The 288358-nt window shown below is 40.6% G+C and overlaps 4 protein-coding genes and 1 pseudogene across 5 annotated transcripts; 3 read left to right on the top strand and 2 right to left on the bottom strand.

The window, feature by feature from the left end:
• Positions 1–2117: 2117 nt before the first annotated feature.
• LOC124615469 (baculoviral IAP repeat-containing protein 6-like) lies at positions 2118–146953 on the top strand. 2 transcript variants are annotated; one of them, XM_047143382.1, is made up of 7 exons: positions 2118–2483; positions 60268–62549; positions 81973–82121; positions 96559–96599; positions 119074–119296; positions 127472–127705; positions 145442–146953. In XM_047143382.1, the coding sequence occupies exons 2-7, from the start codon at positions 60320–60322 to the stop codon at positions 145553–145555; spliced, it is 2991 nt and encodes a 996-aa protein (XP_046999338.1). In that variant the 5' UTR covers positions 2118–2483; positions 60268–60319; the 3' UTR covers positions 145556–146953. The 2 variants fall into 2 exon arrangements, with proteins under 2 accessions (XP_046999338.1, XP_046999339.1); XM_047143383.1 differs by having other exon boundaries at positions 2120–2249.
• LOC124617089 lies at positions 87779–87895 on the bottom strand (annotated as a pseudogene).
• Positions 146954–180888: 33935 nt separating the features above from the next.
• LOC124616251 lies at positions 180889–183178 on the top strand. Its single transcript, XM_047144555.1, has 2 exons — positions 180889–181141; positions 182706–183178. The coding sequence occupies exons 1-2, from the start codon at positions 180889–180891 to the stop codon at positions 183176–183178; spliced, it is 726 nt and encodes a 241-aa protein (XP_047000511.1).
• A 4566-nt stretch (positions 183179–187744) lies between these two features.
• Positions 187745–188494, bottom strand: LOC124616252. The gene has a single exon (XM_047144556.1). The coding sequence runs from the start codon at positions 188492–188494 to the stop codon at positions 187745–187747; it is 750 nt and encodes a 249-aa protein (XP_047000512.1).
• Positions 188495–195241: 6747 nt separating this feature from the next.
• Positions 195242–275404, top strand: LOC124616133 (protein KRI1 homolog). Its single transcript, XM_047144407.1, has 11 exons — positions 195242–195460; positions 213404–213706; positions 219219–219397; positions 228149–228309; positions 238715–238868; positions 249032–249244; positions 255203–255341; positions 272702–272793; positions 272911–273174; positions 274074–274234; positions 274464–275404. The coding sequence occupies exons 1-11, from the start codon at positions 195349–195351 to the stop codon at positions 274915–274917; spliced, it is 2232 nt and encodes a 743-aa protein (XP_047000363.1). The 5' UTR covers positions 195242–195348; the 3' UTR covers positions 274918–275404.
• Positions 275405–288358: the final 12954 nt, after the last annotated feature.

Raw genomic sequence — 288358 nt, forward strand, 5'->3', positions numbered from 1 at the left:
GTCGAGCGTTGGCACAGGACCTGGAAGGCTGCCTTGATGTATCATGCCAAGAGCTGTACTTCAGATACATCAGTGATGTTTTAGGGATTACAGACCACTCGCAAACCAGATTTAGGAGCTTCCACAACAGAATAGATTTATGGAGAAGTCCTACACCTGTCAGCAGAAGTTTTTGCTACACCATCAGAAGCAATGGCCCATGTTCTGCAGCAAGTACGAGAACACATTTTCAGGTTCTCAGCATGGAGAGGGCACCCAGTCTGTACACAAACACTCTGGGAATGGTTCTCATGTGTGATTATGGACAGATGCGATACAACCGCCCCTGCAACCGCCTTCCCCTGGACTGTACAACGTGTTAACCAGACACAGCCACTTGAAGACGATAGAATTTCATGGAAAGCAGCAAACTGTCTCCATAGACTGAGTGAAACCCACCCACATGCTGTTGCCCAAAGGAGAGGCAGCATAGCAACAACAGATAGACATGGTCCGTGTACTGCTGGAATGGCAGGAGGAAGAGATGACAGGGTTAGAGAGCCTTGGAGGAGGAGCCACAGATCTTTTGAGATGTTCTTAAGCTGGCAGATGCATAGCTTACAAGTATACCCACGTTCCTGGAGCTCCAGTGTACCACAGGGATGGGGGGGGGGGGCTGTGTGGGGGGACTGTGTGGGAATTGCTATCACTGGATTGAGTGTACAGCGCACGTTGTTGTTTATTCCATGAAAGAAAAAAGAAAACAGAGACTGTAGTTTGTTCTATGTTATATTTGTGTTTTTTGTTTTTCGAAAAATTTCACTCCATGTATGGATTGATTCAGCCTTTTGCTAATAAAGCCAATGGCCATGCCACAATGGTGACACCAGTTCCCGTCAGATCACACAAGTTAAGCACTGTCGGGCTGGGCAAGGACTTGGATGGGTGACCATCTGGTCTGCCAAGCACCTTTGGCAAGTGGGGTAAACTCAGGCTGTGTGAAGCAAACTGAGGAGCTACTTGATTGAGAAGTAGCGGCTTCAATCTCATAAACTAACATATGGCTAGGAGAGCAGTGTGCTGACCACATGCCCCTCCATATCCACATCCAGTGACAACCGTCGGGTGAGGTTGACACGGCGCGCGGTCGGTACCGATTGGCCTTCATGGCCTGTTGGGGCGAAGTTTAGGTTAGTTTAGTTTTGCAAATAAAGTTATAGCTTTACTGAAATAGTATTTGTCGAAATTAATTACATGGAAATTGAGGAGGACTATCCCTAAGTGCAAATACGTTAGAAAAATTGTGTTTTTTCTCCTCCGATAGTGAAAACTTAAGTTTTCACTTAATAACAATTATTTAATAACAACTGCTCTATCCATTTATTTTCTTATTTATACACTTTGTAGGTGTCTGGTCTGTTCATTTATTTTAAAACCTAAATCTTTTTTGGCTGTCTAAAATCTGGCGCTTCTTGTGGTAAATCAATCAATGTAAGAAAATCCAAGACGTCGTAGAATATTTGCAGTGTTTACAAAAACCAAGCAACATATGAAGTAAAAACTAAGAAGACTCAAAACTACAAAATCCAATACCATTATTATTACCATCAGTGTAGGTCATGAATTAGGTTCATTTCTGATGTTAGAAAACGACGGCTCCGTTGCCTCCGCCAGAGTCAAGGTCAAAACTTTCTTTCTGAGAGACTTTGACTATGATGTTCCATCTTGTTCCATTCTGTTAATGGCCTGTGTGAATACTGCAATTTTAAATGAGTTTTGAACTGTTTTAATGTTCCGATCCGTCTTGATTCGTTCCTTCAAGTGTGAATTGACTGTAAGACGACACAAATTCCACCATAATAATATGAGTGAACATGGCAAGTTTTGGTTACCTTTCGACATTAGCAAACGTGGCCATCGTCCCCTCACCAAACTCATCGTCAAAACTTTCCTCCTGAAAATGAATCACTGACGTACCGTTGCTTATTAGTTGACGATATTTTTAAAATTGTCGTCTGAAATGCACTATGAAATTTTCCGTACCACGACGTCCAGCGTAAATCGACCTTTAAATCGACCAAAGTGTCCGTCGAGGAAGAGACTCCAAGATTTTGATCCTTATGACAAGTCAGTGATCTTTATTGCCAAAGCCTCACAAGACGTATCTGTGCGAAGTTTACAGGGAAAAGGCCATAATCGTAGCCAAGTTTTGAATGTTTGGTTGTTGTTTGCCGCGAGTTGATCATACCTAGGGATAAGATTTAAACTTGGTAAAGTACGATTAATATTGACTGGTATTTTGTATTTCGTTTAATATGGAGTGGGTAAATCCTTCTGCGCTTATAAAGAAAGATGTGACTAGGAGAATGGGAGCGGGTTGACCATCTTGATATTAATTTTCTAAGATTATTCCGATAAGGAGATCTTCGAAAACTGTGGGATGCGTTATGTATAGCAACGTTCCATTTTCATCCGTATAGAAGCTGCTACTGTGTGGAGTGAAGGTAGGACGAAAATCCGCTTTTGTTACGACGTAGTCCTAGTGGAAAAGTCATATAGTGTCTGTACAGCTTAAATAATTGTATATTTAATTACGAAGTGTGTCGTATACATAAAATTAATGCTATTATTGATTTGGGGAAAAGGGATTTGTTTTGATAGTTCAGCAAGGAAATGTTCACATACGTTTATGCCCGTACCATTTCATTTTTTACCGAAGATTTTCTTTAAAAAAATTGCTTGAAAACTATTTAAAATGAAACGTGATCGTTTTGTTTCATCTCCTTTTAGGAATCTTAAGATTGTTAAAAACTCATGACCGTCTTTGATGGTGTAGCATTGTAGTATTAGCACCCCGGTGTTACAGGCATACCATTGTTATGAAACTGTGTGTCTTATGTCAAGCACACACAATTTTCACATTAAAATTAGATCTCTTCAATACAGTTTCGAGGACACATGCTGGTTTGTTGCGGATCAGATCAACAAGTGCGGCAACGTGACCCTCTTCCAATGATTTGAAATTAAGTATGCTTTTAGTATTAATAAGAATTAACATAAAAGAATTTTTTTATCATTTTCTGATAAAAGGTTAGTTATCAGTTGGTGCACAATACGTGAAAAGGATCGAATATTTTGCTCGTGGAACAATATTGATTTGTTAACAACTTGTTAATTACGCTAGAACAATGAAATTGAGTTCATTGGAAAGCTCGTTTAAATATCTTTTGTATGATAGAAAACAGAATTAGTTAGCAGGTACATAAATTTTTGTAGCAACCTTGAATTTACTGAACTTTGAAAAACTGTGGATTTAAAATTCTCAAAAAATGTGTGAAAGATACCCATTTCCTTTAGGCTACATTTTTTATAAGTTTGAACTTGGGTTGAAAATGGGATCACCATCAGAAGTTTTCATATGTTTATCACGATTGTTACATGTCATTCAGATCTAGGAATTTTATTCCGTGACAGTTGTATAGAATCGTGGTTTAATTTATTATTTGACGTCAAAACTGTACTTCTCATACAAATAGCCGTGTTCTGAAGTGTGTAGCACTAGCAAAAGTTAAGAACTCAAAATTAATAAATCTACTTACATAGCCAAAATATCAATTTTAATACAGTGAAAATCTCATTTTGAAGTATGGGTGCTACATGGTTGATTGGTGTGACCTATCTGTTTGGTATTTTGTCATTGGATAATATTTGTTTGTTCAGCTGTAGTCAATTGTTGAAAGTGGCATGTACATTATCTTTTGGTGTGGTAGATTGTATAAAATGAAATTTGATTAATTCTGAAATTTTTGAAATTATCTAAAAGATACTTCTGTACAATTCTCACAAATGTAGAAGTTTATATGTGTACAGTAAGTTACTATTTGCAAACTGTTTGCATAATCTTAAAGTTTATTCCTTGAGGTGGAAAAATGAAGTGATGTTGTACTACAAAATGCAGGCTGATGATGCACTGAACTTCAAAGACTAGTAATAGAAATTAGTGTGTGTGGTGTAAAATGCCTAAAATTTCAGCTTTGTGCTGTAATCCTTTTAATTAAGAGCATCACAGTAACCTCAGAAAATCTTGTCTTCTTTCCTGATGGACGATTGAAAGAAAGCATTTCCTAACATTAAGTCGGGAAGTATGACACAAGTGTTGGGGAAAAAAATCACAAGTAGAAGTATCTGGTATTCCTAGCCTAGGAAATGATCATCTAGTTTGTTCTGAGCTCAAACTAAACAGTGAAAAGCTGTATTGATTAACAAGACATTGCTGCCAGTGCATTCGAAGACTTCTTTGCAGTCTGTTGGTGAATTGTCCTGTTAGTGTCATTAGGCTTCTTGTGGAAAGTGTGTGTGTTTATTTTTGTTTCCGCCATATTTGTGACGTCATGGGTCAAAGCAGACGGGTGGGATCGGACGCTTCCGTATTTCCGTCTTCTGTTCACATGGAGCGCTAGCATTGCTGCAGCGTTCTGTCTGTAGTGTTTTTATAACCCTTGCCGGTAAATGCAATTGGTGTGTGCCCACAACTACAAAATTAATAGAGATGTATGAAGCTGATGAGGTGCTTTACAACGTGAGGCACCCTGAATACAAAAATAGTTAAGAAGATTGGAGCCCTAACATAACATAACCCTCTCCTGTAGCAAGGAATCGGAGTGTTACAATGCGCCTGTCTTCTAAGATGTAGCAGTTCTTAAGTGAATATTGTGCTTCATGATATGAGGATACATTTCACTGAGCACATACAGAAATGTATGCCCATCCATTCTTAAGTAATTGATGTACGACTCTTATGTCTTCCGCTGTAAGCTCACGTAACAAGTTTTGTTGAATGCTTTTATCGTGTCGTCGTAAAACACACGGCTTCACGCAGATTAGATTAGTTTTTCATTACATAGACCCATGCTGAGAAGATCCTTGTGGATGTGGAACATGTCAATTTTTTTTAAGCTGAAATAACAATACTAATAGTCTGAATAAATACATCATTTGTTTCTATTAAAAATTTTGCCAATGGAGTAGAAGGAGTTGGCCACTAGTAAGTCTTTCAGGCTCCTTTTAAACTAATCTTTATATGTAACTAAATTTTTTGTTTGCTGGCAAATTATTGAAGACGAGTGTTCCTGAGTAGTGGACCCCTTTTTGAACTAAAGTGCTTTTAAGTCCTTGTGCAGATCATTTTTGTTCCTGGTACTGTATGTATGAACTGAGTTGTTTGTTGGAAAAAGAGATATATTATTTAGGACAAATTTCATTAAGGAGTAAATATACTGAGAGGCAGTAGTTAGTATACCCAGTTCTTTGAAGAGGTTTCTGCAGGACATCTGTGAATTTGCTCCACAAATAATACGTATTACACGCTTTTGGACTCTGAAAACTTTTGTTTGACTTGAAGATTTACCCCAAAATATTATCCCATATGACATTATGGAATGAAAGTAGGCAAGGTATGCAATCTTTCTCATTTTTATGTTGCCTATGTCTGCTAACACTCGAATTGCAAATACAGATTTGTTAAGGCGTTTCTGCAGTTCTGTGGTGTGCTCCTCCCAACTGAATTTATCATCAAGTTGTAATCCCAGAAATTTCAGACTGTCAACCTCGTATGTATGGTTCCTTTTTTCCCCCACTTCTTTTCCGCATGTGCACACAATGCAGTTGCGGTACGTGCGACTGCTACGGTTAATAACAAGTTGTTGTCAGCCATCTTGAACTTCGACGAAAAATTTGATGACCCCTTCTAGCGCTACATCAAAGATCTTTGTCAAATATATTTGACAGAATATTTGATCACATCTTTGATCAAATCTTTGACAAAGAAATTTGATAGTGTAATAGCAGCCCAAGAAAAAAACTAATAAAAGTAACTTCAGCAATCCAAAGAATGGTATTGTTGCTGCCTTCTGATGAAGTTGAATGGTTACTTAGAATCGAAGATGATAGTTCACTTGAAAGAAAAATGTAGTAATCTCTCTTCAGTAAAAAGATGGAAATTCTAATCATTTTACCTAAAAGCTAAAGTGTTAAAAAGCTTCAAGAGGATTAATTTCAGTAACTACATGGCTAGAATACAAAGATTTGGTTGAGGCCAAAGGTATTCTGTCCTCCCCCACTTGAAAACGTTGCAAGACACTTGATCAGAAGACTGCCGATTTTGTAAAAAAAAAAACTGCCAGGTAAGAAAGACTCATGAGAACTTACGAAGAGAAGTTTTAAAATTCAAAAATGATTGGTTCAGGGACAGCTATCCAGGGCTTTCAAAATTTGCTGTACTATGTCCCAAAAGTTGTATATTAGCTGGAAGTAGTGGTACATGTGGTGTTTGTTTGCACTACTACTTACCAAAATTTCAAACTTGTGCTGCCTGGGTATAACATTCCTCAGCAGACAGTGAATGATACTCGAATAAAAACCTTCGAAGATGGTGATGCAAGAGTTGTTAACCTATCATTACATTCTTGCAACACAGGACAAGTAACACTAGAAAATTATTTACAGGAACTGTTTGGTGCTTATGATATTGGCGAGATAACTTAATGCAGTGAATCTCTGGTGATCGTACATGCCTAGAAACCAACACTAAATCTTCCATCGACTTTGCTGGTTCCTTATTTGTGAAATTAAAACCACTTACGTGACATCCCTATGTTGCCAGTCAACAGTCAAACTTCCAAAAAAGATCGTAAAATGAGCTTAAAGTTGAGTTCTTGGTTATTTGTGATTTTGTTGATTTATACCATTGTCATACTGGATGAAGGCCAAGGTACCATCGGACCAACTCAAAAGCATAAATTCATGCCTTTCATGTGTATTACAAGGCAACAACCCTGAACACCCAAGTCGTACCATACCTGAATGCCTCACACAGCACTGTTACTGTGCATCTTTTCTGGTCCTACTTAGTTACTTATCTCAGTAACAAGAATTAATAAGAAACTGATTTTAAGCCTGTCTCTGATATTCAGCTGCACTGAGCTGTTTTTAAAGGTATGCAACTTGTAATTTTTAATTAAATATTAAGGAGTATATGAAGCGATTCTCTCACGTTTTGGTCTTTGTGATGGTCCCCTGTAAGGTTTGACCTCCATTTCTCAAAATTTTCCCGAAGAGTGAGCCAGTTGGTGAAGGGTGCTTACATGGTGCATCGTGCCTCGAGATCTTTAGCCCACTTTCTCGTCATCGCACTACAGTCCAGGTCATTCTCCATCTCTGGGCGAGGATGCCTTCCTGGGTGTATTTTCCACCACACACTATGCAATATTGCTTTTTTGCGCCACTGATGGCCATGGACTTCTTCGCAACTCATATCCAGCATGGTAGCCAGTCCATTGTGGTGGGGTCGCCATGTACTCTGCTGGTTGTAGCCCCCCTGACAACACAGGGACCGCTCTGCTGATGCCTGTACTGTTAACTCCCCTTGTATGCCAAGGAAAGTTTTCAAAGTCTTAGTACAAAGCAAGAAAATAGCCTAAACCATTCACCTCCCTGGCCGGAAGGAACGCCAGGCTAAGGATGGCAGCGAACCTTATTCACCCCGATACCTCATATGTGTGAGAACTGATGGGGACTCCTTTGTTTCAATGAAGCTACAGTTTTTTGTAGAGCAAGTTTGGGGAGGTGGAGAACTGGTCCAAAATGCGATCTGGGTCAGTCTTGATAAAAACAGCATCCTCTGCCCAGTCACGGGCTTTACTCGCTTGTAACAAGTTCGGGGATGTTTGTTACCATTGTGCCACATAAGAGCTTAAATATGATCCAGGGTATTATCTTCCACAGGGACCTTCTATTGCAGTCTTATAAGCTGCGTGCCAATTTGGAGCGGCGGTGTGTTCATTTCGTGCGGTGCGTCCATTGTGGTTGAGGGGATAATAAAGTTGCCACCTGTGACTTCATCTTGGCCTTCAAGGGTGACACCTTACCTGAGGTCAAGGTGATGGTCTACTGCTGAGAGTCAAGTCATATATACCTGCCCCGATGCGGTGCTTTGGGTGCTGAAGGTTCGGCCATATGTCTTCCCACCGTACTTCCAGTGTCACATGTCGAGGTTGTGGATGTGCATAACATCTCAATAATCCATGTGCCCCGCCTCCCATCTGTGTCAACTGTTGAGAGCATCATTCACCTTGCTCACCAGACTGCAGGATTTTACACAAAAGAGAGGAAAATCATGGAATAAAAGACCATGGACCGACTAACCTACACTGAGAGAATACGAGCATCCTATGGCTCTGAGCCAGAAGGCTACACCTGCCCCCTTGGTGGTGGGGGGCACTTCCTCCGCCCCCTCCCCCCCCCCCACCCCCCACCCGTTCCCCCTGTTGCTCCCGCACCATCTACCTCTGGAGCACTGCCCCACCCTCCCCCCACCCCCCCGACCATCAGGGACACTAGTCCCCACTTCTCAGCTGCAGAAGCGTACATTGTCTTCGGCTCCTCTTACCGGGAAGGGGTCCCTTGGGTCACTCCCTTCCCAGGTTTCTGCTAATGGGAAAGATGACACCCGTCAGTGGCTGAAGTGCCCAAAAGGAGCTGGTTGCAGGGCTTCACAATCATCCGCAGTCCTGGAGACTGAATCAGTGAATTGTCCCCAGCCAGAGAAAACCAAGGAGCAGTGAGAAAGTCCAAAAAGATGACCCCTAAGACCAAGGGAATTGTGGTGGCACCCACACCACCGCTACCTACAAGCTCTGCATCTGGGTATAAGGTGGAGATTCTGGTGTCTGCTGAGGACCTAAATCTCGCTGGACCCTCAGACACAATGGATATAGACTGCTCAGGCAATAAGTAGGTGGCAGCAGGTGACCCTGAGGCGTAAACTGCCTCATTAAATGTTCCATGCCTTCCCAGTCTCATGATGACGTCATCCTCCATTGACACTGCGGCAGTTTTTTCCACCACCTGGCTGAGCTATGGCAACTGTTAAGCTTTACACCTGCTTTCTGTATTGCCCTCCAGGAAACCTGGTTCCCAGCAATGTGGACCCCTGTCCTCCATGGCTATAAGGGATATTACAGGAACCGTAGTGACTATAATTGTCAGGTGGAGTTTGTGTTTATGTCCTAAACTCAGTCTATAGTGAAACTGTGCCCCCTTCAAAACCCTCTTGAAGCTGTAGCTGTCAGAATGACGATGCAGGGAATATCTGTCTGCGATGTATATCTTCCTCCAGGTCAAAAGAAGGAAGCAGGAGTGTTGGAGAGGTTAGTCTCGACCATTGGGTGCCATACGTTACCTTCCCAAGTCTGGACGAAGATCAGATTTGGGTACCAGACTCCAACAGGTGTCCCTGGCATTAACATCAATGGCGTGTTATGCACTTTAGCAAATGCGATTGCTGAGCACCATGCTTGACCCTCTGCATCAAAGAACTGCCCCGCCAGCCTTTTGCGGCATCAAACGGCGGATGGAAAGGAAAGTCCTCCCATTCGTTACATGCCACCGTGAACCCAATAATGCCCCATTTACAAAGTGGGAGCTCCTCAGTGCCATTGCACATTGCCCCAACACAGCTCCTGGGCCAGATCGAAACCACTGTCAGATGATTAAACATCTCTCATCTGACTACAAGCTACATATCCTTGTCATCTTCAACTGGATGTGGTGTGAATGCGTCTTTCCATTGCAGTGGAGGGTGAGCACCAGTGTTCTGGTGCTTAAAACTGGTAAAAACCCGCTTGATGTGGACAGCTATCGGCCCATCAACCTCACCAACATTCTTCGTAAGCTGCTGGAACATATGGTGTGTTGGTGGTTGGGTTGGGTTGGGTCCTGGACTCAGCTGTCTGGCTCCATGTCAGGGCGGCTTCCACCAGGGTCGCTCTACAACTGATAATGTTGTGTCCCTAGAGTCTGCCATCCGAACAGCCTTTTCCAGATGCCAACACCTGGTTGCCGTCTTTTTTTGTTTACGAGAAGCGTATGACACGACCGGGCGATGACGTATCCTCGCCACAATATTCGAGTGGGGTCTTACAGAGGCCTGCTCCCGATATTTATCCACAATTCCCTGTCGCTTCGTACTTTCCATGTCCAAGTTGGTGCCTCCCGTAGTTCCTCCCATATACAGGCAAATGGGGTCCTGCGGGGTTCCGTATTGAATGTCTCTCTATTTTTTTGTGGCCATTAATGGTCTAGCAGCAGCTGTAGGGCCGTCAGTCTGACCTTCTCTCTATCCAGATGACTTCTGCATTTTGTACTGCTCCCAGTACTGGTGTTGCTGAGTGGCACCTACAGGGAGCCATCAACTAGGCGCAGTCATGGGCTCTGGCCCACAGTTTCCAGCTGCAAAGTCGTGCGTTTGCACTTCTGTCAGCATCATACCATTCATCTGGAACCAGAACTTTACCTTAATGATGATCCACTCACTGTAGTGGAGACATATCTATTCCTAGGACTTGTTTTCAATGCCCGATTGACTTGGCTTCCACACCTTCGTTAACTTAAGTGGAAATGCTGGCAGCACCTCCATGCCCTCCGCTGCCTGAGCAACACCAACTGGTGTGCAGATTGCTCTAAGCTGCTGCAGCTCTAGAGCCCTTGTTCAATCCTGCCTTGACTATGGAAGTGTGGTTTATGGTTCGACGGCGATCTGTGTTGCGTTTACTCTACACAGTGCACCACTGTGGCATTCGCCTAGTGACAGGAGCTTTTAGGACGAGTGTGGTGGCCAGCGTCCTGGTGGAGGGCGAAGTCCCTCCAGTGCAGGTTAGGCGTGCGCAATGGCTCTCCAGTTATGTTGCACACATTTGTAGTTCTCCTGCGCATACAAATTACTGCCTCTTTTTCCCGCCCACAGCGGTTCATCTCCCTTATCAGTGATCAGGTCAGGACTTAACAATTGCAGTTCGTGTGCGATTCCTTCTCTCTGAACTGGAGTCCTTGTCTATACCACCTATACTTGCTGTCACTTCCTCTTGATTCTCGACATGTGCTGGGGCGATGAAGTGGTTTATACCGATGGCTCGTTGGCTGATGGTCACATAGGCTTTGCGTATGTTCATGGAGGACATATAGAACTCCTTAAGCACTCCTTAAGAGATGGCTGCAGTTTTTTCACTGTGGGCAGCCATAGATAATGCTCTTGAGAACATCTGCTCCTGCCAAGGTGAGTCACTTCTCCTGTGTACTGACTCCTTGAACAGCCTACAAGCTATCGACCAATGCTACCCTCATCCTTTGGTAGCGACCATCCAGGAGTCCATCTATGCCCTGGAACAACCCGGTCATTCAGTGGCATTTGTCTGGACCCCAGGTCATGTCTGAATCGCAGGCAACGAACTTGCCAACAGGCTGGCCAAACAGACTACACGGAAACCGATTATGGAGACCAGCTTCTCTGAAACTGACCTGTGTTCAGTATTACGCCGCAAGGTTTCGTGGCTTTGGGAGACGGAATGGCATAACAGTGTGCACAATAAGCTGTGTGCCATTAAGGGAACTGCGAATGTGTGGAAGACCTCCATGCATGCCTCGAAGGGATGGTGTGGTTCTGTCGGCTCCACATTGGTGATACGTGGCTGACGCAGGGTTACCTCCTCTGTCACGAGGACTCGCCTTGGTGTTGCTGTGGCCCATGAATGACGGTCGTCCTTCTCTTGCTGGACTGCCCACTCTTAGCTGCTCCCCGGTGGACTGTTAAGTTTCCCAGCACTCTACCTTTGGTGTTGGGCGACTATGTCTCAACAGCAGCTTCAGTTTTACGTTTCATTCGTGAGGGTGAGTTTTATCACACGTTTTGGTACATGTCCTTTGTCCCTGTGTCCTCCACCCTAGTGCTTTCAGGGTGGAGGTTTTAATGTGTTGCAGAGTGGCTGGCTTTTCCTTTTTATCCTCATGGTCAGCCAGCCATGGTAACCTGCGTTCTTCTTTTAACCGCTTCTACCTCTTTCTTGTGTCTTGTGGTTTTATTGTCCCCTTTTGTCCATTTAAGTGTTTATTGCTCTTCAGCTGTTGTTCTGGTTTTTCCTTTCATTCTGTTTTGTTTTGTAAGTCTCATTGTCTTATTCTCCTCGTTGTGGCGTTGTTTCCTTCGGAACAAGGGACCGATGACCTCGTACGATGATTATAATTAAAGTTAAACTTTCAAACCACTGTAGAAATACACTAGTCAGAATAACATCAAATTGCAATGGAATATTATCAGAGAAGGGGAAAAACATACGGCAGAAGAAGAGTAAATAGTTACAAAATGTAGCAATAGATGGCGCTGTAAGCGTCATAATTTTATAGTGGTTGACTACAAATGACAAATGAATCACACAACAATGCCTAAGGCGTACTTTTGACGTTGGGTTTACAGGTGTGATACTGTTAGCTAAGTAAGCCCATCGACCATGGCAAGGCCATGTCACACCTGATGGGAAAAATAGGTTTCTAATTGTCCTGAGGCCAAAAACTGCATAAAAAGCATCAGTCAAAATCAAATCGGCTTATTAATTTTCAAGTGACTTGTGCAAAACTTGTTCAGTGTGCTGTCCGCCATTTTCTGCAACATGTTGAAATAGAGAAACAGCATGTTTCACAACTTGATACAAGTGTTTCTGGGGTCATGTTCAGAATGTTTTATGCAATACATGCCTTCAGTGCAGCTAAGTTTGCAGTCGGAACACTGAACACATCTTTCAGATAGTCCCACAGTCAGAAGTCACATGAATGAAGATCAGTTGATTGGGACGGCCAGGCTGTAGGGAAATGGCGGCTGATAATTCTAGCATTTCCGAAGTGGTGATTCAGCAGCTGCTTGACTGGGTTTGCAGTGTGTGGAGGTGCGCCATCTTGCATAAAAAAATGATCACATTTACGCTGTTGGAGAGCTGGAATGACGTGGTTGCACAGAAGACAAGCATAGTGGTTAACAATGATGGTACAGGTAACAGGACCAGAAACACCTGTCTTTTGGAAAAATATGGCTCTATGATAAATGATACTGTAAACCCGCACCACACAGTGACATTCGCAGGATGAAGGGGTACTGGTTGATTTGTGACATACCCTGTCAGATGAAAGTGGGCTTCATCTGTCCACTAAATCTTCCACAGCCAATCATTGACCACTTCCATGCGAGCAAGAAATTGTAAGGCAAAGGTCTCTTGCTGCCAGGTCAACAGGAAGCAGCTTGTGCATATGGGTAATTTTGAGTGGGTAGCAAAGAAGGATGTTTTGTAGGATTTTATGCACAGTGCTCATGGGTATGTCCAGTGTTCGGGCAATTCTCCGTGCACTACACGTTTGTACACCACCACTTGTCTCCTCCTGCATTGCTGTGTCCACTGCTTCCACTGATGTCGAATCAATTCATTTCCTCCCTCTACCAGGTTGCACACCAGAAGAACCCGTCCTTTTGAATTTCCGCATTATTTTCTCCAGACCTACGGCAGTCATTGGATCAATGCCTTTTGTCAAACCCTGCAGCATCCGGAACTTCTGCAGAGCAACATGTCCATATTAATCATTCTTGTAATACAGCTTTACATACAAGCAGAGCGCGATCCTGCATTGAGACAGTCTTTGTGAAAGTCGTAGACTCGAAAGGAGGAAAAACCATGTACCCAGTGTGTTTATACCAACTTCAGTGGGTCATGCGTATGACACAGGTGTTTTCATTTATGTAGTCTGACACATACGGCGCCATGTATTGATCAGTTTTCACACTATTTTTTTCTTCTGCCGTATGTTTTCCCCGTTCTCCGATAATACTGCATTCCAATTTGACTTCATTCTGACCAGTGGTGTTATTTCTACAGCATTTTGAAAGTTTAACTTTGATTGTAATCCCCCTGTATATTCAATAATGTCTTATGGAAGGAAGTGTGTCTGTGTGTGTGAGTGTGAGTGTGTGAAACTAATTGGAAAAAATATTACTATTTATGAATACTACATGCATGCCTAATTTCAAATTAATCCAGAAGAGTCAGGGTAGAACAGTTCAGTGTCTGTTAGATGGTCAGCGAGAGCAACACCACTGGTTCCTGCTACTAATAAGGCGATTACACCGTTCGCTTGTTACATATTTCTACGAGCTTCAAACAGGAACGACTGCAGTAATGCATAGGAACTGTTAGTGTTGGGTACAGATGCAAGCTGAGTTGGGGACCCTTTGCTCACAGCTACAGGCTGCTTTGGCTTCTGTCACACAGCTTGAGGCTGCTGCCAAGGGGCGTCACTGTGTTGGATCAAGCACGGGGATGCGAGGGACATCGAGCATGTCCCACGTGTCCTCCGATGGGTCCACTGCTGTGGCCGCCCCGGGTACTGCCTGCACTGAGGTTGACCCCTCACCCGTGGTCGAGTGGGAGATCATTCCAAAGTCTGGCAGGCAGCTAAAATCTTTCAGAGAGGCCGATCATAGGGCCTCCCTGGTTTGTTTGACGAACAGGTTTCGGGCGTTATCTGTGGCTGACAATGTCTCTGAGCTGGATGCAGTCGTTCACCCTGTCCAGAGGAAGCTTCTCAGCCTGCAAGGTCTGGACATTCACAGAGGGTGGGTTTGCTGGTAGTTTGGAGCTCCAACATTAGGCACGTAATAGGGCCCCTTAGGAACATGGCTGCCAAGGAGGGGAAGGAAGCCAGTGTGCATTCCGGGGGGAGTCATTCCGGATGTGGAAAGGGTGCTTCCGGATGTCATGAAGAGTACAGGGTGCAGCCAACTGCAGTTGGTGGCTCATGTTGGTACCAGTGACGTGTGTCGCTTTGGATCGGAGCAGATTCTGTCTGGTTTCAGGCGTCTAGTGGAAATGGTAGACTGCCAGTCTTGTTTCCGAGATTAAGGCGGAGCTCACCATCTGCAGCATTGTTGATAGAACCGACAGTGGTCCTTTGGTGCACAGCTGAGTGGAGAGTCTGAATCAGAGGCTCAGGTGGTTCTGTGACCGTGTAGGCTGCACATTCCTTGACTTGCGCCATTGGGTGGTGGGGTTCCGGGTTCTGCTTAAGAGGTCAGGAGTCCACTAAACACAGGAGGTGGCTACATGATTAGTGGGGTCTGTGTGGAAGGGACTGGGCGGTTTTTTTAGGTTAGAGGGTCTCAGGGAACCACAGAAGGGAAGTCCGTCTAAAAGAGGGCAGGTAAAACACATTAAGGTAGTTGTAGAAACGATTGGTATTGTAGTTGTAAATTGTCGTAGCTGTTTTGGGAAAGAACCAGAGTTCCAAACCCTAATAGAAAGTGCTGAAGCTCAATCAGTTGTAGGTACAGAGAGCTGGCTAAAGCCGGAAATAAGTTAAGCCGAAATTTGATCAAATGATCAGTGTTCAGAAAGGATAGATTTAAATGCAGTTGGTGGTGGAGTATTTATTGCTGTCAGATGTAGTTTGGCTTGTAGCGAAATTGAAGTAGGTAGTTCGTGTGAAATAGTATGGGTAGAGATTATACCTGACAGTCAGACTAAACTATTAATTGGATCATTTTACCAACCCCCGACTCTGAAGATGAGATGTAGTTGCTGAACAGTTCAAAGAAAACTTGAGTCTCATTTCAAATAAGTACCCCGCTCGTACAATTATAGTTGGTGGTGACTTCAATCTACCCTCAATATGCTGGAAAAATTATACGTTTAAAGCCAGCGGCAGGCATAAAAGTCATCCGAAATTGTACTGAATGCTCTCTCAGAAAATTATTTTGAACAATTAGTTCATGAGCCCACTCGAAGCATAAATAATTGCGAAAGCATACTTGACCTTTTAGCAATAAATAATCCTGGATAAATAGTGAGTGTTGTGATGAATACAGGGATTAGCTACCACAAGCAGTTGCTGCTAGGCTGAATACCGTAACACGTACAACATCAAAAAGAAACACAAAGTATATCTATTTAAAACAGCTGATAAAAATGCTTGTAACACATTTTTAAGAGATAATCTTCATTCCTTCCGATCTGATCATGTAAGTGTAGAAAAGTTGTAGAATGTTTTCATAGAGATAGTATCGACTGCAATTGAGAGATATATACCACTTAAATTAATAAGTGTAGGTACTGATCCCCTATGGTACACAAAATGGGTCAAATCGCTGTTGCAGAAGCAGTGAAAAAAACCATGCCAAATTTAAAAGAACACAATCTCCAAGATTGACAAAGTTTTACAGATGTTCGAAATATGGCGTGTACTTCAATGTGAGATGCTGTTAATAATTTCCACATCGAAATTCTGTCTTGAAATCTGGCAGAAAACCCAAAGAGATTCTGGTCATACATAAAGCACACCAGTGGCAAGACGCAGTCGATACCTTCACTGCGCGATAACAACAATGACCTCACTGATGACAGTGCCACCAAAGCGGAGTTATTAAACACTGTTTACCAAAACTCCTTCACCAAAGACGACGAAGTAAATATTACTGAATTCCAATCAAGAACAACTGCCAAGATGAAAAACATAGTAGATATCCTCGGAGTAACGAAGCAACTTAAATCACTTAATAAAGGCAAGGCCTCCAGTCCAGATTGTATACCAGTCAGGTTCCTCTGAGTATGCTGATAAAATAGCTCCATATTTAGCAATTACATACAGCCACTCGCTCACAGAAAGATAACGTACCTAAAGACTGGAAAATTGCTCTAAGTCACACCAATACCCAAAAAGGAAAGTAGGAGTAATCCGCTGAATTACAGGCCGATATCACTAACATTGATTTGCAGTAGGGTTTTGGAACATGTGTACAGTATTCGAACATTATGAAGTACCTCGAAGAAAAAGATTTATTGACACATAGCACGGTTTCAGAAAATATCGTTCTAGCTCTTTATACTCATGATGTGATAAGTGCTATCGACATTGGATGCCAAATTGATTCCATATTTTTAGATTTCCAAAAGGCTTTAGACACCGTTCCTCACAAGTGTCTTCTAACCAAACTGCGTGCCTACGGAGTATTGCCTCAGTTGTGCGACTGGATTCGTGATTTCCTGTCTGAAAGGTCACAGTTCGTAGTAATAGATGGAAAGTCATGGAGTAAAACAGAAGTAATATCCGGTGTTCCCCAAGGAAGTGTTATAGGCCCTCTGTTGTTCCTGGTCTATATTAACAACATTGTTTGCAGATGATGCTGTCATTTACAGTCATGTAAAGTCATCAGATGATCAAAACGACTTGCAAAATGATTTATATAAGGTATCTGTATGGTGTGAAAAGTGGCAATTGACCCTGAATAAGGAAAAGGGTGAAGTTATTCACATATCTGTATGGTGCGAAAAGTGGCAGTTGACCCTGAATAAGGAAAGTGTGAAGGTATTCACATGAATACTAAAAGAAATCGGCTAAATTTCGATTACGCTATAAGGCACACAAATCTGATGGTTGTAAAGTCAACTAAATACTTATGGATTACAATTACAAATAACTTAACTTAGAACGATCACATAGATAATATAGTGGGTAGAGCAAACCAAAGACTGTGATTCATTGGCAGAACTCTTGGAAGGTGCAACAGGTGTACTAAAGAGACTGCTTACACCACACCTGTCTGCCCTATTCTGGAGTATTGCTGTGCAGTGTAGGATCCGCATCATGTGGGACTGATGGATGACATCAAAAAAGTTCAAAGGAGGACAGCTCGTTTTGTATTATTGGGAAATAGGGGAGATAGTGTCACAGACATGATACGTGAGTTGGAGTGGCAATCATTAAAACAAAGGCGTTTTTCTTTGTGACGGGATCTTCTCATGAAATTTCAATCACTAGTTTTCTCCTCAGATTGTGGAAACATTTTGTTGGCACCTACCTACACAGAGAGAAATGATCATCATGATAAAATAAGAGAAATCAGGGCTCGCACAGAAAAATTGTAAGTGCTCGTTTTCCCCTGTGCCGTTCGAGAGTGGGACGGTAGAGAGACAGTTTGAAGGTGGTTCATTGAAATTTATTGTGAATAACAAGAGTAATCACGTAGATGTAGATGTTTAAAACCATATTTTTGTTTCTTATTTGGTGTGGAATGACCCTATTTTGTGTATTATTTGTGAAGATAAATTAATGTTTTGGTTACAAAGACACGTTTCAAATTCTAAACACATTTCCGCAGTAGTTGCTCTTAACTCATATTAATTTATTGCTGTTTATGGAATTGCTATTTCATAAAATTTACACAGTCTCATTTTGAGTCATTACATTGATTCATACTTCATCTACATCTACATTTATACTCCGCAAGCCACCCAACGGTGTGTGGCGGAGGGCACTTTACGTGCCACTGTCATTACCTCCCTTTCCTGTTCCAGTCGCGTATGGTTCGCGGGAAGAACGACTGTCTGAAAGCCTCCGTGCGCGCTCTAATCTCTCTAATTTTACATTCGTGATCTCCTCGGGAGGTATAAGTAGGGGGAAGCAATATATTGGATACCTCATCCAGAAACGCACCCTCTCGAAACCTGGTGAGCAAGCTACACCGCGATGCAGAGCGCCTCTCTTGCAGAGTCTGCCACTTGAGGTTGCTAAACATCTCTGTAACGCTATCACGGTTACCAAATAACCCTGTGACGAAACGCGCCGCTCTTCTTTGGATCTTCTCTATCTCCTCCGTCAGACCGATCTGGTACGGATCCCACACTGATGAGCAATACTCAAGTATAGGTCGAACGAGTGTTTTGTAAGCCACCTCCTTTGTTGATGGACTACATTTTCTAAGCACTCTCCCAATGAATCTCAACCTGGTACCCGCCCGCCTTACCAACAATTAATTTTATATGATCATTCCACTTGAAATCGTTCTGCACGCATACTCCCAGATATTTTACAGAAGTAACTGCTACCAGTGTTTGTTCCGCTATCATATAATCATACAATAAAGGATCCTTGTTTCTATGTATTCGCAATACATTACATTTGTCCATGTTAAGGGTCAGTTGCCACTCCCTGCACCAAGTGCCTATCCGCTGCAGATCTTCCTGCATTTCGCTACAGTTTTCTAATGCTGCAACTTCTCTGTATACTACAGCATCATCCGCGAAAAGCCGGATGGAACTTCCGACACTATCTACTAGGTCATTTATATATATTGTGAAAAGCAATGGTCCCATAACACTCCCCTGTGGCACGCCAGAGGTTACTTTAACGTCTGTAGACGTCTCTCCATTGGTAACAACATGCTGTGTTCTGTTTGCTAAAAACTCTTCAATCCAGCCACACAGCTGGTCTGATATTCCGTAGGCTCTTACTTTGTTTATCAGGCGACAGTGCGGAACTGTATCGAACGCCTTCCGGAAGTCAAGAAAAATAGCATCTACCTGGGAGCCTGTATCTAATATTTTCTGGGTCTCATGAACAAATAAAGCGAGTTGGGTCTCACACGATCGCTGTTTCCGAAATCCATGTTGATTGCTACGTAGTAGATTCTGGGTTTCCAAAAACGACATGATACTCGAGCAAAAAACATGTTCTAAAATTCTAAAACAGATCGACGTCAGAGATATAGGTCTATAGTTTTGCGCATCTGCTCGACGACCCTTCTTGAAGACTGGGACTATCTGTGTTCTTTTCCAATCATTTGGAACCCTCCGTTCCTCTAGAGACTTGCGGTACACGGCTGTTAGAAGGGGGGCAAGTTCTTTCGCGTACTCTGTGTAGAATCGAATTGGTATCCCGTCAGGTCCAGTGGACTTTCCTCTATTGAGTGATTCCAGTTGCTTTTCTATTCCTTGGACACTTATTTCGATGTCAGCCATTTTTTCGTTTGTGCGAGGATTTAGAGAAGGAACTGCAGTGCGGTCATCCTCTGTGAAACAGCTTTGGAAAAAGGTGTTTAGTATTTCAGCTTTACGCGTGTCATCCTCTGTTTCAATGCTATCATCATCCCGTAGTGTCTGGATATGCTGTTTCGAGCCACTTACTGATTTAACGTAAGACCAGAACTTCCTAGGATTTTCTGTCAAGTCGGTACATAGAATTTTACTTTCGAATTCACTGAATGCTTCACGCATAGCCCTCCTTACGCTAACTTTGACATCGTTTAGCTTCTGTTTGTCTGAGAGGTTTTGGCTGCGTTTAAACTTGGAGTGGAGCTCTCTCTGCTTTCGCAGTAGTTTCCTAACTTTGTTGTTGTACCACGGTGGGTTTTTCCCGTCCCTCACAGTTTTACTCGGCACGTACCTGTCTAAAACGCATTTTACGATTGCGTTGAACTTTTTCCATAAACACTCAACATTGTCAGTGTCGGAACAGAAATTTTCGTTTTGATCTGTTAGGTAGTCTGAAATCTGCCTTCTATTACTCTTGCTAAACAGATAAACCTTCCTCCCTTTTTTTATATTCCTATTAACTTCCATATTCAGGGATGCTGCAACGGCCTTATGATCACTGATTCCCTGTTCTGCACTTACAGAGTCGAAAAGTTCGGGTCTGTTTGTTATCAATAGGTCCAAGATGTTATCTCCACGAGTCTGTTCTCTGTTTAATTGCTCGAGGTAATTTTCGGATAGTGCACCCAGTATAATGTCACTCGATGCTCTGTCCCTACCACCCGTCCTAAACATCTGAGTGTCCCAGTCTATATCTGGTAAATTGAAATCTCCACCTAAGACTATAACATGCTGAGAAAATTTATGTGAAATGTATTCCAAATTTTCTCTCAGTTGTTCTGCCACTAATGCTGCTGAGTCGGGAGGTCGGTAAAAGGAGCCAATTATTAACCTAGTTCGGTTGTTGAGTGTAACCTCCACCCATAATAATTGGTAAACAATGCAATAGGTTGTGCTGAATAATTCAATGTCGGAAAAGCAGAAAATTGTAGTGACAGGTAAAATCACAAAGGGAGTCCCACAGGATTCAATTTTGGGTCCACTGCTATTCCTTAGGAATGACCTTCCACTTGACATTCAAGAAGTAAAATTGGTACTTTTTGCAGACAATAGTAGTGTTATAATACATCTGTTTAGAGAGAAAGCAACAGAAGAGTTAGTAATGATATTTTCCAAAGAATTAAGTGGGTTTCTGAAAATTGACTATAAATTTCGCTAAAATGCACTACATTCGGCTGTACAATAAATAGTCATACCAACAGTTGATGTAGCACATGAGTAGGAGTCAGTAAGTAGGGTAGAATACTCCTGATTTTTTGAGTGTGCAGATTAATGAAAACTTGAACTGGAAGCGACTTATTACTGAGCTGGTCAAATGCTTAAGTTCAGATATGTTTGCTCTCTGTTTAATTGCTGGTCTTGGAAACAGATGTATCAATCTCCTGACATATTTTGCATATTTCCACTCAGTAATGTTTGGTGGAATAATTTTCTGGTGTAACTAATCACTTAAAAAGACAGCATTGGTTGCACAAAAGCAAGCAATAAGAATAAAATGTGATGTCCACTTGTGTCGTGTAGGTACCTCTTCAAGAAGCTGGGCATTTCAGTCGCAATACATTTTTCTGTAATGAAATTAAATCATTATTAATCTATCACAGTTTGAGAAGAGCAGTGATACCTACAATACTAGAGGAAAAATGACCTGCATTATCATTTGTTAAAGCTGTCAGTGGCTCTGAGAAGCAAGTTTTAAATCAAATTTAATATCATTTCTCCTGGACAATTCCTCCCATTCCATTGAAGAATGTGTACTTAAAAACTTTTAGCCAGTTAGAAAACTTGGTTTTAAATGTAATTGCATGAGTAGGAATAAACTGATAAAAACTTGGTTTTAAATGTAATTGCATGAGTAGGAATAAACTGATAATGTGTTCATTAATATTTGCACATAATCATGTGTGCATATACTGAAACTGGCTTGTTCCACATCATTTCAATAAAAGAATCCTTAAAGTGATCTAGAGAACTTGTAACAAACCTACTTTATAGGCCTAGACTTTGTTGAGAAAGTCAACAAATAATTGTAAGATGAGTAATGAAGACTGCAACTTCTCATGGGAGTGGTGCAGTGCCTTGTATTGGTTAAATTTATTATCTAATTGTGATGTACTTTCAACCACTTTGACAGTGTTACTTTAGCAACATGCCTATACTGTTATTACTCTCATGCTAACCAATGACTCAGTGAAAGTGTGCTTATGTTCTTCCATTTAGGTTGCACATTAATTTCAATTTTGCAGCGCTTACTGCATGGTTATTTAACACCTTTTGCATTTGCAAGTAAATAAACTGTGTCTTGAAGTCAGACCTTTGAGTATTGTTTCCACCCACTACCTTATTACGCCATAAGCAGAAATCTCCTTTCTTCCTCTGTGATGTTCAGAAGTTTAAGTCCACATGATGGCATTGTAGACTTGATCATCAACAGAAACTGTTCATAATAATTCTTTACTCTTTTCTCCTTGACCATAAAAAAATAATTCTATTTTGTGAAAAGATGTAAAGCAGCTGATTGCTTTCTCAGCAAAACTTGACATAATATACAGCTGAGCAATGTTTTGTGTCCATTGTGTGCCACTACTTGTTAGACAGTAAATTGATTCGCAGTCTCACTAAGTTATTCCTCACAAATTTTTAAGACTTTGAAGTTACTTTGCAACAAACATGTTATCGCAACATGTAGGTCGTCTGGGTGTACATAGAGGAGTCGTTGGCTTTGACAAGTACATAGAGAATGTGCAACAAATGGTGTAAACAATATGCCGAATACAGTGTGATCTTATTGGCTTTTTTCCTGAAACTTCCTAAGTTGCAGGTCAGTCTGTTGTCACAGCCAGGTTTGTTTAGTTAAACATTTATTGGCTTTGCCAACTCACAACAGTCACCTTCCAACCTAACCTATACCTCGGGCTAAGCTACAGATCGCTCACCACAACTATTTGTTATCTAATAGCAAAACTCTGAATATATGCACTGGAAGGTGATGTGACAGCAGCCATTAACATTACCTCACTGGCCAAAGCCAACATCTCATTTTAAACATTCCTATTGACCTCATATATGCTCATTCAGACTCATAGGTCTGATGGACAATGTGAGTTAAAGGAATGTTCTTTGGAATGTGAGGAGACATGTTTTGTGTTTGGGATCTTTTATCGTTTCTATTTGTGTGGTTTGTGTACAGCATATTGTTTAGTTCTTGTGAGTGGTGACTTAGAGGCCTGTATAGGTGTAGAAAGAAAGTATTCTTGTTTGACCACTGATTTCGTCATTGGTTTTTATTTTTATTTTACGTTATGCTGACAAATGAAACTGTAGCATTCTGTGAGGTCTAGGTTAGGTTGGGAGTTGATAGTTTGTTTTTTAATTGGTTAATTGAATGAATGAGTCATGTTTGTACTGTATGTTGTGGTTTGAGACTCAGTGATTTAACCCAAGACCTAGTTTAAGTTGTAAGATGAAATTTTGGACTAGAGTTCTCAAATCCAACAAATGTACTGAGAAATTCATTTTTTAAATATATTGCACATTTCTTAGTAACATTTGTGTGTCTGCCTCCCCTCCCCCCTTCCCCCCACCATCCACACACACCCTTCTCATTGTGGTACAGTATTCTTTTTCTCCAAGTATGTGATATTTTGAAAGCATTAATTTTTCTGTTGGTTACCATAAGAACATTTGCTTTTGTTTTAAGTACAAAACTGTGGTGGTCAGCAGCAGCATTAGTCAAGTGCCTGAACGCGGTATTAGTCCCCTGGTCACACAGGGATTTCACTGTTGGTGCCTCAGCTGAAAACTCCCTATGCATGCCAAGGATTATGTGCCTGCAGTAACTGGGGCACAGGAACCGAGCAATGGATTACTGGCCAGGTAGCTGTTGCTGAGTTTGGGTGGTGCCCATGGGTAGAGCCCCTGTTCAGGTGGCACCTTGGTGGATGAGCCACTGATGAAACGGATGAAGTTACCTCTTACTGGTGGCCATATGGCTCCAGCTGTATGAAAGAACAGTAGTCTTTTAATGCAGGTAGATAAAATCCAAAAATGTTCCCTTCTCTGGGTGCACCATGGGAGGAAAGTAGGGTTAACCAGCAAGAAGAGCAACGCTCCCTGCAATACTAGGTCTGCAGAAGGACTGATGATAACTATTACTTGGCCACAAAGCCCATGATCTTTGTGGAGAACTAGAAGACATGTTTGGGGATGTGGCAGCCATTTCTAAAATGAAAAGTGGGTCAATTTTGATCAAAACAGCATCATCTGGCCAGTCACGGGCATTACTTGCTTATAACAAGCTGGGTGACAGGGTGTAAACTTTGTCATGTCCACGGGGGCCAAAGGACAATAGGGTCACTACCAGTGTCATCATCTTGGCCTCAGAGTGCGATCTATTTTCTGAAAAGGCCAAGGTGATGGTACCCTAATGTGTGAAAGCGTTTGTGTACCCCCCTCCTCACATAACAATGCTTAAGTGTCTGAGATTCGGGCACATGTCTTGGTGTTGCAATGCTAGCCCCATCTGTAGAGATTGTGGATGGGCTGTGCGTGCAAACACTCCTTGTGCCCTCCCCCTCACCTGCGTCAGCTGTGGAAAGCAGCATTATCCGTGCTCATCAGTTTGCGCTGTTTTTTTCAGAGAGAAGGAAATATGAATACAAGACTCTGCATAAACTGACTTAGAGGCCAGGAGAAGTACAAGTGGTTGCACCCAATATGTGAAACAATTTCATATGCTACAGCTACGATGATGTTGCTCCCTTTGGTATGGTACTCTTGCCTGTTACACCTACTGTGGGCCCTTCTGTCTTGCTGCTTCCCCCACACCTACTTTGGGATAAGTTGCTTTCCACCCACCAGGGACATTGGTCCTCCACCTCCCAGCTGGAGACATATCACCTTTGTCTGCGGTTTCTCTCACCAGGAAGGGATCCTTAGGGACACTGCCTTCCAAGGTTTCCACTGGTCTAAAACTGATCACCAGCCAGTGGCTGAAGGAGCCACAGGCTGATGGTTGCAGGGTATCGCAATCATCATCTTTCCTGAAACTGTTCACAGAAGCCCTCACAATCATTGAAATCCTCGAAGGTGAGGAAAGACAAGTAGTAGTTCTCCAAGAAACGCACATCAGTGACCGCCACGTCACTCTGGCCGAGGCAGAGATTCCGGTGGCCCCTGAGTTCTGGGCTCACCCCACACAACAGAACCCAGAACCTATGTATATAGATACCGTAACCCCTCAACCAGTTGCAGTAGGTGACCCTAAGGCATGAGCTGCCTCCTTATTTCCTTCATGGCTTCAGTGTACATTGAAATTATTTTCCAGTGGAATTGTAGCAGTTTTTTTCCCCTCACCTAGCTGAACTACATCATCTTTTAAGCCCTTCTACCTTCAGGAGATTTGATTTCCAGCAACGCAAACCCTGGCCCTTCAAGGATACCGGTAAGTTATAAAAATCGTGTTACTTGTGACAGGATGCTGGGCGGAGTTTTACACATATATTCTGGACACTCTGTATAGTGAACTTGTGCCTCTTAATACTCCTTTGGAGGCTGTGGCTGTTCAGGTAAGAGCATTTCAAGATTTACCATCTACAGTGTTTACCTCCCTCCCGATGGTAAAGTGTCTCAGAATATACTGTGTGCATTGGTTTCTCAGTTCCCCCACATTTCCCATGACCCTTTGTGGGATGGAACTGCAGTTACTGGCTGTCCTAAAGACCTTGAAAATTTAGTGGCACAACTTGCTCTTTACCTCTTGAATATTGATACCACCACACACATCAGTGTGGCACATGCAATCTTCTCAGCCAGGGGACTCACGGTTCTTTTGTGAGATTGTGCGTGTCACACATGGGGCTCTGAGCTACTGCAGCCAATTCTTCCTTCCCTGGCTGCATTTCCTTCACTCTGTCCTCTTACCCCATCCTCACATCTTCCCTGTTGCCCCCTCCTTCCCCTCTCTGTGTTCTGATTTATTTAGACTTGGCTATCCATCTGGTTCCTTGTATTGCTTGCAGTTTTGTTATTGCTGCCTGTTGTTTCATCCTTTTTGGCGTTTAGTTTCACACAAGAGGTTTGACATTCACTTCTAAATTTTCTATTTTTAGTGGAGCCATTTGGGGAAGAACTCCCTCCCTAGTGTCTACGGTGTGGATTCCTCTCCTTCTTTCCTTCACTACTGTAGCCGCCTTCCATCCTGCTAGGTCATCAGCATGTGTAGCCAGTCCTTGTGGTGGGACTGTTACATACTCATCGAGTGGTTGCTTGTCTTCTTGGAGTATCGGAACTCCCAGTAACGGCTGCCATGCCATGTGACCCTTGCTGTGGCGCCCATGGGGAGAGCCACTGATCAGAGTGGGTGGTATAAGGGCAGATGCTTGGTGCATGAAGCGTGTCAAGCTGCAAAAATCTGGCTGTTCGCAGGCGGCTGTCTCTTCGAATGGTGAAGGATTATTGAATGCTGCTTTGTATGACCCGGCAGCCTTTCCTTCCATGGCTACACCATGGGAGGAGGGCCAGGCGGACCATCCTGGGATGAAACATTTTCCCTGCCACCTCGTCTGTACTAGGACAGATAGGGACACATTCACCGCACAAAGCAATTGTTTTTTGTGGAGAATATCGAGTACAAGTTAGTAGAAGATGTGGTCGGGCTCCCTGTTGATCAAAGCTTCTTTTGCCGCCCAATCTGCAGCTCTTTGTGGATGTGATCATCTTGGCAATATCCTGGTGTCTATTACTCCTCACCATTCACTGAATATGGTCCAAGGAGTGATTTTTTTGTAGGGACCTCATCTTGCAAGCTAACGAGGAACAGGGCTAATCTGGAGCAATGCAGTGTTCGTTTTGTTCGCGCGCAGAAGGGTCGTGAAGACAACCGCACCGATACTGGTGCGTTCATTCTGGCTTTCGAGGGGGATACCCTCCCAGAAAAGGTCAAGGTTATGTGCTACAGATATGACGTGAAGCCGTAAGTCCCACCACCCGTGAGGTGCTATTGGTACTTGTGTTTCAGGCATAAGTCTTCCCACTGTACTCCATACCCTCTGTGTGATGACTGGACACTCACTCCATGAGGGAAGGCCCTGTGTTCCGTCACCTACATGTGTCATTTATAATGACCACTAATCCCCTCACTAGACAGATTGCCTGGCTTACAAGAGAGGAAAGAAGACCAAAGAGTACAAGCCCCTGGATCACATGCCTTTTTGCTGAGGCTTGCCGTGAGTGAGAGTGCCGCCATCCAGTGTCACTGTCTTCCACTTTCGCCCCTGTTGATTTGTCAAAAATCTTCGTCAAAGATATTTGATGGTGTAATAGGGAACTTTGTCAAATGTCGTCCAATATTTGATCAGATCTAGGGCTTCGCTGTAGATTTGATCAAAGAAATCGCTTGTCTTCCGTTCACTGCAATGTGACATGTTATCACATGGAGTGCTAGCATTGCTGCAGCGTTCTATCTGTCGTCTGTAGTGTTTTTATAAACATTGCCGGTAAATACATTTGATGTGTGCTGACAACTACAAAATTAATAGAGATGTATGAAGCTGATGAGGTGCTTTACGTGAGGCACGCTGAATACAAAAATAGATTAAGAAGATTGGAGACCTGACCTGACCTGACCTAACCTAACCCAACCTAACCCTCTCCTGTAGGAAGGAATTGGAATGTTACAGTGAGCCTGTCTTCTGCAGATGTAGCAGTTCTTAAGTGAATATTGTGCTTTGTGATACGAGGATACACTTCATTGAACACATACAGAAATGTATGTTCATTCATTCTTAAGTAATTGATGTATGACCTGACGTCCTCCACTATAAGCTCACGTAACAAGTTTTGTTGAAAGCATTTATCGTGTTGTCGTAACACCCATGGCTTCACCCAGGTATGTTTCCTTTTTCCCCCTGCCTCTCTTCCGCATGTGCACACAGTGCAATTGTGGTACATGCAACTGCTGTGGTTAATAACTAAGATGTTGTTGTCAGCCATCTTAAACTTTGACGAAAAATATGACGAAAGTGTAATACCCCTCCTAGCGCTATGTTAAAGACCGTTGTCAAATATATTTGATGGAATATTTGATCACATCTTTGATCAAATCTATGACAAAGAAATTTGATAGAGTAATACCAGCCTAAGGTATTCCTGCCTGTCGTAAGAGGCAACTAAAAGAAGTCTCACATGTTTCGACCTGCATGTGATGGTCCTCTGTAGGGTTTGACCTCCATTTTTCAAAATTTTCCCGAAGAGCAAGCCAATTGGAGAAGGATGCCTTACATGGTGTATAGGGTCCATCATGTGCTGAGACCATTCGCATCCTTTGTTGACGAGGATCTGCGCTTCTGCTCATTCTCCAGCTGTTGGGCGAGGTCACCCTCCTGGATGCGTTTTCCTCCATCCTTTGTGCAGTATCGCTTTTTTTGCTGTCGATGATAATGGACTACTTAGCTCATTTGTGCCTGATATCCAGCACGGTAGCCAGTCTGTTGTGGTGGGGCCACTATGTACCCTGTTGGCTGTAGCTCCCAGACCACACAGGGATCGCTCAGCTGGTGCCTGCGCCGTTAAGTCCCCTTTTTTGCCAAGGAGTAGATGCCCGTCACCCTTGGGCATTGGGACTCCTGGCAAAGGCCATCCTGCCAGGTGGTCTTTGCTGCGACTGGGTGGCGCCCGTGGGGGAGGGCCCAGTCCCCTAGTCGGAGTGGGTAGCATCAGGACGGATGACATGCCATGAAGTGTAGTACGTCATTTCTTGCTGGTGGTCAGACACCAGCAGTCTCTAAGTGATCAAGGTCTAACTCCAATGCTAAGAAATAAGACCCCAAATCATTCCCTCCCCCCTGCCCCCTCCCCCTCTTTCTGGCATCACAATGGGAGGAATGTCAGGCTAAGAATGGTAGCAAAGCTTATTCAGCCCGGTACCTCATATGTATGAGATTTGAAGGGGAATCTTTCTTGTCAATGAAACCTCAGTTTCTTGTGGAGCAGTTAGAGGAAAAGTTTAGGGATGTGGAGGGCTTGTCCAAAATGCAGTCAAAGTCAGTCTTGATAAAAACGGCATCCATTGCCCACTCACGGGCACTACTCGCCTGTGACAAGTGGGGGGGATGTTTGTTTCCATAAGAGCTTAAGTATGGTCCAGAGTATCATATTTCACAGTGACTTCCTTTTGCAGTATGACGATGAACTGCATGCCAGTTGAGAGCGGTGAGGTGTCTATTTAGTCCCGCACCTCCACCGGGTCCGAGGGATAATCAGGTTGCCACTGATGCCTTCATCTTGGCTTTCGAGGGTGACACATCACCCGAGATGGTCAAGGTGATTTTCTACTGCTGTGATATAAAGCCATATATATCCCTCCCTTGATGCAGTGCTTTAAGTGCTGGATGTTCGGCCATAAGTCTTCCCGCTGTACTTCCAGCATCACCTATCTGGATTGTGGACATTCTTCATATCCCAATACTTCATGTGCTCCACCTCCCATCTGTGTCAACTGCGGAGAGCACCATTCGCCTTGCTTGCCGGACTACAGGATTTTCCATAAAGAAAGACAAATAATGGAATAAAAGATCTTGGACCGACTGACCTACACTGAGGCTAAGAGAAAATGAGAGGCTACATACTGTCAACCTACACCGCCGCTACGACAATGGTTCTACAGTCTTCCGTTTTGCAATGTACAGTTGGCTCTCAGAGCTATCACACTCCACCTGCCCCTTTGATGGTGGGGGCAGTCCCCCACCACTCCCCACCCCACCCCCCACCCCCGTTGCTCCTGCACAACTTACTTCAGGAACAACCACCCCCCCCCCCCCCCCAATTATCGGGGACGGAAGTCTCCACTTCTCAGCCAGAGAAGCATAAGTCTTTTTTGGCTCCTCTCGCCAGGAAGGGATTCCTTGGGTCACTCTCTTCCCAGGTTACTACCAGTGGCAAAGCTGTCACCCACTAGTGGCTGAAGCAACCACAGGTAGCTGGTCGTAGGGCTTCACGGTCTACCTCAGTCCTTGAGACTGAATCAGTGAAGTCTTCCCATTCCGACAAACATAAGGAGCAGTGAGAGAAACCTAAAAAGAAAAAGACCCCCAAGAACCAAGGCACTCTGGTGGCACCCACACCACCACTACCTACAAGCTTGTTCTGAGGATGACATAGAGATTCTGGCATCCACTGAGGACCTAGATCTCGCTGGGCCCGCGGACATAATGGATATCTATCGCACAGGCACTCAACTGGTGACAGCAGGTGACCCTGAGGTGTAGACTGCCTCATTGAGTGTTTCATGCCTTCCCAGTCTCACAAGAACGTAATCCTCCAGTGGAATTGCAGCGGTTTTTTCCGCCACCTCGCTGAGCTATGGCAACTGTTAAGCTTTACACCTGCTTTCTGCATTACCCTCCAGGAAACCTGGTTCCTGGCAGTGTGTGCCCCTGCCCTCTGTGGCTATAAGGGATATTACAGGAACCATAGTGACTATAATAGTGTGTCAGATGGAGTTTGTGTCTATGTCCTGAACTCAGAATGTAGTGAACCTGTGCCCCTTCAAACCCCTCTTGAAGCTGTGGCTGTCAGGATAACGACAACTCGGGAAATAACTGTCTGCAGTTTATATCTTTCTCCAGATGGTGCAGTACCCTTGAACGTATTGGCTGCACTGATTGATCAACTCCCTAAACCTTTCCTGCTTTTGGGAGTTTTTAATGCACATAACCTCTTGTGGGGAGGTTGAAAATTTACTGTCACAACTCGACCTCTGCCTCTTAAAATACAGGAGCCCCCACACATTTCAGTGTGGCACATGGCACATTCGGCCGTTGATATCTCTGTTTGCAGCCCTGACCTTCTCCTATCTATTGACCGGAGAGCACATGATGACCTGTGTGGTAGTGACCACTTCCCCATCTTCCTGTCACTCCCCCGGCATCTTGCCCACTGAAGCCTACCCAGATGGTCTTTAAAAACAAGGCAGACTAGGAAGCCTTCACCTGTGCTGTCACTGCTGATTCTCTCCCACATGGTGCCATAGATGTTGTGGTTGAGCAGGTCACTACAACGATCATTTCTGCAGCGTAAAACACAATCCCTCGTTCTTTAGGGTGCCCCCCGGTAAAAGACAATACCTTGGTGGTCACCAGAAGTCGCTGAGGCAATTACAGAGCGTCGGCGAGCTCTATAGTGACATAAGTGTCACCCTTCCCTTTGAGCAACTAATAGCCGTTTAGCAGCTCCATGTCCGTGTTCGCCAGCTTATAAAACGATGGGAACGGAAGTGTTGGGAGAGGTATGTGTCGACCATTGCCTGCTATACTTCACATTCCCAAGTCTGGACGAAGATCAGATCTCTTTTTGGGTACCAGACCCCAACAGGTATCCCTGGCATTAACATCAATGGCATGTTACCTACCTTTACAAATGTGGCTGCCGAGCACTTTGCTGAGCACTATGCTCGAGCATCTGTGTCGGAGATCTACAGCCCCCCCCCCCCCCCCCCTCGCCCCACTCTTTCACACCTTCAAATGGCAGATGGAAAGGAAAGTCCTCTCGCTCACTACATACCACAGTGAACCCTATAGCGTCCCATTTACGGGGTGGGAGCTCCTCAGTGCCCAGGCCAATTACCCTGAAACAGCTCCTGGGCCGGATCGGATCCAGTCAGATGAGTAAACATCTCTCGTTTGACTACAAGCAACATTTTCTCATCATCGTCAACCGGGACTGGTGCAATGGCATTTCTCCATCACAGTGGCGGGAGAGCACCATCATTCTGGTGCTCAAACCCGGTCAAAACCCGTTTGATGTGGATGGCTATCAGCCCATCAGCCTCGCCAACTTTCTTTCTAAGCTGCTGGAACGTATGGTGTGTCGGCGGTTGAGTTGGGTGCTGGAGTCACATGGCCTACTGGCTCCATGTCAGGGCGGCTTCTGCCAGGGTCGCTCTACCACTGATAATCTTGTGTCCCTCGAGTCTGCCATCCGAACAGCCTTTTCCAGATGCAAACATGTGGTTGCCGTCTTTTTTGACTTACCTGAAGCATACGACATGATCTGGCGACATCATATCCTTGCCGCATTGTATGAATGGGGTCTCCAGGGCCCGCTCCTGATATTTATCCAAAACTTCCTGTCCATCCGTACTTTGTGTCCAAGTCTGTGCCTTCCGTAATTTCCCGTTCTGCAGGGCTCCGTATTGAGTGTGTGTCTATTTTTAGTTGCTATTAACAGTCCAGCTGCATCTGTAGGGCCTTTGGTCTCACCTTCTCTATAAGTGTAGGACTTCTGCATTTCGTACTGCTCCTCCAGTACTGATGTTGAGCGGCAGCTACAGGGAGCCATCCGCAAGCCTGCAGTCATGGACTCTAACCCACGGCTTCCAGTTTTCGGCTGCGAAGTCATGTGTCATGCATTTCGGTCGGTGTCGCACCATTCATCCAGAACCAGAACTTTACCTTAATGACGATCCACTCACTGTAGTGGAGACATATCGATTCTTAGGACTGGTTTTCGACGCCCGATTGACTTGGCTACCTCACCTTCGTCAGCTTAAGCGGAAGTGCTGGCAGCACCTTAGTGCTCTCCTCTGCCTGATCAACACCAACTGGGGTGCAGATTGCTCTACGCTGCTGCAGCTCTACAGAGCCCTTGTTCAATCCCGCCTTGACCATGGGAGTCTGGTTTACGGTTCGGCAGTGCCCTCAGCATTGCGTTTACTCGACCCAGTGGACCACTGTGGCATTAGCTTAGCAATGGGAGCTTGTAGAAAGTCCGGTGACCAGTGTCCTGGTGGAGGCCAGAGTCCCTCCATTGAAGGTTAGGCATGCACAGCTGCTCACCAGTTACGTTGCACACGTTCGTAGTTCTCCTGCGCATTCGAATTACTGTCTCCTTTTCACAACCACAGAGGTTCATCTCCAGCATCAGTGGCCCAGGTCAGGGCTTAAGATTGCGGTTCGCGTCCAGTCCCTTCTGTCTGAACTGGAATCCTTCCTGTTACCACCTCTCCTCGAGGTCCATTCACGTATCCCTCTATGGTGTACACCTAGGTCGCAGTTTCTTATGGACCTTCCGCATGGCCCTAAGTACTCCATTAACCCTGCAGCTCCTCTCGATTCTCGACATGCACGGGGGCCATGAAGTGGTTTACACTGACAGCTCGATGGCTGATGGTCACGTAGGCTTTGTGTATGTTCATGGAGGACATATTGAACAGCATTCTTTGTCAGATGGCTGCAGTGTTTTCACTGCTGAACTGGCGGCTGTATCTCATGCTTTTGAACACATCTGCTAATGCCCTGGCGAGTTACTTCTCCTTTGTACTGACTCCTTTGGTAGCATCAATTCAGGAGTCCATCTATGCCCTGGAGCGGTCCCGTCGTTCAGTGGTGTTTGTGTGGACCCCAGGACACATCGGAATCCCAGACAATAAACTTTCTGGCAGGCTGGCCAAACAGGCTACGCGGATACCACTTCTGGATAAGGGCCTCTCCGAAACTGACCTGCGTTCTGTCTTAAACCGCAGCGTGGGTGTCATTAAGGAGAATACGAATGTGTGGGAGTCTTCCATGTGGTCCTCTTGCAGGGAATCAGTTGTCCTCTGCCGGCTCCGCATTGGCCGCACGTGGCTAACGCATGGTTACCCTCTCCATTGCGAGGACCCACCTCGGTGTTGCTGTGGGCTCACCAGTGATGGTCGTCCACCTCTTGCTGGACTGCCCACTTTTAGCCACTCTCCAGTGGACTTTAACTTTCCCAGCACCCTGTCTTTGGTGTTGGCGACTATGCCTCAACAGCTTAGTTTTATGTTTTATTCATGAAGATGGGTTTTATCATTTGATCTAAGTTTTAGCGGATGTCTTTTGTCCCTCCGTATCCTCCACCCTAGTGCTTTTAGGATTGACGTTTTAATGTGTTGTAGAGTGGCTGGCTTCTCCTGTTTATTCTCATGGTAAGCCAGCCCTGGTAATCTGCTCTCTTGTTTTGATCTTTTCTTCCTGTTTCTCTGTAGTTTTCTTGTCCTATTTTTTTTCCATTTAAGTGTTTTTTGCCCTTTTGTCATTCTTGTGCATTTTGCATGACCTCCAGTTCGGGAACCACTCCCCCTCTCCAGCCAAAGTAATGCCCCAATTCTTCAGCACCTGCTGTGATCAGGCTCACTCCCAGGACCCCTCTTCCTGGCGTCTCTGATGGGGAGACTCCTACCAGGCCACTAGACACACTATCTGTGCGCCCAAAGGTCACCCGCTCTCTTTTGTTTTGGTTCCAGATCTTGCAGATGCCTGCCCTCCTCCGCCTCTGAAAGAGGAGGAGAAGAAGAAACCGCCCCTGGTGCCCCTGGAGGTGCCATCTCCCCTTCGCAACTTGAGTCTGACATCTCATTTAGGGATGTCACCCCACCCTTGTCAGTGATGACCACTGACCGTGACATGACCTCCTATCGGCTTCTTTGTCTCTTACCTGGACTCGTGCCACACGAACATCCAGTAGAATTGCAATGGATACCATAGTCACCTATGGGAAATACATCACCTTGTCTTCTCCTTTTGTGTGTTCTGTCTTGTTCTTCAAGAAACGCATTTCCATGATGACCACTATTCAACATTTCTTGGTTATCGGGTGTTCTGTCGGAACCTTGCTGCCCTCTGGGTAGCATCTGGTGGGATCTACACTTTGGTTCACTCCGATGTCATTAGTGACTGGGTCCCCCTACATTCCAACCTGGAAGCAATACTGGTTTAGAGTGCAAACGACTCCAGCAATCACCATTTGTAGTGTCTACCTCCATCCAGGTAGACCACTTCCTTACGTTGAATTGCCTAACTTATCCAGCAACTTCCACCCCCATTTCTTCTCCTTGAGGACTTAAATGCCCACCACGCAATGTTGGGGAGTGGGTCTCTGACCAACTTGTTACGGGCCTTGATTGTGTCTCCTTAATGATGGTTCCCCTACCCACATCAGTCACGGCACCTTTACTGTTATTGATCTCATGATCTCCTCCCCTGCTCTCATGGCTTCCGTACATTGGTCATCCCATGGCCTTTGTGACAGTGACCACTTTCCAGTGATTCTGTCGTTCTCCTGCTGCCGCTAGGTAGACAGGCCCCCACGTTGCGAATTCTGCGGGCCAATTGGCCTTTATATGTGTCTGCTGTGCACTTAGACACCTTCCTCTCGAATTTCACTTATGCAGTCGTGCAAGGTGTGTCTGCCATTATTCTTCATGTCGCTGGCACTGCTATTCCCCTATCCACAGCATCATCAACCGGTACCGTGGTGGACCAAGGATGTCGCAGTCACTGTCCAGGACTGCCAACGGGCACTGCAACAATTTAAACGACACCCTTCACAGACCAACCTCCACATTTTTAAGTGTCTCCATGCTAATGCTTATTAAACAGTTAAAAAGTAATGCTGGGAGCACTGTTTCCGTCATTGGGATGTATGCCTCATCATCACAGGTTTGGTCCGTGCTCTGTAGCCTTCTGGGCCACCAACAACAGTCAATTTCCAGGGTCTTAACCTCCAAGGTGCTCTGTACACTGGTCCATTGGTCCTTGCAGAATGCCTCGCGACACACTTTGTGGTGATTGGTGTCCTTTTCCTATCCTGCTACCTTTCTCCAGCAGAGCGCAAAGTTGAACTGATCCCCGTTTCATACCGCACCACGCTGAGCCCTATAATGAGTCCTTCACTGAAAGGGAAGTCTTGCTGGTGCTAACTTCTTCACGAGACATGGCCCCAGGCCCGGATTCCATTCACAACCAGATAATCCAACACTTTGATGTTTCCCAGAGGCAGCGTCTCCTCAGGTTCTTGGACCACATTTGGCTCACAGATGCTTTTATGTGACAATGGCGAGACAGTATATCCCTGTCCTTAAGCCTGGGAAGAATCCAATGTCTCTCGACGGCTACCACCCAATTAACCTGACAAATGTACTTTGTAAACTGCTCAAGAGGATTGTTAACTTCAGAATATGTTGAGTACTTTTGTCCCCATATCATTGTAGCTTCCAGGCAGGATGATCTCCAGCTGACTATTTACTCAGAATGGAAACAGCCACCCAGCAGGCTTTTACTAACATCCGGCACCTTGTCGCTGTCTTCTTTGACTTACGTAAGGCATATGACATGGCTTGGCGACATCACATTTTAGTTACCCTCCATGAATGGGGGCTTCCATGGTCCTCTTCAGATTTTTATCACAAGTTTTTGTCTCACCAGCTCTTTCGGGTTCGAGTTGCACTTCACTCAGTGCCCCTCAGATTCAGGAGTACAGTATGCCACAGGGTTCTGTGCTAAGTGTCACTCTCTTCCCCATACCCATCAATGGGCTTGTAACCTCCATTGGGCCTCTGGTTACCCTAGGCATTGTATGTCGACGATTTTGCGTTCAGTGCAGCTCCCACTCGTAGCATCTACTAAGTGCTGACTCCAAGGTGCCATCTGACTGGCCTCTGTGTGGGCCACCTCCCATGGTTTCCAGTTTCATCCCTGCAAACTGCATTTCCTCCCTCCAAACCGCAGGTTACGCATTTTTGTCATTGACCCACAGTACACCCCGATTCAAAACTTTATTTAGGCGACCAGCTCCTCGATGTTGTAGCACAGTCCCATTTCTTGGACTGTATTTTTGATAAAAAGCTGACATGGGTGCCCCATATTCACCACCTAAAGACAACATGCATGTGGAAGCTTAAGGCTCGCTGCCTCCTGGCCCACACCTCTCGGGTTGCAGACCGTATAGGTCTTCTCCATCTTTACCATGCTCTGGTCTTGCCCAGACTAGATTGTTGTAGACAGATTTATGGTAGGTGGCTCCTTCCACTTTGCAGCTACTTCACCCTGCTCACCATTGTGGGTTGCGCCTGGTTATTGGTGCCTTTCGCAGTAGTCCCATTGAGTCTCTTCACAGAAGTGGGGATTTCCACTCTACAAATTTGATAAAGGCAACTCCTTGTTTTTTATGCAATTGCCATTTGCCAGTTCCCTGACCTTCCAGTGTACCCTGACCTATAAGCAAACGAGGGATGTCTCCCTCGTGACACCAGCCCATGGATGGGACTGCTGGTTGGCAGGGTCTCACTTCCCTCTGTTGGGATCTCCATCTCCACTCACTGGAATGCACCCCATGTATTTCCTCCCTTAGCCCCTCTTGGATGGTGCCTAGACCACGGATTAGGACCGACTATTTCAGGATCATAAGATCTTTCTCCCCCTGTGGTTTTCCGGTGTCTTGCACGTTCCATACTTGCAGAGTTCCAAGGTGTCACCAACTTCTACACTGATAGTTCTAAGACAATCGATAAGGTGGAATATGCTTCAACTCTCCTACTGTCTTACTGTACTTACAGCAGAGCTTCTATCCATTCACAGAACCCTCCATTTTGTTTTTCAGGCCTCTCTCCACAGCGTTTTAATTAGTTCGGACTCAATGAGCAGCTGGCAGGCTATAGACAGATGCTACTCTCGTAACCCTTTGGTCTCTGCTATCCATGACCTCCTCTCTGCCCGTGGCCTTGTGCCTGCTCAGTTGTCTTTCTGTAGGTCCCAAGTTATGTGGGTGTCCCAGGGAATGAACTGGCTGACCATTTGGCTAGAGAAGCAGATACTTTCACCCCCCACCCCACCCCACCCAAAAAAAAAAAATCCCTTTCAGGATTCCAGCTGCAAATATGCGGATCTAAACCAAATCTCTGTGCTCAAAAATGGAATGACGTCTGGTGCGCTATTGCTCATTGTAATAAACTCCGCAGAATCAAGGAGTCTACCACAGTTCGGCACTCCTCCTTCATCTCCTCTTGGAGAGTGTCCACTGTTTTATGCCGTCAATGCATTGGTCATACCAGGGTCACCCATTGTTTTCTCCTACGTAACGAACCACCCACAATATGGTTGTGGAGCCAAACTGACTGTTTCCTACATACTGGTGGAATGTCCCATTCTTTTGGCCCTTAGTGTTAAGTATAGTCTTCCCAATTCCTTAATTTTAATATTAGCACTCAATTCATGGATGGTTGAACTGGTCCTCAGTTTCCTCTGTGAAAGTGGTTTTTGTTTCCAGATAAATGTTTTACTTTACTCTTGGAGTAGGGACAGGGTGGTTGTGGTTGGAACCTCTCAGCATGTCTTCTCATTCTGAGACCCCATGACCACTCTCCCATGGAAAGACTGCCCATCCGTTCACTTTTAGTGGATCCCCTTTCTTCTGTGACTAACTTTGGAATCACGTGACAGATGACTTCACTGTTAGCTCCCGTAAACCCTCTCAATTGATTAGTCCGTCAATCTCAGCCAGGACAGAGATATCGATGAAGCAGTCCAGAAGACATCTACAACCATTCTTTCGACAACTGAGTTAGTGAGAACCTGTTCCTTTGGTCCGCCCTGACATAATACAGTACCTTGGTGGTCATCAGAAACCACAAAGGCCATTAGCAATTGTAGGTGGGCTCTCAAACGCCATAAATGGCACCAGTTGATAGAGCACTTCATTGTCTGTAAGCAGCTCCATGCCCGAGTCTGCCACCTTATAAGAAGATGGAAGGGAGACTGCTGGGAACAGTATATTTTAACCATAGGACCACGTACCTCTCTTTCGCAGGTTCAGGTTAAGATCAAATGTCTGTACAGATGACTTGCAGTTGTGCCTGGCATTACCTTGACCCAAACGCAGTTGCCGAACATTTTGCTCCGCATTGTGCTCGAGCCTCAGCGTCTGAGAATTATCAACCTGCCTTTCATGTTCTAAAACGGCAGTTAGAGTAAAAGCAATTATCTTTTACAACACACCACCTGGAGCCACATAATGCTCCATTCAGTGAGTGTGAATTCGTCAATGTCCTAGCTCAGTGTCCTGATACAGCCTAAAGATCGGACCAAATTCACAACCAAATGATAGAGCACCGACTAGTGCATTTTTTGTGTTATTCTTGCCATATTTAACCACATCTGGAGCGAGAGGGACTTCCCATCGCAGTGACGAGAAAGGATCATTGCTTCAGTTCTGAAATCGGGTAAGCGCCCTCTAGAGATGGACAGTTATCGCTCGGCAAGTCTCACCAATGTTCTCTGTAACTTGCATGGATGCATTGTCAGCCAGTAGCTGTGTTGGCTCCTTGAGTCTCAGGGTTCTTCTGGTTCTGTCCCAGGATTGTTTTTGCTGAGGCTGTTCCACTGCTGACAATCTGGTTTACCTGATGTCTGCCATCTGAACAGCTTTTGCCTGAAGTCAACACCTGTCTTCATCAACCTGCAAAAGGCTTATGACACCACATGGCGACATCACATCCTTGCTACCTTACACAAGTGAGCACTCCGGCCGGGTCTGCTCCTAATTTTTACCCAGTGCTTCCTGTCACATTGCATGCTCTGAGTTGGTACTTCCCACAGTACAACCCCCCCCCCCCCCCCCCCATATCCAAGAGAATGGGTCCCGCAGAGCTCAATAGTGAGTGTCCCTCTCTTTTTATTAGCTGTCAGTGGTCTAGCAGCAGCTGTGGGATCCTCAGTTCATCCTCCTCGTATGCTGACAACTTCTGCCTCTACAATTGCTCCTCTAGTATGGATGTTGTCAGACTTTGACTGCAAGGTGCCATACAAAAGGTGCTGTCATGGGCCCTCAGCCATGACTTCAGGTTCTCAGCTGACAAGACCTGCATTGTGCATTTCTGATTTCTGTTGTCATTTTAATAGAGCCTATTCAACTAGTCCTGTGAACAGCTTACTCAATCTTTCATTGTGGATCAGGTGCCAAAAAACAGCTTTTCAAATGTACTACCCACATTTGCAGCTCCCCTAAGCATCTGAATTACCATCTCCTCTACCCAAACATGGCAATCAGTCTTCCACACCAGTGGCTCAGATCAGGGACTAAGATCATAATCTGCACCTGGTTCCTCCTCTCTGCACTCCAGTTGTTTCCTCTTCCACCTCTCCTCCAGGCCCATTCACATATACCTCCGTGGTGCATCCCCTGATAAGTGTCGTCTTGACCTATCACAAGGTCCGAAAGCCTCATACCCTCCTGAGGTCCTCTGCCATCAATTTTTCTCCATCCTTGGCGCCTCCTGAGGTTCAGAAGTAGTCTGTACTGACGGCTCAGCGGTTGCTGGTCACATGGGCTTTGCCTATATGTACACAGGATGTACTGAACTACGTTCCTTGCCGCATGGATGTAGTGTTTCCACAGCAGAGTTGGTAGCCATCTCTCATACTAGTGAGCATATCCATTCCTGCACTGGTGTGTCGTTTCTCGAGCAGTGTTACTCTGGCCTTCCCTTGGTCATTGCTATCCAGGATTCCCTGTTTCCCTAGAAAAATGTGGATGCTCAGTGACCATCTGGATTCTGGGCCACATTGGGATCCTGGGAATGCAATTCTGATTGCCTAGCCAAATTCACTACCAATAAACACTCTTCAGATCGCTATTCTGGAAACAGACCTCTGATTGGTATTATGCCATCAACTTTTAGAAATTTAGCATATGGACTGACTGACTTGACCAAACTAACTACGGGTGATAAAGGAGACTTAAAATCTGTAGAAGTCCTCCGTTCATGGCTCTCACATGGACTCTACCATCTTTTGCCGGCTCCACATTGGCCATACCTGGCTGACTCGTGGTCATTTCTGCTGTCGTCATTTCTGCTGTCGTCATTTCTGCTGTCGTCATTTCTGCTGTCGTCATTTCTGCTGTCGTCATTTCTGCTGTCGTCATTTCTGCTGTCGTCATTTCTGCTGTCGTCATTTCTGCTGTCGTCATTTCTGCTGTCGTCATTTCTGCTGTCGTCATTTCTGCTGTCGTCATTTCTGCTGTCGTCATTTCTGCTGTCGTCATTTCTGCTGTCGTCATTTCTGCTGTCGTCATTTCTGCTGTCGTCATTTCTGCTGTCGTCATTTCTGCTGTCGTCATTTCTGCTGTCGTCATTTCTGCTGTCGTCATTTCTGCTGTCGTCATTTCTGCTGTCGTCATTTCTGCTGTCGTCATTTCTGCTGTCGTCATTTCTGCTGTCGTCATTTCTGCTGTCGTCATTTCTGCTGTCGTCATTTCTGCTGTCGTCATTTCTGCTGTCGTCATTTCTGCTGTCGTCATTTCTGCTGTCGTCATTTCTGCTGTCGTCATTTCTGCTGTCGTCATTTCTGCTGTCGTCATTTCTGCTGTCGTCATTTCTGCTGTCGTCATTTCTGCTGTCGTCATTTCTGCTGTCGTCATTTCTGCTGTCGTCATTTCTGCTGTCGTCATTTCTGCTGTCGTCATTTCTGCTGTCGTCATTTCTGCTGTCGTCATTTCTGCTGTCGTCATTTCTGCTGTCGTCATTTCTGCTGTCGTCATTTCTGCTGTCGTCATTTCTGCTGTCGTCATTTCTGCTGTCGTCATTTCTGCTGTCGTCATTTCTGCTGTCGTCATTTCTGCTGTCGTCATTTCTGCTGTCGTCATTTCTGCTGTCGTCATTTCTGCTGTCGTCATTTCTGCTGTCGTCATTTCTGCTGTCGTCATTTCTGCTGTCGTCATTTCTGCTGTCGTCATTTCTGCTGTCGTCATTTCTGCTGTCGTCATTTCTGCTGTCGTCATTTCTGCTGTCGTCATTTCTGCTGTCGTCATTTCTGCTGTCGTCATTTCTGCTGTCGTCATTTCTGCTGTCGTCATTTCTGCTGTCGTCATTTCTGCTGTCGTCATTTCTGCTGTCGTCATTTCTGCTGTCGTCATTTCTGCTGTCGTCATTTCTGCTGTCGTCATTTCTGCTGTCGTCATTTCTGCTGTCGTCATTTCTGCTGTCGTCATTTCTGCTGTCGTCATTTCTGCTGTCGTCATTTCTGCTGTCGTCATTTCTGCTGTCGTCATTTCTGCTGTCGTCATTTCTGCTGTCGTCATTTCTGCTGTCGTCATTTCTGCTGTCGTCATTTCTGCTGTCGTCATTTCTGCTGTCGTCATTTCTGCTGTCGTCATTTCTGCTGTCGTCATTTCTGCTGTCGTCATTTCTGCTGTCGTCATTTCTGCTGTCGTCATTTCTGCTGTCGTCATTTCTGCTGTCGTCATTTCTGCTGTCGTCATTTCTGCTGTCGTCATTTCTGCTGTCGTCATTTCTGCTGTCGTCATTTCTGCTGTCGTCATTTCTGCTGTCGTCATTTCTGCTGTCGTCATTTCTGCTGTCGTCATTTCTGCTGTCGTCATTTCTGCTGTCGTCATTTCTGCTGTCGTCATTTCTGCTGTCGTCATTTCTGCTGTCGTCATTTCTGCTGTCGTCATTTCTGCTGTCGTCATTTCTGCTGTCGTCATTTCTGCTGTCGTCATTTCTGCTGTCGTCATTTCTGCTGTCGTCATTTCTGCTGTCGTCATTTCTGCTGTCGTCATTTCTGCTGTCGTCATTTCTGCTGTCGTCATTTCTGCTGTCGTCATTTCTGCTGTCGTCATTTCTGCTGTCGTCATTTCTGCTGTCGTCATTTCTGCTGTCGTCATTTCTGCTGTCGTCATTTCTGCTGTCGTCATTTCTGCTGTCGTCATTTCTGCTGTCGTCATTTCTGCTGTCGTCATTTCTGCTGTCGTCATTTCTGCTGTCGTCATTTCTGCTGTCGTCATTTCTGCTGTCGTCATTTCTGCTGTCGTCATTTCTGCTGTCGTCATTTCTGCTGTCGTCATTTCTGCTGTCGTCATTTCTGCTGTCGTCATTTCTGCTGTCGTCATTTCTGCTGTCGTCATTTCTGCTGTCGTCATTTCTGCTGTCGTCATTTCTGCTGTCGTCATTTCTGCTGTCGTCATTTCTGCTGTCGTCATTTCTGCTGTCGTCATTTCTGCTGTCGTCATTTCTGCTGTCGTCATTTCTGCTGTCGTCATTTCTGCTGTCGTCATTTCTGCTGTCGTCATTTCTGCTGTCGTCATTTCTGCTGTCGTCATTTCTGCTGTCGTCATTTCTGCTGTCGTCATTTCTGCTGTCGTCATTTCTGCTGTCGTCATTTCTGCTGTCGTCATTTCTGCTGTCGTCATTTCTGCTGTCGTCATTTCTGCTGTCGTCATTTCTGCTGTCGTCATTTCTGCTGTCGTCATTTCTGCTGTCGTCATTTCTGCTGTCGTCATTTCTGCTGTCGTCATTTCTGCTGTCGTCATTTCTGCTGTCGTCATTTCTGCTGTCGTCATTTCTGCTGTCGTCATTTCTGCTGTCGTCATTTCTGCTGTCGTCATTTCTGCTGTCGTCATTTCTGCTGTCGTCATTTCTGCTGTCGTCATTTCTGCTGTCGTCATTTCTGCTGTCGTCATTTCTGCTGTCGTCATTTCCGCTGTCGTCATTTCCGTTTGGCGGTGGTCCACATTTTGCTGGACTGTCCTGACCTAGCTATGCTGCGGTGGACTTTTTTTAATCTCCATTACTCACTGCCCCTGATGTTGGGAGAGGATGCCTCAGAGGCTGTCTTATTTCCCTTTTATTCGTGAAGGAGGCTTTTACCACATTCTTTAAGGGAAGACTACTTTGCCTTATTGGCCCACTGAGGGGTTGGAGAACACTAATGCCTCCTCTGCACATACTGGGCTGTGGCTGTCTTCTTCCCCCCCCCCCTTCCCCCCCTCTTGTGTGGTCCATTAGGCTTTTTCATGTTTTGTCTCTCTGCTTCTCTTGCGCTCTCCATGTTGCTAGTCTTTCGTAGGCACCCTCTGACTGGTATACCTCTGGTAAATGGTGGGGGCTGGGGGATGTGTGTCCCCTCATTGCACTCTTTCAGGCACTTCTGGCTGCTCCCTATATGGAGTACCTTGCCTGCCTTTCTTACTCTGCTCCCTTTTGTTTTGTTCCTTATCTCATCTTTGTTGACCTTAGGGTTTTCTTCCCCAGTCATGTAGACCTGCCTGTTTGAGAGAAAAAAGGACTGCTGACCTAGTAGTTTGGTCCCTTTAATCAACCAACCAACTATGCAAACAGTACCGTGGAGGCATGACTGTGACATTTCACACATTATATGTGAGCTATAAGCTCCACTGATGAAGTGTGGTGCAGAGTACATGGACATGCTGAAAAGAAATCTCTCCAAATTTCTCATGTAAAAACTCTTAAAGCTTTTTAAGTGTTAAAATTCTACATCTCTCTTCTTTGTATCTACATGTTTGTAGCCCTCTGCCACTAGAGGGTTCCGAATTATAGCATGTAATGTAGTGGTGTTGGGTGAGAAGCAGTGTACTGTACTGTACTGTAATGGAATTTCGAATTTGAAGAGTTCATTCACAGGTGGAGTACCCTCTCCTTCAACATAACACTGCCAGGCTGCATGTGAATGCTGTGACAATCAGATGCCTGGTGTTCACTTTCGTCAATCATCCACCATGCATTCCGGACTTGGGGACTTCACTTTGATACTGATGGAGCAGTGATGAGGTTGTGGCTCCTACGACAAAGTCAAACCTTCTATAGTGAATGTACCAACAAACTGGTCTCTTGTAGAGAGAAATGTATTTGTCGCCAGGGTGACTATGACTATGTTTAGAAACAAATATGTGGATACGAAGAATAGACGTAGAATGTTAACAATGTTTGTTTCATTTAAAAAGCCTTAATAGTTTTCACATAAAATCAGAGGGGTTACTTTCAGCACCCCGTCATATGTTCTTTTTTACGCCATACTAGCAGACTTGGAATTAACGAGTCCCAGGATGACGGCTGTGACTGTGAGTCATCGGCTGATTAGTTGTGTTGGCTGCTGGACGATGTACAGATATCAGTGTTGATATTGAACTTTTTCTAAGTGGAAGCAGTTATTTCAAACACATTGGCTGTTTATAAGACCTCATTGAGTGACAGAAAATTGAGAGAAATGTAACCTTGCAATCGTGTCACAAATTAGAGGTAGTGACATAAGACCTGAATGGTGTATTGCTGTAGAGTCATATGAAATGCACCATGTGGGTTTGTGCCATTCATCAGAATGTGAACCTAATGCTTTTTAGTAGTATTGTCCAATGCTTCTGACAGTATGCAGTACAGAATTTTTTTTAAAAAATGCATTTTCCACCAGTGCAACAGTTGTCTTAAGGAAGAGCTGCTTAGGAACCGCACATCTCTGTTTCGTACAAATATGTTGACAAAACTGTTGATGTAAGATACAAACTGTGGGTACAGAGTGCAGACCACTTGAGAACAAAAAACTACTGTACCTGCATGTTTTTGTTCTTATGTGCTTTTTTGTAGGATTTATGCCAAAAACTAGAAAGTTTTTTTTTTTCTTTTGTATGTACCTGTGAATGACTTAGTGCTTTCGCTGTTTTACAGTTATGAGGGAAAATCTATGGAAAACCTACAGTCACTTAGCACAGAAAAAGTGTATTTTCGCCTACGAAAAAGCATATTTTTTAAACGGGATATCCGGGAATAATCCGGGATTTTTTTCCTTGTCCCCGTATACTGTATGCACCCTGTTTCAGAATTGAGCTGATTATGATAGGGTGTAAGATGGAGTTTGCACAAATGTTCTGAATTCTGTAGTGAACTCGTGCCCCTTGATACAACTTTGAGGCTGTGGCTGTTTGAATGACGGCATTTGGGGCTTTTACCATCGGTAACATTTATCTCCTTCCCAATGATGGAGTGCCTCAGAATATAGTGTCTGCATTGGTCTCTGTCCCCCCCCCCCCCCCCCTCCCCCTGCCCCACCTTTCCTAACCTTGGGAGACTTCAGGGCCCATAACCCTTTTTACGTGGAACCACAATCACTGGGTGCATTAAGTACATTGAAAAATTATTGGCCGATCTTGATCTTTGTGTCTTGATTACTGGTGCCTCCATACACTTCCATGTGGCACATGGAACTTATTCAGTCATTGATCTTTCTATTTGCAGCCCTAGTCCTGCCTCACCCACCTACTGGAGGGTCCATGATGACCTCTGTGGTAGCGGTCACTTCCCAGTTTTCTTCTCTCCCTCATGCCAATCCCCTGGGCACCTGCGTAGTTGGGCTCTTTACAGTGTCAACTGGGATACTTTCACCTCCACTGTCATCCTGAGCTCCCCACTAAATTGGAGGTGTTGACGAGGCTGTCTAGAATGCAACAGGAGCCATTCTCCAGAATGAGATTTTCACTCTGCAGCAGTGTGTGCGTTGATGTGAAACTTCCTGGCAGATCAAAACTGTGTGCCAGACCGAGACTCGAACTCGAGACCTTTGCCTTTAAATGGCTCCATGACTCAGTTTGCCAGAATGCTGGAAACAATGTGTTTAAACCATTGGTCCATGTACACCACCTTTGCAGGTTTGGACAAAGATCAGACGCCTCTATGGATACCAGTCCTCTGCAAAGTGTACTTGGTATTTCCTTAAACGGTGCCGTTTGCTCTGCATTATGCTTGAGCCTGTGTCTATCAATGTCCTTAAACAACGGATTGAGTAGCTGCACTTCTTTCACTACATGCCACTTGAAGGCCTATAATGCTCCATTCAGTGAGTGGGAATTTTTTTGCCTGATACAGCCCCAGGACCAGACAACATCCACAACCAAATGTTCAAACACCTGTCAGTGGATTGCCAGCATCATCTCCTTACCAAAATGATCACACCACATCCTCTGTATCTCACGTGAGAGGGGTCTCCAGGCTAGAACTTTTTGTCCCATCATATTTTCCAAGTTAGGGTACGTGCTTTCCACAGTACCCTCCCATAGCTAAGAGAGAGGAGTCCCACAGCACTCTGTAATAAGTGTCCTCTTTTTCATGGCTGTCAATGGTGTAGTGGCAGCTGTGGTGTTTTCAGTATCATACTCCTTGTATGCTGACAGTTTTTGCTTTTACTGTTGCTCCTGGATCTCAGTTTCTCTGTGGTGTATTTTATAGACATTTCTCCATGTCCCTGGTTTTAGCCGTCTTCTCTTACGTCGATTGGGATTGGCATGTAGTCATATTACTCTCCTCTGCCTTCGTATTCTATAGTTAAATGCTAACTGCAGGGCGCCATTCGAAAGGTGCAGTCATGGCCCTTCACCCGCGGCTTTCAGTCCCTCCCCTTCCCAAAGACTCGTGTCGTGCACTTTCGATGTTGTACTATTCATCCACAACCAGTACTTAAACTCAATGACCAATTACTCAATGCAGTGGAGCCTTCCTTCTTTTTCGGATTGGTTTTTGATGCCCAGCTGACGTGGCTTACCCATTTTTGCCATCTTCAGCAGAAGTGCTACTTATACCTTAATACATCTCAGTAACACCAGCCGTGGTGCAGATTGTGCTACCCTTCTGCAGCTTTACAAAGCCCTGATTCAATTCCATCTCGATTATGGGAGTCTGGGGTATGGTTTTGCATCACCCTCAACATTGTGGTCACTGGACCCGATACACCACTGTGGGGTCCGACTTGCAACTGGAGCCTTTCAAACTAGTCCTGTGAACAACATACTTGCGGTGGCTGGGGTTCCTCCACAATGGATCAGGCTCAAGCAACAGCTATTTGATTATGCTATATGTATTTGCAGCTCTTCAAACCATGCAAACTACTGTGTCCTTTCTCCTAGCAGGGAGATCACCTCCCTCAACAGGGACTCAGAACTGGGGGCACAATTATAGCTAGACTACAGTGTCTCTGCTGCTTTGAACTCAAACTTACCCCCTATCACCTCTTGTCAGCGAACAATCAAATATGTCACCATGGTGTGTATCCCAATGTCGTATCTGTCACGATTTATCCTTTGGATAAAAAGATTCAATTGAGACCCTTGGTGTTTCGCCACCTGTTTCTGGATGTTCTCCATGCATTTCCAGGTTTGGAAGTGGAATTAAGTGACAGCTCAACGGTCGATGGACAAACTGATTTTGCTCAATAGATGCAGTGTCTCTACTGGTGAATTGGTGGCAGTCAAACTAACTCTTTGGTGATGCTTGTTCTTGCACTGGCAAGACGTTTCTAATCTGCAGCAAATCCCTGAGCAGCCTTTGGGCTATGGATCAGTGCCACCCTAGTAACCCGTTAATCTTGACTATCCAGGATCTCCATCAAGCTGGACAGCCAGTCGTCTTTGTGTGGACTCCTGGACATGCTGGAATCTCGGGGAATAAACATACCGACCGCTTGACAAAGTTGGCTACCAGGATGCCGATTTTGGAAATGAGATCCTATAACTGGACCATCGGTAGACTCTAACATTGTTAATTGTTGGGTGTCTGGAGCTCTGAATCTACATCTACATTTATACTCTGCAAGCCACCCAACGGTGTGTGGCAGAGGGCACTTTACGTGCCACTGTCATTACCTCCCTTTCCTGTTCCAGTCACGTATGGTTCGCGGGAAGAACGACTGTCTGAAAGCCTCCGTGGGCACTCTAATCTCTCTAATTTTACATTCGTGATCTCCTCGGGAGGTATAAGTAGGGGGAAGCAATATATTGGATACCTCATCCAGAAACGCACCCTCTCGAAACCTGGCGAGCAAGCTACGCCGCGATGCAGAGCGCCTCTCTTGCAGAGTCTGCCACTTGAGGTTGCTAAACATCTCTGTAACGCTATCACGGTTACCAAATAACCCTGTGACGAAACGCGCCGCTCTTCTTTGGATCTTCTGTATCTCCTCCGTCAGACCGATCTGGTACGGATCCCACACTGATGAGCAATACTCAAGTATAGGTCGAACGAGTGTTTTGTAAGCCACCTCCTTTGTTGATGGACTACATTTTCTAAGGACTCTCCCAATGAATCTCAACCTGGTACCCGCCCGCCTTACCAACAATTAATTTTATATGATCATTCCACTTGAAATCGTTCCGCACGCATACTCCCAGATATTTTACAGAAGTAACTGCTACCAGTGTTTGCTCCGCTATCATATTATCATACAGTAAAGGATCCTTCTTTCTATGTATTCGCAATACATTACATTTGTCTATGTTAAGGGTCAGTTGCCACTCCTGCATCAAGTGCCTATCCGCTGCAGATCTTCCTGCATTTCGCTACAATTTTCTAATGTTGCAACTTCTCTGTATACTACAGCATCATCCGCAAAAAGCCGCATGGAACTTCCGACACTATCTACTAGGTCATTTATATGTATTGTGAAAAGCAGTGGTCCCATAACACTCCCCTGTGGCACGCCAGAGGTTACTTTGTCTGTAGACGTCTCTCCATTGATAACAACATGCTGTGAATGGTGTGCCCTGGACTCCCCAAATAAACTGAAGGCAATAAAGGGGACCAAGACAGTGTAGCAGTCTTCCCTTCGTGCTTCTCACAGAGAATCCTCTGTCCTCTGGTGGCTATGCATTTGCCGTACTCGGCTGACCCACAGGCATGTTCTCCTAAGTGAGGACCCATCTTACTGCTGATCTGGTGCCTGCCTGATGGTAGCTCACATCCTGCTAGACTGCCCAAATTTGGCTGCTTTGTGGAGATATCTTACACTTCCTGACTCATGACCTCTGGTGCCAGCAACAGTGCCAAAGCAGCTGACCTGGTTTTATATTTCACCTGCAAAGGTGGTGTCTACTCCCCTGTGAGACTAACATATATCACGTCTTTGGCCTCATTGACCACCTGAGGGATTGGAGGGGCACCCATTGCCTGCTCTAGCCCAGGGGTTCATTTTCTTTAATGGTTGGTCGTGGTTTATGTTGTTGTGGTTTGTTTTATTTGTCTGTGTTGCTCATTTCCTTGGGGTAACACACAGTGAGTTGTGCTGGTGAGATGGTGCGTCTCCCTCCGCATGCTCTGTGGACCTCCGTCATTGTGGGCAAGTGGCTCACCCACCTTACCCCCTTGTACTTCTCCTTGATTTTATCTCTCTTGTCTTGTATCTTCCTTAGTTGGGCTTCCCAGGATTTGTCTTTTGCATCCTCCTCCTTGAGGGTTATTCCTGGTTCGATACATATAGAATGAAGGAACTGATAACCTTGCAGTTTGGCCCCTTAAACTCCTTCAACCAACAAAGCAACCAAAGCATTTCTGAGAAACTGGTAAACCTGGATTTTTTTTGGGTGATTCTGCATCTGTGTATCCCTGGAGGAAATAAAAAAAATTGTTTAATCATGACAAACGTTTATCTTTCCTTCTGTGTAAATGACACAAAGGCAATTAGGGTTGGTGTGCACTGAAGAACATGATATATGTTCGTCTAGTTAACGGACTTCTTTTCCCCCAGAAATGTGGCCCATCAATGTTGCAGTGATTTGTAGTGTCATTTGCAACATTGGAATTGTCTGCTAAAGTTCCATCCCGTGCATAATGGATCCAGTAGATGAAAGCTGTTGAGTGGTGCAGTTTAATGGGTCATTCAGTGGTGACAATAGACCTCCATTAGTTAAAAAGTTCTACAGAGAATTTATGAATGAAATAATGAGAGAACAAATGTGGTGGTGGTGGTGGTGGTGGTGGTGGTGGTGGTGGTGGTGGTGTAGTAATGCCTGCAGTTATAGTGACAATAGTATTGTTACTTTTGTAGTGAGTTGAGAAGCAGTAAAAAAATAGTATCCTGGAAGAGTATGTGGCTAATACGGGGTGTTCGAAAAGTCTCTCCGCAGTGCCGTATGATTGTTGGCTGCGCATGCCATATCCTGCACTGAATATACCAAAATGAAACTCTGTGAAATAAAAGTTATTAATTTATTGAATATTTATTTTTACTTACAAATTTTCACATAAAATGTTGAAAGTACCCCCCCCCCCCCCCCCTGTTGTTGAATACACAGTTCAATTCATCTAATCATGTTTCCAAACACAAGCTGTAGCATTTCTTCTGTAACAGAAGCAGTGAAAGTGGATATTGAAGTTTTCAATTCATCAGCAGTTTTTGGACGGTTTTTATAGACAGTTGCTTTTGCTGCACCCCAGAAGAAAAAGTCAGGTGGTGTTAGTCAGGCGATCATGGAGGCCAACGTCCCTGTGAAATTATGTGATCACCAAAAACATCTGCAAGCAGTAACATTGAAATGCGAGCTGTATGCGTGGTTTCACCATCTCGTTCAAAATAACCGTTCAGTATTTCACTTAACACAAGTTCTCCTATGAATGGGTACAGAATATCACTGCAGTATCGTTGTGCATTTATTGTTTTGTTGAAAAATATGGGACCCTCAATCCGACGTCTAGAAATTGCAATCCAAACTTCTATTTTCACAGAATGAAGTGGTTCCTCATGAATACACAGTGGATTTACAGTACTCCACATACGAGAATTTTGAGAGTTCATGTACCCGGATAAATGAAACCATGCCTCATCAGTGAAAACCATTTCATTAAGAATATCCCTTCCATTCTGTTGAACGAAAGTTATGAACCATTGACAATAATGCAGTCTCTTACCATGATAAGTATTTTTCAGTTCTTGCATGAATGTCACTTTGTATGGGAAAAGTTCTAATTTTTTCCTTGCTGTGTGGTCTGCTCAAACACTAACATAGATTTCCTGGGTGAGTTTTCTTACTGACTTGTTCACTCTTGGACATTTTATCGGAAATATCGAGTAGTTTATCCTCAGACAACCACTTCTCTGTACATCTGACACTGAACCCGTCCTTCTGAAATTTGTTAAACAAATCTCGCACAGTATCGCGATGTGGGAGTGTTGTCTTCAGGAAAACTGAATTAAATGTAAGAAACTGTAACTGTGCATTTACTTCCAGCTTTGAACACTTGTTTGACTAAAAACACACATTCTTCAATGATTAGCATTTTAACAGTGACAGACGAAAAACGTTCACGTCAATACGTAACGACACACACCAACGATACTACTGACGCTGGCTAAGATAAACGAAATAGTGGAATGTTGGGAGAGTCCACTTGATGGGAAGTAACCCAGGCATGCGCGGCTAATAATCATACGACACTCCAGAGAGACTTTTTGAACACCTCGTAGTTGCTGTCATTATGCACAGAGGCACATAAAATTGTTTATTATTTAGTTACCAGTGTTATAGACTTTAATGTGGATGAGTAGATATATGAAGCTAGAGTGTGAATGCTGGAGACCAATCTGCTGTGCACTCTTAATACATCATGTCATTGTGTGTAATATATTGTTTGCATGATATAACCAAAACTTAACAAAATAAACTACATAAGAAAAAAAACATTTGCCCAAAATGCCCACTTTAGGGTGTAACACTTGTCAGTATCGATTTTGTTGCTATGTTTATTGTTTCGAAAACCCAGTTCTTAGGATCATACAGCAACACATCAACCATGATACTTGTTCTGATGTCAAAGGAGGTTGTGTTTCAACATTGGTGCATGTGCACAATAGTGTCTGCTGTTGCCTGAAAAACTAGACATTTCAGATTATTTTCAAAGAAATACTTCATTTGTGAGTATCTGGTAACTAAGTTTGCTTGGAATTTGGCAACCATAATCACGCCATTGTTAAAGCCCAGATTCAAAGAGAAGAGTGGCTTTGAACTTCATTGTTGTCATCAAGTGCCACATTCAATGTTTTAGAATGCAACACACATCGCATAAACTGATACAAAGGGAGCTGGGTAACAAACCAAATAAAATGTAATTGCATTGTCATTATGGGTATATATTAGAAAATGAAATAATGGGTACTAAACTTTTTTCTTTTTTTGGGGGGGGGGGGGGGGGTGAATTATTAAAATAACTTGTTATGTTACAGATAAATGTCAATGTATAAGGGGCCAATCAATCAAAATCACTGTGAGCATTGAGACGATCATCCAAATGATGCACCAGGTGGAAAATACCCCTTTAGTAAAACAGTGTTCTGCTGTGTGTAGTCGTCATAACTGTCTGCTGCACATCATCAGACAGTTATGATTGACCCTTCAAGGCCTTAAGGGACTGAAGGCCTTAAAGGGTGGGTGCTAGCGGTGTCTCCCATGAAGGTTGGCGTAATTTCTGCATTGAGACATTTGCGATATAGGGGCTTGCATTGTAATGAGGCAGCAGCACCCTTGGTGAACTATTTCACAATGGTGGTTTTAGACAGACATGCTGCCCCATCCACATTCTTCATTCTCCGGTGGACCGAGGGATGTCTATCGATGTTTGTCCTTTGGCAGAAAAAATAACAGAACGTTGGTCCTATTTGGTAATAACGTTGCCATAGTTCTCGTTTCCTCATTTACTGCGGCCACGTCAGACACGAATGCCACACTAATCCCTTGTCTACATGTTGGTGCTTACGTACCCACATCAGTCCTGCTACATAGCATATACAGTGAAACAGTGCCCTCAAACTAACTTTTTAATCGCCCCTTTTATTTGTCACAGGTTGATTTACAAATTAGGACACCATTATAAGACAAACATGTCATTTGTAAAATTTTGTGAAACTGTGAAAACTTGTGGTATGAAATTTCTGTGTTTAACTGCAGTTGTAATGGTTAAATTTAGAATATTTATATGCTCAGCCAATAATATTTTAAGTTTTGTTTAATAGTATTAACCAGTAAGTGTTCTTAATATACCAAACGTTTCTTTTACTGCATGTAAGCTTTTCTATATTATGTAAATTGAAGGAGGAGGGGAGGGAAGGATTTCATATGTCATCTCCATCAGGACTTTATGCGCAGTCAGCTGCGACAAGTGAAAATGTGTGCTGGGCCTGGATTCAGATGGGGTATCGCCTGCTTACTAGGTAGTTACGTTAACCATTGCACCACACAGACACAGCATTCATTGCAATTACACGGAATATCTTGGTATGCCCCTCAGCAGATAGGTGGCATTAGGTGAGAATGTGGATCATCTGAGAGGGTTACCAAGATAGTGCATGCAATTGTGATAAACACAATGTCTGGGTGATGGAGTGGTTAATGCAGCTGCCTGGTAAGCAGATTGTGGGTTTGAGTCCCAGTCTGGCACACATTTTCACTTGCCATCGCAAACTCCTTATAAAGTCCAATGCAGCTGACACAATGAAATCCTTTCCTCCACACTTGCCAGATCTAGCCCCTTAGATTCAGTTTGACTGTAGGGAACAAAAATGTCCCAGGGGGCCACGTTGAGCAAACATAGTGGTTGTCCAGCAGGGTGATGCTGCATTTCTCCCTTTCCCCCACCTCCACCTTCAATTTACGTAATACATGTTACAGCTGTGGATTCTGTGTTGTCTGTTCTTACGGACATGTCCAAAAGAACATAAACTACACATTCATATATACGTAAGCTTTTCTATGAAGCCGCTTCTTACTTATCGTGACTACCCCATACGCAGTGCATTACAGTATTTAGTTTTTTATTTTGTTCTCTGAATTAAGTGACACTGTCAGGGGGGCTTTGCATTCTTTGTTCACAGTAAAAGTAAACGAGAAAAGAAACTAAACGGGAATTGCAGCGACACAGCTGTCAGCACCCTCACATAATACGGTGTAGCATTTTATAATGAGAATTACTTATGAAGTCAAACAATTTTTAAACGGTGTAGCAATCAAATAACTGGACTGGTGCTACAAAACACTTTGATTACCAATTACATTACATCTTCCATGTATTGTCCTTGTCGAGCCCTTCAATGCTCCATTTGAATTTTCCATTTGTTCAGAGAAGTACTGGAAGTTTGCTTCTGCCAGTTTGTTGAGAACGTCGATCACTTTTGCTTTCACAGCCTCCACACTTGCCAGATCTAGCCCCTTAGATGCAGTTGTGACTGTAGGGAACAAAAATGTTCCAGGGGGCCACGTTGAGCAAATACAGTGGTCGTCCAGCAGGGTGATGCTGCATTTCACAATGAATGTGTTATCAGACAAGGTGGAATGGGCTGGCACACCAGATTTTTCTCTCTTTACTCATTCACTGTGAACGGCAGTCAGAATCTCAATGTTATAATGTTGACTGCCTAATTTTCAAGGACCCTTTTGGTATAGTCCATATCAATTCAGGCAGGCTAGGAAAAATCTTAAATTCATAGTCTCGGATGTTATTGAATTTAGCATATGTTAAAATGAAGGACTAAGTAAGGAACACACGTTTTTTTGTTTTCTCCAAAAAAAGTTTCTGCTCAGAGATACAGTCCTCCAAAGCTGACACTGCGCGTACCATTTTGAAGATGTGAATTTTGGAAAAAATTTTAAAAAGCTGTATCTCTAGAACAGTTGTAGGTATTTTGTTAGTGGTTTTTTTAATTTGAAAGATAATTGCTTTATGATTACAAAGAAAGCCTCCATGTGGACTTAACTGTCAAAGTTCTGTTACTATAGCATTCTGAACTTTTTATAATGTACGGAAAAAACTTTTTTCAAAAATGCCAATCCGTTATTTTTTCCTGTTGATTAATACCATATGGTTCTACATTCCCTGAAAAGGAGAGCTCCCACTTTCAGGTTGAACAGCTTTTATAAACAATTGAAATTTTAGCCCTACATAAAACTTGTCATATTATCACATAAAAGGCTCTTGAAAATCAAGAGCGCTGTGGATGTGTAATATTTCATGACTCTCGTAAAATCCTCAGCATTCTTAATCACAGCTGTCTGGAAAGATTGTTTTGTAGTGCATAAAATGTACCTTTTCACTCACAATTTTTTGACCTTCAACTGTTGTAATTATAGTGTCTTCTTTTGTTGGCACTCTGGTAAGAATAGTACCATTAACCCACTCAGTTGGCACAAGCGACTTACTCAGTTCAAACAACTGGTAACAATTTTTAAAATGACTAGGAGCACCATCAGAAATAATGATCTTCTCTGCCTCTGTTTGCAGTTGAATTTTGCGCATTGCTAGTAAAGCATGTGCTGAGTCATGTCCTGTGTCATCACTTACAACTGCAACATTTGTAGTCTTGTTTCGAAAATATTTCACTCCTGTAAAAATTGAAACCTATTCATTACTCCAATGATACCCTTGTACTTCCTGTGGAGAATTATGGAGCAGTTCTCAGCAAAATCACAGTGAAGCACTTAACATAGTTCTTCAGCCTGTACACACCCTTTCACTTCTGCAATGTGGTGTTGTTGTTGTTGCAATTTCTTTACATCCTTCCTCCTCTGGTGGGAGGATCCACCATTCTGTGAAGTTTGTGGTGTGCTGCTTTCAGTTCAGCATATTGTGGCTAGATGTGGCCTGTATACTGATATTAGGGAGGCCCTCAGTCTCACTGGAGATCCAGCAGATACCGATACCAGTGTTAAAAGAGTGGTGAAATTTTGTGAACTGTCAGGCCTCATCCCTAAATTGGTGGGGAAGGGCAGCAATCTGTAATACGTTATAAACTGATCTACATATGGGGACAGCCTTCGTCCACACCCATGAGATTGGCATGTTGACTTTTCGTCAGGGCACTGATGACCAAGATGTTGAGTGCCCCCTCAACTGCAATAATAATAATGATGATGATGATGATGATGATGATGATAACAACTTCAGATGCTGGTTTGTTACTGCTTTCACTGACTGTTTACAAAGTTCACAAATGAAACTGCCGAAGGCAACAGTTTTCTTAATTCGTTTATTTTCATCCCATGTTACAAGTGTAACTTCTGCAGAGTTACCTGCTACGTCTTCCAGGCCGAGTGTGTGTAAAGGCAGTCCTATCTTTCCAGGGTAGGCACCACATTCTTCAAACAGAGAAGTCTCTTGCTTTACGTTGCAGACTACTAATGACTTGACACGCCCAGCCAAGGTGTCCTATGTCACGTGCTCCAGTAAGTTCTTCAAAGTTACCGCACAAAGTTCAAAAATCGAGCAGTATACACATAAACAGACATCTCTAGGTGGGTGTGAAACTACCCACTTTGGTTGTAGTGCATAAAATGTACCTCTTCACTTCACAATTTTTTGACCTTAAACTGTTACGGTTATAGTGTCTTCTTTTGTTGCCACTCTGGCAAAGAACAATACCATTTACCTTCCAGATAAAATGACTGCACTATTTGAACTTGAGCTGCTTCTACATTAATGATCATAATAGATATATGGTCTTCCAAAGACACCTTTTACAGACCTCACATTTCTTGATTTGTCTACCATATATTTTGATACTGATAGAATGTGGTTCAAAATTGTTTTCTTTGAAAATGTCCCTGGAATAGTAGTTAAAACTTGTGCCTTTCACTGTAGGATGCACAGTATTCAACAGTTGAATTGATATTTGTGAAAAATTCCTGGCAAGAGGTATAAGAGTGCTTTTGATCATTTTCTTCTGAAGATGGAATTTCTACTTTGAGGAGAGTGGTCAGTTTTGCTGTAGTGTATTCATCCTTAGCTTTAGTAATTTCTCTGTGCTTCCTTGATGCATAGAGCTTATGACTCAACTTCACCGACAACGATTTCTTAACAGGACATACACCTACCTCTGTAGTTGATTTATTCAGGGTACTTAATTCTTCATCTGTTGATGCAAAATTTGCATCATCTGTACCATGGGAAGCTTCACCTTGTTCAGATACTATCATTGTTCTTATTCTCCCTAAACACTTAAAACACACTAAGTTGTCACTGGCAACATCTTCACTTGTTTAGTCTTCAAATGAGAACACTTATTCTCAACCTGGACAAAGGCTTTTTTTTTCTTTTTTCTTATATATCACTCTTTTTATGGATATACAAATAGTCAACACACTTGACTCTCCTTATAGTATAGTCAGAAGACATTGCACAGTCCTTTTCACAAAGCACACTGCAACTGTGTCGTGTCAACTGACAAATTCTTCACGAAAACACAGAACTCTCTGGATGGTCTCAGATTTCTCAGAAGCCTCTTCAGTAAACAAATTAGCAATGAAAAATTATATTACAGAAACCTGAAATGAACAACCACAAGAAAGAAACTACAACAAAGTGTAAGAAATAACTGCAACAAAGAAAGTGGAAAGAAATAACTGCAACAAAGAAAACAGAAATAAACCTCGTAACAAAGAAATTAACAATACCAGAGAAGTAAAGTTGCTACTCACCATAAAGCAGAGATGCTGAGTCGCAATAGGCACAACAAAAAGATTCACACAATTACAGCTTTAAGCCATTAAGGCCTTTCTCTCTCTCTCTCTCTCTCTCTCTCTCTCTCTCTCTCTCTCTCACACACACACACACACACACACACACACACACCTGTCTGAGTGTGGTTTGTTCGCTGAGGCTGAGGCTGCAGGTGTGTGTGTGTGTGTGTGTGTGTGTGTGTGTGTGTGGGGTGTGTGACAAAGTCCTTAATGGCTGAAAGCTATAATTGTGTGAATCTTTTTGTTGTGCCTATTGCGACTCAGCATCTCCGCTTTATGGTGAGTAGCAACTTTCGTGCTCTGGTATTGTTACATTCCATCCTGGATTTTCCATTGTTTGATTTTAACAAAGAAATTAGTAAGAAACAACTTCAGTGAAGACCTACATTACACATGAAAGTTAAAAAAAAATGATTTTTAAAATAAAACCTGTCCAACTTAAAAGTGGAAGCTCTCCTTTACAGAGACTACCTTCTTGAAGTGATACGGATTATGCCTCTCTGAATCATAGGTAAAGAAACTGCAATTATTCTGTAGCAGTTTTCCCTAGTTTCACAACAAAATTGAGGTTAATGTGTTGCTCCATCTGAACTCTTTGCATTTTCCACCTAGACACTAGCACCAAAATATCAGCACACATTTGCTACAGTGAGACTGAATAATGTTAACTGGGACCCCTCAAGCCCAGGACAGGGAGCATCAGCTGACACAACCATCTTCAAACTTGCCGTGGCGCACTTGCTGTTGGCGGGTAGCAGCACCAATCCACTTATTTGCCACACCTCGTAGTATAATAAGTAGGGGTGATGTGGGACTTTCAAACAGAAAGCTTTAGATTCTTACAGTAATATAAACACTTGATTTCAAGGAAAATATTAAGTGTGATATAGGCAAGTCCAAGGTAAAACAAGCAAGCAACGGAATTGATATAGATAATTACAATACTGTAGTTCAGGCATATAGCAGTGGGTAGAAAGATAAACAAGAATTAAATATAGCAACTCAACCTGTATTTGTTTTGTAGAACACATTCATAAGGTCAGCTACTTTGTTCAAATTCTTGTGTGTGCCCATTTTCCATGCAGTGCCTCTCTTTTATGATTTTCTTTTATTAACTGTCCAGTAATGCACACCAGCAAAAATAAATGAAAAGATATAAATTATTTTCTACACCTTTCATTTCTTCTGAACGACCCCACCAACCTGATTTCCAAAACCACCAGGATACCACAAGAACTATTGGTTTAGCTTAAAAATGTTGAATGATTGTACCTCCTGTCAGAAACTACTGCTCTATCCTGAATTATACCTGCCAACCTCTACAAGGGTAATGATTTAGTAGTATTGTATTGTGAGATGAAATATAGGCCACCTGCTATTCTCTTCGTCCCACACCCAATAGCATTCGTTGTCTGGTCAATATTTTGTTCAGACCTGTTCTAGACACCAAGCAACATGGCCAAGTGGTTAGCGCACTGGACTCACATTTAGGAGGATGATGGTTCAAACCCGTGTCCGACCTTCCTGATTTAGGTTTTCCATGATTTCCCTAAATCACTTCAGGCAAATGGCGGGATGGTTCCTTTGAAAGAGCATGGTCGATTTCCTTCTTCATCCTTCCCTAATCCGATAGGATTGATGATGTTGCTCCTCACCCAAATCAATCAGCCAACTCTTCTTGACCCATTTTGAATCCCCATGGTTCATTTGAAATTTCATCCACTGCTAAATTTGTTCCATGTTCCCTTCTATCAGTGCTAAATCTAGTTCCATCTTTCCTGTGTGAGGTTTCCCATCTGGAGTGTCAGTTTACATGTTACTGCTGCAGCTCTTTATGTTAACATCATGATCAGTAAAATGTTGAGGACAAACGGGCACAGACGAGGAGTCTTATTTATATCTGACAGAAGTTGTGGCAGAGCATGCACAAAAACACTTGAGCCATAATCTAGTAGCAGCTTCATTGCCTCAGTTGTTTCCTTTGTCCTGCACCAATCCGGGAATTTGCTCTAGAATGCTTGGTTGGTGGCTTGTACACTCCTTGGCATCAACATTTTCTGAATGGTACCATTGGTTTACCTCCTTTTTGTCTCTTCCAGACTACTACTTCAAGCTCTCCCAATTCTTTACTTTTATTTATCATTTCTCTTTTTTGTATAATCAGTTTTCTTTTCTTTACAGCTCATTCTGATCTGTCGTTACAGTTACGTCTTGCCATTGGCTGTCATTTCTTTCTTTTTTTATGTATGTGTTTGTTTTTCAAATGGTTTCTGTATTTGGAATTCATTGTTGATTTTTTAAACCCTTAACTGATTGTCTTCTACCCATTTCTCTGTTATGTGAGATGAACAGACACTGGTGCTAAAATCTAGCCTCTGTGCAACCTTATCATTTTTGTCTGTTTACTGCTGCATGGTAAGCTGATTAGATTTTTTTTTTTCTGCTTACATTTGATCATACTTTGATTTTGGAGACACACGGTGTTTGTGATTGTCATTTGTTGCACAACTATTTCCTATTAATATAAGTGGCAACACATTCAAAAATTAAACTTTTACTGTAAACTTTTCATTGTAAATACTGTAGTCTATGTTGATATTGGCATATAGCAGACTGCCATACTTAAAGAACATTTTTCTACACTTTGTTTCAGATTGATTTTCGACGGTGAATGTGAAGGGCACAGAGCTCATCCGGATTGGAAAATGGCTGCCCTTTCTACAGAGTCTGTTAAAATAGAAGCAATGGAAGAGCGTCAGGAAATGTTAACAATGAAGAAAATACTACACGAAGAATATGTTCGTTGGTCAGAAGCCAACAGTGGTCATATAAAACTTGTTTCTCAAATTGTTAATGATGGACAAATCTGCTTAGAATTCTCCGTTGGTAATAGTGGGACATTTACCTTGGTTTGTCCATCGGACTACCCTAATCATGAAGACAGTTTTTTCATTGAGAGATCAACACTCCATGGTACATGGTGTGTTGCTCTTAATGAATATATAGTTGATTCTGACTGCTGTCCATCTCTGAAGACTGTGCTGGACAAGGCACTTAGACTGTATCTCAAAGACGAACAGAGTAGTATGTGCAGTAGTTCTGATGACTCTGCAGAAGATGAAGAGATACCTATGGAAGAAGATGAAAGCTATGATGCTGATATCATTATCGAAGAGAAGAAGAAACGATGGCGAAAAAAAGAAGCATCTTTAAGAGCTGTCGACAATAATCCAAAAGCACCTGACATGTTTCAGAACACTTCTAAGGATCATCCTGAACAAGTCTTCAGCAGCTCTGCAGCATCAGGAATCCTGACAAATGATTTGGTTAACATTATGATGTCAGCAAAACGCAGTGGCATAGCAGCAGAACCAGTTGATGACAATATATATCAATGGTATGTTTATCTGTCATCATTCACTCCTGGAGGCCCTTTGGCTCAAGATTTGAATCAGATTAAGGAGCATTTTGGATATAAGTACATACAGCTGCAGCTTGATTTTACAATGGATCTCTATCCATTTTATCCACCAGTTGTTAAAGTTATACGACCTCGTCTTGTGGGCTCCACCATAAACTCTGTTGCAACGTTGGATCTGCTGAAATTGTCCAACTGGAATCCAGCCCGGGATATGAAATCAGTTTTGGAAGAAATCAAGGACTATCTTGATAAGAACAGCAGACTCAATATTAAAACAAAACGAAATGACAGACTTAGGTTCCCTCAGGGAGCTTATTTAGACATTGAAAATCATTTAATGCGCCTAACATTTGTAAGTGAAGTTCCATTATCTAATACAAAGGCTGCTGATAGTTCTGGTTGGACTGCAAAAGTTCCATGTACTAGTGAAAGTGAAATTCCAGTTGTTGCAGGAAAGAAGAAAGATTACAAAAAGACGTGGTTTCCACGTGGTACTGGATACAGTTCATCTACTCAGTCCGGTTGGGATGTGAAAGCATACCTTGCAGCTCAAAAGGAAAAGGATCATCAGATTGAACTAGTTCTCAGAGGAATTCTACGTGAGATTGAAAAAGTTTGTGGGATATCGAAAGGTAGATCTTCATTCCTAGTGTACAACAGTGTTTCATTTCCAACATCTAGCTCATTTGCAAAGTTTGAGACTTCAAGCACAGAAGTTGGAGGTTCTAGTGCAGCTGTTGGAAGTGCAATTGCGAATAATGAAACACCATGCGAAGATATTGAAATGCCTTTAGAGAATTTGAGTGAGAGTGAAAATGTTGAATTATCAGAAGTCTCGTCAGATGATGAAAAGTGGGCTATTGATGGTGTTGAAGAGCTGTGCAGTGTCTTGGCTGATTCTAGTTTGCTACCATTTTTGGAATCCAAATTAAAAGTAACATCATTTCTTGATATCTGTCAACATACTTCAGTCTATCAGCGTGTTGTTGACATTATAAACACCATTGCCACGCAGCCCAAGTTGGTTCCACTCTTATGGCATTTACCTGGCCGGGCTAATTCCATGTATGATTTGATCAGCCAGCTAGAGAAGGAAGCAGAATCAATTGTGTCAAAACTGAAAAAAACTGCTGAGAATGGAACTGCAGGGAATCTAAAAAAGTTTGAGAGAGGAAGGGGAAGGAAATGCACACTGTTTAATGACTGGGCAGGTCACGATTTGTCTCTTGGCATGTATGAGCCACAATTATCGGGGAGAACAGATTCTGATGATGAAATATTTTCAGAAAGTAAAAAACCCATCAATGAGCACACTTTCGCTAATGAATTTTGTCGCATGAGCCAAGCTGTTAAAGAAGCGCTTCAGAATTGTGGGCTGCTAGACAAATCAGCATCAACCAGTGAAGAGGGTGAAACTTCAGAAGGAAGACGTGTTGGTATAAACACCCTTGATGTTGCACGGGCATACAAGGATGCCTTGAAAGACCTGCAGTTTCTTAGTTGTGACATTGACGGTAAGTGGATTCCTTTCAGCACAAATGGAAATGTAATAGTTTTACAGCACATATCAATTCCATCTTGAAGTTTCCAGGGTATAGACATATACTTTGTCAAAATTTGGTTCATATAGAAACTAATTAGTAAATTTTGGGTTATTTATATTTGATTGTAAAGCAAGTGATTTTATCAGTTAGTTTCTTTGTGTTGTCATTACATTCAGTTTCAAATGTGAACTGCATGCCAAACATCTTGTACCCAGAATGATCTACAGACACAGTTACACTGGACCATTTGCCACTCTTATATTACACCAGAAGTAAAGGCAAGAACTGATTAGAATTTTACTCAATGGGGGGCAGAGTACCAAACAAAATAGAACGCAAAGTTGTATAGGCGTGCATATTCTACCTGCAAGCAAGACAAAAAGGATGAAGTTTGATGATAATGTAGAAAGTAAGTATAAATAACACCGCTTATGTAATCACACAGTTTTTAGTAATTGTTCTTAATAGTGTGTCCAGTCACATTGTGACCAACCTTCAGAAGCAGAATACAGTAACCACTTCTTGCAGTGTGGCCCACTGTGTGACATGCAGGAAGAGTCATTGAAGTTCAGAAGGTAGGTGGTCCCATAGATTCTCAATAAAGTTTGAATCTAGGGAGTTTTCGACCAGAAGAGTACAGTAAACTCATTGTGGTAGCTCTTTAAACTATGCACGTGCTTGCAAGCTGTGTCACTTGGTTCATTGCCCTGCTGACAGATGCCTTCGTGCAGAGGAAAAACAAACTGCATGTAGTGGTGCACATGGTCCTCAAGGACAGATGCATATTTGTGTTGATCCAGAGCCTCTTCGAGAATGATTTTATCACCCAGGGAGTGTCACAAAAACCTTCCCCAGACCATAACACTCCTTCCTCCGGCATAGACCCTTGACAGGCGGGGTGCTGACCATTTGACTGATGAGCCGTAAAATGTGATTCATCTGAAAAGGTCACATGTCCTCGCTTAGTGGACATCCAGTTGTGGTATTGGTGTGGAAATTCCAGCCTTTGTTGCTGATGCACAGCAGTCAGCGTGGATGCGTGAATCAAGTGCCTGCTCTGGAGGCCCTTATGCAGCAGTGCTCATTGAATGGATATTCAGGAGATGCTGTTGGTAGCGCCTTGGTTCATTTGGGAAGTCAGTTGCTCAACAGTCGCACATCTATTCTCCCATACACATCTCTGCAGCTGTCATTCACCCGTCACTAATGGCCTGTGGTGCACCACTGTTCTCTCAGTGCCTGTTTTGGACGGTGTCATTTTGCCTTGCATGGTAAACTTCAACCATAGCAACATTGTCAGTTTACAAGCTTAGTTGCTTCATAAATCCTTCAACCCTTGGCCCGAAAGCTAATGAGCATATCGTTTTGGATGTCAGATAAATTGATTGGTTTCACATTACAACTACTGCACTGTTTTCCATGTCCCCTTGACATGATTTATGTACTCTCCACTGCTAGTGCTGCCACCTGCCATCTGAGACTGGTTACCACAAGTTGACATCGAATGCAAACATTTGTCACGTTGTTGTGACTGGAACCATGTAGACTACATCAAAAGAAAAATGTTCATTGCTTTTTTGTATGCTTCTGTCTGCTCTCATAGAGTTGTCTAAGATTTTGAGAAGGAGCCTCTAGTGTTCAGAAACACTTTTTAAATTGCACATTATTTTAACACTAACATGCAGAGTTAAACCTGTCACTGCATTTGCTCAGAATATTGGCAAACTTGTGCCATAGTTCTGGTGAGATGTAAGAAATTGAACTAAAGGTAAAAACAGTTATCTTTACTCCTTAAATCGTACCTTAGTTCCATATTTGATTGCATATGTTGCTGTCTGTATAAGTTTGTACATTATTTATTTAACTATAGTTTTTAAGGTGCAGCTAATAATTCTTTACTTAAACATTCTGTGTGTAATGAAATAAGACTTAATATGCTACCACTGCAGTGTTTTGAGTTGCTTTTATACAATTTATATATTTTATTTATTGATTCTTAACATTTGACTTGTATTTGTAAGGATGACAGTTAGTCCCTGTTAACTCTCCAGTTACAGATTTTCTATGCTTTCCTACACAGCTTAAGGGAAATGTCCTTGAAGGTTCCTTTGGAAGGACATCATGCTGACTTATTTCTTCATATTTCCCAATCTGAATTAGGTTCCATATCAAATGACATCATTTTTGACAGTACATTAAACCCTTGCTTAAAATATATATTTATATATATTCATCTCCAATAGTCACCAACAAACCCAATTCACTTAGTCCTGAATTTCCTCCTTATTCCTACATAGGCTGAGAAAGGAGCTGATCTTCTGTTGACACTATTACAGCATATGGGAATATGGACAATGAATTGGCAAATGAAGCAGCACAGGGGCTTCACAATATCACTCACAACGTGCAACCCCTGTAGAGGCAATGATTCACTGTGATGAATTATTTGCAACTGGGGGAGGGAGGGGGGGGGGGGGTGAATGAGTTTGAGTGAGGAAAAAGAAGCCAACAAGCTGCAGTCAGTGAAGGCAGTTGCATAGCAGTGGACAAACTCCTTTGAATTACTGAAGCAAGATACATTACTACTTTGCCTCAGAGTAGCACATCTATTTCATCCTCCAATGGCAGCTCCCACATTTGCTGATGATCGTAATGTACGAACATACACAGAGTGAGGTCTCATGGGACTCACATTTGGGAGGACAACTGTTAGTGACCCTGTCCAACCATCCTGATCCAGGTTTCCCTAAATCACTTAAGGCAAATGCCAGGATAGTTCCTTCAAGAGGGCACTACCATTTTCTCTCCTCATCCTTCCCTAATCTCGGCTTATCTTCTGTCTGTAATGATTTCGTTGTCAGTTGGTTGTTAAACATTGATCTTATATCCTTGTGGAACACACTTATTACTATCTGGGGAATTGTCATTTATTTGTGCCAGTGACATGAGATATTAAAATAATTTGTCCTTTACGAATTTGCAGCTGCCATACAAACTGGTCCCAATTATGCTCAATTGTATTCATCTCAGCAGATCCGCAGACTATTCCATTCGCTTGGTTCCTGCTTCCTGGAGGAAGGCTTCTATGAACTGGGCACAGTTTGCCTGTGCATTATTGTCGTGATAGATGAATTCAATTTGTAAATGTTGAGTGTAGTGCTCTGCAACAGATTGCGGGATCCTAACATTGCACAGCCCTCAAATAACCCTTGATAGTGATGAGAGGAATCAGGCATTTATGTATACACTGAAGCATCAAAGAAAGTGGTATAGGCGTGCATATTCAAATACAGAGCACTGTGGCCGGCAACACTTGTATAAGACAAAAAGTGTCTGGCACTATCGTTACATTGGTTACTGCTGCTACAATGGTAGGTTATCAAGATTTAAGTGTGCTTGAATGTGGTGTTATAGTTGGTGTGCAAACGATGGGACACAGCCTCTCTGAGGTAGCGATGAAGTGGGAATTTTCCTGTACAAACATTTCACGAGTGTACCGTGAATATCAGGAATCCGGTAAAACATCAAATTTCCAGCATTGCTGCGGCCGGAAAATGATCCTGCAAGAACGGAACCAACAGTGCCTGAAGAGAATCATTCAATGTGACAGAAGTGCAACCCTTCCGCAAATTGCTGTAGATTTTAGTGCTGAGCCATCAACAAGTGTCAGCGTGCGAACCATTCAAGGAAAAATAATCAGTATGGCTTTCAGAGCCAAAGGCCCATTTGTGAAGCCTTGATGACTGCACGACACACAGCTTTTTACACCTTGCCTGGACCCGTAAACACCAACATTGGACTGTTGATGATTGGAAACATGTTTTCTGGTCAGACTTCCCTCATTTTGAATTTTATTGAGTGGATAGAAGAGTACAGGTATGGAGACAACCTCATGAATCCATGTACTATGGACCCTGCATGTCAGCATGGAGGCTCTGTAATGATGTGGGACATGTGCAGTTGGTGTGATATGGCACCCCTGATGTGTCTAGATAAGAGTCTGACAGGTGACACATACGTAAGCATCCTGTCTGATCACTTGCATCCATTCATGCCCATTGTGCATTCCGATGGACTTGTGCAGTTTCAGCAGGACAATGCAACACCCCACACCTACGGAATTTGCTACAGAGTGGGTCCAGGAACACATCTCAGTTTAAACTATTGTACTGGCTGCCAAACTCCCCAGACACGAACATTATTGAGCATATCTGGGATTTCTTGCAACATGGTGTTCAGAAGAGATCTGCATCCCCTTGTACTCTTTCCGATTTACGGACAGTCCTGCAAAATTCATGGTGTCAGTTCCCTCCAGCACTACTTCAAATATTAGTAGTCTATGCCACATTGTGTTGTCGCATTTCCGCTTGCTCACAGGGACCGTCAATGATATTAGGTAGGTGTACCAGCTTCTTTGGCTCTTCAGTGTAAATAGAACATAACAGGACTTGCCTTCTGTACCTGTAGGCTGCGTGCATGTGATATACCATGACGTGTGGCCGCATTTAGACTGTTCTCCACTGATATCACACACACACACACACACACACACACACACACACACACACACACACACACTCTCTCTCTCTCTCTCTCTCTCTCTCTCTCTCTCTCTCTCTGCGCTCATTGGTAAAGAAACCGCCATTGACCCAGGTGATTCCTTGCCCTACTCCTCTGTGCGTTGTAGTGTATGGTAAATGGAAAATGCCAAAGTATTTGCGTGTGTTTAGTTGGTTCTATCTGGATTGTCAGTGCCCTCTGAAAAGGCACTGTGCAGTTCTGTTGTATTCTGCTCAGAATACCTATGAACCATAATTTGTATGTAGCTGTCATCAGTTGTGGACGATCAGCAACTACTATGAGACAGATCTTCACTGTCTTCTTTCTCACAGCAGTGATTGAATGTTGAGTGGATGTCCCTCTGGCCTACAATTTCCCAGGCTAGCAAATCATCTTGCTGTAAAGTGAGTACTTGCATATAAGCATGAAATGACTCTTTAAAGCATGTTGTGACAGGCTGAACAGTATACACACGCTGCGTATTCCTGTTCGCAATTGGGAGATACTGCTCATTCTACTTGAATGGACTGCACTGACAATGTACGTTGATTTTCCACTATGTTACACATGTGGGTGTGTGTAGTGATGTGTTGCGAAAATAATATTGAGAAGTAGTGGGGGGGGGGGGGGGGGAGGGGGAGGGAGAGGGAGAGGCTGCTAAATAATGAGGGTGGTACCATGGGCATCACCACATGGGACGGGGGGGGGGGGGGAGCAGAGAGAGAGATTGTGTCTGCCGTGCCTGCTCCCCCATTAATTTTTGAAATGCATTTTCAGTATTTTCAGCCTTAGTAGATGAAAAAATACACTGTTGAAAAAATATATGGAAGATTAACTAATTGCACATACTACAAGCTCGTATGCATTAAGAATGAGTGGTTTGCAGCATTTACTAACAAGCCTATTAATCAAATCTGCTACTAATCCTCACTAAAAAGACTTTATTCCGAGTTTTAATGAATTGTGTTTGCACTACTGTGAGTGGTGATGAAGTGGTATAGGTAAGCATGAATGTGCTGGGTTTTTCTGCGAGTTTGTAGATGACATGCGGCTAACAATCAAATGTCATATCCCTCACCTTGCACACCCCCTCCCTCACCTTGCACACCCCCTCCCTCACCTTGCTCACCCCCTCCCTCACCTTGCTCACCCCCTCCCTCACCTTGCTCACCCCCTCCCTCACCTTGCTCACCCCCTCCCTCACCTTGCTCACCCCCTCCCTCACCTTGCTCACCCCCTCCCTCACCTTGCTCACCCCCTCCCTCACCTTGCTCACCCCCTCCCTCACCTTGCTCACTCCCTCCCTCACCTTGCTCACTCCCTCCCTCACCTTGCTCACCCCCTCCCTCACCTTGCTCACCCCCTCCCTCACCTTGCACACCCCCTCCCTCACCTTGCACACCCCCTCCCTCACCTTGCACACCCCCTCCCTCACCTTGCACACCCCCTCCCTCACCTTGCACACCCCCTCCCTCACCTTGCACACCCCCTCCCTCACCTTGCACACCCCCTCCCTCACCTTGCACACCCCCTCCCTCACCTTGCACACCCCCTCCCTCACCTTGCGCGCGCGCCCCCCACTCCCTCCCTCCCTCACCTTGCGCGCGCGCCCCACACTCCCTCCCTCCCTCACCTTGCGCGCGCGCCCCCCCCACTCCCTCCCTCCCTCACCTTGCGCGCGCGCCCCCCCCACTCCCTCCCTCCCTCACCTTGCGCGCGCGCCCCCCCACTCCCTCCCTCCCTCACCGCGCTAATGTAGTGCTGGTGATGCCGATGGGAGGTACAAAACTAAAACTGTCCGTCCCTTCCTCCAGATGGTATTATAATTAAAGGGTTCATCTCTTTTAAGTGTAGCCTCTTGTGTCCAGTAGTTGTCACACATAATCGGAGAGTGATTGTTACTGTGCATAAGGATTTCTAGATAACGTTGTTTTGTTTGTTTGTAATTCATGTAAGTAAGATATTGTGTAAACACTGACATCTACTGTCAAACACATAACAGCTACATTATGGTGACTGCATGTATGCTAGTTTATAACAAGATTTATTGCACAGGACTGTTGTGAAACCTGCTGTTCAGTTTTTGATTTTGAATTGGTAGTTGATTAGGCTATTTTCAGTCTTGTTTCTCGGTTGTTACAAACTCTGTTGAAATTTGTTGTTACTGTTGCTTATGATAAACATTGTGCTGTCCAGGTTCTTTAGTTTGTTTGGGCCTGTGCTTGTACTGCTTGTTGCCAGGCAAACCTTTTTTTACTTTTTTTATTTTGTAGATCAGTTTGTACACAGTGTGCTTCATAACCACTTCCCTCAGCTATTTTTGAAAGTGTTTGCTGCTCAGTCTTGTGTGATGGTGTTCATTGCTTGATGCCTTCAATGAATACCATAGCAGGATATTGTCACATCACCTTTCAAAATCCAAAGAAATTCTGGTCGTATGTAAGGGCTGTTAGTAGCACCAAAGTTAGTGTCAGTCCCTAGCGAATGACGCAGGAACTGAAAATGAGGGTAACATAGCGAAAGCTGAAATACCTAACTCCATTTTCAAATGTTCCTTAGCAGAGGAAAACCTAGGAGAATTGCCACAATTTAATCCTTGTACCAGCGAAAAGATGAATGAAATAATTATTAGTGTCACTGGTGTTCAGAAACAGCTGAAATTGTTAAAACTTGGGATCTGGCAGGTTCTACACTGAATTTGCAGCTGAGTTAGCCCCTATTCTACCTATAATTGATCGTAGATCTCTTGAACAAAAAACTGTGCCAAGTTCTTGAAAAAGGCACAGGTCACATCTGTGTACAAGAAGGGTAGTAGAAGTGATCCACAAAAGTATTGTCCAACATCCTTGATTTCGACTTGTTGTAGAATCTTAGAATATATTCTGAGCTCAAACATAATGAGGCATCTTGAACAAAATGACCTCCTCAATGCCAACTAGCATGGTTTTCAAAAACATCAGTCCTATGAAACACAACTTGCATGTTTCACTTGACACACTGAGAGCTTTGGATCAAGAGAACCAGGTAGATATAGTGTTTCTTGATTTCTGAAAAGCATTTGACTCTGTACCGCACCTTTGCTTATCGTCAAAAGTACAACCATATGGGGTATCAAGAGAAATTTGTGACTGCATTGAGAACGTTTTGGTAGGGAGGACACAGCGTGTTGTTTTGGGTGAAGAGTCATTGTTAGATGCAGAAGTAGATTGGGTGTTTCCCAGGGGAGTGTGTTGGGACCCTTGCTGTTAATGCTGTATATTAATGACCTTGCAGACAATATTACTAGTAAAATCAGCCTTTTTGCAAATGATGCACTTATCTATAATGAAGTACTATGTGAGAGAAGCTTCATAAATACTCAGTGAGATCATGATAAGATTTAAACATAGTGCAGAGATTAGCAACTTGCTTTAAATGTTCAGAAATGTAAAATTGTGCACTTTACAAAACGAAGAAACGTATTATCCTATGACTATAATATCAGTGAGTCACTGTTTGAATCAGCCAACTTATACAAATACCTGGGTGTAACACTTTGTAAGGATATGAAATGGAATGATCACATAAGTTCAGTCATGGGTAAAGTAGGTTGCAGGCTTCGGTTTATTGGTAGAATACGGAGGAAGTGCAATCAGTCTCCTAAAAACATTGCTTACAAATGGTCGCAGGATTATTTAATCCAGTGGAGAGTTTATTTAATCTAGTGTTACAGTCGATTGAGGCCATGATAATTGAGAGCGGACAATGTGCTGTAAGGATAACTCGCATTTGCACAGTTCAGAAAAGCTGGTGATGGAGGGAAAGATCCAGGTGGATTCGCTAGTGAGGCAACCATCGAAATAGTCTGTTATGTTCTGCTGCATGTTTGACAGTGGGTGGTCTACTATGCTCTTGACCAGAGTTCGGCAGTGGCTGTTCATCCTGGTAGTCAGATGGTTGGTAGTCATACCAATATAAAAAGCCATGCAATGACTTAACCAGAGCTGGTAAATGATGTGGCTTCTTTCAGAGGTGGCCTGGTCCCTCAAGGGGTGGGATAACAATGTGACAGTGCTGGAATAGGAAGTGCTCGTTGGGTGGAATGGGGGGATGTTTTGCATCTGGGTCTTTCACTGGGATCTGATCCTTGTGGGAAGGGATTGGGGTTGAGTGTGGCATAGGGATGGACTAGGATGTTGTGGAGGTTGGGTGGGCAGTGGAAAACCACTGTAGGAGGGGTGGAATTATCTCTGATAAGACAGCCTTCATTTCAGGGCACAATGTAAAGCAGTCAAAGCCTTGGTGAAGGATGTGGTTCAGTTGTTAGTCAAATGTCAAATGTGGTACTGGGTGACAAAAGGGACTCTCCTCCGTGGCTGGTTCTTAGGGTTGGGCGGGGAGGGGGGGGGGAATGTGTGGGAGGATTGGGGGTGTGAGTGGAAGTGGCACAGATCCATTTGCAGGCTGGTTCTGGTGGATAGTGCTTGTTTCTAAAGGCCTTGATGAGACCCTCAGCATATTGAGAAGGGAATTTTTGTCACTGCAGATACACTGTCCCCAGGGTATGGGAGGGATTTTTTGGCGTGTAAGGAATGACAGCTGTCAAAATGCAGATACTGTTGGTGGTTGGTGTGTTTAATATGGAGAGGTGTGGATGGATCCATTAGTGATAAGGTGGCAAGCTGGATTGATGACAACATTAAATGGATGTGAGAAAAAGTGTTGAGATTGTGAAGGAAAGAAGATAATGTGTCTTGGCGGTGAGTCCAGATCGTGAAGATATAATCAATGAACTTGAACCAAGCTAGGGGTTTGGCGTTTTGGGAGGCTAGGCAAGTCCCCTCTGCATGGCCCATAAAAAGGATGACATAGAAGGATGCTATGTGGATGCTCATGGCTATGTCATGGATTTGATTATATACCTTGATCATAGGATTAATAGTTGTGAGTAATGATAAAGTTAATATGGTGTATGAGGTTGTGAGTTCAGAGTCTGAAGGGCATTGGGCAAGGTAGTGTTAAATACTGTTAAGACCATGAACATGAGCGATGTTGGTTTATGAGCAGGTAGCGCCAACAGTGACGAGCAGGGATCCAGGAAATGGGGTGGGGGGGTGCTGGAGAGTTGAAGGAAGTTGTTGGTATCTTTGACGTGGGAGGCTAGACTACAGGCAATTGGTTGGAGGTGTTGGTCAATGAGGGCCAAAATTTTTTCAGTGGGGGCACAATAACCAGCTACAATGGGGTGTCCAGGATTGTTGGGTTAGTGGGTATTGGGGAGCATGTAGAAGGTGGGTGTGTGGGGTGTCACAAGAGGAGGGGGGAAATGGATTCTTGGAAGAGCCTAACACTTTAAGCAGTGACTGGAGGTTATGTCAGATTCCTGGGGGGGGATTTCATCACTGACTACTGTAAATGATGTAGACAACAGCTACTCAGTTGTTTCATAGTTCTTTACTTTTACTGTTAACAACCCCCAATATTACAGTGTTATATGGCCAGTTCACTATTGGTCAACTTTTGATAAGCCTCATTAATAGCTTGCAAGCATACTGCTACAATAGTTTGTTGTTGAAGATCTATAAGCAACAAATAGCTAACCACGCAGTTCACAGTTCTTGCAGAGTAATAAGGTATGTGTGACACTATTTCTCAAATAAATTGAACAGACACTGTCATTGTTCTAACACACAGCTTATTTGTGTTACACCAATTCCACTGTTCAGTTGGCGCATTACTCTGATACAGACTTCCCGTCTGAAAATCGGCCGTGGAATGACTGACTCAGGACCAAAAATCGGGCCTTTGTATATCCTCTCAATACAAGGTACTGAAACTATACATTTCAGTTAACTGCTTACATCAAAACATTTCTCCTTTTTAACAGTTTCTTCTACCACAAAGGTTAGGCTGTATTATTTGTTTAAATAATGAAATTAACAGATGTAGTTATGCAAACAATACTTTTGACCGACCTGGTAATTATTTTGTAATTAATTAAGGGCTGGCTTTACTAATATTTTTTCAAATAGAGCCAAATAAATACTTGAAGAATCCTAGTAGTTCTTCTTCCAAATGTTTATAATTAGATAATTTATTTTTGTTTATAAGTCAAAATAGAATCTAAGTCATGAAACAATTACGGGTGTCACCCTGTAACAAAATATATTAAATAGGATAGTCAAAATAAGTTGGGAAATTAATTACATACACAAAACTAAGCATAAAATTGGATCTGGCGCTATATTCTTTAAGACTGAGGGCTATCCTTTCTCTTTTAAAGAAATTGAGATTATACTCATGGATTTTAAAGGTAATTAGGCAAAAATGAAAATAAAATGAATTTAAGGAGGCGGATGGCAAAACAAGGGAGAAAGTAAAAACATCCCAGCTTGCTTTGTTACAAACCCAACTTGCCACCTCCCTGAATGTTGACCACCACCTATCTGATGGATCCTTTCACACCTCTCTCCACATTAAACACACAGTCACCAGAAGTATCTGCATTTTGACAGCTCTCATCCCTTGCTCACCAAAAAATCCCTCCCATACAGCGCAGCCACCAGGGGACAGTGTATCCTCGGTGACAAAAACTCCCTTTCTCAAAATGCTGAGGGTCTCACCAAGGCCTTCACAGACACACACTGTCCCCAGAACTAGTCTGCTAATAAATCTCCTGTCCCATTTCCCTTCACACACCCAATCCTCCTTCATCACCCAGTACCACCCTGTACTGGAACAACTGAACCACGTCCTTCGCCAGGGCTTTGATTACCTGACATCATGCCCTGAGTGAGGGACATCCTACCAGTTATAATTCACACCCCTCCTACAGTGGTTTTCTGCCACCCACCAACCTCCAAATCATACTAATCCATCCCTATGCCACACTTACCATCTCTGTTCAATCATTGTTAGGCTTTTTATATTGGTATGACTACCAACCATCTGTCCAGAAGGATGAATGGCCACCACCAAACTGTGGCCAAGAGCAAAGTAGACCACCCTGTGTCAAACATGCAGCTGAACACAACACACTTGATTTCAATGGCTGCTTCACTAACCAAGCCATCTGGGTCTTTCCCTCCAACAGCAGCTTTTCTGAACTGTGCAAATGGGAGTCACCCTTACAGCACATTGTCCACTCCCATAATTATCCTGGCCTCAATATACTGAAACATATTGTCTCCACACTCTCCACCCAACAGTTTCCACCACTTTCGTCCTATCATCTCCTCCATATTCTCATCTCGCACCCTGTTTGTCGCCCTCAGCCAATGCATCCGTCTATCTTTCCCTGCTCGTCTCCTTTACTCCCTCCACCTCCCTGCCTCACAACCTCCTGTTGGCATTCTAGTCCCTGCACACTCCACCAGACAGCATTCGTCTCTCTCCCCATCCATGCACTACTGTCCCACCCCCTTCCCCATCCTGTTCAGTTTGCTGCTTGCATCCCATGTGGTAGTTGCATTCTGGCCCAAGATGCTGGAGTTGCCCATCAGGTGTGCATGCTTGAGTGTATGAATGGTGTGCGTCTTTCTCTTCCTGATGAAGGATGTGGCTGAAAGCTTTATGCAAGTGGGAGAAGTGCTGGCAGAATTGAAGCTGTGAGGATGGGTCATGAGTCGTGCTTGGGTGCTCCGATGGTAGACCACTTGCCTGCAAAAGGCAAAGGTCCCAAGTTCGAGTCTCAGGCCAGCACAGTTTTAATCTGCCAGGAAGTTTCTTTATGTAAGTGTTTTAATTGTGCCTGTCTGCAGCTTAACATGTCTCCTTCATGGTAAGCAGCAACCTCTTTCCCTACATTGGTGATATTCCTACGTGGAGTTTCCGTTGTTGTTATCCAATTGTAGTGATTCAGGAAAGTAAGTATTAGCATTTACCTCACATACTACAGAGGGAAACCATATGACCAGTTCTGTACAATGGGATCTAAACTCCAGTTTTCATTTGGATTTTAGAAGGGATATCCCTTTGTTAACACCAGTAATGCAAGCAAAATGGGGGCAGATCAACCAGGATGAAGTGTAATTTTAAGAAATCTCTTACATCTGTATCATCTCAAAGAAGCATCCGAGTTGTTTGCACAAATTATGCTATAATTTTTGACCAGGGATCACACGTGGCAATTTGTAATAAATGGGTAGCACATAGAAAACAGAAGAACCATACATGAAAAGTTTAATGCACATCATTTATGTATATAGGATTCAGAAACGTACTGGAAAGTTGTTAACTGATGAGTGAATCTTTGGTGTGCCCCTTCCTGTTGTGAGTAAATTTCATCATGTAAAATGGTTTCAATTTGTAATTCATTATTAGTTTACTTTGTTACTCATGATGTATTTATGGATGTTATGACTGATATTACTAACTCTTTTACTCATGTTTCCCATTGTTTAGTAGAGGATAATGCTGCCCATAGCCATAGTTTTCTGTCATGTTTTACTGCATAGTATTTTTGTTTTTAATTTTTACTCAAATTAAGGTATTTTCCCCAGCTTTTATTCACACACACACACACACACACACACACACACACACTGAAGACATAGTTAATTGTAGGGTGGGGGTGGGTATGTGTTCAAATGTTCATGGTTGTCTGCATCATCAAGCTTCCCTTTCCAGTTATCAGGGATCTTATTTGAACAGATCACACCCACCTGAGATTAAGTAATGAAAGTATAATGTCTTAAGAGATTTGAATTACATTTTGCTCTTCAAAATGTTTTTGAGTTAGTCCTTGTAGCACTGTAGGGCAGACACTGTATGTTTTCTGTCAGTACTAAGCTTGTCAAATGACTTTGCAGAGAACTCTGCTAACAGTCAAGTGCTGAATGTGACTGATTCATCAGTGTCTTTCACTGAGACTTCATCCCTGCCTTCATAAAAATAGTGACATTATATTTCATTTAAAATTACTTGATAGGCAGCATCTATCACTTGGTGCTACAGTGTTATCACATGTTAAGGTGACATACAAACACAGTGTATCATTTTACAAGTGCTGATATGCTCTTCATGTAACACAGAGCAATGTTGGAAGCTGCTGCCATCAGATAGGGTGGAAACATGAGATGCTCTCTGCAGCTGATTTAAAATTTACCTATGGCTGAAGTGTGGCAGACAATGCATTTTGTAGCCCCAAAATTACATTCGCATCCTAACCTAACCACAGCCTCTTGATGTGCAGTGTAGCCAAGAAAACGGTGGCCAGCAACCTGCAGCAGAACTATTAATGATGCTCACTTTGCTCATGGAGATCAAAGCTGATTTGTGCAAGCAAACTCAAGACAGTTTTAGCACTACAGCCAAACTGTAACTTCTCACTTTTGTTACATGACACTGACCGAAGAGCAATCCTACTTGGAAGTCATTTACAGCTTCTAGGTGACACAGGCAGATTCCAAAAGAGAGGAGGATAAGAAAATGATATAGCAAAAGATTAAAAATTAGATTGAAAACAATTAGTTTAAAATAATAATAGAGCTATATTGGTAAAGATTTAAAAATGGAAAAATATATTATTGGGCAATATTCAAACCTACATCCTTTTGCACTGCAAACTGTGACTTTAGCACTGCACTACAGAAGACATGCGGATTATGTAGTTATATTTATTTATCCATGTATCCAGTTGCAATGATATTTTCTGCCTTCAAAAATTTGATTTTATACTATATCGCATGAAGTTTACCTACTGTAGGCCGGTCTTTATGATGATTGAATATGTGGAGCTGAATCGTGTCTTGTTCACAAGAATAAGCAGTCTTTGGCTAGTGGCGAGTATGAAAAGTGTGTGTTTCGTTGCCAGTATTGTGTGTGTGTCATCATGTATGATGAAATGTGAAATAAGGTTGGTCGGACCCAGGAGGTGGGATCCAAACATAACAAGAGAAAAAGCCACTCAAGAACTGGAAATGAACTGACTATTTCTTGTGGCAGTTCGGCAATGACAAGCAGTTCAGACATGATGTTGAGCACTGTGGATGGAGGAAGACACATGAAATACCAGCTATCAAGTAATTTTAATCAGACTGTATTGACAGAGATCATCTTTTTTATGCTCATAACAAAGTATTCCGTGTTATCTCAAATAGCTTGGCTCTTTCCTTGTGAGTCAGTTTCTTACTTGGAAGGAATGTTACCCCAAGGGGACACCTGGGAAGGAATCTGAATCATTGTTGTGGTGGATTTTGTTACCAATCTGTCTCTTAGGTAGGTGTCCCACAAATTCTTCAGAGAGGTGAGTCAGTAATGTTTCAGGCCTGTATCAGGGTATGGATGTGAGAGACCTCTCAGTGCTATCAAGGTGTGACTGTGGTAAGCAGTGATCTTGGGTGGGGTCGGGGTAATGGGAGTACAGAAGAGGCACTGGATAAGAGGGTGAAGGATGGAGTTGGGTTGGGGATAGACATAGTAGTGCTGCCTGTGGAAGTGTGTTGGGATGTGGTGGGGATAGGACAGTGGGTTGCAAAGTGCAGTATAGGTATATTATGCCATGGGGGTAAAGGGGAGGAGAGTATTTTGTACACCTCTGACGAAAGTCATAGTCCGATAACTGATGACGTCTAGCAGTCTTCTTTCAGTGTGCCTGCATGCCACTCAACACCATCGCTATGTGACAAGTAGTGATCTATCCTATTCATATTTTTATTATTCCAGCCAAGATTTTTCATTGTGTGGTCAATATATAAATTTATAAATACAATGGATAACAAAGGGCCTATTACAGACCCATTGTTTTAATATGTGCTTAAACTGTTAGCTGCTCAGTGAACTCTAGAACAGTATCATTTCAAAAGTTACCATATTTACTCGAATCTAAGCCGCACTTTTTTTCCGGTTTTTGTAATCCAAAAAACTGCCTGCGGCTTAGAATCGAGTGCAAAGCAAGCGGAAGTTCTGAAAAATGTTGGTGGGTGCCGCCACAACTAACTTCTGCCGTCGAATATATGTAGCGCTACACAGGCATGCTTTGTAGGCACAAAGATAAATACTGGCACCAAATCCTCTGCGTCAGTAAATAAATTAAGAAAAAAGGTGGAAGACGAGCTTTTTTCTCCGCCCCGAGTTTCGACCACTGCATTTTTATACATTGTCCAACGAAGTAAATACAAATTCCGTATTGTTTATCTTCGAATGTAGCAGCATTCAATGTACTACGAAAATCCAACTGGCAAGACTGTTTTGGATGATTGTCAATATGGCCAACTCTACTCGTCAATATGGCGAACTCTACGTTCTGAATTTTTTCTGACCTGTGAGAAGAGATGGTTGCTAATAGGAACTTTTACGAATTGTGAATCCCATGTAGTATTCTCTTAACCATAAGAATAATACGAATATAAACATTTTGCCATGTATTGTTTCGTGTTTGCTGCAATCTCATTTAAATCCTGTCTGCCTAATAAACTACGAAACTAGAGCGAGACAACAGCAAACGTGGAAGAATATAGATATCATATTATGTCATCTGTGACCAAAATGGTACTGAAACAGAGGATGACAGACTAAAGGCCGAAATACTAAATGTCTTTTTCCAAAGTTGTTTCACAGAGGAAGATTGCACTGTAGTTCCTTCTCTAGATTGTCGCACAGATGACAAAATGGTAGATATCGAAATAGACGACAGAGGGATAGAGAAACAATTAAAATCGCTCAAAAGAGGAAAGGCCTCTGGACCTGATGGGATACCAGTTCAATTTTACACAGTGTACGCGAAGGAACTTGCCCCCCTTCTTGCAGCGGTGTACCGTAGGTCTCTAGAAGAGCGTAGCATTCCAAAGGATTGGAAAAGGGCACAGGTCATCCCCGTTTTCAAGAAGGGACGTCGAGCAGATGTGCAGAACTATAGACCTATATCTCTAACGTCGATCAGTTGTAGAATTTTGGAACACGTATTGTGTTCAAGTATAATGACTTTTCTGGAGACTAGAAATCTACTCTGTAGGAATCGGCATGGGTTTCGAAAAAGACGGTCATGTGAAACCCAGCTCGCGCTATTCGTCCACGAGACTCAAGAGGGCCATAGACACAGGTTCACAGGTAGATGCCGTGTTTCTTGACTTCCGCAAGGCGTTCGATACAGTTCCCCACAGCCGTTTAATGAACAAAGTAAGAGCATATGGACTATCAGACCAATTGTGTGATTGGATTGAGGAGTTCCTAGATAACAAGACGCAGCATGTCATTCTCAATGGAGAGAAGTCTTCCGAAGTAAGAGTGACTTCAGGTGTGCCGCAGGGGAGTGTCATAGGACCGTTGCTATTCACAATATACATAAATGACCTTGTGGATGACATCGGAAGTTCACTGAGGCTTTTTGCAGATGATGCTGTGGTGTATCGAGAGGTTGTACCAATGGAAAATTGTACTGAAATGCAGGAGGATCTGCAGCGAATTGATGCATGGTGCAGGGAATGGCAATTGAATCTCAATGTAGACAAGTGTAATGTGCTGCGAATACACAGAAAGGTAGATCCTTTATCACTTAGCTACAAAATAGCAGGTCAGCAACTGGAAGCAGTTAATACCATAAATTATCTGGGAGTACGCATTAGGAGTGATTTAAAATGGAATGATCATATAATGTTGATCGTCGGTAAAGCAGATGCCAGACTAGGATTCATTGGAAGAATCCTAAGAAAATGCAATCCGAAAACAAAGGAAGTAGGTTACAGTACGCTTGTTCGCCCACTGCGTGAATACTGCTCAGCAGTGTGGGATCCGTACCAGATAGGGTTGATAGAAGATATAGAGAAGATCCAACGGAGAGCAACGCGCTTCGTTACAGGATCACTTAGTAATCGCGAAAGCGTTACGGAGATGATAGATAAACTCCAGTGGAAGACTCTGCAGGAGAGACGCTCAGTAGCTCGGTACGGGCTTTTGTCAAAGTTTCGAGAACATACCTTCACCGAAGAGTCAAGCAGTATATTGCTCCCTCCTACGTATATCTCGCGAAGAGACCATGAGGATAAAATCAGAGAGATTAGAGCCCACACAGAGGCATACCGACAATCCTTCTTTCCACGAACAATACGAGACTGGAATAGAAGGGAGAACCGATAGAGGTACTCAAGGTACCCTCCGCCACACACCGTCAGGTGGCTTGCGGAGTATGGATGTAGATGTAGATATATTCGTATTATTCTTATGCCTAATAGTGATACAGTCAGAAATGAAGCACAGCAATTGACTAAACTTTTAAATCTAAGGTGACTCTAATTTCTGTGCAGAATGTAATGCACTAAAGAGGCGCCTGCAAAGATTTTCAAATGGAGAAAAATTTTCGCTAAACTCTCGTTCAGAACATCTTCTATCATATGCAGTCTATTATTTGGTTCTTGTCTCTCTCTCTCTCTCTCTCTCTCTCTCTCTCTCTCTCTCTCTCTCTCTCTCTTTCTTTTTTAAATTGTAAGCAGCGGTAGCGCGCACAAAAGCAAGCCATGCCACGAGCGGCAACAGGCCGTAAACACGCACTATCAGAATGCGACACACAATGCATGACACAGAACAGTAATGAATTTTCAGCTTAGAGTGACGTAAACACCTATAACAAAGAAAATGGCGCTTATCAGATCAAAGAAAAATAAGCAATCAATCCAACCCAGACGAAGCACGTGAAAAAGAAAGGGTACCCATATAAATACGGACGGAGCCCCTGACGCATAGCAATGGCTACCTGATAAAGCTTAACTGCTAAGCTTACGACTCGAACCAAACTACTGTAGCTGTATCGTCATTCATTCGACCCAAATTGTGTCTCATATTACAATGGACCAACTTTGTTTCGATTTGGAGATTCTGCCTAAAACTTTTCTCTCCCCTTGAATTTCGAGTCTCAAATTTCAGGTGCGTCTTAGATTCGGGAATTCCCCCCCCCCCCCCCCCCCCCCCCCCCCCTCCCCCTCCCCCCTTGATTTCGAGTCGCATTTTTCAGGTGTGGCTTAGATTCGAGTAAATAGGGTAATGATCATGTTTGATCAAACCAGACTTTAATTAAAAAGATGTGTAGCATTATTCATTATGTTTCATGACATTAAGCACTTGGTTCAGGAAGTCATAGACAAGAGTTTCAGTTGGTCTAATTCGTTAGAACAATTTTGTATGTGATCAATTATTTTATAAGTTAAATTAACATTTTTTGTCATATTTGTCAACCTTGGCTTGTGTAAGGTTTTTGGGTAAATTTGTCTACTCAAGGAAACATTTTTTAACATTAGATAGTGGACAGTCTGTTGTGTTACAATCTTTTTAATTATATTACCTGGAAACCATCAGTGTTGCAGTATGTTTTATTTTTTAATGTAGTACGTCCAGTATACCTTCGGTTAGAGAAACCTAATGCTTTTACTAAACAACATAAAACCAGTTTTTAAGATTATTTTAATTTTAATTAAAATATGTTATGTACTAGTATAATGTTTACTTAATATAATAGCAGACTTCGGGATCTTGATATTCTAGGTGTTTTGCTTCAAGCATATCGATTGTAGGCAATGTAAACCTTGTAACTCCATTTTCTTAAATTTTACAGAAGAAGCAAAAACGGTTTCTTGAAAAAATAGTGATACAGATAATATTGCTTCATGCTTAACAATAGATTTGACAAATCCATGCACTTGAAGATCTCTCTTTGATAAAGGAGTTACTCATTACTGGAATTATGATGATTTCACATACATAGGGAGTTAAGAGGTTTTCATTGATATCATCTATACGTTAAAATAATGTTCCATATCTTTTTACTGCAATTGAAACTTTTCTTTATTACTGCAAAACTGGAAACTTACATTTTTCCCGATTTGCTTTGAAGTGTTTAAGGTAATTTCATTTGTTTCTTTTTTAGTGGAAGGCCCAAGAGCACATTTGTTCAGCAGCCAATTTAAAAAGGCTCTGCCTCCATCCTCACAGCAAGTGATGAGAATTGCTCAAGAAGTGGGTGCTTTATCAACATCTCTACCCCTTGATATAGGGTCAGCTATTTTTGTTCGCACTGTAAGTTGTAATTTGTTTACTTATAATCCATCCATAATTACAAATTCTTTCCTTACCTTCCTTTCTTCTGTTTTGTGTTTCACTGTGAAGTCTGTCATGTTGCAGCTTGTAGTAAACAGTTAACAAAACTGTTAAACAGTTGAAAAAGTTTATTACCGCATAATAGTAGACATGTGCACAGAATAGTCTATACAGATGAGTGGTTATCAGTTAATCTTCCAGCAGCCAGTGTCTTTTACAAGGTTTCTTACAGGATGTAAAAGTAAATTGCTGGAAAAAAATAGTAAACCTGGAAAGAAGACGTTGGATTGATCCAGTGGTGGCATATGCCACCTGGGGAATAGTGAATGTACTGATAATGGCTTAAACATCGTCTGCCAACAGGTAGCTTAGTTGGAGACAAAGTAATACTTACTACAGCCAACTGAACAAGTTCAAAAGGGTTAAAATTGTAGCCTTCCAAATGGTTGGATAGTCCTTTTGAAGAATTGCCACACAAGTTGGATATGTTGTGGCAGTTGTCCAACAATGCTGGTATCAGTGGTCACATGAACGTTCTCACACCCAAAGGCATAGTTCTGGACTTCCATGTGGCACAGGTGCCCATCAGGATTGTTGTATTGTGAGAGCAGCAATGGCAGATAGTACAGCTACCACAGCACAGACAAGAGAGCTAGTGAGCCCAGACATGTCAACACATTGTTGCATACAGGTCATTAGCAGTGGGACTATGGGCATGCTCACCTCAAGCCTGTTTTTCCTTGTGCCAGAGCATCGACATGCACAGCTCAGCTGGCGTTGTCAGAGGATCACTTGGAAGATGGAATGGCACACCGTGGTCTTCAGTGATGAAAGCAGATTCTTCCTGCATGCAAGTGATGGTTGGTTGTGTGTGCAATGTAGATGTGGTAAGTACTGTCTGATAGTGTATTTATCCAAGACACACTGGCCCACCCCAGGCCTTCAGGTTTGGGATGCAGTAAGCTACAACTGTTGTTCACCTTTAGTGTTTCTAGAGGGGGATGCTAACCGGCAGTTGGTACATGCAGAATATGTTCCACCTGTCCTTTTTCTGTTCTTAAAAGAGGGTAATGCTCACCTGCAACAGCATAACACATGCCTATAGACTGTCCACGAAACTCAGTATGCTCTGCAAGATGTGCAGCAGCTTCCCTGGCCAGCACAATCTCCGGACTTGTTTCTGATTGAGCGCATATGGGATGTACTGGAATCAGAAGTGACTTGTATGACTTGTCAGCCAACAATTCTTACAGAATTAGGTGAACAGGCCAAAGAGGCACGACATAACATATCCCAGGACAGTATTTGCCATCTGTACGATTGACTAGATGCCAGTCAGCACCAGCATTGCCACTCATGGAGGCTACACCAGGTACCAATATGGATGTATCACCATGGGTGTTTCACTATGGGTCGGTACCTGAGAAATGCTTGTGCTATTTATCTGTAAATGTAATCTTTTGTGTACTTGATGTGCACTGTTGCAACAATATATCTTGAGTGAATTGGAAATCTTTAAAAGGATGCACAAATTTTTTTCCCCGGTGGTGTAGATAGTGTTATGATGGATGCAGAAGACCCATTGTGATTCAACAGCACCTGAGAAAGCTGCTCTGAAAGCAAATAGAGCTCCACTACAGACTTCATATTCAAAGTCTTGTAGAAAAACAGACATCAATGAAACTAAAATTAGCATCAGGGGAGCCATGTGTGGATCATCAGTGAATTAAGAAGTAAAATGTTACTACTGATGACAGAAAATCTTAAGCAGTTTGGTTCCTATGTTAAATCAGTAAAAAGACCAGTGCCATCTAAGCAATCACCCAGTGACCATATTGGCACCGAAACAAAGGAACGTCGAGTAGACTGAAATACTGAATTATGTCTTCTGATATTGTTTCTCTGGGGAGCATGGAAATGGCAGTTCATCCTCTAAATTGTCACGCGATCACCAAAATAACATTTATAAAATAAGTGTTGCTTAAGGCTTTACAGACTGACTAGTTGCAGGAATGATGCTCGGGTTTGACATCAAATGTTGTGAAATACGGGGAATATTTCATTGGTGCAACTGACAGACATCGTCAGCTGTGACGAACACATTACTGAGCTATGACTGAAGCCTCCTATTGAAGTCTGTTATAGTGACAAATGTGAAGGCGCCAAATTTGGTACCCAGTAGTGAAGATTTTCTTGACTAGTACTGGGAAGACCAGCTGTGCCACCTGTCAGATGAACTGATAACTCTTGTTACTACTGGCCACTATAATCTGAATATTTAAGTTACACCAAAGTGTGATCCCTTGGATGATCAGTAGGTTATATATTAGGAAGTGCACACAGACAAAAAGTGGGCTTCAACCACAGGTGAATATTTTAATTTGTTTTCAGCATAGTGCTTGCTAATTACATTGTTCTCTGTAGTCAAGTTTGTAATTGGGAGCACTATCAATTAAGTAAATAGTAGGAAACTGCTCTGATAATGCCCATGTATCGGTTTTATTTGAATGTGAAATCTGGAGGTGGAGTTCAGTTTACTCCATCTACAAATGGCTTCCTGCTAACACAGAAACTTCTTCATTGGGTTACTGCAATTAGTGATTATTCGGTGAGTGAGTGGGTGTCAGTGTAAAACATACAAAGATGTTATTGCACTCCGACAAGAAATAATTACCTTTATCCAAGGCAGAGGTAAACTTACACAAGGTATTAATGTGTGTTTCATTGTGAAGGGAGCTTGTGATCGACTGCACAGTGCCTGAAAAAGAACCATTGACAGTGTAGCTATTTACATTTAACAAATGCCTTGACTCATAAAAGGTACGCAACGGCAAGTACGCATTCCCAGTCTGTCCATTTGTGCAGTTGGTAGCTTCTTCTACAATGCCTTCTGCTGGCACTCCATGCTACTTTATCCTATGCAAGCCTTGTCATCTCCAGGTAATTGCTGCAACCTACACCCATTGCACATGCTTATATATATATCTCAATTTCTGTCAACCGATCCTGGCTTTTAGACAATGTTTGCCACAAATTTCTCCCCCTTCCCTCCCCAGCCCCATCCCCAATTCCATTCAGTTCATCCTCATTTGTTACATGAGCTACCCATCTAATCTCCAGCATTCTTGTCTAGAACAGAATTTCCAAAGTTCAGATTCTCTTCTTGTGTGAACTGTTGATATTCCACATTTTGCTTCTGTACGTGGCTATACTCCAGAAAAATTCCTTCAGCAAATACTTCCTAACTCTTAAACTATATTCTGTGTTAGCAAATTTCTCTTCAGAAGCACTTTTCTTGCCTTTGCAAGTTTATCTTTTATATCCTCATGACCTCGGCCATCATGAACTATTTTTCTGCCCAAATAGCAAAACTCTATTACCACCACCACCACCACCCTTTAGTGTCTCTTTTCCTAATCTAATTCTCTAAGTATCGCCTGATTTGATTTGGCTACATTCAGTTAACTTTCTTTTTTGCTTTTGTTGATGTTTATCTTAAATCCTCCTCTTAAGTCGCTGTCCATTTTGTTCAATTGCTGTTCAAAGTCCTTTGCTGACTCTGACAGGATTAAGTCATTGGCAGGCGTCAAACTTTTTGTTTCTCCCTGCTTTTAACTCATTTTCTAAATTTTCTATAGTTTCATTTACTGCTTGCTTAGTGAACAGATTGAATAATATTCGGGAAAGGCTACAAACCTGTCTCACTTTTTTAACTATTACTTTCCTTTCTTGCCCCATAGACTCTTAAAACTGTCACATGATTTCTGACCCCTGCTATCTTGAGGACTTGAAAAAGTGTGTTCCCATCAACTTTGTCAGAAGCTTTGTTTTCGTGTACAAATACTGTAAATGTGGATTTGTCTTTTCTTAACGTATCTCCTAAGATAATCTGTAGGGCCAGTATTGCCGAGGGTGTTCTTACATGTCTCCAGAACTCGGTGACCTTCAGAAGTTGACTTCTTCCCATATTTCCATTGTTCTGTAAATAACTCATGTCATTATTTTGCAATCATTACTTACTTAACTGATAATGAGGTAATATTCATATCTGTCAGCACCTGCTTTTTTTTAAATTGAAATTGTAGCATTATTCTTGAAGTCTGGGGGTATATGCCAATCTCATACATCTCGAACACTAGGTGGAATAGTTCTCTTGTAGCTGGCTTGCCTGAACATATAAATTGTTCTGATGAAATGGTATGTACTCCTTGATTTGTGTGTCTCAGTGCACTGTCAAGTTCTTCTACAGTACTGTATCTCCCATCTCGTCTTCGCCTGTGTCGTCCTCCCTTTCTGTGTACGTCTAAGTCTGCATGTGCATACACAGTCCACAGTGTGTGGCGGGGGATACCTGTACTACTATTCGTAATTTCCTTTCCTGTTCCCCCACAAATAGTGAGGTGAAAAATGACTGTCCACATGCCTCCATACGAGCCCTAATTTCTCTTCATTATCTTTAAGCGAAATGCATGCTGGCAGCAGTACAATCGCTCAGCAGTCAGCTACAAAGGTCAGTTCTCTAAATTTTCTCAATAGCATTCCTCAAAAATAATGTTGCCTTCCCTCCCTGAATTCCCGTTGGAGTTCCTAAAGCAACTCCTTAATACTTGTGTATTGTTTGAACCTGCCGGTAACAAATGTAACAGCCCTCCTGGGAAGTTCTTCGATGTGTTAATTTTGTCAGACTCGGTGCAGATAACAAATACTTGAGCAGTACTCGAGAATAGGTCACACTAGTGTCCTATATGCTTTCTCCTTTACAGGTGAATCACATATTTCTAAAACTCTCCCAATACACTGAAGAAGTCAACCATTTGCCTTTCCTATGACAGTCCTTACGAGCTTGTTCCATTTCATATTACTTTGCAGTATTATGCCCAGATATTTACATGACATGACTCTGTACAAGCAGCACGCTATTAAGCTGTGTCCAAACACTGCTGGTTTCTTTTTCCTATTCGTCAGCATTAACGAAATCAAACATTGGAAACTCCAGGTAGGAATATCTACAATGTAGGATAAGATAGATTCCTACTTACCTTAAATAAGACACACTAAGCTCGAGACAGGCTCAATTAAGACACCTACATGGAGCAAAAGATACACATACGCCATTCATACACACAAGCAAGCACGCCTCCAACATCATGACTGGAATCCGGCCTGAGCTAGCTGCCACCCATCACACCAATTAGAAACTTCATCCAAGTCGTCTTGTATCCTCCTGCAGTCACTCACCACCACCTTCCCATGCACCATGGCATTATCAGCAGACAGCAGCAGTATGCTACCAACCTGTTGGGGCACTCCCAGCAGTACCCAATTATGTTACTTATGAAGTCCTGGAGCCTCTCACATATCTGGAACTATTCCATGTGTTGATACCTTTGTAAAGTCTGCAGTGACACACCATATCAAATGCTTTATAGTAGTAGCACTCAGTCTTCAGGCCACAAGTGGCCCATCGGGACCATCCGACCGCCGTGTCATCCTCGGTTGAGGATGCGGATAGGAGGGACGTGTGGTCAGCACACCGCTCTCCCGGTCGTTATAATGGTTTTCTTTGACCGAAGCCGCTACTAGTCGGTCGAGTAGCTCCTCAATTGGCATCACGAGCCTGACTGCACCCCGAAAAATGGCAACAGCACATGGCAGCTGGATGGTCACCCATCCAAGTGCCGGCCACGCCCGACAGCGCTTAACTTCGGTGATCTCACGGGAACCGGTGTATCCACTGCGGCAAGGCCGTTGCCGTCAAATGCTTTATGGAAGTGTGGAAATACTGAATCTACCCTGTTGCTCTTCATAGCTTGCAATACATTGTGTGACAAAAAGGGCAAGCTGAGTTTCGCAAGTTTGATACTTTCTGCAACCTTGCTGATGCGTGGACAGAAGCTTTTCTGTCTCAAGGAAATTTTATATTTGCACTGAGAATATATTCAAAAATTTTGCAGCAAACCGAAAGTAACAATATGCTGTATAATTCTGACTAAGGCCTTACTGACTAGAAGCTATTATTTGTGACAGTCGTTTTGTTGTCTCTACCTGCAACTCAGCATGTCCTCTAAATGGTTGATAGCAAATTTCCTTTTCACAATATTGTAGCATTCCATTTTGGATTTTCCATTGCTTGATTTCTTAAAGTAAAATATAAAACTTAACTGCCTTAATGTTCATTTCCATTGTGCAGCCCCTCTATATACTCTTTTCAGCTTTTCCTTCTGTGATTGGCACTGGTTTTCCATCTGAGTGCTTCATGTTCAGATAGATGCTTCTAGTTTCTATAGCCATTCTACGTGCTTCTGTAGCCTTAGACTTGTCCCCTAGCCATTCTTGCTTAGCCATTTATGCATTTTTTGTCAGTCATTTTTTAGACATCTGTATTACCTTTTGCTTGCTTTATTTATTTTCTGCTTTATTATATTTTCTCCTTCCATCAAATTCAGCATCTCCTGTGAAGCCCAAGGATTTCTACTAAGCTTTCATCTATTTGACCCTTTGCTGCCTTCACTATTTCAGCTCTCAGAGCTATCCATTCATCTTTTTACTCTATTCCTTTCCTCAGTTTCAATCAGTTGATGAACCCTAATGCTCCCTCTGAAATTTGGAACGACCTCCAGTTCTTTGAACTCCTTAATTTCCTACTCTTTTGCAATTCATTCAGTCTTAATTGACAGTTCATATGAAATAAATTGTGGTCATGGTTTATATCTGTCCTTATAAAGGTCTTGCAGTTTAAAATCCAACTCTGAAATCTGTATTGCCAGTTATAATCCATCTGAAACCTTCTGGTGTATCCATGTCTTTTTCACATATGACCAAATGTTTCCAATGATTAAGTTTTGCTATGTGCAAAATTCTACCCGGTGGTTTCCTCTGTTGTTCCTTTCCCCCAGTCCATATCCTATTACTTCTCATTGTCTACTAAATTTCAGGCCCCATCAGAATTAAATTTTTCCCTCCTATAACTACCTGAATAAGGCCAGGGTGTATACACCTGTGAAAACTAGAAAATCTGGATAAATCCAGGAATTTTTTCATCTGGTAGAAACTCAAGAAAAAACAAATATTATTTATTGTTTTAGTTCTTGAGCAGAAAAAAACATTGCTCACAAAGCACCTATGTCCTTAGCGTAAGTTAGATTAAGTAGTTTGGTCCCATGGTAAAAAAAAACAATAAGTTGATTTTTGAGCGCGTGCATAGAGTACGTGATGTCTGTCGGGGGAATCCTTGTCATATCCAGAAATAAACTTTCCTGCAGGCAAAAGGGGACCGGGCTGTATAAGCTGAGCGGAGTAAAGACGAACGAGTGAATGCCATTCGCTGTCTGATTATGTTATTGTTTGGGTTTGCGAATGATCAGTGTTATAAGTACTAGGGAAATTCATAGATTCAGACTATGAGTGGAAATAAAAAACTAACAGGAATAACGGGTAAGAAAGATTACATATTATTTCTCGGTGTATCCAGGAAAATGAAATTTTGTCAGAAAATTTTTGGCTAGATTGCAACACTAGTAGGGGCCAGTTGTACAGTCCCGGTCTAGCAGCCCCTTAAGTTCTATTCTGGAAGTAGTGCGGAAAATGGTTTGTACGAACATAACAATGCCTAACCGGAGAATAATCAGGTATAACTAAACCGGTGATACTGGCAGGGTTAGTGAAGTTAACCGGTGAATACATTTTGACGAACGCAGGAATAGTTCCAGAATTAGTCATGACAAGATTGTTTGTTAGAATGAGGAAGGAGAAGAAACGGGGACACCACACAAATTAGGAAAGAATATGACGATTTCAAATTTATATAAAAATCTCTGTCTACTACTGCTTTTCGATCTCATGCTTGAGAAACTGGAGCGTATGAATGAAATGTGAAACTATTTTCTGACATAAAGCTTTTTGCTTGTAGTAGGCCTAATAGGCATTTTATGTTTGTCTTCGTGAATTATATTCTGTCGTGTTATAAAAATGACCATTTGTGCCAAAAGTGTCTCATTTATTTGGTGTGTGTTAAGATTTCTGCAGTGTTAGAAAAGCCTATTTTGTTTTATTTAGCAGGCAGTGACAAAACAGATGAAATCAGATCGAGAAACCACACCAGTCTTTGCTACTATTTGTATTAAGAGCTTACGCAGTATTAGACAATAATATATCGATTTTTCATGTAGAAGAACATTTGATGAACTTTGATGAGGTAATAGATTCTGTGACAGAAAGGAAAGCACGTCATGAAACCTGTAGCAAGATTAGACAGAAAACATGCTAGGAGCTAAGGATTGAAGAAATGTGTACTGTATTACTTGTCTCTTGTCTCCTTTATTTAATTTTATGTCATCCAAAACAAAGTTATTAGCTAACAGGCAATAAAGAGTGCAAATTTTCTGAAGAGTTCTTGTTCTCTTTATTACAAATAATCCCATCAATCCCATCCAATGTTAATTGCGAGGTGTGTGTGTGTGTGTGTGTGTGATATTTTTTTTTTTTTTTTTTTTTTTTTTTTTTTTTTTTTTTTTTTTTGTTTAAAAAAAAAAAAAAAGAGGGGCAGGGTGTCAAATGGGGCGACTGGGAGCAGGAGAGGCACCACAGGACATTTTAATTTCCACTGTCGTGAATATAGTTTGATGGCATCCAGTACAAAATATACACGTTTCAAATCCATGGAGCGAAATACTGAGAGTGCGATAGAAGAATGCTGTGTGAGGAGGGGTGGCACTGCACTCTGGCACACTTAAGACCAAATAGCATGTCTTATGTTTCCTCAGACATATATGTTTTATGTATCAGACTCTTCAGAAAGATGTGTGCCACAAAATGAACAAATTTTCGAAAAATCGTTTTTTTTTTAATTTTTGACGTCTTATCTCAAACGCTCGAGGGAAGGGGCGAGGGTGGCGGTTCGGAAATATTGTAGATCCGGGGGAGGCTGATGCGCAGAGCAGCCAGAGTTATAGTGGGGAAGTGTGTAGTCTCCATGTGACCCGTGTTTACCTTTAGTGATTTTGCTGTTTCCTCTTCGTTTACTGCTCTTGCGTCAAAAGAAAACAAAATGGATTTCTGAGGCCGCGAGCTATCAAGTGAATTAAAATACATTCACATAATTACGCTAGGCTAATATACGTTATTACTTTCAGATTTTATTTTATTTCCACTTTTCTGACAGCGATGCATTAATTGCCTTGTAGAACAATGAAGTTATTTTTGTCGGTTTGCTAAATAAATTTGGTTTTTATTAATCTTTTACCCTGAGGCAGTCAGTGTTTAGTTCCACATTATTGGCTAATTTCAACTGCTCGCTGCATTTCAAGTGCACGTTTTCATCTTCTAGCACGTATGGCATTATGCCATAATAAAGAAAGGTGAGTTAATACAGTACTGGAACTGCAAGAAAATTTACATCCCGAAACCCACACTGAAAAGCTTAATATCAGGTCTAGGCTTACTTCATTGTGAATCTGGACATACGAATGTGCTCTTTAAGTATGCCATTTTAGTATGGTTCACGACATTCCGATGCTCTTGGAGTATCCTCTGATGTCTTTCTTTTATGACATAATGTAAGATCTTTTATTGTTTTACACGTACTAACATACGGTCTTCCTGCATCATTGCAGCTGCCAAAGTGCGGTGGCGCCTGTTATCTGGCACTCTCTGATTACCACTGAAACGAACCTATTTCTAACAGGTTGCGGGAAAATATTGCGAATGGTGGTTTGAAAAGTGTTACTTTCAAAGTAAATTTCCTTTTACGCAAGTTGAACTATGTGCGAGAATGTACGATGAATTTCTTAAATAATAGAGCGTTTGATGACGAGCCATTTTTAGAAGTATTTCGAACCCAGAAGATCAGACCTTCATGTCGTTATTATGAGCAAATTGATGTAGTGCTACGGGAAGTTCTCTCTCCTCTGTGGTAGCTAATTTATTTGTGGAAAACTTTGAGGTCAAGTCACTGGACTCTGCTAAAAATTTTACTGGCACATTTGTGTGATATATCTTAAAGTGTAACACGCGCAAAAAATATCAACATTATATGTGAAAGCTTAGCTTCTCTTGCAGCTTATTAACCTTAGACACCAATATTATATGCGAAAGCTTTGCTTTTCTTGTAGCAAAACTATGGATATTAATTTAAAACAGTAACTTTTCATGTTTGTGTATCCGCGCTACATAACAGTGGTGTTGCTATTAGATGACACCACGTGTCCTGTGGTCTGAATATCCGCTATCATTGCCTGGCGGGATCACGTGACATGAGCTATGACTGGCTTGCAAAAGCGCATTGCAATCTCAATTACAATGGTTCGGAAAGTAACATGCGGTGTTTGGTGGAATTGGAATTTATACTTTCGTAATACGAAAATATGCAGTGTACATGTTGCTGCACATCAAAAATCTTTCCAAAAGGAGTTTCCTTCCCTGAGTTTCGTTTCTTTAAGTGCTGGGAAATTTTATGCCCGTGTATAAAAACATAACCATTCAAAGGATTGATAAGTTTTACAGTTCCAAGGGAAAATATACGGTCACTTAATAACACAGGAAAAGTGTGTTTTCATCCAGGAGAAAGTGTATTTTTAACTGGGAAAAATCTGGGAATTTTTTTTCCTTGTCCGCGTGTAAACCCTGTTAGTGTAACATCACAACTGTTTATGTTAGTGTAGTTCGATCAGTTGCCAGTGTGCTCACATGCATGCACAGAGCTGGAGTCGCTTATGAGCAACACCTCCTTCCACTTCTCACCACTTGAAGTGTGGCTGTTAGCTAAGTTTCTCACCACTTGAAGTGTGGCTGTTAGCTACGTAAGCAGCAGCAGTAGTAGCAAGCAGCCATATGCTAGCAGGTCCAAGCTGCCAGATTCATACATGCGCAGAGCAGAGAGAGTGGTGTGGGGGAGGGGTTGTCTCTACGTAACCAATGTTAATGTTTCGTGAGTTTTGCTGTTTTCTGTTCATTTACAGCTCTCACGTCAAATGAAAACAAAACAGATTTCTGCAACTGGAAGCTATCAAGTGAATTAGAAGTCACATAATTATGGAAGACTAATACTTTATTACTAATAATGTGGAATTAAAATAAAATCAGAAAATGGAAACTATAAACAGATATTAAATGTCCTGAAGAGCAATTAAGTTATTTTTGTTGGTTTGCTAAAGAAACTTGGCTTCTTTTGTCTTTTCCACAGAGGCATCCAATTTTTCATCTTAAGACACGTATGGCACAATGCCATAGTAAAGAACTGAACGTGAAATAATACAGTACTGGTACACCAAGAAAATTATATAACACTACCAGATACTATTAAAATAGTAATACGCGGATAATGTTACATCTGTGAAATGACTTTTATTTTTATGGTTGTGGCTGAGTTTAATGGAAAAGCATTGGGCTTAATTTGTTTCTCTGAAGATTTCTATTGAAAGAAAGGAGTAACAAGGTAAACTGGAATTGAACCAAGGTTCTATTAGCAATCAAGTACACTGTAATTACATAAAGAGTGTCACCAGCCTAATTAGGCAAAGTTGTACCCAGTACTATCATGATTCGTGGAGAAAGTTAACTATTGACATTGACTTCACTTGAACTATTGTTTTGCTGAGAAGATACCAGACAGTAGCACAGTTTAGCAAGTAATGTAACTGTAATTAGACTAGAATTACACAGGAGTATTATTAATGCCTGGCTACAGTTGTCTGAGACTGCAGTCGTGTGTGTGTGTGTGTGTGTGTGTGTGTGTGTGTGTGTGTGTGTGTGTGTGTGTGTTAGCCAGTTCTTATTCTTAATTGCTGTTATTCTGCTCAACTATTAGCATGGGGACTCAGAAACTAATCTATCAGTAGGCGCAGTTGGATGCCGAACACTTTGAAGGTGCAACACAAAATGTGAAACACTGGTAACTACAGGACACAGGAAATTGCAAATGCTATTATTTCAATAGAAAAAAATCTTTGAACTAAATACTATAAAACTTCTCTTTGTAATTGTACTTTGATGAAACTTTAACTGTTCAGTTATACAAACTATGTGGAGTAGTTTAAAACTTGTGCTCACTAAATGATTACGTACTTTACAACACGACAAAGTTTGCTAACTTTTGTTAAAGAAGATAGCTGCTTTTCAGTTCAGTAAAATGATACTCAGTCTTCTTGTAGCACTTTGGATAGGACCCTGTCTAGGTAAATGACTAAGGATAAAATGTTTTTCATAGTACAGAGCTAACCAGAGCATGCCATGGATAGTAAGCCACATTACTTCTGTATCCAAGGCTATGTTGTGTAATTTTGCAGTTCTTCTTGACTCAGTTCACAAGATGCACTCTCTTTGCCTGCTTGCCACTGACTCGTGCCACAAAGGAGCTTTGCAATTCAACTGCTTTCTCCTAGCTTTCAGCTGTGTGCTGTAGCAGCACAGCAAGGTCCTGTTGGCTAATATCACAAGGCCAGGTCATTCAGACTGTTGCACCTGTAATTATTGAAAAAGCTGCTGCCCCTCTGCAGGAACCACATATTTGTCCGGTATCTGAACGGTCACCATTCCAATGTGATTGCACCTATGGTAAGGCTATCTGTATTATTGAGGCGCACACAAGCCATCCTGCTGAGGCAAGGTCCGTGGTTTGTAGGTGGTTTGTTCAGCTACAATCGGAAAAAATAAGACAGAGAATTCATTATGGTGTCTCTAAATCTTCCCTTTCTTTCCTCCTCCTCTTTGGGACCCACCTGGGTAGCTAAGTTTGTTAATGTGCTACTTCTCAGATGTTGAGAGACGATCATGACCTGGATTGTGTCTGCTTCCTCGATTAATGACGAGCTGGTCAGCCAGCCAGCCTGGATGTGTTTTTGTGGTTCCCCACTTACCACATGGTGTGTACAGGCTGGTACCCACATCCTGCCTTTTACTTACTTTCCTCAATTTATAGTGTGTCGTTTTCTTCTTACGTTCCTCACTTTTTCCTGTAGCAAATTACATTTTAAATTTACAGTGCAACTTTCTCTCTCACCTTTTGAGATTTCCATTCTTTACTGGCTGTTATTGTACTTCTTACTATACTTTCATATGCATCAGCAAATGGTTAACTCTGGTTCTCACTTTCAGATGCCTCTCACTGCTCTTCTTCTTTCCTTTTCATCTCTCTGCTCTTCTTCTTTCCTTTTCATCTCTCTGCTCTTCTTCTTTCCTTTTCATCTCTCTGCTCTTCTTCTTTCCTTTTCATCTCTCTGCTCTTCTTCTTTCCTTTTCATCTCTCTGCTCTTCTTCTTTCCTTTTCATCTCTCTGCTCTTCTTCTTTCCTTTTCATCTCTCTTTCCATACTCCTAACTTCCTTTCGACATTTACAGCAACTTAATAGAAAAAAATTGTATTAGACCTTTAATTTAATAAGGTGCAAGTTGCTCTTCAGTGACTTGTATGCCCATGAACTATCCCAGTTATCCGACCAGGGAAAATAGACTTAAGTTTAACATGGAATATGAACCACACATCATTCCTGACAACTCTTACATCTGACAAAGGTGGAGGCCAAATTAAATCCAGACTGAAACTTTCTGTGGTCTAACTGGGATTCGATCCCTGACCTCTGTTTCCGGGCATGCACTTCACCTCTAGACCACCAGGTCTGACAGTGTCGTCAGTTAACTGATGTTAATGCAACCCATATTCTCAACTTTTGTTGTATGATTTCAGTCCTTGAAATTCCATTGTCGTATTTGTATATGGGAACATGCTGAAAATTAATGCCTTCAAATTTTTTGTGAAAACTCTTCAAATCAAACGAACATTACTACATCTTTATTCTTCATGTCTACATATTTGCAGCCATCTTCTGCTGGAGGTTCAGAATTCTACCATGTAATGTGGCAGTGTGTAACTTAACTATGTCAGTGTGTGAAAGAATGCTCAATGTAATTAATTGAGTTTGGGATTCAAAGAGTTCATCTACACATGTAGCACCCTCTCATTCAGCATGACAATGCCAGGTCACACACATGATGAGACATCTGCAACTGTCAGACACCTTGCATCCACCATCATCAGTCATCCTCCAAACAGTTTCTGATTGGCCCTGTCCGATTTTCATCTGTTCCCAAAATTTAAAGAACATCTTCGAGCACATTGTTTTGATAGTGATGAATCGATAGAAGGAGAGATGGTATCAACAAACTGATGTCTTGTTGGGAGAAATGTGTTGGTTGCAGGAGTGAATGTGTTGAGAAATAAATATATAGACTTGAATAATAGAGATACAGAATGTCAATAATCTTTGTTTTATTTAAAATGCTTTAAGAGTTTTCACATAAAAAGTTAGGAGGCATTACTTTCCAGCCTGCCCTCATATATTGTAGTTATTGAAAACTATTTTTTCAAGTTAAGATCTTTGCTTTTGTTCCTAAAAAAGATGTATTTATGAAAGCTTCTTTTACAGGATGATGCAAGGTTCACTATGCTGAAAGCACTGATAACAGGGTATGTAATTTTCATTATAGTCTGATTTTGTGCAAAAATGAGTTGTTAAAATTCTACACGTAAAGTGTGGTTGATGACATAGTTGCACGTTCTATAGGCAATGTTCATGATAACATAAGGCTAAGGAATTCATCACTTATATAATAATTACATTTATTAAAATATATTCAAATGTATTTATTATTAATTAGTTATTTACTTATATTTAAGATACCTTTGAGATGAACAAATGGTCAAAGGGAAACAACTTTGTCAGTCCATGTCAACTCATCAAGGCCTCCCTGCACCATGGATTAAAACACATTGTTTAGAATAAAACTGGTTTTGAAGCTTAAATAGAAAATGGTATCTGTAAAAGAAGTGTTGAATAGGGATATTTTCACCTTTCCACAAATATAATCTTTTCAAAAACTATATAGATTGTTGAAAATAGATGAATTAATTTTTATGTGCACTGCCTTGTGCTACTGACCAATTTTTTCTGTTAAAATTTTCGTCCCTGTCTCTGAGGAAGGCTGGCAAGCCGCTGATGGGACTGCTTTATTGGGCCTCAAGCCAACCTGTTGCATACTAAGTTTCATGTTCAGCATATGTTTAAGAGATATAAGAATTTTCATTCCCAACTTTGATTCAAATTATCTAGCATTATTAGCCATTGTTGGACAATCATACTTCGGTGGTCAAAAGTATAGTCTTTCTAATGAGCCATATTTGGAAAGGTTTGTAAAAATCGGGTAAAAATACTACAGTTTTGCCCTTCTTACAAGACCTTAAACTTAACACTTCATTAATTTTGTGCTAGAAAGTGGTACATAAATGAAACTTTATATTTGAGAACCTTGTGTTGTTAGGTTACTGCATGCCAAGTTTCATGTTCATCGTACCCTTTGTCCCTGATAAGAGAAGAAACCAAATCTAAAACTTTTTCAGTCGATTTTGTCTAAAATTTTCTGGCTGGATATGGCACGTGTAATTCTTTTCATTATTATTGTTATTAAGAGAATGTATAAAGTTGTACAAGGTGGCCAAATTTCATTTCATTCAACAAAATATTTCCTAAGATATAACAGCTCAGTCGCCAGAAATTCATGCTCGCTCTGTGCCGAGTTGCACATGTAGTCACACAAATGGCCATATCTCGACCAGTTTTGTTTAGACGAATAACGTTCATCCAAACTTTACCGATGTTTATGGGGGCATGTACAAATGTTGACATCAAATTTCATAGAAAGCCATTATTTTAAAGCAGGAAATGTTCCAAAATTAAGCAATTTGATGTGGAACGACCCTTAATGCAGTGGTGGTCAAACATTTTTGCTCAAGAGTCAATATTGACATTGTCGGACAGTAGCTTAGACCTCATATGAGATATCCCAAGACTATCAGTAGTTCTAATGGAATGTTGTTTCCTCCTGGGTCCTTGTTTCATCTCAGGTCTTTCAGTGCTCTGTCAAAACTCTTCACGCAGTGTCATATCTCCCATTTCATCTTCATGTACATCCTCTTCCATTTCCATAATATTGCCCTCTACTACTTCGTCCTTGTATAGATCCTCTTATATATATATATATATACCCTCCACCTTTCTGCTTTCCCTTCTTTGCGTAGAACTGGTTTTCCATATAAGCTCTTGATATTTATATCCTTAGTGATATATGCCGCCGTACCCTTACAAGCCATTTTGCACTTCCTGTCGATCTCATTTTTGAGAAGTTTGTATTCCTTTTTGCCTGCTTCATTTACTGCATTTTATATTTCCTCCTTTCATCAATATCTCTTCCGTTACCCAAGCATTTCTACTAGCCCTCGTCTTTTTACCTACTTGATCCTCTGCTACGTTCACTATTTCATCACTCAGATCTACCCATTCTTCTTCCATTGTATTTCTTTCTGCTGTTCTTGTCAATCGTTTCCTAACGCTCTCCCTGAAACTCTCTACAACCTCTGTTTCTTTCAGTTTATCCAGGTGCCATCTCCTTAAATTCCTACCCTTTTGCAGTTTCTTCAATTTCAATCTACAGATTATAAACAATAAATTGTGGTCAAGAGTCCACATCTGCCCCTGGAAATGTCTTAAAATTTAAAACCTAGTTACTAAATCTCTGTCTTGCCATTATATAATCTATCTGAAATCTTCCATTGTCTCCAGGCCTTTTCCACGTATACAACCTTCTTTCATGATTTTAAACCAAGTGTATGCTATATTAAGGTATGCTCTGTGCAAAATTCTACCAGGCCGCTTCCTCTTTCATTCCTTACCCCCCATTCCATATTCATTTACTTTTCCTTCTCTTCCTTTTCCTACTATCGAATCCCAGTTCACCATGGCTATTAAATTTTCGCACCCCTCACTATCTGAATGATTTCTTTCATCTCATCATACATTTCATCAATCTTTTCATCATCTGCAGAGCTAGTTGTCATATTACCTTGTACCACTGTGGGAGGTGTGGGCTTCGTGTCTATGCTACAATAATGCGTTCACTATGCTGTTTGCAGTAGCTTATCCATGCTATTTTTTTTATTCATTATTAAACTTATATTACCCCTATTTGATTTTCTATTTATAACCCTGTATTCACCTGACCAGAAGTCTCGTTCCTCCTGTCACCGAACTTCACTATTTCCCACTATATCTAACTTTAACCTATTCATTCCCCTTTTTAAATTGTCTAACATACCTGCCAGATCAAGGGAGCTGACATCCCATGTTCCTATCCATAAACGCCAGTTTTCTTACTCCTGATAAGGAAGTCATCTGAGTAGTCCCCGCCTGGAGATCTGAATGGGGGACTATTTTACCCAAGAGGACACCATCATCATTTGACCATACAGTAAAGCTGCATGCCCTCTGGAAAAATTACGGCTGTAGTTTCCCTTGCTTTCAGCCATCCGCAACACCGGCATAACAAGTCCGTTTTGGTTGGTCAGATCAGTCAATCATCCAGACTGATGCCCGTGCAACCACTGAAAAGGCTGCTGCCCCTCTTCAGGAGCCACACGTTTGTCTGGCCTCTCAACAGACCCCCCTCCCTCCAATGTGGTTGCACCTACGGTACAGCCATCTGTATCGCTGAAGCACTTAAACATCCCCACCACTGGCAAGGTCTGTGGTTTATGGACTTTGCCTCAACACTTGAATACCACCATGCAAGACAATTAGAGGTAACATTATTTTCTGTTTCTAAATTCTACCCTCCCTCTTCCTCGAAACAACTACAACTTTGTAAATAGTTAATGCCATCTCACTTAAGTTAATAATAATATTCAATTGTAGTTACCTGACATTACATTCTTTCACTCAGGAGACGAATTGTTTTCCAATCATCACCATTCTTAAGGAGGGAGGAAAGTGAGTGAGCGGTGAGGAGTAGTCTTCAACTAGATTTTTTAAAGTACTTTGTGTGTATTACCTTCAAGCTGTAATTCTCACTCGGATTCAGCATTAACACATACATGAGTAAAACTTTGTCAGGCTCCTACAGCTGTTTGATAAAATTCTGGAAAGGGCAAGTTACATATCCAGCTTCTTCTCTGCCTTCTTAGTAGTATATTTCTTAAATTATATGGAGGGTTTTTTTTCCCTCTTTTCTCTCTCCTCACTTAAAGAGGCTTGTTCTCGTGTTTTTGTAACTGTAATGCTGTTAGGCACTCTGTAGCACATTTTAGTAATACTGGAAAGGGTAGTGTGTGTGTGTGTGTGTGTGTGTGTGTGTGTGTGTGTGTGTGTGTGTGTGCGCGCGCGCGCGGACACAGTAGGAGCTTGTGCGTTTCACAAACAGCTGAATGTGCTTTCTGCTGTGGTCAGTCGTGTCCAGACTACTGCCTCGGGGTGTAGTAGTGACGGAGAATCTGCAAGGTGCATGAGACACCTCAGGTGTCGCTTGTTTTCCCCAGGCGCTCTGCTGCCAAGGCATCTCCCAGTGTACATGACGCGGTGGATCCAACCTCACAGGAGAATCAGTAGAGGGTGGTAATGTATTCATGTCACTCGAGGCAGAGGACCATTGTGGAGGCTGGCTGTGTGGCCTTGCCCAGGACAGTTGGATGCCCCTCCAGTGTGTCCAAGCAGGCACACAGGAGGAGAGGTTTAGTAGTTATCTGGAGCTACAATGTTTGGTGTGTTATGAAAGCCCTGAGGCAGATAGCATTCGAGGTGGGAAAGAGAGCCAATGTGCACTTAGTATGTCTGCCGAGGGCCTCATTCGAGCTGTGCGGTATACCTTGCCTGTGGCTATCGAGCATCCAGGATGCAGTCATTTGCAAGGTGCAGCTGGTTGGCGCCAACAGAGCCTGTCGCGTGGGTTCTAGACCAATCTCAGTTCATACAGGTGGCTGGTGGAGTTGCCAAGGCCGCTAGCCACACACACAGGGTGCAAGCAGAGCTTGCAGCGTTGTTGCCAGAGGTGATAGGTGTTCTTTGGTTTGGAGCTGTGTGAAGGGTCCCAGCCAAAGGCTTCGCTGACACTCTGACGGTCTTGGCTGCAGACTTCTGAGCCTGAATTATCGAGAAGAGAATTGCACGACTCACTTCAATAGGTCAGGGGTGCACTACACAAAGGAAGCAGTTACTCAGCTTGCAAACTACTTAGGGAGTGCACATGGGTTTTTTTAGGCTGTGTGTTGGGTTGAGGTTCTCTGATAAACACTCGCCAGGCAACTTGGAGATACAAAATCAGACCATGGTCAGAGTAAACTTTACTCTCAACATTTTATCAGTAAATTGCTGTAGTACTTGTAATAAAGTTCTTGAATTTGCTGCCCACCATGAAACTTCTTGCGCACAAATTATTCTCAGGACAAAGAGCCAGCTGAAACACGAAGTACAAAGCTCTGAGATATTCAGAAATTCATGGAATGTATATTGAAAAGATAAATTTAATACAATAAGAGGGTGTGTGTTGATTGCAATTGACAAAAATATTGTCTGAAGTGATGCCGGATTTTGAATGTGACTGAAGTTACCTTGTGTCTTAAAACAGGTCAAGGTGAAATAGTTAATTGTTGGATGGTTTTACCAACCACATGTTTTAGTCATTGACAGTAAGTCTACAGTCAGTAGTGCAGCGATCCCATATTGTACTAGTTCTAAATTACTTTAACCTGTTGAATATAGAATGGGATGTTATGGAGTCATTGCAGAGGATACAGACAGACAGTCCTGCGAAGTTATTTTGAACACAGTTTCCCAAAAACTGCCCTCAGCAGCTAGTTCAACAGCCCACACACAGTGGAAATACTTTAGACCTTGCAGCTGCCATCAGTCCTGATCTAATCGACAGCATGAGTACAACAAAAGGATTAGTACCATGATATCATAGTGATGATGGTTATTAAATTTAATAAAGCAATTAAAAAAGGCTAGGAAAATATTTGTGCAAGAAAGAGCAGACAGCCAATGTTAACATCCCCCTTAGACAATGAATTCAAATCATTTAGTTCCAGTATGATGGACATTAAGGAATTATGGACAAAGTTTTAACAGGTTGTAAATCCTCTTGAGAATATGCGCCAGATAAGTGGAATAAAGGTGGAAAAGACCCACTATGGTTTAATAACAAAATTCAAAAATGTTAAGGATGCAAAGGCTGTTGCACTCTCAGTTCACAAGAGAATGTGCAAATGACAGCAGGCAAAAGTTAATAGAAATTCATGCGTCTGTAGAAATGCCAGTCGGACAGTAGCAGCTGGCCGAGACGGGCGTAGCAACAGGGAAGTAACCAATTTTGTGGCTTTTACGAGTTCCTAACTGGAAGCGAATTGTATAATTTCATCTGTGTGCTTTAATAGTTTAGTTCCTTGAGTCTCTGCATGTTAATTTAATATCAAATAGCCACAGTTCTCGCGTTTTCATGTGTGTCGAAAAGTAAACCAATTTTATGACATATTAAAAGTTCCTAATCGGGGATAATTATTTAGTTTCACTTGAGTGAGTGCTTTGGTAGTTAGTTTTGAATCACTGTGTATTATCTAATTTATTAGACACTGTTCCTGCATTTTCGTGAGTGTATACTGTAGAGTTCTGTAGCATGTGCCGACAGTCCATTTATCTGGGTAGCTCAGTTTTCTGCAGTCTTTAGTATGGATAAGGACTGTGATTGTTGTGTGTGGGTGCGAGCTGAGTTGGTGGCACTTCGCTCTGAGCTCTAGGCTGTGATGGTTTTGGTTACACAGCTTGAAGCTGTAGTGGGTGGGCACCACTGTTTTGGGCCAGCCGTGGGGAGCCAGCGGATGTCGAGCACGTCGAAGTCCTCCGATCGCTCCTCACCAGTGGCCAACCCAGTTACTGCTCGCAGTCAGGTTGACCCCTCATCCATTGTGGAGTAGAAGGTTGCCCCGGGGCATAGCAGGCAGTGAAAGGTTTCCCAGGTGGCCGCACGTAAGGGCTCCCCAGTGTCTGACCAACAGGTTTCAGCTGCCAACATGAGTAACGTAGAAGTAAATATCCCCAGTGTAGTGAAGCAACTTAAATCTCTTAATAAAAGCAAGTCTTCTGGTCCAGACTGTGTACCAGCTGGGTTCCTTTCAGAGTATGCTGATGCAATAGCTTCATACTTCTGCTTGTGTCTGTATATGTGTGGATGGATATGTGTGTGTGTGCGCGAGTGCATACCCATCCTTTTTTCCCCCTAAGGTAAGTCTTTCCGCTCCCGGGATTGGAATGACTCCTTACCCTCTCCCTTAAAACCCACTTCCTTTCGTCTTTCCCTCTCCTTCCCTCTTTCCTGATGAGGCAACAGTTTGTTGCGAAAGCTTGAATTTCGTGTGTATATATGTGTCTGTTCATGTTTCTATCGACCTGCCAGCACTTTCGTATGGTAAGTCACATCAGCTTTGTTTTTAAATATATTTACTATATACAACTGTTCACTCGACAAAAGATCCATACCCAAAGACTGGAAAGTTGCACGGGTCACACCAATATTCAAGAAAGATAGTAGGAGTAATCCACTAAATTACAGGCCCATATCATTAATGACAATATACAGCAGGATTTTGGAACACATATTGTGTTCAAACATTATGAATTACCTCGAAGAAGACAGGCTATTGACACACAGTCAACGCACATTAGAAAACATCGTTCCTGTGAAACACAACTGACTCTTTACTCGCATGAAGGGTTGAGTGCTATTGCTAAGGGATTTCAAATTGATTCTGCGTTTCTGGATTTCCAAAAGATTTTTGAGACCCTACCAAACAAGTGGCTTGTAGTGAAATTGCATGGTTACAGAATATCATCTGTAATGCAACTGTACTCGTGATTTCCTGTTGGAGAGATCACAGTTCGTAGTAATTGGTGGAAAATCAGAGTAAAACAAAAGTGATCGCTGGCATTCCCCAAGGTAGTGTTATAGGCCCTTTGCTGTTCCATATCTAGATCAATGATTTGGGAAACAATTTGAGATTGTGTGCAGATGGTGCTGTTGTTTATCAACTAGTAAAGTCACCAGAAGATGAAAACAAATTGCAAAATGAATTGACCCTAAATAATGAAAAGTGTGAGGTCATACACATGAGTGCTAAAAGGAATCTGTTAAACTTTGGTTACATGATAAATCAGTCAAACCGAAAGGCCGTAAATTCAACTAAATACTTAGGAAATAATGAACAACTAAAATTGGAAGGAACACACAGGAAATGTTGTTAGGAAGGCAAACCAAAGACTACGTTTTATTGGCAGGACACTTAGAAAATGTAATAGGCCTACTAAAGAGACTGCCTGCACTACACTTGTCCATCTTCTTTTAGAATACTGCTGTGTCACTGAAATGACAGGATTTGGGATGGTCATTATTAAAACAAATCTTGCTCTTTTTTTTTCCCAGGGGAATCTTCTCAAGAAATTCCAATTACCAACTTTCTCTTTCCAATGAAAAAGTATTTTGTTGACGCCGACCTACGTAGGGAAAAATGATCACCGTGATAAAGTATGGGAAATCAGACCGCGTAAGGAAAGATAAAGGTGTTCACTCTATCTGCGTGCTTTGAGATTGAGATTGGAATAATGAGAATTGTAAAGGTTGTTCGATGAACCCTCTGCCAGGCACTTAAATGTGATTTGCAGAGTATCCATGTAGATGTTGAGTGAAGAAACCTGCAACAATCACCATCATATCTTTGCAGTAAGTCCTGCTAAGAACTTGAGAAAATTCTAGTCCTACATAAAATAAAGTGGGTCTAAGGCTTCTAACCAGTTGTTTGTTGACCTTCTAACCAGTTGTTTGTTGACCAATCAGGTGTGGCAGTAGAAAATAGCAAAAGAAAAGCTGAAGTTTTAATATGCATTTGAGAAATTGTACATAAGAGACTCATGGATGATGTAATAATACATCCCTGGTGTAGAGAAACAGCTGAAGGAGTTGTAAGCAAATAAGTCACCACTTCCTGATTGAATGCCAGTTCGCTTATAAAAAGAGTTCTCTACAGCATTGACCCCATACTTACCTTGCATTTATTACAAACTTCTTGCCAAACACGAAGTCCCAAGCAACTGGAAAAAGCACAAGTGACTCCTGTTATAAGTAGGGCAAAAGAACATACCTGCAAAATTACACATAGATATCTTTGACATTGGTTTGCTGCAGAATCCCTGAAAGTATTCTCACTTTGAATACAGTACATTTTCTTGGGGTTTAAAGCTACTGCCCACAAATCAGCACAGTTTTAGAAATCATTGCTCATGTGGAACACAGCTTTCCCTTTTCTCACACGAAATTCTGTGAACTGTTAATAAAAGGCAATGAACAGTGAATAAAAGGCAACAAGCAGATTCCGTATTCTGACATGGTGCCACATTGCTGACTGTTAATGACATTACAAGCATACGGCATAGGTTCCCAGGCATCAGAGTGACTCAGACTTCATAAGCAACAGAACTCGGTATGTTGTCTTTGACAGTGAGTGTTTGTCAGAGACATTGGTATTGTCAGGAGTGTCCAAGGAAAAGTGATAGGACCGCTGTTATTTTCTGTTTACGCAAATTATCTGTCAGACTGACTAAGCAGCAGTCTGCAGGTGTTTGCTGATAATGCTGTGGTATATGGGAAGAAGTCATCGTTGAGCGACAGGAAGAGGATACAGTGTGACTTACACAAAATTTCTACTTGGTGTGATGAATGTTAGCTAGCTCTAAATGCAGAAAAATGTATTTTAATGCAGATTCGTGGGAAAAAGAAACCTAGAGGTTCAGATACGGCATTAGTAGTGTGCTGCTTGACAGTCAAGGCAATTAAATATCGAGGCATAACATTGCAAAGCAGTATGAAATCGAACGAGTGTATGAGGACTGTAGTAGGAAAGGCAAATTATCAAAATCAGTTTATTGGGATAATTTTAGATTTTGTGGCTCATCTATAAAGGAGACAATGTATGGGACAAGAGTGACCCATAGTTCAGTACTGTTAGTGTTTCGGATCTGCATCAGGGTGGATTAAAGGAAGACATAGAAGCAATTCTGAAGCGGGCTGCTAAATTTGTTGCTGATGGGTTCAAACAACACACAAGTATTACATAGATACTTCGAGGAGCATTATTGAGAAGATTGACTGCAGAACAGTTCTGCTGCTGCCAGTGTATGTTTCGTGTAAGGACCATGAAGATAAGGTTACAGAGATAGGTGCTCATGTGGAGGCATATAGATGACGTTTTTCCCTCACTTTATTTGTGAGTGGAATAGGAAAGGAAATGATTGGTAGTGGTACAGTGTACCCTCTCCCTTGCAACATACGGTGGCTTGCAGAGTCTATATATAAGTGTAGATGTGGAAATGGGAGAGTCCCAAAAGATCCTCAGTTTGCCAACACCCTCAGTGACACCTGTGAACCTTTGTTGAGCACTGCAAAAAAAGTCTGTACAGAGACTTACACACACATTCAGCCCCGCCAGGGGCTCACGGTCCTTTCGGGACTACGTGCGTGGCGAGCACAGGGCCCCGAGCTATTGCAGCCTTCCTTCTTTCCCGGGCTGCATTTCCTTTCCCTTCCCCTCTGCCCTCTCCTCTCCCTGCCTTGGTGTCCTCGTTTATGTTGGCCCCGCTATCCTCCTGGTTATTGGTTTTGTTGAGTAATTACCTCATCCTTTTGGCATTCTCTGGTCCCCCTCTGAGGTTTGACCTCCATTACTAAATTTCTATTGCGTAGTGTGAGCCATTTGGGGAAGAGCACCTTACCTAGTGTCCCCAGCGTGTGCCCTCCTAGTTCCTTCCATCTTTTCCTTCACGTTGTTGTCTGATGCTAGGGTACGTAGCTAGCATGATAGCCAGCCTGTGTGGTGCGGTTGATATGTACCCTTTGGATTGAGCCCCCTCAAAACACAGGGATAAAATTTCTGATACCTGAGCTGTGATCTCTTCATGTAAGCCTAGGAGTGGTTGCTTTTCATCCTGGACATTGGAACTCCCAGCAGTGGCCACTGTGCCATTTGGCCCTTGCTGTGGCGCCCATGGGGGATCAGAGTGGGTGGTATCAGGGTGGACGCTATGCAAATGAAATGCGTACGGGTCCAGAATTCTGGCCATTCTTGTACATTCGTCTCTTTGAATGGAAATGATTCTTTTAGTGCTGCTTCTTCTGCCCCTTCGGCCTTCCCTTCCATAGGTACCCCCTGGGAGGAGGATAGGCTCGTTGGCTAGGGGCGAAACCTTTCCTCCCCCCCCCCCCCCCCCCCCCCCCCTCCCTCCCACCTGGTTTGCACCAGGACTGATGGGGATACTTTCACCAATACCAAACCTTTATTTTTTTTGTGGAACAGATTGAAGACAAGTTTGACGAAGTGGACCCTCTGAGCAAGAAGTGGTCAGGTTCGTTGTTTATCAAAACTACTTCAGCTGCCCAGTCTGCGACCCTTTGTACCTGTGACCATCTTGGCACAATTCCTGTGTCCATTACCTCTCACCAGTCTTCGAATATGGTTCAAGGTGTAATTTTACACAGGGATCTCATCCTTCAAACTGATGAGGAACTTCAGGACAATCTAGGACAGCGAGGTGTTCACTTTGTTCAGCGTGTTCAAAAGGGCCCAAAGGACAATCTCATTGATACTCGTGCTTTTATCCTGGCCTTTGGAGGGGATGCCATCCCTGGAAAGGTCAAGATTATGGTTTATCAATGTGACGTGAAGCTGTACATCCCACCACCTATGAGATGTTTTAAGTGCTTGCGTTTTGGACATGTTTTCCCACTGTTTGCAGACCCCTCTCTGTGGTGACTTTGGATGTCCACTCCATAAGGGGAGTTCCTTTGTTGTTGTCCCCCCCCCCCCCCCCAGTGTGTGTCAGTTTTCTTGGCAATCATTCCCCACGTTTGCTCGTAGGGTCCACCTGGACTCTGGGGTCACAGTTTGCAACCTTTATCTCCCTCCTGACAGGACTCTTACACCTGCTGCCTTAACTGCCCTTCTTCAGCAGCTTCCTCCTCCCTTCCTTCTCCTCGGGGATTTTAATGCTCATCATCCCCTGTGGGGCAGTGCATTTCCATCTAGTCGGGGTCTTCTCATAGACCAGTTTCCTGCAGGCGACGACATGTGGCTTCTTAATGATGGGTCCCCTACCCATTTCAGTGCCAGTCATGGTACTTTTTCTGCTATTGATCTTCCTCTTTCTTCTCCCTCCCTCCTCCCTTCATTACACTGGTTGCCACATGATGACCTTTGTGATAATGACCACTCCACCATTGATTCTCTAACTCCCTTCCCACTCCCTGATGGACATGTTACCTCATTCGTCTTTCCAACGCGCCGATCGGCCTCTGTACTACACAGGTCGTTTTTATTCCTTCTTTATCGGGTTGTATTGATGATGTCCTATGTGACGTGTCTGATGTGATTGCTCGTGCTTTCAGCCTTGCTATCCCATGCTCATCTAGACCATTTCGCTGCCGGCAAGTCCCATGGTGGAGTATGGCCATTGCTATTGTCATCTGTGATTGCCGTTAAGCTTTGCAACACCTTAAGAGGCATCCATCTGCTGTCAATCTTATTACCTTTGCCTTCGCGCCAAAGCCCATTACTTAAACAAACTGAGCAAATGGGTGTGTTGGGACTGCTTTGTTTCTTCCATTGGTTCTACTATCCCTCTGTCATGGGTATGGGCTAAACTTTGCTATCTCCAAGGTTGCCATCGGCAGTCTACCCTGACGGGCCTTGCCCTCCTGGATGGCCTTTGCACGGACCCGTTGATTCTCGCAGAACATCTTGCAACCAATTTTGCAACAGCATCAGCATCAACTTCCTATCCGGCTGCTTTCCTTCACCAGAAACATCAGGCCTTATGTTTTACCCCTTGTCAGTCAGATCCTTACAATGAACCTTTTACTGAATGGGAACTTCTTTCCGCACTTCTGCTCGTGATAAGGCCCCTGTCCCAGACTCCATTCGTAACCAGTTGCATCAAAATCTCAGTGCTCCACTATGACATCTTCGGATGCTTAACTGTATTTGGCTCCAGGGTGACACATCCATAATGATGGTGGGCAGAATTGTGGTGAAATATGGCACGAGTGTGTCATCATTAACCCACCTTTTCCCACACACGAGTCAACGCCTTGATATTTGGAGGGAGATTTTAGGCACCTTAGAGCCTAAATCAAAGTTCTATGTTGCAATGGGAGGCAGTGAAGGGGTTTTGAAAAAGTTGCACTTTAATTATGTTGCACAGTGTATTTAAGATGGGATGTCAAAGGTGCAACAGCAGCTTGCAGCAGTGACAAACCCCACCTGTGGCAAAATGGGCTGCCTGTTCACTCAGGTATATGGCAATGTGACAAAATTTCGTCTGCAGTTGTCGCTGTTTCCCAAGCCCTGGTCCAGGTGCAGCTGCGACACCAGCAGAAAAGGAATGGAGAGAACAGCGGTTAAATTGAATCTGACTTTGAACTATACAGATACAAGAAGAAAATGACACAGTAATATTATCGTATCTCCTCCATTTGATGATGATGATGATGATGATGATGATGATGAACAAGATTAATAGCATTTTTGCCGCATATGACACTGAAGGTTATTATAACATTTTAATTAGCAGGCACCCTGTAAACGACGACCAGAAATTCAGGTCGTATTTTAGATTAGTTTCTGTATATTTTGCACCTTACAGAACAAAAGTGCAACTTGTTCAAGAAACACACACTTCAGCAGAAAAACTCTGTGACGTTAATTTTCTTCTTGCTTATAATCGATCAGCAGTCAAAATTCATCTACCTGTTGCCAGTTTGGAGTTATCGCAGAACGAAACTGATTGATTCTGCTACCGAATTTAATGGAAAAAAAATTTCGTTTCAGTCGACAAAATGAGTAGTTAGTATTCGTATGATTTCTATGCTGTAATAAACATCAGTAAAAACTTCATAGTTGTAGGAGTAGCAGTTTTCAAAGAAGACAACATGTTAGTAAGAACAACAGGATTTTTTTTAGTGATAGTATTTGTATGATTTATGTGCTGTAACAAAACAAATTTCATAGCTGTAGTAGCACCAGTTTTCAAGAAAGGAAACATTTTAATCAGAAAAATAGGAATTTTTATCTGTGTTCACAGAATAACATTCCATTATTAGAGCTACAGAATTTTAACTGAAAACCCTTAAGATGTCTAATATCATGTGAAACAGGACTGAAATGCTATTACTTTAGGGACACGTGGATTCAACAAAATTTAGGCCTGTCCTTAAATTTCCCACAAACACTTTTAACAGCCACATTTATTTTTCGTGGAGGAAAGAACCAGAAACTACTGACGGGGGAAAGTAGTACGCTCAAAATCAAGAAACTTACTTGCTGTCTGCTGTGTTGAACTGTACTCAGGAAAACCTAGTGATCATACAGAACCCATTTCCTTGGCTTCATTGACACATTTGATCCTGTTCCAAGTATTCTTTTATCTTCTATGTCTGACACAAGCCCCTAATGTTTCTCCATATGTTCCTGAAAATATCACTTAAATGGCATGAAATGTAGACTTATTAAAAATAAGTGTACTAATATAATTATCTTTTCTCAGATTTCTAGCAACACAAGAATTTTTCCCATCTCAAGTATTATCCTTCCAACTCACTGCAGAATACATGAGCAGAATTGTAGATGAATTACCTGCAAACTTTCTTCTATTTATTTCCAGTTTCCAGAAGAGAGAAACATTTGTAACAAGCAAAGGAATTTTTGACCAAATGGCAGTTTCCCAGTTGTGGTGATGCTAGAACAAAGAGCCCTTGTACCTACTATGCTTTAAATATAAAGACGCTGATGCCGAGAGACTGACAGAGTATTACCTTCTGTGAGTGTCTCATAGTTTACTTTGTGTAGATATCGTGTGACAACACTAGGTAGAACACGACGACGCAAGGTATAACGTCATAGTTGCACAGCATCTATTGTAGTCCTGGTCACTTGTGCAGTGCCACGATAGCGTCCACACCAGCTGCACATCACAGTCCAAAACTCAAACTGCCCATTCGTGAGCAGGCAGTCCCTTTTGTCACGGGGTTTTCTGTCAGTACCGCAAGCACTTTGGATAACACACATTTAGTGTGGATGTTCTGACAAATGATGTTGCATCCCTATAAATTGTGAAAAAAATCTACTTATACTCTGTTTGGTAGACAACATATGCTGTGGCTCACAAGAATTCTTTTAAACTCGGTATGGTTATTGTTTTCATGCTGCGTCTTGTCCTTTTTCATACACCAGACATGTTTAAGAAAAATTCTCTTTTCAATGGAAATTGTGAACAAAGAACATTATTTATACACTCCTGGAAATTGAAATAAGAACACCGTGAATTCATTGTCCCAGGAAGGGGAAACTTTATTGACACATTCCTGGGGCCAGATACATCACATGATCACACTGACAGAACCACAGGCACATAGACACAGGCAACAGAGCATGCACAATGTCGGCATAGTACAGTGTATATCCACCTTTCGCAGCAATGCAGGCTGCTATTCTCCCATGGAGACGATCGTAGAGATGCTGGATGTAGTCCTGTGGAACGGCTTGCCATGCCATTTCCACCTGGCGCCTCAGTTGGACCAGCGTTCGTGCTGGACGTGCAGACCGCGTGAGACGACGCTTCATCCAGTCCCAAACATGCTCAATGGGGGACAGATCCGGAGATCTTGCTGGCCAGGGTAGTTGACTTACACCTTCTAGAGCATGTTGGGTGGCACGGGATACATGCGGACGTGCATTGTCCTGTTGGAACAGCAAGTTCCCTTGCCAGTCTAGGAATGGTAGAACGATGGGTTCGATGACGGTTTGGATGTACCGTGCACTATTCAGTGTCCCCTCGACGATCACCAGTGGTGTACGGCCAGTGTAGGAGATCGCTCCCCACACCATGATGCCGGGTGTTGGCCCTGTGTGCCTCGGTCGTATGCAGTCCTGATTGTGGCGCTCACCTGCACGGCACCAAACATGCATACGACCATCATTGGCACAAAGGCAGAAGCGACTCTCATCGCTGAAGACGACACGTCTCCATTCGTCCCTCCATTCACGCCTGTCGCGACACCACTGGAAGCGGGCTGCACGATGTTGGGGCGTGAGCGGAAGACGACCTAACGGTGTGCGGGACCGTAGCCCAGCTTCATGGAGACGGTTGCGAATGGTCCTCGCCGATACCCCAGGAGCAACAGTGTCCCTAATTTGCTGGGAAGTGGCGGTGCGGTCCCCTACGGCACTGCGTAGGATCCTACGGTCTTGGCGTGCATCCGTGCGTCGCTGCGGTCCGGTCCCAGGTCGACGAGCACGTGCAGCTTCCGCTGACCACTGGCGACAACATCGATGTACTGTGGAGACCTCACGCCCCCCGTGTTGAGCAATTCGGCGGTACGTCCACCCGGCCTCCCGCATGCCCACTATACGCCCTCGCTCAAAGTCCGTCAACTGCACATATGGTTCACGTCCACGCTGTCGCGGCATGCTACCAGTGTTAAAGACTGCGATGGAGCTCTGTATGCCACGGCAAACTGGCTGACACTGACGGCGGCGGTGCACAAATGCTGCGCAGCTAGCGCCATTCGACGGCCAATACCGCGGTTCCTGGTGTGTCCGCTGTGCCGTGCGTGTGATCATTGCTTGTACAGCCCTCTCACAGTGTCTGGAGCAAGTATGGTGGGTCTGACACACCGGTGTCAATGTGTTCTTTTTTCCATTTCCAGGAGTGTAGTTTCAAATAAAAGTGTCTTGAGTGCCACATATCTTTGAATTTGTAATATACACAGTTTATCAAAAAGAATCATCCGATTTGGTACATCTATATCTTAGAAACTAATAAACGTATACAATGAATTTTGTTTTCTGACGAACAGAAAACTCCAAAGCCACCCCCCACCCCTACCTTTTCATAAGGTTGTTCCCAAATCTGTTGAGTTATAGCTTCCACAGCTGCTATCACACGATGTCTCAGTTCATTCATTGTTCAGGGTGTATACGACCTGGGAGATACGATAATCTGGGAGTTTTTCATTGTTTTCAGTTAATTTTTTGTAATCTTGACTAGTAAGAACAGATACTCTAACAAGAGATATTACTATATCGCGCTACCGCAGGATAATATTGCAGCAATAAAACATGAACTAGAGAAAAAAAAATTGCAAAGGAAATGCACCTTATGCAACAAAACAGTGCTCTTACAAGTGGCTGCCAACAGCAAAATGTGTCAAAGGCTTTAGGGAGACTATGCAATGCTTCTTAACAACAAATTGCCTCTGCTGAGTGTGTCACAACTGTTTACATTTAGATTCGTTTTAGCAGTTACGGACAGGCTCATGTGCATGCACAGTTGAGTTGAGTAGTACCTTTCCCCACTTCTGGCTACAGAAATTTGGTTGTTGCTGTGCAAGCAGCCGCAGCAAGCAACTAGATGCAACTGGGAAAAATTTTACTCCTGCCCCCAACCTGCCAGATTCATGCATGCACATTAGGCCGGGATCTATGGGGTGGGTGAAATTGATATTCTTGAGAGGGGGAAAAACCGTGTTTCAAAAAGCGCCTAGCATCCTGCGCACGTTGGTTTATCGCTTACTCGTATTATTTTGAAACGCATCCCAGTTGGTTTTTGAACACACTATCTAGTATTGCCCAGGTGCGGAAATACTGTAGATCCGGAGCTGATGCGCAAAGCAGTCTGAATTATAGTGGGGAAGTGTGTAATCTCCATGTGACCCGTGTTTACATTTAGTGATTTTGCTGTTTCCTCTTCGTTTACTGCTCTCTCGTCAAATGAGAACGAAACGGATTTCTGTGGCCGGAGCTGTCAAGTGAATTGAAATAAAGTCGCATAATAACAGAAGGCAAAAATACGTTATTACTTTCCAGATTTTATTTCATTTCCACCTTTTCAACAGTCGAGCATTAATCACCTTGCAGAACAATGAAGTTATTTTTGTCGGTTTGCTAAAGAAATTTGGCTTTTATTAATCTTTCCCACTGAGGCAGTCAGTGTATTTGAAACAAAGTTTCAACCGCTCGCTGCGTTTCAAGTGCACATTTTCGTCTTCTAGCAGGTATGGCATTATGCCAGAATTAAGAACCAAACATGAGGCAATAGTACTGGTACTCCAAGAAAATTTACATCCCAAAAACCACACTGAAAAGCTTAATATCAGGTCGAGGCCTACTTAATTTGGAATCTGGACCTGCGTCATCGCAGCTGCACAAGCATGGTGACGCCTGTTATCTGGCACTCTGGCAACTACTGAAACGAACCTGTTTCTAACATGTCGCGGGAAAATATTGCGGATGGTCTTTTGAAAAGCATTACTTTCATAGTAAATTTCCTTTTACGGAAGTTGGACTATGTGCGAGAATGTACGATGAATTTCTTATATCACAGTGTGTTTGACTCATTTAAAATAAACTCTATGGTGATGAGCCATTGAGAGGAATTTTGAGCCCAGAGGATCAGACTTTTATATTGTTATTATGAGCAAATTGATGTAGTACTATGGGAAGCCCTCTCTCCTCTCTGGTAACTAATTTATTTGTGGAAAACTTCAAGGACAAGTCACTGGACTCGGCTAAAAAATTTTGCTGGCACATTTGTGTAATATCCTAAGGTGTAACGTGCGCAAAAAGATCAACATTATATATGAAAGCTTGGCTTCTCTTTCCAGTATGTGAAAGCTTTGTTTTTCTAATAGCAACGCTACGTATATTAATTTAAAACATTAACTTTTCCGGCTTGTGTATTTGCGCTACTTAACGGTGATGTTGCTATTGGCTGAGTACATCACGTTCCCTAAGGTCTGAATATCCGCTGTCATCGACTGGCGAGATCACGAGACATGAGCTTACAAAAGCACACAGCAATCTCAATTTCAGTGGTTCGGAAAGTAACATGCAGTGTGTGGTGGGATTCAAATCTATACTTTCATAATATGAAAATATGCAGTGTACATGTTGCTGCCCATCAAAGATCTTTCCGAAACACGTTTTTTCCCTGAGTTTTGTTTTCTAAAGTGCCAGGAAATTCTACGCCCGTGTATAAAAACGTAACCATTCAAGGGATTTATAAGTTTTACAATTCTGACGAAAATCTAATGTCATTTACCATGGAAAAATGTGTGTTTGCCCAGGAGAAACTGTATTTTTAACTGGAAGATCTGGGGAAATCCGGGAATTTTTTTTTCCTTGTCCGTGTATACATCCTGTTGTTGTTGTTGTTAACAAAAGCACATAAACAGTCTTCTATAAACCCCAACAAGAAACCCCCAGCGTTCAGTAATCTTTTGATTTAAAAATCCCGGCGCTTTCAGATGCTAGTGTCGCGGTGCCCCATCCTGTTGGTAAATGAAGTCATAAGAATCGGTCTCCAACTGTGGGAAAAGAAAGTACAAACAAAATTCTGTGGACTCCGTGTGAAACAATGGCAGACGCGTTTGATGTTGTCTGTGTCACTCAGGCATGGTCAAGTGATTTGCCTTTATTCAAACAATCTGTTTCTTGGATTTTTTTATGCCATTGTATAACGCTCTGTGCTGTAGGGGATCCACACCATACCTAGTACGGAAGTCATGCTGAATAACTATTACAGAGTGTGCTGCACAAAAAGTTGAGCACTAAACTCTTTGTTGACCTAACACCATTTTTACTAGAATTGAAGTGGGTGCACACTGCTAAAACCTAGTGGAAACCATGTAAAATTAGTGTTTGCACCTTCCAACAGTACATTGTTCACACACATATCTCAAATAATGTAATAGTAATCATTTTTTTAAATCCGGTGATTCTTTTTTATACACCCTGTACTGTTGTGTATTCATTAAAACTTGGTTTACTCAGTGCGATAAAATAGGGATCAACACCATACACTTACACAATGGAATTCAGGTATTCGCTAGTTCTAACTGCCCTATGTCTATGACTTTCAAATAGCTTTTTATCAGCTGATTTAGGCAACTACACAGTCAACTGGCATTTTGATTTATTATCTATAGCGATTATGTGGCCGCTACATATTTCACTGATGTTTCCATGCTTCACATACGTAACAATGCATGGTAGTATCTCATACACACATTCTAAGACATGCAGTTCCCAAGGTGCCTATGTATAATTTGAAAATGCAATGGTTTTATGTTTATATCTGTCAGTAATAATGGAGTTGTTCCCTCCCTCCCTCTGGATTATTTAATACAACATTTTTATCACTATTGAATGTCACAAAATTCCAAATCCCACCTGTCAATTACTTGCAAATGAGAGCCCAGCAGAGTGAATGGCTGCTGTGTGATACCTGGGATAGTAACCTTCGTAGCAGTATAGTGTATTTCAAAAAGTCAATCCCACCACAGGGAACCTCTCATTGCAAGTGTTCAGAAATATATTCTGCAAGTATTTGCATGGAGTGTAGCCTTGTGTTAAGTGGAATTTGGACTACAAATGTTACAGAAATTTTAAAATGTAGTAGAAAGTATTGACTCAAATTAAGTAAAAAATAAATTTAAGCCACACTTTCTGTAAAAGAAGAGATTGGTTGATAGGACATACCCTCAAGCATCAAAGCATAGTCATTTGGTAATGGAGGGTATGCAGGCTACAGAAATTGTAGGAGGAGATACAGATATGAGTGCAAATGGATGGAGGTTTCGGTAGTTATTCAAACATGAAGAGACTTCCTGGGGATAGACTAGCATGGAGTGCTACATCAAACCAGTCTTTGGACTTGTAGTATAGGAAGATTCACAAACTTCATCTATACTGTGCAAACCACAGTAAAGTGCATGGCAGAAGGCACGTCCCATTGTACCATTCCATTCAAGTATAGGGCACAGGATGAATGATTGTTTGAATATCACTGTGTGTGCTGTAGCTATTCTAATCTTATCCTCAAGATGCCATGCAAACGATATAATGTGTTGTAGAATATTCCTAGAGTCGTCATTTGAAGCTGGTTCTTGAAACTTTGTTAGTAGACTCTTGGGATGGTTACATCTATCGTGTAGACTCTTCCATTTTGGTTCTTTCATTCTCTCATTGATACTCTTCCTTGGATCAAATAAACCTTTGGCCATTTGTGATGCCCTTATCTGTATATGTTCAGTGTCACCTGTTAGTCCTATTTGGTACGGTTCCCACATACTTCAGCGATATTCTAGGGCTGGTGCAAGAGTGATTTGTGAGCAAACTCCTTTGTAGACTGGTTGCACTTCACCAGTATTCTACCAATACACGAAGTCGACTACCTGCTTTACTCAGGTGGTAGACATCGTAGTAGGTATTCGAAACCTTAACGGAGAATATAATTCAGTTGCTCCATTCGCGGGTGGAACTGAGACACGTGAGAATGCTTCTCTGTGGTCGGACAACAGGACTGCAGGAGATGGTGGGTGACTGGACTCACATATGCAGTGAGGAGCAGTCCCTCTTGAAACATACTTTTGGTCCCAATGAGGCCTTGACAGAGTGTAATTACCATCCCAACCTTGTACAGAAACAGATTTCTGTGCTTTCTTTGCAGTCTGCCATTGCCTCCAAGGTTCCACTGTTCAGCTACAGAGCAGCATTCCCCTTGTGGCTCAGTATCACCCAGGACTGGAGTAACTAAATTACGTTCTCTGACAAGGTTTCAACTATTTTCCATCATGCCCTGAAATGAGTAACACCCTACCCACTATCCTTCCCACCCCTCCTGCAGCAGCATTATGCCACCCACCAAACATGCACAATATTCTTATCCATTCCTACACAACCCGTGCTCCCACCCCCTTGCCTCGTAGCTCATATCCCTGTAATAGACCTAGATGCAAGACCTGTCCAATACATCCTCTCGCCACCACCTACTCTAATCCAGTTATAAACATAACCATCCCATCAAAGGTGGGGCTACCTGTGAAACCAGTCATGTGATCTACAAGCTAAGCTGCAATCATTGTGCCGTGTTTTATGTGGGCTAGACAGCCAACAAGCTGCGTGTCTGCATGAGTGGCCACCAACAAACTGTGGCCAAGAGACGACGACTGCACTGTCACTGAGTACGACGTAACTGCTTCGCAGCCTGTGCCATCTGGATCCTCCCCATCAAAACCAGTGTTACTGAATTTCGCAGGAGGGAGCTCTCCCTGCAACATATCCTACATTCCTGGAACCCTACACTCCTGGAACTTTGTTAGTGTTTGTTCTTATCTATCTAGCCGCTAGCCAGTTCCAACTCCATCACTTCACAGCCATCTACTCCATCAACGCACCCAGTCTTTTTACTTCTCTCATTTTCCGAACCACCCCCCCCCCCCCCCCTCTCTTTCCCAATCCCTCCATTTAATCTTGTGACTGCACCTAGCTGCCGTATCCTCTCCCCAACTCATCCCTGTGTGCTCCGACGAGCAGAACTTTACCATCCCTCACCCCGACCCTGCTATCCCTCTCCCTCCCAACCCAAGTCACCACCTTACTCCCATCCAGTTGCCTCTCCCATCATGTGCTGCTGTTTGTAGTCTCACTTCAGCTGCAAGAGACTCTCTGTGTGTGTGTGTGTGTGTGTGTGTGTGTGTGTGTGTGTGCGTGTGTGTGCGTGCGTGCGCGCTTTTTCAACAAAGGCCTTGTTGGCCGAAAACTCATTTTGTGACAGTCTTTTTGTTGTGCTTATCTGTGACTCAGCATCTCTGCTATTTAGTGAGTAGCAACTATCCTTTCCATATTATTTTTACATTCCATCCTGGATTTTCTATTGTTTGAGAAAGCAAATGTAATACTTAAGAGTTGAATGATGTCATTTGAAGTCTGTGTTAGGAATTGTATGGTTACTTATAAGATTTGTACAGTTTGGTTACTTATAAGATTTGTACAGTTATTTGTAAGATTGTTTTTGTTCTGTTATGTTGTCCTCACCATTTCATCCTCATCACTGGCACACGGCAGCTGAACTTCCCCGTATGGGGTCTCCCGGCTGGCTATGCCATATGATCATTTCATTTCATATTTTTGTTATGTATTTATAAAAAAGGACATGTCGATAACTTTCTTTGCAATGTTTCAGTCCGGAGGGTACACCTTACAGTGGTGGCTGCTTTATATTTGACATATTCCTGCCTATGCAGTATCCTCATGTTCCACCAATGGTGAAGTTATGTACCACAGGAGGTGGTACTGTACGCTTCAATCCAAATCTTTATGCTTGTGGTCGTGTATGTTTATCACTGCTTGGCACTTGGCATGGCTTACAAGGAGAAGCGTGGCTTCCAACATCAACATTGCTTCAGGTTTGTTGTTTCATTATTAATGTAAGACTTTATTATTTCTTACATATACTTAAAAACCTGAGCAACTACTATATTTTGATGAGTTTTCTTTTTGTGAGAAAGATTTGTTCCTCTCCTCCCACCTCCCATTTCTCTTTCACTCCTCTTTCCTTCTCCATCATTCTCCCTCCCCTCCTCCTTCTTCCTTATCATCTACTTTTGTAAGTTTTAGTTTAAATTTATGCAAATCAAGGATAGAACAATTCGTTAACAATAAAAATTGTGCTGTCCATAATTTACTTAAAACTCTCATTTGTAGCAAGCAGTGTTCATTCCCTTGTCTGGGCATGGGATGTAGGTTTTCTGTCGTTTCCATAACTCTCATTAGCTGAAAGCTGTGTTACTTGAGCTGGTCACAGGTATTTTTCTGTCACGTACTCGTGACTGTTGAATTAGTACATTTTGACTCAGTGAATGTCATTTAACTCTGAGATAAGCCTATTGCAGGTGTAATTCTTGAAACTAATGTGGGTTGAATCAGTTTTTTGGAAATCATTGTCCCCGTCTTTTGGATCATGGACCCATGCTGTGTTGCCCACTGAGAATGGAGTAGCCTCGGTGGCAGCTTGTGCCGGCAGCATTCATAGCATGTCCAAGAAGGTGCAGTGAGGACATGAACAAAGCCACTCCATGGGCTGTGGACTTCAGTCAGGGTAGCTCTATATGTTGACAGAAACAGGATGTTAGGTGCAGCATTGGACATAATTTCTTTGTGGCGCATGGTCTTCAGAGTGCAGATAGTGATCCACACAACTGATGGAGGCCAGGTAAAAGTGCATGGTAAAAAGGTGTTGCATACTGTTTCTGACACAGAATTACTTGAAATCATTGGTGGTGAACACTGCCACATTATCTGAAACCAAAGTGTATGAGGCGCCTCAAAGGACAAAGATTTTTTCTAAGGCCATGTTAATAGTGGCAGAAGTGACCTTGGACAAGCAGAGCACAACAGGGAAGTGAGAAAAGGAATTGGTGAAAACAACCACATGGAGCCCAAAAACTGGCCATTGGAATCTAGGTCGATACGCTCCAATAGCCCCACAGTGTTGAGCCATGGAGAGAACCACTAGGATGCACAACATTATGGACCTGATAGTCCAAACATTTGCAGAGACACTCCATCATGTCAGAAGTGTTGAGCCAGAACACATCTTTATGCACGAAATTTTCCGTGTGGGATATGCTTCAGTTGGCGGCGTACTGGATGCACAGCACTTGCACCCACAGAGAGAGGGCAATCAGAATGTGACAGTGCTCCTCGTCCAAGATGCCCAACAGAATCTTGTGTTTTAGGCATAGTGGATTTCACCTTTGCCATTAGTGGTGAAAATCAGGGCCAGGGGATGTCTGGGCTTTGTGTTGCACAAAATGAGTGAGGCAGCATAACATCAGGTCCTTGGGGTGGGGGTGATGGCTGTGTCATTGCATACATCAGCTCAAAAGTTGAAATAGCTGATTGAAGATCAGAATAAAGTGAGAAGCACACCAGTTCATATTGCTCAAAAGCTGGGTCAAATCCCTTAGGTAATCAGGACACAGCAACTGTGTTAATGTATAATGTGATAGTTCATAGAATAGTGGAAAGCAGACAACTACAGTGCCCACTCCTGGAGGCAATGGGCAATCTGGTCTGGTAAGGTGTACTTAGGGCTAAAGGTGGTAATCAACAGTCATTGGTCTTTGACAGGATGAAATTTTTGTCCAGGAAATAACAACTTAAATATCCGGAGTTTCCCCATGGAATAATGGCACCCATGCTGGCCCTCATCATGCTCACTAGCAGGTGCAGGTAATGTAGGCTATGCACTAGACAGCTGTATTGTACATGCTCTACATATGTGTGAGCTGATCAGCCACCCTTGACCACATCTCAGATGCAAGGACTGCCCATGTGTCAACCATTTGCCCACCCCAGCCATGTTGTGCCCAGGCCTGCCAAACTGTTCCAGGGAGGGCATGTGAGGTGAAACAGCAGAGCGTAGGTGACAGCAAGGGCATCTCATTCTATTGAGGGTAGCATTCCAGGGAGGTGGATGGAGTCTTACAACTGGGGTATTTGTGGGACAGGACCTCACCTACATCATGAGAGGACACATCAGTAGTTACTACCAACTGTAGACCAGAAGTGTATGTTGTCAAGCACAGTATCCCATTAAGGCAATCATTCAAAGCTTGGAAAGTTCATTTGACAGTGAGGTGGCCATTCAAAATCTGTCTTGACGTCATAGCTGTTTCGGTGAATAAGAGATTTCAGCTCAGTTTGCAGTATAATGGTTGTAATAACTGATGTCATCCAGACACACTTGTACATCGTTTAAATTCATGGGTGGCTGCATGTTGATAACCACTTCATAATCTTTCATTGATTTGAGTCCATTGGTTGAGAGTTTGAACCCCAAATATGTCAAGGATGTGAAGGTGATTCTCTGGATTCACCCCTATAGCCATTATATGGAGACCTCAGCTGTGAACAGTGTTAAGAGACAGGTTGGTTGTCTTGAGAAAATGCACAGTGAAGTTTCAATGAAATTTCATAAAAAAGATTTTACATTCCACACAGTAAATTTTTTTATTCATATAAATCATTGTTTTCAAATACATCTGCAGTAATAAGATTTTTAAAATGGTAAATTCTATCCTAAATTTTATTGTTAAAAATTTGTCACTGGTTACTTAACATTGTTTACTTGCAAATAACAAAACATTACTGCAGAATTTCTCAAAAACACAAATTTGAAAGGAATTTACTGTTTTTTTATTAAGATTGTAATACTTAATTATTCCAAAATTGTTAATGGCAGTCTCAAATTAATCATGATTCAGTGCAATATAAAATTAAATTAAGGAAGAATCTTAACTACAGCACATAAACAGTCACCCTGTAACATAACTTCGTGCAAACTGTGGTAAGGGACACAATGTAATATTGTTCACTTGCTCAAATAAATATTAACATTTATCTGATTAGCAGCAACTTCTCAAGTGCACTTACATACAGGAATTATCTTCGGATCTTTATCTGAGTCGGCTATTCATATCATCCACAGATTTTTACAAATCATATCTGAAACAACTTCACTATCATGAACTGTGCACATGTTACACTTTCTAGCAGCCATGGTTTTGGCACTTACCATAATAAGTTACCAGTAGTGAGATTCTGATGTTGAAGATAGAGATTTTATCTCTGTTTATCATGCAATTGGTAACTAATATCTGCAACATGGTTGCTGACACTTCACACAAGTGGACAGCAGGAAGAGGTTCTTCTGTTTGTGTATTTCATCATCTCTATACGGTATAGTCCGTTGTAACTTAATTCAATTTTCATACTCACGTAATGTTCTCCAAAACTTTAACTATATTAGATGTTATCAGCTTTGCAAATGCAATGAACTTGGGCTGTCAGTGTACATCATATCCCTGTGGCAGACCAAGGTGCAAGATCTGCGAAATCCAACCACCCGGCACCTCAAACTCCAGCCCTGTCACAGTCTTGTCCTTCTCCATAAGAGTCTGGGCCACATATGAAAACAGCTACGTCATATATCAACACTCTTTTAAATATTGCACCACAGTTTGTGTTGGTATGACTACCAACCAGTTGTCCACAAGGATGAATGGCCACTGCCAAACTGTTGTCAAGAAGAAAGCTGCTCATCTGGTGACGCAACATGCAGCTGAGAACAGCATGCTCAGTTCTGCTTCATAACCTGAGCCATCTGGATCCTTCCCTCCACTTCCCAAAACCACGCAGATGGGAATTATCGTTCCAACAAACACATCCTTCACTCCTATAATCATCATGGCCTCAGTCTCAGGTAACCTATGGTCCCTGCCCCCCTGCACCCAACACTTTCACTTTCTTCCATCCTATCACCTCACACAGTTCACGTTTGCACGTCACATTAAAGCAGCTGCTAGAATGGTGCCAGCTCATATACCTGCCCAGGGTCCCACCAAATATTGGGTATTTTGGAAAATGTTTTGCATCTATATTTGTGGTTAGGATATTAATAAATACTGGTGTATAGGATCTAAAGTAAATACAATGTAACTTGAATCAGCAAAGAAATAATATTAATGGAACACCATTGTCATGAGAAGGAACAGGTTAATGGGCTGTATGCTCAGAAATCAGTATGAAATGGTAAAATGACAGAAGTAGTAAGAATTCTATCAAAAAGGAAGAAACAAGATATCGGAACAGTTGCTAAGGTATCCAAAATAAATTACCTTTCCATTGGATGGAGTAGAACACAGGAAAATTTTAGCAGAATACAATGATTAAAATATGTAAAATAAAGTCGCATTGAGAGTGTATAAGTAAGAAAGTGGTACTAACACAGTCAAATCAATATCAAATTTTTATCATCCCATAACAAGCCTCATATGATCAAAGTTGTGACATAAGTGTTTCGTCAATTTTAAAACTGTACGTGAACTAATAAACTTTATCTAAAGTCACAATACTTATGTTGCTTTTTCAGGCAGGATTACTTTATTTGGTTACCATTTTTTGTAGAGGAAAAAAAAAAATAGTATATTTTCCAGGTCTCCTTCAGTGTTTCTTGCATTCGGGTCACTTTCCCCCTTCCAAATTTTATTTACAAACTTCATGCCCATGTAGTGCAATAGTGCAGATTTTTCATATAGTTTTAGTCTGTGGGTAGGTAACAGTAGATGTAACTTGCCCCATGTCTAGTCTTGTTTCTGTGCAAGAAGCATTTGCCCTCAAAAAGTTTCTCTCTCTCTCTCTCTCTCTCTCTCTCTCTCTCTCTCTCTCTCTCTCTCTCTCGCGTGCGTGTGTGTGTGTGTGTGTGTGTGTGTGTGTACATTTACTTTTTTGTAGTGTAAAGGTTTTGACCAGATAAGTTTTCTCAGAATTCCAGAAGATTATGCTATAATTAACTACTGCAAAAGAATGCACAGTATATAGTTCCTTTTACAGCTAAGTCAGTCATATGGTATGACATTCATGAGATACACCAAACTGTTCAGTCAACTCAGAATGCTGTCTGCATGATAACTCCTTAACATATTTGTATTTACTAGTACACAAGGAATTTGACACAGCTTCCAGTGTCCAATTTTTGTGTCCGTTTAGCTTATTTCACTTCTCCATTGTGCTGATTGTTATGTGGTGAAAGGAACAGTTCCTGTTCTTGCAAAGTTTAGTTTCAAGTTATTATTTCTAACACAACTAAGAGATTTTCGTTGAAAACCATAGCTAGTAAGATTTTGAAGTAGTAGGTCATGATTTACAGGACCAAAGGTTTTGATAAGGTCACAAAAGATGCACGATACACAGATTCTATAATCAAGACAACTGCAAACATTCGAAGCCGTACTGGTTGTTTTACCCAATGTTGTGGGATGAATTATAATTTTCTGTCTGGTCATCTACAGATATTTCAAATATTTTCAAAAAAAGTTTAAATGGTGAGATAGACCTTTTCGTCTTGTTTGCCATTTTTTGGCTGAACTTAAGCATATTTCAGCAATCTGGAAAACATCCTGCTTCAAAAGACTAATTGATTACAAGAGAGACTGGATATGCAGTGCTGCGACAGTTCTTTTTATATTCTATTGGGATCACCATCCCAACCCAGTGAGTTCAAATGTTTTTCAGGGACACTATAATTTTAATAACATCAGAGCTTGAAACAGAGGAAAGCTTAAAACCCAAGCAGTTTCTCTCTGCCTTACTGGGACTTGTACTTGATGGTGAGCAATCGCGAATTTAATTAAAACAAATCATTGGAGGACTCACATATGGCACTAGGATCTGTAACAGCTCCACCATTCATCATTAGTTCAGAGGGTCATTTTCTCTCCGTTTCTCTACCAACTTCACTTCCTACAACAAACAAAACAGCTTTGTGTGTGTTTTTATCGTTTAAAACGAATGTATTGTTTGCAGTATGCCTTGCTAATTTAAATACTTAGGTCAATTTTTTAATGTGCTTACATGTTTAAGTAATTTAGGATTTTGATTAACTTTTGCCTCCATATGCAATGTCTTCCTCTTAATGCTGGACACTGTAATTCGTTTCGTTTCCCATGATCTAGTTTCATGTGTGTCATTCCATACTGCTACATAAGGGAAACATTCATTAAATATACTTAAGAATTCAGATGAGAATTTATTGTAGTTGTCATTCGTTGAAGTGTGTTGCTGACTGATCTCATGATGAACTTTTTTTTAAAAAAAATAACTCCATATTCTTGTGGCTGAAGTTGCTGCATTTTTACTGTGCTGCCTGAATTTAATTTTGATTGTGATAGAAGTAGTGAAAGATGGAAAGAGGTTGGAAGATGAATCAAGTAAGTCGTAACACATTGCTTTATTTACATAAATGTAAAGGAACTATATTTTTACCCTTTATTGCTGTACATCTGGATCACATTTCAGCCACTGTATTGCTCAGTGGTTACTTTCTTCACAGAAATATCTGTGACCTTTTTTCTCCCCCACATCCCACACGTATCTTTCACATCCGTAAGTCATAAGTAGCCTTTCCTGCCAGCCACCCCTGTAGACTACTGTATAATTTGGCTCCCTGATTTGTTACGTGTTTTTGGCTAGTTGTAGCATCATAACCAGATATTGTCATAACTTTAGTTTCAGTATGTGTGTCTGCTTCTTAAAGGTATGGTTAAGAAAAACATAGACTTGTATTGCAAGCAATTTTGTATTGTTCTTTAGTCAAGTTCTTGTATGTGAAGAAACGAAGGTGTTAATGTTCAATATAAAGGTACACTGTGTGATCAAAAGTATCTGGACACCCCCAAAAACGTAAGTTATTCGTATTAGGTGCATTGTGCTGTTAACTACTGCCAGGTTCTCCATATCGATGACCTCAGTAGTCATTGGACATTGTGAGAGCAGAACAGGGCGCTCGGCGGAACTCATGGGCTTCGAACATGGTCAGGTGAGTGTGTTTCACTTGTCGTACGCCTGTACACGAAATTTCCAAGCTTCTAAACATCCCTAGGTCCAGTGTTTCCAATGTGATAAGGAAGTGGAAATGTGAAGGGACACGTATATCACAAAAGTGTACAGGTCGACCTCGTCTGTTGACAGACAGAGACCGCCAACAGTTGAAGAGGTCATAATGTGTAATAGGCAGACATCTATCCAGACCATCACACAGGAATTCCAAAGTCCATCGAGATCCACTGCAAGTACTATGACAGTTAGGCATGATGTGAGAAAACTTGGATTTCATAATCAAGAGGCTGCTCATAAGCCACACATCACGCCGATAAATGTCAAACAACACCTCTCTTGGTGTAAGAAGCATAAACATTGGACGACTGAGCAGTGGAAAAACGTTGTGTGGAGTGACGAATCATAGTACCCAATGTGGTATCCGAAGGCAGTGTGTGGGTATGGCTAATGCCTGGTGAACATCATCTGTCAGCGTGTGTAGTGCCAACAGTAAAAATTGGAGGTGGCGGTGTTATGGTGTGGAAGTGTTCTTCATGGAAGGGGCTTACACCCCTTGTGTTGTTCAGCATGGCACTATCACAGCACAGGCCTACATTGATGTTTTAAGCACCTTCTTGCCTCCCACTGTTGAAGAGCAATTTGGGGATGGCGATTGCATCTTTCAACACGGTCGAGCACTTATTCGTAATGCACGGCCTGTGGTGGAATGGTTACATAACAACATCCTTGTAATGGACTGGCCTGCACAGAGTCCTGACTGAATCCTATAGAAAACCTTTGGGATGTCTTGGAACGCCAACTTCATGCCAGGCCTTACCGACAGACATCGATACCACTCCTTAGTGCAGCACTCTGTGAAGTATGGGCTGCCATTCCCCAAGAAACCTTCCAGCACTTAATTGAATGTATGCCTGCGAGAGTGGAAACTGTCATTAAGGCTAAGGGTGGGCCAACACCATATTGAATTCCAATGTTACCACTGAAGGGCGTCACGAACTTGTAAGTCATTTTCAGACATGTGTCCAGATACTTTTGATCACATAGTGTAAGTTGACAAATCAGGAAGTAACAATGATATGTTATCTGTGTACCACTTTCTGTGCTTCTTTATATGGCTATGGTGTCTTTTATACATTTTATGGGTAAAAATATGATTTAAATTATTTATTTTGTTGTTGCAGGTGTTGGTTTCTATCCAAAGTCTTATCCTTGTCCCAGAACCATTTTTCAATGAACCTGGATTTGAAAGTATGATAAACACACCTAAAGGTAAAACTGAGAGTGCAAATTATAATTATGGTTTAATGGTCAACACAATCAAGTATGCAATGCTGGAACAGATAAGACATCCTGCACATGGTTTTGAAGAGGTGATACGCAGGCACTTCATTCTAAAAAAGAACAGGATATTGAAGGTAGGACTTCAAACTATTTTTATAGTAAAGCCTTTGGTAATCTAGAGAGAGGGGTGGGGAGAAACTACTTGATGAATTTGCTGGTTTCCAAGATTATTGGAATTCCATGACAGTCCTCATTGGTAGTCCCATTGTTATAAAGACTTCTTTCTTAACAAGCTGTAAGCATTTTTGCAGTCTCTAGCTATAAATTGGCCACGTTTGTAAATGGCGTTGTACTGTCATTATCCACCCCCCCCCCCCCCCCCCCCCAGTAAAATGCTTCAGATTCTTGGAGACTTGAATCAGTTTTCACCATAATAGGAGTGCTTGTGTGTATTTGTATTCATTCATCCATCCAGATAAAGTGACAGAACTTTGACAAATGCAGAGCACACTCTACAAATACCATAAGGCTATATTTTTACAGTTTCTATGCCTTAATTAGTGTTGCATAATATGTCAGTAATTTGATGTTGCATAATTGCTGAGGTGCAAAAACCATGTGTAATAAACCTGGTCTTTCAAAAGTATGTTTATATACTCCACTTCCATCATCGACAATTTTTTACAGTTTTACACCAATCAAAAAATAGTTAAAATATTAAGCTTCAAATCTACTGGATTCAGTTTATGTAACTAATGACACTACAAAACATGAACCCTTGTCACCAGGTGACTTAGCCAGTAACAGATGGAAACCTTAGCTATTGACAAGTCCTTTTAACTCTGTATGTACTGCATTCTTTCAATTATCATAAAATGTGGCAAGACAATCAGATGCGGGAATCGTGTCTTAATCACCTGATTTTTCAAAGTGTGTTCACTATCTTTAAAATAGCATGAAAAAGACCTTGTTCTCATTATAGGTTATGCTGAAGAATTGAATGGCTGTTGAAGCAAAACCAATGTTAGCAGGCAACCTCTCGGAGACCAACCACAACTGTAGCATTAGTTTTTCAGACTTGTAAGGCTCCTTCTAAGTCAGTTATATTTTCTTAACTACTCATGGTGGTGAAACTGAATTGACTTATTTGCTTAAAGCTTCCACTAGTTTGGCTGAGGTACTGGTGAATACTCGCATAAAACATATTAAGTGTGTCCATGTGACTCATGCTCCTAATGAAATTTCATAAAATTCAGCTGGTGAAATTAGTAGTGAAATAAGGGTAAAATTTCTAAATGTGTTCTTACTAAAGGAGACCAGGAAATAAGTTTAAATAAATTTTCACCCTTTTATATTTCACACTCTGGAACTCATTTTTATATTGCATAATGTTGTAAAAGCACATTTTAATAGATCAATTCCAGTGGAAATATCACCTCCCCACCAAGCATCAGCTCTCCTAAATACATTGTCAAAAAGCCATGCAAGACTAAAAAATAATTAATTTGGAGTAATGAATTCTCAGGAATGTCTAGTTAACATACGTAAGTGATTAACATTGTGAGGTCACATACTATTGTAAAAGCCCTTTGAAATGCTGGTACATTAATAACAGGTGGAACTGCCAGATTGTTGAATGCAGACAGACATGCATGCATTGTGTTGTAAAAGTGCTGGATGTCAGTGGGATGTAGTTCTTGCCTGCTGCACTACGTCAATACAGACACAGTTAATACTGTTTGTGGATGACTCTGGAATCATCATCCAATGTCCCATATGTGATAGATTTGAGACAGATCAGGTGGTGGGGCATGCCAAGACAATATGTCAACATTCTGTAGAGCTTGTTGGGTCACAACAAGCGTCATTGTATTGAAAAAAAAAAAAAACACCCTCTGGAATACTGTTTGTGATTGGCAGCATAACAGGTAGGTTCACCAGATTGACACAAATTTGCAGTCAAGGTCTGTGGGATAGCCATGAGTGTGTTCCTGTTGTCATATAAAATCACACTGCAGACCATAACCCCAGGTTTAGGTCCAGTGTTCCAACACACAGACACCTTGGTTGCAGACCCTAAACTGGCCTCATTCTAACCAACACACGGCTGCCACTGGCACAGAGGCGGAACCAGCTTTCATCAGACCTCCAGTGAGCTCACACTTAACATGACTCAAGTCGCATATGTTGGTGGTTTAGGGCCAGTGGAATACACACTACAAGGCATCTGGTTCCTGCAGCCATACCCCGAACACGATAGTCTTCCCTTTCGGGAGTGCCCACGTGGCTGTCCGGAGCCCGGTCTTCTCGCAGACGTATGTTCCCGTGATCACCGCTGCCAGCAGTCCCATACAGTGGCTACATTCCTGCCAAGTCTTTCTGCAGTATTGCAGAAGAAACATCCAGTTTCTTGTAGCGGCATTACTCGACCTCTTTCAAACTCGGTGAGGTGTTGATAATGGTGCCTTTGTCGCCTTAAAGGCACTCCTGACTAACATCAGCTCACCACGTCCAATCTGAAAGGTAACTTAACACTCACGACCATTGCAGTGTATATTTCAATCAAACCTGATTTCCATGCTCATAGTGGCACTACTAGCACCACTCGTTTGCGGCTGGTGTATAATTTGAATAGACATCATCTTTCATATGTAGAAACGTGCCTGCCAACTTTAATGTGTCACACAACTCCTCCTTGGTGTTGCAGTTGTCCTTTTTTTCCCTCTCTTGTGAGTGTATTGAGAGATTATCTCACATTGGAGATTATCTCACATTAATGGAATTAAACAATGCTATAAATTTCAGCAGTCAGTGCTGTTCTGTAGTGACAGTGTGCTTTTGCCAGTTCAACAAAATGTATAGGGTAATTAACAAGCTTGTTTAGTTGAAAATGTGATGAAAAGTGTTACTGATGAGATCCAGGTATTCTGTTTCTATTTTGTTGAGTTGACCCACACCGCTTGAATTTATTAACGCTACCTTCATGAAATAAAAACACGATACAGGAACAAAGAGTAGTCAAACACATTTATAATGATAATACAAGAGTATTTTAAGGAGCTCTCCAGCCTCAAGTAGTTAGCATAAAATTTACAGCAGCCCTGAAGAAACTGATTCCCAAGAACAGCATGTCAGATCTCCTTTGACAATAGCAGAAGATTATAAGTACACGTGTAGGAAAGATTTGACACTGCATGTGCTGTTACCTCCATAATCACAAAGACTTGTGTTGAGCAAAAAGTAGCACAGTCAGCAGCAGTGCCAGTAAATGGAACTGGAAGATTCGCTGAACACTCAGCCACACCAGCACTAGCCACCAGGTATTCATGTGACAACTATTTTGTCTGATAGTCCTGATTGCTGTTCTTGTAGAAAGAGTGGAATTAAAGGTTTGTGTGACAGACTCTCATAGCAGCTCAAAGGGAAACCCCTCTATCGTGTGCTCAACACCTTAACAGAAAGAAAATGCAAAGGAGAAAGAAAAACCTCACATCAAAATGTTCCTCATATTGCAGTAGAACATACATAAGTGTAGTAAGCTAGTCAGGCCTCAGCTGCCAGCTGATACGCATCTCCAGAGTGCCAAGTTATATGTTTAACCTTCCTGTTTTTTCCTGCTACCATATTTCTTAAATTTTGTCTATTTTTTTCTGTTTATGAAGTTACATCAAGCATATTTAACTGTAGATGTAAATTTAGACAGTCTGTAGCTCACGTTTCATTTCTTCTGAACAGCCAGCTATGTAGCTCATTAAGGCGTCAGTGTCCATTGGTGACACATCAGGAGGTAGCAAGTTGCATATGTAGGTGTCTGTATGCTTTTATAGTTAACTTCTTCAGTTAGTTGTGCTAGCATGGGTTGGAAGTGTGCATGCTGTGTGCAGACACAGGGGAGCAGGTCGCAGTAGGCGAACAGCTGGCTGCGCTTTTGGCTGTTATCAGTCATTTTGAGGCTACTGCCTCGAGGTTTAGCAGTGTCAGAGAATATGCCCATGGGCACTACTACCAATGCAGCTCCTAATGTATCCAATGCGGTGGATCCACCCTCACATCAGGGTGAGTTGGTGGCAATGCATTTGCATCACTCGAGACGAAGGGCCAATTTGGAGGCTTGCCATCTGACCCCGCTCATTTGCCCTGTGTGTGAGCAGGTGGCCTTTCCTTCAGCAGGATTCATCTACATCTACATTTATACTCCGCAAGCCACCCAACGGTGTGCGGCGGAGGGCACTTTACGTGCCACTGTCATTACCTCCCTTTCCTGTTCCAGTCGCGTATGGTTCGCGGGAAGAACGACTGTCTGAAAGCCTCCGTGCGCGCTCTAATCTCTCTAATTTTACATTCGTGATCTCCTCGGGAGGTATAAGTAGGGGGAAGCAATATATTCGATACCTCATCCAGAAACGCACCCTCTCGAAACCTGGCGAGCAAGCTACACCGCGATGCAGAGCGCCTCTCTTGCAGAGTCTGCCACTTGAGTTTATTAAACATCTCCGTAACGCTATCACGCTTACCAAATAACCCTGTGACGAAACGCGCCGCTCTTCTTTGGATCTTCTCTATCTCCTCCATCAAACCGATCTGGTACGGAAGCAAACATGGGTAGTGGTTTGCTAGTTATCAGGAGATCCCTTGTTAGCTGTGTTATGGAGCCCCTTAGGAAGATGGCTTTCAGGGCTGGAAAGAAAACTGGTGTGCACTTAGGCCATCCTCAGTTGGTACGGGTGACTGGTGGAGGTGGTGAAGGGTGCTGGCATCGTATGCTGGGTGCAAGCAGAACTCACAATTTGCAGCATTGTTCCCAGAGTTGACCGGGATCCTTTAGTTTGGAGCCAAGTGGAGGGTCTCAGCAAAAGGCTTCATAGTCTGTTAGTCTTGACAGGAGACTTCCCGACGTGCGTTGTCGGGTAGGCAATTGCAGCACTCATTTTGATAGGTCAGGGGTTAACTACACAATAAAAGCAGCTACTCAGGTAGCAGAGCCCGTGTGGACTGCACGTGAGGGTTTCTTAGGCTCAACAGTAGTTTGAGGTGCTCTGATCAAATCTCGCCGGTAGATAGGGAAAAAAGTAAGTCGGACGCATTCAGAGTAGACACTTGGGTAGTCAGAATTTTATCAGTAAATTGTCGAAGTACTAATAACAAAGTTTCCGAATTTACTACCTTCCAGAAAAGTTCTCGCACTCAAATTATTCTTGGGACCAAGAGCTGGTTGAAACTGTGGTGGAAACCTCTGAGATAGCCAGTGAGTCATGGAACATATATCGGAAAGACAGGTCAGATGCCGTAGGAGGGGAAGTGTTCATTGTAGTTGACAAAAACATTCTTTCTATTGAGGTCGAAGTTGTGTGTGACAAGTCTAGGTGAAACTGAGTTAATTATGGAATGTTTTTACTGGCCACCCAATTCCAGTGTGACAGTTCTAGAGTCATTCAAAGTAAGTCTATGGTCAGTAGTGCTAAATACCCTCATCATGCAGTATTAGTTGGAGGCAACTTTAATGTACCGTCAAAAGGGGTGATTTTGGACACTGGAGCGAATTCGGACAGTATGGCTTATTTGCTCTTTGCCACTGCATAGAAACGACGAGTTACTTATTTTAATGACTGTGCGCCAGTTATTTTAAGTGCAAGATTGCATTTATCGCTTTCCACAACTTTTATTTTGCGTCAATTGTTTCCTTAGGTGAATAATTGACAAACAGTCTGTGTTAAAAAGCCATGTGTTATCGTAAAGTGGAAACTTTCTGTTGTTGCGCCGAGCGGGAAGTTATTGTAACCGTATTTGTCGACGCGCTCAGTAGCTAACAGCATTGAGACAATTTCTGTAAAAGTTTGTCGAGTTTCTTGTGCAAGGTTATAAAATGACGGCAGTTTTTGTAAAACTGTGTACTGTGTGGGGTAATTTCAGACAATGCCAAGAACGTATAAGAGCAGGAGAGGTGCTACAGTACAGTGAAATTATGACCCGGAACTTTTAGATAAAGCTGTTTGTGATATTCAGAGTGGTAAATTATCGTACAGAAAAGTGTGTGATTTGTATGGTATACCTAAATCAACCCTACAAAATAAAGTGCAGGAAGCACATCCGGAAAAAATGGGAGGACAGCCAGTGCTAAATGAAGAAGAAGAAGAAATGTTGTAGCAAGGTATGCTGAGGGCTGCACATTGGGGATTTCCCTTCACTAAATTGGATATTAGATATTTAAAGGCTACCTTGATAAATCTCGCTGAAAAGAGAAGAAATTTCATAATTTGCCAGGAGAGGAATGAGTGCATTTATTACTCAAACAACAGTCAGAAGGTCTTTCCATTCACTTAAGCGAAAATATTAAACGAGCTCGTGCAGAAGTGAACAAAGACATGTTAAGATGTTTTTCTCCAATATCAAGGCACAGCTGGAAAATCTCCCACCCAGCAACGTGATCAACTATGATGAAACCAACATATCAGATGATCCAGGCAAGCAGCAGATAATTATGAAACGAGGGAGTAAGCATGCTGAAAAAGTGATGGACTCGTCAAAATCTAGTGTCTCAATAATGATGGCAGCTAGTGCTGATGGTAAACTGCTTCCTCCGTACGTCCTTTACAAATCGGAGCATTTGTGGGACACGTGGCAAGAGGGTGCACCACAAGTAACCCCTTTCAATAGGAACAAAAGTGGATGGTTTGACCTGCCAGTATTTGAAGACTGGTTCTTTACAATTGCTTTGCCCTATTTGAAGAGGCAAAACAGGCCAATAGTCATGATTGGAGACAATTTATCCAGTCACATGTCTTTACGTGTTATTGAAGAGTGTGAGCGGAACAATATTTCATTCATTTTCCGTCCCCCCAATAGCACGCACCTCCTCCAACCGCTTGATGTAAGCTTCTTTGGGCCAATGAAAGCAGTGTGGCGAGAGCAGTATTAACTGATTGGAAGAAACACACTCGTGGGACCATTTCCAAGGATGCCTTTCCATCTCTTCTGAAGCAGAAAAAATTTCAGCGAACTCCAAGGAAAACGTAAAGGGTGGATTTCACACCACGTGCCTAATCCCTTTTGATCCAGATGATGTCTTACGAAAATTGCCTGATAATGAGGAGAGTCAGCAAAGCAATGCAGGCACATAGTCTTCCACTTTTGAAGAAATGCTCAAAGAAATTTGTTATCCTCCAAATAAGCTTGTTAGCTCCCACCGCCACCGTAAACTAGACGTTCAACCTGGAAAATAAATCACTAGCCGAGATTTTCAAGGAAACTAAAACAGTTGTGAAACAAGTGACAGTGCTTCTAGCAGTAGTGAAAGTGAAAACCACACATCATCCAATAGGCTTTTCTTGTTGCAGAGTACAAATATAAACATGGAAACAAGGAGCAAACAAGGCAGTATGTTGTACTGGCCACAAATGTTGGTGCTGTGGAAGTAAGTGTGAAATTCTTGCGCCCACACGAGAACAGTAAAAACACATTTGTGTTTCCTAATGTCCCCGATGAAGACACAATACAAAAATTGCAGATTTCGAGAATACTTCCCACACCAGTTGAGAAGAGAGGAATGTTCATTTTTGGAGAAGGTGTGCGTCAGACTCGAAGACAATCGTTTAAATAAAGTGTTTGCAAACTTAATTTAGAATGATGAGTGAGAGAAATTATTTTGATCTTTTAGTGAAATTACTTTGCTAGTTTGTCTCTGTCTGTTTCTAAAATTTCAGTTAAGAACTGTAAAAAAATTTTACTTAAATTCTTACAAAATAAAAACTTATCTGTAATATATAAAATTCATTATATCATTCCATATCACTTATTCGTAACAAGGGTCTACCCCTTAAAATGTGTAAAATTTCACCAAAATCAAATAAAAAGCATGTAGAATTTTTTTAAGTTTCTAACTCTTCGAATTCATCTCTATATACTGTAACTTCGGACAGAGATGTAAAAAACATGTGTTCGAAGTCACCACAATCCATGAGGTGACTTCTGACACTTGATTTAACTGCCTCAGATAAATATACCTATGCGTACACTTTCTGGTTCTGGGATATTTTATTAGTTACAAATATACCCTACCACTTCCATAACAGTCAATTTAATCTAACAATATATACGAAAGTTACAATCAAAATAACGACAAAACCGTCCGAAATCACCTGTTTGACGGTACCAAATATAGTCTGGGATGTGTATGGATTTGTTTAGAGAGGTACAGACAGACAGCCTTGCGAAGTCCTTTTGAACAATTTTCTGAAAACTGTCTTGAGCAGCTAATTCAGCAACCCACATACAATGAAAATACCAGACACCTTAATAGCTACAAACAGGCCAGACCTTATCGAGTGTCCTTAGGAGTGGGCTATAGTGATCATGATGTCATTATAGAAACTATCATTACGGAAGTTAATAATCCAATCAAGAAGGCAAGGAGAGAGGTAGAGGAATTGTAGGCAAAGTTTAAGAAGACTGTAAATTATGGTCTGGAGAACCATATACCTAATAAGTAGGTTAAGGATGGAGGAGACTCGCCATGCTTTAACAGCAAAATTAGAAAATTCTGAGAAAGCAGAAAATGACACAAAAACGTTAGTAGAGATTCGTGTGTCTGTGAAAGTCTATGCATGAAGCATACAACTACTGCTACAGTCAAACATTACCAGTAGGTCTGGCAGAGAACCCAAGAAAATTTAGGACCTAAGTAAAATCGCTAAGCGTGTCTAGGGATTCCGTCCAGCCATTCATTGACAAGTCTGGTGTGGCAGTTGAAGATAGCAAAATTTTGCATTTAAGATTGTTCATACAGAAGAATTGTATAGACAGAACATTTGACCATCAGGTGGACTCCTATGTGGATGATACATTAATATGCACACCTGGCATAGAGAAACAACTGAAAGAGTTAAAACAGTTAAGTGGCCAGATCCTGATGCAATTGCAATTTGGTTTTGGAGAGACTACACTACATCATTGGCCTCTTACCTAGCTTGCATTTATCACAATTATCTTGCCTAGTGCAAAGACCCAAGTGACTAGAAAAAAGTGAAGGCGATTCCTATAAATAATAAGGGCAAAATAACAAACCAACAAAATTACAGACCAATATTCTTAACATTGGATTACTGCAGAATCCTTGAATATATTCTCCATTTGAATGTAATAAATTTTCTTGACCCTGAGAAGCTTATGACCATGAATCAACATGCTCACACGAAACTCAGCTTGCCCCTTTTTTCGCGGTATATTGCAAACTGTGGATTAAGGGCAACAGGCATATTCCATATTTCTAGATTTCTGGAAAGCATTTGACATGTTGCTCCATTGCAGACTGTTAAAGAAGGCAAGAACATATGGAATAGGTTACCAGGAATGAGTGTGGTTTGAAGAGTTCATAAGTAATATAACCCAACATGTTACCCTCTACAGTGAGTATTCATCAGATACAAGGATATTGTCATAAGTGCCTCAGGAAAGAGTTATATGACTGCTATTATATACTATATACATAAATTATCTGGCAGACAGGATGGGCAACAGTCTGCTGCTGTTTGTTAATGATGCTGTGGTGTAGGGGAAGGTGTCGTTGAGTGAGAGGAGGAGAAGAAGACTCAAAGAAAATTTTTAGTTGGTGTGTTGAGTGGCAGCAAGCTCTAAATGTAGAAAAAAAGAAGTTAATGCTGATGAATAGGAAAAAACAAACCCATAAGGTTCAGATGCAGAATTGGTAATGTGCTGTTTGACACAGTCCTGTCATTTAAATATGTATGTGTGTAATGTTGCAGAGTGATGTGAATAGTATGAGCATGTGAGGATTGTGGTAGGGAAGGCTAACGGTCAACTTCAGTTTATTGGGAGTATTTTGGGAAACTGCAGTTCATCTATAAAGGGAACTGCATACAGGACACTAGTGCAACCTATTCTTGAGTACTGCTATAGCGTTTGGTATCTGTACCAGGTTGGATTAAAGGAAGATTCCAACACAATTCAGAGGCAAGCTGCTAAGTTGTTGCCATGGGTATGAAGAACGTGCAAGTGTTAGGAGGTGCTTCGGGAACTCAAGTGGGAGTTCCTAGAGGGAAGTTAAAGTTCTTTTTGAGGAACACTATTGAGAAAATTTAGAGAATCGGCCTTTGAAGCTGACTGCAGATTGATTCTACTGCTGGCAACATTTTGCATAAGGACCACAAAGACAAGATATGAGAAAGTTAGGCTCACACAGAGACAGATACACAGTTGTTTTCCTGCGCTCAGTTTTGTGAGTGGAACAGAAAGGGAAATGACTAGGAGTGGTACATGGTACACTCTGCCACACACCATATGGTCACTTGTGGAGAATGTATGTATGTATGTATACAGGGTGTTACAAAAAGGTACGGCCAAACTTTCAGGAAACATTCCTCACACACAAATTTTCTACATCTACATACATACTCCACAAACTGACCTTTTCCAATTAAATTTGCCATTGATGCCTGCAGAGAACAACCACCTTCAGTGCACATCTGTGTGAGCTCCAGTTTCTGATTTTACATTAGTGATAATTTTATGAGATAGTTGTTGCTTGACTCTTTTTGAAATGCATGCCCTTAGAATTTTAACAGTAAATATTTCTGTGATATATAATGCCCCTCTTACAGCATCTGCAACTGGGATTTGGAAAATCTCCATGTCTCAAAATAATTGCATGTTCTGTCAGCCAACCAACCAACACACTCTCACTAACCTCATCGCACAGCTCCTTTCCCAGTTTCTCGTTTGTAAGGGTGTTAGCGTACAGAATGATCGAAGACGCTCCATTACTACAGTGTCGCGACAACCTTACATCAGTTGCAACTAACAACTAAGAGCCTGCAGGGATGGCCACAAAATAAGTTTTATTTTGTAATTCTGCAGAAAAGTAGGTGTGCAACTTTTCATGTCATATTTCAATATTCCAGGATTTAAGGTGAAACACATTTTAAATAATGAATGCACTATGAATTTCTTGGGTCTTTTTCAAACTAATCTGGTTGCCTCTGGTATGGGTATGGTGTTCAGGCATAACTCACCTACAGCAACTGTGTAGAGCTTGTGTACGCCTGTAGAAAGGCATTATGTGTCATCTCTCAAATTTTGCAAGTACTATTTGTCCTGTTGAGTGCTGGAGAAATGTTACGAGCAAGCTGTAGAATGGCATATCCTATGAACCGTGAAGCTGTTATGCTATATTACAGTTAGTGAACTGCTACAGCCCATTGGCTATAAAATTACCACCACACAACAGTCACTGACACACCATACTCTTGTCAACCCTCCAATTAAATAACTTCTAAAAATAATTAACTAGCAACAAGGCCTTGTTTTATTTTTACAAGTGTTTCCTTTTATAAATGGCTTCAGAGATCTTGATGTTTTATGACTGAGTTGGAGTGAAAGGCCACCTTAGCTGCTGGAGAGTTCTCGAGTAATTTTTGATGTGCTGTGTTTAAAAAGTAAAATAAGCACATTGAGTAGTTTTTAAATTAACAAGTAGTGAGCCTAATTCTGATAGAAATCATACACATCTTGTGTCTTGAGAATTTTATTTGGGGAATGGAAAATACTATGATCTAAAATTTGAAATAATAATAATACACTAATTATACAACAGTATATGAACATTTATTTATTTTTTCACTTTAATAAAAAAAATTGCAATCGAATAAATGCACCAGTTGCACTTTTATTTGAAATGTCACAACCGATTACAGCCCTCAAGGCTATCTGCCAATGGTTATACATCTATCATTGTGAGAGTACACACACTGATTGACTGTCATTGTCACAATGATAAGCATATAGCAACTGGTGTGTGTGTATTCAATTGCAAATCTATACTACAGTGTGGAACCTGCCTCGCACTACCTCATAAGTTGGACAGGAAATACATAACAGATGTTGTTGTTAAACAAAGTTAGTTTCATAGACAGTTTTGAGTGTGGTTGTTGCTCTCACGTAAAACAGTTTACAGGTTTTATTAATATACATCTACATGAGTACTCTGCAATCAACACTTGGTGTTTCGCAGAGAATGCATAGAACTACTTTGACTATTTCTGTGCTGTTCCACTCCTGACTAGCATGTGGGGAAAAACGAACCCATAAATATTTTTGTGGAAGCACTAATTTCTCTCAATTTATCGTGGTCATTTCCCCATATGGAGGTGAACATGAGCAAATTATTTTGGTATTCGGAGGTGAAAGTTGATGATCGAAATTTCGTGAAAAGATCTCACGGCCTTTGTTTTAACGATTACCATCCTAACTTGTTTATCATATCCAGGACATTTTCTCCCCAATTTTGTGATAATACAAAATGAGTTACTTGTCTCGGAACTTTTTTGATGACCTCCATCAGTCCCTTGTTGTAAGTATCCCATACCACTCGGTAGTTATCTAGAAGAGGATGGACAGATGTAGTGTAGGCAGTCTTTTTAGTAGATGTGTTTCACCTTTGTGTTCTGCTGATGAAACAGAGTATTTGATTCATCTGCCGCCCAAAAACAGTTCTTTAGTTCTTTATGGTTGACATAATTTCTAATATGTGACATAGTAGCAGTTCTCTGTTCGCAGTAATATTTGCTTATTCATTACCACTTGGAAATGGTTCCTCCACCAACTGTAACTCGTAGTTACATGTACAGTAACATATTCGTGCTCATCACTGTCATCACGAGACCATGTTAGAATTGGATAAAAGATAAAATAAATTCTCTACATGGACACTTTGTGACATTATTCCTTTGTAAAAGGAAACATGTCACGTGACTAGGACAGCCATGTTTGTTCAAAATAGTGTGGATTGCAACTTTGCAGTAGAAGCAGACAAGTGACCATGGGTAACATCTTTACAGGCAGATACAATAGCATGCCATTTACATCTTTTCAGTGTATTGATGTTGGTGAGATGAACTATGAAATTCCATCATCACTGGAATATTACTATATGGAAAAAGCCAAGGTTGAACACACAAGAGTTCTTAAGTCCACACTGACATAAATCTATGTCAAAGTCTCTATAGATACAGTTTCTCCAATTGTTTGTGTAAAAATCTTCCATTGTACTCTTCATTTGCCAGGTGAAACGTTTCCTGTTCATGGGTTTGTACCAATTTATAGCCACTAGATCACATGTAACCCACATCCAGTATTGTGGCACAGCTTTAAGAAGCTAGTTCAATGCAGTATGTAATTAGTTGTCTCTAAGACCTGGGACTTCATTCAAAGTTTTGCGTGTATATAACAACTTGCCCTCTCCTTTAACTGTTCTAAAATAAGTTGCTAGCCCGTAACCCTTAAGGTGAATGGACACACTTTCTGTGACTTTCTATGATGTTGCATCCTAATGAGCATTACTAATGGAATGTTGTTCAGTTATAACCTTAGTCCAGCCTGAGCTACAGCGTTTCTCATTTATGCCATTCTCTGAGTAGTGGTTAGCTATGTTGAATCTCTGTATCTCGGAAACAGTTACCCCAGAAAAGACGTCAGGAATATTGGAACTGTATGGCATTTAATATATAGATGTATGGATACAATGATAGTTTCAGCAATCAGACATGCAGTTACCCTCTTGCCTATAGCATTTAGATATGGATCATAGCTTGTGTAATGCTGTCAAGTGAGATCCAAAGTATCAGTTGCACTAATGTTATTCCTCCATTTTATGGAGCACGTCTCAAAGCTTTCATTCACACCTTCAGTGGAAAAATTCATCCAGGGCATGCCATAACAATCAGAAACTAATACAATCTTCATATTAGTGTGAAGTTCATTCTCAGTGACAGGCTCGTTGTCACCTACAGATGTGAAATTGGAGCTGAGGTCAAAACTTTCGCCAATGATGATAAAATTGGAACCGGTTATAACTACATCGAAGGGGCTGGACTATTGCATGGTCGTTATAGCCAATACTCATACAAACTGGGTGTTTGCTTTTTGTCTGTAAATTTTAGGGTGCCATAGAATTAACATGAAATATGCTTGCTGTATTTACAGTACAAAATTTGTGCAGAGAGACTGAAGAGGAATTTACCTTTAATTTATGCAGTACCTACAGCAATAAAATGCCAGCAGCCTGTTACAATAAATTAAGAAAGGAATAGCAACCATAAGAAAGGAATAGCAACCATGTACACTATTCAATAATGTTGAAAACAGTCAGGTATAATGAATGAGATGAAATGTTGAGGATGTTTAAAACTTACTGCAAGTGCTGTGTAGTATAATAGTCATGAATGACATAACTTCATTCCAGATAGTGTATTACAAAAATTAATCAACAGTACAAAAATGAAAGGACAGTATTCTATACCGATACATAAATTACACGAAGGACTACACTTTCTCGTATGTTTCTCCTTGAAATGTTGTAGAAATGTGATGTACTGTACCTAACACATTGAAAATATCTCTCACACACAACGAAACATCAGTAAAAAATACACTATTAATCCAACTCTGTACTTTGAAAAGGTAACACATTTTGGAATATATATATATTGAGAGGCCAGTGTCAAAATAGCCAGACTCGTGAACACGGGTTGACTAGAGGTTCGTGAACTTACACCACTTATTGTCCAAACTGCATGTTTGAGCCAAAAATATCCTTTTAGAATGGGAAGAGCTACCCCAGAATATAATAATACGACATGAGAATTAAAATAAGCAAAGTAGACTAATTTTTGTGTCGAATGATCATTCACTTCAGATACCTTTCGGATAGTAAAAATGGCAGCAGTAAGTCTTTGAACAAGATCCTGAATGTCAGGTTTTGTTGAATTGTGTATTAGAAATGGTAAAAACTGAGTCTTTGTGTGATTTAGCATTAGTTTGTTTTCTACAAGACATGAACTTGGATCATGAAGTGCATTGTTCGAAACCGAGCCAATGTTACACACATCATCCTTTACTACCAAGCTAGTGTCATCAGCAAGCAGAAATATTTTAGAGTTACCTGTAATACTAGAGGGCATATCATTTATGTAAATAAGGAACAGGAGTGGCCCCAACACTGATACCTGGGGCACCCCTCCCTTGACCTACCCCACTCAGACCCCACATTACAGCCATTTTGAATGTTGTGAATTATGTCCTTTTGCTATCTGTTGTTAAAGTAAGAGGTGACCCAATTGTGATTTACTCCCCATATTCCATAATGGTCCAACTTCTGGAGCAATATTTTATGATCAACATAACTGAATACCTTAGTTAAATCAAAAAATATACCTAGTGTTCAAAACATTTTGTTTAACCCATCCAGTACCTCACAGAGAGAAGAGAATATAGCATTTTCCATTGTTAAGCCACTTCTAAAGCCAAACTGTACATTTGATAGCAAATCGTGTGATATAAAATGATCAATTATCCTTGCATACACAGCCTTTTCAATAACTTAAGCAAACACTGATGGCATAGAAATAGGTCTAAAATTGTCTACCTTATCCCTTTCCCCCTTTTTATAAAGCGGCTTTAGTATTGAGTACTTCAATCGTTCAGGAAACTGACCATTCCTAAAGGAAAAAATTACAAGTGTGGCTAAATACAGGGCTAACATGTGCAGCACAGTACTGTAATATTGAGCTAGGCACTCCATCACAACCATGAGAGCCCTTAGTCTTCAGCAATTTAATTATTGCCTCAATGTCCCCCTTGTCTGTATCACAGAGGAGAATTTCCGACATCAATCTCGGAAAGGCATTTGCCAAGAGAGTATGATTCCCTGTAGAAGCTAAATTTTTATTTAATTCACCAGCAATACTCAGAAAATGATTGTTAAATACTGTACATATATCTGATTTATCAGTAACAGAAATATTTTTACTGTGAACTGACTTTATATCGTCGAACTCGTGCTGCTGACCAGACACTTCCTTCACAACTGACCATATGGTTTCAATTTTATCCTGCGACTTAGCTATTTTCTTTGCCTACCTAATAACATGTTTAGGAACCTTACAGTACTGTTTATAATGGGTTACTGTAGCTGGATTGTGGCTACTTCTAACTTTTTTATGTAATTCCCACTTTGATCTACATGATATACTTACCCACTAGTCAGCCAACCAGGCTGCCTATTACTGCTAGTATCCTGTTTAGAATGTTCTAATGGAAAGCAACTCTCAAAGAGCATGAGAAATGTGTTACGGAAAGCATTATATTTATCATCTGTGTTATCAGCACTATAAACATCCTGCCACTCTCGTTCCATTCCCACTTTTACTAACATAATGCCCATTAAGTAATGAAGAATGAATAAAAATATTGTCTATGGCTGTGCTATTGTTCCCCTGCACCCTAGTTGGAAAAAACCACAGTCTGCATCAGATCATATGAATTTAAGAGATCTACCGACATCCTTTTTCTTGCACCATCATACACAAAATTTGTATTGAAGTCACCATATATAACTAATTTCTAGTACTTCCTGCAAAGTGAATCAAGAGCCCTCTCTAGCTTGAGCAGAAATGCCATGAAGTCTGAGTTAGGGGACCTATAAACAACAATAATTAGAAGTTTAGTTTCACTAAATTCAACTGCCCCTGCCCAACATTCAAATATCTGTTCAGTGCAGTGCCATGATAGGTCCATGGACTCAAATGAAATACTGTTTTTTACATACATAGCCACTCCCCCACCCCGCAAGCAACTCCTTGAAAACCAGCCAAGCTAATCTGTATCCTGGTAAAGGAAGCCTCTGAATTATCAAATTATTTAAGTGGTGCTCCGACATATCAATAATTTGAGAGGCAATATCTGTGAGCAGTTCACTAACTGTATCTCTAGTACCTCTTATATTTTGATGAAATAGGCTAATCCTTCTCTACTTGGAAACATGACATCTTCTGAAGGTGAGCTCTTACAGGGACTACCTTTAAGCAGGTATACCTGTCAACTGACTTCAAACCAAAAAAGGTATACCTCTAACACAAACTACTACAGGAATGTTTCCATGAGTGATCCCACCACCACCCACTACATTGTCTCCTATAAGCTTTGCCAGCCTGCCCTTCCCATACTTATTGAGGTGCAAGCCATGCCTAGTGAAACCTGATCTACTGATTGATGCAACTGGCACCACTGAAATGTGACCCATGCCCTCTGCCATCAGCACCCTCTCCAGCCCCCTGTTAATGCTCCTAACAGCCGCATTAAGATAGGCTAATCATGACGCAACAGTTGCATGAAATGCACATTAGTGTCACCAGTTTGAGTTGCTATCTTTACCAGGTCACCACCTACATCATATTCCCAGTCCCTATCAAGTCTGTTCCCTACTCCACCCCCTATCACTACCTGATCCTCCTTTGTAAAATTCCTGCATAACTCCCCTATGCTGTCAGTCACCTGAGCCAACCCTGCACTAGGCTTCACAATGCTGGTGACCTGGTACTCACTCCCCAACACTTCCTGCAACTGCTGGCCCACACGTCTACCGTGCGAACTACCTAGCAGCAGAACCTACTTCTTTCTGTCTGACTTTGCAACTAATCTAGGCCTTCTAAATGCTGAGGACTTCTGCATGTTCCCTACATCTACATCTGTTAAATTTCAAAATAAAGGTAGTTACTGACTGTAAGGCACTGATAGGCGTGCTTAAATTTAGTGTGATTGTTAAAATAAAAACAATAATGAAATACTGTGGTCTTCATTAGCCCATTAGAGAGATGATAATAATGAATGTGTGTTTTCTTTATGACTTTGCATACCGACTTCTAAAGCCATTGAATTCTTCATTATTAATAGAAATGTGGTTCTGAAATGCATAGTTTCTGTAGTTACAGACGTTTTTAGCATGTTTGTTCTAAGTCTATACAATGGCTAACTCAAATTTTACACAATTTCTTATGTCTCTGTCTCTCCTTTTTTATTTGTAGGAACTGAAGGAGTATATAAGGAAACAACGCAGTGGAAAAGAGATTACTGAAGCATATTGTCTGCTAAAGAAAGAACTTGAAAAACTGATTCGTTCAGCAAAGTCATCAGAATAAAGGTTCTCTTCTGGAATGTTTGATGTTCAGATTTTTCCATATATAATAAATCTGTGATAAGTGAGAGAAATTTATTATTATCTGCTGATGTTTCCAGGAGTCACGGCTGTGCAGTGTACAGTTTTTTTTGTTTTTGTCAGCTGTTTATTTTTAACTTGGGAAGAAATTTTTTTTGCAGCAGATTTGTTCTTATTTCATTTATTTTATGTTGTACAATGTTTAAATTTATTTATATTGTACATAAAAGAAATGTAATATTTAAATGTGAAGAAAACAAATAATAAAAGCAGTATATTTAAGTAGAAGTAACCCTGTTGGGGAACAGCAATATGCAACTCTGGTGCTGCACATAAAACTGTGGTCACAGTGGATTCATCTTCCAGAATTAACAATTTGATGGAAAACGAATTCTGCGGCTTTTTCTACTGTATTTCCTCCCTTTATCTCAGAATTTCTAATGCTGCAATCTGTGATATACATACACAAGCCTCCTCCCCACACCCCTGGAAAAGAAAAGTAAAAAGCGCGTCCATACAATTTACTACCAGTTTTGTTGTTAGTGCCACTAGTAGAAATCCTTTCTACTTTGGGGGATGAGATTCACTGTCTACTTTTACATGCTGCTTAAAAATGTGATTTGTGTAATACTGTGTATCTGTAGCTTTGTCTGAATATTTTGTTTTTTGTTATTAAAATATAGCATTTAATTGTTGTTGATAGTTTTAATTAACATTTTAGATAGTGTTGTCGTTTGTGCTTTGAGTGTCATCTAGGTGTAATCATAATATATCACAGCTGAGTGGAAAATTAGCAAAAAACTGTGAAATTATAAATCTGTGAGAATTTGATGTTAAAAAAAAAATCCATATGTATGCTTCATTCCAGCAGCAAAGCAAAACATTGTGATGGAAACTGTCAAATGATGAATTTATTTCACATTTGTAATGTGAATTGAGCAATTTTTTTTTATTCCGTAAGCAAGATATATATGCAAGCATACAGGAACAAATAATGGACTCGGTAATCAAGTAATATGTTGTAACATGTTGTTAGAAGTGGTTAAAGAGAGAGAACATTTACACTTTATTGTGAAAAGAATAAATGTACATTGTTCTACTGAATGTTTTTAATTGCTACTATTATATGTGGAAATACCTGTTGTGTGTTTTTTACCTACAATTTGTAACTTCTCACCTGACATCTCTTATCACACAATTAATGCAGAAATTGGTTACAAAAGTTTAATATATTCACATTATTTGTTAGGTTTACCTTTCTCTACAGCCAATTAAGACTCCTGCAAAACTGTTTTCCAGATAATTACTATGATATATGTTGTGATAACTGTATCATATAAACCATTTTGCACAAACTTAAAAATAAAAAAGTTCTTCGTCATTTTTGTTTCATTGTTGTATGTTACCTGATGCCTGTTCGTTTAATAAATAACTTCATGGTAACAGAAGTGCCAGTCGGAAATTTATGGACATGAGTCATAACTTGTTTCAGAAATTGATAATTGGAAGTGTTAGTTGTGATACTTGTTATTGAAGAAGAGCATATACTCGTCGAACACCAGAGCACAAACAACTAAAGAAAAGGAAAGACTCTGTTAATAAACTCTTCTTTATAGTGAAGCTAAACTCTTCTTTATAGTGAAGCCTACACCATGTATTGACTGCAGCTGTTAGGATTAACTTTTGTGTAATATATTCATTCCAACTCCATAAAAAAATCTGCTATTAAGTGTACAACAAACCTTTAATGATGTCATGGTCAAAAATATAGACTTGAGAGAGAAGCACCACTGAAGGTGGATATCAACATTCAAGGTGTCTTTGGTGTAGTTATAGTAGCTGAAACCAGCTAGTAGTTTTTCTGCAGTTAATTTTGTCCTCTCTTTCCTGGGAAAACACACAAAATTATGTGGAGACATTTTTGCAAAATGTCCGTGCTGTGAGTTGCCTTTGCACTTGGCCTGGCGCTTTCCTATTGAATGTGGTGCAACTGAAGTTGACCAGGGACCCTTCTGTCATGTAGAGTCAGTCGATACTTTGAAAAATGCTGAAAGGTTTGAATCCCTGGCAAAACGTTTTGTAGAGCAGTCTTCCAATAACCAGGGTGTATACGATCCGGAAAAAAGCCGGGCATTTTTTCATCCGGGAGAAAATGGGGGGAAAACCCGGGAATTTTTTAGAATTCCGGGAAGTTTTCTTTATTTTTGTTTTCAATTCTACTTCTGTAATTTTGACTGGCAAGAACGGATACTCTAACAAAGGATATTATTGTATACCGTTATTTCAGAATAATACTGCAACAATAAAACATGAGCGAGAGAAAAAACGAAAATAAAACTTAAATTGCAAAGGAAATGCACCATATACAGCAACAAAACGCAGTGCTCGTACAAGCGCCTGCCAACAGCAAAATGTGTCAAAGGCTTTAGGAAGACTATGCAATGTTCCGTAACAACAGATTGCCTCCGATGAACGTGACGTCACAACTGTTTACATTAGATTCGTTTTAGCAGTCGTGCAGGATGATGCGCAGTGTAGTAGTATCTTCTCCCGTTCCTGGCTACAGAAATGTGGCTGTTGGCTGTGTAATAAGCAGTCGCAGCAAGCAGCTAGATGCTACCAGGAAAAATTTTACTGGAGTGCCCAAGCTGCTAGATTTTTGCATGCACAGCAGGCCCAGTTCTAGGAGGGGGGTGGGGGGCAAATTCATACGAATGAGGGAAAAAAACCTTGTTTCACTAAGCGACTAGCATCCAGCGCACGTTAATCGATTATTCATATGACTTTGAAACACATTCCTGTCAGTTTTTGAACACATTCTAAGTTGATTTCTGAATCAATCGTAAGTTGATTTGTGAATGTGTGCATAGTGTACTTGATGTCTCTGTCAGGGGAATCCTCGTCGCATGTAGAAACAAAGTTTCCTACAGACAAAAGGGGCTATACAAGCTGAGCGGAGTAAGACCAAACGGATGAATGACAACCGCTGTCTGATTGTGTGGTTGATTGGGTTTGCGAATGATGAGCATTGTTATAATTACTAGCTAAATCCATAGATTCAGACTACAGGAGTGGAAATCAACGAATAACAGGTAAGAAAGATTACGTAGTACCTTCTCGGTGTATCTACGAAAATGAAATTTTGACAGAAAATTTTTTGGGCAGATCGCTATACTAGTAAGGGCCAGTTGTACAGTCCCCGGCTAGCAGCGGCTTTAAATTCTATTCTGGAAGCAGCACGGAATACGCGTTGTACAAACATGTAGCAACGCCTAACCGGAGGATAATCGCGGGATAAGTAAACCGGTGATTCTGGCAAAGTTAGTAAAGTTAACCCGTGAATAAGCTTTGACATTGGCAGGAACAGTTACAAAACTAGTGCTAACAAGACTGTTTGTTAGAATGAGGAAGGAGAAGAAACGGGGACATAATATAAATTATGGAACAATATGACGATTCCAAGTTTGTATAAAAATTTCGTGCTACTACTTTTCGATCTTGTACTTGAGAAACTGGAGCGTATGAATGAAGTGTGAAACTACTTCCTAACGTAAGGCTTTTTGCTTGTAGTATGCCTAATAGGCACTGGATATTGGTACTTTGTGAATTATATTCTGTCGTTACAAAACAGACCGTTTGTGCCAAAACAGTCTCGTTTGGTGTGTATTACAATTGTTGCAGTATTAGAAAGGCCTATTTCGTTTTATCTAGCAAAGAGTGACAAAATAGATGTAATCAGATCGGGAAACCACACCAGTCTTGGGTTGTATTTGCATTAACAGCTTTTTCAGTATTAGGCAACAACATTTCGACTTTTCATGTAGCAAAATATTTCACGAACTTTGATGAGGTAATAGATTCTTTCACAGAAAGGAAAGCATGCCATGTAACCCTGTAGTAAGATTAAAGAGAAAAAAATTCTAGGATCTAAGGACTGAAGAAATGTGTATTGTCTTGTGTCTTTACTGGGTTTTTGTATCCTATATTTAATTTTATGTCACACAGGCATCAAGTTGTTAGCTGATAGGGAATAAAGAGTGCAAATTTTCTGAAGAGGGACAAGATTTCAAACCGGCCAATTGTAAGCAGGAGAGGCACCACAGGATATTTTAATTTCCACTGTCCTGAATATGGTTCGATGGCATCCATTACAAAATATACAATTCCACAGAGCGAAGCACACTGATGTACGATAGAAGAATGCTGTGTGAGGAGGTGAGGTAATGCCCTTCGGCACACTTACGACCAAATAACATGTCTTACATTTCCTCGAATACACGTTTTATGTATCAGACTCTTCAGAAAGATGTGCGCTACAAAATGAACATATTTTTGAAAATTCGACTTTTTTAAAATTTTTGACTTCCTATCTCAAACACTCGAGGGAGTGGCGGGCTATTGCACCGGTTTGGAAATATCATAGGTTCAGGGCTGATGCGCAGAGCAGTCTGAGTTACAGTGGGGCAGTGAGTAGTCTCCCCGTGTCCCGTGTTTACATTTAGTGATTTTGCTGTTTCCTCTTTGTTTACTGTTCTCACGTCAAATGAAAACGAAACAGATTTCTGATTTCCACCTTTCTGACAGTCAAGCATTAATTGCCTTCCAGAACAATGAAGTTATTTTTGTCGGTTTGCTAAAGAACTTTTCTTTTTAATTCCACACACTGTTCATTGCATTTCAAGTGCACATTTTCAATTTCTAGCACATATGGCATTATGCCATAATAAAGAACCAAACGTGAGATAACACAGTACTGGTACTCCAAGAAAATTTACTTCCGGAAAACCACATTGAAAAGCTTAATATCAGGTTGGGGCTTAATTAACTGGGAATATGGACATACAAATATGCACTTTAAATGTGGACATTTTAGTATGGGTCTCGAAATTCCGATGCTCGTGGAGTATCGTCTGATGTTTTGTTTCTTCTATGACATAATGTACGATCTTTTAATGTTTTACACGTACGAACATACAGGCTCCCTGCGACATTGTAGCTGCGCACCCCCAATAAAGTCATTCAACCCCATATATTATAGTGTTTTGAAGGAGGTGCCAAATGTAATTGTGAAAGGAGACATGCAGCGAAAGCTGACCCCAATTTTAGAGGCTGCTGATTCCCCGATAAGATCAGAGTGTCTTTCTCCTGTTGACAAGCGGCACTTAAGTGGTCTGGGTACTAAAGTAATAAATCCTGCAGGTGCATGTTCAGTTAAGCTGCCAATAGTGTCACCACTTATGTGTTTGAGACGAAAGTTATTAGGCAGGGGCGGCCTGATTTTGATATCATTCTGGGAAATGAAATTCCAGAGTGCAATTGATTTTTTGGTTTCTGCTGTCAAATATGCTGAAGCATTTCACTGTTTTGGTGGCTACAACACCTCACAGATATGAGGAAATCTGAGATAGGGGACCATTCCCTGAAATTATGACAGTGCATATCTTGATGCTAAAGGCATCCACTGCTGTAACAATAAACTCAGCACTGGAAGTGTTCTCTGGTTTATAGCCATAATGGAGGAGTCTAAAGGGCCTGTACTGTGGTTGCTGGAGCTTTTCAGGACAGGATCTCACATGCTCATATTGACAACACTAGTGCATGTTATCAAGATCCTGGTACTTTGCTTAACACTTGTGAAGCTGTTGTGGAAAGGGAGTTCTCTAGGTTCAATAATCTGTGGTATTCCACCATTAAATGCAAGGTAGTTTGATTGTATGAACTCATGCAACACCCCCCATACTTCCACCCAAAAAGAAGGTAGTGGTGCTTTGAGGAAAAGAACATCGAACAAGTTTTAGGAACCAAGAGGGTGATATTGTGGGGCAACTCAATTGCAGAGTGGTTTGGAACTTTAACCAGGAGTGTCACACTGGGCCATTTTTCCTAGATGCAGGAAAAAGGGTCTGGCAAGGTGCTCAGCTGTATACCATAACTTGGGTGTACTCGCATATCTTGGATCCACTTAATAGGGGGGGCAGGGGGGGGGGGTCCAGTTTTCATTTGTCTTCTGGAAGATATTGCTGCTAAACAGACAAGCATTAATGCCCAGAATACTGAAGAGCGGGATGAATTTTGCTCTGCATGGTTGCTTCTGTCTTGGAATACAAATTATGTTCATGAGCTTATGACTATATGCCAAACATCAAATGTCTGTGAGCACTATAACATCAAAGACATCTCATTCCACATAAAACTCCAGGACATACCAGAATTTGAGAGATAGAACTCAGATTTTCAAGCAATCGGGCCCTTCTATTTTTCAAAATTAGCTAGTCAGTGCCCCAAACACACAGATTTGATGCTATTCTCCAAGGTTGAAAAGCAACACTATGTCGGGATTAAAAACCTCTCATGCCTACTTCCTCCCAATTCTCAAAAAAATAAAGGAGCAAGTATTTTTGCTGTAGATACCTCAACTTTTTTACCAAGAGAGAGTATTTTGAAAGGCACCTCATTGCCTGCTCAAGCCTAGAACCAGTACATGTGGAAGTTCATAAATAGGACAAAAAGTTTGAGAATGACCACGACCAGAAGCAATATTCCTGTGTCATATATGCTGACTTTGAGTGCCTCCGAGTTCCTGTTGTGCATTGTGAGGGCAACCCCAGTTCTTCTCATACCACCTTCACAGAATGCCGTGTACTGTATGTCGAGGCATATCATGTTTGTATGCTCATATGACTCCAACTACAACAAATTCAAATCATATGTCCCGGATAATCCTGTAAGAGGGATGGTCTCTAAACTTGAAAAACTTTTGGAAGTGGCCCACATTTATCACAGCACCACTCCCATGATCGACTTAGATGCATATATGATACATTATACAAGAAGGCAGTTGATTGTCTCATTCATAGGCTGCCATAGGACAGAAAAGATGAAAATCCACGTAGACACCATTGCAATATAGTGAAGAAATTCCATGGCACAGTTCACAGTATGTGCAATTTGAAGTGCCAACAGTTTGAGAGGGTGTGGTGTTCACTTTCTCATTCAGCACTTGAGAGATTTCGGATTAAAGGATGATAAGGTCAGTGTCATTCCTGACACTGTTGAAAAGTACTTTTCTTTTTCCAAGAGAAAAGCATAAAAAATAACTGTTTCCTGGATTCGCTTCACTTCATGTGTGCGTCTCTTCAAAAACTTATTGAGATATTTCATTAGGAAGATGAGCACATCACAAAAGCTGCATATCACAATGGTGCAAAGTTTCAGGAGACGATGCATCAGGAAGGTAAGCGTATCACCAGAGCTGCATATCGTATAATGATGCAAAGTTACAACTTGTGACAAATAAGGAGGTTGTTCCATACCAATACCTGGACTCAGAGGAGGGACTTCTGAAAACCGTGTCGCCCGACATGGCAGCATTCTCCAATAAACTAACAGGCATAATGGGTGCAGAGCATGAGCATGCGGTGAATGTCTGGCGCAGGAGTTCAACATCCCTATTTAATGGAATATACGAAATTGTACATGAACAATAATATATGATTGTTCATGGACATTGTGAAGGAATTACAGTGTATACGCCTGGGCACATACTTTCTAAATCCTGCCTTCTATTACACCAAGTCATGGCTTTTATGAGGCAAAATGTTAAGGAAGATGCACGCCGCTTATTAAACAGCTGTGTCATTCCATGTCAATTCAACCAATTTGAGAAAATGTTCCAGCTGATAGTCTCAGATTTGGCTGAAATTTAGCACACCAATGCTACCAAGTGTGAAACACTCATGTACAAAATTTTTAAGTTCCCCTGCCAATTAGTTCCAGAATTATGGCTTTTGAAAGAAGGTGGCGTGACCCGGAAATTGCAACCCGCATCTGGCAATCTATCTTCAGACCCAACTTCAGGTCTTAATAACTTTGGAACTATTCCACACAGTCCAGTGAAATTTTTACAACCCAGTAACATCCACATAGAGAACACACTCTATGAATCAAAACAGTAACAACATATTTTCAAGGGAAAATAAAAAATTCCAAAATGTGATTAAAAAACTGTAATACATTTAAAGGTACATATTGTAGGTGCCCTCTATGCCAAATATAATTCACTCAAAAATGGTAAGCTTAATGTGGCCTAAACACACACAGATCTGATCTTGCCCATATCAGTCATACAAACAGAGTTACATGCACACGAAAATACAAAAACTTGGAAAATTACCTGAAAAACATGGATTCTCGAAGTGTGGTAGCACAAAAGGGACAAGTGATATCCAAGCCAAATTTCAAACACTGCATAAGTAGACCATAATATAATATGTGGCAAAATTTCAACTTGTTATTGCAAGGCATTTGTGTACAATAAAAGTTGACAGATATGTATTTGGTTACGTTTCTTCTAACACGATTTAGCAAGTAATAGTGATGATACAGACAGCTCGTTTCAGATAAAGCTGCAGCAATTGTTGGAAACCATTAGACAACAGAAAGTTAAACAACGGTAGTTTTCTGGGACAGAATTAGTCATTGTTAGGCAGGAACAACAAAGGAAACAAGCAACAATTACAGGTTACTCATGTTTTTAAGATTCTAGTTCAGACTGGTCAGTACTGTTGTGGAAAATCAGTATGGAGGCAGAAGAGTGTACTATGGTGCATTTGTTCAAACAAGTTGCAGTATTGGTAGAGCACAAGCATCTGAATGTCATAAAGCAACATATGCAACAAAATGTGGCATTCGCTTTGTACTGTATGATCTGGATGAATTGGACCAAGATTTGTTGCTATGGAGATCTGGGATACACCCTGTGAGTACAAGAAGTACAGTTCCAGGAAGCTTTAGTGTTTGTTATCATCAAATGAAAGTGTTTCTGGATAAGTATTCTCTCCTACAAAGAAGTTGTTTTGATCCATTTCGGATTCATAAGAAGACAGTGAAGTGTAGCCTCAGAGAAATTTATATAAGATCAGTATTGAAAGTGAATCAGTGCAAGGGACTTAACATGAAACCAGGACAAAAGTTATGTTCCAGGTGAGTTACACTGCTAATAAATGAAGAATATTCTGATAATTTACATGGCAGTGACGAAGATTATCAGCCACCTACAACCACAGCAGATGAGCAAATAAATACTTCAGTGACTGCTCTTGGTTTGTCTCCCATGAAGACACACAAAGTTGGGGAAAGAGACAGGCCCAGCTATGGTAGAAGAAAACTACAAGAAGCTCAAATGGAATTTAAACACAAAATAGCTGACACACTAATGGTATAAGAGGAAGAACTATCTGCTCCAAAGGAACAGAAATCATGCCAGAAATGCTCTGATTTGGACAAAATTGTGCATGATTTGAAAAAAAAAAAAAAAAAAAAAATGCGCCACACACCAGAAAAAAGTAGCTATTCTTACCCTTGCACCTTCCAGCTGTTCTATTGGCTACACTGCAAAGGAATTCAATATTTCTACACATATGGTAAAGCAAGCTAGGAAAATAAAAGCAACCCAAGGAGTGCTTCCACAACTTTAGTAGGCTCAGGGTAAGCAATTGAGTTCAGAAAAAAGGTGCTAGTGTCGGAGTTTTATGAAAATAATGACAACAACCGAATAATGCCAGGAAAAAAAGACTGTGTAACAGTGAAAGTGGTAAATGTATGTGTACAGATGCAAAAAAGACTGTTGCTATGCAACATATCAGAACTACATGTAGAATTCAAGGAAAAGTATCCCAATACCAAAGTAGGTTTATCATCGTTTTTCAATCTTCAGCCAAAATGGGTTGTGCCTGTAAGTGCAAGGGGCACACACAATGTTTGTGTATGTGAGACCCGTCAAAATGCTAAGCTGATGTTTGCTGCTATAAAGGATTCTGGTCTGGATTTCAAAGGTGCAATGAAGCTGCTAGTGTGTGACATCAGTTCCTACCAGTGTCATGATACACAGGTGTGAAAAGTGTCCTGGTAAGGCAAATCTTGCAGAACACATGAATAACAAACAGTATGGTGAACTCCTTATGGATGACAATGAACTTGTTTCTTATAAACAATGGACACACATGGATCGCACAAGTCTTGAAACAAAGCAAAGTACAGTGGAAGATTTTATTGAAATGTATTGTCAAAAAACGGACAAACGGACCACGCACAGCAACAGCACAATCTGCTTATCTCCAGTTTTGTAAGGATAATTTGAAACAAGATGAAATTATAGTAATACTAGACTTTTCTGAAAATTATGCATTTATAGTTCAAGATGCCATCCAAGGATATCATTGGGACAACAGTCAAGCAACTCTCCAGCCATTTGCTATTTACTATAGAGGTGAATCAGGTGATGTGTCTGTCATGAACCTGTGTGTTTTTCATGACTGTTTAATTCATGATGCCATTGCAGTTCATGCCCACATTCGCACTGTCATGGCATATGTGAAAAACAAGCTGCCTCACATACATTTTGCGAAATACTTCAGTGATGGGGGAGCTAGTCAGTACAAAAACGGTAAAAATCTCAAAAATTTATGCATGCATTACCATGATTTTCAGATTCACTCAGAATGGAACTTTTTTGCAACAATTCATGGTAAAAATGTATGTTATGGTGTTGGTGCTACCATTAAGCGCATGGCATCATGAGCTAGTCTGCAGCACCCTACAGAAGGTCACATTCTAACACCTCTTCAATTATTTACCTGGGTCCAGAAAAATATATCTGGCATACAATCATTCTAAGTTTCAAAAGATGAGGTGAAATCTGTCAAAGAGTTGCTAAAAAGCAGACTAGAACACGTTAAAACTGTTGCAAGCACAAGGAGCCATTATCGCTTCTCTCCAGCGGACTCTGACAATGTGCAGATGAGCAGACTGTCCGGTTATAACTATAGGTTCATGCACAACATGTGTCTTCACAGTGTGTCTGACTCAGGATTCAGAAGCATAAGCAGCAACGTACAACCAGGTTGTTATGTTATTGATGTTTATGATGACAAATGGTACTTAGGATGTGTTGCAGAGTGCTGTGAAGCAGAAGGTGATGTATTTGTGAACTTCATGGCACGGGCAAGACCAGCAAGATCATTTCATTGGCCACGTTTAGCAGACAGGTTTTGGATTCCTTTTGAACATATTCTTATGACAGTTCCAGTTCCTACCACATTGTCAGGAAGACAGCACAATTTATTACTCAATGTACAGAGTACAGTAGCTAAAGTGTGGGAGAACTTCTGTTTGAAGCACAATCGACTGGTTTTTAGCAGTTAAGGTGCAGTAAACGTTAATGATAGGTTGTGTTAATCTGTCTATATGTTGTTGCTTAGTGACTAAACAGTTGTGGGAGAGGATAAGAAGAGGCAGAACAGTTTACGATATGTTTTTACAAAATTGTGTTGTGGAACAATGGCCACATCACCAAATACATCTGTAAACTTCCATTGTACACAAATGTCTTGCAATAACATGCTGAAATTTTGACATAAATATCATTATGGTCTACTTATGCAGTGTGTGAAATTTGGCTTGGATACCACTTGTCCCTTTTGTGCTACCACACTTCGAAAATCCATGTTTTTCAGGTAATTTTTCAAATTTTTGTATTTTCGTGTGCTTGTAACTCAGTTATTGTGACTGATATGGGCATGATGAGTTCTGTATGTGTTTAGGCCACATTATGCATACCACAAAAAATTATATCCTTTTTGAGTGAATTATATTTGGCATAGAGGGCACCTACAATATGAACCTTTTAACGTATTACATTTTGGAATTTTTTTATTTTCCCTCAGAAATATGTTGTTGGTGTTTTGATTCATGGAGTGTGTTCTCTAAATGGATGTTACTGGGCTGTAAAAATTTCACTGGACTGTGTGGAGTAGTTCCAAAGTTATTAAGACCTGAAGTTGGGTCTGAAGATAGATTGCCAGATGCGGGTTGCAATTTCCAGGTCATGCCACCTTCTTTCACAAGTCATAATTCTGGAACTAATTGGCAGGGGAAACTAATACTTCGTACACAAGCGTTCCACACATGGTAGAATTAGTGTACTGAATTTCAGTCAAATCTGAGACTATGAGCTGGAGCCCCTGGTGAAACTGACATGGAATGACCCAGCTGACCGATGTTGACATGCTGCTCTTCTGTGAACGTGAGATTCATGGGGGTCTTTGCCAGTGCATGCACTGGTATGCCAAGATGAATACCCCATGAATGAGCAAGGAGAAGTACAGGCCATCTGTCAATTTAAATTACATCCTTTAATTGGATGTAAAGAACCTCTAGGGGAAAGCAATGCAAGAGACTGACGTTTGGAGAATTTTGCGGGTGTCCAAATAGGCAATCGTCATATTGAAGGAAGAGATTCATTATGTGACTGCTAATTCTGGTGATGGCTATATTCCAGAGGCAGAACTGACATATCACACCCAATTATATGATGCGCACAGAGACTTAGTGCAGTGCTCAGAGCTCCTAGTCCCATGAAATGGGTTCTATCCCAAAGCTGTTGACAATGTTGGGGAATACACAGTGATATACTCTGCACTACAGAAGCCTCCAGCAAGTCTCAGTTTGGAGATGGAGCTTGTTAGAATCATCCACAGCATCGCTAGTTAAAGGAATAAATTGATGTATACACTGAACAGAGGCTCTCACAATGTTTAACTTTGAAAAAGATTTTTACAAATTAATTAACAACTCAGTTATCAGAAAAACCATGAAAAATGTTAAAGAATACCACAAAATTCATTTAGTTTATCGATAGGGAGTTCATTTTGGTGCAAGGGATTGTCACTATGGAGATGGCTAAGGTACCAGTTTAGTTCACAAAGCCGTCTCTGTGTGTGTGTTTTCTGGAACTTTATAAACTTCACATGTACTTACTTATTCCACTATTCCACAATCCCAGGTTACTTTACAGGTATAGTTAGTTTCATATACTGAATGAAAGGCTCCAATCCATATGAAGTAATTAGGTACAATCATGAAGAACTTGACTTGTCTGAATAAATGGCCAATAATCCTTATAGAATAACATTATAAAACAAGAAGCAAAAAATTTGGTCAAAGGACATCTGCGACTGAGCTTCATAGCAGATCCAGATAATAATTCGCTTCAGTTATAAATAGTTTTATTGCTTCAAAAACGGGATCAATGTGAGCAATTTGGAGTCCATAAAGCAAGTAATTTTGTGTTTGTGGTTAGTTATGAATGTCTTTTTGTTACAGGTTGATCACTGAGCAATAAGCTGACAATTCCTGAATGTATTGTCATTGTCTCAGGGCATCTATGGGGTGTTCCATATGATGAGCTGCAATGACAGTTTCAATAGAAAAATAGGAAGGATGGACCAATGAATAAAAGCAAATGGAGACCGTTGAATAAAATTTCAGTGAACAGGCACCATTGCTGATGAATCTTGACCTGTCGGCCTTCCACAAGTGCAGTTGGCAGTAATGCCGTACGGGAGTCAATTTAACAGAGTCCTAAATCTGTACAGTGTCTTTAATGTTAGTTTGTGATGAATCATTATTTTTTCTTTCTTTGTTCTTTTCTTTTTATACATGTAAGCTATATACACACAAAGCCAAAGGTAAAGTAACGAGTTATTTTGTAGCAGAGATAATGTTTTGATACAAAAAAGAGAAGAGATACACTCTTCAGTTGATTAATTTCTGTATCTTCACCTGTTTATTTCTATAAGTGGTAGCAAGCAGACGTATGATGAGACCTGTTATACCATTATTGTTTAAAAATGTGTATTTCAAGCATACATTAAAAGCGACAGAAAAAGTTATTAATAAAATAAAGTTTTATTTATATATTCACATCGACGACACCTATCTGTTCATCATTTTGCTTGCACAGAGAGTCTTGCATTCGGAGGTTTGGGGCAGACAAGAGGAATTTGCTCGAGCAGTGGGGGAAGCAATCCTTGCATTGTTATAATCAGAATTACACACAATGGAATTAATGTGAAGAAGTATATAACTTAGATGATGAATATTGATCTTATATGTATTGACATTGAAGGTCTGTTGATATTAGTACCTGTTAAAGTTCACCCAGGATATGTGTACCTTCCAATTTCTTTCAATTATTCTTTCCAATTAAATTTTTTAAATCATTCAAGCAACAATTTTAGTCAGTTTCAATTATTTATCCACCCACCTATTTGCCACAATTCAGTGGTCATCATTTAAAGGACTGGTGGTGAGCAAAATATGAACCGACCTTTCAATTGTTGAGATAAATGATTTGTTTTATTGTTACCAGAAACCAATGAAATTTTCATTGTATTTTTTACATGTCCACGAGATTAGGGCTCATAAAAACTTGAAGGAGCCAATTCAACTTAAATTCTGCTACAAACGAGACGCACCAGGAATCCTGATTTCAGTGGTAAAGATAGGAAGTTGCTATGCTGTATTTTTAATAATTTTGTTAAACACTGTTCACAATAGAGTCAAAGAAAATAGGCATTGTTAAAAATTCATTACAAAATGCAGTATGCCAAAATGTTGGAAATCTGAGCTTGGCAACAGTTGAAGGTAACGCACCAAGTCATGAACTGGCCAATGGCAACCAAACTACCAGTTTTGGCATCCCACTATCAAAAAATGATGACACTGATAACATAACTAATCATGATGTCACTTTTATGCAGCTCGATGAGACAATTTTTCAGTTCTCACCAGGGAATATTTTTCCAGATAGAGAAACTGAAGTGCGCGACAGTGAAAATTCCCCTCATTATTTCCTCACGGCATCATGAACACAAGAACAGGAAACAGGTCATAAAAGCAATGTAATTACTACTGATAGACACAATTTGACACAACAGTAATTTCAGGAAAATGTAACACAACTACTTAAGGGTGTAACACAACAGTTCACAAAAAAACAGGAATTTCTAGAAAGTGTAACACAACTACTTAAGGATATAGGACAACAGTTTACACACCAAAATCAGGCATTCAACGATTTCAAGAATAGTATTAGATATCAGTTCAGTGAGGTGAGCAAAACTGTATGCACTGAATTATCTGACGAACTATCCAGGAAATTTACAAAGCTAGGTTAACAACTGAAACAATAAATAATTACCAATGTGTCCCGCAGTATAAATACGTTAATGGAAAAAGTACCATCCATAGATGGTAAACAGTAACGACTTGCAGGTGAGTTTACAAAACGTTAGTGAAGCATATTCTCAAATCCCAAGTGCCCCCGCCCCCATGAACCATGAACCTTGCCGTTGGTGGGCAGGCCTCAGTGATACAGATAGCTGTACCATAGGTGCAACCACAATGGAGGGGTATCTGTTGAGAGGCCAGAAAAACGTGTGGTTCCTGAAGAGGGGCAGCAGCCTTTTCAGTAGTTGCAGGGGCAACAGAATGGATGATTGACTGATCTGACCTTGTAACACTAACCAAAACAGCCTTGCTGTGCTGGTACTGCAAACGGCTGAAAGCAAGGGGAAACTACAGTCGTAATTTTTCCTGAGGGCATGCAGCTTTATTGTATGGTTAAATGATGATGGCGTCCTCTTGGGTAAAATATTCCGGAGGTAAAATAGTCCCCCATTCGGAACACCAGGCGGGGACTACGCAGGAGGACGTTGTTATCGGGAGAAAGAAAACTTGCGTTCTATGGATCGGAGTGTGGAATGTCAGATCCCTTAATCGGGCAAGTAGGTTAGAAAATTTAAAAAGGGAAATGGATAGGTAAAGTTAGATATAGTGGGAATTAGTGAAGTTCGGTGGCAGGAGGAACAAGATTTCTGGTCAGGTGAATACAGGGTTATAAACACAAAATCAAATAGGGGTGATGCAGGAGTAGCTTTAATAATGAATAGGAAAATAGGAAACACTACAAACAGCATAGTGAATGCATTATTGTGGCCAAGATAGATACAAAGCCCACGCCTACCACAGTAGTACAAGTTTATATGCCGACTAGCTCCGCAGATGACGAAGAGATTGATGAAATGTATGATGAGATAAAAGAAATTATTCAGATAGTGAAGGGAGACGAAAATTTAATAGTCATGGGTGACTGGAACGCGATAATAGGAAAAGGAAGAGAAGGAAATAAAGTAGGTGAATATGGAATGGGAATAAGAAATGAAAGAGGAAGCCGCCTGTTAGAATTTTTAACAGAGCATAACTTAATCATAGCTAATACTTGATTCAGGAATCATAAAAGAAGGTTTTATACATGGAAAAGGCCTGGAGATACTAGAAAGTATCAGATAGATTATATAATGGTAAGACAGAGATTAAGGAACCAGGTTTTAAATTGTAAGACATTTCTAGGGGCAAATGTGGTTATGAACTGCAGATTAAAACTGAAGAAACTGCAAAAAGGTGGGAATTTGAGGAGATGGGACCTGGATAAACTGAAAGAACCAAAGGTTGTAGAGAGCTTCAGGGAGAGCATTAGGGAAAAATTGACAAGAATGGGGGAAAGAAATACAGTAGAAGGAGAATGGATAGCTTTGAGAGATGAAATAGTGAAGGTAGCAGAGGATCAAGTAGGTAAAAAGACGAGGGCTTATAGAAATCCTTGGGTAACAGAAGAGATATCGAATTTAATTGATAAAAGGAGAAAATATAAAAATGCAGTAAATGAAGCAGGCAAAAAGGAATACAAATGTCTCAAAAATGAGATCGACGGGAAGTGCAAAATGGCTAAGCAGGGATGGCTAGATGACAAATGTAAGGATGTAGAGGTGCATATCACTAGGGGTAAGATAGATACTGCCTACAGGAAAATTAGAGAGACCTTTGGAGAAAAGAGAACCACTTGCATGAATATCAAGAGCTCAGATGGAAACCCATTTCTAAGCAAAGAAGGGAAAGCAGAAAGGTGTAAGGAGTATATAAAGGGTCTATACAAGGGCGATGTTCTTTAGGACAATATTATAGAAATGGAAGAGAATGTAGATGAAGATGAAATAGGAGATATGATACTGTGTGAAGAGTTTGACAGAGCACTGAAAGACCTAAGTCAAAACAAGGTGCTGGGAGTAGACAACATTCCATTAGAACTACTGACAGCCTTGGGAGAGCCACTCCTGACAATACTCTACCAGCTGGTGACCAAAATTTATGAGACAGGTGAAATACCCTCAGACTTCAAGAAGAATATAATAATTTCAATGCCAAAGAAAACAGGTGTTGACAGATGTGAAAATTACCGAACTATCAGTTTAATAAGTCACAGCTGCAAAATACTAATGCGAATTCTGTACAGACGAATGGAAAAACTGGTAGAAGCCGACCTCGGGGAAGATCAGTTTGGATTCCGTAGAAATATTGGAACATGTGAGGAAATACTGCCCTTACGACTTATCTCAGAAGGAAGATTAAGGAAAGGCAAACCTACGTTTCTAGAATTTGTAGACTTAGAGAAAGCTTTTGACAATGTTGACTGGAATACCCTCTTTCAAATTCTAAAGGTGGCAGGGGTAAAATACAGGGAGCAAAAGGCTATTTACAATTTGTACAGAAACCAGATGGCAGTTATAAGAGTCGAGGGGCATGAAAGGGAAGCTTTGGTTGGGAAGGGCGTGAGACAGGATTGTAGCCTCTCCCCGATGTTATTCAATCTGTATATTGAGCAAGCAGTAAAGGAAACAAAAGAAAAATTCGGAGTGGGTATTAAAATCCATGGAGAAGAAATAAAAACTTTGAGGTTCGCCAATGACATTGTAATTCTGTCAGAGACAGTGAAGGACCTGGAAGAGCAGCTGAACAGAATGGACAGTGACTTGAAAGGAGGATATAAGATGAACCATCAACAAAAGCAAAATAAGGATAATGGAATGTAGTCAAATTAAATCGGGTGATGCTGCGGGAATTAGATTAGGAAATGAAATGCTTAAAGTTGTAAATGAGTTTTGCTATTTGGGGAGCAAAATAACTGATGATGGTCAAAGTAGAGAGGATATAAAATGTAGACTGGCAATGGCAAGGAAAGTGTTTCTGAAGAAGAGAAATTTGTTAACATCAAGTATAGATTTAAGTGTCAGGAAGTCGTTTCTGAAAGTATTTGTATGGAGTGTAGCCATGTATGGGAGTGAAACGAGGACGATAAATAGTTTAGACAAGAAGAGAATAGAAGCTTTCGAAATGTGGTGCTACAGAAGAATGCTGAAGATTAGGTGGGTAGATCACATAACTAATGAGGAGGTATTGAATAGAATTGGAGAGAAGAGAAATTTGTGGCACAACTTGACTACAAGAAGGGATCGGTTGGTAGGGCATATTCTGATGCATCAAGGGATCACCAATGTAGTATTGGATGGCAGCGTGGGGGGTAAAAATCGTAGAGGGACACCAAGAGATGAATACACTAAACAGATTCAGAAAGATGTAGGTTGCAGTAGGTACTGGGAGATGAAGAAGCTTGCACGGGATAGAGTAGCATGGAGAGCTGCATCAAACCAGTCTCTGGACTGAAGACCACAACAACAACAATCCCAAGTGGATGCATCAGTAAATATTGTGACGGGTGCAGTTAGCAAGCTGCAAGACATGTGTAAAAACTTACTTGCAGAAGTACAAAATTTAAGTCTAAGAGTAGACCAGTTAAATTTAGAGGCAAAATTTGCCCACAAACAGAGGGATAAGATATACTCAGATGTAAAGGAAATAACTGAAAAAGCTGAAGCCGGAATGCTGGATAAGGGCAGCACCCTTGCCAAAAAAGGAGTGTCAAGAGTGCAAAATTTATGTAGATACTGTAGAATAGATTCAGATTTAAAGGAAGCAGAGGATAGATTATGAGGCAGTATTGCGAAAACTACCGACATTCCGAAACATCATTTGACAGAAAACAAACCTATGCTTTTAGAGAAGTTAAATACTTTCACTGGTTACCTACTATACATGGGTTGCTGTTGAAGGAAAATAGGGAAGGTTGCAGAATGCAACGACACTTGCCGTCAGCTGTATCTGTCAAGCAAACACAATTGCCATGCACTATGCCACAAGCAAACACAAACACGACTGTCACTGACAGCACGGCGCGTTTGTCAACATCACTTGCGGATGAGGGATTACTTAGGCATCAACAATTTTGGGTATTTCCCTCCAAAGGGAAAAGAACAAACCCCATGGTCTTTATCAGAGCATTTCGAAATGTTTTACCTCATACCAGGAACGAACCCCAGAAAATTAGATTTGTTGTTGGGTACACACAGGGTGACGTTCTGCTATGGGCTACGGATATGGCAGAACACTGCCACTGCTACGAACAGTTTGAGAGAGCCTTTCTTGGTAAATATTGGTCTGAGGTGGTACAAGAGAGGCTCAGATGTGAAGTATTCAACCCAGCTCCATTCAATAGCAAACATGGAAGCTTAAGGGACTATTTTGAAAAATATTTGAATAAAACAAGATTCTGGACGAACCCGGTATCTCAAGTGGATTTGCTGAAAATTTTAAAGAGCCATCTTTCTGTCCTTATTAGAGAAAAACTCATTAACATTCCAGCACACAACACCGAATACTTCCTATCTGTACTGGACTCAATAGATTTGATATACGAAGGGAGGCCAGTACAACTCAATCCTGTTAATATGCAGATAGTGCCACAGTTTTTTACAGACCAAAAAGTAAACAAGGGATTCATAGTACAACATGGATGGTAAACTTACCCCACACAGACCTGTGGTAACAGTACCAGTAATCACAGCGGCAATGGACAAAGCCATAAATTTAAGGGCGAATATAAACGAAATGGGCAAAAATTTATCAAAAATAACTACAATGGGCAAGTAGCGTATGGCCAGCCTGTACAATATGTACAGATGTACAGACACAAGTTACTGCCAACAGTCAGCCAATCACTTGGCAAACACAAAACAGTACCGGATAGCCAAATAATCCACTGAAAGTGGACTTCAGCCAGCAAAGTAACGCACATATGTCGAATAATGGGCAAAGGCAAGAGCCTCACAGGATACTAATTGGTGTAATCAAACACCTATAATTCATACAGTGGAAGTTACGCCTAACCCAAAGACCGATGCCACTGTGATGCCGGAAAACTTGAACCAATCATGGTAGGCCCCCATTCTGTGGCCTTGGAGGAGAGTGGGAGTATGAGCTTGATCAACACATGCTTTATCAGATTCGATCGAGGTAGTGATGTGAAAGACGATCTGTATCAAAGTAATGAGGGTACACAAAAACACCTGACAGAGAGCAAGGTACAAGCTACTGTTAAGCCAAAATATTTGACCCTGGTGTACCCACTGTGCTTGGCACAGGTGCTACAACTAATTTGATGTCACAGGGATTCTTTAAGAACTGAAGAAAACGTGGGTGTATACCCACACTGCCAGTGCAAATTTGCAAAGTACATACTGCCACTGGTCAGAAACCAAAAGGAGTCAAAATACAAGCCGTAATTCCTGTACAATTAGGGCAGTTTCTTGTATGATGCAATTTTTGGATAGTGGAGAAATTAATAGTTGATTGTGTAAGTGGCATGGATACATTTAGGACACACCAAGTACAAATTGGCATAAAAAAGGGCCAATGTCATTTCACTGTAAATAACCAATTGTTTGTAATAGACCTAATCAGGGGAAGTACTAATAGACATAAAACTGAAGTTAATCACAATTTTGAGGTTCAATTGGTAAATCCCATAGCTATGTTCGTCAACACATACAGAATCAAAGTGCTTGTCTCAAGAACAGCAAGTGGGACTTAGGGAACTGACACTTGCTCATGCACATGTATTTGAAAAAAGACCAGGTATCTTTAAGGATCTTGTGTACAAAATGGAAGTACATCTCCATGAAACTTTTTGTTGCACTTCATACCCTATAACATGGACAAAGAGGATAGCTATAAGAAAAGAGATTAACAGGATACTTGAATGGGCATAACATAACCACATTTTCCCCTTATTGTAGTCCTATTTGTGCCTTGAGTAATCCAGATGGCAAGGTGCACTCGGTTCTCGATGCATGTAACATTAATAAGATTACTGTACCAGTCCAAACACGTCCAGACAATTTACAGGAACAGCTTATGAAATTCCGTGATGCTAAATTTCTTATTATAATCGACCTCCAGTCTTCATATTGGCAAATAAAACTACATGAAGAAAGTCAGAAGTATACCTCTTTCTATGTGGGGGCAGGAGCTTCGAATTTCAAGTATTACTGTTTGGATTGAATGTAAGTGCAGGTGTATTTATCTTTGCACTGGACAAAGTACTAGGGCCAAAACTTTTGATTAAGGTAATAGTATACGTGGATGACCTTTTAGTTGCTACACCCGCCTGGGTAGAACACTTACAATCTATGGAACAAGTATTGAGCCGCTTTTCCGAATATGGAGTAACAGCAAATCTCAAGAAATCTAATTTTGGAGAAGAAAAGGTAAAATTTTTATGACACACAATCTCTTTGGAAAGCATACTGTCAGATCCTCAAAAACTTGATGCCACTAGGAACCGCCCTGTTCCTCAAAACAAGTCAATTAAAGGCATACTTAGATCTAATCTCATTGTTCAGGAAATTCATCCCTAACCAACTTATGAATAGTCATGCTTTACTCAATCGTCTCTGGAAAAATAGACCTTGGTTATGGGATGAGTAATGTCACACCAATTTCAAGAACATCAACTAAGCCTTATTAAATGCTAATATTTTATCTCAACCAGATATGAAGAAGGATTTTTGTTTATGCACTGATGCATCTTCTCAAGGTCTGGGTGCATGCCTTTTTCAAATGGTAGAAGAAGAGAGAAATCTCATTCCTTAAGCAATTAGCTTTGCCAGCCGCACCTTATCCAAAGCTGAACGTTCACCTTCAGTTACGGAGTTGGAGGGTTTGGCTGTAATTTGGTCCTTTAAAAAGTTTGAATATTTCCTCTGGGATAAACACACAAAAGTATACTGTGACCATCAGTCCCCATCATTTTAGTTAGCTTGTAAATTGCTACACCGACAGATAACCAAGCAGTGTATGTACCTTCAAGAATTTGATTTTGAAATAGTGTACATAAAAGGAAACCAAAACATAATAGCTGATGCTCTTTCTTGGTTACCACAAGGCTTAGAGGAATTCAACAATCTTTTAAAGTAGGAAGGTGAAATAAGAGCTATGTTGATGGAAGACAAAACACTCCAACTGTACTATGTATACATGTGTAAACACATGGATCAATTACTGCAGGAAGACAAATGCTGGAGTAGGGTAAGAGCGAAACTGACGCAAAACGGTAATGAAAAGTTAAAAGGGTTTTTCACTATTCACAAAGATGTTCTGTTCCATAGGAACTACCCCAAACAAAAACAATGGCACATGTGTCTGCCAGAGGAATATGTAGACGATTTAATCTTATACACACACACTACAATAGGTCCATTATGGCACTGCAAAATGCACTGACAAAATAGATAAATAATATTATTTCCTCAACCTGAGACGAAGAGCACTACAGGTGGTAATAAAGTGTATTGTTTGCCAGAAAGCAAAACATTCTAACATCTCCGAACAGGTAGAACTACATCCCAATGTGGCTGAAAAAAACCTCTATAAAAGGTGCCATTGTATGTGGCTGGACCCTACCTCAGAGGTAAGAGGGGGGAGTAAAATATATAGTAGGTCTATATGATATTTTCACCAAATATATAAACCTGTATGTGTATAGAACATTATAGCCAGTTCAAATATAAGACAATACATCAATAACTTTCCCAGTAGTGTTACTCATAGTGAAAAAATTCTCTTTGCTGATGACTGCAATTTTATAGTCACTGAGAAAACAAGAGAACTCCTAGCAGAGAAAGCAAATGAAGCTCTCAAAGAAGTATATGATTGGTCAATAAGCAATAAAGTGACATTGAACATAACGAAAACTAATGCCATGAATTTCAGTTTGATGAGGGAAAATGACAATGTTAAATTAAATGTAGATGGCACCTCTATAGATTGTGTAACAAATGCAAAATTTCTAGGAATGAATATTGATTCTCAGTTGAAGTGTGAACACAAAAAGGTCCTTGCAAACAGAATGTCATCAGTATATTATGCCCTTAGAATCCTGTCATCAGTGTGTAACATGCAGTGTCTTTTAGTTACATACTATTCATATGTACACTCAATTCTTAGCTATGGCATTCTTTTTTTGGGGAACAAATGTACAAAATATGAACACAATTTTCAAACTCCCGAAAAGAGCCATAAGGATACTAATCAAAAATAGTAGTCAAGCTTGTTGTAAAGATTTGTTCAAAACACGGGATTTTAACTGCTCCATGTGAATACATTTACCAGTCAGTTTTACATATCAAAAATAACATTGATAATTATTGCACAAACAGTTCTGTCCATGACCATGGAACAAGAGGTAGACTCAACTTACATTTGCCAAGAAAAAATAAACATAAAACTCAAAACAGCATTTTCTACAAAGGAATAAAACTGTACAATAAATTACCAAAAGAGATAAAAGAAACTGCAAAAATAGCTTATTTACAAAAAACAGCTAAAATGTACTTGTCTTACAACACATTTCATACATTGAAGGATTACTTAGATAAAACAGAGTATGGTTTGACAAAAAATTTTGTAGAAATAAATAATAATAATAACGATTATAAAACATCCAACATTCCACATAACACCTTCTCTTTATGTTGTTTTCTTTCTTTTTTCCTTTCTAGATATACTTACCCCAAAGCTATGCCTATCACAATACTAACATGGCCCAGAGATCGCTGGTGTGTGTGTGTGTGTGTGTGTGTGAAGTGTTATGACACAATGTGTGTATAATGTGTGCAGTGACTGATAGTGAGATATGAGTGAACAGTATGGCATTACATTATTTAATAAGTTATTTGTAAAAAAAGCTATTGTATACAAGGAGTAAATCTAATGACTGTCTCTACCTAGAAGTTTGTAAATGTATGTGTGTACGAATTAGCTTACTTTAAATTGGTCTAAACTTTTAAATGGAAGGGTTTTTTTTGTGCAGGGAAGGGAGAAACCATGATGAGTGGACATAAGTACACAGCAGTGTGATGGAGAGTGAGTTAGAGGAGAAGGTGACGAGCGACATGTGAAATGAAACTGTGAGTGGTGGGGAGAGGGTGGAGGGGTTGTGGGGAGTGCAAGGGGGGTGAAAGATGGAAAAAGCTCTTTTTCTTTTCCATATAATTTCATCAATTATTCTAAGTTGTTGTTCTTGTGGTCTTCAGTCCTGAGACTGGTTTGATGCAGCTCTCCATGCAACTCTATCCTGTGCAAGCTTCTTCATCTCCCAGTACTTACTGCAACCTACATACTTCTGAATCTGCTTAATGTATTCATCTCTTGGTCTCCCTATACGATTTTTACCCTCCACGCTGCCCTCCAATGCTAAATTTGTGATCCCTTGAAGCCTCAGAACATGCTCTACCAACCGGTCCCTTCTTTTTGTCAAATTGTGCCACAAACTCCTCTTCTCCCCCATACTATTCAATACCTCATTAGTTACGTGATCTACCCATCTAATTTTCAGCATTCTTCTGTAGCACCACATTTCAAAAGCTTCTATTCTCTTTCTATCCAAGCTATTTATCGTCCATGATTCACTTCCATACATGGCTACACTCCATACAAATACTTTTAGAAATGACTTCCTGACACTTAAATCTATACTTGATGTTAACAAATTCCTCTTCTTCAGAAACACTTTCCTTGCCATTGCCAGTCTACATTTTAATCCTCTCTACTTTGACCATCATCAGTTATTTTGCTCCCCAAATAGCAAAACTCCTTTACTACTTTAAGTGTCTCATTTCCTAATCTAATTCCCACAGCATCGCCCGATTTAATTCGACTACATTACATTATCCTCATTTTGCTTCTGTTGATGTTCATCTTATATCCTCCTTTCAAGACACTGTCCATTCGGTTCAGCTGCTCTTCTAGGTCCTTTGCTGTCTCTGACAGAATTACAATGTCATTGGCGAACTTCAAAGTTTTTATTTCTTCTCCATGGATTTTAATACCTACTCCAAATTTTTCTTTTGTTACCTTTACTGCTTGCGCAATATACAGATTCAATAACATCAGGGACAGGCTACAACCCTGTCTCACTCCCTTCCCAACCACTGCTTCCCTTTCATACCTCTCGACTCTTATAACTGCCATCTGGTTTCTGTACAAATTGTAAATAGCCTTTTGCTCCCTGTATTTTACCCCTGCCACCTTTAGAATTTGAAAGAGGGTATTCCAGTCAACATTGTCAAAAGCTTTCTCTAAGTCTACAAATTCTAGAAACGTAGGTTTGCCTTTCCTTAAGCTTTCTTCTAAGATAAGGCGTAAGGTCAGTATTGATTCACGTGTTCCAACATTTCTACGGAATCCAAACTGATCTTCCCCGAGGTCAAATTCTATCAGTTTTTCCATTTGTCTATAAAGAATTCGAGTTAGTATTTTGCAGCTGTGACTTATTAAACTGATAGTTCGGTAATTTTCGCATCTGTCAACACCTGCTATCTTTGGGATTGGAATTATTATATTCTTCTTGAAGTCTGAGGGTATTTTGCCTGTCTCATACATCTTGCTCACCAGATGGCAGGATTTTGTCGTTATTGGCTCCCCCAAGGCTATCAATAGTTCTAATGGAATGTTGTCTAATCCCGGGGCCTTGATTCGATTCAGGTCTTTCAGTGCTCTGTCAAACTCTTCACGCAGTATCGTATCTCCCATTTCATCTTCATCTACATCCTGTTCCATTTCCATAATATTGTCCTCAAGTACATCACCCTTGTATAGACCCTTTATATACTCCTTATACCTTTCTGCTTTCCCTTCTTTGCTTAGAACTGGGTTTCCATCTGAGCTCTTGATATTCATACAAGTGGTTCTCTTTTATCCAAAGGTCTCTTTAATTTTCCTGTAGGCAGTATGTATCTCACCCCTAGTGAGATAAGCCTCTACATCCTTACATTTGTCCTCTAGCCATCCCTGCTTAGCAGTTTTGCACTTCCTGTCGATCTCATTTTTTAGGTGTTTGTATCCCTTTTTGCTCGCTTCATTTACTGCATTTTTATATTTTCTCCTTTCATCAATTAAATTCAATATTTCTTCCGTTACCCAAGGATTTCTACTAGCCCTCGTCTTTTTACCTACTTGATAATCTGCTGCCTTCACTACTTCATCCCTCAGAGCTACCCATTCTTCTTCTACTGTACTTCTTTCCCCCATTCCTGTCAATTGTTCCCTTATGCTCTCCCTGAAACTCTCTACAACCTCTGGTTTAGTCAGTTTATCAAGGTCCCATCTCCTTAAATTCCCACCTTTTTGCAGTTTCTTCAGTTTTAATCTACAGTTTGTAACCAATAGATTGTGATCAGAGTCCACATCTGCCCCTGGAAATGTCTTACAATTTAAAACCTGCTTCCTAAATCTCTGTCTTACCATTATATAATCTATCTGATACCTTTTAGTATCTCCAGGGTTCTTCCATGTATACAACCTTCTTACATGATTCTTGAACCAAGTGTTAGCTATGATTAATTTATGCTCTGTGCAAAATTCTACTAGGCGGCTTCCTCTTTCATTTCTTACCCCCAATCCATATTCACCTACTATGTTTCCTTCTCTCCCTTTTCCAACTCTCGAATTCCAGTCACCCATGACTATTAAATTTTCATCTCCCTTCACTACCTGAATAATTTCTTTTATCTCATCATACATTTCATCAATTTCTTCATCATCTGCAGAGCTAGTTGGCATATAAACTCGTACTACTGTAGTAGGCGTGGGCTTCGTGTCTATCTTGGCCACAATAATAGATTCACTACGCTGTTTGTAGTAGCTTACCCACACTCCTATTTTTTTATTCATTATCAAACCTACTCCTGCATTACCCCTATTTGATTTTGTATTGACGACCCTGTATTCGCCTGACCAAAAGTCTTGTTCCTCCTGCCACCAAACTTCACTAATTCCCACTATATCTAACTTTAACCTATCCATTTCCCTTTTTAAATTTTCTAACCTACGAGCCCGATTAAGGGATCTGACATTCCACGCTCCGATCTGTAGAACGCCAGTTTTCTGTCTCCTGATAACGACATCCTCTTGAGTAGTCCCCGCCCGGAGATCCAAATGGGGGACTATTTTACCTCCGGAAAATTTTACCCAAGAGGACGTCATCATCATTTAAGCATACAGTAAAGCTGCATGCCCTCGGGAAAAATTACAGCTGTAGCTTCCCCTTGCTTTCAGACGTTCGCAGTACCAGCACAGCAAGGCCGTTTTGGTTAGTGTTACAAGGCCAAATATGTCAATCATCCAGACTGTTGCCCCTGCAACTACTGAAAAGGCTGCTGCCCCTCTTCAGGAACCACACGTTTGTCTGGCCTCTCAACAGATACCCCTCCGTTGTGGTTGCACCTATGATTCGGCCATCTTTATCACTGAGGCACGCAAGCCTCCCCCTCCAACGGGAAGGTCCGTGGTTCTTATATAGAATCTGATTTCCAACATTTACTTGGTCATTGAGGAACTGTTTGTTTCGTGTTAATGCTTTTTGTATGTGGAAATGTTCCTGGAAAGGGAGGAAGCGCCTGTCTTTACTGATTTTTATGATCTTCATATCCTTTTCAATATTGCTTGTCTATGGTGTTCTTGTTTTAGATGATCTGCAAATGTTGAATGATTTGTACCATATTTAAATGCTCTGGTGTGTTCTTTATATCTCATGTCGAGTGTCCTACAAATAATTCCAATGTATATCTTCTCACAATCTCTGCAACTAAGCTGATAGATACCACTTTGTTGTTATCTGTCTGATTTGATTTCACTTTTGGGATGTGCTTTTGTATGCAACTGTTTGTTTTGTAAGTAATGTTTATTCCTTTTTTTTTTTTTTTTTTTTTTTTTTTTTTTTTTTTAAATATGTTGCCTATTTTATGTGTGAATTTGTTGTGGTAGGTCATTGTATGCTATTTTTTTGTAGTGCAGGATGTATGAGTTGCATGGGTTTGGTTAGTTTTTTCCATTATTTGTCTGTTTATTTTTTTGTTTAGTTTGTTTACCATTGTTTCTTTGAGTCCATTTTTAATGTTATTTGTTTTATAATGGCTAGCACTTTCTGGTAATCAGAAGTGTTTAGGGGGATCCTGTTCAGCTGTTTAACATGCATCTGATTGCTGCTTGTTTGTGCGTGGTTTGAGGTTGCATTTAAGATATTGTCACTTGTTGTGGGTTTTCTATATACACTCCTGGAAATGGAAAAAAAGAACACATTGACACCGGTGTGTCAGACCCACCATACTTGCTCCGGACACTGCGAGAGGGCTGTACAAGCAATGATCACACGCACGGCACAGCGGACACACCAGGAACCGCGGTGTTGGCCGTCGAATGGCGCTAGCTGCGCAGCATTTGTGCACCGCCGCCGTCAGTGTCAGCCAGTTTGCCGTGGCATACGGAGCTCCATCGCAGTCTTTAACACTTGTAGCAAGGGCGTATAGTGGGCATGCGGGAGGCCGGGTGGACGTACCGCCGAATTGCTCAACACGTGGGGCATGAGGTCTCCACAGTACATCGATGTTGTCGCCAGTGGTCGGCGGAAGGTGCACGTGCCCGTCGACCTGGGACCGGACCGCAGCGACGCACGGATGCACGCCAAGACCATAGGATCCTACGCAGTGGAGTAGGGGACCGCACCGCCACTTCCCAGCAAATTAGGGACACTGTTGCTCCTGGGGTATCGGCGAGGACCATTCGCAACCGTCTCCATGAAGCTGGGCTACGGTCCCGCACACCGTTAGGCCGTCTTCCGCTCACGCCCCAACATCGTGCAGCCCGCCTCCAGTGGTGTCGCGACAGGCGTGAATGGAGGGACGAATGGAGACGTGTCGTCTTCAGCGATGAGAGTCGCTTCTGCCTTGGTGCCAATGATAGTCATATGCGTGTTTGGCGCCGTGCAGGTGAGCGCCACAATCAGGACTGCATACGACCGAGGCATACAGGGCCAACACCCGGCATCATGGTGTGGGGAGCGATCTCCTACACTGGCCGTACACCACTGGTGATCGTCGAGGGGACACTGAATAGTGCATGGTACATCCAAACCATCATCGAACCCATCGTTCTACCATTCCTAGACTGGCAAGGGAACTTGCTGTTCCAACAGGACAATGCACGTCCGCATGTATCCCGTGCCACCCAACATGCTCTAGAAGGTGTAAGTCAACTACCCTGGCCAGCAAGATCTCCGGATCTGTCCCCCATTGAGCATGTTTGGGACTGGATGAAGCGTCGTCTCACGCGGTCTGCACGTCCAGCACGAACGCTGGTCCAACTGAGGTGCCAGGTGGAAATGGCATGGCAAGCCGTTCCACAGGACTACATCCAGCATCTCTACGATCGTCTCCATGGGAGAATAGCAGCCTGCATTGCTGCGAAAGGTGGATATACACTGTACTAGTGCCGACATTGTGCATGCTCTGTTGCCTGTGTCTATGTGCCTGTGGTTCTGTCAGTGTGATCATGTGATGTATCTGACCCCAGGAATGTGTCAATAAAGTTTCCCCTTCCTGGGACAATGAATTCACGGTGTTCTTATTTCAATTTCCAGGAGTGTATATCAAATGCGTGTTTATTATTGTCTTTTCTTATGGTTATGTCTAAAAAGTTGAGTGAGTTTTCTTGTTCTTCTTCCATTGTGAACCCTACCTTTTGTGTACAGTATTTATGTCTTTGTGTAGTTGCTGTATTCTGTTTTTTAGGCTCATCTACTATGCATATTATGTCATCCATGTATCTGTACAAGTAGATGATGTTGTAACTTTTCTTTATTATTATGTCTTCAAATATTAACTTTTCTATGAGATTCATGAAAATGTTGGCTAATGTTCCTGAGATAGGTGAACCCATGGGTAAACCTTCTTCTTGTATGTTGTATTCTTGATTGAATTCAAAATAATTTTGATGTGTTATTAACTGTAATAATTTTATTGTATCATCTGTGTGTTGATGAGGTAGCTGGTTGTGTTTTCAGTTTTTTTTAAATTATTTTTATGGTTTCCTTAACAGGGATGGAACTGTACACACTTTCTACATCAAAGAAGAGCAATTTTGTTGTGTCAAAGTTTTTAGTGTGTATCATATATTCTACTGTCATTTACTAGTTTATAATACTAGGTGAGTTGTGATTGTATATGTTTTGTTAGTAGGTATGTAGGAGCTAGTGTGAAATTTACTGCTGGACAGGCTGGATAATTTTCTTTATGAACCTTTGATAACATGTGTTTGAAATATGTTAGTTGGGTTTGATTTTAAGTTTTTTATGTTGTTTTGTTTTCATGAGGACAATACTATTACCTTTGTCAGATTTTGTTATAATGACATTTTCTGCTTGCAATTTTTACTTTAGATTTTTAAACAGTGTTTCATTAGGGTTATTTTTGAATTTATTGTTTTCTTTTTTAATCTGTGTTGCTATGTTTTTAAAATCTTCTCTTATTGACTCCCTAGATAGCCCTGTGTTTGCTCTACTGTTTTCATTTTTTTTTCTTCTATAGTGAGAATATATTCAGATTCTATATTCAGATTCTTGTATCTGATGTTCTTTTGCTTGTAAGTCAGCATTGTGTTTTAGACCTTTTTCTAACAGCTGTTTCTCATGTTATATCTGTAGAATAAAAATTGTGTGTGTGAATGTGTTTGCTGTTACGGGGTTTTGTTTGGGGCAATTTCAGATTTTCACTTTTCTTATTATGCTTTAGTTGCATTTTGTTTATAGCTCTGCATGTTCAGCCTTTGACTTTTTCCACAATGGAAGCAAAAATTGCATCATATTTGCTTGTCCTTTCTGGTGGCATGTGGTATAAATTTTTTTCGTAAGCAAAAATAGAACTTAATTTCTGAAAATTATCACAAACTGCAGGTTCGATGTCACGCCATAGGAAAAGTGAGTGCATAATATCTCAAATAATAAGCCTGCCACATAGAAGCTTAAATGCATTACACTCTGTAGTATAATACTCTTACTCGAATCCTTTCTGAAAATGAAAATTATTACTTAAAATATTTCAGATGAATATTAATGACGAAACATTCAGTCTGAATTATGAACTTGGTCTTGTATATTTCCACTAAGCATTTCATTTATGGCCTTAAGCAGAAGAAAATAACAGTGCCTTTTCTTAAAGAAAAGAGAGAAAATATGTGTTCTAAAATGGTCACTGCTTGGTTTTATTAATTATATGCACCAACGGGTCAGCAGAAAAGTGACAAAAAGTTTCAAAATTCCTGTGCACATTGTGCCTATGGATTATTACATGTACAATAGAAGAAATAAAAAACATCGCTACAAACATGACATTCAGTATGATCCACTAAAACAAGAGTAATCAAATAAACAGCATCATAATAGTTAATTTCTCAAGTTGTTTTCAGAATAAATCCGAAAAACTCGCTTTAGATACAAGTCAAGTGATAGCAATTTTTAAATTTTCACATAAACTGAATGGGTATTGATACAACAAATATTAACAGAAGCCACTCAGGAAGGGAGAAGGTTTCTCTCTCGACATTGAGTTAGCTATGCCATTTACAAAGTGCTGAAACTCTTCTGAGCCTGACCGTGGAGATAGATCAGTCGATGAGATTCGTGGCAGAACATACACTGGAACGGAACGAAGAACATAAAGATGAAGCGACTAACGGTAATTGCTCAACAACACCAGCAACAGCAAAGGAGATAACAAATTCGGCAGTTTCCGACCCAAGACATGTCTGACACTTTTTCCTTTCACTAAACGAAAGATCAAGTTTCAACTTTCACTTTAACCCTAGGACTCACTTTGCTAACTTTTCCCTAGTACTCCATCTGCTTTATTTCGTCTGCTTGAATGATTACCCACCACTTCTAACTACAGACCAATTCCTAACGCTTGTTTTCATAGTTTCTACAAAAAAACTTTATTTTATTGAGAAATTTTAATGAACACTGTTAAATATGAACATTTTTAAATTTTTTGCTTGCAAATCAGTTAGTAATCTCGTTTCCCGGATTGATGAAGGTGTATTAGGAAACATAGTTGGTATAACTTTTTCAGTACTGGAGTTACTTCCTACCAAATGTATCCATTATATAGGGTGCTACAAAAAGGTATGGCCAAACTTCCAGGAAACATTCCTCGCACACAAATAAAGAAAAGATGTTATGTGGACATGCGTCTGGAAACGCTTAATTTCCATGTTTGAGCTCATTTTAGTTTCGTCAGTATGTACTGTACTTCCTCGATTCACCGCCATGATTTCATACGGGATACTCTACCTGTGCTGCTAGAACATGTGCCTTTACAAGTATGACACAACATGTGGATCACGCACGATGGAGCTCCTGCATATTTCAGTCGAAGTGTTCGTACGCTACTCAACAACAAATTCAGTGACCGATGGATTGGTAGAGGCAGACCAATTCCATGGCCTCCACGCTCTCCTGACCTCAACCCTCTTGACTTTCAGTGATGGGGGCATTTGAAAGCTCTTGTCTACGCAACCCCGGTACCAAATGTAGAGACTCTTCGTGCTCGTATTGTGGACGGCTGTGATACAATACGCCACTCTCCAGGGCTGCATCAGTGCATCAGGGATTCCGTGCGATGGAGGATGGATGCATGTATCCTCGCTATCGGAGGACATTTTGAACATTTCCTGTAACAAAGTGTTTGAAGTCATGCTGGTAAGTTCTGTTGCTGTGTGTTTCCGTAACATGATTAATGTGATTTGAAGAGAAGTAATAAAATGAGCTCTAACATGGAAAGTAAGCGTTTCCGGACACATGTCCACAAAACATATTTTCTTTCTTTGTGTGTGAGGAATGTTTCCTGAAAGTTTGGCCGTACCTTTTTGTAACACCCTGTATACAGGCATACAGCTCATTCCACATGAATGCAGAATTTAACATATTTATAAGCATCGTAATTTCATGGTTAACGTACCATGCCGTCAATAAAAAGCATAACCTTCAGTTTTGTATGCTTGAGATGAATGTTATTGATTTCAGCGTTAAGCTGGGTTCACGCACACAACAAAAGTGTAGCCACAGCTAGTGGCGACTGCAGTTGCATGTGTGAACTCCCAGTTTCCAGTGGCGCAAATTAAGAGACGCAACTGTTGTCACACCACAAAAAGTTCAGGTTGGTCATACTTTGTTGCACCAATTCCCTTAACACTATTGCTCCCTGGTGTCGATATTTCGAAACACGAGCATTCTGTCGCAATTATCGTGGTATAACCGCAGCTGTAGCCATTCGATTTCGGTGTTTTCCTTATTTTATTTCTGAAAAAAGTGAAAGCAATGGTAGGCTGTTATACTTTCACGGTTTCTAGAATTACAAGCACAGTAAGATGTTTTATTTTCTGCAGTAGTGTGTGTGTGTGTTGGCGCGCACTAACCAATGACCTACGCCACAGTCTTAAAAGATTATTGAATGAATAATGAAACTTAATATACTTAACAGGCGAGTCGTATACATTTCGCTATTTGAAAGACCAGGCATTGTATAAATTGTGGATTATACACACAAAATATTTCCAGGGAGTGATATGGCAGCTGTTAAATTAAAAATAGTTATTCGAGGTGCCAGTATCAATGAGTATAATAAGATTTTAAAATCGTGGAAGAAAGGCGTGTTTGCTGATGATATTCAGTTGCCAGCAGTTGGTTAGTTTACGATTTCAGACAGCATTTTCGTCTCTGAGTGTTATTGTTTTTATAAATGTGATTTATCCCCACGTGAAACTTTTGGGTTTCTTCTTCCTTAGACAACTTCATTAAAAAGTACACAGAATTATGGTACTATTGCTCATCAGTAAAAAAAATTAGATATACAAGTGAAATGAAAAAGAAAAGACTGAACTGGTTTACAGAAGAGCTAGCAGAAATCATATGCTGTACCAAATGCATAAGCAGCCTCTACCCAAGGGGCACAACAGAGTCTGATAATTCATGGGTTGTATCTGAAATGCAAAAAATTTCTACAAAGCTAAACTTCTGGCAAAAAGCGAGCAGTGGAAGACTATATAGGAAGGGCATCCAATAAATGAAAGGCAGCATGGCAAATAAAACAATGGAATATATCAAAATGCACAGAAACAGTTCTGCTTGAACTCAAGGAATTAAATCAGTGCTTTTTAAACTCAGTTAAGGAATTAAGTAACAGTATTAAAGCAACAAATTGATCTACACTGGACCTTGTTGGAACACCATTCCCTGTTAACTTGGTATTTCAATGGAGAGCTGCCACACCTGCTGATATTATAAAAGCTGTATCCAAATTTTCAGGTTCTAAAAGAATGGACTGTTATTGGTTATCGAATAACATCCTCGAAAAGGCAAAAATTTGGAGTTTTTCCAGATATACTTTAAGTAATCAAAAGATGTCCCAGTTTTTAAAAAAGTGAACAAACGTCTTCCCTAAAGCTACAGACCAGTCTCCATTTGAGTTACTGATACACACACAAATAAGCAGTTTCTTTGAAAAATACAATATCTTATGTAACAATCAGTTTGGTTTTCACAAGGGGAGGAGCACAACAGCGGCCATCTTGGAAATCATTGACCAAACCTTAACAGCTTTTGAAAATAAAAACATGGTATCACTGATATTATGTGACTCAAGCAAAGCTTTTGATTGCATTCTTGTTGACATACTACTGAGGAAACGACAGTTTTATGGGGTGAGAGGGAGCACTTTACCACAAGCGTTTATCCTTGGATTCTTCGTCTTCATTGCAGTTATCAATGATTTACCTGATAACATAGCCCACCCTGTCATATGTTATGCTGGCGATACAACGCTACTTACCACACATCAGAACATTTTCAGATCTGAATAGTATAAGAAAAGAAACACTTAATAGGGCCCTGGACTGGTTTGCAGCCAATAAGCTCCTGTGCAATCCCAATAAAACCCAAAAACTTTTAATGGGAATATTAAATGAATTAGGCAATAAGTCAGTAAAACTCTTAGGTATTTACATTGACTCAAAAGTCTATTGGGAGGAACATATCAATCACTTATGTGAAAAAAAATCCTGGGTGGTATACCTTATCTTGAAACTAAGGGAGTTAGTGACCTTGGAGTATCTTAAGGTGACATACTTTGGGCTATTCCAGTCACATATGGAAACAAACAGAGGTGGTTCATCTCCAGCATAATATCTCGATCAATAGCAGGGAAGAAGAAAATAGTTTGGGAACAGGTTTTATGGTAAAGAAGTCTGTCAGTCACGCCATGGTGGAATATGAAACAATAAGCCTCAGATTATGTCAACTGAGGCTGAAGGGAAAATTCTCCAACTTGTCGCTGATTAGTGTGCATGTCCCAACGGAAGATGCAGCTGAAGAAGAGAAAGAAGAATTTTTATGAGAAACTGAAGCAAGTATATAATAAGCTGCCAAAGTGTGATGTCAAAATTAAACTGGGGTATTGTAATGCTAAAGTAGGTAAAGAGAAAGAGAAACAACCAGTGGCAGGTCTTAATAGTAAACATATGGAATCAAATAACAATGGTTGTAAACTGATTGAATTTGCTTTTAGCAAAGGACTAGTGATTAAAGGCGCGTGTTTGCCACGCAAAGACAGTCGTAAGGAGACTTGGATGTTACCAGATGGGCTGATGAGAAATCAAATAGATCATGTACTGATAGATGAACGGCATGCCACAGATATTTTGGATGTGATTATTCGCTGAGGAGCAGATATTGACTCAGAACATATTTTGGTAAGAATCAAAACCTTAGAAAGGGTTGCAGTTAAAGCCAGAAGGGCTGGGTTGGACAAAAGTAAGGTCTACAGTGTGGAGATCCCCAAAAATCAGAAAAAAGGAAGAGTATAGGAACAAAGTGCAAGAGAAGTTGCAAAACATCAACGGGATGGAGAGAAAGGATATGAACGTACTATGGGATTAAATTAAGATAGCTTAAAAAACAACAGTTCAAGAGGTACATGGAGGAAGAGGAAAACAGAAAAGAAATGGATGTTTTGATGAGGAGATGTCAAAGGCATTAGATGATAGTAATCAAGCTCGACAAAGAATGTTACAGAAACCTACACGAAATACAGTGGCTATGTTTAAAGAGAAGGGAAGGGGGGCTAAGAATTTAGCGCAGATTAAAAAGAGAGTAGAGGAAAGGGTTAGGATGAATGAAATACAGAAGAAATTTGAAAATATGCAGGGGAGGAAATTCTTTTATGGGGTGGGACAAATAAAGAGAGGATCTCAGCCAATGATGGACATGCTGAAAGATGAGACAGGCAGTTTGATAGTTGGAAAGGAAAAAATAATTAACACAGGGGCACAACATTTTGAAGTGTTACTGTCAAACTGGCACATCGTAAGTGAAGAAAGAAAAGGAGGGGCTAGAGAAGAAACTGAAGAAGAACAAGAGGGGGATGGAGATGATGATGCAGAGGACACAGAACTACTATCGGTAGAAGAGCTACGAGTAATTATAAAGCAACTTGGGAATAACAAAGCTCCTGGACACATCCTGGTAATGGCGGAAATGATAAAACACGGAGGTGAAATATTAATATGAAGGATACATAAAATAATCGTAATGGCCTGGGAAACAGAGAAAATGCCAGAGGACTGGACGTTAGCAACCATCTGCCCTATGCATGAGAAAGGATCATGCATGCAGTGTAAGAACTACTCAGGAATGTCTCTGCTTAGTATCATGTACAAAAGCCTTTCTACGGCTATAACAAGGAGATTAAGTAGACGAGCAGGAAAGATTATAGGCGACTACCAAGCAGGTTTTAGAGCTGGGCGGCCTACAGCTGAGCATATCTTTACAGTACGTATGATGCTGGAGAAGACATAAGAATATAATGTAAGATTAGAACATCTCTTTATAAACTTTAAACAGGCCTATGACAGAGTTAAAAGATCAGCACTGTGAGAAACAATGCAGACATTCAAATTTCCTAAGAAGCTAATAAAATTAACCAAGATGACCCTAGAAAACAGCAAAAGCCATGTTAAAGTTCAGGGGTATCTGTCAATATCGTTCCCAATGCAAGAAGGACTAAGACAGGGAGACCCACTATATCCAGTACTATTCAACCTGGTATTAGAGAGTGCAGCAAGATCAATAACCACAAACCAAGGAGGCAATATTTACAATAGATTTCCACAAATCTTAGCCTATGCAGATGATGTAGTACTAAGTGCTAGAAGTACAGAGGCAGTCACAGCACCCTTCAAAGAGTTTGAAGCCGCTGCCAAGAACCTTGGTTTAGAAATTAGTGAGACAAAATCTAAGTATTTCGTAACTGAGAAAGATAGAAGAAACACAGATGATCTGCAGTTAGAAGAATACAACTTTGAGAGAGCAGATAGCTTAATTTATCTTGGTTCAGAAATGACACCAGAAAACAAAGTGGAGGCAGATATAACAAATCGAATTAAGGCTGCCAACAGATCATATAGAGTACTATGTATCATGCTCAAAAGTAAGCACCTACGTAGGCTAGTAAAACTGACACTGTACAAAACAGTGATCAAACCAGTTCTTATGTATGGCAGCAAGGCATGGGTACTGACGGAGGCTTTGGAGAAGAAACTAAATATATGGGAAAGGAAAGTGCTGAGGAAGGTGAGATATGGAAAATTATGACTAATGATTAATGAAGAACTAAGGGCTCTGTACAAAAAACCTGAATTGGTAACCTCAATCAAAATGGGAAGGCTAAGATGGTTAGGACATGTCCAGCGTGTGGCAGGAAGAAAGGCTCCCAAAGGAGATTATGATGGGATATCCTGGTGGTACAAGAAGGAGAGGACGACCATGTGTGAGATGACTGGAAGATGTGGAAGCCAACCTGAGAGAGCCGGAACTGATGAGTGATTAGGTGGCGCAGGTGTGCTGAGAACCGAGACGATTGGAAATCTCTGATTGAGGAGGCCAAGGTCCTCAGACGACCGTAGTGTTATGGAGTCAGTCAGTCAGTCAGTCAGTCACATATTTCATATGGTCTGATTATGTGGGGGCAGTCCCCTCACGTCAAGAACATTTTGAAATTGCAAGCAAAGGCTTATAAATAATATGTAAAAGAGATAATAGGGGGCACTGTTGTCCCATTTCTTCTGGACTCAGAATACTCACAATTGTAAATTTATACATTTATATGTCTGTACTCTACAGGGTGTCCCAGCTATCTTGTCCACCCAAAATATCTCTGGAACAATAACAGCTATTGGAAAACGACTTTCACCGGTATCAATGTAGGGCTTGGGCCCATGAATGTGCATATTTGGAAACATTCTAAAACGAAAGCATATGTGTTTTTTAACACAAACTTATGTTTTTTTAAATGGACCTCCTATATTTTTTTCTTCAGCAATCCATAATATGACAAAGCACATACTCAATGGCGTTGATTGCGTCGCAATATTCCCATTACATCCCGAGATATTAAGACGCGAAGTTGACGCTTGAAACACCCGTCATGCGCTGCTAGCGCACGTCCTGAGGCTCAGGGGTGAACCCCATGCTGCCCGTAATCACATTTCCATACTTATCAAGAGGTCCGAAACGAATAATACGGTCTGCTGCCATCCTGCTGCGATTACGGGCAGCAAGTCGTGTGGAATTACATAGTGTATACAATACACAATTCAGTACATACAGGGTATACTATACTATATTATACTCTTCTATATTATATTATATTATAGTATAGTATAGCTAATTGCTTTAACTTTTAGAAACTATCCTGGTGTAATTTGGTACTCTGCTACACTTAAAATGTATAGTAGTAGTAGTAGTAGTAGTAGCTTTACTCGCCCGTAGATCTCTTTTTACCAGGATATACATATGACTTGTCAAAGTATTTCCAAGATAAGATCAATTTAAAATAGCTAATTCGTATACACATATATTTACAGACTTCTAGTTAGAGACAACCATTAGATTTAATCCTGATATACAATAATTTTTTTACAAATAACTTATTAAATAATGTAATGCCACACTGTTCATTCATATCTCATTATCAGTCACTGCACACACTATACACACATTGTTTCATAACACTTCACTCACTCCACACAACACCATAATGTACTGGCATTAATTTATTTTATTGTTGTGTACATACTGCTACATCCTGTATTACGAAGCCAATATCATTGTAAAATGATCTACGGTGATTGAAAAATTCTTGTGTTTAACTCTTGTTACAGTAACCTGCACTATTACATTCATATCTGCTCATATGATTTCAATTGGCGCTATACTGAAAAGTGTACAACTACATACAATTTTTGGCGTTCTGTGTGAAAGGTAGTTTACTATGCCACAAGCTGTTGTGCCATATTGGATGCGTGTGTGAACTCTTTGCTATGTTCACCTCATGTGTTGTGAACCGAACAACAGCGATAGTCGATAGACAACTCATTTCGTCTTCGATACAGCATGTTGCGTCAAAGTAACATCACGTTAGCAGAAAGTGCTGTGATCTGCAGGTAACCCCCAAATCACAGGACTCACTACCAGGGAGTTAAAAGAAATGTAGACACTGAACTGTAAGAACTAGAGCTGATGGAATCTGTTCAGCCTGAAACCCCTATTATACACGTATGCTAGTGAATCAGTGACAGTGACCAATGCTCCTCGACAAATGTATATTATCAGAATCATTATCAGGCTGCTTATAAAACAGATTTGTTTTTTGGAGGGGATTCTCCCTGAGAAAAACAAAATATTATATTATCTTCCATTTCCCTCAAACGTTTCACTGTCGTTTCAGCATCATATGTGACCACTTATTTTTTCGTATTACACAGGAAAATGCTCTTTATTACCTGTAAATATATAAATATGAGTTTTTAAGGCAATATTTTCAAATCTGAACGACAGACATAGTTTTGTATGTATACCTTCTGATGAAAAATATTATTTTAAAGGCAAGAAAACATTTTATTAACTTTATAATTACACCCTGGATACGAAAAAAACACATTTACTGAAAAAAAACACAGAAGTTACATACAAGCCAAGAATAAAGATATTGACAGCAGAGTGATGGAGCAGCACATAAATATAGACATCAAGGAATTTTTCCTTTTCTTTTAACACTTCCTCCAAAAGAAAAAATCATGAAATTGTTGCTTTGTCTCTTGCATGCCAATTTCTGAACATAGACAATTAAATCGAACTCGTTCAAGGGGTTTCGTCAAAATATCTGCCAACTGGTTGTGTCCATCAATGTGTTCCAAGAAAATTTCACTGTTCAGATATCTTTCACGAACATAGAAATGTCGGACCTCTATATGTTTAGAACGTCGATGATATTCTGGATTTTTTGCTAACTTCAATGCACTAGCATTGTCAATGTAAAGAACTGAAGGCTGCCCCGACATTTCCACTAATTCTGATAGCAGACGACGTAACCAAACTAACTCTTTCGCTCCTTCACTAGCTGCAATTATTTCCGCCTCGGTTGTGGATGTGGCCACTACTTTCTGCAACTGACTTGTCCATGACACTGCACCACCTGAGTACTTTACAAGAATTCCAGTTGTTGAGCGCCTTGTCCAGTTATCACCTGCGAAATCTGCATCAGCATAAATCTTTAATTCTTCTTCAGTTTTGCAATACTTTGGCATTCTTCGGACGGTCAACCAGCACACAGGTATTGTCTTTCTTTAGAGATTGAGATCCTTCACTGATAGTTTGCATCCATTCTTCCTTCTCATTTGACTGCAATGAATTCGGATCATTAAATTCTTCCTGAGGGACTTCAAATTCAACATGATCACTATGTAAATCACAAACAATTTCTGGCTTAAATTTCACATCGTGACTCAACACCACTTTTCTTTTAGATGGAATCCAAACTCTGAACCCATCCTTGTCATTAACATATCCAACAAGTCGTCCAAAAACTGCCTTATCATCAAACTTGGAACGGAATTGTTTGTTAATGTGAACATAGCAGCCTGTGCCAAAAATTCTGAGATGATCAAGTCGTCCTACCGGTCGATTAAACCATAGTTCATGAGGGGTTATATTTTCAACTGAAGATTTTCCAGTACGATTTATTAGGTAGACTGCTGTGTTACATGCCTCTGCCCACAACCCTTTAGGTAATTTACTAGGATTTAGCAATGACCGGGCAACTTCAACAATGGTTCTATTTTCCCATTCAGCCACACCATTTTGTTCAGGAGTGTAAGGAGGAGGAATCAGTAGCTCTATTCCCCTGTCTGCAAGCAGTTCACTGACATTCTTATTGTTAAAGTCTTTGCCACTATCACATCTAAATTGTTTGACAACATGTCCATTAGTTCGTGCTTCATTTAAAAACTGCTTAAGCATGGTACACACTTCACTTTTGTGTCTTAAAAAGAAAATTCGACGAAATTTACTAAAATCGTCTTTGAAACATAAATAATAATGCTTACCTCCAGAAGATTTCGTGCTCATTGGTCCATTGAAATCCGCGTGGATTAATTCACCAGTAGTGGTAGAGGGTATTGTTCGTGTTTTGAATGGCAGCCTATGCATCTTTCCAACCACACAGCCGTCACAAAATTCACTCTTGGCATCTTCCACATTAATGTACATTCCTTTTAAAATATTCTTCACAAGTTGTTTATTTTGATGACCAAACCTTTCATGGTACACTTGCAATGTTTCAGATGAAGTCATCAAGTTCACACGATTCATTTTTGCATTTATAACAACACGCATGTTCAACACATGAAGCCCATTTTTCACATAACCTGTCATAACAACATCGCCACTGACTTGTTTTAGAATACAGACATTATTATAACAAAAATTAGTACTGTAGCCTCTTCAGGCAATGGCTCTCACAGAGAACAGATTAGCACTTGCATCAGGGACGTACAAAACATTGTCCATTCTAGCATTGTACCATATATTGTTTCGTCGAATTTGGATGTAAACTGTTCCTTGACCGTACGCACACATTTTGACATCTTGTTTTCCCAATGAAATTACTTGAGGAGCATCAAATTCACTATACGAAACAAAATACTTTTTGTTGGGAGTGATATGATTTGTAGCGCCACTGTCGCAATACCGTTTATTTGGGTCACTGTGATTACTGGTACACACACCCATAGCGTATGAAGTAAATGCAGCGTGTTCACTTTCTCGCTTCTTCTCTTTTCTTTTATTGCTGTCACGAGTGTTCTGTGGACATTCTGCTGCTCAGTGACCTAAATGTTTGCATGTATCACACGGAAACTTGTATTTTAATTGTGACTTCTTCATCTTTACTTGCTGATTACTTGTTTGCCGTTTTCTTGTTTTAGAAAAGACAAAAGCTGCACTTCCATTAATGTCTTGTTCACGCAGTTCAATAGTACAGAGTTTTTCAATCAATAAATTCAAGCTTTGCTTTTCTGTCGGTATCGTATCCCAGAGAGCCTTAAAATTGTCGTAGTCTTTTCCCAGTGTAGACAAAATTCGACCATTTAAGATTCTTTCAGATAGCGTATTTTCGTCATGTTTTGCTAATTCATCGTTCAGGTCCACAAATAACTTTTGCAGTTTGGCCACATGTGCACTAATATCTTCCGTTTCATCACGTTTAACACGGAAAAATGTTTCAATCAACATATTCAAACGCTGAGTACTGCTACGTTCAAATCGGGCGCGTAATTTGTCCCAGATTTCTTTAGCATTCTTGCACGTTAAGACGAGTTCTGCAACAGGTTTACTTAGTGCACTTGCTATAAGACTTACTGCCTTTGCGTCGTCTTTGTGCCATTCCACATACGCTTCTTTTTGTGCACTTGTCGCATCTTGCGGCAACTCTACACGTTCACGTGTACCGTTAATAATAAATTCTAGTCCACATGAACGCAGCACCATAGAAATATGCCATTTCCATTTGGCCCAGTCCTCAGGTCCTTCAAGCTTATCAATGCTGACCATATAATCGGCGCTAGCAGTCATGTTTCTTTACAGACGTAGGCTCATTTCAAATATTGTTTTAATTAAACTATGTTGTTTGCCTTTACACGTGTACTGGGCCCATAACCTGATGAAAAATATTATTTTAAAGGCAAGAAAACATTTTATTAGCTTTGTAATTACACCCTGGATACGAAAAAAGCACATTTACTGAAAAAAGCACGGAAGTTGCATACAAGCCAAGAATAAAGATATTACAGCAGAGTCATGGAGCAGCACATAAATATAGATGACAAGGAATTTTTCCTTTTCTTTTAACACCTTGTTACCATATGCTGAGGTTTTTCCTATTTTTTTAATGTTTCCTATGGCACTTGTTTGTTTTTTAGTCTGTAATCTACAGCCATATACTGCCTAACTTTATGACTGGGAATTTTATGGTTAGGCCTATCGTTAACTAATAGTATGTGGAAGATAGTGTGCGTGTATTTATGTATATATATATATATGTGTGTGTGTGTGTGTGTGTGTGTGTGTGTGTGTGTGTGTGTGTGCATATGTTTCTTTTGCAATATATTTCACTTACTTTTTCTCGTTTCCTCACCACCTTCACTGTGAAAAAGTGCACCGTGTAACTTTCATTGTCACTGTTTACGACCTAAGAAAACAAGATGGCGGATAGTGGAACAACTGACTGTGTTCAGGGCGAGAATTTTGAGTCTTTCTGAGGTTTATCTGCCATTTTACATAAGGGAGTGAGTGAGTTTGTGTCTGTGTGCTTGTGTGTGTGGATGGTAGGATGGTGGGTGGGTGTGTTTATGGCCTGGTATTGTTTGATAGTTCTTTGAGCGCAGGGAATAGAGTTCTGTTGCAGAGAGCTGTGTATTCATTTATTATTTGTTTTCCTTCTACTATGGCTACCTGTATTCAATAGTTCTCTTCAATTTTTAGATTTTGTGGGAGGTTGTTGTTGCATTTGAGAATTTTCAAGTCAGTGTTGATATCAATGGCGCACCGTTTCATATTTATAATGTTGTAGTTATCACGTATCATAGGTCGGTAATAATACGCTTTGAATATCGTAAACGCATTTATTAGACACTGAAGCAAGCAAGAACAAACTTGGCAATGCACAACTTGTGCGCTGAGAGAGTATAGGATAAAACCAGTTCAAAGAGGTCAGAGTCAAAGATAGACAACACAGAGCCCCCCTTCCCTGACCCTCCCCAGTAGTGTGGAGCACCGCGGAGGGAAGCTTCATCACTCGAACTCATAATCATCGTGCCAGTGCAGAGGTTGCAGACGGCCACCGGCGTGAGAAGTAGGCATCTCGAAAACTGTGCTGCAAGAGCCCCATGTGGCTAACTGCTACATAGGTGGAGAGACATCACTCGAAGTCAGGGAGGCGGAGCTGCAGCGTCAGCAGGCAGGTCGGAAGCGTTGGAAGGCAGGTCAGAGAGTGATCACTCTGGTTTCAGGTGGTTAACAGACAATGTCTGTGGTCGTCCATTTAGATGAATTACAAAGGTATTCACACCTCGATGTAGCAGACAGTGAGGACCCAAATAAGGTGGTTGCAAGGGGGCTCTCACAGAGTCGACATGCAGCATCACAAATTCAAATGATACAAGGTCCTTGTGGATGAACACCAGCGGGGTGGAATGAGGGCGTGGCAGGGGGGTGTGCAGGGGTGGGACGTGCGCACAAATCCTTTCCACCAGAGCCGGAGGATCTGTAGTATAGCTGTAAGGTGTGTCTTCCAAGAACTCTGCTGGAAGGAGGAGGGCTCTCCGTATAGAATCTCAGCAAGTGAGGCGTTCAAGTCATCTTTATGAGCTGAGTAAATAACCAGCAGGACTCAAGGGAGAGCCTTGGACCATAGGCCAGTGTGGCACATAAGCGTGGCCTTGAGTTTGTGGTGCCACCATTCAACCAGGCCGTTCACCTGTGGGTGGTAAGCCATGGTATGAAATTTTGCAATGCTGCAGAATTTGCAGTCTTGCGAAGAGGATGGACTTAAACTGGCGCCCCTGGTCGGTCGTGAGAGACAGGGGACAGCTGAAACGAGCAACCCACGCCGAGACGTGCGATGGTCTCAGCTGTGATGTCAATAAGAGGGATTGCCTGGACCCAGTATGCACGCAGAAGACGCTCCTTTGGAATGTCAAACTTGCCCAATGGATGTTGGGCATGTCTGCCAACCTTGCTGCGCTGGCACAGGATTTTGATTGGGCAACAGGAGAGGAAAATCTGTGACCTTCAGGCACAGTTGCAGGAAGCATGCAAGTAACTGATAAGGTGGGTGGGAGGAGGGTGGTTGGGAACTGGCGGCTGGTAGGGGGATAGGAAGAAAGAGGACGTGTTCTGACAGTTTTATCATCAACACCAAAAACAGGTATCTACCACTGCCAGAGTTAAGTGGAGAAGAACCTCAGGTAGAATTAGGAGCAAGAAATGTACAGCACACTTCAACCGAGGTCAAGAAGCCTAGGAATGTACAAAGTGTTAGAAAGAAGAAAGCGCTGCTGCTAGGTAGGAGCCAAGGGCGAAGTGTAGGCCCTCTGTTACAGGAAAGTTTATGGGGCAGCAAACCAGGCCACCAGTATCTTCAAGCCAAATGCAGGGCTAAGTCATGTGATAGAGGACCAAGAGACTTTATGTAAGGACTTTACAAAAGAGTACCATGTAGTGATAGTGGATGGGGCGGGAAACAGTTTGGACAGGGATGGGGCATATGACATAGGTTGGTAACCTGGACAAATAGCGTCCTTGACTCATGACGCCAATGTACACTTTGTTGAGCTGTTCTGGTGTCATGATCGACCACACCTTGATGTAGTGAAGCGAATCAATGTGGGGTTAAGGGTGGCTGCGGGGACAGCAAACTTCTGCTCATGTTTCTCTGGTGCCCGTCGGGACTATCAATAGATGGGCTTTCACTAGGCATGGCCTACACCTTAACAGGACTGGGAAGGGAAGATTGGTACAGCTGATTCATGAAAGTATAGGGAGTTGATCTTGGGCCGCACATGGTCAAATACCTGTTGTCATAGGTTTTTTAGGATATATCTAGACAACAGGTTCACCTGCCTAAAGAGTATCTCCAGCTGTTTAAAAAATACTGAAACAATCACTCACAAGACAGATTTGAACACTTCAAATATCACACGTACCAGATGTCACAAAGAAAAACAATCCATTGGAAATAGTAACATTAGGCATTTCACAGACTTAAAAATCCTCAATCAAAACATGCAATCATTAAAGAATACAACTATTAGAAGTTGAGTTCCAATCTTTGAACTGCACAGTAGTTTGTATTACTGAGCACTGGTGTAGAGACACAGAAATCCAACATGTAGTATTGTCATTTTATAAAATGGCAAACTCTTACTGCAGAACTATTTCAATGGGTGGAGCATCATGCATTTATATCAGAAAAGGAACACAGTTCAAATCAAGACATGACCTCACTACAGTAAGTGAAGACAAACACTGAAATATCAGCTATTGAATTAACAGGACTTGATATCACCAAGAAACTCCAGGTGGTAGTGTGGACACATTTTTCAATAACTTAACAGGAGGTTCAGATAAAGTCTCAAGTACAAAGGTCAACATAATTCTGTTGGGAACATTAACATCAACACTAATATAGTAAGTGATTCCAGCAGCACCTTCATAAACGTCCTTCAAAGTTGTGGAATGTCCATACTGGTCAATAGTGCAACAAAGGTTACTAAAGTGACTGCATCAGTTATTGACCATGTAACCACAAATATGGACAGGGAAAAATGTGATGTAGCTGATCTTGGACTATCAGACCATCTCTGTCATATAACAACAGTAAAATCAGGCATTGAATCATTCCCTAAACTACAAGCCTACAAACGACATCTATTAGAAATCAAAATAAAAGATTTCTCAAAAGAACTAGAAAAACAAAGCTGGAATGGAGTGTATAAGGAAACCAATGTGAATATGAAATTCTCTAAATTCTCCACATGTTTAAATTGAACTTTGAAAAGGCATTTCCAAAAGTATGCATGTCTGTATCAACATCTCACAAAAACAGAAAGATAACAGCAGGTATTAAGAAGTCCTCCCAAACACTTAAACATCTCAGTTCCATGAAAAAGATTTGCAATGATCCAGAATTCTTAAATTTCTATCACAGATACAAAAAGATCTATAGGAAGGTGCTGACTGCTATAAAGATTAATTTAATGACAAATAACATATAATGCAGAGAATAAAAGCAAAGCAGTCTGGAATGTTATAAAGAAGGAAATGGGGAGAGGCAAACAATCACAGAATAACATACTGCTAAGGGAGCGGGATAAGGTAATAAATGATCCACAACACTTAGCAAACTATGTAAATGAGCATTTTTCAAATATTGCAGAGAAGTTACAGCAAAAATTTCCCAAAACAAGTATAACACCTGCGAATAATGTTGCACTAAATACAATAATGTTACTTCCAGCCACAGAGAATGAAGTCAATAAAACTGTTCAAAACCTAAAAAATAAAAAGTCAGTAGGCTTAAATGAAGTACCAGTGTGTGTACTGAAACAATGCATAGGGATTATACAAGGCCCCTTAACAAATATAATAAATGAATCCTTCACATCAGGGATATTTCCAGGTCAGTTAAGACAGGCAAGAGTTGTACCTTTGCTCAAGAAAGGTAATGCAGAAGACATAAAATTACAAACACATTTCTCTGCTGTCACTATCCTCAAAAATAATAGAAGCAGTTATGAAAGACAGGCTAACGAATTACCTGAATAAATACACTCTTTTAAGCAAATCACAGTTTGGTTTCTGCAGTGGCAAAAATATGGAGTCAGCCATAGTAGAATTCACAAAAGTTGTACTTGATGCTCTTGATAAAGATGAGTGTGTCACTGGCATATTTTTGGATCTTTCTAAGGCGTTTGATACAGTCGACCACAGATTCTATTAAATAAATTAGAAGCATTAGGATTAAGAAGGGTAGCTAATGACTGGTTTCAATACCTAGCAAATAGGGTAAAAAGAGTAGAGATAACACATACTTCAAATAGATCTAAACATTTAGTTAAACACTTATCAGAACCAAAATACAATAATATAGGGGTTCCGCAAGGTAGCATATTAGGACGAATACTATTCCTGATATACATGAATGTCTTTCCCACTACTGTTACTCATGGTGAAAAAATTCTCTTCGCTGATGACAGCAATATTATAGTCACTGAGAAAATAAGAAAACTTCATGATGAGAAAGCAAATGAAACTCTCAAGAAAGTTTATGATTTGTCAATAAGCAATAAAGTGACATTGAAAATAAAAAAAACTAATGCCATGAATTTCGGTTAGAAGAGTAAAAATGACAATGTTAAATTAACCTATATAAATTAACCTCTATAGACCATGTAACATATGCAAAATTTCTAGGAATGAATACTGATTCTCACTTGAAGTGGTGTGAACACACAAAGATATTTGCAAACAGAATGTCATCAGCGTGTTATGCCCTTAGAATCCTGTTATCAGTGTGTAACATGCAGTGTCTTTTAGTTACACTCGTTTTGGGGAACAAACGTACAAAATATGAACATAATTTTCAAACTCCAGAAAAGAGCGATAAGATTAATAACCAAAAATACTAGTCGAGCTCATTGCAAAGATCTGTTCAGAGATTTTAACTGCTCCATCTGAATACATTTACCAGTCAGTTTTAAACATCAATCATATCGATGGTAATTACTGCTCAAACAGCTCTGTCCATGACCATGCAACAAGAGATAGACTCAACTTCCATTTACCAAGAAAATATCAATATAAAACTCAAAACAGCATTTTATACCAAGGAATAAAACTGTACAATAATTTTTTAAAGAGATTAAAGAAATTGCCAAAATACACTTATTTAAAAAGACAGCTAAAAAGTAGCTGCTATGCAATACAGTTTATACATTGAAGGATTGCTTAGATAAAACAGAATAGTGGTTTGGTAAAAAAATGTTATACACATAAATAATAGTAATGATTATAAAACATCCAACATTCCACATAACAGCTTCACACTATGTTTTTTTCCCTCTTTCTGAGCTCAACATTTCACTCATAATAGAGGGATGCTGACTGAGTTTTTCAGGATAGCAAATGGGAAGTTCTGGTACAGAAAATGGCCCAGAGATCACTGGTGTGTGTGTGTGTGCGTGTTACGAAAGAATGTGTGTATAGTGTGTGTGCAGTGACTGATAGTGAGATATGAGTGGACAGTGTGGCATTACAGTATTTAATAAGTTACTTGAAAAAAAAAGTATTGTATACCAGGAGTAAATCTAATGATTATGTCTAACTAGAATTCTGTAAATATACGTGTATATGAATTACCTTATTTGAAATTTGTCTAAACTTGTAAATACTTTGACATGTATTATATCCTTGTAAAAGCTAAAAAGAGATTTACGGATGAATAAAGCTACTAATACTACTACTACTACTACTACTACTACTACTACTACTAGAAGCAAGACATGACACAAGCATTTCAAGTAATCCCACTGTTTCAAGTTACCCCATTTGACGATATGCCCAGAAATAGCTAATAAACGGAAAAACAGAAACATTACAACTGGTTCAGTAGCTATAACAGCATGCATGACTGTGAGAATCCACAGGCCAGTTACTATAATTTTCAATACTGCTCTTGTTGTCGATTGGCGGGAAGAAATCTGTGCAAGTTTCTGATGCCTGTGGAGGCCGAGCTAGTATTGGGATAGGTACGGAATGTCTTTGGCTGAAAGTAAATTACCATGTTGTTGTTTATATTTCACGCGTTGTTGTGCGCATGTGGGAAGAGTGTGTTATAACGTATGTAGGGCAATGTATATTGTTTCACCATGAAGGAGCTGCTGTGCGGAAGTGATTCGGAGCCAGAAAATATTTTAACAGTAAACAAATCGTATGCTGAGCGATATAACACATGGAGAGAGAAAGAAGAGCTTCAGAAGTGTGAGCTAACTTGAAAATTGTATTGTTTTATAAGTATTTTCTCGACTGCTGTTTCATTAAGTTGCAGTTTACGTGTTTTATTTTACTACAAAAGTAACAAAATGGCACTGTACCTACCTTTCAACTGAGGTATTCTAGGTTGTGACCACATAACTTACTGATGCATATTGGAGATGGTACTAAACCAATATCGCGTTTAAAACCTGCATAACCATTTGCGCTATTTCAGTTTAAAAATTTACAAAGGAAACTAGATTTTATTTTTTTACTGGGTGGAAAGGGGGTCACTGTTATTCTGCCGCTGCGTTGGAGTCACTTAGATCGTCATCAGACGCAATGTAGTGTTAAAACTTTTTGTGTTGTCAGTTAATATTTCATATTGTTTCAGTTGTGTATGCATTGATTGAAGGGAACAGCGCCAACTCATAGGTTGCTTTGCTGTAAAACCTTTGGGTTTGTGCGTACAGATATTTGATGACCAAACACAACAGACTGAAGTTATTAATTCAGTTCTGTTTTCTCACACATCACATGTAAACATCATTGAGAGAACATGAATTTAATGTCAGGCATGAACACACATACAAAGATGAATAGACACTGAACACTACCACCCGTCACCTTTAAAGTGACGTCATATAATTTTTAACTTTGGATCTGTATTGTTATTATAGTGGTGTTATTTGGCTCACACATGGGAAGAAGCTGTGTAAATGATCTATATGTAGCCATCTTAGAATACAGAAAATATTACTCCAACACTGTATTTTTTTAAAAGTTATTAAATTGATAAGCTGTGGCATCGAACTTATCCACTCTGTATTCGTCTTCATACTATGTAGGGTAGCATACATGTAGATAATACAGTTGTACCAAAATACTTGTCCAGGGATTTGTGTGTTATGTAATAAAACTTTTCTGAATTTGCCTTGCAGTTTTAGTTTTAATAAGGAAGTGAGTGTTATATAAAAAGTAAATATACAACTTAAGTTACCCTACTCTACATTCTCTTGCTGGGGACTGATGACCTTAGCTGTTTAGTCCCCCTTAAACATCCCCACAACCACCACCACATTCTGTTGCCACTCGAAAAGATTCATCTACAGCACAAGTAAAATTACACTCTCTGTCAAATTTAGCACCTATTTTTCATTGGCAAATGCGGCTTGGTAGCAAAATAATTACCATGTAATATGAAGGTTACTGTGTTGTTGTTGTTGTTTTGTGGTCTTCAGTCCAAAGACTGGTTTGATGAAGCTCTCCAAACTACTTGAATCTGTGCAAGCCTCTTCATCTTCAAGTAACTACTACAGCCTACATCCTTCTGAATGTGCTTAGTGTATTCATCTCTTGGTCTCCCCCTACGATTTTTACCCTCCACACTTCCCTCCAATACTAAATTGGTGATCGTCTGAAGCCTCAGAATGTGTCCTGCCAACCGATTGCTTTTTCTACCCAAGTTGTGCCATAAATTCCTCTTCTCCCCAATTCTATTCAGTACCTCCTCATTAGCTACATGATCCAACCATCTAATTTTCAGCATTCTTCTATAGCACCATGTTTTGAAAGCTTCTATTCTCTTCTGGTCTAAACTGTATATTGTCCGTGTTTCACTTTCATACATAGCTGTACTGCACACAAATACTTTCAGAGAAGACTTCCTGACACTTAAATCTATTCTCAGAGTTAACAATTTTCTCTTCTTCAGAAATGCTTTCTTTGCCATTGCCAGTCTACGTTTTATATCCTCTCTGCTTTGACCATCAGTTATTTTGCTTCCCAGATGGAAAAACTCATCCACCACTTTAAGTGTCTTACTCTCTAATCCAATTCCCTCAGCATCACCTGATTTAATTTGAGTACATTCCATAATTCTCGTTTTGCTTTTGTTGATGTTCATCTTATTTCCTCCTTTCAAGAAACTGTTCAGTCCATTCAATTGCTCTTCTAGGTCCTTTGCTGTGTCTGACAAAATTACGATGTCATCGGCACACCTCCAAGTTTTTATTTCTTCTCCATGGATTTTAATTCCTACTCCATTTTTTTATTCTTTTTTTCCATTACTGCTTGCTCAGTATACAGACCTATTAACATCGGGTGACAGTCTACATTCCTGTCTCACTCCCTTCTCAATCACTGCTTAGCTTTCATACCCCTTGACTGTTATAACTGCCATCTGGTTTCTGTGCAAATTGTAAATAGCCTTTCGCTCCCTGTATTTTACCCCTGCCACCTTCAGAATTTGAAAGATAGTATTCCAGTCAACATTGTCAAAAGTCTACAAATGCTAGAAACATAGGTTTGCTTTTCCTTAACCTGTCATCTAAGATAAGTCGTAGGATCAGTATTGCCTCATGTGTTCCAGCACTTCTACAGAATCCAGACTGATAATCCCTGAGTTTGTCTTCTACCAGTTTTTCCATTTGTATGTAATGAATTCATGTTCGCATTTTGCAACCATGACTTATTAAACTTATAGTTCGGTAATTTTTACACCTGTCAGCACCTGCTTTTTTTGGAATTGGAGTTACTGTGTTCTTCTTGAAGTCTGGGCATATTTTACTTATCTCATACATCCTGCTCCCCAAATGGAAGAGGTTTTCCATGGTTGGCTCCCAAGGCTGTCAGTAGTTCTAATGGAATGTTATCTATTATCGGGGTCTTTTTTCGACTTAGGTCTTTCAGTGCTCTGTCAAATTCTTCACACAGTATAATATCTTGCATCTCATCTTCATCTCTGTCCTCTTCCTTTCCAAAATATTGCCCTCTAGTAAATCGCCCCTGAATGGATCTTCTATACACTCATTTTATCTTTCTGCTCTCCCTTCTGAGCTGTAGACAGTTATGCAAATGGTTCTCTTTTCTCCAAAGATCTCTTTAATTTTCTTGTAGGTGGCCTATATCTTGCTGCTAGTGGTATGTGCTTCTATGCTTGTACAACGTTACTTTTGCCCTCTAGTCATTCCTGCTTAGTCATTTTGCACAGGCTGTTGATCTCATCTTTGCGACATTTGTATTCCTTTCCACCTGCTTCATTTACTGCATTTGTATATTTCCTCTTTCATCAATTAAATTCCGTATCTCTTGTGTTACCCAAGGATTTATACTAGCCCTCATCTCTTTACCTACTTGATCCTCTGCTGGCTCCACTATTTCACTTCTCAAAGCTACCCCATTCTTTTTCTGCTGTATTCCTTTCCCCTGTTCTTGTTAATCATTCCCTAACACTCCCTCTGTAACTCTCTACAACCTCTGGTTCTTTCAGTTTATCCAGGTATCATATCCATAAATTCCTATCTTTTTTCAGTTTCTTCAGTTTTAATCTGTAGTTCATAAACAATAAATTGTGGTCAGAGTCCACATCTGCCACTGGAAATGTCTTACAATTTAAAAACTGGTTACTAAATCTGTGTGTTCCCTTTATATAATCACTTTGACCTTCTGGTGTCTCCGGCCCTCTTCCATGTATACAACTATATTTCATGATTCTTAAACCAAGTGTTAACTATGATTAAGTTATGCCCTGTACAGAATTCTACCAGGCAGTTCCCTCTTGCATTCCTTACCCGCAGTCCCTGTTCTCCTACTACTTTTCCTTCTCTTACTGGGGTCGTTGTGGGGATGTTGTGAGGGTGACATGGTATTAGAAGGTGGAAAGTGTAACATGAGGCTGAAATGAAAATGAAAATAAAAATATATGGGGAGAGATAAAAGTGAACTAGAAAGCAACTGGAGATCTGGTGTGAAAAAAGTCGAAAAAGTGTTGGTTAAAGCTGAGCTAGGTTGATCCTGTGGTGAACTTGGGTTGGTAAACAATGATGTGCACAAAGGTTAGGTGGTTGTGTTGCCGCCAAAACACGTTAAAGGGTGGAGAAATTTGGGAAAATTTCGAAAAATGATTTATTGATGACATCTTCATGATCTGGACTCACAGTGAAGAAAAACTCCAGAATTTCCTCTCCAACCTCAACTCCTTTGGTTCCATCAGATTCACTTGGTCCTACTCCAAATCCCATCCCACTTTCCTCGACATTGACCTCCATCTGTCCAATGGCCAGCTTCACACATCCGTCCACATCAAACGCACCAACAAGCAACAGTACCTCCATTTTGACAGCTGCCACCCATTCCATATCAAACAGTCGCTTCCCTACAGCTTAGGTCTCTGTGGCAAACGAATCTGCTCCAGTCCTGAATCCCTAAACCATTACACCAATAACCTGAAAACAGCTTTCGCATCCCGCAACTACCCTCCCGACCTGGTACAGAAGCAAATAGCTAGAGCCACTTCCTCATCCCTTCAAACCCAGAACCTCCCACAGAAGAACCCCAAAAGTGCCCCACTTGTGTCGGATACTTCCTGGGACTGGTTAAGACTCTAAATGTGGCTCTCCAGCAGGGATACGACTTCCTCAAATCCTGCCCTGAAATGAGATCCATCGTTCATGAAATCCTCCCCACTCCACCAAGAGTGTCTTTCCGCTGTCCACCTAACCTTCGTAACCTCTTGGTTCATCCCTATGAAATCCCCAAACCATCTTCCCTACCCTCTGGCTCCTACCCTTGTAACTGCCCCCGGCTTAAGACCTGTCCCATGCACCCTCCCACCTCCTGTAACCTGGAAGGTGTACACGATCAAAGGCAGAGCCACATGTGAAAGCACCCACGTGATTTACCAACTGACATGCCTACACTGTGAAGCCTTCTATGTGGGAATGACCAGCAACGAACTGTCCATTCGCATGAAAGGACAAAGGCAGACAGTGTTTGTTGGTAATGAGGATCACCCTGTGGCTAAACATGCCTTGGTGCATGGCCAGCACATCTTGGCACAGTGTTACGCTGTCCGGGTTATCTGGATACTTCCCACTGACACCAACCTATCAGAACTGCGGAGATGGGAACTTGCCCTTAAATATATCCTTTCTTCCTGTTACCCACCAGGCCTAAATCTCGTCTAATTTCAAGTTGCCACCACTCATAACTCACCTGTCATTCAACAACATCTTTGCCTCTGTACTTCCGCCTCGACTGACTTCTCTGCCCAAACTCTTTGCCTTTACATATGCCTGCTTGTGTCTGTATATGTTCGGATGGATGTGTGTGTGTGTGTGTGTGTGTGTGTGTGTGTGTGTGTGTGTGTGTGTTTGTTCCCCCTAAGGTAAGTCTTTCCGCTCCCGGGACTGGAATGACTCCTTACCCTCTCCCTTAAAACCCACATCCTTTTGTCTTTCCCTCTCTTTCCTGATGAAGCAACCGTGGGTTGCGAAAGCTTGAATTTTGTGTGTGTGTTTGTGTCCGTTTGTGTCTCTATCAACATACCAACGCTTTCGTTTGGTAAGTTACATCATCTTTGTTTTTAGATATATTTTCCCACGTGGAATGTTTCCCTCTCTCTCTCTCTCTCTCTTTCCACGTGGGAAAAATATATCTAAAAACAAAGATGATGTGACTTACCAAACGAAAGCGCTGGCAGGTCGATAGACACACAAACATACACACAAAATTCAAGCTTTCGCAACAAACTGTTGCCTCATCAGGAAAGAGGGAAGGAGAGGGAAAGACGAAAGGATGTGGGTTTTAAGGGAGAGGGTAAGAAGTCATTCCAATCCCGGGAGCGGAAAGACTTACCTTGGGGGAAAAAAGGACGGGTATACACTCGCGCACACACACACATATCCATCCACATATATACAGACACCTATGTGTGGATGGATATGTGTGTGTGTGCGAGTGTATACTCATCCTTTTTTCCCCCAAGGTAAGTCTTTCCGCTCCCGGGATTGGAATGACTCTTTACCCTCTCCCTTAAAACCCACATCCTTTCGTCTTTCCCTCTCCTTTCCTCTTTCCTGATGAGGTAACAGTTTGTTGCGAAAGCTTGAATTTTGTGTGTATGTTTGTGTGTCTTTCGACCTGCCAGCGCTTTTGTTTGGTAAGTCACATCATCTTTGTTTTTTATGTATAAAAACAAAGATGAGGTGACTTACCGAACGAAAGCGCTGGCAGGTCGATAGACACACAAACAAACAAACACAAACATACACACAAAATTCTAGCTTTCGCAACTTACTGTTGCCTCATCAGGAAAGAGGGAAGGAGAGGGGAAGACGAAAGGAAGTGGGTTTTAAGGGAGAGGGTAAGGAGTCATTCCAATCCCGGGAGCGGAAAGACTTACCTTAGGGGGAAAAAAGGACAGGTATACACTCGCACACACGCACATATCCATCCACACATACAGACACCAGATATGATGATATATATATATATATATATATATATATATATATATATATATATATATATATATAGTAGATTAGATAACTTTGCTGGTATATCATGTGTTGCAGCTCTCAAATATTGTAGAAAATACATTTTTAATGTGTAACATCAAAGCTTCTGTTTTTTACTGGTTGCCTAATTTTGCACTTTGCCAATTTTTGCAAACCACCTATTACAAAGAACAAAATTAGTTAGGAGTAGATGTGTCGAAATGTAGATAATAAAGGAGTCACTGATAAAATGATACGTTATGTTAGTGTATGTGCATCATATTTATTTTTCTTAATTGTAGTATCTTCATGATGGACATAGATTCAAGGCACCACGTATGCCCGTCTTAAGGACAATTCAAGATAAAAGTCTGTACATTATGTAGGAACAAATGATCTAAGCTTAAAAAAAAAAATTGAATACAAGGTGGCATATTTCCCCAGTTTTGGCCGCATTAATTGTGGCTGTGGTATGCCATTTCCCCACTTTTGGCTGCTGCTTATTATAATAAAACTGCGGCTTTAAGTCACTGTAGAATCAGTTTGCTACAAAATGCTTTGTTCTTTGTACAAGCATTTAAGAAAACAAACATGCATAAAGTAAATAAAAGTTACAACAATTGAGTGGAACAGAAAAACAATCAGTAAAAACTATTGTGTTGGTTGGCCTAGAAACAATCTACAATTAATTCCCCTTCAGGAGCCAGAAGAAAGAGATTTCATCCATATTAAGAACTCTGTTAGGGTCGTTTAACATATCCTTACCATTCAGAGTTTCAAATACTTCCTGCAACCAATTTCTTATTTTTCTCCACTGTATTAGAACCTCTAGTGCCATTAACATTTTGTACCTTTTTGTGACAAAACTTTGTGTCTGTTGAGAAAGCCATGATATCACTTTTTTTCAGGTTGATGTTTGTCAGTGCACTCTTAGCACTTCACAAATCTGCCTCTTTAATGAGTTTTTTTTTGCATAGATACATGAGATCTTCTGTAGTAACTGGAAACCCTGTGTTGGAAAAGTCCAGTCCAGAACCTGATCCATCAGCATTTTTGTTTCCTAAGACAGTGTGTTGGCCACAGTGCCCAGTAGATAGGCAAGAAATTTTGTTTCTCAATATTCTTGGAGCACTGTACAACTTGCTTGCAGTATCAACCTTCATTCCCTCAAGAATAGCCTCCAATGCATTTTTAACTGTGGTGGGAATACTGAAATCTCTTATTCTTAGGTTGACTCAAAAACCTTGAGTTAAAAAAGGTTACATCTTCACAATTCATTTTGCATATTTTACTGTGTTACAAGGATAGATAAATTAGTATGAGATACTCAGGTGAGACTACTAATCAGGTCTTGCTTTATATAAAGAATACCAGAAATATTTTAAATAAATTTACTTAACTAAAATTAGCCTAGTTAGAATGGATGTTTAGTAAAAAAAATTTTAAAAGTGGCTAAGACTGTACCCATATATGTCCCTACGTATGACCACAAGGATGGCCCTAGCAGGTAACCAAGACTAAATATGGATATGTTAATGGCCAGAGAAGTTTGATGCTATGTTCATGGGTTGTACCATATTTAACTTGCAAAAAATAAAACTATAATACTTATCCATACCTCCCAACACATTAAGTTTCTACTGACGTTTTATTTAAACAAGTCAAATATGAAAAATCAGATATGCCTTGCTGAAAGAAAAACTCCATGAAACTCAACTTCTTCAACACAGAACTTTTCACAAAATTGTGATTCCAAACAAGAGCAACCAAAGAAATACTTATATATCTAACTGATAGCACATTTCATTATGTTTGTAATAAACTATTTTGAGATTGACTGGTATTCAAAAGAAGCTTAAAAATTCTCTAATTGCGTCAAACTGGCCATAAGTGCAGTAGTGGCTAAAACTGGAGCCTTGACCATATATGAAAATAAAATTTGAAAACAAACTGAAAAAGTTTATCCTTGACGGATCCTTCTACTTTCTATTACTGTAATGTGTGAAAGGTGGTGGCTGGTATTACTAACTTACATCTGTATTTTTTTTAAAAAGGAACAAAAAGCTTTATAAATGTTCAGCATGTAGCCATATTTACAAATTAATTTATGATGTGAATATAAAATTACTCATGCTACATCATTTTGACTTATCATTCAAATGGTCCATGGAACATGAAACTGACTAACTTACCATAATACACTATGCTGTAAGTACAGTTGTGACATCAGTTAATGCAGATCTGAGATCCATGTAAGTGTGGTGATATAAATAGAACTGTTCACCACAAACATATCCTTAATTCAAATAGGCCTATATGTGTAGTTCCCATATGTATCACTTTATCACTGATACATGCCAGCCAGTAAATAAACAGCACTTTTGGTATGGATTAATTGAAAGACTTTTTTTACAATATAGATAATATATTATAATGCAATATTTTATGAAGCAGGCTATGTCCTTTAAAACAAATTTTGCACCTGATTGTTCTGGACTACGTCAACCAGAATTTGTACTTATTTGGCAATGATGACTGGATTTTCACCAAGAAATATTGGAATTTTCTTGTCCTGTATCTTAAGTAGTAGCCCTAGAAAGGAGGTCTGAAAATGATTATTTTAGTCTTCAACAGTATAAGGGAAAGTCCTTGTTAGGAAAGGACACACACACACACACACACACACACACACACACACTTCCATTCAAAGAAGCAAACACACCTCATGCACACGACATGATGTCCAGCAGCTCGGACCAGATTGCAGCTGTCACATAAACCAGAAACAGCAATCTGGTGGGGACAGGGAAGGGAAAGGGACAGCAGGCTATGCATGGGGAGGAGAAGAGCACTGTCGGGCATAGTGTGCAGGGGCTAGACTGCCAATAGGCACAGTGTTGGGAGGGGCAAGGGAAATGAGAAATGACAAAGGAGAGGAGCAGGGAAGGAGAAAGATGGGCAGGTATGTTGGCAGAGGGTGGGAGACAAGAATAGGGAGGAGGTGATAGGACAGAGGGGGTGGGAAGTGTTGGTTACAGGGTTTCGAAACAGGAGGTTACTGTAGCTTGAGGCTGAGATAATTTGAGGAGCAGAGTGTGTGTTTTAAGGATAACTCACATCTGACCAGTTGAGAAAGACTGGTGTGGGAGTTCCAGATGGCTTGGGTAGTGAAGCAGGCCATTGATATCAAGCTTGTTATGTTGAGATGCATGTTGTGCCACAGGGTGGTCGCCTTTTCTCTTGTCCACAGTTTGGCCGTGGCCCTTCATTGTGGTGGATAGCTGGTTGACAGTCTTACCAATATAAAAAGCCATCTAATGAATGCAGGAGACCTGGTATATGACATGGCTTCTTTCACCAGTGGTGTGGTCTCTGATGGGGTAGGATAAGCCTGAGGCAAGACTGGAATAGGAAGTGCTGTTGGGCAGGATTGGGCAGGTCTTGACCTGCATCTTCTACAGGGATATGAGTCCTCTGGCAAGGGGTTGGGATTACGATTGGCATAGGGCTCGACTGGGATATTGTGGAGGTTGGGTGGACACAGGACACCAATTTAGGGGGAGATGGGAAGGATCTTGGGTAGGATGACCCCCATTTCAGGGCACGATGATAGGTAATGAAGGCTGTGACGAAGGATATGTTTCAGTTGTCCCAGTCTGGGGTGGTACTGGGTGAAGAAGGGCCACTCCTAGCTGGTTCCTGGGGGTGTGAGAGGAAATGCCATGAGAGCAGGTCTGGCAGTTAGTGCCTGTATGTGAAGGCATTGGTGAGATTCACAGCATACTGGGCAAGGAAGTTTTTGTCATTGCATAAATTCTGTACCCGAGTGGTCAGGCTGGATGGGAGGGATTTTTTGATGTTTTTGTTGTACCCAGAATTTTCGTCCTTGCCAACCCCTCAGAGCAGCCAGACACTGTCTAGATGACCGTTTCAAATCGCGACATCCCCCAAAACATCCCACTAGCACCCCACCAACTCCAGAGCAAAACATTCCAGTAACACTGTTGTTACTAAAATCCTCAGCCACAGAGAAGTTTCAATCCTATCCAAAAGCTTCAGCTTCAGCCCTACAACCAAATTTAACCATGCTGGACTTATCAAAAATCTACTATCCTTCTCCCGATCCCTTTAGTGGAAACACTTTGTTGCCGCCAGTCCTTCCAATCAAAGCCAATCCAATCCCAACATTGAACCCTGCCTCTCCCAGTTCATACTACCATCTAACAGTGATCCTCCGTCTGATCTCCTGCTCCCACCTAACCATCCCCTGGTCAACTTCCAGGAATTCCTTACCTCCAGCTTGGCCTCACCATCCTTCCCAGATCCCCTTCTCAGAACAGCAACCTTTCAGCAGAAGAAAGAAAAGGCATGCACAACCTCAACACAAATCCTGATCTAATCATGCTACCTGTAGACAAGGGTTCCATCACTGTGGTTTGAATCACAATAACTACCTTGTGGAATGTCTGTGCTTTTGGCTTACTTCTCCACCTATAAACTCTGCCAGAGTGATCTCATCCCAGAAGTTCAACATAACCTCCGACCCCTGTTTAAGCTGTAGGCCATTCCCAGAGCCTCTGTCATGAATCCAGTTCCCTCCTCCTATGACATCCTACACACCCACCTTCTACATGCTCTCCAAAATCGACAAGTCCTATAATCCTGGACACCCATTGAAAGAATTTTGCCCCTCATTGACCAACACCTCCAACCAATTGTCTGTATTCTAGCCTCCCACATCAAAGATATGAACCACTTCCTTTGCTAACTCTTCAAAATCCCCACCCCTTTATGTCCTGGGTCCCTACTTGTCACTGTTGATGCCACTTCCCTATACACTGATGTTTGTCATGCCCATTCTCTTATCACTGTTGCACACCACCTTTCCCAACATCCTTCAGACTCCAGACACACTACCTCATTCCTCACACATCTTACTAACTTTATCCTAACTCACAGCTCTTTCTCCTTTGAAGGGAAGGTGTACAAACAAATCAATGGCACAGCCTTGGGAACCTGCAAAGCACCCTCCTGTGCCAACCTGTTTATGGGCTGTCTAGAGGAAACCTTCCTAGTGTCCCAAAACGCCAATCCCCTGGTCTGGTTTAGGTTCAGTGGTGATCAGGGCCAAGACATCTTACCTTCATTCCTTCACAACCTCAGCATCTCTCCCATTTGCTTCACCTGGTGCTCCCCAAACTGCATGTCACCATCACGGATGTTGACCCCCTTCTCTCTGGTGGCTCCATCCACACCTCTGTCCACATTAAACTCACCAGTTACCAACAGTACTTTCATTCAGAAGCTATCATTCCTTCCACACCAAAAAATCCTTCCTATAGAGCCTGCCTCACCCAGCATTCAGCTGCTTCGCCCAGTATTCTGGGGGTCTTAAGAGTACCAAGGCCTTCACAGACATGCACTATCCCCCAGAACTAGTTCGGAGACAGATCTCCCGTGCCATTTCCCATCACATCCCCAATCCTCCCAGCACCTCCAAGAACCAGCTACAAAGAAGTGGCCCCTTCGACATCCAGTATCACCCTGACTGGACAGTTGAGCCGTATCCTTCGTCAGGGCTATGATTATCTGTCAACATGCTCTGAAATGAAGGACATCGCATCCAAGATCCTTCCCATCTCTTGCCCACCCAATCTCCACAATATCCTTGTCAGGCTGTTCCAGCTCATGAGTGCCTTGCTGAGCTGCGGAGCACTCCCTGCTGTGTGGAGCATTGTGACTAACTGTCAACAAATAGCCCAGCAGCACATGGCATGGTAGGCCTTTTGATCTGCCTGCAGCAACTTACAAGCTCGCCAACGTTGCTCTTAGCAGCTGTGATATAGTGACATGATACCTCGGGGTAATAGGAAGTTAAAGAAGCAGATAAGAAATAAGTGTGTTAAAAGTAATTGCATACATTTATTGGGTATCTGAAATTAGACTTTTTTATATCAGGAGAGGAAATATCGGGAGTCAAACTGTTCATAGCATTAGTATTGAAAATGGCCTTCAGTGTCTTGTCCTGAAGAAAAGGTCATTCTTTGGTTTTTATTTTTTTCATTGCTGAGGAAAGCTGCTCACAAGATTATGTAGATCCAAACATGCACATGATCAGTGAGGCATTTTTGTGGAGTTTGTGGAGTTTGTGAAATTTTTTATTTTATATAATGAACGATGCTACCATGACAAATTAAGTGTGTTGTAGTTTCTGTCTTTCACAAAATTGAAATTGGCTGCTCCGTAACTGCTAGCTGGAGTGATTTTGGCAAATCATTAGGTGAAGCTGAGAAAGGAGAGCTGAACAATTTCATTTCCATTTAAAAAATGGTGAGCTCTCTGAATCGTGTTTAAAAAGAGATGATCAGTCACTTTAGCTTGGCTTGATAATGACCAAAACTGATACTTTCAGGTAGTTTGAAAGAAGCCAGATGATTAAAGAATGTTAAAATTCCATCACCCATCTGCCTCTCAAACAAGCGTAACTTTTCTATGAATGCTCTCAGTTGTGCATACATGTCAACTATTAGCTGCTTTGTGCCTTGAAATGTCAGATTTAAATTATTCAGATGCACTGTTATGTCAGCTAAGAACACCTGATGTCCCTTTTAAATCTTTCAGACGTGTTTCTTCCACTTTAATTTTGAGAAAGAGAGATATTTCTTCATGGATGGCAAGGAAACCATCAAGAACTTTTCCCTGACTAAATCAAGGAAATGTGCTTTGGTAAAGTTTTTTCCGATACCCTGCTTTCATATCTCTCAGGAATCCTTTGAATTGATGATGATTTACATTGTGATGCTGCACAAAATTCACAGATTTGATCAAAACTTTGATCTTAACACCTGTTTCCACTGCTTCAGCATATAGTGCCTCTTGGTGAGTGAAACAATGAACAGTCAAAATATCTTTCCTGAGTTTGTTCTCAAGGTTGTTTTAAACTAAAAGTGAAACCTTGATGATGCTCGATCTTGTGTGGTGCATTGTCTGCAGCTACAGAAAGGAGCTGATCCCAAGGCAAATTCATATTGCTCACTGATTCACAAAAAGCTTGAAAAATATCGAGTCCAGTTGAGGTGTAATCAAGCAGTACCAGCTCCAAGAGTTACATGCAGCTCCGTATCGACACCACACACGAACATTTTAAGTGGAGATCGGTCGCACATATCTGTGCTTTCGTCAAGTGTTAGTGAAAATGCGACAAAGCTCTTGGATTTCTCCTGAGTTGTGTGTCTAATTTCGCTGCAACATTCAGGATTCAGTGAGATACTGTTTGCTTCAAAAGGCAAACCCCTTCAATTGCCTGCAGCTTCCTTGGAAACGAATATTGTGCAACTGCTATTGTGCACGATTATACAGAAGTTCCCTCAGAAAATGACTTGCTACTTGTCACTATAATGTGAGCAACTTTGTAGCTTGCTTGAACTGCTGCTTCAGTTCATTTTCTTCAGTGTCATTCACCATAAAAGTATAAACACATTACAGTACGTGAACTATCCTGCATATTTCTATAACTTCTGTCTTGTTGTTGTTGTTGTTGTTGTGGTCTTCAGTCCTGAGACTGGTTTGATGCAGCTCTCCATGCTACTCTATCCTGTGCAATCTTCTTCATCTCCCAGTACCTACTGCAACCTACATCCTTCTGAATCTGCTTACTGTATTCATCTCTTGGTCTCCCTCTACGATTTTTACCCTCCACTCTGCCTTCCAGTACTAAATTGGTGATCCCTTGATGCCTCAGAACATGTCCTACCAACCGATCCCTTCTTCTGGTCAAGTTGTGCCACAAACTTCTCTTCTCCCCAATCCTATTCAACACCTCCTCATTAGTTATGTGATCAGCATTCTTCTGTAGCACCACATTTCGAAAGCTTCTATTCTCTTCTTGTCCAAACTATTTATCGTCCATGTTCCACTTCCATACATGGCTACACTCCATACAAATACTTTCAGAAATGACTTTCTGACACTTAAATCTATACTCGATGTTAACAAATTTCTCTTCTTCAGAAACGCTTTCCTTGCCATTGCCAGTCTACATTTTATATCCTCTCTACTTCGACCATCATCAGTTATTTTGCTTCCCAAATAGCAAAACTCCTTTACTACCTTAACCCTTTTAGTGCCAAATACGATCTGATCGTGATCCAGATTTTCAGCGAAAAATGCCAGGAACGATCTGATCGTGATGCCTTTCTCGTTCGCTAGGAAATACTAACAACTTTGCCTTCAAGCGCGGAAAAAATGAATGAGAAAGGCATCACGATCAGATCGTTACTGGCATTTTTCACTGAAAATCTGGATCACGATCAGATCGTATTTGGCACCAGAAGGGTTAAGTGTCCCATTTCCTAATCTAATTCCCTCAGCATCACCCGACTTAATTAGACTACATTCCATTATCCTCGTTTTGCTTTTGTTGATGTTCATCTTATATCCTCCTTTCAAGACGCTATCCATTCCATGCAACTGCTCTTCCAAGTCCTTTGCTGTCTCTGACAGAATTACAATGTCACCGACGAACCTCAAAGTTTTTATTTCTTCTCCATGGATTTTAATACCTACTCCAAATTTTTCTTTTGATTCCTTTACTGCTTGCTCAATATACAAATTGAATAACATCGGGGAGAGGCTACAACCCTGTCTTACTCCCTTCCCAACAACTGCTTCTCTTTTATGTCCCTCGACTCTTATAACTGCCATTTGGTTTCTGTACAAATTGTAAATAGCCCTTCGCTCCCTGTATTTTACCTTTGCCACCTTTAGGATTTGGAAGAGAGTATTCCAGTCAACATTGTCAAAAGCTTTCTCTAAGTCTACAAATGCTAGAAACGTAGGTTTGCCTTTCCTTAATCTTTCTTCTAAGATAAGACGTAAGGTCAGTATTGCCTCACGTGTTCCAGTATTTCTACGGAATCCAAACTGATCTTCCCCGAGGTCGGCTTCTACTAGTTTTTCCATTCGTCTGTAAAGAATTTGTGTCAGTATTTTGCAGCTGTGACTTATTAAACTGATAGTTCGGTAATTTTCACATCTGTCAACACCTGCTTTCTTTGGGATTGGAATTATTATGTTCTTCTTGAAGTCTGAGGGTATTTCGCCTGTTTCATACATCTTGCTCACCAGATGGTAGAGTTTTGTCAGGACTGGCTCTCCCAAGGCCGTCAGTAGTTCCAATGGAATGTTGTCTACTCCGGGGGCCTTGTTTCGACTTAGGTCTTTCAGTGCTCTGTCAAACTCTTCACGCAGTATCGTATCTCCCATTTCATCTTCATCTACATCCTCTTCCATTTCCATAATATTGTCCTCAAGCACATCGCCCTTGTATAGACCCTCTATATACTCCTTCCACCTTTCTGCTTTCCCTTCTTTGCTTAGAACTGGGTTTCCATCTGAGCTCTTGATGTTCATACAAGTGGTTCTCTTATCTCTGAAGTTCTCTTTAATTTTCCTGTAGGCAGTATCTATCTTACCCCTAGTGATATGCGCCTCTACATCCTTACATTTGTCCTCTAGCCAGCCCTGCTTAGCCATTTTGCATTTCCTGTCGATCTCATTTTTGAGGCGTTTGTATTCCTTTTTTCCTGCTTCATTTACTGCATTTTTATATTTTCTCCTTTCATCAATTAAGTTCAATATTTCTTCTGTTACCCAAGGATTTCTACTAGCCCTCGTCTTTTTACCTACTAGGTCCTCTGCTGCCTTCACTACTTCACCCCTCAAAGCTACCCATTCTTCTTCTACTGTATTTCTTTCCCCCATTCCTGTCAATTGTTCCCTTATGCTCTCCTTGAAACTCTGTACAACCTCTGGTTCTTTCAGTTTATCCAGGTCCCATCTCCTTAAATTCCCACCATTTTGCAGTTTCTTCAGTTTTAATCTACAGGTCATAACCAATAGATTGTGGTCAGAGTCCACAGTAAGTGCTCAGGAGCTCTCCTCCTCCCGCATTCATTGCCCGGCTTTTTATATTGGTATGACTACCAACCATTTGTTCACCAGGATGAACGGCCACCGCCAAACTGTGGCCAAGAGCAAAGTAGACCATGCTGTGACACACCATGCAGCTGAACATAGCATGCTTGATTTCAATGGTTGCTTCACTATCCAAGCCATATGGAACCCCCCACCCCCTCCACCCTCCACAACCAGCTTTTCTGGACTGCTCAGATAGGAGTTATCCTTATAATGCATTCTCTGCTCTTGAAATTATCCCAGCCTCAGCCTGCAGTAAACCACTATCCCCAAACTCTTAACACTCCCCCCCCCCCCCCCCCCCCCCCCCGTCCATTCACCTCCCCCCTGTTCTCATGTTCTCATCTCCCAGTCCCTCTGTGTGCGCCGTCCTCTGCCAACTTACCTGCCTGTCTTTTCCCTTCCTTGCTCCTCTCCTTTTTCACTCCCTCCCCCCCCCCCCCTCCCTCTTCCACAGCCTCCTGACACTGCACTTGCAGGCAGGCTAGTCCCTGCAAGCTGCACCAACAGTGCTCTCCCCCCCCTCCCTCCCCCCCCCCCTCCCCCCTCCCACTATCCCTTTTCTGCCCCCTGCACATTGCTGCTTCTGCTCTACGACACAGTTGCATTCCAATTTCCAATCTGAGCTGCCAAAGATGCCTGTCGTGTGTGTGAGGTGTGGTTGCTTGTGTGAATGAATGTGTGTATGTTTCCCTTTCTGAAGAAAGCTTTGGCCAAAAGCTAATGTGTAAGTATCTTTTCACTCTGCCTGTCTGCAACTCAGTGTGTCAACTTTATGGTAGACAGCAATCTATCTTTTCCTTGTGTTGTTGATGTTTCATTCTTCATTATGAAAGTAGTACGTCTGTATATACAGAACTATATTTTGTACTGTTAAATAAGTAATGCAGATTATATTTGAGTTAGGAAGCATGAAGAAAAAATATCTTTGAGGACATCATTTGCTTAAGTCAAGTTATAGATGTAAGCCACAGTCAAGATGCAGTTTTTAGTAAGTTTTAAGTAAAAGTCAGTCTGGTTAACTATTCATAAATCTTAGATAAGCCAGTTTCTTTTACCACATGCTGTCTATTTTGACCATTTCAGTTAGTTAGTTTCATGTTCCATGAATCATATGCATGATAAATCGTAATTGTGTGGACCATGTCAATTGACTTTACTTTTCATTGTCACCTATATGTCTTCTGCATTAATAATTTGTCTTCTATTGTCAAAATATTATTCATTTACTGAAACAAATAATTATCTTTGTCCTTCAGATATACAGAAAAAAATCCTGTGATGTAGAACAAATCATTGTGACTTTTATACTTTTTTCCCAAAATAATTTGCAACAAGAAAAGTTAGTAAGATCAATGATTATAAATATTTCAGATTATTTTGTATTTTTGTGGAAGTTTTAAAAGGCAATTTAATGTTTCTGTTTGCACATTCTATATTTTTATTTTCCTGTTGAAGTTCTGCTATAGAGGAGACAGTGGAGGCACATTCAAAGTGAGCAAAGTGCAATTGTAACTCGCTATACATATTTAAATTTTCTGTTACCCTGTATTTGCTAAGCCAGGTGCCAGGATAGTACCTTTGAAGAGAACACTATTTCCTTCCACATCCTCTGCAACACCAAGTTTCTGTTCCACCTGTAATGACATTGTCACCAGTGAGACAGTAAACCCTATACTATAATTTTTATTTTCAGTAAAGGATCGATATGGTGATGATGATGATGCAGAAGACAGCTCAAGTTCTTCAGAAGAAGAAGATGAAAATGCAGAGCAGTTAACAAAAGAAATTGAAAAAAGCTTTTTTAAAACACTGTCATGTTTGAAAAAGAAGGACCCTCGGATTTATGACCCAAACATCAATTTTTTTAATAATGAAGTTATCTCCAGCCAGCTCAGTTCAATTACAACTAAAAAAGAAAAGGAAGAAAAGCCATTGTTTCTCAGAGATTATGAGAGAAAGATTATAACTGAGAAAGGAGGGAAACTGAGTGATGATGGTATGATTTTCGAGTAACTGTAATTGGTTTTACCATTTAAAATAGTATTTATTGAATTTCCACTCAAAAATTATAATAGGCAGTCAAATGAAAATGAGACAGATGTAAAAAAAAGGTAATGAAACTGTTTATTTCAAAAGTAACCTGTAGCTATTACTGCTTTTTTCCACTTTAAGACAAGACACTCAATGCCCTCATGGTAAAATGTGTGCAGTTGCCTATGGTACCATGTTCATGCTCAGGCATGCATTTCTTAGTCCAAAGCAAATTAAAGGCCATGAATGTCTTTTTTCAGGACCCCAAAAATATGCAAATCACATGGGGGGAGATCAGGACTGTATGGATGGTCTGTAAGGGCTTCTCAGCGTAGTCGAAATGGCCTTGTCGACATGTAGACTTGCCCATCCTCCATATAATCTCAATCTCTCCCTGTGCGATTTCCATATTTTTGGAGCCCTGAAGAAAGACTTTCATGACCGTCAGTTTGCTTCAGAAGAAGAGGCATCCACCCGGATACAATCATGGTTCTGTAGGCAACAGCAAACAGTTTTCCATGAAGGTATTGACCATCTTGTCTCACAGCGGGATAAATATATTAACAGTTATGTTGATTAATTTTTAAATAATAAGTAGTCTACGTAATTTTTCCCATCTACCTCGTTTTCATTTGATTGCCCCTGATATTACATTTAAAGCCATCAGTTTAAATCATCACAGAGCCCTGTTTTGCACTGTTGAGCTTTGAGACCTTTTGTGCACAGCCTACACATGAAGAAATAAATTGCTTCGTCACCTGTAGAATTAATCATTCACTTTATAGAAAAGTTTCCCAGATAAGAAACTTCTTGAAGATTAAAATTTAGAGTCTGACTGGAACACTATTTTAATGTGTCCAAAAGGATCGTACCTCATCAGTTGTTTTTACATCAGGTTCCATATGCTCTTTCGTAGTTCAGCATTTGAACTTGCCACATCCCTCACACACACACACACACACACACACACACACACACACACACACACACACACAGAGTCTGAACTGAATGCAGTATTATTGATGCTGGATAGCAAGTGTTCATTGTAAACCTGCATGACAAATGAACTGAAATTAAATAGGACCCAGTATTTGCAGATGTGGGTAAGTATTACCTTTGAAAACTGCTATTTTTGTTTTAAGATACAAGTAACACACATATATAAGCAATCTAGTACAACTGAGGTAACCACAGTTTCTTTTTTAAAGGAAACAGCAAAATTCTATCTAACTTACTTGATTAAATTTAGTTGGGATAAGCATTAACCCATTAAGTCCCAAATTAATTATTTTTTTAAAACTGAATTTTTTATTCCTTAATTTTAATGTACATAGTGTATGAACCACAATAAGTACAAAAGTAGCCAAAGAATATTTATACATGCTGACATAATGGCCATCCTCAAAATAGGACGCTGGGATCTAACAGTATCATATAGCATACTAAACTGTATTCAAGTCGTAACTATTTATTTCTAGTGAAATGGTACAAAACACTTCACACACAGTATTACACGGCATTTAACAACACAATATGTTTTTGGTTTCCCATTGCATTTAGCTCTTACACATCTTCTTTGCGTGCTTCTTTTGTCAATCATATGACCAATTCCATCAAACCTGATGTCTGGTATCACTTTCAACTGACTTGATGGGTATTCCATTGGACGTACAATATTCGGTCTTCCAGTGTCCAATTTCAGGTATGTAACTGTAACAGCACGTCTGAAATCCAATAAATCCAGTGCATTTTTCCCATGTACTAGTCTGTAGAAGAGCCAGGCATTTACAAGGGCCATTTCCAGCATACGTGTAAATAGGACCCAGTACCATTTTTTCCCCTCTAATTACCATTGCATATATTCCAACTAACCAGTCATGGTGGTCAACACCTCCCATGTACGCATTACATGACTTCAAAACGGCAGGTTGTTGCACTTGTGTCTTCTTACGTAGCTGCTCCCAAAGGTTCAACTTTGTCAAAATTTGTACCAATTGTAACACATCTGTTGTCGTGCCATCGAACAAATAAGACTTCACCATTCCTGTCGAACTGTTAGTCATAGTTTCCTCGAACTATCTTTTTCAGTTCGTTGATGCTCAGTAGTGGACAGTCACCAACTCGATTTTCCCTGACAGTCCCAGTTTCTCGAAAACCCAAATTTCTCAGATGAATCAGAAGATCGCTACTAGTGAAGAAATTGTCAAAGTACACACAATGATTCTCGGGTTTTTCAATGCAGTCCAGCATGTTTAGGACTGCTCTTGATCCCAATAGTAGGTCATCCTTTGCAGTATCTTCTGGATCCTTTCCACAGTATAAATCAAATTTGAAACAGTAGCCACTTGCTCCACAAAGAGACCACAACTTATAGCCAAATCTAATAGGCTTGCCTCGGATAAACTGTTTCAGCCCACTTCATCCATAGTATTTGACTATCATTTCATCAATGGACAAATTTTCCTTCAATATGCCAAATTTTTGAAAATATTCATTTATCATTTTCAAGAGAGGTCTAATTTTGAATCCGCAATCGTGTTTGTTTCATTGACTAAGTCATTATCTTGAAAATGAAGCAATGTTTTCAACTTCTGATATTTATTCCTTGACATAGCTGTCTTTGTAATTGGTGTGCCAACATCTTCATCTTCAAACCAGTATATCTTCTCAACAGGGAGCTTATGGTAGCCAGCAAAAAGAAGAAATCCGACAAAGACCTTCACTACTTCTTCAACTGTGAGGATAAAATCCTGCATATTCTTCATATTCACTGCATATCTCACAGTTTCTTTCACTATGAACTCGTATATGTTTTCGTTCATCAGTTCTTCAAATATATCCTTCGGAGTCGAGGAAGAAAGTTGTTCCTTCAATTCCTCTCTCTTTGTGCTGATGTCATGTTCACTAGTTTGAGACAGATTTGTATAAACTGGAGGTGTCCTTCTCCAATTGCTTTTCTCACAGTAAGGCGCCTCTTCTTCAATTTATTTATGAAAACTTGGGATGTATTTGGCAGTGAAGTTTTACATACAGTTTCTTCGTTATTCTCTGATGCAACATAATGTAATTCAATAGCCCCTGGCACATCTGAGACTTCCACGGTTCCAGCAATATCGTCTGGACCTTCTTCTTCGTCGGTCATACAGTCTACTTCAGGAGGACATACTGTGATATCAATATGGTCTTGATCATCTGACACCGCATTATAGAATGTGCCACTGTTTATTATTTCTTCGTTAGTGAGGTACCTATCTCGTCTGAAGGCCATTATAATCTATATAAAATGAAATGAAATAAAATGTAATAAAATAAAGTGAAATGAAAGAATAATACATTAGCACCAAGTACAGAAAAGGGAATGTGTAAATACCTCTGTCCATCTGGAACTGTATTATTTACTAATGGGTAACATATTCATAAAAATAACTGAAATGATAACACCAAGTCCCAGTGTCTTATTTCAAGTACACCAAATTTTATAACAATGGAAAACAATGAATATAACTCCAATTGAGCTAACAATGCAAGTAGTTTAAAAGACCCATTTTTGACCATAAATAATCACAAAAAGATCTTTGCCACATATTTCAAATATTACGAAGTTGTCGATAAAGTAAATACCTGTAATAACGAAAAGTGTGCCTCAGTATTCCATAATCAATTAATGGTAGGATTTATTGCTTATAAAAAGCATCAACAAATGACGTAGAACAGTAATAGCTGCAAATTAATAATTTATTGTGTATTTATAAATAAATATGTGCTCTGTCCTCAAAATAGGACACTGGTACTTAATGGGTTAATAGTGTTAAGCAATATAGTAATAGTTTATTGGTAATACAGTATACAAATCAGTACATAAAATAAGGGGAAGGCAACCACTCACATGTAGCATATTGAAGTGTGATGACGAAAGATGTTCATGATGTGTAGTAATAAAGAAATGTTGTGTGGAAGATATTATTACAATAAGTGCAGCTGGGAGAACAGTTTGAACCCATTACTTGTACAATACAAGACGGTGAGTGAGCGTCTCCACCTGCCGTATGAGGCTGGTTGTTCCTTGACATGACACTTTTAAGGTTTTCAAAAGACAAGGAGAAAAACAAGAAGGGTCATGCCCGTAATGGACACTGTGTCAAATGACTTTTCAGTTGGCGTATGTAAGGTACTACTTCTTCTCTTGCTTTTGCACAAACCACATAGGCCTGTGTATAAGATGATCTGTCAATCCACTTAGTATATGAGATTGTGTTGTTGTAAAAGTAAATGTGAATACAGAAATTTTAAAATTCAGTTGTTTGCATTATTCGAGTAGCTTGGAGGACAAATAACGCTCTCTTTCAGCATCCACCTGCACACAAGGAGAAGAAGTTCTGTAAAGATTTCTGGAAGACAGCTGGATAAAACTGACTAGCTGGTCCACCTCAGCAAACATCAAGAAAAGACAACTGAAAGAAATCTTATTAAAGAAAGATACTGATGTCAAATGTTAGAGTGTTACAGATCACACACAGGAAATGGAGCCCTGAAGCCATATGGAAATACAGTAAAACTTCGTTAACACGAATTCGAAGGGGCCAAAAAAAATCAGGAGTTCGTATTAAAAAATTCGTGTTAAGTGAAAAACACAGAAGGTAGAGACGCTTACTTGCTATCCTGCCTTGTTAATGTGATGGGTTCAAGGCTCTCTGCTATCTGTCATATTGATTCAATTCACAGGGGGGTGTCCCAACACTTACTACGGAATGTCACAAACATCTTCTGCCATCACGGAAGCCTGGGAGTGGGACATGTCATTTCATAAAAATGTCATATCACACTTCAGTAATCATTGGGGTAATTCATAACTGATGTTCAGTTTTTATTCTGTAATTTCCTGGAACTAATTAGAGTCTATGTTGTATACTGAAAATATATTAATGTATTTATTCTTTAGGCAGAGTAAGGGTGGTAATTTGACACAGTGGTTATCCTAGATGGCTGCTTTTTCTGCTGGCAGTTGATAAATACTGAGCTGATATCTTGTCTCAGTCTTGAATAGATGTGTTTCAAAAACAACAAGGAATTGGTGAATATCATTGCCTTGTTACAGAAGATAATGTCATATGTGTTCTGGCACTTTTATGTGGATAATGTGAACTGATTTATAAGATTGCTGCTAATAAAGGAATACAGTGGACAGAATGAATGTGTAGGAAATCAGGAATGGTAGTTATTGGATAAAATAACCTCAAGAGGATTGACTTGTTAGAATGGTGGGTTCATCCTGTTACTTTTTTCTGGTGCCAGCTAAATGATTGTTTGCATTTCCTAGAACTGAGTACTGTCTCTGATTAATGACTGTGAGGTTAGTGTGGATTTATCACTGTGGTTAACTGTGTTTAAAATCAATTATTTCAATATGTGTAACTCTACTCTTCAAGTTTCATTTGCCTTGGAAATAATGGAATATTGGTACCCATCTCTAATTACAGAGGAGGATTCATCTTCTGAAAGTAAAAAGGCCTTACGACCTGAGTCTCCCACATTAGTTGAGGAGCAGAAAGCCATTAAGGAAAGTTTTAAAAATGCTCTTGAAGATACCGATGAAGATGAAGATAAGGGAAGCTGGGGAGGACTATTTCAACAAAGGAAAAAAACAAAAGAAGAACTTGTATGTCACATTGTTCTAATTTCCTGTTTGTAAATATAAATTTGAATTGTTTTAATAGCTGAAACCTATAGTTTAATAATGTATTTTTTATTTTGATTCATTATTGTCAAAATATTGTCTTGACTTCAGGCTTTTTCCATATATATATTACATTGACAATTATGAGATCCCTCTTTACTATGACACTGTGAAATCCATGTGTTTGGAAAATGAGGGCACTAGGCTAGATATTCATATCTATATTTTGTCATTATAACTGAAAATAGAATTTGGGGTGAATCATGTTCATTGTGAAAAACTGATGTTTAAAACACATCCATGTAGTCTGAAGATGGTGTCATTTAAACAGTGAAACAACACATTGACTATTTCAGCATCATAGTCATGAAAGCCGTAAGTATCTGCTTCATCAACTCTTCCTCGATGATGACCCAGCTGCACATTTACACATACATACACAGATTGCGGCCTCATCAAACCAGGATTATAACCCCAATACTGTGTTTTATTCCTAAGTGCAAGATGAGTTAAGGGTGAAGCTGGCTAAGTTAATGAAAGTGAAAACACCTGGCTGTGATGGTATCCACATAGACATTCTTTAGCAACAGCACTGCAGAGTGTACCCTGATCTTCAGCGCTAAATGAAAAATTGCAATTGGATTAGGTAATCGAATTGTGGAAGACCATGAGAGCAGTAATTATTAAAAAATCTGAAGTCAAGAACTCCTTGAAACATAAATCCTGCAGGTATACTTGAATTATAAACAACCTGACTGAGGTCTAATGGTGCCTCTTATGTGATAAACTTCAGGCACATGGAGGTACAGGGGCTCAGCCAGTGTATTTCGGTTTCTGACAGAGTAGGTCAATAGATATTGTCATAAATTAGACACTCAGCATAGTAGACAGAAACACTTGCAAGTTAGCAGTGGTAATTATGATCAATATCACAGTCACCTTCGTTATTTTTGGTGGCCTGCATTGACACACTGAATGCATGCTCAGTTAATTTTACCTGAGTGCTTTGGCGGGGGTGGGTCGCACGCTGTCAAACTTGTGGCACGCAACTAAACTAATAGAAAATGAGTAGTTTTTGCAACTGATTCTGAGGGTGGCAAGTTTGTGAATAAAACAAGAAAAATAATTGATTAATCATAAATAACTATTATATTCAATTATGATTGATAATGGGAGGCTGCACCAGTGATTTAAGTTTTGAAGAACTGATTGATTATCCCTCCATTAAAAATATCGTAAATAGAATAGTATCCTTACAAAAAGTATGCAGAAACAGTGTTGAAGAAGAAAAGAAGACAATAATAGTATAGTAGAGTTCTGGTAATTCAAGCCCCAATGTTTCGAGGTACCGTGTAATTCGAGCTGGTCTTAAGATAATTAAAATTTTGCATGAAACTAAAATAAAAACTCATTTTCATATATTGTCCACAACTACATTTTATGCTCTTTTGAATGTGTTACATTTGAACTTTCCTTCAATTTTATTATACGATAAAGGTAAAACTGTTCGCCTTAGGGTTTTCATTTGTAATGCACAGAAATAACCTCAGCTGCAGACTGCTAATGCATTTCTATTACAGATGGACAGGTACCATTTGGTTTCAAGGGGTGCCTTTGCTCTTTCTTTCTCAACCCTCCACTAACTGGGACCAACTGACAGTCAGTTGTACAGTGCATACCATCTTTATTGTTACCCCTAATGTTGTGCCTACTCAGCACCAGTATGCATAAGTAACAGTCCAATACACATTTGACAACATTAGCTGACATTGTTGTATGTACTGTAGTTGGTTGTGTAGTAACATCTGTAATGTAGTGAGCCCACGTGCGTCACTTATTTTAAACTTTTGTGTGTATGTACAGTGTACTGTACAAAAGCAACTGTGTTTTGTAATGTTTTAATTCTTACATTACAATGAGTGCTAGGAGAAGGAGAAAATTTGTGCCATTGAATATGAAACTGGAGACTTTGAAAAGATGAAACAAAGGAGAACATTAAAAAACTTGGTGTTGAGTGTGAAGTTGATGAAATGATACCTGGAGATTGGCATAGAAACAGAGACAAAATTGAGAAGTTTTCATCAAACAAGTGTTCTGTTTCGTCATTTGAATGGAAGACAATGAAGAAATCTGAGTATGAAAAAATGAGAAGGCTTTTTGTTTAGTTTACTCAACAAAGACAAAGAGGAAATCCATTTTTACAGCCTATTCTCTAAGGAAAAGCTGTATTTTTTGGAAATGAGTTAAAGGAAGGTGAGGATGATTTTACTGCAAGTTCAGGATGGTTGGGCAGGTGGAAGAAGTGATACAACATAAGGCAGCTTGAAATTAGTGGTGAAAAACTTTCTGAGGGTTCTCAAACTGTTACATAGTCTTGTGAGAAATTAAGAAAAATTATACACGAAGAAAATCGTACTCCTGATCAATCGTATAACTGTGATGAAACAGGGCTCAATTATAAAATGCTTCCATCTAAAACCCTAGCCTCAGAAGAAGAAAAGTGTGCCCTGGGCTACAGAAAATTTAAAGAGAGCTTAATAGTTCTTGCTGCATTGAATGCAAATGGAGACCATAAACTGAGGCTGCTGGTAACAGATATGTCTGTTAAGCCTAGAGCTTTAAAAAATATCACTGCTTCTGCGCTGCCTATTAAATATGCCCATTGAAAATCTGCTTGGATGAACAAAAATATTTTTAAGAAGTGGTTTTTCAAATATTGTGTTTCAAAGATCAAAAGATACCTAAAGAAAAAAATGCTTGCGTTCCAAAGCAGTCTGAATGCTTGAGAACGCTAGTTTTTACTTAGAAAAGGAAGAGTTACCGTGTAATGGTATTCACACATTCTTCTTATCCCCTAACATGGCAAATATAATGCAGCCTGTGGACCAAGGTGTTTTAAAATGCCTTAAAAAATGGCATCTTGTTGTTTGCTTCAGACGCTTCTACAAACAACAGAAAGTGAATGAACCATTGAAGAATTTCTAAAAAAAAACTATCAAAAAAGATGTAGTCTACAGAATAGCAGATTCATGGCTTGAAATAATGGGGGAGATACTAAAAAAGTCTTGGAACCAGATTTTACGGAATGAAACAGATACCTACAGCACAGACAAAAATGACTTACCCCTTGACAGAGCTTGATAATGCTGGATGTACAAATGTGAATGCGAGTGATGTTTCAGAATGGATGCACAGTGATGAACAGTTTCAAGTGACCTATCTTGCAATTGTTGAAATGGTTAGTGAACCAGTTGAAGACAGTGACAACAAGGAGTTGCCTGAAGAAACTGTACCATTGATCACTCACACCGAGGGTTTGGCTGTGTTAGATGTGGCATTGCATTATGTTGAGCAACAAGAGAAAGCTACTTTAACTGACACCATGCTTCTTAGAAGACGGTGCGTCATTGAGGCTAAAAAATGAGGTTCTGGTTTAAAACAAATGACTATGGACAATTTGTTTAAAATGTAACGTATATTTTTGCAACTTGGGAATGTGTGCCCTTGTATGTACACAGAACGCAGGTATGCACTGTATTGTTTTTATTTATTTTTGATCATTATTGTTGTCATTAAACATTTATTCATGATTTACCCATTGATTTAGTAATGTTTCTGTATTATCTGAGGTTTTTGTAATTCAAGGTAGCCTCAGCCTCAGGTAACTTGAATTACAGGGGTTCTACTGTGAATGTGAAGTTAAATTTCCATATGTGTGACCAGAGTGCAGGTGGATTTCCTTGACCAACTACTTATTGCAAATGTGCGTAATATAAAGCCCCATAGCACAGTAGCTATTCATAAACCACCAACTAACCCATACAGTTAGTAGTATGTTATACAAATTATAATTTTTTTTAAGCATAATGAAGTTTTCTAGGTTAACCAGTAACAATTATTAAAAGATATGGAAGTAATTCTAAGTCCTGTTCTGCACACAGTGACACACTCACGAAATTGGGAGTGCCAACAGGCTCCATGGTTCTAAGTTGAGACCCCTATCAATTTTTTCTAAGTTAAAAGCTGAAGTAGTGAGTGGCCACTTGCCACCCAATTTCCATCACTTGACTACTGCAAAACACCTAAGATAGATCCACGTGCACAAGTTAGTGTCTCGTCAACTCGGAATAGAAATGATCCTCAGCATGCTTGAGTGTGACTTTTTACATGCTAAGACGAGCTCGCTGAAATACAGCAACATTAACAAATTGGTATACCTTTCAAATTACAAGTAAATTATTTATAATAAATACATGTTAAAAGGCACACCTTTTTTTGTAGGTCATTTTCCGATCTTATAAAATAACCTAATCCTAATGGTTCATTCATAAACAATATAAGTACATATCATGCACAAATCTGCTTAGTACTTACAACAGAGAAAACACACTGAAATATATGAATGTGCATTAACATGGCTTGTTCATAAGGAACATCTTTATGTAATGGTGATTTCAGAATGAGTATAAGTTGCACCTTTTACAATTAGTTAAATAACACATCAAGCTAAGCACTATACATATGGACATATTGGAAAACAGGACAAAGATATAGTTACAATGTACTGCATTCATTATGATTGTGTGGGTGGAGGAATCAGTCTGACAGATCTGCATAATTAAATGTTATTAAAATACTCCATCATTTAGGCTGTATTTCAGATAGCAATGTGTGACAATTTGTGACTATAGCTGACTCCCTCAGCTACCATTTTATATCTTGACAGTAATTATCACTCAGTGTGTTGACTAGTTATTAATTTTTCAAAGGGTTTTCTAATAATGTTAATAAATTGTGCTGATATAGCTTGTGTAATTTTTGTAGCATAATTATCATTCAAGTGGTAATGTTCACTGTCACGATCTCCCTGGTTATGTATGAATTACTAGTAAAACATTCCTGTGACATTGTTACTTAATTTCAGAACTGTCGGCCTTAGTCATCTGTCCTATAGATTTCAAACTCCTCCATCTTTGCCATGTTCAAACCCAGACGATACTTCTCATGTGTATCATGACGATACCTCTGTGCCAAGGCAATCCCATTCCTGATGTCCAGGCGGAGCTTCAAGGAATCCTCAGACCCTTAGGTCCCCTACAAAACCTTTCACCTGACTCCATCAACCTCCTGACCCTACCGACACCCCACACCCCTACCTTATACCTACTTCCTAAAATTCACAAACCCAATCATCCCGGCCGCCCCATTGTAGCTGGTTACCAAGCCCCCAAAGAACGTATCTCTGCCTACGTAGATCAACACCTTCAACCCATTACATGCAGTCTCCCATCCTTCATCAAAGACACCAACCACTTTCTCGACTGCCTGGAATCCTTACCCAATCTTTTACCACAGGAAACCATCCTTGTAACCATTGATGCCACTTCCTTATACACAAATATCCCGCACGTCCAGGGCCTCGCTGCGATGGAGCACTTCCTTTCACGCCGATCACCTGCTACCCTACCTAAAACCTCTTTCCTCATTACCTTAGCCAGCTTCATCCTAACCCACAACTTCTTCACTTTTGAATGCCAGACATACCAACAATTAAAGGGAACAGCCATGGGTACCAGGATGCCCCCCTCGTACGCCAACCTATTTATGGGTCGCTTAGAGGAAGCCTTCTTGGTTACCCAAGCCTGCCAACCCAAAGTTTGGTACAGATTTATTGATGACATCTTCATGATCTGGACTCACAGTGAAGAAAAACTCCAGAATTTCCTCTCCAACCTCAACTCCTTTGGTTCCATCAGATTCACTTGGTCCTACTCCAAATCCCATGCCACTTTCCTCGACATTGACCTCCATCTGTCCAATGGCCAGCTTCACACATCCGTCCACGTCAAACGCACCAACAAGCAACAGTACCTTCATTTTGACAACTGCCACCCATTCCATATCAAACAGTCGCTTCCCTACAGCTTAGGTCTCTGTGGCAAACGAATCTGCTCCAGTCCTGAATCCCTAAACCATTACACCAATAACCTGAAAACAGCTTTCGCATCCCGCAACTACTCTCCCGACCTGGTACAGAAGCAAATAGCTAGAGCCACTTCCTCATCCCCTCAAACCCAGAACCTCCCACAGAAGAACCCCAAAAGTGCCCCACTTGTGTCGGATACTTTCTGGGAATGGTTAAGACTCTGAATGTGGCTCTCCAGCAGGGATACGACTTCCTCAAATCCTGCACTGAAATGAGATCCATCGTTCATGAAATCCTCCCCACTCCACCAAGAGTGTCTTTCCGCTGTCCACCTAACCTTCGTAACCTCTTGGTTCATCCCTATGAAATCCCCAAACCACCTTCCCTACCCTCTGGCTCCTACCCTTGTAACTGCCCCCGTCTTAAGACCTGTCCCATGCACCCTCCCACCTCCTGTAACCCGGAAGGTGTACACGATCAAAGGCAGAGCCACATGTGAAAGCACCCACGTGATTTACCAACTGACATGCCTACACTGTGAAGCCTTCTATGTGGGAATGACCAGCAACGAACTGTCCATTCGCATGAAAGGACAAAGGCAGACAGTGTTTGTTGGTAATGAGGATCACCCTGTGGCTAAACATGCCTTGGTGCATGGCCAGCACATCTTGGCACAGTGTTACACCGTCCGGGTTATCTGGATACTTCCCACTGACACCAACCTATCAGAACTGCGGAGATGGGAACTTGCCCTTCAATATATCCTTTCTTCCTGTTACCCACCAGGCCTCAATCTCCGCTAATTTCAAGTTGCCACCACTCATAACACCTGTCATTCAACAACATCTTTGCCTCTGTACTTCCGCCTCGAATGACATCTCTGCCCAACCTCTTTGCATTTACTTATGTCTGCCTGTGTCTGTATATGTGCGGATGGATATGTGTGTGTGTGCGAGTGTATACCTGTCCTTTTTTCCCCCTAAGGTATGTCTTTCTGCTCCCGGGATTGGAATGACTCCTTACCCTCTCCCTTAAAACCCACATCCTTTCGTCTTTCCCTCTCCTTCCCTCTTTCCTGATGAAGCAACCTTGGGTTGCGAAAGCTTGAAATTTGTGTGTGTGTTTTTTGTATTATCTCTATCAACATACCAAGCTCTCGTTAGGTAAGTTACATCATCTTTGTTTTTAGATATGTTTTTCCCACGTGGAATGTTTCCCTCTATTATTTTCATATTGTGTTTAATATCATATGACAGTGATGTCCACTGAGACAAGTTGGCAGAGATGCTACTAGTTTCAAAGTCAAAAACTTTTAGATACTCTCAAATGGGATATGTAATATGTATATGATAGGTGTGTCCTGTTAATACACTAGGCACACTTGCTGGAGTGCTTGTGTAAGAAACCATCAGCTAACAACATTCAGATTCCTGCATATCATCTGAGTTTTCTTTGTTTGTGCTGTGGACTTCACCCTTGAACTCTCAACAGAGCTTGCGAGTGCTTGTATTCTACTTTGGTTACCAGTTAAAAAATGGGGTTGTGGATTCCGACACCGACTACTGCAAGTTATTAAGTTATGTAGCTGACAGGTGCACAGTTGTGTTTCATATTACTTTAATTTTCACTTTGCACAACCCCCAACATTACACAGTTAAATGGCCAGTGCACTATTGTTTAAACTTTCCAAAGCCTCATTAATAGTTTGCAGGCAAACCTCCATATACTGCTACAGTTGCCTACTGATGAACATCTACAAGCAGTAAAACCTAACCACAAAGTCCACAGTTCTCGAAGAAGAATCAGGAACGTATGAAGCAGTCACTGTCATTGGTTTTTACACATGGCCCAATTGTTTAACACTTACTTCACAGTTAAATTTAAGCATTGTTGTTGTTCTAACCAGCACAGGTTGCTCACATGAAATTCTGCTGTGGACTGACTGTCTCGTAACCAAAAATCGGGCCCTTATCCCTTATATGTCCTCACAATAATAGGTGCTGAAAATACACATTGTTTAAAGTTAAATTTACAGAAATTACAACTAAAACTGAACTCACTCAATTAATTACCGCTGTCAAATAAACACGTTAACATGTATACCTTGTACACTTACTGTTATTACAGGGTGCCACACTTCCTTTTTACTTACCATGTGATCTTCTTCATACAACAGATCCTCATTAATCCTTTCCCTGGAAAAACTATCATCCTGTTTACCAAATTGATTATCAGACACAGTCTAATGACAGCTAGCATGGTCCTCATCCTCTTTACGCCTCTCAAACTCTAATTCTTCATTAAGCCTAATATTATCCACCTTTGTTCTATCTTTACTTACCACATGGCCATCATTATCAATTATAACTTCAAATACCTCATTGTCATCACTACCGGATTCATCACTGCTATCGTCATTTCAACTTCCTGTCAGAATCAGACCCTCTGTCACTTTCACTGTCCTCACATATATGGATAATTAGTTAATCCTTGTTTCCAGTATTAGACCATAAGGTGAACCACCTGACTTCCTCATGTTTTCTTAAAAATTCAGCATCCATTTCGACACTTTGCACATCCTGAACAACATTAACGCACTCTGTTTCATCACTTAATTTTATTATAGTAAGTTCCTCCTCACCTTTTATGGGATAAACATTGCTACACACACCATCATTCAACATGTCACTATAATTAGAAATTACACTCATCTTACTACATTACCCTGATTTTTATGACATAGCTTTCTCTTTAGCCTTTTTATCTCACACAATTAATTGAAGGGTATAATGTGTACAATTTTACAGGAGAAAGAAGAAGAAGATTATCTTGAATGGCTGAAGGGGCAGAGAGAAGAACTTGCTGACAAACAAGCAGAATCTGATCTGAAATACTTGCATGTTTATTGGAATGATCCTAAGCTGGATGAAAATGAAGTATTTCTTCGTGATTATCTTCTCAATAAAAGGTATATATTTCTTATTATTTGTGATTCCTTATAAAAATATTAATCACTGAGAGAAGGAATGGATGACTCATTTCCCACACGAGCATATTATTCAAAAGTGTGAAAGTTATCGTATTTGCCTTATCTCTGATGTCTAAAATTATTGTCAAAATGCACCACAAAAGATTGTGTCTTATAGTGTTATAGTGTTGGAAAGGCTTGTACAATTATACAGTTACATACAGTTACCACACATATAATATTTATTCACCCCCCCCCCCCCCCCAAGCGACTTTAAGAGATTAGTAGTGAAGGCAGCAGAGGATCAAATAGGCAAAATGACAAATCCCATTAGAAATCCCTGGATAACGCACGAGATTTTCAGTGTCATTGTAGTAGGAAAGTTCTGGTGGAATGTAAAATACTTGAGGAGTAAAGGCGATCAATCATTGAAAAGCAGAAGCATTGAGGATATATATATCCCTGGGCAAGGTCCACATGCAAGACCTACCCAGTCCACTTAACCAGCACTTCCTACTCCAGTCCTGTTACAGGCTTATCCTATCCCATTAGTGTCAGGGCAACCCGTGAAAGCAGCCATGTCATATACCAACAGTGTTGAAATCACTGCATAGATTTTTATGTCTGTATGACAGCAAACCAGCTGTTCATCAGAATGAATGGCCACTGCTAAATGTGACCCGAAACATCCAGTGACACAACATGCATCTGAGTACAACATTGTCGATTTTGATGGCTACTTCACTACCCAGGCCATCTGGATCCTTCTCTCCAGCCCTAGCTTTTCTGAACTATGCATATGACCATTATTCTTGCAACACATCCTTCACTCTCATAACCCTCCTGGTCTCAGTCTCCATTAACTCACTATCCCCACACCCTCCACCCAACAGTTTCCACTTCCTCTGGCTCATCACTTCCTGCCAATAACATCTCCATGTCACCTTCATCATGTACCACTGACCAATCGCTCTGACACCCATAGATCACATGCCTAGCTCATGCATGTGCTACTCCTCCCTTCCACATTAATAGCCAGCAAACTAACTGCCTTCCTCCAAGACACTAGGTCCCCACCCCTAACTCTCCCTCTATCCACTCCATGTACACAACCGCCATCCTATCTGAGGCCACTTGCCGAACTTTGTGCAGCCAGCCAGCACTGTGTAGGGGCATAGGCAGGTGCATACGTGTGTGTGTGTGTGTGTGTGTGTGTGTGTGTGTGTACTCTAGCTTCAGAAAGGATTTATTCCGATAACTGGAAAGTTTCCTTCTTTTTTGTGTCTGCCTATTGACTATTCAGTAATTCTGCATTTCAGTGAGTGGTCTACTTTATTCCTAAAATATTTATAGAAATATTCGTTCTAATTGACAAAATCAGAAAATACAAAAATACAGCAAATGAAGCAGGAGAAATGGTATACAGACATCTATAAAACGATATTGACAGGAAGTGAAAATTAGCAATGAAGGAATGACTAGAGGATAGTTGAGAGGCTGTAGAAGCATGCGGGGCTGTGGGAAAGATAAATGCAGCATATAGGAAAATTAAAGAGACCTTTGGAGGAAAAAAAGAAGCACTTGCATTTATATTAAGAGCATGGCTGGCAAGGAGGTGGAAGGATGAAAGGTAGAAGGAATACACAAGGGTGTGTGTGTAAGGAAAACAAACTTGAAGCCAGTACGTAAAAAGAGAAAATGACATAAATAAGGATGAAGTGGGAGGTACGATACTGCAAGAAGAATTTAACAGAATAAAAGACTTAAGTCAAAACCAATTCCTCGGAGTAGATAATATTCACTCAAGAACATGAAGATTCTTGGGAGAGCCATCCATGTCAAAATTATTCCACCTGGTGTGCTACGTATATGAGATAGGCAATATACTTTCAGACTTCAAGAAAAATTTAATAATTCCATGCCAAAGAAGGCAGGTGCTGATGGGGGAAGATATTACAAACTATGAGTTTTATAAGTTATGATTTCAAAATACTGACACAAATTACATTCAGCAAATAGAAAAACTGATAGTAACAAGCCTTTGGGAAGATCAGTTTTGGTTCTGGGTACACAAGATGCCTTACTGACCCTTCATCTTATTGTAGAAAATAGACTGAAGAATACCAAAACTACATTCATAGCTTTTGTAGATTTAGAGAAACCCTTTGACAGTGTTAACTGAAAAACACTCTTTGCAATTCGGGAGATAGCAGGTGTAAAATTCAGGGAGCAGAAACTTACCTACAACTTGTACAGAAACCAGACTGCTGTGTAAGAATCAAAAGACATGAAAGGAGGCCAGTAATTGAGAAGGGAATGAATCAGATGAATAGTGAAGGAAAACATCAAGAAATCTGAAGTGGAAATGAAAGATAAGGGAAAAGACATAAAAACTTGGAGGTTAATGGACTTGCAAGATCTGTTGAAAGTAATGGATAGTGTCTTTGATAGGTGAACACCAATAAAAAGTAAAACAAGCATAATATAATGTAGTTTAATTAAATCAGATGATGCAGGAAATTAGACTGAAAAATGAAGCATTAAAATAGTCAGTGAGTTTTGCAATTTAGGGAGCATAAAAACTGCCAATATCCAAAATGGAAAGTGTAGCTGCCATCAATCTGGAGATTGGTTGCATCAGCATACCTTTAACATGCCAGAATCATCATTCATGTGATTGATTGGTCATAAAATTGTTTGCACAGTGTGTATGTTTAGGTGGGTTTTGTTTGTACTTTGTGTGGAAATTAGCTTCCTTGTTGTTGCTGGGTCAGCGGTTGTGTGTGTTCAGCTGATGGTGCCAGACAGCTTTACTGAGATGCAGGGGTTCCCTGATATTTGCGTTGTTTGTGCATTTTAGAGTGTAATAGGTGGTTAGGTGTCCCTAGTAAAGAGTGTCTTTGGGCAATTATGTTTCCACTTATGGTAGTGTTCGTAGTTTTCCAGATTTAGGATGAAGGAGTTGTTCGAGTGTCTTGAGTTTCTGTACAGTTGTGTGATGAGTTTTTTGAATACCTCCGAGAGAGTCTTGAGATGGTATTTATTGTGAAGGTGTATGATCTGTTTGTCTCACAGAGCATTGGTTATGATACATAAACCTTGTTCTGTATGACCTGTAAGTGGTGCAGGCATTTTGGAGCTGCGTAACCCTAGACTGGAGCTGTTAACATGATCAGAGGTCTAATCATATCATTACATGGACCACAACACCCTCATATTCAGTGTGCTTTGTCTTTTAATCATTGGGTAAGTTATTTGAGCCTCAAGTGTGTTCAGTTGGCAATGTATTATACGTTAGTCAGTCAGTTACATTCCTGTCCAGGCAGACACTGAGGCACCTGACTTTCTCGTGGACACGTGTTGAGCATGTATGTAGTATTATTCAACTGCAGTGCTGATGCTTGTGCAGTTGTTTCGATCTACGAGTGAACAAAACCGCTTCGTACATCTCGATGTTTATCTTAACAGGCCAATGTTCCAATCGAAGCCTGGCAGTTCTGAGTGCTGTTCGTAATAGTGCGTTGATTTTCCATGGCTTCCAATCTTGGATGGTGATGTGATCTTCATATATGGCAGCCATCGTACACTACGTGATCAAAACTATCTGGACACCCCCAAAAACGGCCGTTTTCCATATTAGGTGCATTGTGCTGCCACCTACTGCTAGGTACTCCATATCAGCGGCCTCAGTAGTCATTAGAAATCATGACAGAGCAGAATTGGGCATTCCGCCAAAGTCACGGGCTTCGAACGTGGTCAGGTGATTGGGTATCACTTATGTCATATGTCTGTATGCGAGATTTCCACACTCCTAAGCATCCCTAGGTCCACTGTTTCCAATGTGATACTGAAGTAGAAACGTGAAGGGACACATACAGCACAAAAGGGTACAGGGCGACCTCATCTGTTGACTAACAGAGACCACCGGCAGTTGAAGAGGGTCGTAATGTGTAATAGGTAGACATCTATCCAGACCATCACTCAGGAATTCCAAACTGTATCAGGATCCACTGCAAGTACTATGACAGTTAGGCGGGAGATGAGAAAACTTAGATTTCATGGTCACGAGGCTGCTCATAAGCCACACATCACACTGGTAAATTTCAAGTGATGCCTCGCTTGGTGTAAGGACCCTAAACACTGGATGATTGAACAGTGGAAAAATGTTGTATGGATTTACGAACCACGGTACATGATATGGCGATCCGATGGCTGGGTGTTGGTATGGCTAATGCCGGGTGAACGTCATATGTCAGCGGGTGTAGTGCCAACAGTAAAATTCAGAGGTGGTGAGGTTATGGTGTGGTCGTGTCTTTCATGGAGGGGGCTTACACCCCTTGTTGTTTTGCGTGGCACTATCACAGCTCAGGACTACATTGATGTTTTAAGCACCTTCTTGCTTCCCACTGTTGACGAGCAATTCAGGGAAGCAATTGCACCTTTCAACACGATTGAGCACCTGTTCATAATGCATGGGCTGTGGCGGAGTGTTTACACGACAATAACATCCCTGTAATGAACTGGCTTGCACAGAGTCCTGACCTGAACTATAGAACACCTTTGGGATGTTTTGGAACCCTGACTTCATGCCAGGCCTCACCAACCGACATCAATACCTCTCCTCAATGCTGCACTCCATGAAGAATGGGCTGCCATTCCACAAGAAACCTTCCAGCACCTCATTCAATGTATGCCTGTGAGAGTGGAAGCTGTCATCAAGGCAAAGGGTGGGCCAACACCATATTGAATTCCAGCATTACTGATGGAGGGCGCCACAAACTTGTAAGTCATTTTCAGCCAGGTGTCCGGAAACTTTTGATCACATAGTGTATATTGTGTGGTTGGGATGTCATTGAACAAGAGAGGCCCCAGAATGGTAGGTGTTAGTGAAGTAGGAATGTAAGACGAGTCCGTCAAGGAAACCAGCATCACTGAGTTTGCAAATGAGGCTGTTCTGCCAGAGACAGTCAAAAGCCTTTTCTCGATGTATCTTGTTATTTGTTCTGTTACATGAAGAAATCTTTTTTCGATGTATCTTGTTATTTGTTCTATTACATGAAGAAACCTTTTTTCGATGTATCTTGTTATTTGTTCTATTACATGAAGGAGTTGTGCTGTGAAGTGGCGATTTCTGAAGCCAAATTGCTCTTGTCTCAGGGTGTCGTTGGTGATACAGTGCCTAGTGAGCCGAAGGAGTTGTTGTGTTGTGGAGTGGTGATTCCTGAACCCAAATTGCTTCAGTCTCAGGGTGTCGTCGTCGTGCCTTGTGAGTCGATTCAGAGTAGTGGGTAGTAATTGAAAGGGAATAACTACAGCACCATATCTCACATTTCAATATGTAATCACAGTTCATTACTTTCTAAAGGAAATCATGTGTCAGAATATAAAATACATGTTAGTAATTTCTTGTCCTTCTCCTGACTTCATCAACTCAATCGTCATGGGGAAATGCTGACTCAGTTTATCAGATAGACTGAGGAGCTTAGTTAAATGTGTGTGGGCATGGAGTCTGTTTTCTGGGCAGACTGGAGTTTGTGCTAGGGACACAACAACAACATCTTGACTGTCCAGGAGTCTCCTATGCCTTAGCGTGTTCAGCAATGAAAAAACAGAACTATGTTGTATATTATAAGTCATCTGAAACACATTGTGTGAAAATCAAGGGACATTAGGCAATAGGGACCAACCATATGGGTCAGTTGTACTCTTAAGACACTGATTTCTTGTTCAAGAGGATGGAGCTGCTCTGTCCAGCCATCATTATTTCATTATTTGGGTTTTTGTAAGACACTAAGGCAAATGTCAGGATAGTCCGTGCATCAGAGCCATGGCCAACCACCTGTCCTATCCTTACAGACCATCTGTCATACCTAATAAAGCATATTATGTATTCTCTGTTTTGTATATTTTGAGCTACTTTTTCATTATGTATTACCCTGACAACCCCTATATGATTGTGAGATGACTCTGGGATGAATAAAAATAATAATAAAACAATGGGAAGTCCAGATTGGAATATCAACAATGGTTTGAAATGAATAGGTAGTCTTCACCATAAAGATGATACATTGAGTAGCAGTCAGGCACCATGGAAAGACTGTTACATCTAAGCTTCGGGGAAATCCTTCTTCAGAAAAGAAAAACACACACACGTTACTGCTCTCTCCAGCCACCTCAGCCAGAATGCAACTAAATGCATTGAACAGCAACCATCTGGAATGGGGTGGGGAAGCGATAGCAGAGGACTGGCCTGTGTGAGGTAAAATAAGCCCGTGTGGCCGGACACCTGTGAAAGCAGCCATGTCATATACCAGCTCTGCTGCAACCACTGCACAGCTTATATGTTGGTATGACCACCATTTTTTAAGCAGGATGAGTGGCTACTATCAAACTGTGGCCAAGAGCAAACTGAACCATCCTATGGCACAACATGCAGGTGAACATAACAGGGTTGATTTCAGTGGCTGCTTCAAAACCTGGGCCATCCGGATCCATCGCCAGCTTTTATGAACTGTGCAGATTACAATACATTCTCCACTCCCAAAATCATCCCCACCTCAACCTACAGTAACCGACTGTCCCCGTGCCCTCTGCATAACAGTCCCACCCCCTCTCTCTGTCCTGTCGTCTTCTTTCAGTTGGTGTCCCCTCACCCACATTGTGTGCTGCTGTCTACCGCCACACCCACACACCCACTGGTCTCTTCGCCACCTCAGCTCCTCTCCTTTCTGCTCCCTGCTTCCCTCCCACCTTCCCTCCCCCACAGTGTTTTGACATTGTACTTGGCAGTGTTGTCCTGCCACCTCTCATCCATACACGCCTCGCCAGATAGTGCTGATTCATATTCCCTGACCCTTACCCTGCTGTCCCTCCCCCCTCCCCCTTCCCTACCCCACTCTGGATTGTTTCTCCTGCTCAACATGTTTTTTTGCATTGTGGCCGTAGTGGCTTGAGATATTGATCAAGTGTGTGTGTGAGATGTGCTAACATGTGTGAATGTAAGCGTGTTTTTCTTTTCTGAAGAAGGCTGTGGCTGAAAGCTTATATGTATCAGTCTTTTCATCGTCCTGACTGCAACTCAGCGTGTCATCTTTACGGTGGGTAACAGTGTATCATTGTTCATAACACTATTAAAGCTGAGGATGATGATGATGATGATGATGATGATGATGATGATGATAGCAATAATAATAATAATAATAATAATAATAATAATATATCGACTGCCATGACATCTCTTGGGAAAAATTTCGAACAAAAATTACAAAGAAGGCAAAAGAACTGATCCCATTGAAAAAGAACACAAAACACCCCTGGTGGGACTCTGGATGTGAAAAAGTGCTGGAAGAAAGAAAGAAAGCCTTTCTGAAGTATAACAGTAAAAAATCCCCAGAAAATCTAGATCACTTCCACAACACCAGAAGACAAGTGGCAAAAACAATCAGACAAGTCAAGAGGAAGTACCTCAAGGAACAGTGTGAGTCTATTGAAGAAAATTTCTGTAACTATAATGTACGAGACTTCTATAAGACCTTTGCTGGGAGAATCAATGGATACGGCTCACGAAATCTATGTTTCAGAAAACCAGATGGAAAACTAGCGCTCACAAATCGGGAAAATTGTGAGGAGCTGGCAAGTGACTTGGAGAAGGGAGATTCCTCGATAGTTGTTTATATCTGCCATGTCTCCCTCTTTATGCAGTGGATGAATTAGGGCGCATTTCCAATCTTCTGGTAGTTTTTCTGTCTGCCAAGTCTGCAGTCCAGAATTTTTCAGTTTGTAGTTGGCGTTTTTTGTTGTCTATGTTTGTGGGTGCATGAACATTTATCAATGTGTATTTCTTGTTGGCGCACTGGATACGCATGGTCATGAGGCGATTATTTATGGAAGAGACCTCTCTAATTGAGCCTAATATATTTCTGTGCACCGCAAATGCCATGCCCAGGCAATCTCTCTTTATTATCCTTGAGAAGCTAGGACTCGATCCGAAAACCCTAAACGTTATCAAAGAAACGCTCACAAACACAACTTCTAAGATAAAATTCCTGGGTGAAATATCAGAGCCCTTCCTGATCAAAACCGGCATCAGACAAGGTGACGGCTTGTCTCCACTCCTCTTCAACCTTGTCTTAGACAAAGTCATCCGAGAATGAGAAAAAGAACTGAAGAATCAAAATTACTGGAAGCCTATACAACTAGGAAGATCTAAAGATAGTATTAAAATTTCATGCTTGGCATTTGCAGATGACGTGGCCATTCTAGCAGAAAACGAGACCACAGCAATTAAACAGATAGACATTCTCAAAGAATGCGCCGAAAAAGTTGGGCTACAAATTTCCTTCCAAAAAACCAAATTCATCTGCTCAAAATTTGAAACTCAAAAACTGACTACAAAATATGGACAAATTGAGAGAGTTCCATTCTTTAAATACTTAGGCGAGGTCCTAGAACCCACAGGGGGAGAGAAAACTGCACAAAAAGTTCGACTGCAAAAACTGAAAAGAGCATACTGGAAAACCCACAACATCTACAATAAAAAGTGTCTCTCCATTCACTCAAAAATACGACACTACAATACAGTAATCAAGCCCAAAGCACTATATGCCAGCGAAACACTCACACTCCATAGAAAAGGCGACCTGGAAGGCATCCTGAAAGAGGAACGCAAAATTATCAGAAAGATTCTTGGCCCAAAAAGAACGGAAGATGGATACAGGTTACAGTCTCGAAAAACTACAGAAAAATTATCTAACCTCGCCGCAGACATCCGGAAAAGAAGACTAAAATTTTACGGTCATATCCACAGACTCCCAACACCCAGACTCTCCCACAAAATTTTAATATACATTGAAAAATTGAAAACCATACCCTGGATACAAGAAACCAAAACAGATCTAGCAAATGCACAAATAAATTCTTCAGAAGTTATAAACAGAAATGTATACAGGCAAAAAATCAATAGTTGGAAAGTACAACCCGAGAATGAAGTTTGCAAGAGACAGGGGACAAAATGGACAGAGGAAAGAAAGAGAATTCATGGGGAAAGAATGAGAGAAGTTTGGAGAATTAAAAAATTGAATCGGAAAAGCTTTGCGTGATCCGTATGGGTCCAATCGCACATAATAATAATAATAATAATAATAACACTGTAATTATACTGGAACAGAACCATTGTAACAGATAAAACAACACCACATAACAAACCTGACATCGTACTCACCAATAAAAAGAAGAGATTAACACAACTAATCGAAATATCCATACTCAATTCAACAAATATACAGAAGAAAACAGGAGAAAAAAATTGAAAAATACATCCAACTGGCTGAGCAAGTCAAGGACATGTGGCATCAGGATAAAGTTGACATTATACCAATTATACTATCAACTACAGGAGTCATACCACACAATATCCACCAGTACATCAACGCAATACAGCTACATCCAAACTTATATATACAACTACAGAAATCTGTAATTATTGATACATGTCCAGTTACCCAAAAGTTCCTAAATGCACTGTTACATATATCATACAGTTAAAAGTAAGTCACGCTTGATCAAGGTCCGCGTCACTTTCCATTTTTAACCATACATAAGGTCTGAGAAAGGAAAGAAATAATAATAATAATTGGAAAGTTGCGCTTTTGACAGGCTTCGAATTAATACGTTATTACACATCACCTGCTTTCATGAAGTCACTGATATATTATATAAAACGGATCCTGATGTAGTAATATTTGGTGAAATGTGTATGGAGCCATGTGTATATTGTTTGTCATTAGTTCAAAATTTCTTTTGTGCCTGTTATCTGGTGACAGGCTTAATAGTTTTATAACAATCCACCATAGGTCCATGGCCAGCAATAGGAGTACAGTGGGTTTAGGATGCCGTGATCAGCCTTCCACTAATTGAATGATACTGTAGTCAGGAGGCATGGACAGCTGTTGAATGGTATTGTATCATTTCCAGTCATTATGCTTGGTTCAGATTTACCTTGAATCATGCCATTATTCAGGGACAGGAGTTTGAAGGGAAGAGGACACATCAAAAAATGTTGTAAAGTGACGTGTAGACATTAGACTTAGCATTATTGCAGATTGTGGGATACAGGCAGCACAGCTATATATTCATGCTCACTTATCACACATGTCAGAACTGCCTGCATCATGTTGAAAGTGCTATACAGTCAGCGTAATCTGTTCATCAGTCTCATTTTGATTGTGTCTATCAACTAGAATGTCAATATTAAACCCTGTGACTTAAAATTTGTCTGCTTGGCTTTTATAAATCTAGGCTGCTTTTCCTTATAACAAGATAATATAGTATAGTATTCATATATTACATAGGAGTTTGTTTTATTGTATTGTATTTTATATGTAATTTATTCTTTTTTTGTTTGTAGGTTCTTGGATGATGAGGATGACTCATATATCCCAACGTACAATGAAATTGTCCATGACTCTGATGATCTATCTGGTGATGAATCTACACTTCAGCAGCAAGAGGAATTTGAACACAAGTACAATTTTCGGTTTGAAGAACCAGACAAAGAATTTGTAAGAAATTAATTTAAAATTTTATTTATTGTAATTGCACTAAAATAGTCTTCATGACTGTGTTATGTCTGCCACTAGTTTTGGTACTGGTGATTAGATATGCTGTAAGTAGCAACTATTTAAGTTTTAAACTTCACTTTATTATCCTTACCCAGTTGACAGCCCTCTTTGGAAGGTGATTGTCTATTTAGGGTAGAATTTAATTGTTTTGAATTTGCCTCTGCAAATTGTTCATGTTACTGTACCTTATATGTGTACCAGACTTTTGGATTGTGTATGGTATGCATTCTGCTATGAATTACGCAAGTAAACCAACCAGAGGAATGAAATAATGGGAGGAAGTGGCAGTAAACATCGTCAGAGATCTTATTTCTGTAGCACCTTATTACGCCAACTAAATTTACACCTTCTGAAAATTGGTTTGTAAAAACATATAAGACCAATTTAAGAAATGACAGTAGTTCAAAACATAAGTAATGACTAGTTGTTTTACACCGTATTGTCAGTATGCAACACAGTTACAATGTCCAACAATCCACGATATAGAATGTTAAGTTTTAAATGTGTTACGTAATTGATGGTATATCAGACACTTAACATTGGTTTGGATTATTACTAAGTTTATAAAATTGGTGCTTCAGCCCTATTAGTTTCCATCATCCTGTAATCATGTTGGCAGACAATACATGTATTATAGTAGTTCACTGTTAATGTTAACAAAGAGTGTACTTACTAGTCTGTAGAAACTATAAGGGGTGTCAAGGAACACACCCTGAGTCGACCAGTTATCATGACACTAATTCATTGCTTGGTCACATATACCTCCTTGGTAAAGTTGGTGTTACAGTAATGTGCATACATCAGTGAAGCAGGCACGTATTACAAATGACTGAAACACAAACAGTTTCATTAGTCAACTAGCGATTGTGAATCTTGAATTGAGTGTATTCTTCTTTGTATACTGGAAGTAAATTGGTTCAAAGCATCTGAAAAATATTCATTTTTTATGGTAAGAAAGAAAAATTAATCTGAAAGGAAATGAAGTATCCTAAAGGATATCAAGTATCCCTGAATTCTAGAAATCTCGGGACAGGATTTCCAAAAACCATAGCATATCACTCTGAAAAATTGGTTTTGATTTTGAATGTTATATTGTTTTGCAGAGAATTCCTGAGGATGACCCATTATACACAGCTTGTACCATTAAAACATGAGACATGCTCTCAGGCAAACAGAGTCGTACTGAAACGGTGGCAAAGTATACCAGCATTAAGGGCACAGGCACAGATGAGGCACAGACCCTCTTACTTATCTTTTGCGTACAAGAATAGGTCATTTCCTTGGGGTTTGAATGTAAATGCACATTGTTTTTACTGTGTCCTTTGTAATGTGTCATTTCGTCCAAATACAATCATAAAGGAATGACTACTACTGAATGGTCATCAATTACTAACATGGTTTATGTGGCAGTAGTAATGCTGTGTCACACAGCAATCACCTACACAACTCTCCCATGTTCAACAGTGGATTTGTTGCTGCTGTTTTGCTGTGGTATTGTAAGAAATCAAGGGTTAGCAAGTGAATGGAGTGTTGGTTTATGATTTTTGTCAATTTCTGCTGACTCAGGACAGGAGCGAGTTGCAGTTTATAAAAGCAAAGCAAATGTAATTTTCTTGCCCCACCACTAGCACAGAGACTTCATGACGTCCTGGTGGAATTGTATTTTTAGATTGTCAATGTTGGCAGTAGTCACTACAAAATATTTGTGGCCCAAAGTCAACTGACTTAAGCTGATCCAGAATTAGATAGCCCTCATTCAGGATGTTGTGAACAGATAGTTTTTTCCTGCTGCCAAGTTTTGGTTTGTACTACTTGCCGTGTAAATAAAAAAGAATGCAAGTCTTCTGTGTCTGATTAATAATGTTACGGGAGTTGTTAGTCATTGTATCTTTAGGCAGCTATATTCTGTTCATATAAGTTGTCCTCATGCAAACAAACATATATTCTGCTATTGATCATTGGCTGCATTGTTCAAGCATCTAATGTCAGAGGGCTACTGGAAGTAGGCCTTTATTACATGGAGGAATACATAGTGCGTTGCTGATATCCATGTTCTGCTTACGTTAACAGAGAGCAGGAACTGCACTTTGTCCTGCTTGCAGGTGCAGGGGAAGTTTGCAAAAGTGCACTGTTATTAAGCCACACACCTTATTGGTTATCAAGTCTTTTACAACATCAGTGTTTCCCATCCTACTCTATATCCATTACTCTGTTGTTGTCATTTGCCCACTTTGTTTATTAGAGACCAGGTCTGGCAAGTGAATGAAGTGTCACTCTGTTTTTGTGAAAAGTCTGCAGTTCATTAATACAGTGTTGTCAAAGTTCTTATGTACTAAATGAATGGAAGTCAATCGGTTTTACAAAAGATTTGAATCTCGTACAGCTCAACCAAGTGGAGTATGTGTTTGAAGTGTTGACAGTGCATTTTCAATTTAGATTGAGTTGTGTGGCCTGTCAAGTCTGTCATGCTTGACGTGTTTGGAGCATTGACAGTGCAGTTTTGATCTAGAGTGAGTTGTACAACCAGTATAGGCTGTCTCGTGCTTTGTGCCACCCTAAAAAGTCTTGATTTAGTCATCTCTTTCAAGTCCTCTTACATTATTTGTTGCATGTTTTGGCTTTAGTAGTTGAGCAGCATCCTTGGAATTAGAACCAAATCCATTCATGACACACATTTCTTCCTGGGTCACTCAATGCCAAGTGGAATAGAGTTTCCCACCTGACCATCATGGTTGTTGATAAAATTTAGTGTGAACACTCACACATGTTCCCAATAAACAGTGATAAAGTTTCACAATCACCAATTCAATACTTGCGGAAATGTAGTCATTTTTCGACCTTGAGGTGGAGCTTTCAACAGCGCACCGAGTTTTCAGCAACTTTGGCAATATTTTCTCAAACAAAACAAAAGTAGCACATCTTGTACACCTTCTAATTCTCTTAAGCAAAATAAATTTAAAAAAAAAATGTTTATTGTGTAATTTTCTTATGGATAATTTGAAGCAAAGATGGCTGAAAAAATAGATGCTTGAAAAGAATGAGAAATTTAGCTTTTTATATTTCTGGAAGTAATTGCAGGATAAGCTGGAAACTTTGCACGTAGTAACTTACATATATGAGATCTTAGAATATGAAATTTCATTCTTGTACTGCTTTTCAATAGTTTAAAAACTGAGCGCTAATTTGAAATTTTTTTTGAAAGTGTCAAGAAATTAGTATTTTTGGCAAACTTTTACAAAAAAAGATTTATGTTTTAAATAACCTAAAAAACTAGGCTTGGTTTTGCAGTTTGAGCGTATAAGGCCCTAAAACAGTGACAAGGCGGAGGTGCATTGAAAGTAAATCCATATTCCACTGGTGCTCAAATTAAGTCTTACATCTTTTATTATCTTCTGCAATTGTTGAATGCTGTGGCGAAGGCAACATCAAAAGTTCTGGTGACTAGGAAGTGAGATTGAGTCAGAACAAACCCCAAAAACTTCAAAAACAGGGTGTCATTTGTCACAACTCACCATGCTGTATTTCAATCTGTTTTTCTACTGTAATAACTACAGAATCAAACTGGTTCTAAATTTCAAAATTTAACTGTGCATTCCCAAGGACAATGCCTGGACATACAGTGTATAAACTACCTTAAAGTTTTACACCATTGTCTGTCACATTATATAATGTTGGTGAAATTCATAACAATCTACCTGATCTTCTTTTTGGAAAGGATTCATGTTACAGAGGATTTTGGGTATGTCTTCTAATTGTGCAATGCTGTAGACACACTAGTTTAATTCCAGTTCCAAGTACAACATGTTTTGTGTTAGCACAGTTCGCAGTTTATGTGGAAAATTAATGTACTGATGAAAAATTGTATAAAGGTGTAGCTATGGTCCATGTTGGCTTAACCACTGTTGGTTTCTGTTAAAGTGAGAAAACCATCTTCTCCAGCACCATAGGGAGGCGCCTGACAGCTGTGCAACAGCAGCCACAGATAAGTTTCTTTGCGCAGGATCCCAAGCCTGAGTGTTAGAGGCCAAACCTTGAAGAGGTCTCTTTTAGGATCCTAAGCCTATGTTTGGTTCAAACTACTTGATTTTTTAAAAAGTTTCATTAATTTGTTATAGAATGTCATGAGGAAAACTAAAGTGCCTGACCAATGACGTCACTGATGGTGTCGGAATAACTGCAATAATGTGCTGTACTGGAATGCAGCACATGGCAGTCCTTGATGCCCAATAAAATGAATTTTCTGGGCCATATGGGTGCACAAAACCGTTAAAGCCTCATTCTGTTCTATGGTCACAGATATTTCCACTCCAACACTATTTTTTTGTAAATGCATGCAGCACAGTGTCCTTATACATTTGTATCCCTTCTCCAAAGGGGAATAATACTGGCTAAACTAGTTTCTGTTTACATTGCATTCTCAAAGACACACTCTCTCTCTCTCTCTCTCTCTCTCTCTCTCTCTCTCTCTCTTGCTGTGGTGTAACAGCACAATGCTGCCACCACCACGAGGGACATATGTCCTTTGGAAAAGCTGTTTTCCTTCTTCCATTTAAACAGTTCACCGTCACCAGTGACAGAATAAGTAAAAATTGACAAAGCTATCTCTACAACTGTCTGTAGTGGGAATTTGTCTCGTCACTTTGACTACGCACAGCCATGATCCTATTGAAAGCAGTGTGCATTGTTACATCACACTACAAAGAGAGAAGTCTTCTCAGAGAGGCATGGCAATTTGCTGGTAATGCTATGCATTTATAGATTATGAGGATAAGGAGAGGGCGGCACAAGTGCCGATGGAAAAGGTGATGGAAAATTTTGAATTTGAATCAAGTCAGTGAACTTCTCTTGAGTATGGAAACAAGTAGTGTACACAGGTATACAATTTTGGACATAGGCATGATCATTGTTGCAAACTTGTAAAGCTGTCAAAATTGAGTGAGTGAAATTCTTATGGAAACCTAGACATGGTGTTTTGTTACAAAATTGTGGTTTACATACAAATAGAAAATTTTGCAGCCAGTGCCAAAGAAAACACACAGCTTGCACAAAGCATGCATCACAATCATTAAAAGGGATGTAAATTGGGAAATTATATTCTCTGTGATGGCTTGCCTTTGTGGTTCTCATTTTGAGTATTCTTTATTAATCCTACTGTTATCACACCTACTCATCTTCGAATAACCTATGCTGTTATACCATCTCCATTTCTCTCTTTTTACAATGGTATTGCCAACCTGGCAAAATACTCAGTTTGCTTTGCCAGTAATACTCTTTACTGTGTATGCTGTTATTACCCAAACACAATAAACTTGTTGCCATTATCGCATTACCATCCTAGCATGTCTGCCCACGCCTCACACTTTGACGTGTCCAACGAGGCACACACTGTACTTACTAGACAAGAATTTAGAGAATATTCCAAATGTATTCAAGTTGTAATTTAAACGGTGTGTATGTTTTTTTGTGGCAAATTAACGAAGTTCTTTGCCTGTTAGTTCTCCATTCAATCAAAAATATTATAGTGGCATAAAGCATTCTATTTCGCATTTACAGTGACTTTGGCTTTAAACTTTAACAGCAACTGCATTTGTAGCACTCCTCTTCCTCCTCCTCCCATCCCTGCAAGGTCACAGGTTTTAAGTTCAGAAGTTGCAGACAGTGTCTAAAATTTCATAAATTTTTTTAGGCATAATAGGATCTGCAGAGGCAGATTTTCTCTTTTCTGTTAGACATTGATTTCTTTTCAGAACTGGGCCCAAGAAAATATTCTTAAAATCAATTTAGAAAAATACAGAAATGAAACTAACACAAGAACTTGAAAACTGGCAGCTAAATGAAGAACACAGAAAAAATATCTGTCAAAAAGTGTATCAGAATGATAGAACTGTAGTACAAGAATAAGATAGCAAGACTGTTTCAGAAAAAAACAACTTCCACAGCCAGATCACTCCAGTGGAGGTGGTCATTAATTCTAAAGAAGGAAATGATACAGAGCTAAGTCAATTCACAATGTCTGAGAAGCCCCCATATCTAATGTAAATGACACATTTAATTCAGATAATGTGAGACTACAAATTATCTATGATGATCCAAGGAAGTAGTCACTAAATTTTTGATCATACATAGTTCATTGCAAATTTCTTGAATGACTCCCTCAGATGATTAACTTAACTTACTACAAATAGTAGATTTGAAATTTATGAAATAATGAATAATTGAAATATGGTGGATGTTGTACAGTCAGTCTAGGGCCCATTGTTTTGTTCCCCTTGCGTTATTTTTTTCAAATGACAACAAATTGCCATTATCTTATCTTGAAAAAGGATTCAGGGATTGAAAACATTTAAAAGCCCTTTATTGACGTTCATGAAACATCATCAACTCATTGAAACTAATATGATAAATGGAAAGGATTAGAAATTTAGACACAAACCAGTACTTCCGTGTAGAAGCGGAAACAGAAAATTGGCATAGCATTCTCAGATGTATTCTGGATGTAATTTCCTTTGTGCCAGGAACAACTTATCTTTTTTGATTACATCAGTGCTAACAACTGTGGTGTGTTTTTTAGTGACTACAATCTACAATTCTTTGACCACACAGAAAATGTTAGAAGCGAAAACATTTTCCAAGCTATTTTTTCCCTAAAATCGAGAATAAAGGTACAGATTTTTTGGGCAGTAAAGTTCAATGTGAAATAATGAATAAGGTAGACAGCGATAAGTACTTATCTATTTGGTCTAACTGTATGACAGACAAGGCACATGTTGAACAGATGAATCAAGTCATCAGATATGCGTGCATTAACAGTGGAGAATGTTCAGTATAAGAAAGTTTTGTTGACCCTGTCACGTCATCAGAAAACCTGGACGAGTTTATCGGAAGAACTATTGCAGAAGCTGAACAGTGATGGCTTGGACATTTAGAAGTGCCACAGCCAAAACTTTGACAATGATTCGGTGGCAGGAAAATATGAAGACATTCAAGGACGTACGTGCCATAAAAATGAGCTTGCTGAATTTGTGCATTGAGCAGCATCTGGTCTAAATCTTTCAGGTGTGCATGCCATGGGTGCGCAATTTAAGTGATTGCCTTTTTGAAATATTTTACAATTTTTCAACTACCCCAGCAGTTTTCTGTGAAGGAGGCGGCTTCATTCATCTGTCTTATAACAATGCTCAAGAGACACTGATACAAGGTATTAAGCTTTAACATATCTGCAATATCTTATAGGAAAAGAGCAATAGAGACAGATGGGCCACTGTATCAGAGAAAATGACTGAATTTGTGTGCCTTTTTAGAGATTTGTTCTAATGTATTATAATAAAATTGGACTATTTTAATAAATTGCTGCTAGGAAAGAGTGCCACCTTCAATATAGCTTCTAGTTTACTACATGATTTGATGAAAAATATTAAACAGTTACATGAAAGAGTACTGACATTCAAAGGCAAAGGTACACTATGTGATCAAAAGTATCCAGACACCGCCAAAAACATCCGTTTTTCATATTAGGTGCATTGTGCTGCCACCTACTGCCATGTACTCCATATCAGCACCCTCAGTAGTCATTAGACATCTTGAGAGAGCAGAATGGGGCACTCCGCGGAACTCCGGACTTCGAACATGGTCAGGCGATTGGGTATCGCATATGTCATATGTCTGTACGCGAGATTTCCACACTCCTAATCATCCCTAGGTCCACTGTTTCTGATGTGATACTGAAGTGGAAGCGTGAAGGGACACGTACAGAACAAAACCATACAGGCTGACCTCGTCTGTTGACTGACAGAGACCGCCGATAGTTGGAGAGGATTGTAATGTGTAATAGGCTGACATCTATCCAGACAATCACGCAGGAATTCCAAACTGCGTCAGGATCCACTGCAAGTACTATGACAGTTAGGTGAGAGGTGAGAAAACTTGGATTTCATGGTCGAGTGCCTGCTCATAAGCCATTTATTACGTCGGTAAATGCCAAACAACACCTTGCTTGGTGTAAGGAGAGTAAACATTGGACGGTTGAACAGTGGAAAAATGTTGTGTGGCGTGACGAATCGTGGTACACAATGTGGTGATCCAATAGCAGTGTGTGGGTGTGGTGAATGCCCTATGAACCTCATCTGATAGCATGTGCAGTGACAACAGTAAAATTCAGAGGCTGTGGTGTTATGGTGTGGTCGTGTTTTTCATGGAGGGGGCTTGCACCCATTGTTGTTTTGCATGGCACTATCACAGCACTGGCCTATATTGATGCTTTAAACACCTTCATGCTTCCCACTGTTGAAGAGCAATCGGGGATGGCGACTGCATCTTTCAACACAATCAAGCATCTGTTATTAATGCATGGCCTGTCGCAGAGTGGTTACTTGACAATAACATCCCTCTAATAGACGGGCCTGCACAGAGTCGTGACCTGAATCCTATAGAACACCGTTGGGATGTTTTGGAATGCCAACTTCATGCCAGGCCTCACCGACCAACATCAGTACCTCTCCTCAGTGCAGCAGTCCGTGAAGAATGGGCTGCCACTCCTCAGGAAAACTTCCAGCACCTGATTGAATGTATGCCTGCGAGAGTGGGAAGCCGTCATCGAGGCTAAGGGTGGGCGAACACCATATTGAATCGCAGCATTACCGATGGAGGGCACCACAAACTAAGTCATTTTCAGCCTGGTGCCTGGATGCTTTTGATTACATAGTGTATTTGTGATTCTGTATCTATTCAAAGCAGCTCTGGAGGGATGATGAATGTGAGGTACACCTGCTCTGTGCTGAAATATTGGAAAAATTGTTTGAGCTAGAGCACTTCAAAGAATCTGATATACCAGTAAGTGAAATGAAAAACAGATCTTACAAAAGTCACATAATTTCATTTGATTTTAATCCCTTCTCATGAAACTGATTGGATGAAAATTCTACATCTTATCTAAAAAAATGTTCATCTGAGTTTGTTGGTGTGTATAACACAGATACTGATACAGCTTAGCCAGTTAACAAACTTTTCAGATTCCACGCAAAGGAACTGATGAAAGCAGTGACACAGCTTCCCATTTGGATATTTTTAAAGTTTTCTCCAAAGTATTGCTTAAAATTGCTTGTCGAAACATTATAATGCCTTCGAGGATTTTTTTGACAATGCCAATGATTGCAGCATCTCATGAACACAGTTTCAGCAAAATAAATATGATACAAAACTGCTTTCTATTGAATATGGGTGAGTGCAGACTGTCAAATTTAAATACCTTGTCAGTAGAATAAGAGACAGCTGCTGAAGTTGAATTCAACGACATAATCAGTGAACGTGCTTCACTCAAAGCAAGGAGTGCAAAGTAAACTTATAATGAAACACGATTCCTGGAAAGGAAAATTTGTCAGCTCTTAAATGTAGTCCTTTTATTTTTAATTAATATTTTATATGATATTAACAATTTTTTAGGAGTGAATAAAATATGTACTTTATTATACATCACACTTAATCAACATACAGTAGCTGCCATAATCAATAAAAAAATAGGCATTGTTTTACTTTCTATTTTTTTAGAAAGTTTATACAGCTTGTAATTTATTTCCCACAATGATACATTTAATTTATTGTGTTTAAAGTTTCCCATCAAAATAGTTCATTTAAATAATATTTCTCAATAATGCTTGATTTTTTATTAAACCAGCATGCAAAATTATTAAATCTCCAAAGAAAAAATTGGAGAAAGGTAGTTTTACTTGTGGTGGGGCAGGTGAAAGGTAGGGGTGGGAGGGTTGGGGAGATTGGAGTCATAGCTTTGGCAGGTAGGATCACCTCAGTACTGTTGTGCAGGTAAGATCAAGAGAGTTGCTAAATGTAGGCACTTACTCGAGATGAAACATCTGCTCGTTGCCACATGTTCTAAAATACTGGTGGCGTTGTACCACCAAATTTGTATGAAAATGGTAAAACTGTCAAAACATATAAAGGTTTTTATAGATCAGAATATAATGCACTCCTGTCATGTCCTATCATTTTCCAGCTCATTAGTAAAATTTGATGAATTCTTTTATTTGTGTTGGCTTTAGATTGTATTTTCCTACACATTTATTTCTTTAGCCTGTCATTTATTGTTTCAGATTAAAAGATATCCACGAACAATGGAAAATTCTTTACGGAGGAAAGATGATCGAAGGAAAAGAAAGCGGGAGGAAATTAGGCAAAGAAAGGAGGCAGAGAAAGCTGCAAAACGAGAAGAAATTAAGAAGCTGAAAGCACTGAAAAGAAAAGAAATTCTGGAAAAAATAGAAAAACTAAAATATGTTACAGGAAATAATGAGCTAGGATTCAAGGTATAGTGTACAAAATGTTTCAGTTTCAAGGTTTCTTTTGGTATTCAAAGGCAACAGAATTCAGTAGAAAGATCATTTAAAAATTCCTGTTGCAGTGTGTAATTGTTATATCTACATTTACTTTATTTATCAATAGAAAACAATTTCTCAAGGAAAAAAAGAGATTCTGTCCATTAATTTGTATTTTTTGTGCTCTTTTCTGCAGCAGGACATGTGTAATGAGAAAATAATAGATATACACTCTGTCAAAGATAAATAGCTACAGTGAACTAGACGTGAGACAATATTGATACTTAATTGTTGGTAATATAAATCTGCTTTACTCTGTTTACGCTCCTATATCACATGTTGCAGAATTGGCAGGAATAAAAGGAATCAGAGCCTATTTACATCTGACTGTAAAAGCAATTTTTCTTTGCAGCTTGATACAGAGGAAGTTACTTATGAGTGTTACTGCTACTACATACTGGACTCTCCAGTATGATGCTTTAGCCTTTTAAAGAAATTTGTTATCTTTCAGGGAAAAAAGCTGCATGTCCATTTATATTGCTCAACTGCCATTGATATGGTATTTTGTTCACGCTTAACATTTACGGAAGTACACTTACAATGATTGAAGAATAACAGTTTATGAATGGAAGCCCGTTTACTGTCAGAATAAATAAGCAAGTTTTCTTTGCAGCTTGGTACAGTGCAAATTACTTATGAGTGTGAAACATATTACACAACTGGATTCTCCAGTATGATGCTTTAGTCTGTTAAAGAAATTTGTCATCTTCAGCCACATATTTGCAACAGGTTTACAGAAAAGGTTGTTTGACAAATTAACTTTTTGGCTCTGATATGGTCTTTATAACTTCATCAATAATGTGTGGGAACTGTTCACAATACTGCATATAGAAATAGTATCCATATTCTGATGAACTTTAGGTTAATACCAAAACAGAAACTGTGATTACACAAGCAGAAATTAATAAAAGTTAAAGGGAAGAGCAATGAATAATGCCTAAAGAAATAGTTGATTCTCAGAGTGGTGGCAAAGTTTATATGTTGAAGCTTCAGAAACATTTGACTATAAATACTAAAATATCTTGAACATAAGTATGTTTCAAAGTTAGATGACTGTGGCATATGCTCTAGTAAAATGATTACCATTGTGGAAGCATGATCAATCTCTAACTATGCAAACTTTCTCAATCCTGTCAACATGCACAGCTCTAACTGTTCATGAACAGTGTGTAGGCTTATACAAGCCAACATCAGTAATGAAAAAATCTTAATAAAGTCACATTGTACACTCTATAGTGTGGAGCAGTATGAAACAAATCAGTTGTGGATTGCTCGAATATGTTGTAACACATTGAAGCCAGCATTAAGTCATAATTATGTGTCAGGAACGCAAATAGGTATGCTGCTTTTAAAAGAAATACAAAACATTTGACACTGCCACAAACAAACATGTTGTTCTTAAATGGTAATTTCCCTGAGGACCAACTACAGGAGAAGGTAATAAAAATAATTCAGCAGTAGCTATTAAACTGGGACTGCTACAGATGAGGTACTTAGGCAGAAAGACACTGGCGTTAAAAATGTGTATTTGAATAATAACAATATGAAAAGGGTAGACTGCGACTCATAGAGTAGGTGTTGACTTGCAGACAAGCACATTGAGAAAACAGTGATAGATATTATCAGCTACTAAGTCCTTCGTCAGTTATAAATCGCTGACAGTGGCTGTTGTTGTTGTCGTGGTCTTCAGTCCAGAGACTGGTTTGACGCAACTCTCCATGCTGCCCTATCCTGTGCAAGCTTCTGTATGTCGAAGTACCTACTGCAACCCACATCCTTCTGAATCTGCGTAGTGTATTCATCTCTTGGTCTCCCTCTATGATTTTTAGCCTCCACGCTGCCCCCCAATACTAAATTGGTGATCCCTTGATGCCTCAGACATGCCCTACCAACCGATCCCTTCTTCTAGTCAAGTTATGCTACAAATTCCTCTTGTCCCCAATTCTATTCAGTATCTCCTCATTAGTTACGTGATATAGCCATCTAATCTTTAGCATTCTTCTGCAGCACCACATTTTGAAAGCCTGTATTCTCTTCTTGTCTAAACTATTTATCATTCATGTTTCACTTCCTTACATGGCTACACTCCATACAAATACTTTCAGAAACGACTTCCTGACATTTAAATCTATACTCGATGTTAAGAAATTTCTCTTCATCAGAAATGCTGTCCTTGCCATTACCAATCTAAATTTTATATCCTCTCTTCTTCAATCATCATCAGTTATTTTGCTCCCCAAATAGCAAAACTCGTCCACTACTTTAAGTGTCTCATTTCCTAATCTGATTCCCTTAGCGTCACCTGATTTAATTTGACTACATTTCATTATCCTTGTTTTGCTTTTGTTGATGTTCATCTTATATCATCTTTTCAAGAGTCCGTCCATTCCGTTCAGCTGCTCTTCCAGGTCCTTTGCTGTCTCTGACAGAATTACAGTCTCATCAGCAAACCTCAAATTTTTAGTTTCTTCTTCATGGATTTTAATTCCTACTCCAAATTTTTCTTTTGTTTCCTTTACAGTTTGCTCAATATATAGATTGAATAACATAGGCTACGGCCCTGTCACACTCCCTTCCCAGCCACTGCTGCCCTTTCATGCTCCTCGACTCTTATAACTACCTCGTGTTTTCTGTATAAATTGTAAATAGCCTTTCATTCCCTGTATTTGGCCCCTACCACCTTCAGAATTTGAAAGAGAAAATTCCAGTCAACATTTTCAAAAGCTTTCTCTAAGTCTACAAATGCTAGAAACGTAGGTTTGCCTTTCCTTACTCTATCTCGTAAGATAAGTCATAGGATCAGTATTGCCTCACGTCTTCCAACATTTCTATGGAATACAAACTGATCTTCCCCAAGGTCAGCACCTAGCAGTTTTTCCATATGCCTCTAAAGAGTTCATGTTAGTATTTTGCAGCTGTGACTTATTAAACTGATAGTTCGATAATGTTCACACCTGTCAACACCTGATTTCTTTGGGATTGAAATTATTATATTCTTCTTGAAGTCTGAGGGTATTTTGCCTGTCTCACACGTCTCACTCACCAGACGCCGGAGTTTTGTCAGGGCTGGCACTGCCAAGGCTATCAGTAGTTCTAACAGTATGTTGTCTACTCCCAGGACCTTGTTTGGACTCAGATCTTTCATTGATCTGTCAAACTCATCACGCAATATCATATCTCCCATTTCATCTTCATCTACATCCTCTTCAATTTCCATAATACTGCCCTCCAGTGCATCACCCTTGTATAGACCCTCTGTGTACTTTCCCTTCTTTGCTTAGAACTGGTTTTCCATCTGAGCTCTTGATATTCGTACAAGTGTGCTCTTTTCTCCAAGTCCCTTTAATTTTCCTGTAGACAGTATCTATCTTACCCCAGTGATATATGCCTCTACATCTTACATTTGTCCTCTAGCCATAGTCATCCTCCTTGCTTAGGCATTTTGCACTTCCTGTTGATCTCATTTTTGATATGTTTGTATTCCTTTTTGCCTGCTTCATTTACTGCATTTTTATACTTTCTCCTTTCATCAATTAAATTCAATATCTCTCCTGTTACCCAAGGATTTCTACTAGCCCTTGTCTTTTTACCTGCTTTGTCCTCTGCTGCCTTCACCATTTCATCTCTCAAAGCTACCTATTCTTCTTCTATTGTATTTCTTTCACCCGTTCTTGTCAATCGTTCCCTAATGCTCTCTCTGAAACTCTCTACCATCTCTGGTTCTTTCATTTTATCCAGGTCCCATCTCCTTATTTTCCTACCCTTTTGTACTTTCTTCAGTTTTAGTTTACAGTTCATAACCAGTAAATTGTGGTCAGAGTCTACATCTGTCCCTGGAAATGTCTTACAATTTAAAACCTGGTTCCTAAGTCTCTGTCTTACCATTATATAATCTATCTGAAACCTTCTTTTGTCTCCAGGCCTCTTCCACATGCACAACCTTCCTTCTTGACTCTTAAACCAAGTGTTAACTATGATTAAGTTATGCTCTGTGCAAAATTCCACCAGGCCGTTTCCTCTTTCATTCCTTACCCCAATTCCATATTCTCCTACTACTTTCCTTCTCTTCATTTTCCTTCTGTTGAATTCCAGTCACCCATGACTATTAAATTTTCATCTCCCCCCCCCCCCCCCTATCGGAATGATTTCTTTTATGTCATCATATATTTCTTTGTCATCTTCGGAGCTAGTTGGTGTATAAACTTGTACTACTGTGGTAGGCATGGGCTTCATGTCTATCTTGGCTACAATAATGTGTTCACTATGCTGTTTGTAGTAGCTTTCTCGTGCTCCTTTTTTATTCATTATTAAGCCTACTCCTGCAATATCCCTACTCGATTTTGTATTTATAACCCTGTATTCGCCTGACCAAAAATTGTTTTTCCTGCCACCGAACTTCACTAATTCCCACTGTATCTGACTTTAACCTATCCATTTCCCTTTTTAAATTTGCTAACCTACCTGCCTGATTAAGGGATCTGACATTCCACGCTCCAAGCTGTAGAACTCCGGTTTTGTTTCTCCTGATAACAATGTCCTCCTGAGTAGCCCCTGCCCGGAGAGCTGAATGGGGGACTATTTTACCTCTGGAATATTTTACCCAAGAGGACACCATCATCATGTAACCATACAGTAAAGCTGCATGCCCTCGGGAAAAATTACAGCTGTAGTTTCCCCTTGCTTTCAGCAAATCACAGTACCAGCACAGCAAGGCTGTTTTAGTTAATGTTACAAGGCCAGATCAGTCAGTCATCCAGAATGTTGCCCTTGCAACTACTGAAAAGGCTGCTGCCCCTCTTCAGGAACCACACATTTGTTTGGCCTCTCAACAGATACCCCTCTGTTGTGGTTGCATCTACGGTATGGCTATCTGTATAGTTGAGGCAAGCAAACCTCCCCACCAATGGCAAGGTCCATGGTTCATGGGGATTGTATGTATGTGTGTGAATTTGCGTAGTTTTGTTTTGTCTGCATCTGATGAATGACTCAGTCTGGTAGCTAATAACGTCTAGCAGTCTTTTTCTTTTCAGTGCCACTCAATGCTTTCTCTATGTGATAAATAGCAATCTATATTTTTAATATTGTTGTTATTCTATCTTGGATTTTCTATCTTTAGAGTATATTTGAGATTTTCATAGCTCTTCCCACATGAAAAAAAAATCACTGTTGCTGTCAGTCTTCCGCGTAGTACTGTAACCTCTCTCATAATGCCATTCAGCTTTTAATGAAATATATTACAATTGACAGAATCTTCATTCATTCTGAAGTCAAACCTGTATCAAGAGAACACATCATTGTCAACCAAGCTTGATGTAATCCAAACACACACTAATGCTTATATGTGCGTGCATGAACTGTGTCTGTAGGTGAAGAGGATTCGTCGAGCTCTTGCAAATAATTGTTGTTTGAGCTTGCAGTTACATTGTAACCACCTTTAGGGATGCTTTGTGTGCTGGCAGTAAAACAGATATTATTTGTGACATGATCCTAGCATATTATCTGAGGTCATAAAGCTGAAAAGATTGTGTTTAGAGAACTAATCCAATTGATTTCTTAAAATTTGGGAAGAGTAGCTATTCTTTCGGGATTAGACAATCTCAGCAACAGTATATTATCGGTAACAGTTTTGATAGGGACATTAGCTGATGGCATATACAGTGATAAAGTTATATCCAATGTAAAATACTCTCTTTGAATGAAAGACAAGTGTCAGTGTTGGTCTGCCCTTTAAAGGCAAAAGTGTTTAAATCGTTGTAGAGAATAATGTATTTATTGGTTTTAGTAATTTGCTTGTAGAGAAAAGGTTGAGACTTTCACAGTGGTTAGAGTATCAGTCTTAAACAAAAGTTGTCACTTGAGCATCCTCTAAAATATGTGTTTCAATTGCAGGATGAGGATATTGAAGGAGATTTTGATCCAGAAGAATATGACAAACGAATGAATCAGTTATTCAGTGAGGAGTATTATGCCGAAGAAGGAGATTCAGCAAAGCCAGAATTTCCAGAACTTGATGATGAACTTGAGATTGGTAACTAAAAAATATAGCACTGACAACACAATTATAGTTCATTGACAAACACCTCTGTAGTTCATGACAACAATATTGTGGCAATACTTCAACAAAAATATTTAAGTGTATAATTCTGAGTAGTGTAAAGTGAATAGAATGAATGACAATAATCTACTGCACTGGCTCTCGTAACTTGGATTAGAATATCCTTTTACACTGTCCCTTTTGCTACTGCACAATTTCAGCTGTGTAACCATTGTCAAGTGTATGGTTTAACTCGTTAAATGGGTATATTTGGGTTGCAGTCAAAACTCACATTTGTCATATGTCATTATAATACAAGTGAGTGGCCAGATTTTAAAATAATCGGCATGATACTAAATATTTCTTAAATAGCTGACATCACTGATGAGCATATTGGGCTGGGTACAGCTGGTCATGATGTGTCATTCTACTTAGCCCAGTCATGGTGGAGCTGCTTGACACTGTAATTTATATGCATAGAAAATGAACTTACATAAGTGAATTAAAAGAAGAATGGGAAGCCGAAGGAGTGTGTGATGTATATGACATATGAAAACTGCTATTCACCATATAGCAGAGATGATGAGTCGCAGATAGGCGCAACAAAAGACTGTCACAATGACAGTCTTTTTGCTGTGCCTATCTGCGAGCCAGCATCTCCGCTATGTGATGAGTAGCAACTTTTCATAATATTTTTAAATTCCATCGTGGATTTTCCATTGTTCAACATATGACAATTGTCAGTGGTGAACTGCAAAAGACTACTACATTTTTATTGTTTTTCAACAAGTTTGTTCCTCTGCTTAAAATATCAGCCCTACATAATACACCCTTTAAGGTCCTTTAAACATCAGTATTTTGGACACACTACCGTGGCATGCCAGGGACAGGCAGTATGCGAAAATTGTGGCAAACTACCTTACCATGGTGCAGGCATGAGACTGCCTGCTGAAACCATATGGAAACATCACCCAAACAAAGGCAGAGCACTTTGTGGTGGCTTTTACCACTGTTGGTCAGGGTCCATCATTCTGCCACTACCATACAACCACGTTGAACTTCAGACCCAAAAATACTGAGTCCTGTAACTGTCCTTTCCTTTGTGGGGGGCTGGATTTGGCTTCTAATATGGCACTTGATGTGCCCAGTCATGACTGAATCTAAGATGGCATGTGAACAAAATCAAAGAAATTCCTCCTAGAAATCGCAACTTGTAAAGGGAGGCATTTTTCCCCCACCCCCCTCCCCTCATGTACATACACACAAACCACAAATCCAGGGAAGGACTTAAATTCAGCAGTACGCCAGTGGTTCTGTAAATGTCACCTTAATGAAGAATGACTTTGGAGTCAATGGTCAAACACTGCGTAGCCTGTATACATGAGGTAATGTATGTTTTAATTCAGTTTTTTATGGAGTTGTAAATAGCACTGTAACTATAATGCAATATTCACAGACGAGTCCAAGTGAATTGACACTTTTGACTTCTTCAAGATCCATCAGTCAAACTAATTTCATTGCCGGACATTGTCGGAAGGAGAGTTATTTCTATGTCAAATGGAAAAGCTCCCAAAATAGAAGTTTCATTGCCCAGATTGCATCTGATACATATACTGATTACTAGTTTCTGCAAAGTTATATTCCCATCTTCAGGTCATGAGATACATGAATTATTAAGTCCTTACATGTGCCACATTGTCATCTGATCACTGAAAACACAGAGGTAAACTGAAAGCAGACACACTCCCATGCAACATTAAGTACATTAAAATAAGAGCCAGAACTGTATAAGCAGGGCACAGAGATGTCAGATATGAGGAGGTCCTCAAAAGACACCAAACTAAATGTTTCGTTTGCAGAGATTTTGTAGTACTGCATTTTGCTGCTAGGAGCACATAGTGCAAACATTCCAGAGTCAGTAAGCCTAGTGTCGTTTTGCTGAAGAAGGTCAGGACTAGTTTTGGCAGAGTTTATGATGACAGCTGTTTTGTGTGATAGTTGTTTTTGCAATGGCTGATTTTCATGAATAGCATATGGTGGTGAAAGTCTGCTTTTTGCTTGGAAATATTGGAACAGAAATTCTTGGAATGTTAAAAGCGGCATACAGGGGCAATGCTATGGGGAAAACTCAAGTGTTTGAGTGGTTTTCCCGTTTCAAAAATGGTGAAATGTCATTTGATGACAAACCTCATTGTGGTCAACCTCTCACAGTCCAAACACAGGAAAATGTTGAAAATATTCATGCATTCATCAACAAAGATTGACAACGGACCGTTGAAGAAATTGTGGAGCTTTTGGGAGTGACTTGGAGTTCAGTGTAGTGAATTGTGACAGAAGATTTGGGAATGAAAAGAGTGGCTGCCAAATTCATGACATGACTGCTGACTGCTGAAAAAACAAGGTCACATGGAAGTATGGAGTGCTTTGATAGAAGAGTCCCAAAATGATTCAAACTTTTTTCCAAAAATGATCGCAGGTGATGAAACTTTATGCTATGCATATAATCCTGAATCAAAGCAACAGTAAAGCCAGTAGAAGATTTCAAGTGCGCTTCAAGAGAGCTCGTCGGGTGAAATCAAATATTAAAACAATGCTGATTTGTTTTTTCGATGTTAGAAGAGTTGTCCATTCAGAGTTTGTTCCACAGAGTCAGACAGTTAACCGGGCTTTCTGATTGGAAGTTTTGAAAAGATTGCACAGCAGTGTGCAGAAAATGTGCCATGATGTGTGGCAGTCGGGTGACTGTTTTCTCCATCGTGACAATGCCCCTGCTTACAAAGACCTGCCTTCACAACAGTTCTTGACCAAAAATAGTATGGCCCCTGTTCCGCACTCCTATACTCACCTGACCTTGCCCCTTGTGAATGCTGATGTTGCTGAGGTGAAGAAAAACGCAATGGAGGTGGAGTCAAGAATCATAGAAGTCAAATTTAAACAATGTTTTGAAAAATGGAATATAAGATTAGACAAGGGTATTAGTGCAAGTGAAGAGTAGCTTGAAAAGGTCTCAGAGTTTGTGATTAAAATGTGAATAAATAAGTTAAAAATATAAAAGGTTCGGTTTCTTTTGGATGCCCTCTTGCACATCAGATAGTGTACATCCACTGCCACCAGATGTCTGTATATTGATAACTGACTTCATATGGAGCAGCATGTGTGGGATGATGAAAATCCCTGTGCGGTTGCAGAAAGAAGGCATCAACATCATTTCTCTAACAATGGCCGGGCCACTGTTCTTGGTGAAAAATCACTAGGGCAGTCACATTGCACCACAAATATTAAATAGGGATCATTTAACTAATTCCTTGTTTACATTTTGTGTACCTTGTTGGAGAATGTGCCATGTCAGCAAAGACTACAGATGTGTGTTGTGCACAATAGTCCACCAGCATACTACCTCTGCAATGTGCAAGTTAATCTGATGCTAATATTTCGGAACCACGGTATTGATTGGGGAAGCTCCACACCATGGCCTCCCCATTTCCTAGACTTCAATCTTCTAGACTCTTGAAGGCATTAGTCTATATCACCGCAGTCAACAATGTCCAGACACTACAGGTTCACATCTTCAATGCCTGCCAGCACTTACAACAACAACGGGGTGTGTTTCAAAGAATTTGTGAGTCCCTACGGTGGAGGGCAGAGGGGTGCATTGCCAAGGACAGACAACACATTGAGCACCTCCTATAACATATCTGCAGATGTCATGTGTTTATTGGACCTATTTTTTGTTTTTGTGGGTACTACCAGCCCTCAAATATCCAACACCTTTTTTTAAAAACACATGTACATGTTATTTATAAAACTAAAAAATGTCAAGAGTTGAACCACTGAACATTTACCATTGAAGGATATGGCTTTAGTGCATTGACAGAATGTTGGAATGAAGCTTTGGCTCTGTCCACTGGAAGAAATTTTGAGAAAATGAAATGTCCACTAGTCAAGCATACTTCATAGTGCAAGAAAAGAGAGATTGCTATTTACTGTAAAGATGATATGTTAAGTTGCAGACAGGCACAATTAAAAGACCCTTACACCTAAGCTTTCAGTAAGTGTCTTTTAATTGTGCCTGTCTGCAACTTGTCATCTTTGCAATAAGTAGCAATCTTATCTTTTCCTGCACTGTTGATATTCCTACCTGGAAATTTCCATTGTTTGATACTTTATTTTCCTGGTTCTTCCCAGTTCTAATGTTACCTTCTACTACAAAATCAAATCATCCAGCTCCAAATTCTGACCTAAGCTTTCAGTAAGTGTCTTTTAATTGTGCCTGTCTGCAACTTGTCATCTTTGCAATAAGTAGCAATCTTATCTTTTCCTGCACTGTTGATATTCCTACCTGGAAATTTCCATTGTTTGATACTTTATTTTTCTGGTTCTTCCCAGTTCTAATGTTACCTTCTACTACAAAATCAAATCATCCAGCTCCAAATTCTGACCTAAGCTTTCAGTAAGTGTCTTTTAATTGTGCCTGTCTGCAACTTGTCATCTTTGCAATAAGTAGCAATCTTATCTTTTCCTGCACTGTTGATATTCCTACCTGGAAATTTCCATTGTTTGATACTTTATTTTCCTGGTTCTTCCCAGTTCTAATGTTACCTTCTACTACAAAATCAAATCATCCAGCTCCAAATTCTGACATTCAGCACCTGACATGATAATTTGTTCCCACAAAAAGTGCACTGGTCAGTGGAATCCAGGAACATTTTTACGTCTGAGGCCCTTCAGACTAATTCCCTTGATCCCTCAAGCCAAAATGATAAAATAGACACAAGGTCCATTTTTGTCTACTTTCATTGTTCAGGAACCATAAATCTCAGGCAACATTGTATGTGGATTGTCATTTGAAATGGCAGAAAGTAATCTCTTTAGACAAGTACCATATCAACCTCTCCCACAGTGATGGATGCATATGTGCTAGTGCTACCATAGTGTTCACAATGTGGCAGTGTACATTTTTAAGCAGCATAGTATAGAACTGCCAAGAGCATTGATTCCAGTTGGAACAACAGCTGCTAAGTCAGCAAAAATTTGGACTTTGAGGAACTGCTTTTCATTCAGGAAACTCTATATGTCATGCTTCAGAACAATTTATGGTCACAGTTTGTGAGAATGTACAAGCTTACTTCAGTAATAGATGGCTGCTGCTCTGCTGCTCCATTTGCCTGTATGTTTGCTTGGCATGTTGCCCATTGAACATGTCTGGGATGTGATGGATCTGCAATATGTATAAATTCCCAAGAAATATATCTGGCCCCCCTTGACACCACAGAATTTAGTCTCTTGATAGCAGCATAATAAATCTTCATACTATACTCGGTTGTCCAAGTCACAGACCATGTAAAATGTGATCAGCTCTGTATTGAATTACTCTTCATCTGTACCATGTAATTTATTTCAGCCATGTGTGCTTTTAAAAGTTTTTCTCAAATGTTAGTGTATATTTATATTTTTTTGCTTAACCTATTTGCAATAAATAGTATACCAGTTATGACTGGCAATCATCTTGAGCAGAGCACTGCATGCAACAATCAAACTCTTACATATGGTCTATGTGATATTACATTATGCAGAGCTGCAGTTACTTGGGTACATAGAATTTAGACTGCAGCAGTACCATAAACTGTATGTGCTGGCAAAGACTGATATACCTAGGTGTAAAGCTTATTGAAGCTCTGTAATATATTTCAGTCGCCAATGATATTTCTTTTACAGCACAGTTCATTTCCGGCCCTGAGGGCTCATCTTCAGTTGCTTACCACATTATTTTGCCATTATTTTTACATGTTAGGGTTTCCACTGGTCCTTTTAAATACATTTTAGTCTGGTGGCAAAACAAATGCCATTAAAATAAACAGCTGCCAGGAATAATTTTTTTTATTCTATTATTAGCTGTGTAGACTTGAAGTACAGATAATGTGCAGTGTAAAAATGCAGAGTTTGGACATTTAATTGTAATGTAATGTCCAAAATCAGTGTTTTCATTTTGTAAGTTTTTGTGCATGTGTAACTTTGATAATGAGTGATCTTTATGCTATGGATAGATGACTTCAAGAGATTATCGAAGCTCAGCAGTAAGATACAGGTGACAAACACTCACAAAATTACAGCAGCAACAATTGAATGGATGTAAATGCACAGTGATTATAGGGATAGTGGCAATAGCAATACACGCTGTGCTGTGGAGCAGTCAGTATGTTTGGAAATGAAGAACACACTTTGTGTGTTGCGATTGCAGAGTAGACATTTTTGTCTGTTTCAACAATCTTATGCTGCGAATTTTATAGTATGTTCCGTATCAGATGATGGCAGCAAAAGATGGCTTAAACTGGTCATCTTGGAACAATAAAATTGTCTCCACTGTGACCATGGCATATGAAATGTGTTCTTCATTTCCAAAACATGGTTTATTGAGAAAAGGGTGTCTTAACAAGAATCCGCAGAAGACTCCAAGAAATTAGAAAAGGCAGAGCAATGATGCGACAGTCAATATGGTTGCCAAGAATCTTGTCTGACATTGAAAAACTGATTGATCAGTGCCCACAGTGCAACATAAAGACAAAGAATTCACGCAAAACACTTTCCCTTTCAGAATTTCGACAGTGGTCCAGGAATTGAGTTGTTACTGATTTATTCAAGTTGTCTGGCAAATAAAATTTGCTTATAACTGATTATAACTATCAAGAAATTGCACTGTTGCATTCTTTATCATGAGTCAGAGGTTATGAAACATTTAAAGTCTATGTTTTCACATCGTGGTACATTGAAGAAATTTGTGAGTGACATTGGGGCTCATTTTGGAGTATTACTCACACCTGAATATTCACAGTTTGCAAAAGAAGTATCATTTTTGCGTAAAACAAGTGGTCAAAGTTTCCACAAAGGAGTGGATTAATTGAAGCTGGAATCAGAACCATTAAACAGAATCTGTTGAAGAATGATGATGGCTATCAGACTGTACAAAGCTACAGAGCAACACCACTCGACAATGGGTTTTCACTAGTGAAACTTTTAATGGAAAGATGGATATGAATGGGTGGAACAATCAATGTCACAACAGTAGTCTTAACCAAAAGTACCAGACATAAAGTGTCATCAGTAAAAAGAATTGAAAAAAGGTCAAATGTTTTGTGGAATCATTTCCCAAGAGTAAGAAACAAAATAGATTATAGAAATATTTAACATGTCTTTGAATGTTGTTCAAAATCATGTACTTTTTTTTTATTGGGAAAGGCGAGCAAGCAAAACCAATGATAAGGACAGTACTTGGTAGGGAGACAGTACTTATTGTGCCATAAATGTTATTTTTCCTGGTATATGAATGTTTCCCTACAGAAACGTTATTTTTGAGGCTGAAAAATTGATGGGACTTTTTTACACCTTTGGCCATAAATAATAGAAATTTGTTAAGGCCACACAGTAGCAGACTTTGCATGGTCTACGTATTTCTCCAGACAGGTATCCTCCTGTACTCTTTAAAATACTGAGATTGTAAGTAAACATTGAACTTCAGGCTCTCAATCAGCATTTCATTTCCTGCACGTGATATTGAGCAACATTCAAAGGTGCATCAAATGTTTCTCTAATCTATTTTATTTCTTAACTTTAGATAAATGATTTCACAAAACATTTGATCCTTCCCAATGTCTTTTTATTTCAAGTTTTGTCCAGAAAACATGCGGTTTAATATACTTATTAAGTATTTATCAGTATTCTATTATTATTAAGAGTATATAGATCAAGAGAAAGCAGATAAGTTCCAACTTCTGTTATGATTTGATGTTTATTTTATTTTTTAACATGAAATAAAGTAACCCACAATTTCGAATGTGATGAGAAGTGGAATCCTGGTAACTTTTTCAGCTCTTGATTTGGTTGACCGTCATGCTCACTGTTGTCACTGCCAAAGAGCAATGTGATCATAGTTTAGGAAATCATTCCATTCTAAAATGTTGCCCTGTGCCAAATGGCAGAAGGCCTTTCAAACACAATACACAACCATAGAACAGTCAATCTTTTTCGTGAGAAAAAGAGTCCCAAGATTGAGATCTGCTCAACACCATATAGGCTTGACCAGTGATGAATATTCATCTGTCCAAGTAGACCACACTAGAAGCCAAAGTAAGCCCTGCTCAGTGTCAGAGACAGCTGAAGTTGCTGGATTTTATGTATCATTAATTAAAATGTTGAGAGAATCATCAAAGTGAATGAGAACTTAAAGTGGTTGCTGACCTTTGTGAAGCTGATCTGAATGCATCCAACGAATCTCAACAATTCACCAAGCGCGCCATTGATGAGACCAGTGCCAACTGGAATGTTTAACTCTCAGTGTACATCGAGTGCTAACCCCAATAACGATTTCATCAGCAAGTCCACCACAGTCATTGCCATTTCAGTTGTGGTGCTTACTCAGTCCCGGCTTTCGTGCTTCCTCTGACATTTTGGAGTACATATCCATGGCAGGAAATTTATAAACTTTTCCAGCCAGTTCTGCAAGCCTCTAATGGCTCCAGACAATGCACTGTGTGTTTGTTGGACGTATGTGAAACAACTGCTTTACACTCACCAATCTCAAATCAACCTCAGATTATAATTCTGCTGTAGACAACATCCGTTTCATCAGAAGCGAAGTTGCCTTCATGAAGTTGATGAAGCAGTTCAGTGAAGACATTACCTTGCTGTCACATACCCTGTGGGAGCTCCACCAAACTGAAGAATTGGCACAGGTTAAAATTATGCTCATAAGGTTTCGGCTGCTTGAAAATCCATGAGCCAGGAAGAGATTGCAATTGAAACAGATCTCCAATGAGAACAATGTTTAAATTACTGAATTCCCATTTGGCCATTGTTTGGCTTTTCTGAGACTCCTGCTGATTGCAGCTAACATTTCTTATGGAATCGTAGAGCATTTATCAAGTATGACCCAATGATTGTCTCTGAATTTAGTGAATTCGTTCTCTGCTTGTTCACCAGCCAATGGAACAAAAGGAATTTGATGCTTCTGGTCATTTTGAAGGTTGAAAGTGCAATGGCAAGTCATTCCTTTTGTGTTCTTAGCTGTTACACCAGTTGGTGTAGTGTCAAGGATGGCATCAGCCTTGCTGTACAGTTTGTACCAATTCATACATTTCTCTGAGGACAAAGTTTTTGCCTGTTCCAAGGCCAATTCATACATTTCTCTGAGGACAAAGTTTTTGCCTGTTCCAAGGCCTCCAGAAGTGAATAAACATAGAGGTGTCTGAATAGTTGATGCCTACATTGATTTAATGTTTGTCAAGGCGGTATAATTTTCTCTGCTCAGTTGTGAGTGTATTGTGCCTGACTTTGTCTTCTCTCTTTAAATTTTAATAAAACACGGTATATACAGTTCCGTACAGTAAATGGCACAACTCCAGTAATAAATATAGACTTTGAAGAGAAGTCTGTAGCTAAGGTAGAATTTTCAAAATTTTTAGGTGTCTCCATTGATGAGAGGTTAAACTGGAAGCAACACATTGATGGTCTACTGAAATGTCTGAGTTCATCTACGTATGCTATTAGGGTTATTGCAAATTTTGGTGATAAGAATCTCAGTAAATTAGCTTACTATGCCTACTTTCATTCACTGCTTTCGTATGGCATCATATTCTGGGGTAATTCATCGTTGAGTAGAAAAGTATTCATTGCTCAAAAACGTGTAATCAGAATAATTGCTGGAGCCCACCCACAGTCATCCTGCAGACATCTATTTAAGGATCTAGGGATCCTCACAGTAACCTCACAGTATATATATTCACTTATGAAATTTGTTGTTAATATTCCAACCCAGTTCAAAAGTAATAGCAGTGTGCATAGCTATAACACCAGGAGAAAGGATGATCTTCACTATGCAGGGTTAAATCTGACTTTAGCACAGAAAGGGGTAAGTTATGCTGGCACAGAAGTCTTTGGTCACCTACCAAACAGCATCAAAAGCCTGACAGATAGCCAACTAACATTTAAAAATAAATTAAAAGAATTTCTAGATGACAACTCCTTCTACTCATTGGCTGAATTTTTAGATATAAATTAAGGTGGGGGGGGTGGGGGGGGGGGGACGACAACAACAATGACGACAACAACAACAACAACTTAAACATTAGTGTCATGCAATATTTTGTGTAACGTAATATCTTGTACAGACATCTTTTATTAACCTGACACGTTCCACATCATTACGAAGTGTCGTATTCATGATCTATAGAACAAGTATTAATCTAATCTAATCTTCAACTGACTTGTATCCAACACTTGTCCAACACAGCAGCCATGACCATTCTTCTTTGTGAACGTTGTACAGAAATACACACTGCCTACTTGATGGCACTACTTAAGATTGCAAAGCACTTCAACTAATTCTTTTGACATCTCTCGATTGTTGAGAATGCTGCGTGCCATCAAGTGAAGGGCAGTGTTTTTGCCACCTCCTTTTCAATGACCTTTTTCTACACCCAGTCAGATATTTATGCTGATAACGTCTTTCTCAGCTTTGGCTACATATTTCAAAATATAAATGGCAATATCAGTCTTGGAACCAGATGGTTGAAAGTTCATGTTGACGTGCTGTAGCTTGAGATTATCAGGATTATAGTAATTCACTATTGACTCATCTGCTTGCCATTTGCAGATGACAAATCAAGTTGTTTTCTCTTTTCTTCAATTTTAAGAACTGTCGTATTCTCATGGGTTTCACGAGGAAAATCAAAGCTGCAGTGTATATTCCTTCCTTGTGATGATTGTGCATCTGACACATCGGTACCAGTTGGTGCAATTGCTCTCTGTGCTTTGCAAGATTGCAATCCATCACCTACTCAATGTACGTGATTCCAGCAGCTGAATACACAACAGGAGCATCTTCAATCCAGAGGAGAACTTCAATCCAGAGCAAAACTTGAGCACGCCCAAAACCACACACACACAAAAAAAAAAGACGTCATCGATGACATGTCTTTTCAATACATTTGACTTCAAAATTACATTGTATAAGTGCTTGGAAAAGTGATGATAAAAATAGTGTGTCAGTGAACAGGATATTTGCTAATAATGACATCCTGTCATCCATTGTCAGATTGTCAAGAGTTTTGACACTGTAGCACCGACCATAACCAACAGATTGCTCATCACTTCAAGCTAGAAAAGGTTGCTAGAGCTGAGAATGAGGAACCAAAAAGGGAGTCCTAATTGTTGACCATTTCAATGAGATTACTTGACGTGCTTCTCAAGTATTTTGCATAAGAAACTGTATTCTTCAAAAGCAAGCTCATATCTGTGGACATCAACATATTTGGTGGTCCAGATCCTGGAGTGCTGATTTCGCTCTAGACACTGATATTGGTATTCATGTGCTCATACACAACTCTTTGATGGCAACTTTGCAGGCACCATTTTTTGAATATGTACATTGTTTGCAGAGCTAGCCAGTTGTCTGAAATTGACAGGACTGACAATGACAGACAGATGGTTCTGCTCCTTGAGGTAATTAAAAGTAGATTGTGTGTTTTTTATCAGATGTTGGACTACTTCATGATATTAATCAACAGCAAGTCTTCTGTGATCATGATGAAGTCAACATCTGTAAGAATGCTTGGCAGCTGCTCGAATATGATCTCCATGATTTGTAGGAAGTGACATATGACTGCTTTATTTCACACATACAAAATGAAGAGAAAGAATGATTTTTTGTGCATTAAATTAGTTTTGAAAAAGCCTATTTGAGTGCTTTGGGATATACATTTTTTTTCTTACTGTCTTCTGCAAAAACATAATCTTTTTGACTGTACTACTTGTGAGCATGCAACATATAACTGATACTGTGAAAATCAAGGATTTATGTAATGTATTTCACACATATTTTATCTGTATCTGTAGTGAATTGCACCTGCAGTTTCATCTGACTCCTGAGGAAGCTTGTAATTCTGCCAGTAATTGACTGTTGTGTTGAGAAAAAGTGCTGCCACTGATAAGTGTCTGAGTCTCCACAGTTAAATGGCCTGCAAATTTAGGGAGATTGTTACAACATCATGGAAAAGGTAGTTGCTACTCACCATATAGTGGAGATGCTGAGTCACAGGCAGCCACAACAAAAAGACTGTCACAAAATAAGCTTTCAGCCAACAAGGCCTTTGTCAAAAATAGACAAAACACACACACACACACACACACACACACACACATCTCACATGCACATCTCCAGTCTCTGACAGCTGAAGCCACACTGTGAGCAGCAGCAGCAGCACTGGATGATGGGAGAGGCAACTAGGTGGGGATAAGGAGGAAGCAGGGACGGGGAGGGGGAGGGGGAAGGATAGCAGGATAGGGGTGGGGGGAAGGGGAAGTGCTACTGTGGGACGGTGGGCAGGGGAGAGGTGGGGGTCAGGGGCAAGGTAGCAGAAAAGGAGAGAAGTAAAAAGAATGGGTGTGTTGGTGGAATAGAGAGCTGTGTGGTGCTGGAGTTGGAACAGGGGAGGGGCCGAAAGCTTATTTTGTGACAGTCTTTTTGTTGTGCCTATCTGTGACTCAGCACCTCTACTAGAAGGTGAGCAGCAACTACCCTTTTCAAAATATTGTTACATTCCATCCTGGATTGTTTGATTTTTGCCTGACGGCTTTTCATCCATCCTAACCCATTGCTGTTTTCCTTTGTTACTATTTTCTATGTATTACAATACTCAGTGTCTGTCTTTGTTTCTCTTCTTTCCTGTCTTTCTCTTGTCGCCTTATGAACCACACTGCATGTTCTACTTATGACCCACACTGTATCAATGGTCTTGGCCAGGCACAACAGCCAGCTACATGGCCATGCTGATTGTTGGTGCTGCAGCTTATGTCCCACATTACTTCCTTACTTCCGCCGATATCAGTAATCCTATACCTTCAAATTGATCACTCTCCCTGTGTCACTTTCGTATTTTCCCATGTTATTTCCCACAGCTTTCTAGTGCCACATGATCTTGTGTCTCATTCCCTCATCCAGTTACATCTGCCGTCCCCCCTCTTTACACTTAACCACCATGGTAACTGCTACCCACAGTATATATACACTTTGATCAGATTGTGAGTTCATGCCAATTTTAGTGAGTTTTTGCCTTTCGCTATTGTCGACTCCCTCAGATTTCATATTGTTTCCCCCTTTTTCATCCATTTCATCACATATATATATAAACAAACACAAACATACACACAAAATTCAAGCTTTCGCAACCAACGGTTGCTTCATCAGGAAAGAGGGAAGGAGAGGGAAAGACGAAAGGATGTGGGTTTTAAGGGAGAGGGTAAGGAGTCATTCCAATCCCGGGAGCGGAAAGACTTATTTTAAGGGGAAAAAAGGACAGGTATACTCTCGCGCACACACACACACACACACACACACACACACATATCCATCTGCACATACACAGAGACAAGCAGACATTTGTAAAGGCAAAAAACTCTTTGCCTTTACAAATGTCTGCTTGTGTCTGTGTATGTGCGGATGGATATGTGTGTGTGTGTGTGTGTGTGTGTGTGTGTGTGTGTGTGTGTGTGTGTGCGAGTGTATACCTGTCCTTTTTTCCCCTTAAGATAAGTCTTTCCGCTCCCGGGATTCAAATGACTGCTTACCCTCTCCCTTAAAACCCACATCCTTTTGTCTTTCCCTCTCCTTCCCTCTTTCCTGACGAAGCAACCGTTGGTTGCGAAAGCTTGAATTTTGTGTGTATGTTTGTGTTTGTTTGTGTGTCTATCAACCTGCCAGCGCTTTCATTTGGTAAGTCACATCATCTTTGTTTTTAGATATATTTTTCCCACGTGGAATGTTTCCCTCTATTATATATACACTTTGATCACATTGTGACTTCATGCCAATTTTAGTGAGTTTTTGCTTTTCACTATCATCGACTCCCTCAGATTTCATATTGTTTCCCCCCTTTTTCATCCGTTTCATCAGTCTCTTGATTTTTCCCATGTATTTTGGTGTGTTTTTGAGAATTTTTTGGACATACTTCTACGATACTTCACGTCTATTCCATACTCCTTCCATCTGCGTCAATACAAACAACTTTCCTTATCGGTAGCCAAATCCCAGTCCCACATATTGTTCCTGCATTGTTGCTTGGCTCATGAAATCTCCCCAAATGGCCTACCATCAAATTACCCATCTCTGGCTGCCATCTCTCCTTCCACAATGACCTCCATCTGTTCAGAGTCTGCCAATCCTTAGCCCTCACCAACATACTCCTGCAAAACCATATCAACCAACCCCAAATCCTGCAGTGTCTTCTCTCCATCTGTAAAATCCTCCTGCTGTGCAATCCCAAAACCCTGGAACCCATAACACACATTGAAACTCTTGCCCTCCACAAACTAGAGTAACACACACAATGGCACCTCAAAAAACTCTCTACCCTGCTCACTTCTTACTCCTGCCTGGGAGTACCACTGTCCATCACCTTTACAACATCCACCACACACCTCCTTCACGTTCTGTCATAGCTGACAAACCCTGTCTCGCAGACCTACTACATTTACCCCACCCTCCAAAACTCCTTCCCACGACCACACAAAATCCAGAACCTAAACAGACCCAAAACACAGTCATGAACTTTCCTCCATAAGCCTTAGCCCCTCAAAAGTATCAGTCCAAAGGCTTGACCTTTTGCCCCACTTCCAAATTCATTCGTACAGGACTTGTAAAAGACCTTCTCTCCTACTCCTGGTCCCTACAGTGGAAACACTTTCTTGCCACCAATCCTAGCAATCAGACTCAACCAAAGACCAATGTTGAACTCTGCCTGTCTCAGTTCACTACTCCATCCAACCGTGATCCACTCCCACTGGCCCCAAATCACCCCCTATTAACTTTCCAGAATTTCTTAACCTCGAACCTTGCCTCACCATCATTCCACAAATTCCTCAACAAGCATACTAACCTTACATCCACAGAAAGAATCACAGTCCACCATCTAAAAACTGATCCCAACCTTATGGCCCTACCTGTGGTCAAACGTTCCACTACTGTTGTTCTGAACTGCAGAGATTACCTGACAGAAGGACCCTGCCAGCTGTCAGATACATCCACCTACAAACCTTGCCACAATGACCCCATTCCAGAAATACAGCAGGATCTCCAGTCTCTCCTCAAATCCTTAGATCCATCACAGAACCTCTCCCCAGAGTCCATCTCTCTTCTCACCCCTACCACTACCTGCACTCCTACCTTTTACATGCTTTTTAAAATCCATAAATCCAACCACCCAGGACACGTCATTCTGACTGATTACTGTGCCCCTCCTGAGAGAATTTCTGCTCTCATAGATCAACAGCTTCAGCCTATTACCCAGAACTACCCTCCTATATAAAAGATACCAACCATTTCATCCACCGACTCTCCACAGTTCCTTTCCCTGTACCACACTGTGCCCTGCTTGTCACTGTTGATGCCACCTATGTTTACACTAATATCCATAATGCCCGTTGCATTATCGCTATTGAACACTACCTTTCCCAACACCTGATGGATTCCAAACCAACAGCCTCCATGCTAGTAGTTGTGATTAACTATATCATCATCCACCATTACTTCTCCTTTGAAGGCACTACCTACAACCAGATGCGAGGTATGGCTATGGATTCCCACATGGCACCATCCTATGCCAACCTATTCATGAGCCATGTAGAGGAATCCTTCCTAAACACCCAGACTCCTAAACCCCTCTCCTGCTTCAGATTCATTGATGACATCTTTGTGATCTGGTCTTACTCAACCCAAGAAGCCTCTTTCCTAGATGTGACCTCCACCTCAAAGGTGGCTACATCAGTACCTGTATCCATATTAAACCTACTAACCACCAGCAATACCTCCACTTTGACAGCTGCCGTCCATTCCATACCAAGAAGGCCCTTCTTTACAGCGTAGCCACCCATGGTTGTCACATCTGCAGTGATGCGCAGTCCCTCTCGAAATATTTCAAGGGTCTCACTGAGGCCTTCACAGATCGTAATTATCCTCCCAATTTTGTACAAAAACAAATCTCCCATGCTTTATCTTTCCAGTCTCCCACTACTTCTCAAAGTCTCACCGCCCGGCCACAGAGGAGCATTTCCCTCATAACTCAGTACCACCCAGGGCTGGAGCAACTGAATCACATTTTCTGCCAGGGTTTCAGCTAACTCTCGTTGTGTCCTGAAATGGGAGATGTCCTGCCCACTATTCTTCCCAGCCTCCCACAGTGGTATTGTGCTGTTCACTAAACCTACACATTACACTCATCCATCCCTACACAACCCCTTCACCCAACCCTTCACCCCATGGCTCATATCCCTGTAATAGATCTCGATGCTAGACCTGCCCCATACATACTCCCACCACCATCTACTCCATTCCGGTCACAAACATCACCTATCCCATCAAAGGCAGGGCTACCTGTGAAACCATGCTACTCAACATATAGCGGAGATGCTGAGTTGGAGATAGGCGCAACAATAAGATTGTCACAAAATATGCTTTCAGCTAACAAGACCTTTGTCAAAAATACACACACACACACACACACACACACACACACACACACAGTGCTTTTCTGGGGAGCATGCAGGGACAAGGTGGAGACAGGTTAGGGCAGCAAGGTGCAATTGAGAGGCTAGACAGAGGGCAGAGGAAATGTGGGGGCAGGGGCTGGGTAGCAGAATAGGAGAGAAGTAAAAAGACTGGGTGCATTGGTGGAATAGAGGGTTGTGTAGTGCTGGACTGGGAACAAGAAAGGGGCTGGGTGGGTGAGGACATTGAGTAATGAAGATTGAGGCCAGGAGGCCATCCCAGATTTTCCATTCTTTGATCTTTTCCTAGAGAGGTGGTTAAATTTATGTGTGATATGGAGCCATGTCTCATGATCTTTTATCCCAAAACACAATGTTGTTGATGCATTGAATGGCGCATGTGGGAGACCGATTGCACTTCATACTTTTGAAGTATTTCAAGTCAACTACTTATAGACAAAAAGAAATACCAAGGGGTTGTTTGTGAACGTTTCTACATGTTACATCTTCTCTTTGTCACCCCTATTCCTAACAGTAGCAGGGATATGTTGGTCCCTCTGATCCATGTCTATACCAAATTTGGTTGAAGTTGCTCCAGATGTGAGTTCTGCTTTTATGTCACACCTTTTTACCTCACTCCACCCCTATGCGAGGTATGTTGTTCCTACCCCACAGTAACTTTCACTCTCAGAAGTACAACAAATTTCTTCATCATAATTGGATGAATAGTATAGGAACATGTATAAGACAAATGAACATTCATTTTTGTTTACTAGATCATGATTTAATTTTAAAGTTCACAAGTGTGTTGTTTTCTGCTTCAGAAAACTGGGAAAATTTACAGTCAAATGGCCATCAGTATGCTGAAAATGAGGAGGCTGACTATGAACCTCACTGTGAGGATCCAGATTTCAATGTAAGGATTCACATCTTCATACATGCAGTAGTATGCTATTCGATTTTTTAAATATCATGTGTTATGTTTATCATTGCTACAAGAATAAACAAATATCATCTTAATTCAACTTTACAGATGGATTGTGATTATGATCCAACAGCAGCATTACAATCCGAGCTTATTGAGTCATCGAAAAAGAGAAAGAAGCGACGGAGACAGTCAAAATTTGCTGAAATTGTCTCAAAGCCAAAACCTTCATTTAATCCAAATGATCAGACTTTTGATGAATATCTTGAAGAGTATTATAAGCTTGACTGTGAAGATGTTATTGGTGATCTACCCTGCAGATTCAAGTACAGAAAAGTTGTTCCTAACAGCTTTGGATTAACAATAGATGAGGTAGAGCTATACTACACTTATTTATGTTTTAGTAGAGTAGGATATTTTAGCCTTAAGTAAGGAAGCATTGGAAGTTTATGAAATAGTGTGTATGTTATGGCACCTCCTTGTTGAAATGGATTCATTGTACAATAACATGCACAAGCAGCAAACTTTAAACCTTGTATCCTGTCCCTAAGTGCATTTTGGCAGTAGCATATCACATTTAGAAGGAAGGAAATCAGTCCCATTCCATGTATATCTTACTTACATACCTGAATTTCAAGTTTTTTACTGGGCAACATGGCACAGTGGTTAGCACACTGGACTTGCATTTGGGAGGACGACAGTTCAAACCCGCATCCGGCCATCCTGATTTAGGTTTTCTGGGGCCATGTCTGGCCACGTGAATTCCCTAAATCGCTCCAGGCAAATGCCGGGATGGTTCCTTCGAAAGGGCATGGCCGACTTCTTTCCCCATCCTTCCCTAATCCAATGAGACAATGACCTCACTGTTTGGTCTCCTCCCCCAAACAACTCAACCCCAACTCAAGTTCTTACTCCTGTAACTTTGAGAAGTCGGGAGATGTATATATCCATTGTTGTTATGTATTTGTTAAAAGTAATTGAGCTGTCTTTCACCTCTCATTTCTATCCTTTTCTCCACATTATTTCCCATCATTCGTACTCTGCTCCTCTGCTTAGATTTCCTCCATCCCCCCCCCCCCCCCCTTTTTTCATTATCATCCTCTGCTTCATTTAGGGTAACTTCCCAGTAATATCTTGTATTAATAAAACTTAAGAAGTTGGCATACTTTGTCTCAGTTGCTATTTCTGCTGTTCATCAAGTGCCATTTTGAGGGATTTTTCTAACTGCAGTTACTATATACTAAGCCTAATAATAATATACTCTTTTTAAGATTCTTCGTGCTGATGACAAGGAACTAAATAAATGGTGTTCCTTGAAGAAGGCTGTTCAATATAGACCAGAACACGTGGAAAAATATGATGTTGTAGCATATAGGAAGAAAGCACAGAACGAGAAGTTAAAAAGAAAAATCTTGAGGAGTTTGTATACTGAGTAAGTTATGATGATTTATTGTAACATATTTTATTTATATTATACCCTGTGTTGTAATCAATCTTAATGGAGCTCTGATACAAAATTTACAAAAAGAGAAGGTGTAGTGGAAAGTTTATGATCTCTTCCACTCTTTTCTTCTGCCTTTGCTTGTGGTGTGCATTATTTTTAATTTATTCATGCACACAAAGAGACCAGAATTGTAAAATCCTGTTTGCTTTGTCAATAGTGAGCTAGATGAAGAGGAGCTGAACAACGAGCCACCAAAAAAGAAGAAAAAGAAGTCCAGCTTCATGAATGATCAGCAGACATTGGAAATTTCTTCTCATGATGAACATGTCACTGCCACCCTCCCTGCTCATCAAGCTGGAGAAACATCTGTTACAGAAAATAATTGCAAAGCTGTGAAAGAAAGTTCTAGTTCCCATACAGAACCTCAGAAGAGAAAGGAAAAGAAGAAAAGAAACAAATTAATAGAACAGATGAGCAACAAGGAAATGCCTAAAGCATCAGTAAGGAATTCTCATCACAAAAAGAACAAGAACAATAGAAGTAAAGTAAATGGCAATATCAAAAACAACAATAATGTTACAGAACTGTCAGATGCACGGCTCAAAGCATATGGAATAAACCCAAAGAAGTTCAAAAACAAAATGAAATATGGAAACATAAAAGAAGTATAAAATAGTTTGTGTCTGCTTGTAATATTTTAAACTATGAGAGGAAATGACACTTCAGTAATGGCATATGTTTATATCTTCAAATTAATGAAGGTTTAAACTGCAAAATATTGTATTAAATCCCTTGTTATTTAAAGAGACATGTTTTGTTGTTCGAATGTGTATGTACATAGTTTTAATATTGTGAATATGTGAAATAAATTATGCATAATTTGTTATATATTCTGTATCTCAGTTCACAGGGCATTTAAAGGCATATCAGAGATAGTCAGTTTAAATCCTGCTTGTGAGGGATATTTGCAACTTTCTATTTTTGTTAAGGGGAGGAGAGAGATGTCTCATTGCCACACTTTGTACCAATATCATAGATAATATATCAAACTACACCATTGTTAATGGTGGTATCTGAGGGGAGCAGTGTACATGTGGGTTTCATTCTGTCCCATTTTTCTCATCGGCAGCAACAATAAAAACACAACTTTACACTTTACACTCCATGTGCTGTTGTCAATCATCTGTACTAAAACACTTATACTTACTGTGCTTTACAGGTAATTAATCAAATCATATCAACTAGAAAGACTTGCACCAGACTGTGAGCCCCACAAATAAAAAATAGAAGTAGCTTAAATGTATCAGATAGTGTAATGAAATGCCTTAAGTTTCATGTTTGCATCAACACAAGTTTATGTAAACTCTGCAGCAGAAGCTCCAGAGGAGAAGGTATAAAGACATATAATGACAGGCTTAGAACAGCACAATCATCATAAGTTTAGTGGCTCAGGAATGAGGAGGCAACTATGCTGTAGAGATTAGAGGCTGAAGTGCAGTTGGGAGTGGGTGCTTGAAACGGGATGATGGCCATTGGTGGCTAGGAAAACACAGCTGGACAGTAAAACACTTTTATTCAACTTGGCTACAACACTCGTAGTGTTACGATGCCTTAGGCGTGAAATGTGGAGGCCCCGCTGACAGCTGTGGAAGACAGATGCCAGCGGTGTAGTCCATGCCCAGCAATGCTGATACTTATTTAGCCACCTCAGCAACATGTTCCCTAGTTTGCCCAGCATAGTGTTATGTGGCAAGGACCAGCGGCACTTAAGATTGCCAGAATTCTCCTGGAGACTCTCGTGACACAGGAGAAGATCTCACCCCAGCAGGTAACAAAGGTGGGTGCTCGACTGCTCACCCTGGTGTTGGTGCACAGGCAGCTGCACAGCCCCTGACATGAACCACTGACCTCCAAGCAGAAGTTTGGTTGCTGCTGAAAAGAGCCCGGAAGTGGCTCATTCATTGCACAGTGCCAAGTCCTCAGATTGTAGTCCTAGTACTGGGTTTTGGTCTGGTATAGATGGCAGCCCAGACTGGCATTGTCTGCTTGTTGGCCTGTAACCTGGTGGTGCTTGTTGTAGCCCTCATGTGAAGGTGGGTGTTGCCAGACTGCTCCTACCTCTGGTAAAACCAGAGAGCATTTATACTGATTAATGGCACGTTGTTTATGCCATGTGCAAATCAGCACCTCTTGTGCTCACCATTGTAGTAACCCATTGGCTCGTCCTGCAGCCCTGCTACACTTCCGCTGCATTGCCAGGATTGCAAGGTGTGTCCTGCTCACCCTTGTGTTGGATAAACAGGCCTCCTGATGAAATCATTATACCAGTGCCTCAGCACCCATCAGTTGCACATAGCTTTCCACAAAGCCATAGAAGAGCTGCTACTTCTATCGTAGCACCCAAAAAATAATGGTGTCACCTTCACCCTTTGGGAAGACCCTACCACTATCTCTACCTGTGACTGGTCTGCAATAAGTTTCCTTCTTAACATGATGCAGCTTGAACCACAAGGTTCAGAGGCTGAGACTGTACATTCCTTCTACAGTTCTATCCCATTTTCTCCTTGCCCGTCCAGATTCACAATGAACTTTTTCTGCTCTACCCTTCTACTTTATGAACAAATAGTTAACCAGTCTAGTGGTATCTGATACACAGGAGGGTCACCCTGATGAGTGGCTCTGGCCTAAGGTTGACGAAGGCGGCACAAAAAAGAGTGAAAACTAAAATTGTTCTGGTTATTGTAACATTCATGGTCACAATCATACATAGTTGCGCTTCCTGGTATTGCTGCGCATGTTGAATTATTTGCTGCACATGTTGAAGCATTCACTCTGTCATAATTTGCGTCTCTTGCAGGTCTGTTAACTGATTCAAGGAAATGACTGGTTGAAGATGTAGTGTTTTATTCAAATAGGTCAAATTTTGCTTCGGAAGCACCTTTAGCAGTTATACAGCCAGTAAAACTTGGGGCTGCACAACATTTTAACTGTGTCTCACCAATAGCAGTGGCTGGCAGATGAAATTTCAGCTCTGTTATATCCCATTCTGCTCTGTAAATTATTAATCCAGAGCCGTGCAGTTGCAATTGCTTGGCCCGTGGCAGTTCCACCACTGTAGTATTGTCCATGGAATAAACCCAGTGCAGCTCAACTTGTTATAAGTAGGGTCTCGGCTCCAGAAAGTCACGTGGACAATGCTGGCAAACTGGGATCAAGGAGCCACAGTCGTTCCTCTTCCCTCATTGGAAAGGTCTGTCGCTCAACAAACAAAGAAAGAAACACCTAAATATCTTTAGTACAATACACACTCTCCATTTTATCTTTTGTTTGCGGATGTGGCAGACTAGTTCCTAATTTCTAAACCTGCAGCAAATGATACAGTTGTTTTACCAAATTTAACATAATATTTGTGCCTTGGTCTGTGATTATGGTTTCCACAACACCAAATTTGAGAAACCAGCTGTTGACCAATATTTGCACCTTTGTTGATTAGGGATGGTGATCATATTTACATACTGACAAAAATAATCAACAGTAATCAAAGGTTCCTTGCAGGAGTCCAGTTAAATGGTCCAAGAATATCCATTCCAATCATTTAAAAAGGTTTAATCACCTCTGGGAATATTTTTCTTAATAGTACTACCTTGTGGCTAATGTCTGCTCATTGCACACAGTGTACACAATTTCTTTCATACTGGTCCACATCTTCCTTCCTTGTCTTCATTAGTAGCACCCTGCCATTCTCCTATTGATTGTTCCTTGACCACTGTGGCCAGACAGCTCGTGGTGGTGTGCTTCGTTCAGAACTTCTTCCTCCAGATTAGCTGGCACTACCACACTGGGCCCCCAACCCAGCTGTCTTGCATAATAGGCCGTCACATACAACAAACTGTGGCTTTTTTGCATACAAGGTGTGTGGGGAAAATAATGTGACTGACAGCATTAAGAGCAATCTGGTAATGTTGTGTTGCTAGACTTGTGTAAACTGGTGTGTTCATCCCTTCTAGACCCTCATTCCAAGTTTCAGCTCTGTACAGTCAGCAATTGATTTTTGAGAGTACTGTCTGTGAAGTTGTGTTTTTGTTGTGTGTTACAAAAATGGAACAGTGGAATTTATAGTAATGTTATGCCATCAGGTTTTGTGTTAAACTTCGAAATCTGTGAGTGTTACCTTGAAAAGTTGAAACATGTCTATGAGGAACTTTCCTTGTCAAGAGCACAAGTTCATTTTTGGAAGACCAAGAACATGTTGAAAATGAGTCTCGGTCAGGAAGACCTTCAGCTTCAAAAACTGATGAAAATGTCGAACATGTGGATGCTATTGTGAGACCAGTCCATCCAGAACAAACTGTCTACCAAATGTTTAACAAGGGCATCTTTGAAACAGCCAGGGAAAGGGTGAATCAATTGAGACCGGACATTTCAGACAAGTGGAAGCTGCATCATGACAATGCCCCAGGTCACATGGCCACTTCCATCACGAAATTTTTGATCTCAAAAGGCAGTCCTGTTGTTCCACAGCCCCCCTGTTCATCAGATCTGAGTCCTTGTAACTTTTTTCTGTTCCCGAAATTGAAAAATTCTTAAACAGATGTCATTTTGGGACTCTGGGGACCATTCAAAAGAATGTGACTGACATGTTAAAGGCCTTACCAGTTGAAGCATCTCAGAACAGGACAATATTGTTGTTTGGAAGGGGAAAAAAAAGGACAGGAAAAAAAAGAAAAAAAACTTTGGGGGCTAAAAATCGATCTCATTACATTTCTCACACACCTCGTACAACTTACAGTCAGTGTCAGCACGACACATTGTTTCCCAAATGTAAGGCTGTGACCCAGTTCCAGTATTACCACTATGTTTCTGCATAAACCATCGTGGCTCCTGTGTTTTTTACCATAATTGTGTACAACGTCATGTTTGAATTTGCTCATTCTTGCTGCCCATCTTGTGAGCCTACCACAAGGGTCCTTTAGCCCTAACAAACTTTTAAGATTTGGGTGGTTGGTTACCATCTTAAATTTCTTCCCTATAAATAACGTTGAAATTACATAATCCCATACATCAAACTGAGCATTTCCTTTGCTGCTGTGGAGTGTTCTTCTATTGAGCTGTTGAGAAGCATATGCTATAGGATATTCTTTGTCATTTACCACCTGACCGAAAACATACCCCAACATCTGATTAAAAGCATCATATGAAAGCACAACTCATTCTTGTAATCCAGAAAAACTAACACTGGACTCGGTGCTAATACCTTTTTCAGTTCCTCGAAGGCAGCCTGACATTCTTTTGCTCACTCGAACTATACGCCTTCCTTTAATAGCTGCATGAGTGGTCTTGCCATCTCTGCAACCCTGTTTAGGAATTTTCTATTATAATTTGCTAAACCCAAAAATGATTGTAATTCTTTACTGTTCCTAGGAACTGAAAAATCTTTCACTGCCTGCACTGACCTTGTGTCTGTGTTAAACACCTCTCTACTAATTGCATACCCCAAGTACACAACTTCCTACAACATCAAATGACACTTCTCAGTATTTAGCATGAAAAGCGCTTCACATAACCTTTTAAAAACATCTCTTAGTTGTGAATATGCTCCATCACATCCTTTTCAAAAACATTATATCATTGAGGTACACCATATGCTGCTGAGGTTCTAGCCCTCTCAGTACTCCATTCAACAACCAGAGAAATGTTGCTGGTACATTTTTTAATGCAAATGACATCCTTCGTTATTGGTAATGACCTCAGGGGACCAAGAAAACTGTCTTTGGTTGGTCCTCAAGCAATACCTCCAGCTGATGGTACCCACTTCTTTTAGATCCATGGTAGAGAAATGCTTGAACTGCCTCAAGTAGTCAGTAGTCTCAGTGGCATTTAGTGATGGGTTTAGATCTGACACTGTCTTGCTGTTAAGGTATCTATAGTCACAGCAAGATGTAGATGTACATGATGTCTTCTTTGGCATGACCACTCCAGTGGCCCACAATGGACCAAGGCTGTACTCTGTTATTCCATCTCATACTGCTGGTTATATAAAAACTTCCATAAATTCCTAGATGCAGAATAAGGATTATGATATACTGGCACTTTATAGGAATTCAATGTTCTGTCAAGTGTTGCTGCCAACAGCTCTTGAGTAAACACAAATCCTCATACCACAATACAGCTCTCCATTTCACTCTTTCTGTTCCTCTAGATGCTCTACCTCCTAATGTAATGCAGTTTTAGCAGCAGCCTGCATCCAATCACAATGCACACTTGCTGTTTCCCAATCATCCTCTTCTAGCGTATCCAGATTAGCTACCAGCTTCACCTCATTGGCATCAAACTTATCTTCACTTATGGGTATCACTTTCTGGTCACCTTTCACTTGTATACATAGAATGATTTTTCTTACAAAGCAATGTGATGTGTCCAATGCATCATTTTCTGCAAGTCTTTCTACCACACACAACATATTAACAAGCCACTTTGGTTCTACACTCATCCAGAAAAACTTTCCATTGCCTTGTGGCACAGTATCATACAAGTTAAGCTTTGATGTTGGTCTCTGCAGTTCAAGCTGTTCACTCTTGAAGGTGGACAAATCTTGTGAAAGTACTTCACTAACGCGGTTTCTCCTAGTTGAGATGTTGTCCCTCTAAGTTTGTGGTGTAGCATCGATTCTGTGGAAAGATGTCCGTGTAAACCAGAAATGTTCATTAGGCAGTTGGTAAATGTGAAAAATCCCACTGTATGCCCTGTGGTTTACCATATGTGCAGATTTGGTGCAAAATGCATCAGCTCAGAACATCAACAAGGCGCAACGGCAGGTGAGCATCTCTACCAGATGCGGAGGGGCCACTTGTGCTTTAGTGTCATGGCTTGATAGAGTGGAGGGCATGGGCAATAATGTCAACACCAGAACATCTGAAGATTATAGATAAGAACTGTCATTCTGTAATGTCAAAGGTAGAGCAGTACATGTTATGATCTAATATGAGGTAGAATTTATGAGAGATTTGGATCATTTTGATTTGATCCATACTGGATGAGAGGTCGTGGTTGTGAATATCAATGTTAAAAAATATATCGGCTCAACCACTTGTTTTACACTATAAACAAGTGGTTGAGCCGATATATTTTTTAACATTAAGATTTGTATCATCCGTAATTGTGAATGAAGTTGTACAGTGAAGTCATATCAATTACAATACAGAAGAGTAATCACAAAACTGGTTTGTCATTTTAGTATCTTGAATAGATCAGAGCTCTCTTTCAGTGTCCATCACACTCCAGATGGTTGAGAAGCCATGTTACAGCCTCTAAATAGCACCTCCACTACAGAAAGTAACTTCAAGAACAGTGACTGCAACGTATTTGTAAGGTAAAAGTTGGCACACATATCAATCAGATAACAGATAATGTATGGAGGGATCATATCATAACCAAAGCCCAATACGTTACACTCTGAGGTCAACCATGCATTGCCATTCTGTATGGACAATGACAACTGCCATAATGAAAAGTTTGGAGAAAACACAGAAAAACAAACTAAATTGTTTAAAAACCTCATTAACTAACAGCAAAATTGCTTGTGAAATTGAAAGTTGGACTAATTCTAACTAAGTGTCCCCTATAATATACAAAAATTATTTCTGGTGAATTTCATCCTGTTCACCCACTTGCAACATTATTAACCAAACTAACAAATATGGCCAAAAAAAGAGTGTGGGAAAAGCTTAAATTTTTCTCTAAATCATTTTTTTATTTTGTTATTCTTATGGAGTTTCATTTTTTTGTCATTTTTATTATTTTTGTCACATAAATGAAGTTAAATAATACATTGGACAAAAAACTTTCAAAAAAAAAAAAAAAAAGGGGGGGGGGGGGCATGAAAGGCAACACTGTACATTTATGTGGAAACAGAATCATCGAAAAACTTGAAATATTTAGGAATGATGTTGCTGCTAACCAAATTACTTAAATCTTGATTTTTGTTCTGTGAAAGGGTCATTTTCATAATATAAGCAGGTTTCAAATCCGATTTCCTTGCATCTACATTCCTTGTTAAATGCATCTTTCTACCTTCAAACCGAACTTGTCCTCACTCAGACTGTTTGTAGCTATTCTTATACTGAAACTCACCATTTCCCTTTTCACACTGGAACAATTTGATTTTCAGATAATTTGAACATATATCGATCAAAGTCCTTGGCTGTGTAAGGAGCCATGTCATCACGCAAAGTTTTAATGTCCTTCAGATCTGAAAAATCCATGTCTCTAAGACTTAGTGAATTTCCCTTCTTTTTTTGCATTTCGTATGACTGATATGTATTGATCAGGTACATGAATAGGCCATGACTTCCTAACACTCTTAACTGGCCTCTCAGTGATGCCATAAACTGCATCCCTCTTGTTCTGGATACGACCACAAATCAAATTCTTTTGTGTAATGGACTGATTATCCAGCTGTTTGCCACATATAAATACAGTGCAATCACATATTTGTAATATAAATTGAAAATTTCAATCCATGTGTTGTCTGCTACAGTAACGTATTATTAAATGATTTCTGTGAATCACAATGTGAATTTTTGGTACTTACTTGTTCTTCTATTGCTCTCCACAACTGTTGGAATAAGATACAACTTCATCCCAGGAATCCTTTTAGATAACTCTTTAAGATTAATAGTAACCTCAGACTTCTTTCAGATAACAGTTGTCCATAGTGAAGTACTCCCTGAAAAAACAGCAAAGATATTCAGTCAAATCTTTATAAAATTTCAGAGTGATGCAAAGATTGACAACTCATTTTCAATATTCAAAATATAACATTGTACACTTCGCAAAATGAAAAAAAAAAAATGTGGTATCCTGTGAGTATAATACTACTGAGTCACAGTTATGTTCAGGCAGCTCCTACAAATATGTGGGTGTAACACTTTGTAGGAATTTGAAATGGAATGATCACATAGACTCACTCATGGGTAAAGCAGGTGGTAGACTTTGGTTTTTTGTAGAATAGTCTACAAAGGAGATTGCTCACAAATCACTCATACCACCGATTGTGGAATATTGCTGAAAGGGCAGCACAAATGGTCATAAGTTTGTTTGACCCTTGGGAGAATGTCATAGAGATGCTGACGAATCTGAACTGGCATACTTTAGACATAAACAATCCCAAAAAAGCCACACTCACAAAGTTACAAGAACCAGCCTTAAATGATGACTCTAGGAATATATTACAACCCCCTACTTATATACAAGAACCAGCCTTAAATGATGACTCTAGGAATATACTACAACCCCCTACTTATAGCTTGCATAAGGAACATAAGGACAAGATTAGAGTAATTACAGCACACATGGTGGCATTAAGATATTTATTCTTCGCGCACTCCATACATAAATGGAACGGGAAGGAATCCTAATAACTGGTAAAATGGGACATACCTCTGCCAAGCATTACACAGTAGTTCCGCAAAGTATATATGTAGACTTGAAAGATATTGTAACACACAAGTTGCTATTTCTATTGCACATAAATCATTAACCACCAGTTATATCTCCTCGTTTCAAACCAACTTCCTGTCCACGTGTTTCTATATGCAGCTCAATTCTTATTCTTCTTTACGTTCTTGAAATGCATCTTGTAGCTTTGCCTTCTTTTCAATAAATAGCATTTTTATAAGCTCCATGTTGCGTGCACTGATCCTCCTACGGTACAAAAAATCCAATATTAAATTTGGTATCAACATATGCACATAGGCATCATAATTTACAGCTGGCAGGTTAGCGGAAGATTACTCTGAAGAGTAATATCTGTGCATTTCTGTGAAGGATAAGCCACTGTCTGTGAATTTCCTTTACATAGTGACTTTCAGAATGGGGAACTGAATATATGTGATTCCTAACTGACTCCAAGATTTCTGGATCAATCTTAGAATGTTTTCCTTGTTGTCCAAAGGTGTTACCCCTGTCTCAGTCATTTTGCCTTCAATAACAGTACAGGTATACCTTTTGGCTATTCTCAAAGTATTTGTCAGAAATGTTTTGCATATGCGAATCTTCTACTCATATTTCATGAAGTAGAAAGTGCTTTTCAGCTTTCAGTATTTGAGAATGAGTGTTTCAGTGCATGAATTCAGAAAATCCGATTGTCTTTGTAAGATCACAGTGCCCAGTAATTCATGACACTGACATTTTTAGTCTTCTGATAGTTTCTTTGTACAAGAGAGGATACGTTTATCAGTGCACACAGCACCCATTTTTCGAGATGCAACAATTTTAACCTTTCTTGATATGTAACTTCTCCTACTGTTTCTCAACATCTTTGCTTTTACTCTGCCCCATTTGCTAACATAACACATTCTTTTTTAGGTTTTTAATTGGGAGAGCTTTCTTTATGTGCAATTGTTCTTTCACTTGCATTTGACAATTCAACCTCTTTGTTGGTCGATAATTGTCACTTAAACCAGAGCAAAAATTTGATCTGCTTTTGGAACTGCTACTAGGCATAGAGAATGTTACCAACAATTTTTTGAAACTGATTTTGTTTTGCACTTCCCTTTCAACAACTTACACATTTGAAGCTTCCATTATTTGTGAGATGTTGAATCTATGTCTTCACTTACAGGATAATTTACCTCCCTTGGCCTTTTGTTATCTTCCATTAGCCCTTCAAGAGCAAGGTGCGTAATCTTTGCTCAGTCACCTATTTTGTCCCTATAAAACTGAAATTAAACTGACTTAAATGTGTTGAAGCCATTCTGCTCATGTCAACAGTTACACTGTAGGTGTCCTCATACTAGATAAACAATGTATACATAAGGATATTTTACAGCAAGAATTGACTTTATTAGCACAACCAACCAAATCAATGTGGAAATGCCTGAAGCACGTCATAGATGATGGAAAGTGGCCTACTGGAGCGTGCGCTTGGCATCCCATTTTGCTGCACTGGCACTGGGTACAAATGTGAGCCCATGCTCATGAATCTTTTTTGAACAAAGGCCACTAAAAATACTCTGTCATTGGTCTCACAGTGTCAAGTCATGAATGCAGTTGAAAACCATTTGCCAGAACTTGGATGTAATGTACAATCAAGGTCTGGTAGTAGAGACATCACACCACATTTTAGCAGTGCAACATGTTGCTTCCAGCACGTGTAAACACAGGCCAGTGAGTGAGTCAGTTAACAGCCTCTTTAGTTGCAGGTCAGAGCTTTCTGGAAAGCTGCCATGATGGGCTTGTGGTTGGTGAAAATAGTGACAAGGCTGGCCACTGTGAAGGAGCGGAAGTGTTTGTTGCTCTCGTACATTGTGACGAGTTCCCTGTCAGCAGCACTCCAGTGAGTTTGCCCAGTGTTCCCTCGCTGTTTGGTGGATATTGCATTGATCATTAACTGGTTGCTGTCCACTAATAAGGCCAAATGTGCTCTGGGGACAGGACGTTTGAGGGCCACCACATCAGCTAGGCAATTTTGCAGCTCCTCAAAGACAGAATTCGTCACTGGCATCCACGGAAAGTGTTATTTTCCACATTTGTTGTGTCCAGTGCTATGGTTAGAAATTCTGAATAGCAACGGTTCCTGGAAGATGATGGCAATCAAAGTTTACCATTCTGAGAAACCAACTGAATTCTGAAATCAAGGAAGAGAATGTAACGCCTCCAACTTTTCCAGTGGAGGGGAGATGCCTTGGTCTGACACACTCTAGCCAAGGGAGTTTAACAATGGTGCACCAAACACATACTTATCCTCATTCAGCACGTCTCCATGGGTACTTCGCATGCTTCAAATTCATTCAAATGTTTCTCATGGTCCTGTATGTTTTCTGAAAATACCAAAATGTCATAAAGGCAAGCAAAGCACTAAGGTAGTACACTACCCAGAAAACACTGGCAAGTCTAGCCAGTGTTTATAAGTCCAAATGTCATAACGAAAAATTCAATTCATAACCAAAATTCAAATGGGCTAGTCACTGCCTTCTTTAACATGTCCAGCTTTGCCATAGACATTTGATTGTAAGCTTTTTAACAATCAAACACAATGAAACCTTTAGCCCCAGCCAGTGAATTTGTGAAATCCTGGAAATGTGGCACAGAGTACCTCTCTGGAATCGTTCTGATGTTCAGTGCCTGATAGCCATCACACAGATACCATGACCCATTTTTCTTATGCAAAAGTTGTAGAGGTGAGGACCATGGCCTGTTGAATGGGTGCATGACTCCTTCTTGTACCATGTTGTTGAAGATGGTCTTGGTCTTGCATTGTTGATCAGTTGCTATTCATGATCACATGGAAACTGGTTAACCCGGCATTGTCTGGATGCGATATACTGTTTAGTGTTTGACGATGTCCCTATCCATCACTGGTCGTACTGACTCAGAGGGTGAAGATATGACTTACTGTTATCGTGTTGTGAGCCGCTCTGTAATTTTTCGAGCAGCTCAAGGTCTGACTCTGCTTCCAAAATAGCAGCCTCAAGAACTTTTTCTCTCTACATAATTCATTTGATTTGCATCCATTTGCTTCAATCTTCTCCTTCATGCTCTGGATGGCCGATTCTAGGTTGCAGTGGTAGTGTTCCCACCATCTCCTGCCATCACCTACAGGTTGGCGCACGAAATTTGTTGTTTGTTGTTGTGGTCTTCAGTCCTGAGACTGGTTTGATGCAGCTCTCCATGCTACTCTATCCTGTGCAAGCTTTTTCATCTCCCAGTACCTACTGCAACCTACATCCTTCTGAATCTGCTTAGTGTATTCATCTCTTGGTCTCCCTCTACGATTTTTACCCTCCACGCTGCCCTCCAATACTAAATTGGTGATCCCTTGATGCCTCAGAACATGTCCTACCAAACGATCCCTTCTTCTGGTCAAGTTGTGCCACAAACTTCTCTTCTCCCCAATCCTATTCAATACTCCCTCATTAGTTATGTGATCTACCCATCTAATCTTCAGCATTCTTCTGTAGCACCACATTTCGAAAGCTTCTATTCTCTTCTTGTCCAAACTATTTATCGTCCATGTTTCACTTCCATACATGGCTACACTCCATACGAATACTTTCAGAAATGACTTCCTGATGCTTAAATCAATACTGGATGTTAACAAATTTCTCTTCTTCAGAAACGCTTTCCTTGCCATTGCCAGCCTACATTTTATATCCTCTCTACTTCGACCATCATCAGTTATTTTGCTCCCCAAATAGCAAAACTCCTTTACTACTTTTAAGTGCCTCATTTCCTAATCTAATTCCCTCAGCATCACCCGACTTAATTAGACTACATTCCATTATCCTTGTTTTGCTTTTGTTGATGTTCATCTTATATCCTCCTTTCAAGACACTGTCCATTCCATTCAACTGCTCTTCCAAGTCCTTTGCTGTCTCTGACAGAATTACAATGTCATCGGCGAACCTCAAAGTTTTTATTTCTTCTCCATGAATTTTAATACCTACTCCGAATTTTTCTTTTGTTTCCTGTACTGCTTGCTCAATATACAGATTGAACAACATCGGGGAGAGGCTACAACCCTGTCTTACTCCCTTCCCAACCACTGCTTCCCTTCCATGTTCCTCGACTCTTATAACTGCCATCTGTTTTCTGTACAAATTGTAAATAGCCTTTCGCTCCCTGTATTTTACCCCTGCCACCTTTAGAATTTGAAAGAGAGTATTCCAGTCAACATTGTCAAAAGCTTTCTCTAAGTCTACAAATGCTAGAAACGTAGGTTTGCCTTTCCTTAATCTTTCTGCTAAGATAAGTCGTAAGGTCAGTATTGCCTCACGTGTTCCAGTGTTTCTACGGAATCCAAACTGATCTTCCTCGAGGTTGGCTTCTACTAGTTTTTCCATTCGTCTGTAAAGAATTCGTGTTAGTATTTTGCAGCTGTGACTTATTAAGCTGATAGTTCGGTAATTTTCACATCTGTCAACACCTGCTTTCTTTGGGATTGGAATTATTATATTCTTCTTGAAGTCTGAGGGTATTTCGCCTGTTTCATACATCTTGCTCACCAGATGGTAGAGTTTTGTCAGGACTGGCTCTCCCACGGCCGTCAGTAGTTCCAATGGAATATTGTCTACTCCGGGGGCCTTGTTTCGACTCAGGTCTTTCAGTGCTCTG

The sequence above is a fragment of the Schistocerca americana genome, chromosome 5 (genome assembly GCF_021461395.2).
Source record: "Schistocerca americana isolate TAMUIC-IGC-003095 chromosome 5, iqSchAmer2.1, whole genome shotgun sequence".
NCBI classification, from domain to species: Eukaryota; Metazoa; Arthropoda; class Insecta; order Orthoptera; family Acrididae; genus Schistocerca; species Schistocerca americana.

Bases quoted from the DNA above. Each gene is read 5' to 3' on its own strand.
- LOC124616133 (XM_047144407.1), top strand. From the start codon at position 195,349: ATGAAGGAGCTGCTGTGCGGAAGTGATTCGGAGCCAGAAAATATTTTA. The intron at 213,707-219,218 runs GTATGATTTTCG...CTCTAATTACAG, and splicing joins AGGGAAACTGAGTGATGATG to AGGAGGATTCATCTTCTGAA. The intron at 228,310-238,714 runs GTATATATTTCT...TTTTGTTTGTAG, and splicing joins GATTATCTTCTCAATAAAAG to GTTCTTGGATGATGAGGATG.
- LOC124616251 (XM_047144555.1), top strand. From the start codon at position 180,889: ATGCAGCTGAAGAAGAGAAAGAAGAATTTTTATGAGAAACTGAAGCAA. The intron at 181,142-182,705 runs GTAAGGAGACTT...CACAAATCTTAG, and splicing joins TTTGCCACGCAAAGACAGTC to CCTATGCAGATGATGTAGTA.
- LOC124616252 (XM_047144556.1), bottom strand. From the start codon at position 188,494: ATGACTGCTAGCGCCGATTATATGGTCAGCATTGATAAGCTTGAAGGA.
- LOC124615469 (XM_047143382.1), top strand. From the start codon at position 60,320: ATGGCTGCCCTTTCTACAGAGTCTGTTAAAATAGAAGCAATGGAAGAG. The intron at 82,122-96,558 runs GTAAGTTGTAAT...CTTCTTTTACAG, and splicing joins CAGCTATTTTTGTTCGCACT to GATGATGCAAGGTTCACTAT. The intron at 119,297-127,471 runs GTTTGTTGTTTC...TTGTTGTTGCAG, and splicing joins CAACATCAACATTGCTTCAG to GTGTTGGTTTCTATCCAAAG.